Below are 288,358 nucleotides of genomic sequence, written 5' to 3'. Positions count from 1 at the left end.
GTAAATGCTAATTGTATCTCTTGCATAGGGAAGAACATTCCTAAATCATAGCAGATGGAGGGAAATATTGAATTGATGCATAGTGGGCTTCCTGCACAATACAGGTAGTCCTTGACTTATGACCACAATTGAGCCAAAATTTCTGTTGCTATCTGTTAGGTGAGTTTTGCACCATTTTATGACCTTTCTTGCCACAGTTATTAAGTGAATCACTACAGGTGTTAAGTTAGTAACATGGTTGTTAAATGAATCTGGCTTCCCCATTGACTTTGCTTGTCAGAAGGTTGCAAAATGATCCCAGGACAGTGCTACTGTCATAAATGTGAGTCAGTTGCTAAGCATCCAAATTCTGACCATGGAGATGCTGCAACGGTCATAAGCGTGAAAAATAGTCATAAGTCACTTTTTTCAATGCCATTGTAACTTTGAAAGGTCACCAAATAACTGTTGTAATCAAGGACTACATAATTAGGACAATGAATATTTTGATATTGTCATAGAGACATTATTGTTGCTATAAATGTACTATAGTATATCTGTTTTTTTTTCAGTGGTCCATGTATTTAGTCATAACTCTTCCGTAAATTTTCATATAATTATTTTTGCAAAAGACATTGTGTGAAATTTCCCACTTGTTTTCATACACAATTTTACATTATTAATACCTACATTATAATATATTATAGATGAGCTAGAAACTATATTGTAACATCTGGTATAGCATAACTTGTATTTCCAGGTAGTGTAAATCATATCATTTCTGGGAAATGTGACTTAGGTAACTGCAATTTAAAGTTAGAATCAAACTAAGTTTTCCAATGTTTTTAATGTATCCAGAGTTCACATGTATATTAGTACTCTCAAACTGTAGATTGTTTCCTAAACAACTAAAGACTCAAATAAGAAATTACATGCAATCAGTCTGAGGGTGGAGTCTTTAGCTCTAAGCAAACAGAGTAAAGATTGAAAAATTAACCCTACTAATAATTAAGCTCTGCCATTTGTCACAAATAGAGTAGTATATAACAAGGACTGATAAAAAGGGGAAACTGGGGGGCGGGGGAAGAGAACTAATTTTTCTCCTACTACTAAGGAGAAAAATGAACAGAAAGAAAAGGAAAGCAAGAAAGAAAGAAAGGAAGGAAGGAAAAGGAAGGAAGGAAGGAAGGAAGGAAAAGGAAGGAAGGAAGGAAAAGGAAGGAAGGAAGGAAGGAAGGAAGGAAGGAAGGAAGGAAGGAAGGAAGGAAGGAAGGAAGGAAGGAAGGAAGGAAGACTGCTAGACAGTGATAACAAGGCTCATACAATTTTTACACTCAGGCTCTAGCTAGTTCATTGAGATAACTTGCCTCCCTCAAATTTATTCTTTATATGTGGGAAAATAAATTACTGTATCCTAAAGAAGATCTCCTCTGGGAAATTACGATTCACACTCCTATTAGATTTATATGCTTGCTTGCTTGCTTGCATAAACAGTCTGCAATTCTCTTCATGGACTCATGTGGGTAGCAATTTATGTTAGGGTGTCAGGAAGGACACATAGAGATGCTATTTTAATAATATTTCTCTTGACATCATAATACAATCACCTATACAAATTAGAATTACTTTTTTTTTTAACCAGTTGGAACCCTTTCAAAAGATGACTTCATGTTTCCAACTGGCTCAAAATTACAAATCCCCCAAGATTAAATTTAGCTGAAATTGCCATTCCCAATTTGGATTATTTTGTAGAAATCTCATGCTGATTGACTTGAGAACTTATCTTTAAAGCAAAGACTGTAGGTTTGAAGTGGGGAAAATGATGATGATATGAGGATAGTGATGAGTATGATGTGGGGTAGAAAGGAATGAGGCAAAAATATAAACCCCTGAAAATATAATTGTGTTATACTATATAGCATGATGTCAAAACACCATTTAAGTCCCACTGCAACAAACACCTGTAGAAACTCAAATGGTCCCCAAAACTCAGTGATATTGAACTACAGTGACCTTGGCAAACAAAACAATCAGGGAGAATAAAATTCTTGATGGCAAAGTTCAAGTGTTTTTCATAACCTCCAGTTTTAGTAGAAAGATTTCAAAGAAGAATATTTTTGAAAATATTTCATATGAACCAATTAATTTTTAAGTAATCACAAGCAGGAGTGATCAGCTCTAGATCCCTAATGGTCTTCATACCAAAAGCTGGGGACAGATGCCTACTTTCTATGTGAACTGCTCTCCCGTACAAATTGTGAGCTCTGCACTAAAGTTTTATGTCATTTCTCAGTCAAGGTTTATGAGACAATTCTCTTCCATAGCCCTTTCTTGATGCTTTTTTAGTCACCCATTCTGGCAAGAGTAAGACTATTGCCTCCCAAACAAGACTACAAACATTCATTTGCATCCACCGTGATTAGATTATTTTTCATTATTTTACTCTAGCAACATCTTATTCAGATTATATGTGCAATTTCCAAAGAATTCTAATTTACTGTATGCAAATTTTGCCTGACATCGCCCCCTGCTCTCCATATCCCAGTTCCTTTGATTTGTTCCCTAAGCTGCCCAATCAATATCTGAGGCCCCACCCTATGCAAAATTCAAAGTAACCAATGGAGGCCTGATTGTAACTTTGATTTGAGGATAGATATGTCCATGTAGAACCTCATAGACATTTTCTTTCTCCTTAAAGCAGGCATGTCCAACTCATGGCCTGCATGCCGCAGGCAGCCATGGACAGCTAGTAATGCAGCTCCACAAGATACCGTAATAAAAAATTAAAGGAAGTTTGTTATTTTATATACATTAACTAAATTAGTTATTTTATATGCAGCCCAATATAATTCCCGTCACTCATTCAATGTGGCCTGGGCAACTCAAAAAATTGGACGATCCTGCCCTAAAGCATTTCATGAAAATGTGCCATTTTATTTTACTATTTTGTTTTTCATCAGGCTACAATAGTATTGCCACTTGAAGTTCAGCAATGATTCATCAGAACCAAAAATCCCCAGAAGTTTTTTTGAATCAGGACAAGTGACTTAAAGCCATTGGCCAATCTCAGTGAATATAAATCTGCCACCAATTCATCAGATTCTGACTTTAGCCTGAGTCAAGGCTACATTAGATATATTACGTGCAGTTTCAAATTAATGCTACATTTAAAATTAAAGTGACCCTAAAGAATAGGGAATGTGGAATAACTTTTTGAAATACAAAATATATTGTGCTTTGATGAAAATGGAAAAAGGTCATCTGGGGAAGATGGGAAAGAAACAGATACCGTTACCTTAAGAAATGGATCTGCCCTGCTGGCCATCTCAAGTTTTGAGACTGCAATGCTATTTAAAATCAGACTGAAAGAGGACTCTAAAAAAGAACCACTGAGTCATGGTGCAAACAACGGACTCAGACATGTCAAAAGTAAAATGCTGGTAAAGTAAAAGATACAAGGGACCCAAAAATTAATATTGCTATCATAAACAAAGACAAGGAAATATTGGTTAACCATACTTTTGCTGCATTGCAGGGGAAACTCATTGATCGGATCTTCCAGAAATAGAACACTATATCCTGGAGCAAACAAATCATGGGTCTGTATTTCAAGCTGCAGCATGCTGGCCATTGATATCAGCAGGTCTCCATCAGAAAGTTCCAGTGGCAGCTCCTCCCAGACTATAGATTTCCCTGCTTGGCAAGAAAGAGAGACGCCGTAAATGACTAAGAGTGAGTGGAGAGCCTTGCTCCAGGCAAAGTATTTGGACACGTCCACCAAGCCTGAGAAAAGCAGCTAGCATGAGAGGACATGACACAACCTGCTATAAGAATTGTATTGAAACTCCCAAGCATGTCAGAGCAGGAGAGCATCAGAGCAGTGACTGGTGAAAATTAGTTTGGAAGGAGAGAAGGAATGCTATGTCAAAGAAGAAGGGGAGGGGGAGCATAATCAGGGTATGAGCAAAGAAAGGTTGGGTGCAGCCATCAGTTGGATCTGGCCTTTTGCCAAAATACATATATGTTAATTGAGCAATCCTGTTCCACCACTTTCTGAAGGAAGTAACAAAAGGCTGAAGCGTGCATGATTGGATATGTGTGTGTGTGTATATATGTATGTGTATATATATATATATATACACACACATACGTGTGTGTACCAGGGAGTGGGGGGAATTAAGAATGCACCACTGGCAATGTGGAACTACCTCCAGATCCAGTTTTTACGTTCTGAAATGCTAGATTGGCCTGGAATGTTCCAGAACTTGGCTCCAAGCATTCTCAATGATGAAGTGACTCATTTTGCAATGTTTTCTGAATGTATTATGCTTTGAATTACACTGAGAGAAAATGACTTGTATTACCAACCATTTATCTGATATGTGCAACAAGCATTTGAGTCTTCGTAGCACTGAGCATCAAGTCCACAGTAGTCATTTTACATAAAAGGAATGAGGTCTTCAAAGAGATCACTTGTCCAAAACCATCCACCTAGCAGAAACCTTAATCCAAGTTTCAAATCAGTCAAATTCCTTTGGTCCTTTAGACAATGTCACCAAGAGGGACAGAAGTGACTATACAAAAATTTATAAAATTTATGAAAGCATAATTCATAAACTTACTGACAGATTTCATGGAAAAAGCAAGTAAGAAACCACAAACCCCACATGAGTTTGGAGTCAATATATTTGTAATGGTACAAAGTATCATGCTCTCACCTTCTTTCCAATGTAGGGTATATGGAAGGCACACTTTTCCCCATTGTTTCATGAGTTTGACATGACACTTTCTTCTGATCATTTAAAAACATGCTGGTTTATGAGGAGAGGGGTGAGAGAGGCAGGCCTGAATCCTTTCAGATAACTTAGATCCATGCAGCCATCCCATGGTGACTCCACGTGCAAACAAAGTCCTTTAATCAAAACTAGACTTTTAATTCAGCATAATGATGTAACATAAAAGAGTAGGACAAATCAGAAGGTCCTCTTAAAAACGTAAGTAGTCATTTCTAGCTAATTGTTACTCTGGTGTATTTCCTAAATCAGTTTCTCTCTTGCATGGTATATTGCTTCCGTAAATATATCAGGACAACACAAATACCCTCATACATAAAAGTGAGCAGTAATTATCCAGCAGAGAGAGAGAAGAATTTATTCAGAAAGAAAAGAATTTCTTTCTTTTTTTAAAAAAGATTTTTATTAAATAAACATTAAAAACATTGGACACAGTGTGACCATCCTGGTCTTGACATACCCACACATATTTTTAACGTAACAACAAATATAATTACTATTTAACATACATTGCTACTTTGTTCTTATATACATAACCCTTGTCCTCATTTATATATTTGTCTAAATATTTTCCAGTATCAATTCTACAAACCTTAAATCTTTTTTGTTCCAACTCCTTTTCTCCTTTCCAACCATTGGTACACTTTGTTCCAGATTTTATAGTATTCTGTCTCATCCTTGTTTTTGAGTTCTAGTCCATTTCTGCATATGTGAAGATATTCTTTATTATTTCTTCTTCTGGGGGAGGGGGTTCTTCCTTTTTCCAGTATTGCGCACAAACCAACCTTGCTGCTGTTAGAACATGCAGCATTAAGTATATCAATGCTTTGCTATATTTCTCTTTTGTGATTCCTAATAGGAATAATTCTGATTTCAGATCTATGTTTTGGTCTAGTATCTCCTCCAACCATGTCTTAATCTGGCGCCAAAAAACTGTCCCTTTCTATTTGCATTCTGGGAAGTGTTGGGGAAAGTTGGTCATCAGGTCAAATGAGATGTTGGTACAATCTGTCAGTAAGCCAAACCATTCAAGAGATGGGTATGGGTTGTAGGGAGAAATATCCTTCTGAGTTCAGCTCCAAATGGGGAAAAAGACACTGGAAACATGGAGACTGCTTGGAAAGATGGTTTAATGGTGGACAGGATCACATGGTTTGAGTTTCTGAACAGAAAAGGGGTGATATATAGCGAGTCCCCGGGTTTTATGCTCTCTCTGGCTTTGAACTTCCTGGGGCCCAGAAAGAGTATCCTGATTGGTTGTCAGAATCCCAGGGGGTGGAGGTCTTAGCTAACCTTGCTGGCTGATGTAATCTTCCCAAGTGCCATGTGGTGAATTTCTGTTGCTAGATGGGTCCTATTGTGTTGCAGATGATGGTCCATTAACAAAGATTGAGTTTCTGCCTCTGGCCCATTGACAAAAGGTGGGAACAGGAAGATGGGAGCTGCTTCGTCTTTAAAACATGCTTCTCTATTTCTCATCCAGGGAAACATAATATTCTGCCTTTTTAATATTTCCTAAAATGTTTCATTCTTCTAGGAAAGGGGTGGGTGCTAACTTCCTACAGGGTAATGTGGAGACAAGGAAGGAAGAGGGGGAAGAAGAAAGGAGTAGTTGGCAGCTCCCTAAGTGGCTCAGTGGCTAAGATGCTGAGCTTGTCGATCAGAAAGGTCCCTAGTATAGGTTTTCTGTGTGAGCAGGGGTTGGACTAGATGACCTCCAAGGTCCCTTCCAACTTTGTTACTGTTACTTCCTCTGGCACAAAGATGAGAAGGGTTTAGACTGAGCTAAGTCTTGGGTGTGTGCTTAAGCTTTATGCAAATTAAATTCTGGAGTAACAATTCTTCAGAGAAAGAGAACCATCCTAGACAATCCCACTTGAAACATACGGTTACCTTACTCTGAATCAGATCTCTCAATGCATGCAATTTCAGACAGGAGTCTTAGCCAGCCATGTGAGGAGATTGAAACAACAACCTGTGAAATAACTTTTACATACTAAGTAGGCATTTCTAAATATAAGACAAACAGTGATCCTTCCTTAGTGTATTAATCATGTATATACATGAAGTTCTCTGCATAAATGATTTCAATCAATCCTTAACATAAACTAATCCTTAATACAAACACAAGCTGTAAGGCAACCACATGTCACTCCATTGTTCCACATATTGGGTTTGGATTGAGGAAATACATTGAAATGTATGTGTGTCTTTTCAAAAGAATCCTAGAGTGTCTTTTCCACAGTTTAGGACTAAGCATAAAGAATAAAAGTTTGAAATGATATTCTGGAGCCACCCAACACACACACACACACATACATATTGATTCATTGATTTATTTATTGCAATTATGTTATTAGACGTCTTCATTTGATATTGTAATCAAAAGCCGAATAGAATAGAATAGAATAGAATAGAATAGAATAGAATAGAATAGAATAGAATAGAATAGAATAGAATAGAATAGAATAGAATAGAATAGAATAGAATAGAATTTTTATTGGCCAAGTGTGATTGGACACACAAGGAATTTGTCTTTGGTGCATATGCTTTCAGTGTAGATAAAAGAAAAGATACGTTCATCAAGAATCATAAGGTACAACACTTAATGATAGTCATAGGTTACAAATAAGCAATCAGGAAACAATATCAATATAAATCGTAAGGATACCAGCAACAAGGTTACAGTCATAAGTCATAAGTGGAAGGAGATGGGTGGTGGGAACGATGAGAAGATTAATAGTAGTGTAGACTTAGGAAGTAGTTTGACAGTGTTGAGGGAATTATTTGTTTAGCAGAGTGATGGCATTCGGGAAAAAACTGTTCTTGTGTCTCGTTGTTCTGGTGTGCAGTGCTCTATAGTGTCGTTTTGAGGGTAGGAGTTGAAACAGTTTATGTCCAGGATGCGAGGGGTCTGTAAATATTTTCACAGCCCTCTTTTTGACTCGTGCAGTATACAGGTCCTCAATGGAAGGCAGGTGGTAGCAATTGTTTTTTCTGCAGTTCTAATTATTCTCTGAAGTCTGTGTCTGTCTTGTTGGGTTGCAAAGCCAAAGAAAGATATAAGTATTTTAAACTTACATTTTAGTAAATTTCATAGTTTTAAAATCATAGCACAGAATTGGTAATTGAAATAACACCACAGGAACTATTTTCTATACCACTTCATCTCATCCAAAATTGAAACACAAAACAATGAAATAAAAGTCACAGTTTCAACCTGTGCTATCACACAAAAGGAGCACAAGGCAACGGTCCTAAAACAGAGATTTGGAGACACATGGGCTTTTACCAACTATCTCTTACCACTAGATGAGCATGGCAGAAGTTGTGGTTTAGAGAGTTACAAGTGGTTCTAAACTCTATTTAAGAGCCGTGGTGGCGAGATGGTTTGAATGCAGTATTGCAAGCTACTTCTGCTGACTGCCGGCGGCCAGCAGTTTGGCAGTTCGATTCTCACCAGCTCAAGGTTGACTCAGCCTTCCATCCTTCCGAGGTTGGTAAAATGAGGACCCAGATTGTTGTGGGGGGTTTTCAATATCCTGACTCTGTAAACCATTTAGAGAGAATTATAAAGCACCGTGAAGCAGTATATAAGTCTAAGTGCTATTGCTATCACTTAGGATAATAGACCACTCTGAACTACATGGATGACAGGTGAGCTCACCTAATATAAGCCATGTTGCTAAACTGGAATCATTTGAGGGTCTGTAGGAAAGTAGACAGGTTCTAAGGGAGCCTCCTGAAACTTGATGCCATTCAGTTCAGCTGAAAGGCGTTACACTAAAATCCTTGGGATTATACAGGGCTGGATTAGATCCAAAAACACACTGTTGCAACTCGTACAATATAGACAACATATTGGCATGTAAATGGTGGCTTTGCTAAAACATACTTCATAAAGTCTATCCCAACTCCTACAACTGTTCGTGAGCAAAAATATCACTACCCATATAGACCAGAGGTCACCAACCTTTCGGACCTCAGGGACCACTAAATTCATAATTTTAAATCCCTTGGACCACTAATATGATCTGCCTAATGACCGGCTGGGTCATGGGACTGAGTGGGCATGGCCAACTCAACGAGGGGCACCTCACCAGCCTCTGCTCACCCCTCCCAGCCACTCCTCGCCTGCCCGTCCAGCTCTTTAGGGCCCCAACAGGAAGCAGTTGTTGGAGCTAAACAGCCACCATGAGAAAGAATTGGCAAAACAGCTGGCTCAGTTCAAATTGGATCTGAAGGAGGCTCAGCAGAAGCACCTCACTGAGGACTACAAGCATAGGCTTTCCAAGCAGAGGGAAGACCTGCAGGAGTGCAAGGCCAGGTACCAGCACCTGGAGGCTCAGCGGGCTGAGATGGTCAGCCAGTTCAAGGCCATGGTGCAGTCCCAATGGAACAAGGCCCTCCAGCTCTTCGCCACCAGTGGCACTTCCCTCCGGTGCAAGGCTTCACCCAAAGCCCTGCACCAGGAGGCTGAAGCAGACCCCAAGTCAGAATTTCTGCCCCCCTCCAACTCGCACAAAAAGACTCTGAATGGGGAGACTCTGCAGCAACACAAATGTTCATTGCACGTATCCTGCCCAGGGGCCGTAATTTGAGGACCCCTGATTTAGTGCAATATAAAAAATGAAAATAATTTTTCTGCGGACCACCAAAATTTTCTTGCGGACCACCAGTGGTCCATGGACCACCAGTTGGTGACTGCTGATATAGACCAAAGACTGAACTCACAATTGGCATACTGTCTAAGAACTTTGTGGGTTTTTTGGTTTTCTTTTAAGTGAATAAGTGAAGGATATTCTAAATCAGATTTCCCTGGCTCTGATTTTTATGGTTTCTACATAATAAATATGTGAGAGCATATGTGTCAGTTCATCCAAGTAGGTTTTTAGCTGTTGTGCAGAAAGCAATTCAGGACATGCACGAAAGGGAATAATCCTTCCAACTGAAACTGTGAAGTGAAACTAATTGAAATGCCTATTTGTCTACAGCTCTGAATGTATATGAAAAATGCCCATGGCAGAACCTCTAAAGGCACAAGGATGTTGGTTCAGCACAGTAGTGACTCAGAGAAAACAATCATACAGGCATGGGATAATGAGAGGCAGTGAATTTGTTGACTTGGACAAATGGGTAATGATAGTGAGGCAGCTTTTAAGTTCTTCATTTCCTAGCATTAGAGCTCTGTGAAACTCAAAAGCTCTTATTTATCATAAACTAGTGAAAAGGTATCAGCATCTCTCTCATTTTTTTTCTCTGTATTTGTCTTAGTAAGCAAGATTTTGGCTACATGAGCAATATTGTGTGATTATTGTTTGAGATACTTCAATATTTTTCTTGGATGACATTTAATGAGACCATCAAATTAACATGCCCAAATATAGCAAGCTTAAATAAGTATTTAGAGGGACAACTTCAGATCAATCAGAAGACTGAGAATTGTATGAAGTTCTCCTGAACTTTAGATATACGAGTGAAGCAAAACCAATGGATACCCCTAGTTTTTATGGTTATTTTACATCATTTCAATTTAAAAGCTGGTAATATGTTCTGAAAAGGCATCAATTCAACATCTTAAAAGTAAAGTTCAGTAGCTGACAACGATAAAGAGAAATTTAGGATAGCCTGGGAAAGAATCATGTGATATACAGTATAGATCAAGTTTTTTGATGAAAACATGTCCTGTGAATGGAATTTATTATTCTAGAAGCCCTAAATATATATCTATTGAGAAGAATTTGGAGTCCAAGGTGTCAACTACAAAAGGGTCCTCAAGAAAAGGCAAGATGGCACCTTGTGGCAGTCCAATCAAAGTCCCATCCCTTTGTATACGCATGTAATGTTGATGACAGCAATTGTGCTACCATTATTCCCTTGTCTATTGTTACATATATATATACACACTGTGTATATAGGGGTAAAATTTCCAATTTTTTCTCCAAATTTCTTTATTTTCTTGGTATGGGCTCCTGTAAGATTTGTTTGTTTTCTTGTTTAAAAGATTTGTAAGGCTGTCTCAGAGCACAATTTTGAGCAGTTCACAACAATTAAATGTTTCTTAGGGCTACTAAATGACAATATTTAGCAATAGCAATAGCATTTAGATTTATTTATTGCTCCACAGTGCTTTACAGCACTCTCTGGACAATTTACAAAGGTCAGCATATTGCCCCCAACAATCTGGGCCCTCATTTTATCAACCTTGGAAGGATGGAAAGTTGAATCAACCTTGAGCCTGTCAGGGTTGAACACCAGGCTGTGGGCAGAGCTAGCCCTGCAGTACTGCATTCTAACTTCTGTGCCATCATATTTAAGAGAAGGGCCCTGGGTATGCTGACTCTATCTGACCTGGTGAGGTCTGACAGAGGTCATCTCTATACTGATAGAGGTCATCTCTCAGGTCATGGTGAGGTATCATCAGTGTGTAGACATAGCAATTCATATGTTGACATGATGGCTAAAATGGGCCTCCCTTGTTCATATTCTGCAAAATAGCTTATCCCTCCTTTCCTTATGCATTTCACAAGACTTCTCCTGGGAAGCCTTACACTATCTAAATCCAGACATATCTTATTTTACTTGAAAGATGCCATCTCGTTCTAGATGGCATTGAGCCTTAGCTAGTTCCTGAAACAGCAAGCCATCTTTAGCATAGCTCTTGCAAGGCACCGACATTGGAAGCTGGGCAATGGTGGGTTGCCCCCGGTTCGGACCAATTCTATAGAACCGATAGTAAAACTGGCGGGAGGCTCTGCCCACCGACCCCGACGTCATCAGGACACTTCTACGCATGTGCAGAAGAGTGTGCATGCAGCCCCGTTGCGAACCGGTAGTAAAGGTAAGTAGAACCCACCTCTGAAGCAGGGACCTTACCCGTTCCATCACACTGTTTAAGGAATCAGGGTTTGCATACAGCAAGCGCTTCATTAGATGGCAAAATGTTCTCTCTTGATCTGCAAGGCAAATAGTTTTCCTTTAGATAAGTTGGTAAAAACATGGTTCAGGAAAAGAAATGGAGAACTTCAGGGACTAAAAATAACCAGAGAAAAAAAGGTTGGGGGATAAGCCAATTGGAAGTTCTTCTTCCATTACAGAAAAGGAAGGAAAGAAAGTTAGGCAAACTTGAAAGTAGTTTGAAAATGAGGCTTCTGAACAAGCACGTGAAATAAACTAGTACAGTGATGGCTGACCTTTTCCGGACCGAGTGCCCAAAGCACGCACACCTGAACCCCCAAAATGCAATGCACACATGGCCCCTGCGCATGCGCCCTGCCCCCATGCATGCACGCATGGCCCTCTGCATACAGCTTTCCCCCGCACATGCACATATGGGCCCCCACGCATGCACCCCGCCCCCACGCATGCACGGCAGAGACACGACAACCAGGTGGCCAGCAGGAGGCATGCGTGCATGCACGGCGGAGCTGAACTGGGGCGATGGCTTGGGTGCTCACAGAGTGGGTACTGCATGCCACCTGTGGCATGCATGCCATAGGTTCACCATCACGGACCTAGTAGTTTAAAAGGGGTGAATTCCAGGTAAAGCAAAAAAAAAATCAGAAATCTGTTCTGGAAGAGATGTTCCAGAGTACTTAAAGAATTAAGCTAAATGAAAAATGTGAAAGTCATGGGGTTTTTTTTGAAGGAAGTAGTTGCCGAAAGGTAAATTAAAGCATAGAGCTTTAGAAAGATGCCCAAAGTATGTTTTAACCCACAGAACTTTCAGAAGAGTAGGTGTTAGGATTGGACTGAATCAGAGGTGGGTTTCAGCAGGTTCTGACCAGTTCTGGAGAACTGGTAGCGGAAATTTTGAGTAGTTCGGAGAACCGGTAGTAAAAATTCTGACTGGCCCCACCCGCATCTATTCTCTGTCTTTCAAGTCCCAGCTGATTGAGAGGAAATGGGGATTTTGCAGTAACCTTCCCCTGGATTGGGGAGGGAATGGAGATTTTACAGTGTCCTTCTCCTGCCACGCCCACCAAGCCACGCCACGCCCACCAAGCCACGCCCACAGAACCGGTAGTAAAAAAATTTGAAACCCACCACTGGACTGGATCATTTTTTCCCCCTGGAGTTGGCTCAGCTGTCTAATTTTCAGGTATCTTCAATGTGTTAGCAGTTGGACAATGACTTGGGAATTAGGTAAATATGTGTATGTATCTGCAGCTCCATGGGAGCATAACTAAAGGAAGCATATACTGTAAGTAATTGGGCTCCGATCCCACTGCAGTTCTTGGAAATTTATTCCCATTCCTGGAAGCCATCCAAACATCTAATGTGTGCTTTGTTTTGTTTCTGGAACAAAATAAGATTACTGCGGCAAGGAGCCAAAGAAAATTGCAAGGCTTGCTTACAGGTGAAAAGAGCCAGTATGCTGAGAGCTCTTGTCTTTCAAATGGCCATGTCGACATTCTTCTCATTGCTTTGTAAAAGTTGAACTTGCATTTGTTTCCTTCTCTGTCAGGAAATTAACATCCCTATAACTAATTTCCAGACTTATCCTTGTATAAGCAATTACAGGTAGTCCTCAACTTACAACAGTTCGCTTAGCGAACATTCAAATTTACGATGGCACTGAAAAAAGTGACTTATGACCATTTTTCACACTTATGACCATTGGTCATGGGATTTACATTTGGATGCTTGACAACGGGCTCACATTTATGATGATTGCAGTGACCTGAGTTCATGTGATTGCCTTTTGCAACCTTCTGACAGGCAAAGTCAATGGGGAAACCAGATTCAGTTAATAACCAACTGTGTTTCTAATTTAATAACCACAGTGATTCACTTAACAAATGTGGCAAGAAAAGTTGTAAAATGGGGCAAAATTCACATTTCTCACTTAGCAACCTAAATTTTGGGCTCTATTGTGGTTGTAAGTTGGGAATAGAATAGAATAGAATAGAATAGAATAGAATAGAATAGAATAGAATAGAATAGAATAGAATAGAATAGAATAGAATAGAATAGAATAAGGACAGGACAGGACAGGGACAGGGACAGGGACAGGGACAGGGACAGGGATAGAATAGAATAGAATAGAATAGAATAGAATAGAATAGAATAGAATAGAATAGAATAGAATAGAATAGAATAGAATAGAATAGAATAGAATTTTTATTGGCCAAGTGTGATTGGACACACAAGGTATTTGTCTTTGGTGCATATGCTCTCAGTGTACATAAGGAGAATAAAATACATTCATCAAGAATAAAAAGATACAACACTTAGTGATAGTCAAGGTTACTAATAAGCTATCAAATCGTACTAGGAAACAAATAAAAACAATATAAATTGAAAGATTCAAGAAACATGGTTATAGTAATAAGTGGAAAGAGACAGATACTACTAAGGAAGAGAATAATAATAGTAATACAGTCTTAATGAATTAAGAAGAAGCAGAATTAAAGAAGAAGCAGAATTAAAGAAGAAGCGGAATTAAAGAAGAAGCAGAAACTCAGAAATAAAAAACAGCCTGCAGATCGCAACCTTAATGTAATATACCCAGTGGTGGGATTCAAAATCTTTTACTACCGGTTCTGTGGGTGTGGCTTGGTGGGCATGGCATGGTTTGGTGGGCGTGGCTTGGTGGGCATGGCAGGGGAAGGTTACTGCAAAATCCCCATTTCCTCCTGATCAGCTGGGACTCGGGAGGCAGAGAATAGATGGGGGCGGGGCCAGTCAAAATTTTTACTACCGGTTCTCTGAACTACTCAAAATTTCTGCTACCGGTTCTCCAGAACTGGTCAGAACCTGCTGAAACCCACCTCTGGATCAGGCTTATATGATCTAATCTCTTGTGTGCTTAAGTCACCCTAAAGACAATGCTATTACTACTACGCCCAGTAATTCACGTTGAGGCATGCGCGCACAATGTCACAATCTTAGTTTTAAGATGACCTTGTAAGAATACGCTCACTTGGTTGTCAACTCAGGTTGTCAACCTCATGCAAGCATTTGTTTAGGAATCTTTTGGGACACTCATATTTTGCGACTCTTATGAACAACAGCAAGCTCTACCAAGGCAGCAGAGCTTTCAATCAGACATAAGTCCAGACAAATTATGATCACAATGATACAACTTGTTTGAATGAGATTCACAATAGATTAGCAGATTTGTTCCCTGTCATCATTGCCCTCTTTCTCAATCAGTGAAGCCCATCTATTTTCGGAGCACCTCCTACTCTGAGGAACGATCTCTTCTTTTGGCAGATTTTTTTTTTTTTTTTTTGCTTCAGGTATTTACCGAAGTCCTTGGAATGCAAGGTTACTGACCTCCACGTGGGCCCACACCTACATTCCAGCACACAGAGTGTGCCCTCCAGCAAGCTGGATAAAAGAACCTGCTTGCAATTGGGCGTTTCCATTATACTAAGTGTTTGGATACATAGCTGGAGGCTTCGTTTTAAAAAAAGAAGAAGAAGAAGAAAAGAAAGCAATGTAAAAGCACACACACCGATGACACCACTTTAGTTCTTATAAGCCATTGTGAAATATTTAACCCTTCGAGGCATAGTGGCAAGAAGAAGGGCGGCTGCATTAATTTTCTGAGGGATTTGCCTGCAGTGGTTCCCTACTTCTTGATCTTGCCCGATATGGAATCTGCCCATTCAAAGCCACGTCTATACTTTGGTTCCTGGAATTGAATAGAATTGAATAGAATAGAATTTTTTATGGGCCAAGTGTGATTGGACACACAAGGAAATTGGATTGGTGCATATGCCCTCTGTGTACATAAAAAGAAAAGATACATTTGTCAAGAATCATAAGGTACAACACTTAATGATAGTCATAGGGTACAAATAAGCAATCAGGAAACAATATCAATATAAATCGTAAGGATACCAGCAACAAGGTTACAGTCATACAATCATAAGTGGAAGGAGATGGGTGGTGGGAACGATGAGAAGATTAATAGTAGTACAGGCTTAGTAAATAGTTTGACAGTGTTGAGGGAATTATTTGTTTAGCAGAGTGATGGCATTCAGGAAAAAACTGTTCTTGTGTCTAGTTGTTCGGGTGTGCAGTGCTCTATAGCATCGTTTTGAGGGTAGGAGTTGAAACAGTTTATGTCCAGGATGCGAGGGGTCTGTAAATATTTTCACATATTTTTTCATTTTTTGACTCATGCAGTATACAGGTCCTCAATGGAAGGCAGGTTGGTAGCAATTGTTTTTTCTGCAGTTCTAATTATCCTCTGAAGTCTGTGTCTGTCTTGTTGGGTTGCAGAGCCAAACCAGACAGTTATAGAGGTGCAGATAACAGGCTCAATAATTCCTCTGTAGAACTGGATCAGCAGCTCCTTGGACAGTTTGAGCTTTCTGAGTTGGCGCAGAAAGAACATTCTTTGTTGTGCTTTTTAAGATTTAAATTGGGTTTAAAAGCAGAATTCAAATAAAAACCAATCTGCAGATAATGGATGCTCTGAAATTAATTTTCTCAACTTAATGCCATTGTCTGGATCATGCGTCCTCTGATGTTGGCTTATCAAAGAGTAATGGCACAGAAGTGGAAATGGAACATTTCCTGGCATTCAGTTCATGTCCTAGTCCCCAGTTTTTGAAGGCTGGCAATGAATATTTAGATATGGAATGATGGTTCATCTCTCTACTGTTTGGAAAGATTTGATTATTCACTTGGGAATTGAGATATGGAATATCCTTGGACTGAATGGTCAGAGCCCTAAATCTTCACCCTAGAAGCTGCTAATGATGCATTAAAAAATAATTGCCTACCAGATATCAATAAATTAAAGTGTAGCTATAAACTTTACTAATTGTAACAAGCTAGTGCTGGTGCCACTTACTCTTGTTTTCAAGATTGCTGTCCATGGCCCTGAAGCGTATTGGCCTTGAACTTCAATTTACTGTAGGGATCTAAGATCTGTCCAAGGTCCTGACCTCTTACATTCAATGTATGCTTAGGCAATCCTGGCCTTATTTCCCAAAATCTTCTTTGGACTGGTGTAAAACAATGTGTGTTATTCTCTATATTTGCAATCCTAATCTCAGCTATATGGGAATACACTCTATCTTCTTGGATTGTATGGTGTTTAGTCAAACATGGTTTTGAATGACACACATGCAGAGACACACAGACCAGTGAAAATATATGGATGTGCACATTCAGTTTCGACTGAACTCTATTTCTATTCTAACCAATTCCAACAAATCTCTTCCAAAATTGTAAGATACTAAACTGGTCCCAAGGGCAAAATACTGCAAGATCTATCATACAATTCATTCAAATTGATGCTTAGGAACTGATAGTCATGGCATGCTTCTTGAAATTGGCTGTCTAGGCTTTTCTCTCCTATGATGTAGGAATCCCCATTATGTTCAGAGTTTGCCTTGAGCAATTCAAAACAAAGCTGTTTTCACATCTGTTTTGTTATCATTTGCAGGCAATCTATCTGTACTGGTTGCCTGACTATAAAGTTGGTCATCAATTCAGGCATTTTCACAATATCTCAGGCAAACATTTCTAATTTATTAAACACAACCCAGCAGAATATCCTTGCTACATATTATTTTACTGGTAATAAAAAATGTGCATGAGATTGGGATGAAGTACCTTTTGTAGAATCATAACTGAAGTTCACTGTGGGAGCAGTCATAATATGACCTTCTAAATGATGAAAGACCTATTCTGAAAAGTTGAACCATTTTCTTAATGTTTGCAATGATTTTTTTTATTAATTCATTTATTTTATTATTTATTTGTATCCCACTTTTTTATTTCTACAAATAATTCAAGAGACTGTATGCACCTTCCTTCTCCTACTTTCCCCAGAACAGCAGCCCTGCGAGGTGAGGTGGATGGAGAGAGAGAGAGAGTGAATGACCCAAGATTTTCCCCAACATTCATGACAAATTCATAAGTATTTCTTTTTCATTAATAAAGCTGTAAATGACCTAGTCTCTGCATGAGTTAGAAACTTGGTTCTTTGGGATTTCATAAGAATGGCCTTTGGATAATATAATCTATTTTCAAGCAACAGGTGAACATAACATTAAAAAGATAGAGAATTTTATTTATTAAACTGCAGAATTAAGTAAGAACATTAGTGCATGCTTTATTTTTGTTGCATTGTTTTCAAATGCTTTGAAATCCAACACCTTAGAATAGAATGGAAAAGAAAAATATATAAATCATAGAATTGGAAGGCATATTCTAATTATATTAAGGAAACGAAAATGATTGAAGAAAACAGCCCAGTATGTAGCATTTCCTAAGGGATTAATCAAACTATTTTGTAGAGAAATACTATCTGGACAGCTGCAAAAAGTAATGATTGTAATGAATAACTTGGTTTAGGATTAAGGAGAGTGATTATATATGTCTGCAGATGTGTTTTATGAAAGAGGGCACAGCAATCTGTGCTATGGCACAATCGAGGAAAAGCAGAACTGAAATTTCTCCAAATACACGTAGACACATCCTGATCAAAATTGCATATGCTCCAAGAAGAGCAACATCTGACAAGTCAAAGATCCCAGACTCCGTTCCTGGCACCTCCAGCCAGAAGAACCAGGTGATGAACAGGAGCTGGAGAACAGCTCAGTGGAGAACCACTAACATAGCCACTACGGTAATACTAAGCCAGGGGTCAGCAACCTGCTGCTCTGGAGCTGCATGTGGCTCTTTCACCCCTCTGCTACAGCTGCTTCAAAATATGCATCATAACCGGCAATCACAACCTCAAAGTTGACTCAGCCTTCCATCCTTTCGAGGTAGGTAAAATGAGGACCCGGTTTGTGGCGGCAATAAGCTGACTTTGTATAAAAAAGAACACCGCTGGGGGGGGGAGCCAAAGCCCTACTAACCAAGTATATACAAAAGTATGAAAGCTATTGCTTAACACATTGTAAGCTGCCCTGAGTCTCCGGAGAAGGGCGGCATATAAATCGAACCAATAAATAAATAAATAAATAAATAAATAAATGTGCGACACCTGCCATCACGTGATTTATTGAGCTTTTCAACCCCCAGTAGGCCAACCATGGATAAATCCAAGAAAAGAAAAGTTTCAGCAGAAAACAGAACGTTTAATTCAACTACATATGCTAGTTTTGTGGCCGCTCAAGGAATAGTCAGGCACGGGAAGGGTTTTGTGGCTCCTGGTGTTTTCTTTTCTATGGGAAATGGTTCTTTTGAGTGTTTAAGGTTGCAGACCCCTGTACTAAGCTAAGTAGATAAATCCTGCAATCCCACAAATGAAGGGCAAAGAAAAAGAAAGAGTAGCACCCAATCTCCTTTCTTCTGACTCACAGAGCCTGCTCCAACCCCTGCTGAATTTCAGTAGTAATCTGACTACGTACATATATAATACTTGTGAGGTTGGGCTGGAAAGTATAAAGCAGTTTTCATCCTTGGAATGAAGGACAGCTAGAGGTACATCAGAAGGAACTCTGACCCACTAGCAAATAATGGTGGCTTTTTTTCCCTATTTGGTGTAGCAGGCCTTATATCATATATGTCTGCACACAGCTATACTGTATGGGCAGAATTTCAAGTGATTTATCTGCAAGTAACTTATCCAGAACTTTCAGTACCTTTGAGTGTACAGGCACCTATCATTAAGCCATAACTGTCGATTAAGATAAACAATGGCAGCATGTCATAAACCTCTATGTTGCAAACTGCAGGAGGAGCACACACATGTTTTCTTCCCCCAGTTTTCTTTAAAAAAAAAAATAAGAAAGGAAATAAACGTTTGTACATTTTTATAGCCCCGAAGATAAAAAACTGTTTTATTGACAAACGGAATAGAAATCTCGTTCATTCTGAATCATACAGCTTTCAACCAATAAAATTCATTCGCTACTAAGGATCTCTATTTGTATAGTCTGAAATATATGTGTGGGTACATAGACATACACACACCCCAAGAAGAATGACTCTCTTATGAATCAGAGAGAGAACTATATTAAAAAAAACAACCATGCAAGAAGACTAGTCTGGATATGAACTGAGCAAACTTGCAGCCAGCATCTTTAATTGCCTAGCTGAACAACAAACTTTTGAGATTCCAGTCAGCAGCCAGGTAACACGCAAATGCTAACAGCATAAATCAATCAATCAATAAATCAATAAACAAACAAATAAAAGGGAATAAGCAAAAAACTGGTTCTCTCCAGAAGCCAAATTCTAATTATTCTACTGATATTTTGCCAGCTGGATTAGATCAAGTATTACATTCTTTGTGATTTGGAAGGACTTTTTTTTTTTTAGAATACTTTCTCGTCTTACAATCATCTCCCTTTAGAAAACATCATGTTTTATTTGTTAACTTGATACCCGGGGCTGAGTCAAGGGACAATCAAAGAGACAAGAGTTGAGATTTGCACTGAAACATATCCGATCCCAAAGACCTGTCTTAGCTCAAAGGCCATTTGGGGTGAATGGAGCCAGTTCAGGACCAGAAATATTTTTACTATCAGAAGATTGTTTCAATCTAATCATCTAGCAGCTGTTTAAGCAAATATGCTGCCTTTAAACCTTTTAGCTCCAGATACTTATTGCTGTAATACTGATTATAATGATGGGGCGGGAGGGGATGTCTTTCCCATTACAGGTGATCCTGTTTTGAAACTAGAACCTCTATAGATCAAATATGGAATATCTGCATTCAAAACATGGTTCTCTGAATATGTCACAGTATCAGAGTGGGTTTCAGCAGGTTCTGACCAGTTCTGGAGAACTGGTTGCGAAAAGTTTGAGTAGTTCAGAGAACCGGTAGTAAAAATTCTGACTGGCCCCGCCCCCATCTATTCTCTGCGTCCCAAGTCCCAGCTGATTGGGAGGAAATGGGGTTTTGCAGTATCCTTCCCCTGCCATACCCACCAAGCCACGCCCATCAAGCCACACCCACAGAACCGGTAGTAAAAAATTTTGAAACCCACCACTGCACAGTATAGTATAAACCAGTGGTGGGTTGCTACTGGTTCACCCCGGTTCAGGTGAACCGGTAGTAGCGGTGGCGGAAGGCTCCGCCCACCTGCCTGGACGTCATCAAATATGCTCTGCAGATGCGCAGAAGCTTCTGCACATGCGCAGAACCGAGCAAACCAGTAGCAAAGGTAAGTGAAACCCACCACTAGTATAAACTGTGGTTCATTCACCACAATGAACCACAGTTTCATTATATTGTACCAAACAACCACAATATAACCACAATATATTGTACCAAACCAGAATCACTCAACCCACCTTTCTACTAATTGCATTCTGCCATTGGAAATAAATAAATAATAGGCACTCAAAACAAACAAATCACTAATGTGCGGAAGGCTGCAGATGTACAATCCAAGCTTCCCTCTTTATGGGCTAAGCGCCATTGATAAGACTGATACCTTTGACTGCACAGGCTCAACTTGTTAAACACAGGCTGGAACGAAAGATAATTTGCCCCTTGAAATGCAATCTTTACCTTTTAATTAGAAAGACAAACAATTTTGGAAAGTAGTGCTTCCACTTAAACTGCTGGCATGAAGAGGTAACGCCAACAGAGGAGCCAAGCTTGGCACAATAAGATTTTTCATCATGTTCCTCTATGTTTATCCAATACAAATAGTTGTAAGACTCACAGCCTCTTTATTATGCCATGCACTTGCTTGAGCAAGAAGACCCTTTACATTTTCTAGATGCTGTAGCAGATAACTCACTGGTCCTGTTCTGTAAAAATTCCAAAGCTGCATTTCCTTATAGTACACTTTATGCATAAGTGGTGTTTGGAATTAACCTAAGCCTCCTGCAAAGAAAGATGGAAGGGAGGGAGGGAGGGAGGGAGGGAGGGAGAGAAAGAAGGAAGGAAGGAAGGAGGGAGGGAGGGAGGAAGGAAGGAAGGAAGATATTTTGTGTCTTATGGAACAAGTGATTGATTTCAACTGTTTATAATTGCTTTTGCACTTTTATAAAAGCAAAAACAAGTACGCAAAACAAACCATTTGGAAAACAGCAGAGAATCGTACGCAAACTGTACTGCATGATGCACCAAGGAACCTGATTAACAAAAACAAGGTGAAATGACACTTCCTCCCTCCTTTTTCCACTTAAGGTGCTAGTCTTCAAAATGGGGTGCTTTTATCTTCCAAATGAAAATCAGCAGAATGAACATTTGGCTAAATGAAATAATTAGTGTAGGTTTTAAATCAACTGGAACTCCAGTGATTTCTTGTGTTTCATATTGATCTCATTTTATTTATCACTGCTTTTGCTTCTTTCACAAGTGGCCTTTCCCTCCATGGGGAAATCTGCTGTATGCTTTTCAAAATGGGGGCCACCATCAGATCCTGATCAAAGGGGTCTCAGACAAGAAAAAGGATGGGGCCTTTGATAATTAGCATGGAGAAAAATCTCCCCCAGTGAGGAATGGACAGGAGCTCTGATTTTGGAGATCCTGGGGCAGCTGCTGCTTTATGAGGAACACAGAGGGATTTGGAGGGAGAGGTTGATGGAAAAAGCAAAATTCCTTTAAACTGAAGATAGCTGAAAGGGGAAAGGGAAGCACAAAGTGGCCAAACAATAGGAAGGTCAGAGCTAATGAGTTAAAGATATACACGCTCTCTCTGCAGTTTGAATCTGTTTCCTGGAAGAAGTTTTATTTTATTACCGCTGAAAGGCTGAAAACTCTTATGAAGCTCTTGCCAGCTGGAATAGTCTCTTTGCACCTGTCTTTTTGTTTACACAAATCCCTTCTCTAATAGAGCTAATCACTGAGCTTTGATAAATTTGCCAGAACCCCTGATAGGAACTCCATTCTCGTCCTGAGCACTAAACAAACAGACCATTGTCTCCACCCGGCTAGCCAGCCTGTTAATAGTTAAACTGGGGAGAGTGCGAGAGGGGATGGGGGGCACCCCACACAGGATGAAGCCTCAGACGGCTGGACTGCAAAACGAGCAGCTTGTTTATGCAATTTTATGATAATGCACCGAAGCTTGGATATTTGGGACATCTGCTTACATCTTGCCCAGGACAGAATCGGATGCAAAAATTGGTTTCCTGCAAATTGGATTTTTCATTTCTTTGTAACGCAACCAATCAAAAAACAACGACAACAAAAAGGGAGACAAGATTCTTGTCCTTCTGGCTGCCAAGGAAAAATACAGAAATGTTTAGGCAGGATCTGTAGAGGTCTCGAGAGCAAGAGACAAAGCTTCTAGTGTGCTAAAGCTGAGCTTTGCTACTGGGTGCAGCTGCCCCTGGCTTACAGCCCTGTTCCCTGCAGGAAAACTCAGCCTGTGCCTTTTGTCCTTCCTTGTCGTGAAGCAACTTTTTAGTGCTTGGCTAAAGGTACCCAATTAACCAAGAATTCATGCCAACCTAGAAATGAAGTAAGCCAAATAAGACGGGCTCTGCAAATGGCAGAATGGGCTTACATAGTTCCTGTTTAAATTAAAGTAATTAAAGCCACAGAGATACCGTGTAATTTGAGAGAAGGAAAATGTCAGAAAAGTGATGCTAAGGCTGTCAGTCAGCCCTGTTTTCTCCCTGTTTCCCTCCCTAATTGGTAGTCCTGGCAGTTCAATGGGAAACTGGGCTACCTACCCACTAATAATGAAGCAATCAGTCTGCCTTCTTTAGCAACATGCTAAAGTCAGCAACATGCTGAGTCAGCTTTCCTAACCTGGGCACCCTTTTGCAGAAGTCTGGACTTCAACACCCACAATTCCCAACAACAGCCATGCTTGTTGGAGAATTCTAGGCATTGAAGATGCCTAGGTATAGGTATAGGTATAGGTATAGGTATAGGTATAGGTATAAGTATAGGTATAGGTATAGGTATAGGTATAGGTATAGGTATAGATAGATAGATAGATAGATAGATAGATAGATAGATAGATAGATAGATAGATAGATAGATAGATAGATATAGATATAGATATAGATATAGATATAGAAAATATATATTTTATAGAAAATATAAAATATTTAGATATATATCTAAAATATATATCTAGGAGCCTAGATAGCTGTGCAGACTAAGCACTGTAATTTAACACCAGTTGTCTGCAATTAAAGTAAGTTCGAATCTTGCCAGGCTCAAGGTCGACTCAGCCTTCCATCCTTTCTAAGGTAGGTAAATTGAGGACCCAGTTTGTGGGGGCAATAAGATGACTTTGTATAAAAATATACAAAAGAATGAAGGCTATTGAGTCTCCGGAGAAGGGCGGCATATTAATCAAATAGATAGATAGATAGATAGATAGATAGATAGATAGATAGATAGATAGATAGATAGATAGATAGATAGATAGATGATAGATAGATATAGAAAATATCAGGGTCATAACCAAGTCTGCTGGCAGGAAGAGATGAAGTCTGCCACTGGTTAGCACACCACAGATCTTTCCATGATTTACTCTCCAGGCTGTTTCCAAAACTAGCAGGACAGCGGATTGCATGAATTTTGAGGACATATACAGCTATAGTTCTCAATTTACAATGATTCGTTTAGTGACCGTTCGAAGCTACAATGGCACTGAAAAAAGTGACTTGTGGTTGTTTTTCACATTTACGGCTGTTGCTGCAACCTCGTGATCATGCTTGGCTTGGCAACTGGTTCATATTTATGACAGTTGACATATCCCAGGGCAGTGGTGAAATGTAAAATTTGTTACTACTGGTTCTGTGGGCATGGCTTGGTGGAGGTAATGTGACTGGGTGGGTGTGGCCAACTTTTTTTTTTTTTTTTTGCTTTTAAAACCATTTTTTCTACAACCTCTTTGGCTGAGGTTGTAGAAAAAAATGCTTTTAAAAGCCCCTGACAATCCCAGCTGAGTCGCACGAATTACTGCATTTCCTCTGTTTCTTGCATGATTTTTTTTTCTTTCCACAATGTAATTTTGTTCATTCAAATTGATATCAGGCTTTTTATTCAAGAATTCCAAATGTATGCATCACAGTCCTTTGCTTCATTTTTCCCTGTGAAGTGGGCTGCGTGGAGAAATAGCAGTTGGCTCAAAATCATCCATTAAGCTCAGGATAGTAGACTCGAGCCTGGGTCTCCCCATTTCTAGCGCATCTTAACCATAATATCAAAACATGCCTCCTCAAAAGGCAGCAGAGTGAAAGAAATTAGCATTGTAGTGTTGCGCTATACTGGAAATATGCCAATTGCAGACATTCATCTCCTTAGCGTGGAAATTCTGGAGAGTGCATGGAGATGAATGCCATTCCATATCTGTAGGGCACAAAACTGAAAACACTGCAGCAGGAAGATCTGATGAATACAAGTAAGGGGTGGGGAAGAGGAATGTATAAATAGAAAATGGGAAGTTTTATCCATGATTAATAATTATTTAAGCAGTCTGGTATAGCAATGAAGGTGGTGGGCTAGAATGCAGGAGGCTGTGTGTACTATCCTAGACATGGAGCCTGGATGGGGGATGTTGGGTCAGTCACTCACTCTCAGCCCATTCCGACTCACAGGGTTGTTTTGGGGAAAAATGGGAGAAGGATTAGGTACGTTTGCCACCTTGAGTCACATATAAAAACATGGAATATTGTAATAATAATAACAACAGCAACAACAACTTGAAAATGTGCTATATTATCCATGCAGCAAGGAAAAATGGAAAAAATAGAAGGAATAGAACTGAGAAATGGAAACATAGTGAAAGCATTCACAAAGGATAATGATTACAAATATCTAAGCATATTGGAAGCAGATAACATCCTGAATGGAAAAGTCAAAGAGTCAACGCAAAAGGAATACATCAGGAGGGTCCGCAAAATATTAAAATCAAAGCTGAATGCTGGAAACATAATTAAAGCCATTAATACATGGGCAGTTCCAGTGATACGCTACTCAGCTGGAATCATCAACTGGACTTTGGCTGAACTGGAAAACCTGGACCGGAAAACGCGCAAACTTTTGAATATGTACCACACTTTACATCCACGAAGTGACATCGACAGGTTGTACCTGCCAAGAAAAATAGGGGGCAGAGGACTATTGCAAATCCATCAAACTATAGAAGAAGAAAAACAATGTTTGAATGATTATGTGAACCAAAGTACAGAAAAATTGCTGCAGGCTGTGAAAACGGAGAACATTATAAAAACAACAGAAACAAAGGCAGAATATAAGGAAAAACAGCTGGATGACAGATTAAATAGATGGAAAACCAAAGCTTTGCATGGACAGCACTTGAAAAACATTGAAGGAACATGTGATGACAACTTTACATGGGCATGGCTTAAGATGGGAACCATCAAGAAAGAAATGGACGGTTTAATACTCACTGCTCAAGAACAAGTACAAGATACAAAAATCCACCAACAATCCAAACTGCCAACTGTGCAACAACAAAGTCGAAACTGTTTCACATTTAATATGTGAATGCAGCAAAATTGCACAAACTGATTACAAAGCTAGACACGACTGAGTTGCTAAATTAATCCACTGGTCATTATGTAAAAAATACGACTTACCTGTATCCAAAAAGTCACGGGAACATAAAGTGGAAAAAGTTACAGAAAATGGGAAGGTGAAGATCTTGTGGGACTTTCGAATACAAACGAATCATCATTTGGAACACACCACGCCAGATATCACAGTTGTCGATAACTGAAACATACAATTTATTGACATCGCAGTACCAGGAGATGCCAGAGTCGAAGAAAAAGAACTAGAAAAAATCACGAAATATCATTACCTGGCCATTGAAACTACGCGATTATGGATGAAACATATAACAGTGATAACCATTGTCATTGGGGCGCTTGGTACCATGTCCAAGAATTTTATAAGATACATCAACAAATTGCAGCTTCCTGCAATAACACCAGTGGAACTGCAAAAAACCGCACTACTTGGAACATTGTACACAGGGTGGGTTTTACTTTACTACCGGTTCGCAATGGGATTGTGCGTATGCGCAAGCTCTGCTCGCGCACATGCCTTGCTTCTGCGCATGTGCAGTTTGCCGATGATGACATCGGGGGCGGGGGGCGGGTCTTCCCGCTGATTTTACTACCGATTCTTGCAAACCGGTCCGAACTGGGGGCAACCCACCACTGATCATACATCTTAAGAAGGTACTTGGTTGATACCTAGGATGCTGGCAGCAACCCGTATCAACCATTAACACCAGTCAATTGTATTTGTGACACATTTTTAAATGTCCAGTTGACTGAGTTAAATAAAAGAGATAATGAATAAAAAAGATAATAATAATAATACCAAAAAGGCTGTGATGGCAAATAGAAAATCTGTGCATTGGCATAATTTCCATCTGTCAATTACAAAAAATCACATTGCTTGGAATTGCACATACACTATGCCAATACATTACAACATCCTAACTCTTTGAGAAGAACTCTATGTGTAGGAATGTGTACAAATGTATAAAAGTCAAAACTGCTAAAGAATCAATTTAAGCAAAATCAGCTACTTCAACCAGCTCAGAGGTGACTCTACCAAAGTATAAATGGCAATCAAAATTTTGAAAATGGAAATGAAAAAGGAAACAATCCAGTTTGGAAAGATCTAAGGGAAATGCAAAAAGACTATAATAAAAATGCTGGGTGGATAAAAGAATTTGAAGATGAATTTAGCAAAAATCAAATGGAAGAACTAATAACAACAGCAGAAATGTTTAAAAATCAAGTGGAAATGTTACAAACAAGAGATCTGGAAATAATCAGTTGCATGACTTTTGGCTCAAATATCTGACAAGCTTTCACCCAATTATAGCTAAACAGTTGAATGAAATATTGCATAAATGAAACCTACATATCTGGTTAATAATTGATAAAACGTCTTTGATTGAAAAACCGAAGAGACAATATCACGAAACTATAGGTCAATAACATGCTTGCCTACAACATTTAAATTACTCACAGGCATAATAGTGAACAATATCCAAGATCATTTAGAATAACATTCTCCCAGTAGAACAAAAGATAAATAAAAGGAAAAGCTAAGGTACAAAAGATCAACTTCTGATTGATAAAATGATTCTGAAAAATTGTAAAAACTGAAAATACATATAGTCTGGATCAGTGGTGGGTTTCAAAATTTTTACTACCAGTTCTGTGAGTGTGGCTTGGTGGGCGTGGCATGGTGGGCATGGCAGGGGAAGGATACTGTAAAATCTCCATTCCCACCCCACTCCAGGGGAAGGTTACTGCAAAATCCCCATTTCCTCCCAATCAACTGGGACTTGGGAGGCAGAGAATAGATGGGGGTGGGGCCAGTCAGAATTTTTACTACCGGTTCTCCCAACTACTCAAAATTTCTACTACCGGTTCTCCAGAATTGGTCGGAACTTGCTGAAACCCACCTCTGGTCTGGATTGATTATAAAAAGGTGTTTGATCATTATTGCATAGCTGGATCATCAAATGTTTGGGAAATGATGTTAATAAAAACATTTAAATGTTTATAGGAAAAGTAATGAAGCAATGAAAGACAGAATTGGTGATTGGCAATGGAAAATATGGGCTTGTCAACATTAGGAGAGGCATCTTCCAGGTTGATTCATTATCACCCTTATTAGTTGTCTTTGCCATGATCTTGCAGTGAATTTGAAGAAAATCAATCTTGGCTATCAAACAGCAAAAAAATACTAACAAAACTTGCTTTGGCTTTATAAGGATGATCTGAAGCTTTATGGAAAATCAGAAATCAAAATCCAGTCATTGAAAAACAGTGTGAAAAAAATTAGCACAGATGCAGCAATGGAATACTTTCGCCATCTGTATAACTACCAAAACAAAACAAAACAAAAAACTCCAAAAAGCCAAGGAAAGTTGAGGTGCAGTAGTTAGAAAATATTGTGGATAGGAGCAGTTGTGTAGAGAAAATGGCAGAGGGATTAAGCCTATCACTTTGACTTCTGTTAGTGTGTGTTTTGTAACTATCCACACCCTCCATGGAGGACAGTCAGTGAGCGTTCATATTAGATGTCCTTAGATTGTATGTCTATGAAACCATAAATAGGAAGCTTGCAACATAAAGTATCATGCACCATCTTCATCTTTTCTTGTCTTTCTTCTGGATCTCCTAAAATTCCCTAGGCAATCTTACAAAACAAAAGTAATACATGACTGTAGCCCAGAGCTTCGATTTGAAGTGTCTCCTCTGCCCACAAAAAAAGATAAGCTGGAGTGGTAGAGTGCATCCTGGGGGCAACAGGCTGGAGGAGCAACTTCTCCTGTTTGCCTTCTGATAAATGTCTGATTTGCAATTGGCCCTTCTTCCTGTTTTCTGAGCTCTCCTCATGTCCTCCCTTCAATGTGTTCTCAACATTTCCAATAGCCTTGAAAGTTTGTCTATCCTCAACCTGGATCAGTTTTCTGCTCAGTGTGGATCAGGGGTGGGTTCCACTTTACTACCGGTTCACAATGGGAGAGCGCGTGCACGCTTCCTTCACTCGCTCACACGTGCGCTTCTGCACATGCGCAGATTGTCAGTGATGACATTGGGGCAGGTGGGTGGAGCCTCCTGCTGCCATTACTACCAGTTCACAAGAACCGGACTGAACCAGGAGCAACCCACCACTGGTATGGATGTAAAGGTTTCCTACTCAAAATTTTTAGGCATTTACCAGATGAAATCCAATCAAGTGAAGTGCATACCAGCCAATACAGTACATTTTCCTTTGCCCTCTGTTAAAACATCCAGATGGAAGTATTGTTTTTGCAATGCATGATGACCCACATCTTGACCCACACTTTCCTTTTCTCTTTATGAGTTTTGTTTTATTTACAAATTGCTGCTCAGAAATCACTTGTGTTGAAATTCTTTCTTTCCCCACCTCCAATCTTATTAACATTCTTTGAACCGGTTTTAGTACCCCAAGGGCTTTTCATGACATGCCCAACTTGTGCAGGCTGCAAAGTGAGCTGGTGTCTGAACACCAGGCTTCCTCCTCCTCCTCCTCCTCCTCCTCCTCCTCCTCCTCCTCCTCCTCCTCCTCCTCCTCCTTGGATCCTGCGGACTGAGCAACTGCAGGAACAGTGAACTTTATAGTGTTGAATGGGGATTTTCCCAGTAAATATCTGGGAGCTACCCCCACCCATTTGTCTTTTTTCTCTGAAAAAGCTGGCTACCCTATTTTCCATGGGCTGTGTCAGCTGAATGCCCCTGAACCCATCATTTCCATTCGAGAAGCAGCCTGAATGCAACAATCATCCTTAATTCTTCATCTTCATGCTCATGTCATTCTGCAGCCCTCCCTGTATCTTTCTGTTTCAGTCTTCCTTTCTCATTTTACTTCCTTCGTAAATAGACATTACTAGACTATTCCAGAGGGTATAGACCAATCAAGCGTGCCCTGCTTTATACCAAATCTTTATACCAAATTTACCAATACCTATTGTATATGACAGATTTTAAATTACCTCATGTTTGTGAGTCAATTGTTTCTTTCTAGCAACCTTACATGTTCCTTTCTCAGAGACAGTTTTGAGAGTAAACAGTAAAAGGGGGAAATTTAACCAGCTTATCTCTATGGTCTTGGAAAACTAGATATGGAATGTTGATATTCAAACTTCAGAATGCTAAAGTAAATAGCACAGGAGGGGTTTAGCTTGTTAAGGAAGTGCTGATTCATATAATGGAAAATAGTTGTTGCATTAGTTGCATGTGTGTGATCTCTGGTTTTGTGATGGACCTATTTCTGCATGTACATGTTTGTTCAAACCCAAGGCCATATTTCAAGTCATGTTAATAGCGTTGTTGGTCAGAATTTAGGATACATAGCCATCACCCTCCTTTAAAATGTGGTTGATCATGTGCCTTCAAGAATAAAAGAGTACCACTGGCATTTAGAAAGCAGTTAAGAGAAATGGGCCCTTAAAATCTTATTTGCAACATATATAGGGCTATGCTCAGTAGTGGGTTCCACTTGTCTTCAGTACTGGTTCAGAACTGGAGCGTGCGCATGTGTGTGCTCGCTTTGTTCACACGCGGCGCTTCTGTGCATGTGCAGAACCTTTTGCATATGCACAGAGCATCTGTGATGACGTCTGGGTGGATGGGCGGTGTTGTGGCTCAGTTACCTGAGCCTGTGTCATCGGCAGGAGAGGACTCCGAGAGTGAAGGAGAGGAGTTGGCAAGGCCTCCCTCTCCAGGACCCTCCTCTCTGGCAATGCCTTCGGTGTCCGCCGAAGGGCAAGAGATAGGGCCGGGGCCAAGCATGTCCACGTAGCCACAGGTGGACAGTGATGAGGGTAATGAGTCTTGGCTGGATCCTCGGCAGCGTCACAGAGATAAGCACATGCAACAGAAGAAAAGGCGTGCCAGAAATTAGGCTGAGTCACTGGACCGCACCCCACAGGGTATAAAAGGGGGTGAGGTGGCCATTCAGACTCTGTGACGGACAAAACTAACTACTATCGAGTCACATTGCATCTTTGGAAACAACATTATTGGCCTTGGATTTATTTTATGAAATGGACAATTCTTGACTGTGTGTATTTTGTTTATTGAGTAAAAGTTCTTGGCAAGCAGCTACTGGGTTGCTGCCAAGCGTCTTATCGGAAGAATTGGTTGTCTGCCAGTTTATTTAACCCTGGCTGTCTGTTTGTGTGCGTGTGTGAGACGGGGACAGAACAGGCGGAGCCTCCTGTTGCTGCCACTACCGGTTTGCCTGAACCGGGGCGAACTGGTAGAAACCCACCACCAGCTATGCTGTTACCTGAAGACTTGCGGTATATTCTGAAAACCTGGCAATAGAAATTATGGCAACAAATCAAAATGATGAAAGTGTCTTACACTAAGCTGGATCCTTCTGTCTCAAACTCATGACTCGCTAACCTCCAGCACAGTTTGTATGTTCTGCACCTCTCTCCCACACAGCAACAAAGTGACACAAGAAATGGAGCAGCAACTTCTTGTCCTCCTATGTAAACGAAGGTTCAGGCCAAAAGTATCTAAAATGGTTAAATCTTGGCAACTGGACCAAAATTGGTTAAAACTGAGATGTTTCATTAATCATCCAAGTAACTTCTTCAGTCAAGAAGAGTTGTTTTTTTTCCCAACAACTCTCTGCATATCCAAATTTTCATTTTGACTGAAGAGGTTATTTGGATGAGTGACGAAATGTCTCAGTTTAAATAAACTTTGGTCCAGTTGCCATGATTCAACCATTTTAGATATTCTTGTCCTCCCATTAAGCTGACATAAGAACAGGCTACCTAAGTCCTCAAACTTGCAGCTCCAGGCAGAGCAAGCCAAAAGGCAAGCTGAAGAGGAGGCAAGCCCAAGGTCAGCGGCACTTTCCCCATCACAGCTGAGCATCCCCCTGAGAGTGAGAAGCAAGGCTCCATGCCTGGGGTGGCAGCTGAGGAGTGGCTTCCCTCCCAGCTCTGTACTAAGGTGTTGTCGCAGCCAGGGCCAGAGCCTGCAGTGTCAGCTAATTGCCCAAGGGCAAAACTATACTGCTCAGCCTGAAACTGTAGCAAAGAGGAGTTTCAGCAATACTAATGGCCCTGGGCTTGTGGATGGCCTTGTTCCTTCACCGTCCCATAATCTAAGATTTCTCATCTATCTATTAGTATAACCGGCAGTGAGTCTAAGAGATGTTCTTTCCTCAGCTTTGTCAAAACATATTAATATTTAGATGCATTAAAAACTTAATGCATTAACTGCATTAATGACACCTGCTATAATCCAATTACAGATGGGGAGGTGGGGGCAGTGTGTGGGCAGGAGGTGGGATCAGTTGTTCGTCGATCAATCACCTCCACTGTGATACTCCCCCATTAGGGCCCCAAGCTAACTGGCATAGCCAGATTTTTAGGTTCTTACTCAAGGTCAGGAGGGTAGGGGCCAGTGGTGGGTTGTCCCCGGTTCAGACCGGTTCACAAGAACCGGTAGTAAAACCGGCGGGAGGCCCCACCCACCATCTTGGATATCATCATTGGTGATCTGCGCATTCGCAGAAGCTTCTGCACATGCACAGAAGCAAGGCGTGCGCGCTTGTTTTGCTCGTGCGTGCGCGCAATCCCACTGCAAACCAGTAGTAAAGGTAAGTAGAGCCTATCCCTGGTAGGGACCAACCTCACACGGGAGCGGGGGGGGGCAAGATAATATTTTTTGCCATGTGCTCCTTGTTATGGGAGTTTGTACTTTTACAGAGGTGCATAGATGTAACCTGAAAGAGAGAAGAGACAAAGATGCACTTCCCTTATGCTGATCTATTGGAGGGACAGGGAACTGCTTTGCATGACGGAGAGAAAAATCTTGTCCACTTGGGCAGTTTTGCACAGGATCACAAATGACATCACCCAGTTGAGTCTGCACCTTGAAGATGATAAAGTGGTCAAGAGGAGGATTAACAGATTAACAGAGTTGGAAGGGACCTTGCAGGTCATCAAGTCCAGCCCCTGCCTAAGTAGGAGACCCTACATCTGCCTCTAACTAGGATCAAACTCACAGTCTCCTGATTGTAAGGCAAGAACTCCACCTCTAGAAAAACCAGCAAAAAGAAAGGGGAAGAACAAGAGTGAAAATGAAGCCTTGAACTTGCCCTCAGTAGGAGCATAACAGGGCCATTAGTTTTATCTGTTGTTTTGCATGTACACTGGGAGATTATGCACCAAAGATACTGTAAATTCCTTGTGTGTCTTATCACATGTGGCCAAATAAAGTATTCTGTTCTATTCTATTCTATTCTATTCTACTCTACTCTACTCTACTCTACTCTACTCTACTCTACTCTACTCTACTCTACTCTACTCTACTCTACTCTACTCTATTCTATTCTATTCCATTCCATTCCATTCCATTCCATTCCATTCTAATTCTGTTCCGTTCCGTTCCGTTCCGTTCCGTTCCATTCCATTCCATTCCATTCCATTCCATTCCATTCTATTCTATTCTATTCTATTCTATTCTATTCTATTCTATTCTAATTCCATTCCATTCCATTCCACTCCACTCCACTCCACTCCACTCCACTCCACTCCACTCCACTCCATTCCATTCCATTCCATTCCATTCCATTCCATTCTATTCTATTCTATTCTATTCTATTCTATTCTATTCTAATTCTATTCCATTCCATTCCATTCCATTCTAATTCTATTCCATTCCATTCCATTCCAATTGAATGTTGCAAAGGAAGGCACTCAAGGCTTAATAGGATTTAGAGGGCTGAGGGAATGTCTTTGAAGGACAAGAGGAAGAGCTTCTACCAAGGCAGCAATCAGATAAACAGGGCTTGAGACTGGGCCAAGAAAATAACTTGAGAAAACATCTCAAAAAGCCCCTCCCAAATTCACAGTACAATAAAGGAACGGATAGGCGAAGTACACTCAGACTTGCAAGGTTCTGAATTGTAACAACTATTACAATAAAAATAGTTATGACCTACAATATATGGCTATAGTTTCTTATTCTGGTTAACCTTGTTGGGATGACATTGCAATATTTGATCCCCTGGAAGCTACACATCTCAGGAACCTTTCTTTGGGATATTGTTATAAGCAAATTAGCAGTATCTCAAGATATCTGGTACGTATGTGTCATTCCCTGGACATCTATTTATGTATTATGTATTCAGGACATATTCCTCAGAAAAAGTTTTGGGAACTGTAGTAATTGGATTACTCTATTACCATATTCAATATAATAAGAAGGAAGAAGTTGACTTTGTTTACATTTCAAGGTAGGAAAACCCATTTGGAGGCATTATGGGTAGTCCTTAACTTACAATCATTCATTTAGTGACCATTAAAGTTACAACGGCACAGAAAAAAGTGATTTACGATTACTTTTCACACTTACAACCATTGCAGAATCATGTGATCAACATTTGAATGCTTGGCAACTGGTTCTTATTTAAGATGGTTGTAGTCAGGGGTGGGTTCTACTTACCTTTACTACAGGTTCACAACGGGGCCACACACGTGCACTTTTCTGCGCATGCGCAGAAGTGTTCTGATGATGTCAGGGTCGGTGGGCGGAGCCTCCCTCCAATTTTACTACCGGTTCTATAGAACCGGTCCGAACCGGAGGCAACCCACCACTGGTTGTAGTGTCCTGGGGTAATGTGATGACATTTTGCAACCTTCTGACAGGCAAGTCAACGAGGAAGCCAGGTTCACTTAACAACCTTGTTACTAACTTAAGAATTGCACTGATTCACTTATCAACAGTGGCAAGAAAGGTCATAAAATAATGCAAATATTCAACTATCTTGCTTAAAGGTAAAGGTTCCCCTCACACATATGTACTAGTCGTTCCTGACTCTAGGGGCTCATCTCCATTTCAAAGCCAAAGAGCCAGCGCTGTCCGAAGACGTCTCCATGGTCATGTGGCCGGCATGACTAAATGCTGAAGGCACACAGAGCGCTGTTACCTTCCCACCAAAGTGGTCCCTATTTTTCTACTTGCATTTTTTACATGTTTTCAAACTGCTAGGTTGGCAGAAGCTGGGACAAGTAACAGGAACTCACCCCGTTACACGGCACTAGGGATTCGAACCACTGAACTGCCGACCTTTCGATCGACAAGCTCAGTGTCTTAGCCACTGAGCCACCACGTCTTACTTATTTACTTAATTACTTATCACTTGCTTAGCAATGGAAATTTTGGGCTTAATTGTGATTGTGAGTCAAGGGCTACCTGTATATACTTTGCCCATACAGCCAAATATTGTAAGGTGGATAAGTTAATATCTTGAGTCATGTACTGTACTTACAAATGTTAATGACATAACAAAACTCTTGGAACCTTTATTTTCCCAGAATCCATTTTGTACTCTTGCATTTGTTTTCCTTTGCATGTTCCTTATTTGGAAATGGGTGGGACTACATTTGCAGCATTCCAGAGTAGAATTCCAGAGTAGTATTTAAACACTAATAAGAAGTAATTTGAAATAAGTAATAAATTGTATGCTCGGGATGAGGTGGTTGATTGCAATCTTCATTACAGGCCCAAGCCAAAGTTAATTGAAAATAATGATTTACATTCCAGCCCTCTGTTCATGAAGTCCTGATTCATCATTTAGAAATGTTTTGGGTTCTTATGGTGTCACATGTACTACAAATTATTACAGAAATAATAGACACATTAGAAGTAATGTCTTTGCCTAGGTGACTTAGCCTGAAGTAAAGAAATGACTCAGAATGTTTCTGTATGTGAAGCAGATTATTTATTTGTTTGTTTATTTGTTTGTTTGTTTGTTTGTTTATTTATTTATTAACCTCCACTCAGAGATCAGAAAAACCTGCTTTAAATGTCATATATGGTTGGAGGTGTGTGTGTGTGTGTGTGAAAGAGAGAGAGAGAGAGAGAGGGAGAGAGGGAAAGAGAGAGATTATTGTTATTGTTAAGAGTTAAAGGAGAATTTAGAATAACTAGAAACTAAATAATTGAAAAAAGCAAAATGATTGACAACTTTACCCATTACCCAAGTCACTCCTGTCCTAGTCATCTTGAGGTTGGAATATTGCAATACCCTCTACATGGGATGATCCTTGAAGAGTATTTGGAAGCTACAGCTTGCACAGACAGTTCAAGGGGACTCTAAGGAGGGGAGGGGAAATGGCACATAAACCACTGTTATGTAAGCTGATCTGATTACCTGTTTGCTTCTGGGTTCAATTTAAGGTGTTGGTTATTACATTTAAAGCCCTTTATGGCATGGGACCAGGCTATCTGAAGAACCTTCTCATCCCAGTGGAATTAGCCCACCTCACTCCCTTCAGCAGAAGAGGCATGCTGTGGATCCTATCAATAAAGGAATTTTAGGTGGTGAGGTGTAGGAGAAGAGCCTTTTCTGCCATGACTCCCATCTATGGAATATTGGGCTACTGAAAGTGAGATATGTCTCCACCATCTTCTGAAAAGGTCTCAAAAGCTGGCTCTGCTGACTGGCTTGGGGCCCCCATTAGGGTGTTCCATAGTGGAACTGGCCAGTGGATTAAGAAGAACATCTTACCTTGATCCAACAGGGTAAGGGCAAATCAGAACTGACCATTGATTTTACTCAGTCTGTTCCTTACTTTCTGATCGTTTTCCTTTTCAGAACAAAGCCTTGGGATGCAATGCTAAATCTACTTACCACTGAACTTGCTGGGATTTATTTCTGAGCAGACGTGGGCAGGATTATACTGTTAGATAATACCCTCTCTTTTTGCACCATTGTGAGCTGAATATTCAGAGAAATTGTAGATCAACACACATACACACAATTAAAGGCCAAAAACCTGTAAGGAAACAATAGAAGTTTTAGGACAATACTAGCTGAGCTTTTCAAGGGAGGTGGGAGGCAGCTTTCCAAAACACTTTGTAAGTTACGTCGCAATAATCCTTCTATGGGAAAAGCTGCCAGGCTTGTCATAACCTGTTTCAGGTGTATAAGCAATGCCCTGCCTTATGCCTTGAAAGCTTGAAGCCTGAGGGCAAGAGAAAAGAATGAGGTGGGAGAAAAAGAGAGAGAGAGGGAGGGAGGGAGGGAGAGAGGGGGGGAGAGAGAAGGTAACATGTTCAGAAATAAATGGAGCAGAAAAAGAAATTTAGATTCTGCACTGCCTCCACCTGCCCATGCCGAACAGGTTCAACCTGATACAAGGAGAGAACATGCACTAAGAGATTCAGACAGATTGTCTGTTCTTCCCCCACCAACCCATCACCCACATGTCTGAGCTGCGGAGTTATGGTGGCATTCTTGAACAAGCCAGCCAATCAGCCAAGCTTTAGAATTAAGCATGAAAGCCAAGAGGAAATTGGAGGCAAGGAGTAATCTTTTGAGGTTTCTCTCCCCAACAGTTCTTGTGCAACTATGATTACAAGGATCTGGTTTTATCATGCAGTTCTGTCTGTCTTTCTCTACCCCTCTTTCCCAATGGTGTGGCTATAAATCTCCTCGTTCTTTGCGTCCATTTTTGGGAACTGCATAGGAAAGGAAGAAAAGAGTAGCCAATGATGCCTGGCTTCTACTCAGGTTTCCAGCAAAACTCAAACTTCTGAAAGTATATTTACATAATTGCAGGTGATACAAATGATACCAAGGCTAGCCTCAGGATCTCAGTCAATGAGAAGTGCTAACACTGAGCATAGCCTTTGGAGCAAACAATATGTAAGGTGGAGTTTCTTGCGCATTCTTTGTGCACTATAGAAACCTGCTATATAGGGGGCTGGAAAACAAATCTCAGACTCCACCCAGAGAATATTATTAACTCTTGAACCAAATTTGTGAGTCTCAGTCTTTATTCATCTTCCAAATCAACCTGTGTAGGAGATGAAAGGGGATCACATGAAGCTTGAAGAAGCACCTGCTGTGGCTCAGTGCCTGAAGATGTGACTTCCGAAGAACTGTTAAGAGTCCTGCTTATGGCAGGAACCAAGGATCCTCAAATGATTGGAGAGACATGCTGGAAGTTAGTTGACTTAATCGAGAAATAAACATACTTTTGAGTAATTAAACAAAGGGGGGTATCTAAAGGTAAAGTCTGGACATCAACTTCAAATGACCTTTTTCGTTCATCCCGGTATTTTCAGGGCAGTAGTGTGAAATTGGTTTGCTGCCCCTGTCTTCTTCTGGATTTTTCTTTTAATTTTCCATTCCAGCCTGAAGCCCTCAGGTTGCCTGATGGCTTCCTATTCAAACACTAACCAGATCCAATTTTGTTTAGATTTTTGAAATCAGCCAAAGTGAGATAGCTACTGCCATTGAGCTGCCTAAATTATTTCATTAACGTTTCATAAGCGGTTTGGCTCATAGAGTCTCAAAGTTTACTGTGGGTGAGTACAGTCACCTTGGTCCCATTTAGTTCCCCTTGGCCACTCCTAAGTCCCCATCAAACCCTCACCATGTACGAAACACTTGCCACTTTGCAGATTTTTTTTTTCAGCTCTAGAGTGATAGACCTGACTCACTATAACAGCCATAACTTTAGTGCAGGTCTTGCTGAACAGGAATTATGGGATATGCAGTATGGGAATGTGTATAAAGGGGACACAGTTTCAATCAGGCATCTTAACAGTTTAATTTCCTGCTAAGGACACCCATTTCTGAGAAACAGAGATGGGAAAGTAACATTAAACCACTTGGTATGTCACAGAGGAAGACAGCATAGAACCATGATAGCGAACCTATGCATGTGTGCCACAGGTGGCACAGGGAACCATATCGGTGGGCACGCGAGCTCAGCTCCGGTGCACATGTGCGCACCGGCCAGCTGATTTTCAGGCCTTCTGGGCCCATCAGAAGTCGGGAAACAGACTGTTTCCGGCCTCCGGAGGGCCTCCAGGGGGGTGTGGAAGGCCGTTTTCACTCTCCACAGGCTCCTAGAAAGCCTCTGGAGCCTGGGGAGGATGAAAAACAGGCCTACCCAGCCCACCGTGCCATCATGTCCCAAAAACAAGGGGAATGCGGGGGGGAGGGTCGCTCGCACATGCATGGGGAGGAGCATAGAATTATGGGTGTGGGCACGCATGCGTGTGACCCCCCCCCCATGCTCTCCCCGCTTTTGGCACACGATAGCAAAAAGATTAGCCATCACTGGCATAGAACTATGTTAAAAAAAAAGTAAGAAATAGCATTCATGGAGATACAGGCATGGCATGTTGTGATGCCCTCTTGTTATCAGGCATCCTCAAAGTGACTTCAGAAGTCAAGTGACATCAAATGTGTAGCAATACCCAAGCCAAACCCAATGTTTGGCTCCTCCTCCTCCTCCTCCTCCTCCTCCTCCTCCTCCTTCTTCCATGACTAGATCAAACTTTAAATTGCCAGAATGAAGCCACTTTCTTGGCTTTGTCATTGGCCAAAAATAAGTCATTATTGGTACATGTTTCTGGTAGTAGCCAACATACCAGCAGATGGCCCAGGCTCTGTGTCTCTCCACATTCACAAAGCATGTTGTTATCCACTAAGAGCATCCATTTGAGCATATTATTTTACATTTAGACACTTCAATTCTCAACCTATTCAGGGTCTTCCAAGAAGTGTAAAGGAGGTCAGATCCTTCAGCCATATCTTCCATTAATGTTATTCCTTGCTTGATGGTCTTCTTCGTCCATCTTTTAATTTGATTTTGTTCTTGTATATCTCAAGAATGTTTGTTCTTGCCATGAAGCAGTTTCTAAATCTGAGTCAGTTGTCTTGGGGCATATGTCCTTTCAAAGGATGTCGAAAATCTTTTTTTTTTTTAATTGGTTCTCTTGGCATCTGCTGCTACTTCTCTCCTGATCTTAGTGGGCAATGCCAGCAAGAGGATATATTTTCTCAATTGGTGTAGATTTGAGACAACCTGTCACTAAGCATACGGCTTCATTGACGGTGATATCAACTTGTTTCAGGTATGCAGATGCATCTCACAATGGATCAGCTTACCAGACATGCCAGACAAAGAAATGCCTGATCCATCCCAGCCATGGAATCAAGAGAACCTCATACTTTCAAAGGTGTCCTATTGTGGATGTCAATAGTAACCTCTGTCTATGTAGGTTATCTCTTAAGGTGTTAGCTTTCAACATTGTCCCTCTCTTATGAGGTCATATTTGGCATGGCAGAAAGATTCAGAAGGCGAAAAGATGCTGAGCAGCATGTAGAATGATCTAATGCAAGGGCAATTGGTCAGGGTGGAACAAGAGAGAGAAAATAATAGGGCCTCCCTTGCTCTGACACTTTCACATTGTGTTTGTGAAATTCAGTGGCCTTTAATTAATAATAAATTGTATTCATTCAGTCCAGTATGATCTATTTAATCAGAAGCAACTTATACTTAAAGTCAGCTGACCTGTTTTCCTTGTCCCTCTAATTTTCTGTTAAACCTTTAGTCTTTTTTTCTTCTTTAAAATATCCATACCATTTGACCAAAATGGAAAAGAAATACTAGCTGATCAAGATATAACTTTTTTGCCCAACACAACTCAGATTGCATTCTTCCAAGCCACGGCCATGCTGAGATTGTCACTTCGAAATTTTCTTCCTTTATGGATATTAGCAATAGCAGTTAGACTTGTATACTGGTGCTTTATAGTCCTCTCTAAGCAGTTTACAGTCAGCCTATTGCCTCCAACAATCTGGGTCCTCATTTTACCAACCTTGAAAGGATGGAAGACTGAGTCACCCTTGAGCCAGTCAGGTTTGAACTGGTGGCTGTGAGCAGAGTTAGCCTGAAGTACTGCATTCTAACCACTGCACCACCCTGGCATATTGAGAATGAATAAACAATGTAATTCCTCTTGAAGCAGGCATTTATATTTTAGTTTTTTAAAATGCACATTTAAGGAGAATCTCGCAAATGATCAATTAACATTTTTTGCCTCAGAGAAGATCCAGTGATTATTGCTGGGATCTCCAAAGATCTGATTCTTCCAGCTGCCCTTTCCTTGCTACTGTATATCTCTGAATCTTTTCTGAATGTTGTAGGCTCTTTAGCTGCATGTTAGCCACATAGCTCCATTCACTGGTTGTTGATCTCCTTTTCAAAGGAGGAACATAATGTTAGGCAGATGAACAAAGTTCAGTTTTACCTATTTCTTCATAAACTTTCTTTCTGGTTAACAACTCCTTCCTGGCACATTTATTGAATGTATAAAGGCTCAGTCCTTGACTTCATTTAACAGATAGAGAGAAATCAAAAATATATTTTTTTTGTCTAAGCTGTTTGCATGGAAATATGGGTGTTCTTTTTTTGGGGAGGTGCAACCTCTATATTTTAAAGAAATGCACTTATAATCTTCACAAGATTCTTGATGATACTGTATATGTTCGTTGGGTACACAAAGCTCAGATCACTATCTGGTATAGCTGCAATATTTTTTTTTTCCATGCCAAGTCCCATCCACCCTAAAGTAGCAGGCTTATGCTAAGGCAAATGAATAAAACTATTTGATTCATGAAGGGACCTGAGCCACTATGTCATTTGAAGCCAGCCAGGTAACTTTAAAATTTTTTGGATCCTCCCAGCATAATATTCCCCTATGGCGTTACAATGAATTTATTGCTGTCACATTTATTGCTATCTCTCTCCTCAAGGGCGCTTTATGCAATGTTCAACCCCGCATTCTACAAGAAGCAAAGGACCCGAACAGACCATTTCAAAGAGACGTCTTAAAGAAGAAACAGCTGGAATTCTAAAATCAAGATCAAATTTGACTTAGTATCACTCATAAATCCTCCTTGATCAAAACTAGAGATAAAGAAGCTTTGTTTCAGCATAATATTAGTATGTCTAACTGCTGAAAATTGTTCTGGGCCTTCAACTCAGCTCTTTCTCTCTTTTTTTTCTGATTCCCTTTTTTTCCTAACCTTAACATCCTTCACATGTGTTGGATTATAAAACCCATGTTCCCCATTCAATCTGTGTGTGTAAGCTTTGTCTCTCCAAGTGAACTTGTTGGGGCATGGAAACCAAATGTCTTGGTGGCGCAGCAGACTAAAGTGCTGTTACGTAGCACCAGCTGCCTGCAATTACTGCAAGTTCAAATCTCACCAGGCTCAAGGTTGACTCAGCCTTCCATCCTTTCGAGGTAGGTAAAATGAGGACCCAGATTGTGGGGGCAATAAGCTCACTTTGTATAAAAAAGAACACCACTTAGGGGGGCCCGCAAGCCCTACTAAGCAGGTATATATAAAAGTATGAAGGCTATTGCTTAACGCATTGTAAGCCGCCCTGAGTCTTCGGAGAAAGGGCAGCATATAAATCAAACCAATAAATAAATAAATAAATAAATAAATAAATAAATAAATAAATAAATGAATGAATGAATGAATGAATGAATGAATGAATGAATGAATGAATGAATGGACTTAGGCTTCTAGGTTGATAGATGGCCACCAGAGAACTCTAGATCTATAGGCTGGATTGAAAAGTCAGAAGACCTTCCTGGAAGAAAGCAAAGGCAAGGGAGTTGCATGGATATGCTCATAAGTCACATGAATTGAGCTAAATTTGAAGAAGACTTCACTGACTAATTTCTTTAGTCCAAATTAGAGGAAGCACATGATACCAGGCAGACCAGAAGGAATGAGAGGAGATATTTCATAAGCCCTTATTTGTGAATCTGCAATGTTCCCACTGTTTTTGGATTCCATCTACTTGCCAAGCAGAGCCAATGGTTGGAGATGAATAAAGTTGCAATGAAAAACTTCTGGATGATCCATATTTGCACTTGAAAACACCAGTGGGAACTTATGGCATATTAAACATATAAAAATGGCATGATCTGAGAGGTCTAACTACTAGATATCAATATGCCCTTACTGCACTTAGGATCCGCTTCCTTTTTCATTGTTGCTGCCTATAGCAACAGATCTCATTGTAGGAGTTTCAGAAAGTGGCAAACAAAATATTCAAATGGTTGAAACGCTTTCCTATTAGAAATATTGTGCTGGGCATTAGCTTTAGAAGAAAAGGAGTGTATTAGCAAGACTTCCTAGAGTGCATACCATAAGGAAAAAGTAGACTTTTCATCTCTTACATAACACTAGAAGCTGGGGTCAACCAATGATTGGCAGGAGATTTAGGACAAGCAAAGGAATATGCTACTTCATACTGTGTGTGTAATCTGCAGAAGATGCAGTGACAACTATTGCATTTAATTGCTTTAGATGAAAATATGTATTCAATGGCTATTACTTACAATGGTTACAGGAGGTTAACTTCAAATATCTCAGTACCTGAAATATTTCACTTGATCATAAAAATAAAGTAGAATCATAGAATCATTGGATTGGAAGAAACCCTGGGGGATCTCTAGCCAAATCCTTGGCCAGGGTAGGAATTTTACAGACAGATGACTGCCCGATCATTTCTTGAAAACGTTCCACCAGTGATGGAATGCTTGTGACTTCAGGAGCCAGGCTGTTTCACTGTCAGCACTAGAGTAAATGCAGCTTGAAGGTGAGACGACCTCGAAACCTGACATTCACTGCTTAATAGTTTTCTCAGTCAGGAAATTCCTCCTTATTTCAAGTTTGAATCTCTCTTAATTAAGTTTCCACCCATTGTCTTAGCCCTCCGGGGTTTCAGAAAATAAATCTACACCCTCTGTTCTGTGACATCCCTTCACATATTGGAAGACTGCTATTACGCATCCCCTTAGCCTTCTCTTCTTTAGACTAAACATGCCAAGTTCTTATAATCACTCTTAATGGGATTTATCTTCCAAGGCCCTTACCATCCTTGTCATTCTTCTTTGCACTTTTTCCAGTTTTGCAGAGGCACTATCATTTTCCACGACCCTGACTCTGTATCACTGTTGATGCAGCTTAAAATTGCTGTGGCAAATTGCTGGCTCAAGGTCTACTAAGATTGTTCTTACAAGTACTACTGCTAAGCCAGGTACTACCTCTCTTGTACCCGTACACATGGATTTTCCTACCTAAGTGTAGGTTCTTGCATTTCTCACCATTAAGCAATATTTTTTTAGAAATGGAACCAATATTCAAGAATATCAAGATCCTTTTCAATCCTGTATCTTTCTTTTGGGGCATTCCTGATCTATCCCTCCCCAAAGTTTTGTGTCACCTGCAGATTTTATGAGCATCTCTTCTATTCACTCACCTAAGTTATTTATTAAAAGAAAAAGTACTGGGTCCAGGACAGAATCCTAAGTTACCCCACTTCATACTGTCTCCAAGTGGACACAGACCCATTAAAAGCCATGCATGGGCTGTGGTTGCTCCAGACTCAGGAAGATGGACAAGGTAACCTATTCTGCTACCCTGCTACCCTGGGCCAAAGTCAGCAAAGGTGACTATCTATTAAACAAATTTTCACTGACTTACTCCTGATTCAGAGTCATTCAAAAACTGCTCTCTGATTTTTGGCAACTGTTATACTGAATAACAACAGGGATGCAGTGGCTCAGTGGCTAAGACGTTGAGCTTGTCAATCGAAAGGTCGGCAGTTCAGCGGTTTGAATCCCTAGTGTCACGTAATGGGGTGAGCTCCCGTTGCTTGTCCCAGCTTCTGCCAATCTAGCCGTTTGAAAGCACATAAAAAATGCAAGTAGAAAAATAGGGACCATCTTTGATGGGAAGGTAACAGCGTTCCGTGCACCTTTGGCGTTTAGTCATGCCAGCCACATGACCACGGAGATGTCTTTGGGCAGCGCTGGCTCTTCGGCTTTGAAACGGAGATGAGCACCGCCCCCTAGAGTCGGGAACGACTAACACATATGTGCGAGGAGAACCTTTTTATACTGAATAATTTATCAGAATATAGTGGAATGCACTAACTGCAAAGAGAGGTACCAGCTCCATGTTCTAGGGAACCTTCTGAACCCTGGATGAACAACTAGGTGAGACAGTTACTGCCTTTTTTGCCCCATCAGTAGGCTTTCCAGAGATATCAGACTGGTCACTGTGGTAAGCAGAATGGCATCACTTACATTACTTACAAATCTGATTCAGGACAGCTCTTCTTCATGTCTTTCATTCTGTATCAGTTTTGCTCAAGATTTCAAGGGAAACACATGCTTGAATAAGAAAGCACAGACTCTAGCTGATCCTTATCAGAATGGTACCTATCAAAACTCATATCCCATTTCAGGAAACCAGCATCTCATTCATTTCTACCTATAGTCTAATTGTTTATACTCCAATTTAGTGTCTGTTGGACCTTGACAAAATTGTGCACAAACTCAACTAAGAGCGAAAGAATTATAATTTAGGTGCAAAAGCCCCCCCCAAAAAAGATAAATTCTGAATGTATAAAGAACTTTGGGGAATAGATACTGGAGCCTGGATTAATTCAATATCTTACAGTGCTTTATGTAAAGAAATAGAACCGGCAAGTTGCCATACCCATAATTCTGTTTTAGTATTTGCCCAATGAAATCCCCACACCTGTTGCACTGAAAAAGCAAGGATATTAACTTATAAAGGAAGATTTCAAGTCAGATTTTTGTCTCACTTTTCACTGTATCCAACAGAACCCCAACCCCCTTCAGTTAATTTGAAAGTTTCTGTGCAGGTATTTTTGAGTTGTGTGAGTCTTCCTTGCCTCACCAGAGGACTTATAATAAACTGTATGATCATACCAATCTTTTCTCCAAAATGTAACTTCTTAAAGCTGACAAATAGACGCCAATGGGGCAGATTTCAGTAGAGGAATTGTAGTTGGGTGAGGCTGCTGGTGCTTAATCTTTTCTTTAGGGCAAGTCACCCCTCCCAAGCCGTGGTTTTTTTTTCTTTAAGGAAAAAGAAATACAAGTATCAGGGTTGTAGGCCTGACCAGGAATTTAAAAAAAAAAAACATCTTGGAAGAAAGTAATGGCAAACTATTTCCATATCTTGCCTTTTAAAAAGTGCATTGATGCCTCAAAACACAAGCCATATTTGAGGATTTTACTATTTCTCATCAATTCAAAGAAAAGAAACCTGGTTTTGCTAAGAGTCCGCATAATATTGTGTAAGAGCCTAATGATTCTGTTAGTGTCTTCTTTTTCCTTTTTCTAGCAGAACTGTTTGGTTTTTTTCCATTGTGATCCAAGTGCACTTATCTCCCAGTGTCCCAGCTTGAGCATTTAGGAAAGAAAGACCCCTGACTCCATTTGTAGTGAAAAGGTCTACGTTTACTAAAACCAAGAGGTTGCAATGTAAGCAAAACCAGATCTGAATATTCCAGTGTAAACTCAGTGATTTTCCCTTCTCCCAGGCCCTCCCCCCTTGGTCATCTTGTCCATGTCCAATGATATCCAAACTAAGTGTTTTGATAAGAGTTCTAAAGGTTGGTGCCTCTTTGGTGAGTGCTTGCATTCCGTTCCCATGCTGGTGTCCTTGGATCTTTCAACCAGTCTCTGGTTGACACTTCTGGTTCCTGTCATTCAGTGGTGGGATTCAGCCAGTTCGCACCACTTCGGGAGAACCAGTTGTTAACTTTCTGAGCAGTTTGGCAAAGAAATCTTTAGGGCAGAGAACCGGTTGTTAAATTACTTGAATCCCACCACTGCTGACATTCCCCCCTCCCTATATTCCCCCCTTTCCCCTCCCCTCTTTTCATGGCAGAATGCCATCAAAGCGAAGCAAGGCTGAAGTGGTATGATGGCAGATCTGACAGCCATCACTGATCTGTGTACTACTAAAATTCATGTCTGTTTGGTACTGTTACCTTCAGTTGGGCAAAAGGGTGCATCATAAAACAACAGTGTTCGAATCAACGTGTCTAAAATGTTTGCTAAGTGAATTTTGCCCCATTTTACAACCTTTCTCACTACAGTTGTTAAGTGAATCACTGCAGCTGTTAAGTCAGGAACATGGTTCTTAAGTGAATCTAGCTACCTTATTTGACTTTGCTTGTCAAAAGGTCACAAAAGGGGATAACATGACCTTGGGTCAATGCAATCGTCATAAATATGAGCCAATTGCCAGGCATCCTATGTTCACATGATCTTGGGTATGCTGCAATGGTCATAAGTGCAAAAAACATTCAAAAGTCACGTTTTTCGTGCCATTGTAACTTCAAACGGTCACTAAGCTAACTGTTGTAAGTCGAGAACTACCTGTACTCCCTTCATTCCCCATCCTTAACTGATTTTCATCCTATTGAAAGAAAGATGCTTGTATCAAACCAGTTCCATTCTGTGAGAGGAAGAAGAATGAAGATGGAGATTTGGGATGGAGAAGAGGAATGACAGAGACGAGGTAAAGGCTAGGCACTCTCTTCCCTGTGTTCTTCCACGCAAAATGTATGCCTCAGAAAACACTCTTTTTTGGGCTTTAAAATGATGTACTAGATAGCCTGGACTTTGACCTACAACGGCTAACAAAACGCTATGTCACAGTTCATTATGCTGAACCATAATTTATTTGAGTTCAGTTGGTTTTGGTTTCATGAAATGTGTGCTCCTAGCCATTGTGGTTTGGCGTGTGTGAAACTGTCTTATATGCTTTAATCTTTAAACTGACATCAGATTCTTTTCTCTGTGCAAAAGGAAGATAGAGGAGGAAGAAAAGAAGGCTAAGTACTGACAGAAATTTCATGACAGATCCAAAACCTCATATAAGTAGCTTTAAATACCACAAATGAGTTTCCTAATTTTGCTGCACAATCACTTCCAAGAGTTTTATCTTCCTTATGCCAGACAGACCAGAGTGACTTGAGGCAGACTCATTGACCTGACTCCTGAAAGTATTGTGCTCAAAGGGGTGTTGTAGTTGGTGTAAATATATAATTATAGTCCACAGGCTGTTTTAGAAAGAAAAAAAGAGCCACTGAGTTTATTGAGGGCAAAAGATGAAAGCTTTTGAGCTTAACTGAAGCTGGGTGAGCAATGCGAAAACTATCTTGAGTTATGCAAGGTTCCTTCTGACCTCTCCAAACATCAAATCTCTAAGTTGAGATGATGGCAATACCTGAACATATCAAATGCTTTGCCATCAAAAGATGGCAAACGGTAACCTCAGGCAATTGCTGAAAACAAAACTATGTTGTGGAAAGAGGGGGTTTCCACCTCTGTGTAGACTAGTTTACATCTTTCTTTCTTTCTTTCTTTTTCTTCCTCCTCTGCCTCCCTCTCTTTCCATCTTTTTTCTTTCATTCTCTCTCTCTCTCTTTCTCTCTTTTCTCTTCTTCCATTCCTTTCCTAATTTCTCTACCTCCTCCCTTTCCATCTTTTTTCTTTTTTTCTTTTTCTTTCATTTTTTCTTTCTTTCTTTCTATACCTTTCCTTCCTTCCTTCTTCCTTCCTTTCTCTCTCTCTCTCTTCCCTCCCTCCCTCCCTCTCTTTCATTCTTTCTTTTCTTTCTCTCTCTCTCCCTCCCTTTCTTCATCTTTCTTGCTTGCTTGCTTTCCACCATATGGAAGAGAAAAGTAGCTGGTACCATCAGTTCAGTTTCCTTTCTGCCCCCAAATAATTTGACTTTAGTGTAATTTGACTTTATTCTGTCACCATTCATAAAAACAAATATCATATCCTAGATCACAAAAAATGCTGCTCTTCCTACTCCCCCCCCCCTTTCTTGTTGTACTTTCTCACTTTTTTTATCTGCTGGAATGTTTTGCCTTGTAAACAGCGAAGACAAGGGTCATCACCCATATAATACTGGAATAAAAATTAATGGTAATTATACAAATGCACAAGTTGCTACAGTTACTGAATTTGCATTTTGACTTACTAGACTAGGGATGTCAAACTCAATTTCATTGAGGGCCGCATCAGCGTTGTGTTTTTTACCTCGGTGCATGTATGTGTGTGGTCAGAGTGGGCATGGCCTGCTTGATGTCACTCATATCAGGGGCGCCTGTGGTAGTCCGAACACTCTGCCAGAGAAAAAAGACTCCCGAGCTCTGTTTCTGGCTGCGACAGCCTCCTGCAACTCTCTGCCAGTGAAAATGAAGCTCGGGAGGGCCGTGTGCCGAGCTCTATTTTTGCTGGCAGAGGGTTGCAGGAAGCCGTCAAAGCTTGAAACGGAGCTCAGGAGCCCGTTTTCACCGGCGGAGGCACCACAGGCCGGTCCCTCACTGTTTCCAGGGTGGCCCTGCAGGCCAGATCTAAGCACCCCATGGGCTGGATCTGGCCCCCGGGCCTTGAGTTTGACACCCCTGTACTAGACAAATTATCTGGATCCCTCAACAAATGGCCATGTTATTTCTTATTCTACTTATTTCTAAATCCTCAAGGCCTAAGTAGGCAGAACACCCCCATTTTTATCCATGACATTGAGTGCCACTTGCCTTGGGTTAGGTCAGCAGGATGGGTAACAGGTGGGTTGTAAAAACAAATGCAGTTTATCAGTGCAGAGGAAGGCAGGAAAGGGAATGTCCCAAAGAGAGAGGGGGTTAGCTTTGGCTCAACAAAAACTGGCATCAAGCATTTGGCATACAACCCACAAGAAAATGTGAACCTTGACTTCCAAAATATCTCTGTTCCTGAATGTTTTTGGCCAAATATAGCTTACTCTTTTCCAAATGATGGAAAAACTATACAAGCATTATTTTATGTACCCAGGCAATGTTTGTAAACCGGGAGCACATTTTTTGATTTGAAAAGCATATAGTGAAAACACTGATACAATGGCTGCCATTAGAGATTTACGACTCTTGTAGATAAATATGATGCCAGAAGCTAAGTGACTGGTTTTGAGCCTCCCAGTTTCCTGGTTTTTCCAGTGGCTAAATACTATCCCACATGAAATGGTAAAAATCATCTCTGCAACCTCCATAAATACATTATACACAGCATTTGTGGAGAACACTAAAATACCCATAGGAATATGTTTACAGGGTGTACTAATGTTGGAGATTTTCAAAATACAGTATTTATTTATTTATTCCATCAGTATTTTTCATATGATTTTAATGCTTTGAAATAATCACAGGCTTTTGCCACTTCTAACTTGAACCGTTCTATGCATTTTTTCTTAGCATTTGGGGATCTACAACAGTTTTTCCAATGGACTGTCTTTTGAGACAAATGTCAACAATATGTCCTTCTTACAAGTGGAATTCTTTAAATGCAGTTTCTCTAAATGTAGGTTGTCAGAAAGAACATATATTGGATGGATAAAAGCTTTTTTTTTTTTTTGTATCATTAGAAGTCAAGTTCAACTTGAAAGAGGATTTACCTTTTACCTGCTGGAGAATGAGAAATATGACAGGCCTCTCCTTTCATGCTTCTGTAAAGGCTGGTTTGGGTGGATCATATCAATATATTTCCATAATCAGCATTATTATTAAGATTAGAGTGAATTTCTTTTGCATTTCCAATGGGAGGTACCAAGTTTTACATGACTCTTCTTTGTCTCAATTTTTAAATGAAGTAATATATGTTTTTAAACCCTACTTGGTCTTCAAAGCTACAAACATTTACTAGGAAGACCAACTGCCTCCATGAGGATAATTTCAGAAACAGATCCAGCTGATTTAATAGGAAATATTTGCTCAGGACAGAATGGAATATCACTACTCTATGGAGAACGCTGTTTAATCATTCAAACCATATTCACAACTGTGTATTGTGTGCACTACAACAACTTCTTCATGCCAACATAACATTTGGCATAGTATTAGGAATAAGAATATTTAGTGAATAGATAAGATCTGAGAGATCGGATACCACTTTCATCTGTCACATAATTTACTTTTTAGAATATGGAAACTGTTATATACTAGTTATATCACCATTGGTGACCACCTGTATGGCACTAAGTTCTAAATACTAAACTGATAGCAAGTGATGTGTGCCTCTCAACCCAGACCTATCTAAAGAGTACTTAGATACAGTGTGCTTTTAAGACCAACAGTGCACAAAGGACATGCAAATAAGAGACAAATATTTGAGATTGATAAAAGGCTACTACAGAAATGAAACTCGGCAGGTATTGGGATGGAGCACTGAACTTATTTGAATATTAATTGGATTTTGTTTAATCATTTGCATGCTTATCAGTGGAGGTACAAGCTTTAAAGTGTTCAGGCGGTTCACCGGCACGTAACGCAAGTCCATAAACTTTGTTTCATTGTGAGTCAAAATATTTGTTTGATTATAGGCCAACTGAAAGGCTGAGAGGAGGAGCAAGACTGAACACTGAATGTAGTAAAAGTTATAAAAATGCACATCTATGTCCCATTACAGCAAAGTTTGAAAGATGCTTCACTTGTTTTGTTTTAGCACCTAAAGAGATAATGTGAGGAAAGGAGGAGGAGGAGGAGGATGCACAAAATAAAAAGTGATTGGGTTGAACAATCAAAGATATTGCCCCAATGCCTCTGAGGTCTACCATGAAACAGAGTTTAAATGTATGGCATTTCACTGTCATACTTATATCAACCCCCAAGAACAGACCTCCAAGTATCATGAACTTATACTGCAGAGAGCAAATTATTTAAAAACATTAATCAGGGCCATATCTTGAGGCATCTCTTCCCAGACACTTTCACAAGGCAGGGCAGCTTTATATCTTGAACTTAAGCATCTCTGATGCAAAATGCCTCTCTGTATTGAATTGAAGTATGTTGTCAAAGCAATGAAAAATCCTTACCTTCTCATTATGGGAATTGGGATCTTATTCTTCATTTTCCTTCAATTGCTCCTGTATTGTCCTTCTTAATATCATTCTATAATAATAGGATCTTTCTTTTGTCCCATAACTTTTAATTTGATTAAGGCCTAAGTGAGAGAACCAATGATAAATTTGTAGCTGCTAAGAGGTGTCCAGGAAGGAAGGAAGGAAGGAAGGAAGGAAGGAAGGAAGGAAGGAAGGAAGGAAGGAAGGAAGGAAGGAAGGAAGGAAGGAAGGAAGGAAGGTTGGTTTAAGTTCTGATTCCTGAGTCTTCCTGAAAATCTCTCACCAAAATAAATCCCTGTTGTTTACTATACTTGGTCCAGTTGTGCAGGATTATGCCTCGATGTTGAGGCAATGCCCTAGGAAGAAATCAGAAGGGACTATGTTCCCTGTAATAAGTACCATTGCACAGTGGTTTTTTCCCCTCATAACATTCCTTTACATCCTCATTCACTTTATTTATACAAGGCAGCACATACAACATGCTACAGAATGGCATAATCCTTGTTCACATTTTAAAGAGTTGAGCAATGGAACATATGCAAAGCAGCTTTCCCCTTGAACTGTGAGGCTCAGTTTGGTGAACGGAGGCTGAGTGAGCCAATCTAATTAAAGAGAGTTGACTCAGAGATGAAATAAGCATGCAGTAGGCTTTGACATGCAGGCCCACATATCACAAAGATACGGTTTGGGGATCCTAACATTGTTGCACCAGTATTATTGAAGAAAAATTGTTTTCCCCTGAAAGTCACTAGTGAGCTTCAGGAAAAAGTGTCCTGTTCTAGGGCTTGGCAACCTTTAGAAGGTTAACATATTCAGTAAGGGAACAGTTTCCTTTTACTCCAAGTTGCTATGCTGGTTATAGGTTTTTTTCTTCTGAGAGAGGGAGAGATCCTGCAACACACTTCAAAGAAGCTTTTGATACCCCTCTATTTCAATATGAAAAGAAGAAACCTGTTCTCTAAAGACTTGGAATGGGACTTGTTTTATTTCATGTGATAATCTTAGCATGAAGCTTAAAGGGGGAGAAACATGGGTTTTTAAAGGTTAATCGCAAACCAACTGCTGCATTCATTGCAGGAATGGCAGATTGATGATTGCCATTAATCATTGACCACAGAGCAAAGGATAATGTTGAACCACTGGGGTGGGAGCTTGTATAAGGATAAAGAAAGAAGGGCAATGATATCCAGACGCGAGCCAAGACCCAATCAGTGAAGACTTCAAGTGATAGGTGATGGGGAGACACGTGATTTGGACACCTGCTTACTGCTGGTGAAGCTGAGATACTTGGGCAGACTACTTTTCTGGTCTATTGTACTGTGAAGAACTAGATATTCTACAGCAACAACATGAATTTGTGTCAGGAAAGAAAGGAAGGGAGGGAGGGAGGGAGGGAGGGAGGGAGGGAGGGAGGGAGGGAGAAAGAGAAGGGAAAGAGAGAGAGAGAGAGAGAGAGAAGGAGGGAGGGAGGGAGGAAGGGAGGAAGGGAGGAAGGAAGGAACGAAGGAACGAAGGAACGAAGGAACGAAGGAACGAAGGAACGAAGGAACGAAGGAAAGGGAAGTTACAAACATATACAATTAGTATTATAGTTTGCTTAAAATGTTTGAACCTGGCCTCCTATTTAAAGGATCTCAAAGCAGTTGTTCTTTTCATTTGTACATAATAATTCAAGTGAAACACTTTACTCAATATAGTGCTTTGCTATAGGGAAACAAAGAAGCAAGAGACAATGCTTGATGATTTCTCATTACTAAATAAACTTGTTTTGAATTTTATTTATATAAAGACAAAGTAGTAAACACCCAGGTTAGCTTTCTGTGGAACATTCAACGTTTCCAAATGTGCTAATGACAGATATTCTACTTTTTCAGAGAAGCAACTCTAAAATCAAAATTCAAGAAAATGAGAGGAGTAAACTGGATGCATGACCATGAGATACTCTTATTTATACCTGATTTCTGAAGTGGGTAATGAAGTTTGGTACATTTTATGTACAAAACCTTAAGTCTCCTATGATTGCACCAGGAAAATTCAGCAATCAAATATTTATAACAGGAAACATGGTTTTGCCTATGTGTATTCTCTTCCAAATTAGAAGTACAGTTGGTTTGTTTTTAACATGGGGCTGCCCTTGAAGACCATCTGGAAGCTACAGAAATGGAGTGGTGTAAGCAATAACAGGCATTTGTCATTATACCTCTGTGTCATTTACTGGTATACAAGCTTCTGGTATACAAGCAATTCAAGGTGTTGGTCATTTCCTATAAAGCTCTTTATGACATAGGGCCTGGTTATCTGCAGGACTATTTCCAATCATTCTTTTGTCCAGCTGGTATGTTCAAGAAGACTGTGTGCACTCCAGGTCCCCTCAATGAAACATGGTCATCATATGGAACCAAGGAAGTGTGCCTTCTCTGTCCCACCCTCTGGAATAGCATCCCTCCCCCAAAGACACATATGGCATATACTTTCCTCTGAAAGGCGCTGAAAGGTCCTTAACAGCCAATTCTGTTCCCATCACTTAATGACAGAAATTCTGGTCCCAATTACCATTATTAACAGAGGACTATCTGTAACTTTATCTACTTAGATTATCTAGGAACCAGTAAGTAGATAGTAGACATGTACCTTTTTTGAACATAATATATTAAATCAGATGGAGTTTAAAAAAACAATCTTCTGTGTTATAATAATATTGTGATCTTTATCATCCTAATCTTTTTTGGGGAAGAAGATCAATTTTTCCATTTGAGAAAATTTGCAACATATTTCCCACTGTATGGAAATATTCAAATCTTTTCCTGATTTCCAGGATCTTGTTCCTACCTGTCTGAGTGCAACCAATTTGTTAAATTTAAAAGTGCTGCTTTGATTATCAAAGAATTTGGCAAAGCCATTTTAGGATCTACGGTAATAAAATTTCAGTCCAAAAACATTTTACAGGACTACCACATACTGCATATAGACTAATACAAATCTGTTTATCTACATTTTCTCCAACACATGGGACTTAAAATCTAAATATTGCCTTTTACACAACTGAAAATGAGATTACAACATTACATAAGCAGCAACAGTGATAGTAAAATATTAGTTCCTGGGTAAAGCTATGAAGGAATTCAGAATAATATCAGTTCGGCAGAAAACTATCAGACCATATGAATATATCTGGATAAATTTTATTTCTTATATGTACTTATATGAAAGTAAAAGGAAGAAAAAAAATCAGTGTATCAACTGCTCATGGAATTGGAATTATATTTATTATCTGGAATATTACCAGATAATAAAATAAAAATCATTTTTTAAGAAGAGATTAGAAAACCATTTGTCTGAAGTGGTGTAGACTTTCCTGCCTAAGCAGGGGGTTGGACTAGAAGAACTCCAAGGTCCCTTCCAACTTTGTTAAATTATTATTAAATTATTAAATCATGGTATTCAATTATTTTGGGGCAATCTTCTATGCATGAAACTAACCAGGCAGCTGTAAAGAATAGGATGATGTTTGAGATTGACAGAAATATGATCAAGGGATGCCTATTTATCTTGAATGAGTTTAAATCTCCAGATCCATTGGAACTGCAACTTAGGGAACTGAAGGAACCTGCTGATAGTCTAGCTCAGGAGTGTCAAACTCAAGGCCCATGGGTTGGATTCGGCCCACAGGGTGCTTAGATCTGACCCACGGGTTACCCTGGTAACAGTGAAGGACAAGCCTGTAGTGCCTCTGCCAGTGAAAACAGAGCTCCAGAGCTCCATTTTTGCTGGCAGAGGGCAGGAGGCTGTTGCAGCAGAAAAGGGAGCCTGGGAGGGCCATATGTGGCCCTCCCAAGCTCCGTTTTCGCTGGCAGAGGGCTGCAGGAGGATCCCCCCAGCCCTGCCCGGGCCACCACAGGTGCCCCTGACAGAAGTGACATTGAGCTGGCCACGCCCACCCCAGCCATGCCCACCCATCCCCCCAAGGTCAAACACAACCCTGATGCAGCCCTCAATGAAATTGAGTTTGACACCTCTGGTCTAGCTGAATGTGTAGTACTGCTGAGAAAATTTGGAGAAGTAATAAATGGTCAAATGACCAGAGGGCAGCAAATTCTGTCAGAGAATCAGGAGAATTTACAGATTATTCAGGTTGGACTGTTCTAGAACAGATCATAAAGCCATCAATCTCTAAGCAGCTTAAAAATAATGTAATAATTATCAAAAGTTAAATTGGGTTTCTGTCTTATCTTCATTTCATTTAGGTAGCTTATTTGGTACTTTAGGAAAATACATCAGAAGGAAGGGAAAATTGACAATACTTTTTCTATCTAGTACCTGAATGACCAGAAGGGCAAGATCTGGTCTCTATCACTCCAGACTCCATAGAATGTTGGACGGTTGGAAAAGAGAAACTTTCCAATAGTAAAAGCTGGTGGACAATGGAACCCATAACTCAAGAGAGTTGGTGGGTTTCCTTTCATTGGATGTATTCAAGCAGAAACTAGGCAGCTGTCTATCTAGGATGCTTTAATTGGTATTCCTCCACTGAGAAAGGGGCTTGACTAAATGGCTTCAACTGTCATTTCCATCTCAATAGTACTAATAGATGACAACCACTCATGAACATGAATATATTGCTTTTTAAAGTTGGGATATTTCATAAAACTGTTAATTTATACCCAAAGTGCAACAATACAAGGTTGTTCTTTAACTCATTTGCAGATTAATTCTATACCTAAATCATCACAAACTGCTTTTGCCTTTTTGAAATGATTTATAGGCTGTGCTCACTGCCAAATCCCAGTGAATCATACCCAAACAGCTAGGTATATTTAGCCTAGTATGCTGTGTGAACTGAGTCCAGTTTCTGGTCCAGGTGTATGGTTCAGAAAAGTAAACAATAATTCGGTAAACTAGAGATAAGCATAATATCTTGCAAATATAACCATAGGGTTCAGTTATAGAGTAAGAGTATATTTAACTTGTTATATTTGATCAAACTGTTGTTCTTCTTTAAAGATGTCAGTGTGTATGCACAGACATACATTGATCTAGCCAGGCTGTAGGGGCTGGGGAAGGAGTGATTTTCCTCTCGGCTTCATGAAAAACAGACTGTTCAAAAATCTGATTCACAGACTAGAAGATTGTCTAGAATAGCAACAATAGGGCCAGGATATACAAGGAGAAGAGAAATGGGCAAAATACTTGTATAAAATAATATATTGTATAAAATACTGTATATAATAAAGATCCAGCTTGGTCTAGTAGTGAAAGCCCCAAGCTAAAAACTAGGAGACTGTGAATTCTAGCCAGGGGTGAAATTCAAAAATTTTCCCTACCGGTTCTGTGGGTGTGGCTTGGTGGACGTGGCAGGGGAAGGATACTGCAAAATCTCCATTCCCTCCCCACTCTGGGGCCAGCCAAAGGTGGTATTTGCCGGTTCTCCGAACAACTCAAAATTTCCGCTACCAGTTCTCCAGAACCTGTCAGAACCTGCTGAATTTTACCCCTGGTTCTAGCCTTATCTTAGTCATGAAAGCTGGCTGAATGACTTTGGGCCAGTAACCTCTCTCAGCCTAACTCACCTCACAAAATTGTTGCTGGGAAAACAGGAAGAAAGAGTATTGGGAATGTTTGTCATTTTGAGTATTTCTAAAAATAGTAAAGCTGGAATAAAAAAATGTCTAAATACACCTCCACTGGTAAAATAAAAGCCACAGTTCAGGAAGTTCTTTCTCTCTTAAAAGCACAGGTTTGTGGGCTTTTATTTTACACATATAGTACAAGATATTTATTTATGAAATATTATGGATTTAATGTAAAGTTTCATTACTGATGACAGAGCATTAGTAAAATTTACTGAGAAAGCATGTAAAAATTAATGAAACAAAGTCTGTCTGATCTATGTTTCTAGTTATCTTCTTAAGTTTCAGATCAGGAGGACAAGTTCAAAGAGGTCCTTCATTGTTGTTTGTTTTGTTCTTAACAATAATACTTCTGCAAATCTCTACAAAGGAGTTCTAAGGTAGCACTATCTCATATTTTTATTACCATGTAAACATTAATGAAATGATCTGGTATTACTTAGAATTTTTTGTGTATTAGATGCATGCCTTGACTGTTCCATTATTGTACAGAAATTGCTTTGATTGTGTCCTCGAAAGATAACAATCAGCATTGACATGCAAATGAATGGATTTCAAAAGGCAAACTATAAATAAAACCAGTTATTGTATAACTAGAACTGTAAAAGGGGAATTTTGCAGTCCTAAATTCAACAAATTATGAAACTGCTGATTTGTGAATTCTTATTACTGTAGTTGTGTTCACCCATCATGCTCAACCAAGTCAATTAAAGACCCAGCAGCCACATAAGCAAACATACTAAGTTTGTTAGTTTTAACCCTGGTTTGATTCTAGGGCTCTTCATATTACACAAGCCTAGTCTGTTTGGTTAATTTATGGCTCTATGTATTATTCAAACCCAGCAAAGGGATTAACCTGTGTTCCAGGTTAACTGTGTGTCTAATCAGCATCCACATATGACAAAAGTTTGTACATTGTTCCCCAGCTCACTCTTGATAGTGTGATAGCATGATTCAGCACGTCCACTCATATCAAGAAATTATTGAGCACTGTCTGACAGATAGGACTTTCAAGCCATTTTTATTTTAATTATAACAGTGTATTTGCAAGGCAAACAACCCTTTCTAAAGCAATGAAATAAAATCTGAAAAACGCTATCCCATCTAGCTCAGTGCTGCCTCTTCCACTTTGCAGCCTTCCCAAAAGTGTTTCACAATTTCAGCATTCAACCAAGTCTTTAAAAACCCCTAAAACTATGAGCAAAAATTATGGGATTATGCAATCATGAATAAAGATATGGTTCAAATTGTAGAAAACATTAAAGAATACGTTATCAAATAGATTATTGGGGAACAGGAGTTGTTCAGTTTGCATTATCAAATCCTCATACCAATTGCAATCGTCATACTAAAAATCATCTATTATAGGCTGCAAATCTGACCTAATATTTCAGTTAGATGCTTGCATAGGATAACTAGGACTACACCCGCCTAGTGCCAACTTCTTTCTTTTCACATGAAATAGTGGCCCACTCAAATTATCCCTTAGCAAGAAGCTTTGACTAGAGAGATGATTGTGCAATGAAAAATATGAGCCGAACAATGTACATATATACAGGAACATCTTATTTAGCCCATGAAGATTTCTCTTTGCCTCTGAAAGCAAATTTTCTTTCATCCAGTTGAATGAGAACTGGTTGGAAATAAATGCAGAAGAACGTCTTTGCTGAGCGCAAGCTGATTTGCAAATGAGCACCCTATATATTATGTCCTCCAATGACTGTGGCTTATTCTATGCAACTATCGCCCTGTTGCAGTTCAAATTCACCAAGGGACAGGTGAAAGGGGGAGAAAAGATCCCTCCTCCCCATTTCAATAGCCTCTCCTCTCCCTTTCACAGCTCTTTACCCATTCCCATTCTTCACTCTACAGACTTCATTTACAAGGAGTAGGTCAAGATAATGGAGGAGCACAATGGGCATAATGAGGTGCAAACGGCCTTCACAAAAGGCTGCATTGAGCCACTCCAGAGAGGGAGGGGAGGAGTGCAAAAGAACCACTTTGATGGTTTTAGAGAAGGAGAGCCAGAGGGGAGGGGAGGTGGGGCAAACAGGGAGGAGGGACCAACAACAACAACAACAAAAAGAAAAGAAAAAGTCTCCCAGCTGGGACACCAGGCAGAACCTTCCTTTTATTTAGATGGATACAGCCAGGCAGAATAGACATGCTGAAGCATTTCTATTGTTCCAGAAGTTGCTCTGAACAATTTTAGGCCCTTCCTCTGTCCCGAAAGGATATTTTCCTGCCCTTCATTTTGCTTTTGTTCCCTTGTTAGTTTTTTTTTTTCAGGAAGGGAGGGAGGGTGTCCATAGTTGTATAGGACAAGAAAAGAGGAGATGGAAAGTGATGGTACGGTAAGATAAATGGGAAGTGAGACATCTATAGCAAAAGAACTCTCATTTTATTTGGGAGCATATCTGTAAAGAAGGGTTCAGATCATCTGAAATAATTCTCATCACAGAGAATTGTCTGTCTGCCTGTTCTATCCATCCATCCATCCATCCATCCATCCATCCATCTATCTATCTATCTATCTATCTATCTATCTATCTATCTATCTATCTATCTATCTATCTACCTATCATCTATTGTAGAAAGTTAGCACCCACCCCTCTCCTAGGAGAATGAAATATTTTAGGAAATATTAAAAAGGCAGAATACTATATTTCCCCTAAAAGAGAAATAGAAATCTTAAGGGAGACAGAAACTCAGAGCTTCAGCTCCCTGTCCCCAGCAGATATTTGGTGCCGTTTGAGAAGGACGGCCAGCCTATCTACAAAACAAAAGACCTTCAGCCTCAGGTTGATGGGATTAGCCCTCACTCAAGATCCAATCCAGGGCAAAGCCATTAAGAAACAGTGGGAATTGCCCAACGTCCTTTCAGAACACAAGTGTCTTCATTACATCACCCAGCAAGCTTCAACCAAGCTTGAATCAGAGAACCTGTAGGGTCAGCTATAACCCCTGCATGGCCCAATGGGAGTCTGACTACACCAATAGAGTACATTTCTTTCACAGGAACAGGAAGCTCAAGGGCAAGGCCCAGGAGAGGGTATAAATAACCCTCACTCTCCATTCCATGTGGTCAGCTGCCCAGGACCTCAAACCCATGTGGTCCTGTTCATCAATAAACCATCTTTCCAATCATGTTTCCAGTGTCTTTCTCCCCACTTGGAACTAAACCAGATGGATATTTCCCCCAACACTATCTATCTATCTATCTATCTATCTATCTATCTATCTATCTATCTATCTATCTACCTACCTACCTACCTACCTACCTACCTACCATCTATCCTTGCTATTTTTATAACTCAAGGCAGCAAGCATATGTTATCCTCCTATTTATCTCACAGCAACCCTTTCTGGCGGGTTGGGCTGAGATAGTGACTGACCCAAAATCACCTAGCCAACTTTCATACCTAAGATGGGACTAGAATTCACAGTCTCCTGGTTTCTAGCCTGGTGCCTTAAACACTAGAACAAACTGCCTCTATGTGATGCCCCTTGTGCTAGTTTGTTGTTGTTGGTTTTTATTGAGCATTTTTAATAAGCATTTTTTCCATGCCCTATACTGAGTTTTTGTAGAAATTTGGCCCATGTATGGATGTACACATATGATTTATATCTCAGCCAGATGGAGAAAATACCAAGGTGAGAATTACTGTTTGAGAAAGCAGAAGCTTGTTTCATAAGCAAACTGCCTCCAATGGAATACACTCTGTGCCTTTTTTGTATTTCTGGCATATTTCAGCTACATAGTGATTCAAATTGTGAAAAGATAGCCATTCATATATGTGACATTGATTCTTCTGTAAGAGGATAGCCAGTTAATTGCTGGAAATATGGAGATATGAATTCAATATCCAGGAGACGTAAAGTCAATAGAACAATACACCTGCAACCAGATGAGAGAGAGGTGCTCTGATCATAGTCACTAGGACCAACCCAGAAATTGGAATTCTATGGATTTGGATGATGCTCCTTTGAAACCCCAACTTTGTAATTTGGGTTCTGACTCACATTTGACCTTGACCTGGGAAGCCGAACCTGACAACCTCTGGCCTAAATATATTTTTAAAATGTTCCGTCTAAATAACTGTTTCATTTAATCCAACTTGCACTTCTGGAACCTACATCTCAAATATGTTTTCTTTGAATTAAGACCCATTATTGGGTCTTCAGTGACATACCCAGGTTGTTTTCATTCCAATAATATAAAGCTAGTTGACAAGTGTCCTCTTCTGGAAAGCTACATTTTTCACTTCCACAACAGAAATCAAACTATCCTGATCAGCACTTACACTCCTATAATGACCAACCCGGACAAGATGAAAAACAAATTTTATGAAGAACTAGATGCTCTACTAACAAGCTGATCATGCTCATCAATTTTAATGCAAGAGTAGGGTGTGAGTCTGCAGCCAGGCAGGGAATCATTGGGAGACATGGATGGGAGAGTGTAACAGTAACAGCCTACTCTTACTGTGCAGTATACTGCCTCCTCATCACCCACACAACTTACTGTCTGCCTATCTTTAATAAGACTTCCTATATATTTTTTTTTTAAATTTGATTTATATGCTGCCCTTCTCCGGAGACTCAGGGTGGCTTACAAAGTGTTAAGCAATAGCCTTCATACTTTTGTATATTTATACAAAGTCAGCTTATTGCCCCCACAAACTGGGTCCTCATTTAACCTACCTTAGAAAGGATAGAAGGCTGAGTCAACCTTGAGCCTGGTAAGATTTGAACCTGCAGAAATTGCAGGCAGCTGTGTTAATAACAGGGTGCATTAAACCACTGTTCTACCAAGGCTCTTGCACCTCTGCTTTAAGCATCTTATTGACTATGTCACTGGCAGGACAGAAGACATGCAGGATGTCAAAGTGACCAAGACCAAGTGTGTTGTTGACCGTTGAACAGATCACAGGCTCACATTGTCTCCAAAGGGAAACTCTGTGTTACATCCAAGAGGCAACTACAATGAAGCAAGGCCATAGGAAGAATGAGTGTGGCAGACTAGCATAACTTCAGCACTGGCTGAAGACTTTGAAACCAAGCTTGGTGACCTATACCTTGTTGGAAGTGCTGAGGCACACTGGACACACTTCAGGAATGCTGTCCATTCATCTGCACTGCTAAGTCCTTCTACCCATTTATTTATTTTATTTATTTATTTTTTATTTTTATATGCCGCCCTTCTCCGGAGACTCAGGGCGGCTTACAATGCGTTAAGCAATTAGCAGCATGGTAAGTTTGATGACAATGAGGAGATGGTGGCTCTTCTTGTTGAAAAGCACCACTTTCATCATGTCTATCAGAATAACTTTGCACCAGTTGCCAAGAAAAATGCCTTTACCAGTGCCTGCAGGACAGTCTAGATTAGAATAAACCCTGTAAAATGCAAGATGCCTGGCTGAGTGCCAAAGCAGACAAAATACAGGGATACACAGATAGTAATGACTTAAAGCGGTTCTGGGAATCCCCTTAACACTTGGATCTTAGCTTTTCAGAGTTCCCCCCTCCTGAGTACAGAAGTTACAATTCTCATTACAGAGAAGTCTGAGATTCTACAGAAATGGACTAAACACTTAAAAGCATCCTCAACCAACTACCTGCTATTAATGATGGGGTAATAGAGGATTCCCCAGGTCAACATCAGCAGCCTTGGATAGATAGTAGCTTGTAGTAGCTGAAGTTACAGACCACTGGCTTTGTAGATCTCTGCAGGTGTGGCATCTGCTCTGAAGCTCTGCCGCTATTCAGTGGCAAAGTTCCAGGGCAGATGCCATACTTGAGATCTACATAAATAGTGGTCCTGTACTAATAGAGTAAGTGACCAAATTGCTCCAATCTTTCTGGAAGCAAGGATTCATTCCTCAGGAACTTAAAAGATGCATATACTTCTACTAAAGGAAGGGCAATTAACAAGTATGGGACAACTACTGAAGAATCTCCCTGCTCTCCTTTGCACAGCTGCCATTCATTCAGATGGTTTTATGGGTGCTGGATAAGAGAGAATCGTCTAAGTACTTTGCATTCATTAATGGCGTCAAACAGGGTTGGGTGCTTGCACCCGCATTGTTCAGCACAATGTTTACTGCCATATTGAATAATGCCCTTCCTGATAGTGATGCTGGAATCAGCCTCATGTACAGGAATGCATGAGAAACTCTTCAACTTGAGGAGATTTCAAGCTGTCAAAGTGAAGGAGACTGTTCTGAGAGATGGCCTCTTTGCTGAAGACTGTGGCTTGAATGCTTGCTCAGAGCCAGAGAGGCAAAGCAGTATGAATAAATTCTCCACAGCTTGTGACAACTTACTATAACATCCAAAAGATTGAAGTCATGCACCAGCTTGCTCTTCGTGCACTGTACACAGAACCTAAAATCACAAAGAGCATTAACTACAGCCAATGGACCAATTTAATTACCTTGGCAGTGCCCTCTCCTGAGCTTGTAACTATTGTTGCAGACGTTAACTGCAAATAGCAAAGACAATCAGGAGATTACCCTTCACTGTGTGGGAACATCAGGGAATCAGCTCAGGGACAAAACTGAAAGCCAACAAGCTCTTGTACTTTCAGTTCTTCTCTGAATTCTTCCACATGACTTGACTTTGCCATCAGATGGCAAGTGAAAGTACCAGACACTGAAGTTTTAACTAGAATGGATATCCAAGCATCTCTTTTGGAGTGGAACTCTACTGGAAGTCACTCTCATGAAGAGCTGAAGAAACATTTCAAAGACACAAGAAAGGTCTTCCTGAAGTCACTTGATATACTGTAGACATGACCACCTGGGAAATTCTGGCACAAAACTGCCCTACATTGCATGGCTTCATCTACAAGGGCTGTCAAGCTTATGAAGCAAGGCACACTGCTAAAACGCAACGTAAGCTTGAGCTGCATAAGACCAGAGTCACTAGCGTAACAATTGCAGTGCCTACACATGTCTAACATGAGCGGGAACATTTTATGCCCGAATTGTCCTGATCAGTCATCCTTGGATATACCATATCTAGTCTTAACGTGATTTAAAAAAACACATGGTGTCAAGGTCTTCATCGACAACAATGGACGAACAACAACAACAACATGGAATTAAGAAAAGAACTACGCCTCTACTTTTCCCCAGGGACAGGGAGGCTCAAGAAAATGACAATATATAAAAACTTTTCTTCATCCTATAATCCCCTTTCTGTTGGCTAAAGGCATTTTCTCTGCAAATTTTTTTTCTCCTTGTCAGTTATAATAAAAGTCAGTAAAAGTAACAGCAGTATTAATGAGTTGTTGCTGTTTGCTTTCAGCAAAGGCTGTGTTGTAAGACAACTTCCTGAGCAGGGTATTAGTAATTTTACTGGCACCGCTCAAAGCTATCTCCTCCTCCTTTAGGTCTGCACATTGTCCACTCTCTAATGAGTGGGTTCACACTTTCCATTGAATATACTGTAATTTGTTTGGTTGACTGAGCTTTAGTCAGTGTGTTATGACTGATAAGAGTCATGTTTCATGTGAATCCAATTTATTTGACAAAATTTTACACTGAAGTTTAATTTTAAATCAGCTAAACCACGACTTAGCACAAGTAAAACTAGTCCATGAATTGCACCATGTGGTGCAAATAAGAGACACTTGAAGAAGAGGCATACCATTAATCCATACATTCTTAGATAAATTCCATTTGAAGAGGGATGTCACAGGCTTGTCTCTTGTTAATATGGGTAAAAGGTTGGTTCTGATTTCCAAAGCTTCCAACACTATATGTTGAAGAGAGAGAAACCCCATTGCCTCTTTCTCTCTTGGTTTTTTTTTTATTATTATTATTCCTTTTTATTCTATACTTGACCCATGGAATAATGAATTAACAGCTTTTTTCTGTTCCCATCAGCAAAACTGATCAATGTCTGTCTTCTGTAAAGTAAAGTACACATATTTCACAAGTATTTTTTTAAAAACGCTTTTTGGACAAATGAACCAAATAAATGTTTTCATTCAAGACTCAAGACACGTAGGTTGGATTCACACACATTACACACTAAGAAAGCCAAACCTCCCAGCATTACAATTTGAACTATACATGTTCAGCATACAGTGTATTAGTTTTAGACAGTATATTAGTTTAGAGTGCTCTTTAGAAGGCCAGATCCTGAAGATGAAACTCAAATACTTTGGCCACCTAATGAGAAGGAAGGACTTACTGGAGAAAAGCCTAATGCTGGGAAAGACTGAGGGCAAAAGAAGAAGGGGACGACAGAGAATGAGGTGGCTGGATGGAGTCACTGAAGCAATAGGCGTGAGCTTAAATGGACTCTAGAGGATGGTAGAGAACAGGAAGGCCTGGAGGAATGTTGTCCATGGGGTCACGATGGATCGGACATGACTTCGCAACTAACAACAACAAATATTAGGGTTTTTTTTTTAAAAAAAAAAAGCGTTCTGTACTCTTCACATCATAATACACCACTATTATTTTTGTGAACCTGAACCATCTGTGTTTAAATTAAAGTGAAGCCCAGCTACATAGGAAGATTCACTAATACCTTACTGAGTATCCTTAAGCCCATGGGACATATCCAAAACTATTCTAATTTACAAAATTTAAATTAGTAAAAAGTTGGTGGCTAGAAAGGGGAGCACTGATTTTTTTTATTATTTTTTTTGAAAAAGCAAAAATCTATGCTACTTTCTCATTCTGCACACAAGACTCAGATTTTTGTTTCTAAACAGAGGCATTTGCAGAGTCAAAGAATTTCACCAAAACAACTAAGTCAGCATCATACTGTCATGATACAAACTCCACCCCTTTCATAAATTACAATATCACAAAGCATAGACAGCAGCTTTATCACAATGGTGCTGTTAGTTTCCTCCTACCCTGGGGGGGATACCTGCATTTCCAAACAACAAATTATCTGTTGAAATGATTTAGCAAACTCTCTTTTCCCAGCAGGATTTCTTTTCTTTAAGAGAAATTTTATAAACTGAGAAGGAATTTTGAAATACTCAAAAGGAGCGCAAAAGAAGATACTTGCCACACTGGGAATCCAGGCATATCTTTGAAATAGTTCTAACTAACCTAAGGATATACATGGAACAGATATTGGTCAGTCCTTTATGCTTTCCTCTTTATGAATGAAGCAAATTCTGACATCCATCGTTAACCAATTTTAATAGAACTTAACCTGAGCATACCACAACAGCAAAATAGCATGTAAGACAACACGAAGTGACCACACCAGTCTTACTATTGCCATCCAAAACCACAACTATTACTTTGGCTGGTCCCTGTGGTTTAATTCAAAATGAAGAAAGATTATCTCATTTAGTTACAAAATAGATTCTGTTGTACCAAATGTTGATCCCATTTTAAATCCCAAGTTATTTTTGGTTAACCCAATGGCCTTGTTATTTATTTTAATTTTTAATCCCTTTTATTATTTCTATAAATAACTCACGGGGATGAACATACCTAGTACTGTACTTCTTCCGATTTTCCCACAACAAAAACCCTGTCAGGTGAGTTGGGCTGAGTGTGTGTCTGGTCTGAATCAGCCAGCCAGCAACTTTTACATGTGTCTATTCTTGGATTCCTTTTGATAACTCAATGGATATGACTTTAGTCAGGTTTTCAAGGCAATGCATAATGTCCTGGTTCACCTATCTCTGTGATGGCGAACCTATGGCACACGTGCCAGAGGTGGCATACAGCGCCCTCTCTGATGGCACACGAGCTGTTGCCCCAGTACGCCTCCTGCACACAGGCCTCCTGCCAACCAACTGGTCTTCGGGTCTCTGCTGTGCATGCGCAGGAGGCAGGGTACATGCAGGGGGGCCACGTGTGCATGCATGGGGGGCAGGGCATGTGTGGATGGGGCGCATGCATGGGGCCTGCGCACCCATGCACAGGAGCAGGGTGCATGCACAGGGCCATACGCACATGCAAGGGGGCACGGGCGGGGGGTCAAGTGCACATGCATAGATCGGGGCGCATGCACAGGGGCTGCATGCAAATTGCATTTTGGGGGTTCGGGCACGCAACGCGTATTCGCACACACATGCACATGTTTTGGGCACTCAGTCCAGAAAAGGTTAGCCATCACTGACCTATCCTAAGCCATAAATCATGATTCACAAAGTGCAGGAGCCTGATCCACATGTAACCCTTAAACGCAAACTAAACAGATTATGATTTAGTGTAATATCACTACTACTAGTAGTTTAAATAATGTGTTGAGAAATGAAGGAATCCATTCCATTGATAACATGAGGGTAGATACCGAAATCCTAGATTGTGAAAAAGCTATCCGCTATCGTTAAGTTTTATTTTGTCCCTTCTGTATGTGAAGTAATAGTTTGCCTTGTCAGCACTGAAAATGCATAATATAAACCGTCTAGTTACCTATTCCGCAATTATATTAACTGAAATGTAGAAAGTATTTCTCTATGGCCTTGCCTTTTTCACAAACCCTGAAAACAAAAGATGACATTTATGGAAACAGGCTATTATAAATAGATTTTATTTATAAAGTTGATTTACATAAAATATGATACTCTTTAAAAACTGCATATACGCAAGTCAATAAATCTAGCAAGTGCATACAAAAATACCTTCAATACATTAAAAATAAAACTTCAGTTTGTTTTTTAGATAAATGAACCTTCACACCAGACCCAAAATAAACAAGTGAACAACATCCTCAACACATTTAAGATCAACAGCTCTATGCTTCCTTAGTACAAAAGGTTAAGAAATTTGTCTAGGTTGGGTAAGTTGTCAAACTTTCTAGCTGAGAGGGTTAATAAGCAATTTTCTATAAATCTTTCCTCTTGCATTAAGGAGACTTGCACAAAAATAAGTCTTCATATTTGTTCTCATAGGCAGCTCAAGTTACACAAATAAAAGTCTACTTCTGACGTTCAAATAGTCCCCTTCCCATTCAGAAAAAGGAAGCATCAAGTTTTAATTATTTCACCCCTGCCCTTATAAAGTTGACAGACATCTCCAGCTGCCACTAGATTCAGAGAAGAAGCCTTTTCATTGGTTGTTCAAGAGTCAGAGGGTACCACAAACTGCTGTACAACAGCAGATAAAAACTATGGCCCCTAAAACGTATTTACATAATTGCACTTTTTAAAAAAAGAATCAAAACCACCAGTCTTTTGTTTCATAAACAAACACCCAGAGAATGTAGTTAGAAAGATCTGACTGTCCAACATCCTTTGCAATGAGGCTTGAAGAGTGTTAGGTGCATGTTAAAATAGGACATTCCTGGTCCTCTTCTGCTGCATCGGAGCCTGGGACAATGAGGTACTGAGGTTCTACAGTGTTGCTTTCAGTCTTGCTATAAAAGAAAACAGAAAAGCCATTAGGAGCATGTGACTGACAGAAAAGATCCAAAGAGCTTCCCAAGGCTTCCTCCCTGATCCCAAAGCCAGACTAATGGGGGCATTGCGCCCAAATAACAAACTCTGCTAAAGAAATGTATTGTCTTGCATGCCGACACATTCCAAGTACTGTTTTGTCCATATGTTGTTTTAATATCTACCCCATCCATTTCTATAGGGAGAGCAGGTCTATAAATCTACCTTCCTTCTGCTTTCTTTCAGAAGAAAGGGGGCTGGGTGGGAAACAATAGCATTTGGATGAAAATTTCCTTTTGCGTACGTTGCAACCAAATGAACAAAATTCCAAAGAACCGCATGGGCCTTGCCTACTTGATTGCGTAATTCCTTACTCTACGTTCTATGAAAGGGTTGGTTTGTAAATATTAAGTACTGATTCTTATCCATGTTGTTTTTTCCACCAGGAAACATCGGTGGATAAAAAACTTTGCAACTGGAAATTCCGAATGCAAAACTATTTCACACTGCGCAATATCTTACTTGAGATCACCAAGAACTAAAGTCATGCCATCAATTAGGTAACAACGTCAAAGCCACTTACTTAGGCATTGGGGCCTCCCCTTCAACCCTCAGAAACAGAAGGACACTCCAACGTAACCGAAGTCGTTAGCTCTCTCCTGTTCACTCTTAAGCCCGCTGACCCAGTAACCTTTTTGCATTCGAAAGGACTTTCGTTTTGCAAAGTTGGGGACGAGAGGTGCTTGCAGGAGAGCCAAGTAATTGCAGCCTCCAAGAGACATGTTAGCACCCTTGTCTGGGACTAGCCGGATCCTATCCCTAGGATAGGAGAATTGTCACCAGCGTTTGTGGTTTTCAATCGGCCACTCTCCCTTTCAATTGCATCTGCTGGTGGGGGTGGTGAGCCAGTCGCGCGTTCAACGCCATCCGAAAAACCCAGCCCAAAGGAGGTTTAAATCACCTATGTTCTTTTTTTTTCTTCTAATCAACCAAAATGCATTACGTGCGAGTATGGAATCCCCATATTCCATATACTCTGCCACCCCCCCAAAAAAAGTTTTGCAGTGGGATATGTGAAAATGCAATGCTGGAAGATGATTCTGGGAAGGTCAAAAAAGAAAAAAAAGGCGCAATCCTAGCGCGCTTCATCAGAAACCAGCTGGCCGGCGTCTTACCGTTCCAGCTCAGCAGCTCCCGAACCAACTGGTGAAATCGAGCAGCTCCTGTTCCTCCGGGCTGAGCGCCCCCTCGTAGCCGCTCTCGTCCGACGAATAAGCCGAGTGCGGGGAACCCGGCACAGAACTGCCCTCGCCGCCGTCAAAAGAGGGCGAGGCGGAGGAATACGAGCTGCTGCCGCTGCCGGCGCAAGTAGCGGTGGCAGCGTCACGGCCGGCCGGCAGGAGACCGTCCTGGAAGGCGGCGCTGACGGCGTCGTGCTCGTCCAACAACTGCTGCAAGGCTCGGATGTATTCCACGGCGGAGCGGAGGGTCTCCACTTTGCTCATCTTCTTGGCGGCGGCGCCGTTGGGCACGTGCTGGCGCAAGGTCTGGAAGCCCAGGTTCACCAGCTTGACGCGGTTCCTCTCCCGCTCGTTGCGCCGAGCCACAGCCGCCGCGCCGCCGCCTTGCTGCGCTGTCAAACCCGGGAAGGCTAAGCGCCTCTTGCAGCGCAGCAGCTCCGGCGAACTCGAGCGCCGCTTGGAGCCTTTGCAGCGCGTGGCCGAGTTGGACGGCTGAACCTGGCCGGGACAGCCCGTGGCGACACCCCACGGTTGAGGCATCCCGGACGAAGAGCTCTGTCCCGCTTGCATCTTGATCCCCAAAGAGCCGCCGCTGCTATTGTAACCGTGGAGCGAGTAACTTTTGCAAACCGCGTGGGCTGTTGGTTGCATGGTTGTTCCTAGAGCCCCGCTGTTCATCGTGGGGCATTTACCCCGGTGTTGGTTTTCGGGTAGATGCAGTTTGCGAAAAGTCCCGAGTTCGTTGCCCAAAATCAGTGGCCGTACCAAAAAAAAAACAAAAAAAAAACCACGATTGAAAAATGGGCACTCCGCTTCTTAAGATGTCAAAGTTGGGTGCGCAACCTGTGCAAGGGACTCCTAGCTGCGCTTGGGAGGAACGCGGGTTCCTTTCTTTCTTCCTTTCTTGCAGGCTTGCTCCTTTGCGCTCTGTCAAGACGCCTCTACTGCGAGGTCCTCGCTGCTCGGCCCCTTATCAACACGCGCTGCTGCTGCCGCCGCTCGCGGGCCCCCGGGAGCAGCACGCGACGCGCCGTGCGCCACACACACACACAATCCCCGCCGCCCGCTTGGCTCCCCGGCCGCCTCCCACCCAATGGGAAGCTCGCTTGGCAACTTCGTACGCCCGGCGCGTGGCTCTGGCGGAGGTTCCATAAACAATCCCTCTTCCTTGCGAGGAGCACGCGCTCCAGCTCATTTGCATCCCAATGCAACCTGGTCGGGGTCTGGGCGTGCTTCTTGCTTGCATTCTAGCACCTGAAAAGTTGTGTGCTGGGAAGCAAAGCAACCTCTGCTTTTGTCCCGATCGTGGCTTTTTTGCCACAAGAACTTTAAACGTTCTTCCCTGTACTCCTGAAATTAGGCTCTTCGGGTTGCATTTTTTAAAGAGAGAAGCGTAGAATGATCCTGTCTGCTGTTTTGGAGAGCTGCCTTAGTTTGAAAAGGCTGAATAATTTCAAGCCCATTGTCCACCTTGAGTGATTAGAAACCCAGGGCTCCCAATGCATGTGAAGTAGCTGCCATTATTCAAGTGGGCAGGAGCTAAGATTACATATACTGTCCCTGTTCCAAACAGTCATATATTCAGTGCAGTGGCTAGAGAATATATGGGGAGGTGGGGGAGGAACTCTTTTCTTGCACCTGGGAGGCTGGCTCTTCTAGATGCCCAAATTCTTCAGATATAATTTGATATTATTATTATTATTATTTATTGAATTTGTATACCACCCTACTCCCGAAGGACTCAGGGCGGTGAACAGCCAAATAAAATACACATAATACAAGTGTTAAAAAAGCATTAAAATACAATTAAATAATTGGCCCGGGAAACGAAATTTAAAACACCCCAAATTCATAAGACAAATTTAAAATTGAAGAATTTTAAAATTTTTAAAAAGTTTAAAAGAGAGGTTAGGCCAGGCCGGCCTGATGGAAAAGAAATGTTTTGATGGCACGGCGAAAAGCACACAGGTCCGGGATCCTCCGTATCTCCGGGGGGAGCTCATTCTGGGTGGCGGGTGCCCCCACAGAGAAGGCTCTCCCCCTGGGGACCGCCAGTCGACATTGTTTGACTATATCGGGATGTCGGAAACCACAGCCACTCGGTCTTGGATGGGTTGAGCCTGAGTCTGTTCCTCCCCATCCAGATCCGTACAGCCTCCAGGCACCGGGACATCACTTCAAGGGCATCATTGGGGTGGTCCGGGGTGGAGATGTACAGCTAGGTGTCAACAGCGTACTGGTGGTACTCCACCCCGAAACCACGGATGATCTCACCCAGCGGCTTCACATAAATGTTGAACAGAAGGGGCGAGAGGACCGACCCTTGTGGCACCCCACATACAAGGGGCCTCGGGGTCGACCTCTGCCCCCCTGCCAACACTGACTGCTATGATATGTTCAGCTGAATGCACAAAAACTGTAAGGATACCAGAGAGAGCTACAGACTCAAACCCATAGCCTTGGAAAGGGAATTTAGGCAATGGAAGCCAACCTCCTGCTCAGTTTGGGAATATAAATTAAAACATCTTTGATAGGTAAATACAGGTAAATACGTGGTGGTGGAGTGAGGCAGGTGACAATCCTGAGTTTTAGCACCCTAGTCCTTTTCATGTTTGTATGAACTTGACTCAAGATTTCCCCAAATCCACTTTAAATGACTGAACTTGAAAACGTATATTCATAAGAAAAAGTTTCATATTTCTGGGTAGTATATACATTCCAAGAAAGGTAAGGAGGTTATTAGAGAGGATAAAAACTAGTGAACTTTCAAACTCAAGCAAATGAGGGAAGAAGTTATCTGGGGACATAAAAATTATTTTGCACCTGCTACCACATCCATCTCTGCACCACAATATTGACAGGATACATGCATTTTCTGAATCGGACCACTTCATCTGCCATCTGATCTGTCCAGACTGCAGATTTGCAACCTGAGTTCCCTTCTCTCTTTTGTTGTTGTTAGTTGCAAAGTCATGTCCGACCCATTGCGACCCCATGGACAACGTTCCTCCAGGCTTTCCTGTTCTCTATCATCCTCTGGAGGCCATTTAAACTCACACCTACTGCTTCAGTGACTCCATTCAGCCACCTCGTTCTCTGTCGTCCCTTTCTTCTTTTGCCCTCAATCTTTCTCATCATTAGGCTCTTCTCCAGTGAGTTGAGGGTTGATCTCCTCTAGGACTGACTAGTTCGATCGCCTTGCAGTCCAAGGGATTCGCAGGAGTCTTCTCCAGCACCATAGTTCAAAGGCCTCAATTTTTTGGCACTCAGCCTTTCTTATAGTCCAACTTTCACAGCCATACATTGCAACTGGGAACACCATAGCCTTGACTATACACACCTTTGTTGGCAGGGTAATGTCTCTGCTTTTTAGTAAGCTATCTAGATTTGCCATAGTTTTCCTCCCCAGGAACAAGCATCTTTTAATTTCTTGGCTGTAGTCCCCATCTGCGGTGATTTTGGAGCCCAGGAAAATGAAATCTGTCACTACCTCCATTTCTTCCCCATCTATTTGCCAGGAATTGAGAGGAATTGGGAAGGACCATATGCATGCAGGAAGAATGCATATGGATACGCTGAGATATAAGGCCACTGCAGCCTTTAGCACTTTCACCCTACACAACATAAATTAGTTGCAAGTCTCAGCCCCTTCCTCCAGTTTAACCCCAGTAATGATTTGGTGTTCTGTCTGAGGTGTGCTAATCAAAGTCTCCAGTTGGTGAATGCTCTTTTTTCTCTTTCGTATGCCATTTGTGCCCCCCCAAAAAGAAGAACCAGTCACTTTCCTTTCAATGGGCAGGTTGAGGAAATGGGGTTTCCATTGACAGACATTTTCTATTATTTTTATTGATGATTCCCTCTTTTTGTCTAGCATAGACCAGAGGAAAAGGAAAAGAATTATTTGAGCATTCTCCTGTCATTTGGTTAGAGAGAGAAAGAGGTAGGAGTCCTGTCAATTTCACAAGAAGGAAGGGAGGGAGGTCTAGTTTCATGTCTACCAATGAAACTTTCTAAAAAAAATTCTATCCACTTGGTCCGGAAGGGGAAATTGGCAGAAATCTTATCAATTTCACACTTTTAAAAAACAAAAACCATTTTAAAAAATGTAAAAAACCCTTTTAGAACTGTTTTTGATTTTTAAAGTTTTAAACATTTTCTTTTTTTAAAAAAGGCAAGCATTGCATTGATCCACTTATGTAATGAAGGTTAAAACAAGTCCAGGTTCAGCAATTCAGGTCTCTTAAGGGGGCAGGTAGACCGGCAGCTCAGGACAAAATGATCAGAACAAGAGTACAGAAAGTATGAAGTAGAGGTTAAAGGTCAGTGTGACCTTTACAAACTAACACCGTCACTTCCGACCAATAAACCCTATCAAAAAATGGGGGGGGGAGTATTATTTAAACAATATTTACATTACATTTAGAGGGTTTAATTTTTGGATAGATGAGCATAATATAGTGCCCTTCCCTTCTAATGTTTTCATATTGCCTTGTTCATTTATATTACATTGTCAACTCCGATTGGCGTGAGTCTTCTTTTGAACCAGAAGATGGATGTAAATTGAGAATATAATTCAATAAATAATGCAATGGATATGCTTGGACTCTGCCATTGAAACAAACTAGACATGACTTTGCAGATTGACCTTACATTTAATATTATTTTCAAGAAATCATACGTTCATGATTGGATCCATTTACAACTCAAAAATACCTGGTTTTTTGAGAAAGGTTTTGTCAAAGGAAGTTTGGGGGAGAGAGAGAGAGACAGAGGAAGGAAGAGAAGAAAGAATTGTGACACATATTTCCTATATAACATCATTATTATACAGGTAGTCCTCAACTTACAACAGTTCATTTAGTGAATGTTTTAAAAGTTACAACAGCACTGGAAAAAAGTGTCTTATGACCATTTTTCATACTTACGACCATTGCAGCATTCCTCTGGTCATATGATCAAAATTCAGACTCTTGGCAGCTGGCTCACGTTTATGATGGTTGCGGTTTCTGAGAGCCATGTGATCACCTTTTGAGACCTTCTGACCAGCAAAGTCAATAGGCAACCCAGATTCACTTAACAACCATGTCACTAACTTAACAACTGTGGCAAGAAAGTGGGGCAAAAATGCATTTAACAGCCATCTCATAAATTTTAACATAAATTTTGGCATCAATTGTGTTTGTAAGTCAAGGACTACCTGTATAGGAAAAGAAACAAAAGTGGATATAATGTTAAAAATAATGTTGGTTGTATCAGCATCCCTCTCAAGTATATCCCACCCCACCTTCTCTTCTGTTTTAAATGAAAAAGAGGAGTCGCCTGTTCTCTTGGGTTCGTTTTCTCTTTACAAGAGAAAACACAGTAGAACCTTGTCTACTTGTTCTTTGCAAACATTGTAAATTCTCAGTGTTACTTACTGCAATGGTCTAGATTTGTTTATACAATAACAAACCCTCCGTGCAACATTTATTTAATTGCATACTCAGCTCTTTCATCAACTTAGGGCCGAGTTACAGTTTTAAAGGAATAATCAAAAGAATGTTTAAATACCATTTGTTGCCAAAATAGACTGCTTTGTGTTGTAGAGTTTAAATAAATGTTCGAGATCAGGCTAAAGGAAGAAAGGGGAAAAAAATACCTCCAGAGTTTTGTCTGTAGCTTCACTTGTTTAATCTGGATTGGAACTGATACTGTGCCAAACTCAATTTTCCAATCACCTGATTTCCCCCTCATCCACATACCAGTAGAGACATACAGTAAGTTTTTCTATGTCATCCTTAAATGGTTTTACCATGTTGTTTTTTAAGGACTTTTAGTTGATATTTTTGAATTTATTCCTGCAGGTTGAATGAGAGTACTGTAGTTGTTTCCATATTCCAGGCCTTTAAATCCCTTTGCATTCTCTATGGCTGCTCTCCAGAGGTGGGTTTCAGCAGGTTCTGACCAGGTCTGGAGAAACGGTAGTGGAAATTTTGAGTAGTTCGGAGAACCGGTAAATACCACCTCTGACTGGCCCCGCCCCCATCTATTCTCTGCCTCCGGAGTCCCAGCTGATCGGGAGGAAATGGGGATTTTGCAGTAACCTTCCCCTGGAGTGGGGTGGAAATGGAGATTTTACAGTTTCCTTCCCCTGCCACGCCCACCAAGCCACACCCACAGAACCGGTAGTAAAAATTTGTGAAACCCACCATTGCTGCTCTCACTTCTTGAGAGCAAGTCCCACAGAAGGAGCTCCACTATTGTCTTCCTTTGGAGTGTAATTGATGTGGGAGAAGCCAAGGAAGAAGTTGCAGGTTTTGGGGCAGCATTGTGGCCTTTATAGGTAGTCCTCAACCTACGACCACAATTGAGCTCCATTTTTTTGTTGCTAAGGGAAACATTTGTTAAGTGAGTTTTGCCCCATTTTATAACATTTCTTGTCACAGTTGTTAAGTGAATCACTGCAGTTGTTAAGTTAGTAACACGGTTGTTAAGTGAATCTGGCTTCCCCATTGATTTTGCTTGTCAGAAGGTCTCAAAAGGTGATCATGTGACTCCGGGACACTGCAACCGTCATAAATATGAGTCAGTTGCCAAGTATATGAATTTTGATCACAAGACCATGGGGATGCTGCAACAGTCATAAGTGTGAAAAATGGTCCTAGACTTTTTTCAATGTTGTTATAACTTTGAACTGTCACTAAATGAACAATTGTAGGTTGAGGACTATCTGTATAGACATGTATTAATCTAAATAAAAGCTTGCATGCCACCTACTGCAGCCAACTGTAAACTAAGGTGGTTTACAGAAATACAGTTCTTAAAAATTAAAAACAATATCCCATTTTAAACATCAAATTAAAAGTAGTTCTGTGATCATGAGCACCTAAATGCTCTGTGAAATAAACAGGTTAAAGAAAACTCATACAAGTTGTTGTACAGTAAGAAACAGTTGTTCCAGAATATCAGGGCCAGTGGCGGGATTCAACCGATTTGCACCACTTCAGCTGAACCGGTTGTTAAATTGCTGGCTGGCCCCGCCCCTCCCCGAAGTCCCTACGTGCCCCGTTTTTGCTTCCAGGTAAGTGTAAGGAAGCCTACTAGGCCCAAAGTGGGGTGCGGAGGGTGTAGTGCGGCCCCCTGGTGGTCCATTTTTGCTCCCAGGGGGCTACAGGGAGGCCTACTAGACCCAAAATGGGGCACGGAGCTGCAGTGTGGCCCCCTGTGGCCTGTTTTTGCTCCCAAGGGGCTGCAGGGTGGCCTACTAGGCCCAAAACAGGGCATGGGGGTATTGTGCGGGGCCCCCATGACCTGTTTTTGAAAACAAAGTGCGGGGAGGCAGTGTCCCCCCTGCGGCCTGTTTTTGTACCTCTGGGTGCAGGAGGCTGATTCTGCCTGTCACACCCCCTGGCCACTCCCACCATGGCCACCCCCACCCAGCCGGTCATTAGGGCAGAGAACCGGTTGTTAAATTATTTGAATCCCACCACTGATCAGGGCAGCCTCAGATGAATATCCTTGGGTCCTGATCACTTAACTCCCATGGGCAGGAGACCTTCAGAACCCCTCTCATTCAGAACAGTCAAAGCTTGCCAAGAGAAACTATTGTGTCTGGTAAGTACCTGGCAGTTGAGTCGTGTATAGCTACTGTATATTGGTGATAAAAAGCACTTCGATCCAAAAGCAAATTGATGATTAGGGTGACAGAGTACCAGTGCAACATTGCCCATAGCTACTAGACAGCCTGCCACAACTTGGACAGTAAGCAGTTATCAGTCTCAAATTTGAAGTAACCATATAGTATTTTCTGAACAGGTACTCTTTTTCAACATCAGTCAGTATCATCAATGGAAAATACCTAGATAAACTGAAAGCATTATAGAGATGCTCGCTACAGAAAGGAAAAAAGGAAAGGTTTTGTGGTCTTGGAGCTTTGTTTATTTATGATGTGATGCTTTAAAATGCCAATGATGAGCCTATCACTTATTTGTTAATAGAACTATATAACTTTTGCTAAAGAATAATAGAATACCAGAATTAAATAGTTTCTGAATTTTTTCTAACTTCTTCAGCTTCCAGTCAAAGAATTATAAATCTTAGATGCAGCTTTTCCTCTATTTTTTTACAACCCAGTGTTCAACTTCTATACAGCCATTCAACCAGCTTTATAAAGGAAGGGAGGGGCAAAAAAGGAGAGGAAAAAGTAAGAGAAAATAAAAGGATAGAAATGGAGGGTGTATTGAAAGAAAATTTAGGATGTGGACTCTTATTTGTTTCAGCCTCACTTCACCAATGGGGCCCACCCCCAAGTAGACTGCACCTTGGAGAGTACCACCCTCAACAGAACAACAGTTTATTTCACTTGAAACTCATTTATTTTTACTGCTAGGAGATGAGAAATAATAAGAGTTCTAAGAGCCAATAAAAGATATAAATAAATAGTCATTGTTTTGTTTGCATTAACAACAACGTTGTGCTGTCCTTCCTTTACAGATACAGGCTCTGTGCCAGCCATAGTTACACAACAGATTGAAATTCATCAAATTCATCTTTAAGCAATGCTAATTGACAAAAAAACAAACAAACCTGCTGCTAAATTTCTGCCTATTGTACACTTATTGGTCAATTCTGGAAGAAGAAAGGGAAGCGGAGCAGAAGCAGATTAGAATGTCATAGTCCCCACCTGAATTTATAAGCAATTAAATGTGTTTTATTCCTGTACAAATGTCACAGAGGAAAGTGTGACTGGCATTTGGCAAGCAGTGGCAGCCATACATCCCACCCCTCCAGTTTCTTACAGAGGAGTCCTATATCCTAGGATACATTTTAGTTTTTCATTATTATTCTTCGATATGATTCTACATATCAAGTTCAGATCATAATTATATGGGATTATAGGCACTAAATTTTGTAAAGTACAGAATGTAACAGTATGCAAGGAACATTTCTATAGAATAGGCCGGGGTACTAGTTTGAGAGTTCATATATTCAGAACATCATTAGACAATGCAGAGTGAAAGGTTTCCCCCCCACTCCTCCCTCCCCCCCCCTCTCTCATTCATTCATTCATTCATTCATTTCTAAATGCCAGTTTTTCTCCAAGTTGTTCAGGACAGCCCATATTATTTTCTTTCCTTCACTTCCATTTTGGCTTCAAAACATCATGTGAAATAATCTAACAGTGTTAAGATTTGAACCCAAAGCTACTGAACATTGATAATAAATGTTATATAACTAAAAATAAAATAAAAAGTTAAATAAAAAGTGAATTCAACATATATATATATTTAAAAAACAGATTCCATTACATTTCCATTTAAAATGTCTCTACATTTTCTTTGTTTTCTAAGCTCTCTTTTTAATTATTCATGAGCATAAGTAGAAATGAATGCTAATAAATCTGTCTTCGTTTTTTGTAAGTTCCAAATGGAAATTTGGGAGAGGGAAGGAGGTTTTGGCTCCTTCTGCACTCCTTATTTTGCAAGAGAAATGAATTGTTTTAATTAAGAATTTAAATGTATTATTAGCATGCTGTGGAATAAGGAAACTATAAATCCCAATATGGACTGAGTGAGTCATTGGATTTATATGTCAGAGATACATCATGCAGAGGTAAAGAAGCATTCGTTTTTTAAAAATGAATTTAAATTTATTTCTTACATTTCCACTTCAAATCCATTTTTTTTTTTTTACAAAATCCCTTCAGCAATTCTACCTTTGTAATGCCGATGATGTATGTTATTATTTCTTAAGTTTAATTGCTTGAATTTTCTTTAGCGTCTTTTTTTTCCACTACCAGATATATATCTGTGGAATTTTTTTTTTAAATAATAGAAGAAGTGGGGGGGGGAAGAAAACTGAAGACTTTGTGGGCAACATTTTCAAAAGATTTTTCAAGCCATTCTCCTTGGCATCCCATTCAGTCCCTTCAAACTATTTTGAAACTGTCTGGATACATTCTGAAAAGCTTTATACTACCTCACCTCTTTGCCTCCCTCCCTGCTTTGTGAGAGATGTGTCTGTATGTGTGTAGAGGGATACGTCTCTTAGCTTGCTCGCTTTTAAGCAAGCCACAGTCAAACTTTGCTTCCATTCACGGCGGAGTCCCATCATGAATGTTAATCCTGGCAACCTCTAACAGTCTTTCTTCCTCCCTTCCTCCACAACCCCTTCCGCTTCTTCCCTTCTTGCAGAAAGAACTGGGCCTGGGTTTAAAAGTTTATTTTAGCTTTGATTGTGCGAAGCTGCTAATGCATGTTAATCAGCTTTCACAATGCATCCTTGTGAGGCACCAGAGAATGCAGGCTTGAGTTGTAGGGGCTTTTTGTTCTCGGGTAATTGTGATTGTGAAGGGGAGCTTAGGCTAATTAATTTAGTTGGTGTGTGTTCTGCGGAGGAAAAAGGAACTTGATGATTTATAGTGAATCACTTTTATTCTTTTTAGCAGGCAAACTCTAAAGCGCATATAACCATATTATAGCCAGTAGGTGAAAGACTCAATGCCAAGGAGCCAGAGCAACACCCCCTGCAATGTTCTGCTCTGTTCTGAGACTGGTTTCTGCAGGAAAAGAGGAGGTTTTTTTCAACCCTTGACTTCCTTGGCTGTCTACAATGAATGTCTGGCATGAAATTATTTTTCTTTTCGTTCCATCTCAATCCCAGAAGAATTCCCCAAAGATTCAAGCCCTTAGTAATGTTGCCACAAGAAATGCAAGCTGCCCTCAAATAGAAGAGGACATGTTCTCCAGAACAAAATCTTTACTCAGCTATGGTTTTCTTCAAAAATTAAAGGCCAAGACTTTAGTACAAAGATGAGTATCATATCAGGTATAACTTTGATAAAAAGAAATAGAACATTTTCTGGCAGGGAAGAATTAAGAGACATGGAGTGTGCTTTTTTCCCCCAGAAAGGCCTACATCTTTATAGAACGGGTGTCAAACTTGATTTCATTGAAGGCCACATTAGGGTTGTGTTTGATCTCAGAGGGCTGGAGTGGGTGTGGCCAGGGTGGGCATGGCCAGCTCGACGTCACTTGCATCAGGGGCACCTGTGGTGGCCCGAGCGCTCTGCCAGAGAAAATGATCTCCCGAGCTCCGTTTTCAGCTGCAACAACCTCCTGAAGCCCTCTGCCACCCATGGCCCTCCCAAGCTCCATTTTAAGTTGCGATGGTTTCCTGCAACCTCCTGAGCTCCACATTCACTGGCAGAGGCACTGCGGGCCAGTTCTAAGCACCCCGCGCACCGGATCCGGATCCGGATGCCTTGAGTTTAACACCCCTGTTATAGAAAGTGATCTTGATTTCTAGGTACAATGGAAAGCATAAATCCTATTTACTCCTATTCTGATATAGAAAATTTGGTCAATCCCAATACCTCAAAAGGACCTACTTTAAAACTAAGTATTATAAAAGCCTTTTCTGAAAGACTACCTTAGGGACAGATCATCATGAAAAAATCTATCTATCTATAGTCACCAGGAGTCAAAAGTGAGTCGATGGCATATAAGCAGTTAATTTCTAAAAACACTTTAAAATGGAATACACACAATTTGTTTGTCAATAATTAGGTATTTAACCTTGCTACAGTAGCACAAATCTTAGCAGTTCACAGAAATTATAAGCAAAAATAAAAAGTCAATGGTAAAAACAAAAATATATAACATTCTGAAATTCTTAAAATCAAAACATAATATCCATCATCAAACTCGGTATCATACAACTCATCATAGATCTTCTAGACTATCTAAATTTTCAGGAGTTTTCTGAAAGCCAGAATAAGGGGGGGAGGCAAATTAATTTCTAAGGGGAGTTAAGAGGATATTAGCCCCTCTTCCCTTCAGTTTTGACAGAATAATAAAGAAAAGAACTTTGATTGAATATGTTAAAGTTGTTTGGTGTAACTTTCCAGTTTTTTTCTCTCTTTTTTCTTTTAAATTTAATGTTACCTCATGTTGCTTAGACTGTTGTAAGGATATAGGGGTTTTGCTAGTTAGTTTGATGCAATAAAATATCAGCTAGCAAGAATTCCTAAAGAAGCATCTTGGAAACTTTTCAGTCAAATTTCAGCAAGACTTCAGATGTTGATCAGCTCAAGCTAAGCCTAGAAAGAGGGATCATGATTCTACTTTTTTTTTTTTAATTTTATTTATTTATATGCCGCCCTTCTCCGGAGACTCAGGGCGGCCTACAATGCGCTAAGCAATAGCCTTCATCCTTTTTGTATATTTATACAAAGTCAGCTTATTGCCCCCAAACTGGGTCCTCAATTTACCTACCTTAGAAAGGATGGAAGGCTGAGTCAACCTTGAGCCTGGTGAGATTCGAACCTGCAGTAATTGCAGGCAGCTGGTCTTAATAACAGGGTGCTTTAGACCACTGTACTACCAAGGCTCTTGTACTGAACCTGCTCAGATGGTTTTGGCACCATTGACCATGATAGCTCTTTAGATAATTTGCAAGGATTTGGTGTATGGTGGAAGTTGCCATTTTATTGTAGTTACAGACTTTTCTGAGTGGACGATTCTCCCAAGTGAATGGGAAAGGAGGACACTTAGACTACCCCAGTCTAAGGTATCCCCCCCCCACCGTCTCAACCCTCTACCCTATCTTATTTAACAACAAGAAGCTGATGGTTTCTAATTATATAAGTATTTCACCTAGACCAGTCAGGAGATGCACTTGAATCCTTGACCTGGTATCTGGAGGTTGTAAAGATCTAGAAAGGAAGAAATAACATGACATTCAACCTCAGCAAGACAGAATGACTGATAGTTCAAATGTCAACTGACTCTGTGACAATATCAATTTTAGCCTTTGATGGTTTTGTTCTTCCCACATCCTTGTCCAAAAATGAACTGGTATACAATTTGGGAATTCTTGTGCGGTCTAGGCTCTTACTCAAAAAGCAGGTTCTTCCCAGTTATAATTGACATATGTTATGGCCATTGTTGGAAAAAGAGATGCTGGCAATGTTTGTGGAGGAGGAAAAATCCCTATTGAGCTACTTCAGGCAACAGCCTATCTGTTTCTAAGATTTTGGCTCCCCTTCTTTATAGCACAAAAGAAAAGAAGAGGATAAGTGAACACAGCCAGGAGGCAAGGTCTCTTGTAGGTTATGATAATACTTGATCTTCTCACCCCAAGAAACCTCCCATTTCATGCCCCCAAGGTTTGTTCTCAAAGTTCTGCAGCTGTGCCTTCTTTATTGTCTTAAAAAGGTTATTTACTCCAAGGTACTAGCTTCCCACCCAGCTTGATACTGGACATGTCTTTAGGTATAGGATCATAATAGGCTCAGGAGCACAGACCAAGAGAATGCTAGAAATTATCCTTCATTTTTTTCTAATAGAAGTCACAAATAGAGACTCTAATTTAGATATCTTTTCGGGTTACATAATATTTTAGGAGTCTGGGTTGATTGGCATCTCTCAAAGCAAAAGTGGTTTGCTTTGAGTTTGGGTTTAAACCAGAAGTAGGCAACGCATGACCCATTGATAGACAGAATGACCCATTCTTTTGATCTGAAAAACCAACAAGATTATGCTGCTGAAATTTTTTGGCAGAAGTGACATGGGATGATGGGGGAGGTGTGTGTAGAAGAAACAAAATAAACCTGGCATGTTTGAATGTTAAAAATAACTGTTTAAAAAGCAAGCTTCTGCTTCACTCTCTCTAGTGAGGTCACCGGGCTATCATCTCATTTTCTACATCCATCTGTCAGAAGCCTAAAGGAAAAAGAATAATAAAGGAAAATAAAGTGCCCCATTTTTTTAAAAAAATTCTTAAAGCATTAGCTTCTTTCTCTTTTTTTCATTCATCCTCTTTTTCTTTCTCTCCATCTGGATGGGCAACACAGAAGCTATAGCTAAGAGAAAATATTTATATTGGGAGAACATATTTAAAACATAATCAAAATGCACATTTCTTGATAATATTTTTTAAATGTTCAGATAGCATAGGATGGAATAGTAAATAGGGGAGTATTACATGGTCTAGATACAGTATAGGAGGGTTTTCCGTCTCTATCAGAATGTTTTGGAACTTCTAAAACCCCTGCAGCATATTGTCATGGCAATCCTTTTTATGTATACATGTACCACAAACAAGACATGTTTCACAATTTACTATTTTACACAGAGTTGAACTGAGTATCAAAGACCTTCTGCATCCATTCTAAAAAATTATTTGCTTCTTTTAGATCTCTGAGGACCTCTAGTGGAAATATTCTGAAATTTCCTTTGTTTGATTACTGGAAAGAAAAACAGATTAATCGATTTATATTCACTCAGTAACAGTAATTTAGTAACATTTAATATTAATGTTAATACTGGGCTGGTTCACTAAGAAAATCTAAGAGGTTAAGGAGTAAAATTTTGTAATTGGTATTTTGGTGAGAAGGTGGCAAATTCATTTCATACAGAGATTTGATTTTCTAGATTTACATTCAAATATAATTGTCAAAGGTAGGGAATGCAACAGTGTAAATTGTGGAGCCAGTTTTTCATATTGGGGGCTGTGTTAATGATTCAGTCAGTTTTCAGTTTATACCATGCAATGCACCTTCTTTCTTTCCTTCCTCCCTCCTTCCTTCCCTTCCTCCCTCCCTCCTTCCCTTCTTTTCCCTCTCTCCCTCCCTCTCTAATTTCTTCCAAATAACTCTTTACTTCATTGTTATAGCCCTTAATACTGTCAACTTTTATGCCTAAATAGATATTAGTTCATTATTACTTCACCCTCTTTTACATCTATTTGCATTGGATTGGCATTGCCTATTGCTATTAACTTAAAGGAAATCTACCTATCATGCCTGCCTGCCTACCTACCTACCTACCAGTATCTATCTATCTACTTACATCTATCTATCTATCTATCTATCTATCTATCTATCTATCTATCTATCTATCTATCTAATTTTGTCTCTCTTTCTGCAAAGTAGCTTCTTTTACTTTCAACATGTGATTCCTTAAATCTTCCTCATTTCCAGGAATTATCATATTCATTTAATGCTTCTCCCACCAATTTTCATTCTAATTTCTGTCCCATTTCCTTTAATGTTCTTTTGTAGGTTCAGTTGACATAGGAAGGAAACCTAAACCGGCTTATTGTATTCAGGCACAATAAAGTAGCACCAATGATGCATTAGAATATCTGTAAGAAATACCACTTGCTTGCAAACAAGAATTGATGGGACCATAAAACAGACACAGTAATAGAATATGATGCTGAAGTGCTCTGGGACTTTTGAATTCAAACAGATAAGCACCTGCCACTCCAGACTGAACTATTGTTGATAAGAAAGACGAAAAAGTCTGGATAGTGGACATCACAGTGAGGCTATGACCCTGATAAATTGAACAAGCAAATTCAGACTGCAAAAATGAACCCCAGTCACTGTTGGATTCATGTCCTTCCTGGCAGGGGTGAAATCTATTTACTTTCCCTACAGGTTCGGAAGTGCACAACTCTGCACATGCACAGAGGATAAAAAACAAGTTACTTCCTGGTTAAAACCAGGAAGTAACGATGACCAGGCAGGTGGGCGAATCACCCGCCGCCATCACTACCTCTGATCGTCAGAGGCTTTTAAAAGCATTTTTTTCTGCAACCTTTTCGGCCAAAAAGGTTGTAGAAAAAATGCTTTAAAAAATAATTTTAAAAAAAGTTGGCAACGCCCACGCAGTCACATTACCCCTCCCACCAAGCCACGCCCACAGAACCAGTAGTAACAAATTTTGCATTTCACCACTGTATCAGGCATAATGAGGAAGTGGTGCATCCTTCTTTAACAAACCATCACTAGACCCAACAATTATGGACAATTTCTTTCCCAGGGTCCAACTCTCCTTTTTTAGGAAAGGCTATTGAGAAGGTGGTCAGGTTACAGCTCTAAATAATTCTGAGGAATGGATTATCTGGATTTATTTTAGTCAGTTTTCAGATCAGGGCACAGCAGAGACAACAGTGTACTTCTTTATGATCTTTAATAGAGCTGAAATGGGAGTTATGTATCCATCCTGATTCTGCTTTGATTTTCTCAACAAGACACCTTATCATCAGTCATGTTTCTGGACGTTAGAAGGAACGCGGTTGGAAGGAACACAATAGTGCAGTCTGATTCCTTTGCTAACCAATTGTGGCAAGGCACAAGCCACACCACAGATGAAAGCAGTAATCAATTAACTTATTAGGGTTAAGCAGAGAGCTTGTTAGTACAGTAACAGGCAGCAGCATGTGGGGCGCAAGCTGCTTTGGAGGTGAAAGCAGTAACCAATTAACTTATTAAGGTCAGAGCAAGGAACTTGTTAGTTTGTGGTTTGTGCTTGTTAAGCAAGCAGCACACCGTGGAAGGCCACTCAGGAAGAGATAGCTTCTTTAAGCAATCTCTCTCCCAGGATTAAGGAAAAGAATGGGTCAATGACAGGGCAGGGAAGGATTCCTTCTTGTATTGGTGACAGCTATGGCCAAGATTCATCTTGTGCATCAGTCGTGCTCATTCCAACATTTGAGAGGTTCTTCAGACAACCACTCATTCTCTAGTGACCTCACAGTGGATTACTACAAATAGATACATCTCAAGTGAAGGCAATCTTACTAAAGGATGTGCATATGGCAGGGAGGAGTGTATTTGTACTTTATCTACTATGATACTGATACCACAACTCTGATATGTCTGTCCCCATCCAGTCTGTCTGTTCATGTTAGAAACATGCAGGCTCTGAATGGACCTTTTATGCAGATTAGTGACACAGCCATATTTTATATTTAAGCACCACACCATGCACCCACAACAACTATTATTATTGTTGTTGTTTATTATCTCTTTTATTCATTAAACATGAAACTCAGTCAACTGAACATTTAAAAATGCATCACAAATACCATTGACTGGTGCTAATGGTTGATTCGGGCTGCTGCCAGCGTCCTAGGTATCAACCAAGTATCTTCTTAAAATATATGATGTTCCGAGTAGCGCAGTTTTTTGCAGTTCCACTGGTGTTATTGCAGGAAGCTGCAATTTCTCAATGTGTTTTATAAAATTCTTGGACATGGTACCAAGTGCCCCAATGTCAGTGGGTATCACTGTTACATGTTTCATCCATAGCCGTGTAGTTTCGGTGGCCAGGTCGTGATATTTCGTGATATTTCGTGATTTTTTTCCTGTTCTTTTTCTTCGACTCTGACATCTCCTGGTACAGTGATATCAATAAACTGTAGGCTTCGGCCCTCAACAACTGTGATATCTGGCGTATTATGTTCCAAATGATGATCCATCTGTATTTGAATTATTATTATTATTATTATTATTATTATTATTATTATTATTATTGTTGTTGTTGTTGTTGTTGTTGTTGTTGTTTTGTTGTTGTTGTTTATTAATTTTTGTTTATTTTTTACAATTTATAATTTATAATTTTTTTATTTTTTATTAATTTTTTATTAATCAATAAAATAAAATAATTTAAAAAAATAATTAAAATTATTATTATTATTATAACTATTATTATTTCATTCATAATAAGTTCTTCAGCTGTAGATGTATTGGTTGACTTACTGTGAATTTATGTGACATCCCTGTCAGATTTCCCTCTCTGTTAATTTCTTTCCTGCCTTTTAACACTAGATCAGAAGAATTGTGAAAAAAAGGGCATGCTTAAACATTAAAAATAGGCTCTTTTCTTCACTTTTAAATCTCTGGTAAAATACAATTGCTGTTGATTTGTCCTGTCCCTCTCCACACATCCTCACACCCTCAAAAATTGCAGTCTTTACTGGTGCTTTGCCATCTCCAATTAATGTTCCCCTGGAGTCACACACCCCCACACACACACATGAACCAGTGCAAAATGAGTTCAACTTTCCCCAGAGCGCAGCACAAGTCTGTCAGGCTCTCCCCACCAAATTTCAGATCCATCAATAAGTCCACAGTCCAAACAAAAATCACTAAGCCAAAATCCAGGGACAAGGTTCCAAAAAGCCAAATCTAAAGTCCAAAAGAGCAAAGCGCCAATCCAGTTCCAGAATCAAGGCATGCATTCACGAAAGCTGAACAAATACACACACAAAACAGGCAGGTTGTTCGCAGTGTCACTCTGCTCCAGGTACTGTGTTAAATCGTGGCTAGCCAGTGTAGCTCATCAGGAGGAACGAGGCCAGCCCCTCTGCTGAGCCTGCCTCCTTCCTCCTTGCATGCTCATGAATCAAGGGAACAAGGCAATTCCTCCTCATCTGCATTGGCCAGCTGCAGCTGTTCACCTCCCTATACCCCGGTACTTCCAGTGGGGCCTCAGGGGTCTCCAGCTGCAGCTGCCCATCTCATGTTCCTGCTTCAGCTGGCCCTTCATCCGGTTGCCCCTTTGGTCGCCCCTCCAGCGATCTCTCCTCTGTATTCGGCCCCTCTACTCCTGGCTCAGAGTCTTCAGCAGTTTCTCGGTGCTCTTCCTCACCTCCATCCAAAGTCCTTGGAGCTGGCTCTTCCTCTTCTTCCAAGCTGGCGCCTTGGAAGGTATCACATTATTCTCTGTCAACCACCTAGACAAAGAAGTGAACAAGCCCCAAATTTCATGCATTGTGACAACAACAAAAAATGCATCTGTGCTGTATGTTTGATGAAAGCTGCAAATGCCTCGTGCTTTTCTAAATACTTTTCAAATGACAAATATTTATTCACTAATTTATTCTTTTATTGCACTCACAACTCACCACACTAATAAAAACTTACATAATGTGGGATGGAGAAAACTATTTAAAACATCCACAAAATGATTAAAATGACTAATCTGAATAACAGTTATAAACCACAGAAAAACTGCAAACCTCTGGTCAAAAGAAATCCGATGTTGATGAATATCAGTAATCACTATAAACATTCAGCTCCATTAACATCTGAAGGTGGATGTTAATATATTAGAGAACCAGATAGACACTGCTTGATATAGGCACAGTATGAATATATGCTGTTCTTTACATAAAAAACATGTAAAATATGCTTACAGACCACGCCAATTGTCCAAATAATTGTTATTCAGCCAATGCCTATAGAGCATTTATGCATTGATCAGATATCTATGCTACTGAAACTCTCAATGTGTCTGTCTGTTGTACTTTCAAATTAGCCCAAATGGTGCAAAATACTGCAATAATTTTTGAATCAAGGTACCTAAAATGCGCTAACTTAAAGAATGTGTTTAAAAAAGTCCATTACTCCTGTGGAATTAAAGTTTCCACAATGTTCAAACCAGCTTCCCCATGGCTGCGTGATTGTGATTTCTAACTTCTGATACAGGCAAAGCTGGCAGGAAGTCGGAAGTTGCTTCTGCTCCCACTGTTTTTTGTTAGTTTATTTGTTTTGTTTTGTTTTGTTTTGTTTTGCTCAACCAAGGTCATTCTTTTCCTCTGTTTGGGTAAGAAAGTATTGACTTATTATTGAAGTTTATTTGCCAACACAAATATTTTTCTATCTATGATACATACTTTTCTTAAATGATCTTGGGACTGACCAGCTTTGGGGTAATATATATATATTATATATATGGTCAGTCTAAAATTGAATGTTCATTCTGGTCACATCTGACCTTTCAAAAACTATCCAACAGCTCAGGATCGTTTAGCTTGCCTCTGGATATCCCAGTCACTTCTATGGTGAAATGAACGATATGCACACGATAATTGAGGATGGGTGTGCCACTGGGAACTTTTTTTTCTAGGCTATCAAAATAAAACAGTCACATGAAAGTGTACCAAAACGAAACACACACACACACACAAAACCACAAATACAGTTCGTCATTATGACTACATTTCCCAAGATGCAATGATGCAACTTTTTCTGGCAGTCCCTTTAGCAACTTCTCTAATAGTTAGTGATAAGAAATGGAAGGCATGGGAAAGAGATCCTGGGTCCGAGCTACGAAATGCCAGCTGCTGGTGACCAGCCTCTTCATTATGGTAATAAAACGGGAAACGTAGCAAATGTACGCTGTACCACGTTGACTGCTGAAATTTTAATAAGGGGGTAATTTAATTATGAGAGTTCTTAATGGTGCCGAATAGTTTTAGGGAGTCTGAACTTAAACTGAAGGATTCTACAATGCTGAAGGTCTTATCAGGACTGCACAGCACTACATTGTTTTAACCAGTGGCTTGTGGTTTCCCTTTGTCAGTTGCAGTTAGAAATGTAGTCTTGAAAGTTAGAAAGATCTTAACGTTGCAGCCTTTGTGCAGAGGCAGATAAGCACACGCTTCTTTGCCCAGAAAGCATTATATTATTATTATGTGTGAGAAACACGAATTTAAAGGCTTTTTAAAAATGGAAAGTGATGTAGCACCAGATTTTAAAACAATTTTGCTCAGTAATGTAAATCTTGGGAGATGCAGCTTTGGATGACTTTTAAAATAATTTAAACAGGGGAAGCAAATGGTAGCTTCTGAAATTCCTTCCAAGCCCTTTTTCATCAGCGGCCAAAGAAGCTATCTATGCTATGTAAAGAAGTAACCTGTGGCATTTGTGTATGAGTGTGTGCTCTTTCTTCCTAATCTAGAGGTGTGCATGTGAGGTGTGCATGTGTCTTTGGGCCCTCCACTTGTGTTGCAGCTGTTATGTGTGTGTGTGTGTGTGTGTTCCCTCTTGATCATGTGACCAGAACAGAGGGAGCCTTAGAATGGAGCAATTGACAACATTCTAAGCACTTCTTACCCCTCCCATAAGGATTCGTTGAGAGTATTTCTTCAGCAATATTTTTCTCTGCAGCCCTGGTTGGATGAAGCTCACAAGTCCAAGCCAAGCTGCAGCCCTGGTCTGTAATGCATGTGACAGACTTGATGAGATCCCCAGCTTGGAGCCCGCTATACAGTGGTGGGTTGCTACTGGTTCGCACTGGTTCGGGAGGACTGGTAGTGATAAATTGGCGAGGGTCACAGAACCGGTATTAATTGCTGGCTGGCCACGCCCCCGAACCAGTCCCCACCCCACCCAGGCACTTCCTTTTCCTCCTCATCACCTGGGCGGCTTGCCTGCCTAAGCTGCCTTCCCACGTGGCGCCTGCCCTGTGCCCCAACTGAGCTGCCGCCTCCTGCCTAAATATAAGTCGCACTACCCCCCCCCCGAGCATGCTGCGCCACCACTACCGGGCTCATGACCTTACCTTCCCCACCCCTTACAGGAGTTCCCCCCCCCGCGCCCCGTTTTGGCTCCCAGGGGCTGCAGGGAGGCTTGCTAAGGCCAAAATGGGGCATGGGGAGGGTGCCTAGCAAGACTCCCTGCAGCCCCCTGGAAGCAAAAATGGCTGCGGGGGGGGGACTTCAAGGGAGAAAGAAACAAAGAAATCCTCACTGTTTAGGGAGATCCCCAGGTACACTGAGCTTGAGTTGAGAGCTTATTGTAAGCCCTACACTAGCTATCTTTGCTCAGGCTAAGCTACAAAACGTTTTTCCTCACTGTTTGGGGATCTCCATGTGCACTGAGCTTGAGTTGAGAGCTTATTGTTAAGTGGCTGCTAGCTATCCTTGCTCAGGCTAAGCTAATCAATAGTGAAGCTCTAAGAATGCCAGATGATCAATGGGCATGTTCTGAGTTTCAAAACGTCTGGCTTTTCTTCCTCCTACCAAAGGCCTTCTGAGGTTCCTTACAGGAAGGGAGAAAGCGAGGGATAAAGAAAGAGAGGGGGGGAGGGAGGGAGGGAGGGAAGGGTAAACCCTTTTACTCACACTTCATCCTCACTGTTTGGGGATCCCCATATGCACTGAGCTTGAGTTGAGAGCTTATTGTAATTGGCTGCTAGCTATCCTTGCTCAGGCTAAGCTAATCAATAGTGGAGCTCTAAGAATGCCAGATGATCAATGGGCATGTTCTGAGTTTCAAAACGTCTGGCTTTTCTTCCTCCTACCAAAGGCCTTCTGGGGTTCTTCACAGAAAGGGAGAAAGGAGAAAGGGAGGGAGGGAGAAAGAAAGAATGAGAAAGATAGAAGAAAGAAAGAGACAAAGAAAGAGAAAGAAAAAGAAAGAAAAAGAAAAAGGAAGGGAGAGAGAGAATGCAGGTATCTCTTAACAGAGGCTTGAACTTGCCTGAAATTAGATCAAGCCCTACATCACTTAACCCAATGTATCAGATTAAATTGTTTTTGAATTATTTTTGATATATATACTACATTCTCTTGTGTAATTTAGTTACAGTGTAAAACTAGTCCATTATGTCTCACAATAAAAGGGAGTTCAAAAATCCAATTAGTGCCATGTAAATTCTGGAATCCCCAAAGACCTTTCCCATTGTATTTATTAAACAAATTTATATAGCTACCCAACTCATATACAGTGACTTTAGCACTTTTGTGTTCCTTTCATGTAGTTCTCAATGTGTCAATCTCTTTGCTACTCTATTTCCTCCACCAAAATTCTATTATAAATAATATTACCACACATTACAGCTCTAATTTTGTGTAATTGCGCCAAGTAATTTTCAGAAAAAGTTTTATTCCTCTCCTACACAGTTATTTAGAAGTAGCTTCATATATCAGTTTACTTTTACCATTAAAAATGTTTTGTTCCATTATATGACTGCAAAAGCCTTTTAGCAGTTTCATGTAAAAGGAAATATCCAGTAACAATTTTGAAAGTAGTTGTCATAGCCACAAACACCCTCCCCCCAAAAAGACAGAGAAAGAGAGAGAAAGAGAGAAAGAAAGAGGAAGGAAGGAAGGGAGAGAGAGAGAGAAAAAAAACTCTGTGCTATTATTTTTAATTGTTCCATTATTATCATGTGTTAATATTTTACACTGTCCCTACACCTAGAATGATTTTACTGCCTTTCTTTTGCCCAGGGCTACCACATATTTTTCAGGGATTTACATGCATTCAATGTCTATAGTCCAGGGCATAAATATGTGTGTGTTTATTTTGTACATCAGGTTGCATAAGTCCATCTTAATATGCTATTCCTGGTATATGATGTTTTGTATACATACAGAGAAAGAAGCACTCTTGTGATCTTTGACTTTTACGCTTGCTGTCAAACATCAGCCCTAATATTAATTACTGTTTTGAACAATATGCATGAATGGCTATTTTATATATGAAATTATGACTGAAATATTTCTGCACCTATATTGGTTCTCACTGTCAGGGAGTTTCTCCTTAGTTTTAGGAGAAAACTTAACTTCTCTTTTTGTTCAGTTTCCATCCATTGCTTCTTGTTTTGCCTTCTGGTGCTTTGGAAAATACGTTGCCTATACATTCTTTCTGGCAGCCCCTTAAAAACATGTTGCCTATCACACTCTTGGGCAAAGCATGTGAGCCATTTCCTCCTTTCAGTGGTCCATGAAAGTACATCTATAGTATGTAGATAATAAAGTTGAAAAAATGTGAACAACATTTTTACAGAACTATAGATACGCTGAGGCTGTGTGTGACAAGGAATGGCTGGGAGAGGAGGGGCCAGGCGAGGGACCCCTTGACGTGAGTGACATTGAGTTCTCACAGGCATTCTTAGAAAATGAGAATAAAAGGTGGACAAAGCTCAATGCTTTGTTTCCAAGGGTGTCTACATGCCAGAACTGAAAGACTCAGTGAAGGGACTAGCTTTTTGTCCTGGAAATTTGCCCCTTGAAATAGCTAGTCTTAGTAACTTCTTTCTCTAAAGACTTCATCTCCTTGTGATAATCTTGCTTTTCTATATATTCCTTCCCATACTGTGAAGTGCAAAAAAAAAGTTGGAAACTTCTGGATTCAGTCTTGGAAGCAAATTGGAAAGTTCTTTACAGCCCTATTAAAAAACTCCCCCTCAAATATTCCCCGAGGCAAATTTCTCCCAGTCCATAATCCTGAATATCTCATGAAATAAAAGTAAGCATGTCCTGTTTATTCCCTTCTCATCAGAATATTTCAGAAGCAGCAGCAGCACTCCTGCAAGCCAACAGATAGAATTATCTATTTTATTGGAATCAAAAAATAGTAGCAGAATCTAAACACCTGGAACCAAATCACACTTAATCAGTTCAGCTCAGGTACCAATGTGCTTACAGGTAGCCTCAGTTAACAATCATTGATTTAGTAACCATTCAAACTTGGGACGATGCTGAACAAGTGATATGACTGGTCCTTGGAGTTTGGCTATTGCCGTGTCCCCAGGCCATATGTTCATGATCCAAGTACTTGGCGCCCAGCTTGCAATTATGACTTTGCAGCATCCTACAATCATGTGGCTGCCATTTGCAACTTTTTTTTTGCTGGTCAAAAGTCAATAGGGGAGCTGCAGGAGGTCACAAATGATGATAATGTGAGGTCCTGTTTAACAACCTGTCATGATTTGCTTAACCACTGCAATCAGGAGTTCCAGAGTGCTAAGTGTGAGGCCGTGCATTATGATCATGTTGGTTAGCAATGGCAGATCTGAACCCAATTGCCACTGTTAATTGAAGACTACCTGTAGTTTATTGAGCTGGGCAAAGGATTGTGTTATCTTTTCTGAATTGTTTGTTGATTTTCCCCCCCCCATCTTGTTCGACTACTTTGTTAGGGACAGAGATAAATTTTGCTCATCCTTATTATCTTTTAAGCGGAGGGTGGAAATACTTGTGAATCACAGTGAATAACTTTTTCTGCCCAGTTCCATTGTGACAGATTAAGAAAGAGGCAAGTAGCCAAACTCATATTCTGAATTAACTACGTATAAGTAAGGAGGCTGTATTTTGCTTGAGAATTGATGAGCCAATGCCGAACTGGCACTTTTTATGTTTTGTTTTGTTTTGTTTTGTTTTGTTTTGTTTTGTTTTGTTTTGTTTTGTTTTGTTTTGTTTTGTTTTGTTTTGTTTTGTTTTGTTTTGTTTTTGATTGGGATCAATAGGGGAAGAATTGCTAAAATTCTCTAGAATTCTATAGCTCAGGACTACAAACTTGCAAATGACCACTAGATGGCAGCAATGAACTTTCTGTATCTCTTTGCTGCTCTATGGTGGTTATCTGTAATTCTGTACCTTTGATATGCTGATCCCAACTTAGTCTTACTTGCCTCTTCCCACCAGCCTATATAGGTAATAAAACCCAAACAGTTATATCCATGTTTTTCATTATTTAATTAAGTATGTCATGATAAATATTAACTTGAGCTTGGCTTTTTCTAGTCCTCATTCCAACTTTATAAACATGCCTCTTTTCTCTTCTTAGCTACTTGGAGTATCAGTTGGCGTACTGGCCATTATCACCCACAGTGGGAAACACTTCATTGTTATAAATTCTGCCTCTTCAGAGACAAACTCCTATTACAGAAATTTCCATACTATTGGTAAGTATTGGGATATTCAAGATTCAGTCTCTAATACTGGAGTACAAAATTAAAAGTACTTTATTTCACTGATGAGATAGGAGTTTTGTTCTATTTGGCATTTGTTTGTTTTAAAGATTGATCATGATCTAAATTTCTATGATTTACATTCCTTATATGGAATATATATATATAATTTATTTCAATTAGGTTCTGGCTTCAATTGGTTTAATCTTATATTGATCAGCTAATAAATTTCTTGATTGATGAACAAATGATAAATTTAATTGGTGGAGTTAGTTAAGATGTTAACTTTGACTGGGGAGGCCCATATTCCAAATACTCCCTCAACTTCAAAACACACAGAGTTTCTCTCGGTTCACTATACTCTCTCAATCCAAACTTAGCTTATAGAGAAGTTATTATAGATTATAAAATTAAGTTGATTTTCTCATATACTGCCTCAAGAGGAAAAGTAAGATATGAATTCAGTAAATACATATGGTGAGAATTCCTAAAATACATGACAGCTCTAAGAAGAGATAATTTTCAAGATAGAATACTTGTATGTAACTGAATTTTAAAACTGAATTTAAATAATTAAAAGATCAATAGGAATTTGTAATGATTTAGCCAGAGCATAGAACAACGCAAAGAAGTAGTGCAAGATCAGAAGACACAGAGAAACCTGGCCCATAGAATCGCCAAGAGTCAGATAGGGCTGAATGGATCATCATCATCATCATCATCATCATCATCATCATCATCATCAGTCTACAGAATCATATTGAGTCAAGAGGGCCCTTTTCCCCATCCAGTCCAACCTCCTAATTATAGTAACAAGGGCACTAAGCACAGAAAATAAAACAAAATAGAATGTAGACCTGAGAACTCAATCGTCCACCTGCAGAGAGAATGGAGAAAATCCCAATTTCCAAAATGAAGATCAAGTGTTCCATGTATCTTGATGGATGTTTAGTGTTCAGGGTTCTCCTCTGTTAAAGAACGGATTGCATAACACCAATTTCCCACAACACTAGAAAATCAATCTTAAAAAATTTCATCAGTAGCCTTATTTCTCACATGCTGGAACTTTATTATGAGAGCCACTGAGTGGCTAGCTTGGAAAGAAAAGCAAGATGTATCCATATAATACTTCTATTTACTAGTAGAATTCAACTCAGTTATCTTGGGAATTAATGTGTGAAACCAAGATACAAAGGTTGCTAGCTGCAAATTAGCATTGGTTATTACAAAGACATTTAAACAAATATGAATATCTGGCTGAACTTGGTTGATCTCAAAAACACAGTTATGTCAGATTTGCTTAGTTCTAGAATGGGAGACACTGGTATCAGGAAGTTGTAGGTCTGTAGATTAGACTGGAAAGTAAAAGAAAAAAACAGTGGCAAATCTCCTCTATTTCTTCACACTTGAAGTAGGACCCAGATCAGCGATATAGCTGTTACAAAGACATAATATCATCATTCAGTGTCAAGGCTCCCAAATGCCACTTAAAAACCCATGAACTCAGAAAGGAAGAAGGCAATAATTTCATCCCCAAGATTATGAAAGTCATTTACATCCTTTTACTACTGACAGCCAATCACCTCTTGGATATGTCTTAATTCTTGGCTACCATAAAGATTCTAATCTGGCCAATCCATATCTATGAGTCTTTTACCAAGTCCAGCTAAGGAGTCAAGCGGAGATCAGTGACCAAGTCCCAGTCAGAGGATCTTAACAATATTCTTGCCAAGAAAAAAAGAACATGGGCATGTCCATATATTTTTATTTTACTTACTCTGATGCTGCAGGATAGTTATCAGAAGAGACCTTAATATACAGAGTTTTGTATACCTTTTTCTGTATTAACTTCATTTCAGTTTCCTACATTGGGATGTGTCTGAGCATCATTCTGGCTATGGCTGCTTTGATGAGCATTGTTGCCACAATAAAAGAACTGGAAGGTGCTATGGCAGCTGTAAGTAGGCTCTGTTGTTGAATAATATAAACGTCAGTTAGATTTTTCTAAAAACTATTTTTGAAATATACCTGTATTTAAAGTGGGAATAACTTTCAAGGAAGATCCTAAGTGATTCCATCTTGGGATACTTTCTGGAAATTATTATAGATATCAAGATATGTTGGAAAGTGCCTGTGTGTGATATCTTGTACAATCTCTATTGCATAGAAAATAATGTACATGAAAATATATGTTAAAATCAATGTCATGCAACTGAAAGACATAACCAAATTAACATGGGAAGGATTTTTTCCCCTCACTGTTCCAAATCTATATTACCTAAAACAAAATCTTATCTAACTTCGTATGTTATTAGAAATTTACAAACTGGATACTAAAAATGGCTTCCTCTTAGCTTATGCTTTGCTTACAATAATGTTTTACAGTATGTAATGATAAATTATATTTCTATAAGGCAATAAATTATATTTCTGAGACTTGGTTCAATGTAAAGATGGTTCTTCAATAAATAGCAATAGCACTTATTTATTTTATTTTTATTTTATTAGTCATATTTCTATGCCGCCCACTCTCTGAGGACTCTGGGCGGCTTATACCAAAGACAGTATACTAAATAGCATATTGCCCCCTAACAATCTGGGTCCTCATTTTACCCACCTCGGAAGGATGGAAGGCTGAGTCAACCTTGAGCCGGTGAGATTTGATCCGCTGATCTGCTGAACTAGCAGTCAGCTGAAGTAGCTGCAGTACTGCACCCTAACCACTGCGCCACCTCGGCTCAATTAGACTTATTTACCACTTCATAGTGCTTTACAGCCCTCCCTAATTGGTTTACAGAGTCAGTATATTGCCCCCAACAATCTGAGTCCTCATTTTACCGACCTTGGAAGGATGGAGGGGTTGAGCCAGTCAGAATTGAATTCCTGGAGTGAGCAGTGAGTTAGCCTGTAGAACTGCATTCTAACCACTGCGTCACCACGGCTCATTCATTCAAGTTAAATAAATAATCTCCTATTCTGTTTCAGAATTGGTTTTAGAATTTGCCTGGATTTCCTGAAGCAAATTCTTCAGTTTCTCTAATCAAATCCACATACATATTATTATTATTTCCATTACACTCTAAACTAATCATGCCTGTTGTGGCCCCGCCCTCTGAGCCTATCTCATCGGAGGAAGAAGGCTCCGAACATGAGGGAGAGGAGTCAGCCAGGCCTCCCTCTCCAGACCCCTCCCCTCTGGCACTGTCTCAGGTGCCGGCCGAGGGAGAGGAGATTAGCCAGGAGCCAGGTGTCTTGGATGAGAGCGAGGAAGGAGAGCTGTCGTTCCCGGATGCACGCCAACGAAGGCGTGATAAACGGTTGCAGCAGTTAAGGAGGCGTGCTAGGGATTAGAACTGAGTCACTGGACCACACCCCAGAGACTATATAAGAGAGGGTGGTGGCTGGTAAAACTCTGTGACGAACAAAAACTAACTCTGGCTAGTCACTTGAACAACGTCTGAAGCTGCCGAAGGGATATTGTTTTGCTGGACTATTTGCAATGCGTATGTAATTTTATGTTATCTGTTGCAGTAAAGCTCTTGGCAGACGGTGCTTATATTGTTGCCAAGTTTGAGATAACGACCTGTGTGCGTGCCAAGTACTTTCTTAACCCTCGGCTGGCTGTGTTTGTGTGTGTGTGTAGACGGGGAAAGATCAATGCCCTTTATAAATATAGCATTATCACAAGCAATGTGTCTGATAGATGTGTTACCAGTGACGTTAGATAACACGAGAAATGCTTGCTATACATTTTCACACAATGCTAACCTGATAGCAGCTTTATGTTCAAGATCAATTAGGCCATGCTATTGGCACATGGATGCCCTTCTTGCAAAGCACATAAATCGAAGCTCTGCCCTATTATTTCAATACTCTATAAATAATTCACGCAAGCATGTGCAACAGGCCAGAGAAGATTTAGTATACCTCAATAATTTTCAGTATCTCTGTCATCCCAAACATCTCATTCCCTGTTGTTACTAGTCTTATTGTCTAGACTTGCCATGACATTGATATATGGTTCTGGGTCACACCAAATTACAAGGTGAAACAATCCTTTTGAGAGGATTATCTATATTGAGCCTTGGCAGCGCAGCAGAATAAAGCACTGTTAAGTAACATCAGCTGCCTGCAATTACTGCAAGTTCAAATCTCACCAGGCTCAAGGTTGACTCAGCCTTCCATCCTTTCGAGGTAGGTAAAAAGAGGACCTGGTTTGTGGGGGCAATAAGCTGACTTTGTATAAAAAAGAACACCGCTTGGGGGGGGCGAAAGCCCTATTAAGAAGGTATATACAAAAATATGAAGGCTATTGCTTAATGCATTGTAAGCCGCCCTGAGTCTCCGGAAAAGGGCGGCATATAAATCAAACCAATAAATAAATAATGAATAAATTGAGGGAAGATTTCCCCCTCCCCATATACTGCATTAGATTTGCTCACAAATTCAGAGGTATGTAATAATGAAGGAATTCATGCTGCTATTGATTATTTATTTTTGTTTTATTTTTAGTATGTGTGTGTGAGAGAGGATGGGGTTACTTGTCCAAGTCATAACCATGCCACATCCAGTTTGGTTTGGCACATTTTGTCCGGTATGCCATCAGCACAACCAAAACCCAAATGTACCCCAAACTTGACTACTTTATTCTGTGCAAGTTAGGATCTCTGATTTTGCAAGTTGATATATATGCTTGCCTGCATCCTACCAGCCAGAAGGTATATGCAGTGTACAGTACTGACACATTCATTCTTAGGTTGCTAGGAATTAACCATTTCCTAAATCTAGAGGAAACACATTGGCAAACTTCCTCTAGCAATTCATGTTAGAATCCTTAAGGTTTGGTAGAGCACTTCCAGTTCCTCCTAACAGCTTCATTCTAAAAAGCATCTATTATGAATATGTTTAGCATAACCAAAGAAGGCATCATTCCCTTGCTTTGTTACAAAGCCAAAGAATCAGAATTCACTATTATGATCTTGGATTTATGGAAGGCCTGTTGCCAAGAAACAGCTAATTACCCTGTTTTCCCCAAATAAGACACCCCTTGATAATAAGCCCAATTGGGCTTTTGAGCGCATGCGCTAAAATAAGCTTCCCCCTGAAAATAAGCCCTCCCCAAAAATATTTAAGCACAGAGCTGGAAATCAGGTAAGACGGCAAGAGGAGCCCCATCTTGTTCCACGTGCCCCAAAATAATAAGACCTCCCTGAAAATAAGTCTAAGCGCTTATTTCAGGGTTCAAAAAAATATAAGACAGGGTCTTATTTTCGGGGAAACATGATACTACTATTTTTAAGACTATTTTTAATTAAGACTATTAGTACTTCTGAACTATTCCGCACAAGTCTAACTCTGCGGGGACCTTATCAGGAGGTTACAGACGGGGCAAGATTGTCTTGTATTTGAAAGTACATCAAAATAACAGCTGCTCTGTGAAAGCTGTCGTTTGGGAAACGATTGAATCGTATGGATTTGCAATGTATTCTATTTTGTCCTTTAAATAATAATAATTTCTAATTTTTTTAAAAAATAGAAGAGATTTCTCCCATCTTTTGCTTCCAATCCTTCTGTGCCCTCTCTGTTACTGTCTGACTACTCTTAAGAAGTGTAGAGCCTGATTTTCCAATTCAGGAGAAACTGATTGAATTTCTACATTTAAGCAACAGCTAAACAATAATTTTTATGAAATGTTTTAATGTGGATTCCTGCATTGAGCAGATGGTTCAACTTGATGACCGAAATGGCCTTTTCCAATCCTATGATTCTTTACTTATACCAATATTAAATCCTTCCATAGCAACAGCAACAAGTTCTGGTTGGATTGAGGCATTCCTATCATGCATTGATATTTATTTTTCTGCAAGTCATCTTAGATATTGGACTGTATATTATAGTTCTTGTGTATCCGTTTTTGAAAAATGGCTACCTACGTAATTCAAAAGGAAACATTAAAGCTCATGTAATAAAGACTGAGTTGCAAATAAATGTACTTCTTAGTCTCACAAAGTAGGCAATGACAACTTATCTTAATGCCACTTTTTATATGTCAGCTTTATACAGGAATCAGTGGGCTAATTTATTTCAAGGAAGTGAATGGAACAATATTACATATATTCCAGTTATTATAAAAAAGTAAAGAACAACATACTGGCCTAATGAGCTGCAGTATAGGTAGAATCAAACTGTGCTTGGGACTTATTTTTTCCTGTCAAGGGATTAATTAGTGGTGATTTTGTAACAAGTCTGAGGACCAGTAATTATGAAAAGTAAAAGCTTCTTGCAAAAGAAAAGGTAAACATCTTGGTTTAGCTGACTTAGTATGCATGCTGAAAGTGTTTGCTTTATGTTGCAAAGAAAAACTAATCACCTGCAAAAGATCCATATACTGAATGTATTACTTTATATGATTCAGGTGAGATTAATATGCATATACAGTACCTGGAACCAATAGCTTTCCTAGCAACATCAACAGTTTTATGTCAGTAGAGTAGTGATCAGCATGATAATATTTGGTTTGGAAACTCATTTCTGAGTTTTGAAGATGACTCAGTTTGGCTCAGTCCAGTTGAAAGTGGGTGGTACAAAAACTGAGCGGGTGGCTGTATAAATTTGTTTAATAAATATAGCTATCAATGCTTTTGTGCAATAATACAATGAAAGCAGAACATCCTTCCAAACAAAATACAGTTAAAACTGGCAGAGGTTGGGGGCACAGCTCATGAACTCTAATGAGTTAGACATGCGTCAAGATGGTTTGAGGCCATGTCAGGCAGACTGTGTATATATTTAAGATTAATAAATCACGTCCGGGACTGATGAATTGATGTATTTACTTACTAACTTTATGTCAATGTGCTTCCAAAAGACTCATGGCAATCCACAATAAAAATCAAAATATGTCACTACAATTCAAATAAATCAACATAATTAATCAATGAATAAAGGCAAATATACATATCCCAGGATCCAATCTGGGTTGGTCACCAGGACCAGAGATTTAGTCCTCCAAATTTTCAGACTCATGCTTTGTCACATTCAGTTAAAAGAGAAGTTCCCTGAGGATGGGCTCCAGCACAAGTCTGAAAGCTTGGAGGGTCAAACCTCTGGTCCCAATGATCAACCCAGATTGGATCCTGCGTAATTAATCAAGCCCAATAGATTTACACATCAGTAATAAAATTAATAAAAGGGACATGGTGGCTCAGTGGCTAAGACACTGAGATTGTTGATCGAAAGGTTTGCAGTTCAGCGGTTCGAATCCTTGGTGCTGCGTAACGGGGTAAGCTCCCATTACTTGTTCCAGCTTCTGCCAACCTAGCAGTTCGAAAGCACATAAAAAATGCAAGTAGAAAAATAGGGACCACTTTTGGTGGGAAGGTAACAGTATTCTGTGCACCTTTGGCATTTAGTCATGCCAGCCACATGATCACGGAGACGTCTTCGGACAGCGCTGGCTCTTCGGCTTTGAAATGGAGATGAGCACCACCCCCTAGAGTCAGGAACGACTAGTTCATATGTACGAGGGGAACATTTACCTTTAATAAAATTAATATAAATAGGCCAGGGGTGGGTTCTAAATTTTTTTACTACCGGTTCTGTGGGCATGGCTTATTTTGTGGGTGTGGCTTGGAGGTCATGTGACTAGGTGGGCGTGGCTAGCTGGTCAGAGTCATTTCTGGAAGGTCCTCGCACTCACGACCAAGTCCTCGCACTTACGACCCAACTCATTTGTTTGCTTTTAAGACTGATCAGCTGTAGGACGGCCCTTTGAAGCCCCGCGGCAAGAGTTTAAACAGTTTTTTTCCCTCTAGTCATCAGCTGGGACTCAGGAGGCAGCAATAGATTGGGGGTGGGACCAAATAAAAGGTAAGAATAACGTGGGGGGGTGGGGGAGTGCGGGGGTGGGGGGGCGGGGGTGGGAGAACTGGTTCGGTGACGTCATATCATCACTGCTACCGGCTCGGCCGAACAGGACAGAACTGGGAGGAACCCACCACTGAAATAGGCATCCAATGACTAGAAGTCAGCAACTGTTTGTATTTCTGAGTAGCCCTATTATCAAAGTCTTCCTGAAGTTCAGGAGAAAAAGTGTTTTCTGGATTTTTGATAAGAGATTGTCCAAAGGATATCAGGGGAGAAAAAAGGCTCATTTCTCACATAGCCCCAAATCTCTTAAAGGGGAGGTACCTGCAATATGTCCACCCAAGGATGTAATGAGTATTTATTCAGAAAAATTCCAAGTCAGATTTCCAGATCATCATCTGATTTTATAGTTTAAATAAGAGAACTACAAATTGCAAAAAGTTTCCATTTTTGTTTTTGTGATGCTTACATTGCTTTAACAAAGATATTGCTGAAAAAGGGATTTTGAAATGTATTCTGGCAATGTAACGCACGTAAGTTTGTTGAATAGTAGATTGCTTCATCTCTGTGATCTCACAATTCATGACTCCAGCTGGTTATCATGGAAATTTAAATCAGACATTTTTTTAAATAAGCATTTCCTTTTTTGCATGCATGGACATGATCGTATAAACAAAATCTGGTCTGAACAAACTGGCCAAGTTCTGAAAAGGATTTTTAAGAGCTTGGCAGTCTGCAGGATTTTGCTCTGTTGGGTTTCCTACACAGAGATAATAATTTCATATTTATTCAATAAACTGCCCTGCTTTTCTTTCAATCGATTCCACAATTTTGTTCATTTTTATTTTGCCAATCTATTATACTAACCAAGTACATCACAAGAAACTAAAGTGACTGCTTTCTTTTATTCAGAAAATCATGACCTAACCCACTGAAATGGAGTCCTGCACAAAAACACTGAAATAAAAAATGAAGATTGTTCTGAGGAAGAAATATATAGGAAAGCACCTCGGAAGAACATGGCTAGAAATGATTTGTGGGGCCGAAAGCTATAACCGCTGCACTTCATTTAACTAAAAGCATTAGCTGATTAAAACTTGCATTCAGTGTCACTTTTACTGTCATTTTTGTCGTTTTTGTTCAGATACATGAACATCTAAGAAAAAAAATTTAAAAAGTAATATATGTCCTAATCATGTGTTGCTCACATTCCTTTTATGTTATCAGATTTCTGTTTGCTTTAATGTATAAAAAATAGAGAAAAGAAAAAAAACTGAAGACCGGTGCAAAGTTTTGACTTTCTGACACCAAAGAAGATCCAGATTCAAGTTCCTCTCCAGCCATGGAGGTTTTTTGGGTGACTGAGCTAATCACTCTCTTTTGGCCCAAGCCCAACCTAACAAAAGAACAAGGGAAACCTCAAGACAAAACAATACTTGCTCTCAAAATACACCCACTCACTCACAGGCAGGCAGGCAAATCCATTTGCTCTTAGAGGAAAAATTATGTCTCCGTGTCTTTCAATTTAAATCAATTAAATATGCTAGGTTTGAAATTAATTGAAGGAAATAGAAGAAATACTGTCTTTTATCAGTAAGTATTTTTGTTCTGTTATGGCTGTGAAGAACAACCTTTCTATTTCTTAAAATTTGTATATTAAAAGTATATATGCACTAGATAAGGTACTTGAAGTAGCAATGGCAGCGCTTACTAAGGAATTATTTTGATGTCCTTTTTTTATTGTAGTGTTTCTTCTGTTTTACTATGGTTTTCTGTGCTTCGGGAATAGCCACATATTGGACTGTCACCAACAGTACTGTGGTAAGTGAACAAAACGAAAAGATAAATAGTTAAATATTGCACCACACATCAACTGCCAAAATTGTTCCGCACTTTCAGATATACTAATTACAAGAGTTTCATTCATGTAAACTTAGAGCCATAAAACATTTCAAACCTCTCAAGTGTCTTCAAGCCCTTTTTGTTCGTTTCCAAGTCTCTGCAGCAAAGTCTACAAATTCGATAATTCTCAAATAAACATGCTTCTGAGATCTGCTGCATGGTATTATCCCATAGGAATATTTCACTGGAGCTTATAAGGATAATTGTAAGGCTAATTTTCTGAATTGTGCATGGCTTCAGTAGGATTGTTATGTGAAAAGGCAGAATATAAATCATAGGAATGAAGAGAAAGGGCAGTTATACAGCAATTCTCCTCAGGTTTTTTATGCTGTTCCTGGTTTGGCTAGTTGAGGGAGTGCTGGTCACCTCAGGAAAGGTTCTCTGAATTGTGAGGCCAGGAGTGATAAGGATACTTTCATGATAGCTCAAAAATGTTTCTAAGATTTAGGGAGTGAGAAATCATACTTCTGTGAAAGTGTTTCTACATGGAAAGAGTTCTAGAATTGGAAAGATTTGGAGCAAAGCCAGAAAGGACAGAAACTACAAGTAGGCCTTGAGATATGACCACAATTGGGTCCCAAATTTTTGTTGCTAAGCGAGACATTTTTAAAGTAAGTTTTCCCCCCTTTTACAACTTTTCTTGCCACGGTTGTTAACTGAATCACTGCAGTTGTTGAGTAACACGGTTGTTAAGTGAATCTGGGTCCCTCGTTGACTGCTTGTCAGAAGGTTGCAAAAGGGGATCATATGACCCTGGGACATTAGATCCAGTAAGCAAACTGATCTAATGAAGAAGCTATCCCTTAACAACTGAAAAAATTATCAAAGGGATAGCTACATACAAATTCAACGATTCTTGAGAAAAGTCTCGCTATAGCTGTAAAGGAAAGAAAATCTCAGTCTGGATCTTTCACTCCAGCACCCAATCCTTTAGACCAGCGTTTCTCAACCTTGACCGCTTGAAATTGTGTGGTCTTCAACTCCCAGAATTCCCCAGCCAGCCATACCTGGCCAAGGTTGAGATACACAGCTTTCCCTACTATCCAAACTAGAAATTATGGCTGTGAAATGCAAATGTGTATATGGTATAAGAGCCTGCAGTTAGTTTAGATTACTTTGCTTAGGGAAGTGAGCCATGTGGCATGAGATTCTTCAGAGGTTGTTCTTTTCATTCATCAGCATAGTATTGATGACAAAAGAATATTTTGTGAGCTGCCTTGGCATGCAGTATTTTGATGAGAGAGCAGAGCTGATATAAACCCATCCAGTTTACTATATTAAAAGGCCCCCAGAATAGGATTTTAGTTTGCTGTGTCTGACTGACACCAGGTTGGAGAAATCTGACTTGATATATGCTTTTGAGGATTGTCTGCCATTGCTCATTTGTTGTACGACTACTGGAAGACTTGCACTGTGAAACAATTGGATTTGATTCCAATGACAGTCCAGACTGAAAACACATGAGTTGCTGTATTTTAAAAACACATGGCATTGCTCTTTTAAAGCCAAGGAAAGAGGCAATCTGCCATTCTAGCTAATAACCATCTTTCATAGATGTTAATGTGTGGTGTTCTTTTGGAACTCTTAGCTGAGGTTTTAATTATGTGTACTCTTAATATAAAAGCGCCTCTTGTCATTACCTACATAAGAGATACAAAAAAATATTGCATCCCATGCTTCCCCCAACATCCAGCCTTCAAAGTCAGAAAGGCTTTAAAACTGATTTTTTTAAAAAATATTAATTGTCTGGGAGAAAATAGATGTTAGCTCCACCAATTGATAGAATATGGCCCTTTATGCACAGTGCAAGGTTTGCCACCGGTCCTTGAGCATCCAAAGTTGTGGCGCCTTGATTTCAATACATTGTAGAGTGGAATAGATTACATTATGTAGCATCTTTCATTCTCAAACAGAACTTACTGGTGATAACAAAAACATTATTAACAAAAAAAACCAACATCCCAGTTGGCCAAAGAAAAAAACATTACAAACATTATGTTAACTTAAGCAGCCCTGATGAATTAAGCTGTAGACTACAAGTAGTCCTTAACTTATGACCACAACTGAGCAAATTTACTGTTGCTAAGTGAGACATTTGTTAAGTGCCGTCGGCCAAACAATGTCGACTGGCGGCCCCCAGAGGGAGAGCCTTCTCTTTGGGGGCACCTACTATCTGGAATGAGCTCCCCCCGGAGATACGGAGGATCTCGGATCTGCGCACCTTCCACCGCGCTCTTAAGACCTTTTTATTCCATCAGGCTGGCCTGGCCTAATCTTTTCCCTTTTTTTCCTTTTTAAAATGTAAATTTTAATCTGTTTTAAATTATTGGGGTGTTTTAAATCTGTCTTGGGCCAAATTATTTAATTCGGCTTTACATTGCTTTTAAATTTTGTATTTATGTGTTTTATCTTGTGGCTGTTCACCACCCTGAGTTCTTCGGGAGTAGGCGGTATATAAATCAAATAAAATGAGGGGGGGAAATGGAAAAAGTGTGTTTTGCCCCATTTTACAACTTTTCTTGCCACAATTGTTAAGTGAATCACTGCGGTTGTTAAATCACTTCACACTTGTGAAGTGGATCTGGGTTTCCTCATTGACTTTGCTTGTCAGAAGGTTGCAAAAGGTGTTCACATTTATGACACTGCAACTGTCATAAATGTGAGTCAGTTGTCAAGCATCCAAAGGTAAATCACATGATCATGGGGATGCTGCAACAGTCATACCTGTAAAAAATGGTTATAAGTCACTTTTTTCAGTGCTGTTGTCACTTCAAATGGTCATTAAGTGAGCTGTTGTAAGTCGAAGACTGGCTGTATATAGCTGTATGGCCTAGCACAGTGTTTCTTAACCTTAAGAGCAGGGACAGGTTTCAAAACCTGTCGCTATTAGTTTGCTCATGGACGGATGCGCGCTTGTGCGCACGTGTGAAGCTTCTGTGCATGCACAGAAGTGTCCGGGCGGATGGGCAGAGCCTCCCACCACTGCTACCGGTAGCATCCCACCACTGCTTAAGAGCTGTGGTGGCACAGTGGTTAGAATGCAGTACTGGCAGGCTACTTCTGCTGACTGCTGGCTGCAGTTTGGCAGTTCGATTTTCACCAGACTCAAGGTTGACACAGCCTTCCATCCTTCCCATCAGGACCCAGATTGTTGGGGGAAATATGCTGACTCTGTAAACCACTTAGAGAGGGTTGTAAAGCACTGTGAAGCGATATATAAGTCTAAGTGCTATTGTTTAGCAACTTTAAGGTTTGAGGACATCAATACTGGCTGCTGAATTCTGGGAGTTGAAGTCCACATATCTTAAAGTTGAAAAACACTGATCTTGCAATTTCATGCAGAAGAGCCAAGGTGCAGTCTTTGACTTTGTCAACTAGAACCGGATAAACCTCTGCTGAAAGATTGGAGAATGATTGCTAGTCAATGCTGCCAATGCAGCACTAGAGAAATGAATGGTCTGATTCAATGTGAACCAATTCCCTATCTTCTTCATCTGTGTTCCTTTACTAAGGAAGGGATATCATCATGATACCCCATTGAATTCAGAATCCAGTTTTGGTCCATGGAATGAAAATCAGTAGCAAGGGAATAGTTCTGTAAATATAACAATAGATGAAGCTTTTAAAATTACTGTGTATACAGTATACATTTAATAGAACTGCAGAAAAGAATAAGGAAAGGGTACAGTATTCATACAGAATATGTGAGAGGGTAATTTTGTGTACTATTTTTTTTTCTTTTAAAATTCTGACAAATACATTTTCTGAAAACTAATTAATTACTTTAATGGAACCAAAATTTCAGTTTCCAAGCAATCCCATGCGTATTTTCATAAAATCAAGAGGCATTCTACTGAGTGTTGATCCAGGAAATTGCGCCTAAAGGGAAAACTTTATTTTAAATTAATTATGAACACTTAACTTTTAAACCATCTATGAAACTGTCATATAACATCCTTAAGGATAAAAGTATTCTAAAAGAATTTCCAGAATAAATGTGGTATTAATTTGCTGCAACGAAACAAAGAAACGTTTGCCATTTTAGCACATTTATTACTGCACAAACCTTTTTCATCCAGAGTTTTGCTCAATGCACCATTGACTCCCTTCCGCCTTTGGGATGTTACTTCAGGAGAAATCAAAGAAATATAAATAATGCAGACTACATAATAAATAATGTACCAAAATCGCACATGTAATTGAAAGCAATTGAAAGAGAACTTTCTGTCTTTCACTTCTCATCCTTGTAGTCAAGGGACACTGATTTGTGTACTTCTCATTTAGCTACCTTAGAAATTAAGTACTTCCGTTATGCCACACAAAGTATAATTTGGAAGACAGTAGTTTTGAAATTATATTCAGCTAAAACAGAACAGAACAAAACAATTTCAGGATTTACTTTGTTTTTCAAAGAAATCTGAATGTCCTCCAACAAGTGTTTACTATAAATTAACATTCAAGAATACATTTATTTATTCAACTTGTACTTTATACTGCCCATGTCGCCCGGAAGTGATGCTAGGCAGCTTACAATCATTAGAAACCATTAAAAAACATTAAATAATAACATTAAATTAATTTAAAATTGACGAAGATTGTAAGAATGGGAACAAGATGCACATGGGAAGGAGGGAGGGTCTTATCTAATCCATTAATCATGAGAATGATGCGGCCCCATTGAGACCCTAAGCCAATTGGCAGAACCAAGTCTTCAGGTCCTTTTGGAGGGCCAAAATATATGAACTGGTAGACCTGAACTAAAGAACTCCTTAATTCATCCCAATTGTGTCCTTTTCTGGACTGGGAAACCATTTGGATTACTGCAATGCATTGTAATTGGGGTTGCCTTTGAAGCCACTCAAAGTTACACGGGTCCAGAATGTTTCATGTTGGACATTCCTAGGTTCCCCTTTTTTGCACCCTGTTGCATGAGCTGCAACAGGGTGTAAAAGCTTCTTTTGGGGTATGATTCAAGGTTTATCTCCTTTAAAGTACTCAATGGCACAGGACCAAATTATCTCTCTGAGGGTATCTGCCCATTCCACTAAAGAAGATAGGGTAGACATGCTCCAGGTCTCTTCCCTTAAACATTGCTACCACAGGAGTCCTTGGAAATGTTCCTTTCCTGTTGCAGTCCTTGCCTCATGGATCACATTCTCCCTTAATATCTGGTAAGTCCCCCAACCTTTTATGCTTCTGGAGAGCACTTAAAACCCACTGTTCCCGCAAATACTGGGATAGTATGAGGTCACAGCAGGATAAGAATGCTGTGGGTTCATCAAGGAAGGGTGGTTGTGGTGCCAGGTTTTTCTGGTTTGGGTTTTGTTGTCCTTTTTGCATTTATAGCTGTAAATATAGCTGTAAAGAGTCTTGGTGGCACAGCAGACTAAAGCAGTGTAAAGTAACACCAGCTGCTTGCAATTACTGCAAGTTCAAATCTCACCAGGCTCAAGGTTGACTCAGCCTTCCATCCTTTCTAAGGTGGGTAAAATGAGGACCCGGATTGTGGGGGCAATAAGCTGACTTTGTATAAAAAAGAACACCGCTTGGGGGCCTCCGAAAGCCCTACTAAGCAGGTATACACAAAAGTATGAAGGCTATTGCTTAATGCACTGAAGCCACCCTGAGTCTCCGGAAAAGGGTGGCATATAAATCAAACCAATAAATAAATAAATAAATAAATAAATAAATAAATAAATAAAGAAAGAAAGAAAGAAAGAAAGAAAGAAAGAAAGACAGACAGACAGACAGACAGACAGACAGACAGATGATGAATGAATGAATGTTTATATTCAGCACCCAGATCATTCCCACAAAAGTTACACAATTTGCTACTAACATTTGTTGCATATTGAGTTATAATGTTGTTGTGGGTGGAGGGGGAGGTTGTTGTCAGTTTAAATGTAGACGTTAAACTTGATTTCACGATAATCAGTTTACTTCCACAATTTAAAAAACAGCTTGTTTTTTATTTCCTATCTGAGCTTTGGTTAGCCGCTCCAGTAATTATTCAGTTACATTTTAATTGTTTCCACTATACTGTTACATTTTATTGAACCTGAAAATATTTTTAGGTAAACCACTTCGTTACTTTTTTGAATGAAAAGTGGTATATACCACACATAATTAAATATAATTTTAAAATCGGCAGAAAACAACTTACAAACCAAACTATTGAACAAATTTGCACAACATTTAGATATTCATTTTAAAAGGTACTTCGCAAGCCCTTTTATAGGGACACTTTACAATTCCTGCAAATAGAGAGAGAGGATAATGCAGGGATATGAACTGATAAACTAGGCAATAGAATCTTACACAGTGTTTTATCCATATATTTTAGTTGTTCAGTTCTGTGCAAGAAAAAGAATTCGTTTATTGCTATTGGTTTGTATACAGTACATATAGTAAATATATACAGTAAAAAAGTAGCCTCCCCTATATTTTTAAACTCTTTTTGGAGTGATGTCATGCACAGCTCCACAAAATGGATTTGCTTTAAAACAAAAAAAATTAAATCTCACTGAAGTCAATAAAGATACATTTATTTTAATGACCTTTGATTAGTCCTTTATTGGACCTTTCCTCAGTTTTAATGCACTTTTTATTGAATAATGTTCAACCGATCAGCCAACCCTAACTAACATCGAGCTCATAAAATATTCTAAACTTTCCATATCCCAGGCTATTTTAGCAAAGTGTGCATGTGCTTTTTTTTTTATTAATTGCCTTTCTATATTTAAAAGGCAATAATCTTGAAAATAAGCCCTGTGTGGGCGATCATAAATAATACCCCTCCCCCGCAAAATTTCATCAAGCTGTCAGAATTGCTAGTTATATAATTGTCCACTGAATCCCATATTCATTAAGTTTGAGAAAACAAACAAGGTATAGTTGCCTAAAACTGAGAAATAAACTACGTTGGGATGCAAGTATGGCTGTGCAAACATCCGGTGTGCAAACTGTATGTGGCACAGAACCACCACTTTCATATTTATGTAGAATTTGAAATGGATATTTCTCAATGGAAAAAGTTGCAATGTATTTCAGAGTAGGAAGAACAGGAAAAAGACAAAGCCAACAGCAGCAATGCTTGGTGGCTAAGAGGAAGTACAAGAAGACAAACCCTGGAAAGATCAAGGATAGGGTTGGATTTGCTGCTCTTAAATTCAAGGGGAGCAGGGGCAGGTGGCAACCTAATAGCCTCCCACTGACCCGTTCGCTCCCACAGAGAGGGACCCCTCAGGGTACCATTGGCCAAATTATGTCAGCTGGCGACACCCAGGGAAAGAGCCTTCTCTGTGGGAGCCCCTGCCCTTTGGAACGAACTGCCCCCGGAAATATGCACAATCTCTGGCCTCCAAGTTTTTCGCTGTGCCCTCAAGACCCTGCTCTTCTGACAGGCAGGGCTATCTGTGTAATGGAGTTTTAAATTTGGAGTTTTTAAATTTTTGGGTTTTTAATGAATTTCAGCTGCAAATGTAAAAATTTTAATAATTTTTAAATTTAATTATGATGTTTGTATTGTGTTTTTACTTGGCTGTGCCCCGCCCCGAGTCCTTTGGAAGAGGGGCTGTATAGAAATAAAATTATCTTATCTTATCTTATCTTACCTTATCTAAGGGAGATGAAAAAAGGAAGGTGCTACAAATATAAGGAGAGATGGGTGAATTTCCTTGGATTCGAGTATGGTGTATCCAGTCCCCATGCACAAAAACATGCAAATGCATACCAACAACATTTATTTTGCCAAATTATTGACATTCACAAATTGTGATGCTAATGTCATCTGTGTAGGTGGAAAACGCCATGATTGACGTATATGATGTTGTTTATGAAGATGTGAGAAATAACATTTCCAGCACCAGAAGACAGGAGCTATATTCCATTCACAAGATGGTAAGTTGCTGGTGGTTTTGGAATAGGTTAGCTTTGCCCCAGCTTAGTTCACTTTTTACTCTTTCTCTTTCATCCCAGACCTGCCAGTTGGGGTAGCCAATGGACAATTTATCAGTGGCAGTTCAATAAAGAAAACCTCTGGTTGAGACATTTTGAACAAAACCAGTTCCAATGGCCATATCCAATGTTTTATTTCAGCGGAATTTATTTCACATTTTGAATAATACGAAACTAATCATGTTTTGGGAATAATCTGATGCAAGATAAATACATTTCTGCCACTGATTTAAATGGAGAAAGTTGGATTGCTTTCTGTAAGAGACTTGAAGAGTCTTGAAAATATTAATTCCTTGGAGTTATTTCTCTTTATTTCAGAGAATGGGAAAAAGGAAAAGAAAAACCATACAAATAAATATAAAATATAGTGTCATGTTTAAAAAGAAAATAGTCCAGAAGCTTGGGAGAATACAACACCATCCTTGTCACAAAAGAAGAATTCTGGCACAGGCAAATCTCTATTTCAAAGTGATCAGCTTTGGCATAAACATGCCACTTTTTGTAACAGTGGCAAGTCTTTTAGTTCTTCTCAATGGCTTGCTGGGGAAAATAGATTAGCAGCTGGAACAATAATGGGTATAGCAAACATCAATAATTTCATTGAACTGAAGAGATAACTATATTTTGTTTCCTACACAATTAATTCAAATTTATGTTGGCCTTTCTCTGGTGCTTCATTTGGAATTGCTTTCACCTCTTTGAGCCTTGAGAAAAGAATTATTTTGCTTAGTCATTAACACACTAATTCCTACTTTTCCCATACTGTTACATGTGCAGCAGGGGTGAAATCTACTTACCTTCCCACCAGTTCGGAAGTGCATGCGCTGCATGGACCCTCTGCGCATGCACAGAGGGTAAAAAACAGGTTACTTCCTGGTTAAAACCAGGAAGTAACGACGACCAGGTGGGTGGGCGGAGCCTCACACTGCTGTCGCTACCAGTTCTCTGAACCACCTGCCGCCATCGCTACCAGTTCAGCTGAACCGGTCCGAACCGGTAGCATTTCACCCCTGATGTGCAGCATATTTCTAAATGAGGAAAATGTTTGCCCTACTAAGGAATCTACAATAGAAGCTAACTAACAAAACAAAGTGGAAGGAAGATGTAACATGCTGTAACTGAATGACATCTGCAACTCAGCGTAGTAATTCTGAATGAGAGGGTAGCTAATGAATGAGGCATGAAAAATAACAGTATTCTGAATAGATGAAAAATACTGCAAGATAAAGAAAACATTTGTGGGAGGAGAGATATATACAAGTCCTCTACAAAAGATGACTAAATGAAATATTTTCCTGTCAGATTGTTTTTAAAAAATATCTAATAAGGACCATAAGAAATATGTTTCTTATACTTAACAGTTCTTGCCTCCCTTCTGTACAAAATTCACTTTTTTTAGAACTCAAAATTCATAGCTGTATTTTATGTTTATAATCACATGGTTATCGTTGTATTCAGAAATAGCTGCAAATCCCAGATTCTCTCATGAGCTTTGGCAACACATTTCTGAAACAGTGAAAACAGATTTTTTTTATATAGTTAAGGAACTTACAAAATATAAATGGAGTTTGTTTCCAAACTTGCCGGGAACCAGAAAATATAGTTTTATGAAGGCCCTTCTCTGCTGCTTTTAATCTCTGTGAAATCTGGGAACAATCTAAAAGCAATTATCAGATCACTGGGCTAATTAATGAAAGGCAATCATAGAAAACTATCACACGTGTCTACTCAGAGTCCTACTAAAGTCTGTAAGAAATGCAGCCCTGAACTAAAAATAAGATAAATCTCGTTCTCCTCTTCGGTGAAAAGTGAAAAAAGCTTTATTGAATTAAATAAATTAAAAATTAAAAGGTTGCATTAAATAATCATAATGACCTAAATACAGTTAATCTGTTTCTATGCCTAAGAGAGATCAGAAGTCTTACCAGGCCTCTGTGTGTGTGTGTGTCTGGAGATAAAGCATGTTGCCTTTTTGTGGAGAAATGAGGGAGAGCTTTTGTAAACACTTTCTATGTCCTGCTGTCCTGCAACTAACAATATTTGCATAGCATGTTAAGGCCAAATATCAGCCTAAGATGTCTATTTAGATATTTATATTTTCACATAATCAAGGTACTGATTTCACCTTCAAAGCCTTTCATGCCACACGGCCAGGTTATTTGCAGAATTTTTCTTCTTCCACAAGATATTATAAGGTTAAGTGCTGCAGATCTCTTCAATTAAACAATGTCATCTGATGGGACCCAGAAATAAAGTGAATCCATTTGAGAAGTTTACATGTGTGGATATATGAATTGCCTTGGGTTCAGTGTATTTTTATTAATATTGTGTGAATTTGAGGTTTTAATTTGATATTAGCAGTCCAGAATTGTATGACAAGTGGGCAATCATACAAATTAAATAAATAAATAATCTCACGGGTAACCAACTGGAACCAAGGTTTTACCAACCACAAGAAGGAACAAATCAGAATAACCAAAGAGTATCAAGTAAAAGAATAATAAAAAAAAAGAAAAATCAAAAGTGGGCAGATTCCTTCTCAAAAGCTTGTAATAACTCCAATCTACATAGTCTATGTCTAAATAAATAATAATACATTTAAAATTCTATTTTAGTTTCTATGTTGTGGGAAGAAGTCACCCTTTGGAGAAAGAAACAGCATAGAAGATGAAATGTGTACATCAGAAATTCTGGAAATAAAAGAAGAGGTAATAGAACATTGGACTGTAAGGCCATTACTTTCTCTTCAGGCACCCAGGGATCCTTTCCCTACAGTATGAATTCCCCCCACCCCAATCTTTGTCCCATGTTCTGCTATTAAGCAGGCTTCTGAGCAGCTCTCATGAGGTTAGAATACAGTGATAAAGATTGTCACTTTCATCGTGGCATTGAGCTTTCTCTGTAGGGTGAAGCATAGTTCCAAAAAATATAGTAGACCTGTGAAGAGCACTATAGAAAAACTGGCATTCATGCCCTTTTGAAGCACATAATGCTTGGGTGTGCAAATCATCTTGCAGCCCTAGAGTACAGGACTTAAAATTATTGCTTTCATGGTACCATGGTAGGAAAGTTGATTATACATTATCATTGCTAGAGGCTGAATTATCAACTTGTTTTACTGTCTTTTGAGAAAGCTTATGGGAATTTAAGAAACAAACAAACCTTGGTAGCTTTATTAATCCTACTGGAAAGGAACAGCTGAAATGAACGAAATGTAAAGTATGTCAGTTTTGTCTCGATTAAAACAAAAGTAGTCTGTTCCAGTGTTCACACTGACATTTTATTTAAAATGTGAATAAAATTCAATCAAATCCCAGTAATTTGCTGTCTTACTTCCAGACCTTACTATTTAGTCAGAGAATAAGGACATTGTACTCTGTAGAATCTCTTCCTGTTTTGTGAGCTTAGAGAAGCCCTGGGAGAGAAGAAAGAACTTGCTTTGCAAAACACAAAATGACTCTGCAATCCAAAGTAAGTGATCTGCTCTTGCAGCAGTTAATTAAAAAGATGCAGCAGTGAGAAAACACAGGGCCATTACGAATGAATTATGAGGGCATCTGGATTCTCCATAAAACTCAGTGGTTGAGCCAGAGAGAGATTGTACTGAAAAAGCTTTTTGAAGGAACATTTATTTGTTCTTCTCTCCTGAAGAGAAAGAGATTTGTGGGAAGAATATGCTAGAAGTTTCACTCCCTGAAACTAGATGCCTGCCTTTTGTTTTGGTTTCTCCTATTGCTGGATCTGAACATGCTACCATTTCTTGTTATATCTGCTTTCTACTTATGGATAATTGTAGCCCCAAAATGAAACATTTGTTCATGAAAAAGAGATGTACATTGTACACTCTTAGCTCCAGGTTATGATGTGTCTGAGCCTCTCAGAATCACCATGAGATTGGGCAGCAAATTTAATAATAAGACTAATAATATTATCCTGTAAGCCAGAATGAGATACAGTATCATACTTAATGATTAGCCATTGCAAAAGTCATTATATTGCACTCCCTGTTTTACCATCTTCCTGTTAAGGTGTTCAGCAAAGCAAACTATATAACCTGGCTTTATTTGGTTGTTAGCTTCCTTGCATGGAACAGAGACAGAAAACCCAAACTATAATAAGATGGCATCATGATTAATTCTGGATTACCTTACAGGCCTTTCTAGTACAGGAAGGCATTTGAGATAATGCAAAAATACTTATAACTGCACAGCATCTTTCACCTAAATTAAGTGAAACTTCATTTTTATTCTGAAGATCATTTGTATTCTAAATTGTGGAATTTAAAATGCAAGTGTAGCCAACAATACAGATATAATAATATGAACATTACAGACCTCAGTGATAGCCTCTTCCAAATGTTTGTTTTCAAAAAAATAAATAAAAAAGTTTTTGGTTAGAGTCTGCTAATCTGTTATCTCTGCTGCTCCCTAATTCTTTTTTAAATTTATTTTATTTGATAGGTTGTCAAGTAGCCAAATCTCTGGGCCTGGCAATTCTTTTATTAACTTCCTTTCCTAAATCTTTCAATTTAATTTTAAGTGGAGTTCCACTTAAGAAAATAATTTCCAATTTGTAACACAGGCAACACGTCATGCTAAATGTTAAGCTTACAATAAAATCTAAATTCTACCTTAATTTCAGCATAGATCAGAATTGAAATGAGCATCATAGTGCATGAAATGGAGTGAAAAGCCTACCTTCAAACAACCTCACTATCCAGACAAAAATATCTTTCTTTCCACTCCACAGAGTAGCAATAAAGCTTAGTGGGGGGAAATAACTTGAATCCTAATTAACAAGAATGTGACTAAGAATATAAATAGGGAATATAACGTAGAGTTGAAACCTATCAATGAAGGCTGATAGAACTGTAAATTCCAATGTGTTTCAATAAGAGTTTACTCTTATGTGAGTGAATATTAAGTCTATTTTTTTCAAACTGCAGGATTGTCTCCAAGAAATCAAACACTTCCTGAAAAAACATATGGACATTGTCTCTATACTGATGACCATCACAATTTTCTTCATGGTAACTCTTTGTGTTCCAGTATCTCCCTCTCCTGCCCTCCCCCCTCCCTCTCTCTGTCTCTTTCTCTCTCTGTGTGCCTCCAATTGAGGCAGCATTGCAACTAAAGTTCTGCATAAAGTTGCATTTTGCTGAGTCAAATTTAAGTTTTGGTTAAACCAAAAGAACTGGGAGAGCTAAATTATTTGTTTGGAACTCAGATTTGTTCTCTATGGCCATGTAAGATGCCAAGATTACCTCTGGATAAGATGGACAGCACACCAATCAAATAAATAAATCCTCATTGAGGGTCAAATCCAGAGCCCCATAAATGACTCAATATGCTCTGAATTGTTCTTGGATTAGTCCAATCCAACATAATTTCTGGTGCGGGAATGTGGCTGTTCTTGGCACTCTCTGACCTTGCTTGTTTTTCCTGCAGACATTTCATTACCCTAACTAGGTACTTAGTTAGGATAATGAAACATCTGCAAGAAAACAAGCAAGCTCAGAGAATGCCAAGGACCTCTCATTTCAGTCCTGAGTTACAAATATGTGCTTGTTCTTCAACTAGTCTTTGCTCTTCTTATCCAAACCAGAAAGTCATCTTCCTCCTAGCGTTAGAGTCATGCGATGAAGGTTCTACTTATCCAACCAGAAAGTAAGGAGAAATAATTTTGGTTGTCATGGTTATTAGCCATTACAGTTTTTCTTTCTGAAAAGAAGAAATTCCAGCTATATTATTCTGAAGAAATTATACTAGTAAATACAGTCTATCTTAAAACATTTCTAGATTAACCTTCTCTGAACCCTATCAGTGAATCCCTATCCTAGATTTAGCAGAAGTGTTTCCACATTGGTGCTCTCTGATCTTTCAGAGGCTTCATATTAAGATCTACATCATCATTTTAAACCAAAATGTGATTTATTTAATTTTGGCTTAGCACTAAATTTAACCCAGAAGTCTGCCTTGTGAACCAAAGTTTATCGCTTAATGAGAAGTGTGAACCCAGCCAATTAATGATCAATTAGAACTCCATAGTATTAGCTTATAGTAACTAAGTTACTAATAAAAGTATCATTCAGCCATGATTTTAGATGATTTTAATTTTTTTCACAGAGAAATATAACTCTTTGTTTTCTAATGGTCCATTTTTTACTCCACTGCATTTATAAATACAAATCTGCATAATCAGACCTGCATAAATTTGCATAGAGGTAAACATTTTTCTTTTATAAAATAATATTTGTTTATTTTTTATATATACAAGTATGAATCAACATTTTAAAACTTGCATTATTTTCTGCACATGTAAGGGTGTGCAAACACCTTTTCTCTAATTATCAATAGTTTCTTTTAAGTTAATGAACTAAAATCAACATTAGGCTGTCCAGTAACTAAATATGGCATATTAAATGATCAAGAAGTTCTTCTAATGGATTAATTTAATCAATCAGCTGAGAAGCATTGCACTCCATGCACCTGTGTGCAAAATGAAACTTCAGTAAATTCAGTGGGATCTGAATTAGATTTGTATTGGATTAGACTGCAAATCTTATATGACAATATTGTATGCATACACTATATCATATCTCTCCCTAATATATTGGGGTCTAGTTCCTTTCTAATTTTCAGTCTGATATAGATATTTCTTTCCCAGCTTGAATGTCAAGAGAAGATCAGGCCTTGTAATTATATAATTAGAAATGAATTAATGAGCATTTTTTTAAAAAAATCTACTTGAATTTTGGCACCGAGGTCAGGTAAAACTGTTTCCCGCTGCAGTTTCTTAAGATAAACTCCATTGTACTTGGTGCCTTGCTTTTTTTTCCCCTTCCAAATCATGATTAAAGTCTTTGTGTCACATATTCTATTTTGTGGCTAATTTAGGATTAATATAATGACAGAAAGTGCACATACACACATAATTGCATCATCTGCATCTGCTTTGTCCTGTTTTGTTGCTCCCTTCTCTTTTAGACTTTTATTGCATTTTATTATTGGTTTCTTTAATTGCTGGTAGCTGCATTAGGGTATAAAAGAAATGGATTTCTGGGAAATTGCTTTGAGGAGAAAGAAGGGATAGCAGTGTAAGAATTAAGATGAAAGATTACAACATTTCCTAATTATGTTTTAAGAACATAAAGTATTGATCCTCTACTTTGGAAAGAACATTTGCCTCCATCCTTGCATTAATCTTTCCATCTTTCGTGGAATTATTGAGGGCATAATAAGGCTTTGCAAGTCACTCCTTTCTGCTAATGGTATGCAATGTCAACTTATTGATCATCATTTTTTTTCTATTCATAACGACTACCCACTGGAATGGCCTCTCCAGCTGAGATCTAGTCAGCAGGTGTTATTCTCTCGGCCAATTTGAAGCTGGTTTGAATAGCAGTAGTTGGTTCACCAATTGCTTAGATGAGAAGAATTTTTTGGTCATGCATTCCAGGACTACAGAGACTTGTCCTGGAAGAAGTGAAAATTATCTTTTCGTTTATTTTTCTGAAAGACTTTTGTTTTCTCAGTCATTTCAAGCCCAATCCATTTTGTTCGGCCTTACATTGAGCATTTTTATATATTGAGGAAGAAAAGGAAATAAAATGCACTGTGCATGGAGAAGGATGCATGAATAGATGTTGTTTGTGGTATGGATGTGGTGGGTGATACCCGCTTGAGGCTTTGATATGCATCCTCCAACAAATTATCCATGAGAAAATATGAACCTCAGCAGGGGTGAAATTCACTTACTTTCCCTACCGGTTCGCAAATGTGTGTATGCTGCCCGTGCACTTGTTTAGCTCGCGGCATCGTCCGCACATGCACAAAGCCTTCTGCGCATGTGCAGAGGCTTAAAATGTCGCAAAAAAATAGCATCATGACATCCGGGTGGAGCCTCCTGCAGCCACCGCTACCAGTTCGCCCAAGCCAGATAGAACCGGCTAAATTTTACCCCTGGACCTCGCTCTAAAAAAGTACTCTATTCCTAGTTCAAAACCTAGTTGGTTTTGTTGTAATTGCATTTTGTTGCTGCTGTTCTCATAGCTTGGAAGAGCGGTGCAGAAATGTTCTATTTAACCTATATATTTTCAAATGTTTGTTTCCTTTTCATTTATTTATTTTGTCTAGATTTATGGGATGGTATTAACTTCGTTCCTTTGGTACTCTATCCATTGTAAGAACAATTTGGATCGGAAGGGCAAATATGTCCTGGCAAAGCTATCTGAAACTGGCTTCTGACCTGCCCAGAAGGACGACTTTCCATAGATGTGAGTGAACAATGTGTGAAGCTTATTCTCCTTGTCACTTGTTTTCTCCCCACAAATGACCTGTTCCAAATATAGCTGAGCAAATAGGGAAGTAAGAAGCCTGCACTATTTGTTGATAGACTTCTTAAAATGGTGCTCAGCCAGGACCTCAGAAGCACACAGTATTGACTGTAAACACAAAGGCATGACATAAACCCAGCAGCAAGGATTGTTCAACCACAAGCATACTCGGCAACTGAAAGCCATCATTTGGGGCCCCCAAAATAGCAAGTCAAAACAGAACTACTCTGAACTCATTAACTAGCAAACATCTCTCAAAATTCTGCCGAATGAATGAGAGAAAATGCTCTGTTTTTATTTATTTATTTTTTGTCCATTCGATTTTCAGCATAGTCAGTTCTGCTGCAATACCTGAATTTAAACCTTACTAACCAGGGGTGAAATTCAAAATTTTTCTCTACCGGTTCTGGTGGGCGTGGCAGGGGAAGGATATTGCAAAATCTCCATTCCCACCCCACTCTGGGGCCAGCCAGAGATGGTATTTGTTGGTTCTCTGAACTACTCAAAATTTACGCTACTGGTTCTCCAGAACCTGTTAGAACCTGCTGGATTTCACCCCTGCTACTGACACTTTTATATAATTTCTTGATTTAAATAAACCTCTGGAGATAACTTACAATATCTTTCTAATGTAAACATCAGTCTTGCTTCTATGACAGAAATTGAGTTTTGGTTTGTTTCCTCATCACTGGATTTCATTCCAATCAACTAAAGTTCATAGTTATTTAAGATGGACTGTTAAAAGAAATTTATGGAATCGAGTGTGACTTCCCATGCATTCAGCTTTGCTCTGTGTTTAGTGAAGGCAATGAAAAACAATCACAGTCTTTTCTTCCAAGACAAGTATTGAATGAGCAGTTTCAGTACAATAACTTAAATTCTTAACTTTCTATAGGAAGTGAAAACTTGTTAGATAAAAACAAAAAGAGATATTAACAATTTCTTCTTTTCAACAGTTTCGCGTCGGTAATCCATACTTATACATTTTCTCTCTCTTATTTTAGTATATCTTTTATACATATATTTCTAATATATCATATATATACCATTATAATGTATTATATTATTATAATTGTTTTATTTACATTTGACATAAACGTGTACACAATTTCCTTTCCACAATTTTTATTTCTTCCCATTTGTTCCTATATTTCTCCACCTAATTCAACTGTTATTTGGTCTTTCCTTGTCCTTTTTTCCCTTTTCCTCCAACCATTTATACCATCTCTCCCAGACTAGGTAATATTCTGTTTCCTCTTTTTCTTGTATCTCCTTCGTAAGCTTATCCATTTCCGCACACTCCATAATTTTTCTATGAAGTTTTCTTTAATAGGTGTCATGAAAAATATTACACTTGTCATTTGTAACTTGGTCAATTGATACGGTAGTGCTGTGTCTCTTTAGATTCACAGAGAAGAAAGTACTTTGGTGATGCATGGGCACTCACAGAGCATCCATCAGCAACTGCTTCACCAAATGTAGAGCCTTGGTAGTACAGTGGTTTAAAGCACCCTGTTATTAACACAGCTGCCTGCAATTATTGCAGGTTTGAATCTTACCAGGCTCAAGGTTGACTCAGCCTTCCATCCTTTCTAAGGTAGGTTAAATGAGGACCCAGTTTGTGGGGGCAATAAGCTGACTTTGTATAAATATACAAAAGTATGAAGGCTATTGCTTAACGCATTGTAAGCTGCCCTGAGTCTCCGGAGAAGGGCGGCATATAAATCAAATTAAAAAAAAAATGTATCTTTTCCAGAACTATGCTGCAGCCCTAGAAGGTACTCATGCAATCCTAGGAAGATATAGTTGCTTCAAGGGACTGCCAACAGGGGCCATGAAATTCTCCATGTGCTGCAAAAGTATCTTTTCCCCATCCAAAGTAGTGCTCAGCCCTATCAGTTCATGATACAGATGCTGTTCTGTCCCCGTCTTACACACGCACACAAACAGACAGCCGGGGGTTAAATAAACTGGCAGACAACCAATTCTTCTGATAAGAAGCTTGGCAGCAACCCAGTAGCTGCTTGCCAAGAACTTTACTCAAAAACAAAATACACACAGTCAAGAATTGTCCAGTTCGTAAAATAAATCCAAGGCCGATAATGTTGTTTCCAAAGTTGCAATGTGACTTGATAGTAGTTAGTTTTGTCCATCAGAGAGTCTGAATGGCCACCTCACCCCCTTTTATACCCTGTGGGGTGTGATCCAGTGACTCAGCTTAATCTCTGGCACGCCTTTTCTTCTGTTGCGCGCGCTTATCTCTGCGACGCTGCTGAGGATCCAGCCAAGACTCATTTCCCTCATCACTGTCCACCTGTGGCTGCGTGGACGTGCTTGGCCCCGGCCCTATCTCTTGCCCTTCGGTGGACACCGAAGGCATTGCCAGAGAGGAGGGTCCTGGAGAGGGAGGCCTTGCCAACTCCTCTCCTTCACTCTCGGAGTCCTCTCCTGCCGATGACACAGGCTCAGGTAACAGAGCCACAACAGATGCTTAGAAAAAGTCAACATATTAATAAATGCTGAAAAAAAAATCCAAGCAGCCAACTGTTTTCTAATAATGTACCCAAAAGTTTGGAGATTCCTACAATTCTAGTAAAAACCACACATAGTATTATACCAGGAGTCCATCAGTTTTAAAAGGGGAGGGGGAGTCGTAGAATTTTTAAGCTAATCAGACTTGCCCAGGCAAAGTGAGAGCATTATAAAAATGTCCCAATAAAAGAGAATTATTTGTAGCTCAGGGTTGAAATAAGGGGTCCGTGGTGCTCTCTGAGCTTGGTTGTTTTCTTGCAAATGTTTCATTATTCAAACTAGGTAACATCATTAGTGATGATGTTACCTAGTTAGGGTAATGAAATATTTGCAAGAAAACAACCAAGCTCAGAGATCACCTAGGACCACTCATCAACATGTACTCCTGCCTTGCCAATGCAAGCACATATCAGACTTACATACAGTGGTGGAATTCAATTTTTTTTACTATCAGTTGTGGGCGTGGCTTGGTGGGCGTGATGTGGCTTGGTGGGCATGGCAGGGGAAGGATACTGCAAAATCCCCATTCCCACCCCACTCTGGGCCAGCGAGAGGTGGTATTTGCCAGTTCTCTGAACTACTCAAAATTTCCGCTACCGGTTCTCCAGAAACTGTCAGAACCTGCTGAATTTCACCCCTGCTTACATAGCAAAGCCCAGCATGAGTTTTGAGAGATAGTTAAAATATTGGATCTAGCCAATATTGTTAGAGCTATTATTGATAATAGTGATTTCTGATGTAGCATATAACAGTATATCTCCATCCTATAGATTTCAGAGGAAGGTGTTAGTAAAATTAATGACTGATCAACTGGTAATGTTAAGCTAAATCAAGAAAGTACAATGAAAGTTCTGCATCTTAGAGGAAGTAGTGTGATGGTTTCCTGAAATCCTTAACCCAAATGATGTCATTCATTTTATCAACAATTTGTGGGCATGCAAGTTCATTTATCATTTTGGAATATCTTGCTATTACAAAAACTGAGAACTCCTGCATAAAACTATTATGGTATTTAATCTACATATGGCTTTTAAAAATGTTTCCATAATCAGCCAAGAACCCAACTAAGATAAATAAACTCATCTATTTGCTTTAGTTTTTCTTCACTTGTCACTCCCTTTTCTCTGCCAAATTTACCTAGCGGTCTTTGATATCTTAATTTTTAGATTCATATTTCACATTGCATTATATAATTTATTGAATTTTCACTGGAAATTATTTGAGTTCTCAGCTAACAACACAGTATCAACTGCATATTATAGTACACCTATGTTCACATCCCCACAAATACTACTCTGTGGCTACCACAAGCATTCCACATAAATTTATCCATAAATATATTAAATCATCAAGGAGAACACACAGTACTTGACTTATTGTCTGCTCAATATTGGACCATCTCAAATAATTCAATTTATGTTTTGTTATTCAAGCACTACATAATGGAAGCATTTATCAGTTCATCAATTCATCACACTTCAATTTCATGCTCTTGAAAAATACTATATAATTCAAATCTATTCACTTTATTAAATCGCTTCTTTAAACCTATTATATAATAAACTTTTATATATTTCTCACTTAATCTGCTGGAAAGCAAAAATCTGTTTTGAAAACCTTCTGTCTGATACTCCCCAAATGTTGCTCATTGTCCCTTTTCATATTATTTCAGTCAAAATTCTACCAACAATTCTGTCACACTTAACAGCCACAGTTAAAAAACGAAATCTCCTATAGTTTTTGTGTGCATTCTCCCTACCCATATATTAGAAGAGTGCAACAGTAATCCTTGGGTCACCATGGCAATTGAGACAAGGATTTCATCTCTTTCATTTTTAACAACATTCACACTCTTTGATTAATCTGTTTTATATACTTCCGATACTAACCATTTCTTGGTCTCTGACTGTATCAGCCACACTGAGTCTGACTAGACACGGGGAAGAGTCTCTATTGCAGGGATCTCCAACCTTGGCAACTTTAAGACTTGTGGACTTCAATTCCCAGAGATCCTCAGCCAGCAGCTTTGCTGGCTGAGGAACTCTGGGAGTTGAAGTCCACAAGTCTTAAAGTTGCCAAGGTTGGAGACCCCTGCTCTATTGGGATGCTTTGTTTTTTTACTTCCATCCCGCCAACCACGCAGTGGTGAAATTCAAATTTATTTACCTCCGGTTCTGTGGGTGTGACTTGGTGGGCCTGGTGTGGTTTGGTGGGCGTGGCTTGGTGGGCGTGGCAGGGGAAGGATACTGCAAAATCTCCATTCCCACCCCACTCTGGGGCCTGCCAGAGGTGGCATTTGCCGGTTCTCCGAACTACTCAAAATTTCCACTAACTGTTCTCCAGAACCTGTCAGAACCAGCTGGATTTCACCCCTGCAACCACGTCCACTTTTTGGACATGAACCAATCCCTGTAGTTTTCTTGTCAAGGTTTTTCAGAGGAGGTTTGCCATTGTCTTCTTCCTTGAGACAAAGTGACTGGTTTTGTACCTAAAACAGGACTAGAACTCATGGTCTCCCAGTTTCTTGCCTGATGCCTTAGGCTCAGCCTACACATAGAAACTACACCAAACTGGATCTCATATTAGAGATTAATTCATGGCAATAAGGCAGCAAACTGTAAATGTTTCCTTACCCTTACTGCATTCCCTACAGCACTCCTATTTAGGGTGAACCAGTCCCTATTGGGTAAGGAGAGCCCCCACCCTACCCCCCAAAAAATCTGCTGGGCCATTGTGATGATTATTCAGTCTGTCTGGCAGATAAAGTCAGTCAGATTTGTTCCACCTTGGACTCTGACTGGGCAGCGTAGGCTGAGTTGCTTGGGGCATGGTCTGGTGTGATCCGGGATGTGTTTGAGCCAGTGACTCCTGAGGAGTCATGCTGTCAAGTAGCCAAAAAGGTGAGCTGTGATTGAGTCTGTGCTACAACATCAGGTTCATTGATGGTTGGGTGGTGCCCACAGTCTTGAAAGAAGCAGTGGTGCCTCCTAAAGAGGCCATCTCTGGATCCAGTGGCCTTTGATAACTATCAATTATTCCAATCCTTTTCTAGTATAGGTTGCTGAAAAGTTTGGTCTGCAGCTGATGAAAACTCTAGAGGATATGGATTATTTAAACCACTTTCAGTCAAGTTTCATGCTGGAATTTAGTACTGAGACAACTTTGGTCATGCTAAATAAATAAAAATAGTAGAACTTTTCATAATATTCATTAAATATTTTGATTTATTTGCTACTAAAGAATTTAATAGTAAAAGCAAATACACTAAATTCAGGGTGGGGGAATAGAATGAAAAAATAAAGTGCAAGGAAAGAAAAAGAAGTATGATAAAGAAAAAGATAAAAATGAAAGTAATGACTTCCAAAAATGACTTTTACTTCTTAACAAGTTAAAAACAAATTTGAAAACTCTTCACCCCTTATAAACTTACAAGCAAATATCTCTTCTTCCCATAACCCATCTACAGGCAAATCCTTACATGAGTATAAAGAAGATTTTTATAGAGTTAAGTTTCACTTTTCTCACATGTATTTGATCTGTGTTGAAGTTCTAATTAATGAATTTCTAAAGTGGAGTAAGCTAAAGAGCACCTTAAAATTAAACAAGCACTTTTGCTGGCAATGAATAGGGAAACTTTGAAAGGGAAGAACAGTTTCAACAACAGAGATTGGACACTCCAGCCAATAAAGCTGTACACTGTATCCTGTGCAGTAACCTAATCTTCGTTTTTGTCATGTTGCTTGACAGACTGCAAAGCAAAACAAATGATATGCTATTGATGAGGACCTGCTGAAATCAGGAGATAGAGACAAGGTAGACATGACTTGTGGGGATGATCTTGCAAGCAAAGTGAATAGATACTAATGTCAAGTGACACTCTTCATACATATATTCATGATATATCAAAAGATATTACATAACAAATAGCTGAAGTTATGAAAACAAGTGAGCAGTTTGATTTGCAGCTGAATGAAACAAGCGATGGGAGTTACATTATTAATTCAAAACTAAATTAGGCCAAAAAAAAAAAGCTATGTGTATGTCCTTTCTGCTACTCTGTATAAAAGCAATCTCTATCTCTGGAATGAAAATTAACAATTGCATTCAAGCAGAAATCATCTTTTTGTTCACTAAACAGCTTTAGTGAACAAAGTTTCTTTTTAAGCAAGGTCAAAATAAAAACAGTGTTTCGCATATTTTTGCACAGGAAGAAAAAGACCAGGAGTCGTGAAAAGGAACAGTCTAAGAGGTGTTTACTTTATACAACTGGTTCCAGTCTTTCACTACTATTGTTTTCAATGGGTTGTGTCTGCTCCTCTGTTAAAAGCAGACCTTTTCCTCTTTGCTGCAGTAGAGTCCAAGGCAAAAGCTGGTTATTGGTGATTTCTCCCCTCCTCCAGTCCACTATGCTTCAGATACAAGGAATTTCAGGGGAATTTCCCCAAAATCCACCTCCCCCACTCACTGGCTACATCCCAATAGCTGCAGCCACTTATTCTTCTATGCAGAGTTACAACCAGGAAAGAGTTAAACAAACCTTCGAAAAAGGCTCTTGGCTGTCACTGCAGTCACAACAGGCAGGCTGCAGGATGTACAACTTTTGCCTGTTTCAAGGAAAATTAAATTAAAAGGCTTTGCTTCCCCTCCTTTATGGATGCCAACAGCATCCATAAAAGTTGTCAGGTTGTTTAATGGGCACTAGGGAGTAAATCTTCTCACACTGAGAAGACATATGGATAGCTAGGAGTGGTTCTGACAGGGACATAAAAGACAAAAAAAACAAAAACAAAAAAACAACGGTGTTAAACTGACAAGTAACCCAATTTAGTTCAGATGGAAATATTTTCCTAGATCCTGACCTTGGTTTCCCCCTTTCCACCCCATCTCCTACTATATCTATTAAATTATTGAGCATTAGGAAAAAAAAAAACGAATGGGATCCTATATCCCTTCAAATTCTCCTGACTGCACCACTCACACTAATGCTCAGGGTGGGTAATTCACCAATTGTTGGAAAAATCAGGATATACTGTATATATTCTGAACAGTCTCCTCATCCTTGAGAGAAATGGGCAAAAGGAAGCACTACCATAATCCCATTTGACATCAATTTCAGAATAGGATTTTGGCATACAAGTTGATTTCCAGCAGTACAGGATGTGAAGTTGATTGTCCCAACACTGGAAAGAATTGTTTTGCAACTGAGAATTGTTTTGCGCATTTGCATGTTGGAAAATACAGCTGCCACTTTTGGTACTTTGACACAAACTCATCCTCATGAACACTAGGTTGTCTAACTGCCTACCCTTATATTAGCCTATTCTGAACCAGAAATGGATGGTGTTGTTTTTAACTGTCTATTTTTGTTCGAGCTGAATATTCATGTCATTCATATAATTGCTCACTGTATTTTTAAAAGAGAGATAAGAAGTATGTAGAATCCAATGCAAATCAGGATATAGGAAGAGAATCAGGTCAGGAGAAATGGCACTTGTTGGTATCAATAAAGGAGAATATTTGTAGCTCAGGGTTGAAATGGGGATGCCTTGGTGGTCTCTGAGCTTCATTGTTTTCTTGCAGATGTTTCATTATCCAATTCATTGTTTGTTTCATTGGGTAACGAAATGTCTGCAAGAAAACAACCAAGTCCAGAGACCACCATGGATCCCTCACTTGTTGTTATGGAAGGAAGTTTCTCTTCCTATGTCAACAGCAAACCTCAAGAGTTGTTGTTATGGAAGGAAGTTTCTCTTCCTATGTCAACAGCAAACATCAGAACTCTAACCAATATGGGGTGGGGGTTAACCAAATTAATATTCTGATCTCAGTAAGGCCTTCGACATTCGTTATATATTTTCAAAAGGACATTCTATTCTTAATTATGTGAATAGCATCTCACAGTTTGGTTCTGGTGTTTTCATTTTATATAGAGCAGGATAAAGTGAAATAGAAATTCATCCCTTTGAATGCCAAACTGGCTTCCGAGCAACTCTACTCTAATGCAATCCATTTACCTTAGATATTGTGTCCTCATTTTCCAATGCAGGAAGAAGATGCTTTGTGAAACCAAGATGAAGTTTGGAGCCAAACAATGAATTCTTTTAAAATACTTTCCTGACCGAAAAACAAAAATAAATAAGAACAGTGACCAATTCCATATGTTATGGTCAATCAGAGTCCTATTCAGATTCTGAAGTATATTTAGCTCATTGCTGTAACAGGCTGTTTGTTTGTTATTTGGTCTCAGCAACTGGCAGCCTGTGGCTAACTTCGTCTGGGTTTAGGAGCTAGGCAGTATTGAGTCTGTTTAATATGGTATGTGCAGGGGCCTCCCAGGAATACCAGGATTGTAAACTATACTGAGAAGTAAAAAAAAAAAAAAAAAACTAAACAATCTCAGAAGATGGCAATACTAAATCATTTCTGAATTGTGGTCAAGAATTCAAGAATAATATGTATGGATATATTGGTGCAGTCACCAGGAGTTGAACTCAAACTGAGGGTGTCTTCACTTCTCTTGTTTATTTAGAACAAGTTTGGCGGGGAGGAGCACTAGAACCAGTTAACATAAACAGTGTCTGCCTTCATCTTGGAGAAATATAAAACATTTGCTTGGCCTGAGTTCTTCCTAGGTTAATGGAATGCTTTAAAATGAATCCTGAGCTATCCAGCCAGAAATCTCCTATTATACTGAAGCAGAGTTTCAAGAACTACAGCCAAACTCAGGCCTGGAAACAATTTGCAAAGCTAGAAACAAATCTGGAATCTGTCTTTTTTCCTCCTCAGACACAGAAGCAGCCAGCAGTGGAGGCCGTGGGGAACAGGAGAAAGGGGATCAGGTTCCAAATTCTTCTTTCCAAGATGAGAACCCAGAGATGAAATCCAAAATATCCCTGTCAGCACTGCATGCTGACATGCAGCTGGCATGCAATGGAGAGGCCTAAGGATTGTGTCCTAAGTAATCTCAGACTAAATGCTTGGGCCTTCGCCCCCCCCCCCCCCCCCAACCTTCGATCATAACAAATTGAGTTCATTTGTAATCTAGAGCTTGATTGTGTAGTTTGGGGGCCAAAGAATTGATCTTTCAAATGTCAAACTGTTTGATTACACTACAGGCTTAAATCAAGACCAAGGGGGAAAAAAGATTGGTCTAGTTCTGCATCATGAGGAGAAACTCCATCTAGCATTTGCTCCTTCTGTTCTTGAAAATAGACCTGAATTTCTTAGAATTACACAAAAGCTAATAGTTGGAGGAGACCCATGTTATGATAGCAAAACACCAAAAGAAGCCTGGTACCACTGTTTCCAGTTAACACGTGTTTTTAAAAGGTATGCACTTTCATTAATAGCAATTCGCTTCATCATATGCATAGAGGAGCTAGGCTGATTTTTTTTTTTACAGGAGTTATTTAAACTGAGAGGTATAGCAAACATTGGGATGAGAAAAACCATGGTAACTGGGTAACTATGCAAAATATTTGGAGTCTTTATCAAAGCTGAGATGTTGAATTCCCCCCCCCCACACACACACCAAGGTTTGGGCTAGAGAGTGCGTGTAGAGATAAAATTACACTTAAATTTTAATAGCTAAAAGTCTGTAGAGATTCTCAGTCAACCAGGTCATGGTTGTCCCAAAGGTACTTTTTCAGGAGGCAATTGGACTTTGTTTTTTTCTTTGAAGACGTTTTGCTTCTCATCCAAGAAGCTTTTTCAGCTCTGACAGGATGGTGGGGAATGGAAGGATTTATATTCCTTGCAGACATCTGGTAATCTGCATCCTTTTAGAGGGTCCTTGAAGCACTTGGAAGTTTATCAGTGTCCCCAGGGTCACCTGAGTCGTGCTCTTGGTTCCTGTAGTCTGCAATTTTTTCCTCTGGTAATCCCTTCCTACTCCCACACTATTCAAAGGATGTTCATCCCAAATTGTATAGCTAAAAGCCTGTGGAGATTCTCAGTCATCCAGGTCATGGTTAAATAAATAAAATTTAAAAATACATTTAATTTAAAAATAAAATTATTATGGTTGGCCACACAGTCGGTCAGATGTTTACACTGAATTTGGTTCTTTATCCATCTATCAAGTCCTCTGCAAGGCGAGATAGGCGGAAGTTGTTGTTTGATAGTGTTAAAACCATGGTCACAAGATATATGTTGTTCCAAATAAAGCTGCCTTTTGCAGCTAACTGGACATTTTGCAAATGCCAATGGTGTTCAAGTGGTGCTCCAAATACCGTATTTCAGGATTGCACCCAAGACATCTATCTTTTGCTTTCTTTTGCCACAGTCTTTCTACTTCTATTGCAGATCTTTGTATTATCTTCAGTTCTTCCTCTTCTATTCTGCTAACTCCAGCTATTGCAATGTCCACTATCCAGACATTTTTGTTTTGATTATTGGTAGTTATTAAATTTGTATATCATGTGTCAGGTGCTTATCTGTTTGAATTCTAAAGCCCTAAAGCACTTTAGCTTCTTCATTTTCTATTACCTTGTCTATTTTGTGGTCCTGCTGTTCTTGCTTGCAAGCAAATTTCATTTGTTATTATTGTTGGTAGGATTATTATTATTATATTAAGTCAGGCTCCTGAGTGTCCTCTCCCTAAACACTTGCAATGGACAAGCAGAATCAATTTGCGGGAGATAATCCCTAAGATGCCTAACAGCCAAAATTTAAAGGAATTTATAGGTTAAACCAAATTTGAATTGGACTTAAGGCCTATTGGCAAAAGGCTGCAATTGCAAAATTAATAGTACATTGCAACCTGATTTTCACATTTTGTTCCAAATGCAAAATCTAAGACATCTTCAAAAGTAGTCCGACACAGATCACATTGTTCTAGTCTAAAGTACATGAGGATGAGAGCATTAATCACTGTCACCATGGCCTCTCAGTCCAGGAAGAGCTGCATTTGGGACATCCAATAACTCCAATTTTCTGGATTGAATTTAGGCTTGTTTTGTCCAATTTAGTCTCTCCCAGCCTCCAAACATTAGCAAAAGGTGAGAGCTTCTACAGCATTTCTGTCCTGGGTGACAATCTATAACAGTATTATCAGCATACCGATAATTCCTCTCAGATTGACAGGTGGCCTTTCCCAATGGCTTCATATAGACAAAAGAGAGCCAAGTCCTGCCATCCAATACTGAAGCAGATCCCTGATGGTTCTTTCCTCATTACCTTTAATTGGAACAACCCACAAAAGGAGAGAATCACCATAAAAAAGTGCTCCTTAACTCCCAAACCTTATAGGCAGTCCAGCAGGATACATTGGTCAATGTTACTGAATGCTGCCTAGAGATCAAACAACCAAGAGGTATAAGAAGAATTTTTTTTTTTATCTCATTAATTGCTAATAAGATACAGCACAATGTTAAATGTAGGATAAAGTCTTTCAAGGAAGTTCCTTTTCTTAGCCTATATTTTGTTAATCCATGAGAATGGCAAGCACATTACATTAAATTCAAATATTCAGAAAGCCATGTGAAATTTATTTAATTTTTATGTGCTCTTTTTTTTATCCCGTACTTTTTTGCTGTTATTTGTAGGTATTCTCATTTTTTGGGAAAGTTCCCCATGTTGATTGTGACAGTAAGGAACCTTCTAATATAACCATCCTCTTTGTTCTCCATCATTCCTATATAAAACATGTCATACTGGATTCAGATGACCTATAAATTTAATAATGTAAATAAATAAAAAACAAATAAAAAATCTGGCTCATCCTTCTTAACTATAAAGTCTGACAAAACCCATATTGTACACATGGGAAACATTCCTAAATTGGTTTTAAAAAAAGTAAGGCAACAGAAACAGTAAATTCTAGAACAGTGTTTCTCCTATTTGTCACAGAACATATCCCTGCCAAAATTAAGATTTGAGAGAATCCAAAGATTTTGAGAGAAAACTTAAGACTATTCTATTAAAACAATTAAATTTTAAACTGCTTGATTTTGAAAGGATAAGCTCAAAGAATAAACATTGAGTGTATTCATCTAAAAGAATAGATGAGTAAGTATGTAGGAAATTGGCTAAATTCTTCAGAAATTCAGAACTATGTGTGACAAATAAATGTAACTTCTATGTCCGCTTTTTACTTCACAAAAAGGAAATAAATGTTCCCAGTGGACTAGACAACACACATCAGAAATGTTTTGTCAATCAGACATGAATAATTTTTTCCACTCTAAAGAGCTGCCAGCTATAATTAACATATGACACATTCTGTTAACTCTATAATGCTCTTTTCAGTGAATGTCTTAGTTCAGCCTTTTCCCAAATGCCCTGTGTAAGATCTATAATTCGCCCTACTATAATTCTGAGTAGGAACTTTTTCCATAGGTAGTCATCTGTCAAGCCAAATAAGTAAGTCTTGTTTAGTTATTCCCTAGGTTTTTGTTTCACTTCATCATGAATTCCTTACTTGCAACTTCCTGCAACAAGAGACTGACCTTGTATGAGCTCCTTTAGAAAGGTGCAAGGATTTTCCACATATCTAAGCCTTCCTCTCACCCTACAACCCTGATGTTTTATACTGAAAAGCCATGGGTTACTATCACTACAAAATAAATTAAAGGTGAACAGGAATCCATTGACAAAAATATCAAAATGTGGTTTCATTTTTTTTCCAGCAAAAATATTATTTTGTGAAAATAATTTACTTTGGTCTCACACCTTCATTCTTGTATGTAGTTGTGTCATCATAAAACGAAACCTGTTTCATGATTCACACATGTAATTAATTCAGGAAGAAAAAAATGTAGAGGAGCCTAACAGTGATCCACTCAGGTAAGCAAATGTACCCATAATATTGGGAAGGGAAGAGATTTCAAATCTCTAAAATTACTTTTTTTCCTTCTAAAAATCTGGTAAGTAAAGAGCAGTTCATATAATTTGAAATGATTCAAGCCAGAAAATATTGAATCAGTATTCCTTTAGCTATTGTTAAGTTTCAGAAGCTCGAGTCTAGCAGAACCACTTAGAACTGATGTAAGCTGGGGCCCAAAAGCCTCTAGAGAGCTACATGATTCTTACCCTTGTCTTAGCCCAGTTTTCTCCAACCTTTGGATCGGGGTGGGCTGCTGGGGGTTCACAGAGGTTCAGGAGAACCTCTAGTTAAGATTCTGTGCAGTTTGGAGAACCTCCAAATGCCATTCTTGGTTGGCCCCGCCTACCCTGCCCCTCCCAGGAGTCCCCATGCACCCTGTTTTGGATGTAGGTAAGTGCAAGGTGCACGGGGAGGCTTGGGGAGGGCAAAAAACAGGCCTACCGGAAGTTCTGGAGGCCCAAATGGGCCTCCAGAGGTCCTCTGGAGCCTGAGGAGGCCATTTTTGCCCTCCTTGAGGCTTGAGGAAAACCTCCGGAGCCCCGGGAGGGCAAAAACGCCCCCCCCATGTTGTAGGAGGCCGACTAGGCCATGCCCACCATGGCCATACCCATGGTCATATTATAGAGGCACAGAAATTACAAGGTAATCCAGATCTGTTCTGTTCATGGAACAAAGGCTAAAGAAGGGAGGCGAGGCAGGATAAACACTTCACAACATATTTATTGACTAACAATAACAGCTAACAGTGACTTGCTCTGATTAGCTAACTACCTTGGAGAGCGAGCAAGGTTTTGAGGCACAGACAGCTCTTTTATACTTCAGCTGTCAGAGGCTGGGCCAATCAGGAGCTGCCAATTTCCCGCCGGCTGCCTGCTGGCGTTTAGACCAATCGGCTGCTCTCTTGGCCGCTCGTGCTTGCCGTCCGGACGTAACACCCCTTTCTTCCTGGATGGCACAAACGTACTCAGCGAGGTAAGCCGGGCGTCTTCTGGTCTTCCCTGATCTGCGTGGCCCCTCAGAGATGGCTGCGGTAGGAGGACCCATGCCTGGCGCCTCTGGAACTCCTGGAGACTGCAGTTCAGCTTCGGATGGCGCTTCGAACGGCAACGTGGGTGCAGTAACAACGGGTAAGTCTGTGGACCCCTCGTTGTCGGTTTGAGCCTCAGGAGGTGACTTGCTTTCGGGAGATGAGGCTCTGGCAGAACTCGGTATGCCTAACCCGGATAGGGCTTCGTCCGTGATCGTCCCTTGTGGGGGCAACCGGCGGCGGTGCAGCTGGTCCACGTGCCTCTGCCAGGTAAGGCCGTCTCCTAGCTGAACTCTTATGACCGTGGCCCCGTAACCTCAATAATCTGGCCCGGCACCCAACGGGGATCCCCCCCATAATTTTGGGCATACACCCACTCCCCTCTTGGAAGGAACGGGCTCCGCCACTTGAATCCAGGGGCTTTTCAGGAACATAGTCAGGGTGTAAACGGTCCAAGTCAGTTCTCACCGGCGGCCCATTAACAACTCAGCTGGGCTGCGGTTTGTCGTCGGGCATGAGGTCACATGCTGCGCTAACAAATAGGTAGCTAACTTAGTATGCCAATCCCCAGGCCCCAATTTAGCTAGGGCCTCCTTGGCCGATCGCACGGCCCTCTCAGCAAGGCCATTTCCAGCCGGCCAGAACGGAGCTACTGTGACATGCCTAATGCCATGTCTTGCTAAATAAGTTTGGAATGTGGCTGACATTAATTGAGGCCCATTGTCCGTTACAATCAAATCTGGTAGGCCATGGGTAGCAAATACCCTCCTGAGTGCCCTGACTACTGCCTCCGCTGTGGTTGAGGCCATTGCCACCAACTCAACCCACTTAGAATAGGCGTCAACTATGATCATAAAGGTATGGGCTTGGAAGGGGCCCGCAAAATCCAAGTGGACCCGGGACCAGGGAGCCCTTGGTAACTCCCATTCCCTAACTGGAGCCTTCGGAGGGGCTGAGCTAGTATGCTGGCACTGCTGGCAGTCGGCGACCCAGTTCGCAATCGCTTCATCTAACTTGGGCCACCATAGGTAACTGCGGCCTAAAGCCTTCATTCGGGCCACTCCCGGATGGCCATTATGCAAAGTGGCCAGGACTTGCCACCTTAGCTCTACAGGAACAACCACCCTGGTGCCCCACAACAGGCAGCCCCGCAACGTAGAAAGCTCATGTTGCCGAGTTTTGTATGGGAGAAACTCAGAGTTGATTTGCCCTAGGGGCCACCCCCTTCTCACCCAGTCCAGGACTTGGCGTAAGATTTTGTCTTTGGTGGTGTACCAAGCGACATCAGCGGCAGACACCGGACTCTGTTTGTCATCAATCTGTAGAATAGATGAGGCCGGAGCAGGGTCGTCGACAGGAGCAGGAAGGGGGCATCTGCTGAGGGCGTCAGCATTACCCAAGTCCTTACCCGGGTGGTGGGCCAGGCTATAATTGTAGGCCGCCAGGAATACGACCCACCTGGTCATCCGGGGGGACAGGATCTGCGGAGACTGACGATCGCAGGCCAGAATTCCCAACAATGGCTTGTGATCTGTGAAAATGTGAAAAAAACGGCCATATAAATAATCATGGAAACGTTTAACGCCAGCCACGATGGCCAACGCCTCCTTGTCAATGTGCCCGTGATTACGTTCAGCGGCAGAGAGAGTTCTGGACTAATAAGCGATGGGGGCTTCAGTCCCATTAGGTAGCTGATGGCTCAAAATGGCCCCCACCCCGTAAGGTGATGCATCACAAGTCAGAGTCAATGGGAGTTCGCTGTCATACTGCACCAATACAGAATCCGAAGTGAGGAGTCGTTTCACAGCCCGGAAAGCGTTGGCCTCCTTGCGTCCCCAAGTCCATGGTGTTGATTTATCAAGAAGGCAATGAAGAGGCTCTGCGACAGTTGCTTTGTGCTGCAAGAACATATTATAAAAGTTTAAAAGCCCCAGGAAGGCTTGTAATTCGGCTCTGCCGGTAGGCGGTGGGGCACTCTGGATAGCTTGCACCTTTGCAGGCGTAGGATGCAACCCGGCAGCATCAACGAGGTAGCTCAAGAACTCTACCTGAGGCACTCCCATTTTGCATTTATTGGGCTTGAGTTTGAGTCCTGCTTGCCGGAAATGGGATAACACGGCACGGAGACGGCTGGCAAGGTCAGCTTCTGACATGGCAGAGACGAAAACGTCGTCAAAGTAAGGAATTACTCCTGGCAATCCGTGCAGCAGCCTTTCCATGAGGCATTGAAAAATGCCTGGGGCGACACAGACCCCAAATTGCAGTCGTCTACAACGGAAGGCACCCCTGTGAGTGACAATCATCTGGGCCTCTGCGGTAGCTGCGTCCACTTCCAGTTGTTGATAGGCTTGCGCCATATCCAATTTAGCGAAAATTGAGCCACGGCCCAACGAATGGAGGAGGTGATGTACCACCGGAACAGGGTAGGGGTGAGCCTGTAAAGCCTTATTTATTGTCACCTTGTAGTCCGCGCAGATGCGGACAGAACCATCAGATTTTATTCGGGTGACGATAGGCGTCTCCCACCGAGCGTGATTTACCTGCTCTAATATTCCCTGCGCTATAAGTCTATCAATCTCCTTATCGACTTGAGCACGGAGTGCCAAAGGCACTCTCCGTGGCTTAAGGCAGATGGGGGCGATTTTGGGATCCAAATTAAAGGATATGGGGGTACCTGTATATTTGCCAAGACCCTCACTAAATACATCAGAGAACTCCGTGAACAAATCAGAAAATGCAATAGAGGAAGTTGCATGAATACCTGTAATAGCTAACCCTAAAACGTCAAACCACTCTAATCCTAATAAACTTGGAAGCGTGCCATCAACAACAATTAAATTAAGGCGGCCACTGAAACCCTTGTACTTGATTCCAAATCTCCCGGATCCCAAAACCGGAATGTGATTACCTTGGTAGTCACGAAGCCTAAATGTACAAAAGGATAAACGCTTCCTAGACATCGAGGGCACCAGTCGTTTAAGTGTGCTCCACAAAATTATTGAAACAGAAGAGCCAGTGTCCACTTCCATTCTACAAGGTTTACCCTCTAAAAGAACTGTGAGGAAAATTTTTTTCCTCAAGTCTGATTTTGACTGGCCTATAACTGTCTCAGGGTGGCAGGCACCCTTGTAAATATTAAAACATTCTTCTTCCCTCCTACTCTGCCTGTTTCGGGGTTGGTAATTTCGGCTAGGTCTAGGAAGACTGTTGTTATTATTATTATTATTATTATTATTATTATTATTATTATTATTATTATTATTATTATTATTATTATTATTATTATTATTACTGTTATTAGCCAGTTGGCTAGCTTTACAAACCCTAGCAAGGTGGCCTTTTTTACCACATCGTCTGCAGTCAGCGTTTTTGAATCTGCATGAGGAACGGGAATGATTCCCTCCACACCCTGCACATGGGGCTTGAGTCCTCAATCCCTCAGAATTCCCACCTTTCTTTCGGGTCGTTTGTAAGCGACTTACATCTTCCTCGCCCTCTGACAGCTGGTCAGACTCGACCTCAGTTTCCTCATGGTGAACCATGGTAGTTTTCTGGGCAACTTGTGGGCTGAGGTTCTGCCTTATCTCGGTAGCTGATTTAACTAATAATTCGGAGGCTCTAGCCTCATCTATAGCTGTTTGCAACGTAATATCCGTTCTAGCTAATAAGCAATGCTGTAAGTGGATATCCCTGACCCCACATATTAACTGGTCCAAAAGGATATCTTCTAAGTAATCTCTAAAGTCACAATACAAAGCGGCTGCCCTTAAGGCTGCCATGTATTGATTAATAGTTTCCCCTTCTGCCTGAAAACGGTGCCGAAATGCAAAACGTCTAGCAACTCTTGAGGGTAGAGGGGCATAGTGGCCTTTTAAAATGGCTAGCAGTGTCTCCCAGGGCACATTATGGACTGTCTGAGGTGCTAATAGTGCCCTAGCTGTCTCGAACATATCATGCCCACAGACACTGAGGAAAACAGCTAACTTCCTATCCCCTGGCAGACTTTTATAGTCATTTGCGACCAGGAAACAGTTAAAATGGTCGAAGAAGGAATCCCAGGTCTCCACTGCCTGGTTGAAAGGGGCGAATGCAGATAGGGTGGACATCTTCCTGAAGAACAGCGTCAGACCTTAGAATTTGCGATGTCTCGTTGCTGTGGCTTAGCTCAGTGCTTCAGCTCTTGTAGTGGCTTCGCTCGACCTGCCGCCTCAGAGTAATCCCATCCTCGTCGCCAGTTGTTCTGTTCATGGAACAAAGGCTAAAGAAGGGAGGCGAGGCAGGATAAACACTTCACAACATATTGACTAACAATAACAGCTAACAGTGACTTGCTCTGATTAGCTAACTACCTTGGAGAGCGAGCAAGGTTTTGAGGCACAGACAGCTCTTTTATACTTCAGCTGTCAGAGGCTGGGCCAATCAGGAGCTGCCAATTTCCCGCCGGCTGCCTGCTGGCATTTAGACCAATCGGCTGCTCTCTTGGCCGCTCGTGCTTGCCGTCCGGACGTAACAAGATCCAAGATTAAAGGCAAAGGATCTTATTTTCACTTTTATTTAAGATTAGACACTTCCAAACCACTGAATTTTGAATCCCAATGCTCTCACTAGATAGTTTCAAGCCAGCTTGGGATCATTTTCACATGTGCTCATTTCAAACTGCAAAAAACAGGCACGGAACACAATGAGACAATCTGTTTCTCCTTCCGAAGACAAATAAGAGAATAACAAAAACAAAAACAACAGTGCTCTGCAAATAGCCTGATCAATTATACAGCCAGATCCTGGGCTTTGGAAGTAGCCCAATTCATTTCCCATTAACCTAGGTGCTAGTTTGCTTTAAATTATGCAAGTTCAGAGGCATGAATTTGGAAGTAGTGAAGTTTCACCCACATCAAGAACTTTACAAAATAATCACATATTCCAGGGTATCCATTATTTTCTCTTCCTCTGTTCTTTAATAAAGACAATACTTCCCTCTCTATTCCCCATTCCTGGCAAAGGTATTTCAGAATTTTTCAAAAGTGGCAAAGTTGTGATGGTTGGAGGTCACATTTAATGCATATATACACACATTACATTGGACAAAATGGGTGAGTAAATGGTCAGTGCCACCATTTTTCAAGATGGGATCTTTTGAGTATCAGGAGAATTTGGAACTTTTTTGTTTGTTTTGTTTAAACCATGCAAAGTCTATTTTAGAGGGTTTATTTATTCTGTATTTTTCAGCACCTCCCAGCTCAAAATGGCAGCAACTGCAGCAACAGTCAACTCTAGGCTCAGGACAGGCTGTGTTTATGAGTTCTAGGCCTGTGATGGCGAACCTATGGCACGGGTGCCACAGGTGGCACATGGAGCCATATCTGAGGGCACACGAGCGTTGCCCTAGCTCAGCTCCAGCACACATGTGCCCACCGGCCAGCTAATTTTCGGGCCTTCCGGGCCCACCGGAAGTCGGGAAATGGGCTGTTTCCAGCCTCCAGAGGGCCTCCGGGGGATTGAGGAAGACCGTTTTTGCCCTCCCCAGGCTCCTAGAAAGCCTCTGGAGGCTGGGGAGAGTGAAAAATGGGCCCACCTTGCCATCCGTGCCAAAAGTGGGGGGAGCACACGCACGTGCACGGGAGGGCGGGACACGGGTGGGCATTGAATTATGGGTGTGGGCACACATGCGCACGATCCCCCCCACTCTCCCCCCGCTTTTGGCACGCGACAGCAAAAAGGTTAGCCATCACTGTCCTAGGCTGTTCACTTTTAAAAGATTTCAGAAACAGATAAATTTAGGCCAGGACTTCTTTTATAAACCACCTTCGCTACATAGTTAGGGAGTCATAAAAGGTCAATTGCCTGCACAAAAAAGGAAGTTGCTGTTTGCATGCTGTAGAAAGAAGGGGGTAAAACCAAGCCCAGCCCAAAAAGTAGTCTGAATTCAGCATAAGCCATCACAGGTCTTGTGTTTTTGCTGCTTACACGGGAATTTGAAATTAAGCAATTGCTTGCTCAGATCTCTTCTTTGCAATTGAGAAATCTCAGAAATTCTTGGGAAAGAAATTTGACCACAAGATGCCCTACCCTTGGCCTATATTCACTCTGTTCAATCATGGTCCAACCACGGGGTGGATCGGGGGGGGCATTTTGATTTTATGGCAGACTTATCAATGTAATATGCCCCCTTCAACATGTTTTATTTGAGCTCCTTAATTCTCCTCTTTCTTTTTTTGGCACACTTGCTGTAGATTGCTGTATATGCCATCCCTTGCAGTGCTGGGGAAGCGTTCCCAATCTTGCAATGGAGCTTTGCAGACTGGTCTAGGAACATTTGTTTTTCTTCTGGAGGAAGAGTTCTATTTGTATTAGAGCATATTAATTTACAATAGTGACTGTGTGTGTGTGTGTGTATAGATAGATAGATAGATAGATAGATAGATTGATTGATTGAGAGAGAGAGAGAGAGAGAGAGAGAGAGAGAGAGGGAGACTTAGATAGATATACACATATAAAGGAAAATATTTTCTGGCTCAGAAAATATTTGGTGCATTTCTGCCCAAACAAACTTGTTGCTTGAATCCTAAAGGGTTCTGTTTTTCGGGATGGAAAAGGATGCTTTCTGTGTGAAATAACAGACTGGAAGCAATCAGAGATGATTTTATTGCATCAGCGATTAATCCTTTTGATTGGTTCACCCCTCTAGCAACCTTTTCGTCATTGATACTACCATCAGGACGCCGGGCAGCAGATCCCTTATTAATGAAAAACCTTTACAAGGATATTTTTTTAAAAAAAACCACCAATAACCAGATAGCAAGTCTGCTTCCCTCCTTTTGGAGGAAGTGAGGGGAACGCTTTCCTTGGTTATACATTGTGGGTTCCATTTCAATACAAAACGAGCCGTGCGGTTTGACTTCACTCAAAGCCGCATCGGACTGGTTTCTCTCCTCTTACTGAGCCCCCCCCCTCCTCAAACTTCACCCCACCCACCCACCCACTCACCCCAGTTGAGACGGTGGCACCCGGAGCCACGGCCTCTAGGAGGCAGTGCGTTTTTTTCCCGCCCTTCGCCTTTCTACAGCCAGTAGGAGGAGTTAGTTGGCAAGGGACCAGGGACAAGAGAGGGAGGGTGTCTGCAACCCCTAGCAAGGGAGGGGAAATAACGGGAAAAGAGAAGGGGCGGCTTGGTTGTCTGCGTGCCTGAAGGGAAGAAAAAAAGAAATATCTCTCCGATCTCGCAGCTACAAGACGCGCAACTCCTCCTTTCCAAAACAAGAGGCCAAATCCTCGCCGCAGCGATGGGAGTGGAAGGCTGTACCAAGTGCATCAAATACCTGCTGTTTGTCTTCAATTTTGTCTTCTGGGTGAGTGGCGTCTTCCCGGGCCTTCGCTTGCTCCGTCCCGGGTTGGAGGATTGGGGACGACGGGGGGTGGGGGTGGGGGAATCGCTCCGTGATTAATGTCGTCTGAGCTGGTTGCTTTTTATCCTCACCAAAACAAAGAAGCGGGCTCCGAGAGGAGCCCAGGCTGGCGTCTCCTGCTGCCCTGCCCTGGTGCACGAGGAAGCCCGGCCGGGCGAGCCTTTTTCGCCCGGTTTTCCTTACGCCCTCCCCTCCTCTTCCCCCGGGCGCTGGGTTGGAAGGATGGCCGCCACATCCAGGCAGCAAGGCACGTTTCTCCCGCAAAAGCGCTCTGCTGCATCGACCGAAAAGGGACGTCGCGTGGAGGGAGACAGCAGAGCCTCAGGATCCGGGTTTGCCCGAAAGCAATGGGGTGGAAGAGCAGGAAAAGCCGAACGGGCACCGATTCGCAAAAAAAACAACAACCCGCTTTTCTTTCTGACGTCTCCCCTTTAACCTGTTTTTTTTTTTAAAAAAAACAAAAACCCATACGAAGTAGAGAAGCCACATTTGGCTTTGATGCCATGTGATGCTTCGTGCAACCCTGTACTTGTAGCGTCTTGAAACTTCTACTTGGCCAACTTTCATGTTTATTCTTCGTGCTAACTCCCAATCGAATGCAGATTGGTAATAAGAGACTCTTGCGAGAGCTTTGTTGCGTGGAGCAGATTTGGATCTCCCAAGAGACTTCTTGTCCCTTGGAGTTTTTGCCAACTCCGTTCTATAAATTAGTGGAAAGCATGAGTTTCCTGTTTGTTAAACAGCTTTTTTTTTTTTTTTTAGGGAGATTGTATCCCGTAGATTTTTGGGGGGGGTGGTTTTGGAACACTACCTAAGTGGCTATGTTTAAGGGAATTTCGTTTATTTATTTTTTCAAAGTAACATGTCCGAGAAAAAAAAATCTAGCATTGATTTTGCTTCTTTCTATTTAATGAATTATGGAAATTATTGCATATATATCGGCCTGAGAACTGAAGTGATTGGGAATAAGAGCGTTCGTGTCTATAAAAGAACAAACTGAATATTCATGTGAATGTTGGTTTAAAATGGATGACTTACAGCATTTTTTTAGGCTGCCTTTCATGATCTCATCTTTCCTCCTTGGTTGTTGCACCAACCACACCCCGAATCTCAGAAGGTCTTGAGTTTCTCCAAGTTTCCGTGGTTTCAAGTAGAAAAGAAATTCAGGCCTTCACAAATTACTTAAAATTCATATGGGGAGGAAATTAAGTTTTCACCTTCAGATTTTGAGGCTTGCTCTTGGATAAAAATATAAAAAAATGTGGGAATGTAGTGTGAAAATGTCTATAAATCTAATTGCTTTCAAATGCTAGCAATGTTGAGTACTTGTTGAGGAAGGAGAGGGCTAAGATATCTTGTATATGCTAAATGCTCCTCTGAAACATTGTCCCAATTAAGCCATTTCAATGAGAAACCGTATAGAAATGTTTTACATGCCATCATCTCAAGTAGGGATTTAAAAGTAAACAGCAAGATATTTATGTCTGTTTCTTGAATTTTCTCTATAAACACTGTTGAACTTACTTCTGAGTAAAATATATATACAATGCTGAAAGTTATTAATAGAAATTCTTATAGACATATTTGGAAACTCATAAACAGTCTTAAATAAAACAAATTCGTGTGTTTTCTTTTATCCTATTCATGCTAGAGTTACCCTGTTTCCAAGCTGCGTCACTTTGTGATGCTCCTTAAATCTATGCCCTGTACTCTTCATTAAACTCTGGGAAGAGAGAGGAATTAAGAAGAGGTAGTAGATTACAGCTGAGTTCATATATTACATTAGTGCCAGTGTGATTAACACTTTTGAATAAGTAAACCATAAGTTTGTGTTGTGGTTTGTTTTATCCTTGTACACCAACCAGAGTCACTGTTGTGAGATATGTAGCCTTATAGAATAATTTTGTAGTTTATAAACCAACAGTGCCTGGTTTCACAAACAGCCCTGTTTCCCATATCAAGCACCCAGTGTTTTAACTTGGTACAAGATTATAAACACTTGAACACAGTAGATCAGCTTTCCCTAATCAGTTTTTACAACTAATGGGATTCATAGAATTCCCAGGGTTTTGTGAAAAGAGCTGGACATCTGGTTTGGAGTCTCTGGGAATTCTTTATAAGCAACTTCTAAACAGCTGGGTCAATCAAGATTATCTGTCTCAAGATTTTATCTATTGTGTGTTTTTGTGTGTATAAATAAACATACATATACACACATGCACATTCAGCTACAGTGGCAATGGGTGCTCCATTGGAAGAACTGAAAGCCCAAGTAGAGACAGCTCACCATGGAGAATATCTGTGTGGTCTATGAGTCATCAACAACTTGATGACAGAGTACATATATATCATACATTTAATATGCTTGAAAAAACTGAACTTGAAATTTCTTTCTTAAATATTTTTTATGATTAGTTACATAAAGACTGGCTAGAGTTCATTCATGTACTTTTGGTATACTTAATCTGTTTCTAGAATCTTAAATTTGAAGACAAGGAGAGTGTGGAGAAAGGTGCTCAGATTAGTCTTCATGCATGCACCAGCTGCAGTTCATTAATTACCCTTTAGCTTCACTCACAGGCTAACTGTGACAATGTTTTAGAGTTCTGTTTCTCAGACTGTCAAAATTCAATTTAAATTTGGGATTCTGGGAATTATAAGGATCTCAACTTAAAAGGATTCTGATCAGGTACCAGAAAAGAGTTGAAGGACAGAAAAAAGGGATAGCTGCAAATGAAGCTATAGTTATTATTACAATTGACATTGAACAGATGGAGAGAGAATTATGAATAAATATACATAAGAGATTTGCAGTATGTTGAAAACTAGGGAATGAGTCCCTGAACGTATTCCAAAACAATGGAATTGACTAAAGCAAAATGGATAAAATTGCTTTAATCTCGAATCATTCTATTCTTCCTCCCAAAATAGGGGAGAGGAGAAAAAATAACATCTGCATCTCTCCCCACTTTCTCCTTATCTAGAATTCTTTCTTATTTTTAGGTAGTGTTTGATAATATGTTGACATAGTATTTATAATGGTAAAATCTGAAAAGGGTGAAACTTTAAAAGAAGGCTATGTAAGATTTATTGTGCAACTGAGCAGTTCAGACTTTTCTTCTGTTATGTTACCAGACATTTGTTTTCAACTTCTTGTAATGATTTCTTAAATTTTCCTCACTGTTTTTGTCCATTCAGTTCCACAATTCCTTGTGATCGATTGCATAATAAGAGAATTTTCTACAGTATAACTGCCCTTGCTGTTACTGCCATTTCTCTTGGCCTCCATCACTTCCAAACAGTGGTGAAATCTAAAATTTTTTCCTACCAGTTCTGTGGCTGTGGCTTGGTGGGGTCATGTGACTGGGGGGGTCAAAAGACAGAAACTCACTAACAATGTCCTGCTGGAGTAGGGGGTTGGATTAGATGACCTCCTGGTCCCTTCCAGCCCTGGATTGCTGTGTTCTTTCAAGGTATCCTCTGAAGCTGCGTCTAGTGCCGGGTTTGTGGTCTTTCCTTCTTCTCCTTTTCCCCTCCCTCCCTCCCTCCCTTTTTCTTTCTTTCTCTTTCTTTCTCCCTTCCCTCCCTCTTCTTTCTTTCTGTCTTTCTTTCTTTCTTTCTTTCTTTCTTTCTTTCTTTCTTTCTTTCTTTCTTTCTTTCGTAGCACCCCCCCCCCCTTGTTTTTGGCCTAGCAGGCCTCAGGGAAGCCTCCTAGGAGCAAAAAAGGACCCCCCAATCCCCATTTTTGGCCTAGCAGGCCTCAGGGAAGCCTCCTGGGAGGAAAAACAGACCCCCAATAGGTAGTAAAAAAATGCTTTAAAAAGTAAACAAAAAAGTTCCGAGGAAAAGTTCCGAGGATCGCATGGCACAGCTAATTTTCACAGCTGATTATCGTAACCTCCTTTTTTTTTAAAAAAAAAAAACTTTTTAAAGCATTTTTTTACTACCTATTGCCTGAACGGGTAGTAAAAAATGCTTTAAAAAAGTAAAAAAAAATGTTCAGACGATCAGCTGTGCCGTGTAATCGTTGGAACTTTTTTTTTACTTTTTAAAGAATTTTTTTACTACCGGTTCAGGTGAACCAGTAGCATTTTCACTACCGGTTCGGGAGAACCACCCCAAACCGGTACCATTTCACCCCTGCTTCCAAATACTTTAAAAATATGAATATATGAATGTTGCACACAGGTGTCAGGAAACATTGCATTCAGAGGAGATCTAATTAAGATATATTTATGAGGATTTTGTGCATTGGGTACAAAAAGGCATAATGTTTCCTGCCTCATTTACAAAAACGATTTAGTTTCTTCAGATTTCTTAGGAAAAAATGATAATATCATTAAAGACTCCTCAAATTTAGTTTCTTGGCCACAATTCGGAAATGGTTTCCCTTTGCCTTTTTCTGGAATGTATTTTTGTCTTCTCAGACAAGAATGGGGTTTCCTGAAGGTCCCAACAGCAGAATCATATAGAGTCAAATGGAAGTGAGGCGCTTTTGGTGAAACTTAAAACATTTCATGCTAAATGTTTCCTCAGAATAAGAAAAATAAATCTCATGTTCAAGGATAGAAGCAAGGTCATTGGGCTGATCTGATCATTTCTCGTAGCATTTTTATGAGTTGTGCAAATTTAAGGTCATTCCATGAGAAGCAAAGCATACAGAAGCAAAACTACTGTCATAAAGTAGTTGTGGATGGGAAAAAATAATCTCTCTTCTGAAAAGCGAGGGGAAAAAAAGCCTAAAATTAGCTTGAAATGTAAAGAAGCAGCGCATGGGAAAGACAATGCAGTGAGATAATTTTTGCAGTTCTCCAAAGTAAACAATTATGAAAATGATCCTATTAATATTAGCACACGTGTCTCCTTACATTTCCATAAAGTCTGCATAAATAAAGTCCATAAGTGCAGAGCATCTGTGATTCGTATTGGACACAATGAGTTAGCAAATTCTTAAAAACAACCACTTGCCAAAAAGTGCTGACAAATTGAAGAGAAGCAGGGAGAAATAAATTATATTTCCAGCTGCAAATGACTTTGCCAATAACATTTCAATCAAGCCTGTTCCTTGGTGCTTTTATGCCAGTTGGGATTTACATCTAGATAAACATTTACCTCTATTCTTCCTATAGAACTCTCATAGCAAGCAGTAGTCCCTAGGAATTACGGTTGGAGGAATCACAAAATCTGAGAAATTTTATCCTTACCAGTAGCTGAAAAGTGAATATACTGGGGACAAATGAAATTCTGAGAGCAGGGAGGGAAGTTAACCTTTGTTGCAAATCATGTTAATTATGATTAAGAACTTAATCATGATTCTTGTTTGAACATGTCCCCAGATATTCTATGGCAGGGCTGTCAAACTCCAGGCCCATGGGCTGGATGCATCATGTGCTGGCCACGCCCACACCCGGTTTAGTGAAGGGGAAAAAAGTCCCGATATGTTACATGACACCACCGTGACGATGTGAGTTTGACACCCTGCTCTATGGCTTCCAGGCAAACAAAAGTGTAAGGGAATCAGAAGAGTCCCTTAAAAGTGTCCTCAAACCCAATCATCATAAGGCAAATCTCTCATATTCCTTTCTCAGTGTTCATTGACTTATCTGTGTATGGCCACTGAAAGCAACAAGATTTATGAAGCTGAACAATAAATTGGCTACTTTGTGAAGTGAGTGAGAAAGCTTGTTTGGAGGCTATGGGAAAAAAAATAGTATGAATGTTGATTGTACAATCATACAGAAAGCTGTCCTATTTTTCATTTTAATCTTGTATTAAACTCTGGTATAAATAAACAAATTAGATGAAGGATGCAGCATTGTTTAAATGCATGTGGTTCTTGTAGCTATAGAAACCAAGAGTTAAAAGTTGAGCACTTTTTAGGCAAAGTAAGTCAGCTGTCTCATGGCAGCTGCTGGTGATCTGATAACAAAGATAAGATGTTACAGAGCATTTGGACATCCCACCTGTATTCTTGCAACTAATCTATTATTTTCAGGTGAGTTGAAAAATTTTCCCATCAGCAAAGTTGAAATAAACTTCAACTATAGGTATGGCCAACACCTGAGTATGAAATTAAGAGAAGCTGCTTTTATTTATTTTGTTTATCACACTTATCTAGCCACCTATCTCACTCTTTTACTTAGCTTTGGGGAAAAGCAAAACGTTTTGATGTGTTCATACAATGCTGCTCCTGCTTTCCCTCTATTTCTGTATTGTGTTTTACAGTAGTTTGTTGTGAAGTCCAAACTGGATAAACTTTTTAGTTCCAGTCTCAAGACAGCTGAAGAGAGTTTGTAAAACTATGGCTTGTAAATCAATTTGTTTAGCAGCTTATGGGTTTACATAAGGACTCCTGAATGAAGGAGATAATTGATGAAGATAAGGGAGCGAAGCATGTATAGGCTCATCATACATTCCTAATTCCCAAACCATGGTTGAAGCAACATCTGAATTGAGGTTTCATCTCCTACTGTTTTGCCACTTCTGCTTTGTTTTTGAGAACTCTGGAACTGTCTCTTAAGTCTCATGGACATTGGCGGTACTATAGAAGGAAAAGTGTTGGATGTTCCATTGGAGATTTTATCATGTCATTCATAAGGTACTTAATAAAATAGTATTTATAATTTAATAAAGAATTAAAGGCAGGCTATATTCTTTAAAAATATATACTGCTAACATTGCCTCTATTATGCTTGTTTCCAGAGCAGTTAATTGATGCAACTGCATTTGTCCTTTGATCTCAAATGTTACTGAGGGTTACCTCACACTTGTGTTCCTAAAGGCCAGTATACTCGTACTTCAGACAGTGTTTGAAGAAATGTGAGCAGAATGCCTCCAGTTCCCTCCACTTTTTAAAAAAATAACTATGGGTTATGTGTGACTAGGGACGCAGTGGCTCAGTGGCTACAATGCTGAGCTTGTTGATTGAAAGGTCAACAGTTCAGCGATTTGAATCCCTAGTGCCGCGTAATGGGGTGAGCTCCCATTACTTGTCCCAGGTTCTGCCAACCTAGCAATTTGAAAGCACGTGAAAAATGCAAGTAGAAAAATAGGGACCACCTTTGGTGGGAAGGTAATAGTGTTCCGTGCGCCTTTGGCATTTAGTCATGCCGGCCACATGACAACAGAGATGTCTTCGGACAGCACTGGCTTTTTGGCTTAGAAACGGAGATAAGCACCGCCCCCTAGAGTCGGGAACAACTAGCACATATGTGCGAGGGGAACCTTTATCTTTACTTATGTGTGACTATCGGGCTACAAGAAGCATCCCCCATTGTGCAATCCTTTATTAGTAAGCATAATGTTGCATTTCTAAAGTATATCTGGCAAACAGCAGTCAAAGTATTTATTGAAGAATCAGAGAGATATGACCTTTCTTGATGGTTTGCTCTAAGTACTCAGTTGCTGTTTAGTAAATATTTACTCAGCTGTGGCTTCTTATTTAGTATAAATCTGTTTCCCTATTACCATTGTTAACTTGGAGTGAATACCTAATGCTGTTAATAACTTAAAACTTACAGCCATTTTACACCCATTTTCCCTCTAGGCTAAGTACCCCAATTGATCTTAATCTTGTTGGATTGCTTTATATTTTATTAGTCTCCTTTGAATCTTGGAATATTAACTTGGATGTTGCTCCTAATGTGGCTGCATTGTCTTTCTCTATTTCCTCCTCCCTACTTTCAAGATAAAAACCCTCTCGCAACAGCTTGTAAATAATAGAAACAATTGAAAATGAAAAGTACAATTGATAAAATTTTAAAATAAATGTTCAAGGGTTAGTGATCCAGCAGATTTCCCATTCATGGAAAGGGACATATAAATTTTGTTTGCTGAATTCTTGTTACGTTCCAAGCAGAAATAGAAGAAGGAAGGATGACTGATTTTTTTCCCCTTTCCAGTGATAGGAGGTTCTTTAAACACTATTAATAGAATCTATATTCTATAGATTCTATAGATAGAATATAGATATTCTATCTATATTCAATTATTTGTGAACATCAAGCTGTGCACATTCTAACACCCCAATATTTTCTATTATTATTCATACTTATTTTGGAAATGGTTTTCTTAATAAACTATACAAGGTATAGTTTTTACCAATATGTTGAGGAATAGATGCTGTACAAAGTAAGGAATTTAGAATTTTTTTCCCATTTTAGATGTATAATTGTCTAAGCCTAAATTTCACAGATATGATTTAAGGGGATATGAAGACAAATCATGTTCTTATGTCTGAGCTAATTTTACTTTTGTTCACAAAGAATTCTGAACAACAAAGAGCATCCCATATCATTTGTGTACATCATCTGACTCTTTGGGAGGAGCCCTTTGGGTTTTTAAAAGCCTTTTAAAGAGTATCATGTCAGGATCTAGGCCATATAAATATATAGAGGGGGGGGAATTCTATCTAGACAGAAGGTACTGTGACAGAAAAGCCCACTTCTAGGTTCCCATAATGTGACATTATTTGGACTAGCACTGATGATGTTACCTTGTTTGGGTAAAGAAATGTCTCCAAGAAAACAAGCTCACGGAACACCAAGGACCCCTCATTATTTGGACTTGAACTTGGACCACGTCAACTCTCTCCAATCACATAGTCTTCTTTTACATCTTATTTTACCAATTCTGGTATTGAGGGAAATCATATAATAACTACTTAAAAACAGATGATTCCTCAGATAGCGAGGTTCTATGACATGAAGAGCTTTATAGGTGGCAACCAGCATCTTTAAGAGCCGTAGTGGCACAGTATTTAGAATGCAGTATTGCAGGCTAACTCTGCCCACTGCCAGGAGTTTGATCCTGACAGGCTCAAGGTTGACTCAGCCTTCCATCTTTCCAAGGCCAGTAAAATGAGGACCCAGATTGTTCAGGGCAATATGTTGACTCTGTAAACCACTTAGAGGTGGCTGAAAAGCACTCTGAAGCAGTATATAAGTTTAAGTGCTAAGTGCTATTGCTATTTACATTTGCCCAGAAGCCAACTGACACATTTTCTGAAGCAACAGTGTAACTTGGCCATCCCACTGCAATTTCTGAGTGGTCTTCAAGGGCAGCCTCAGTAGACCACATTACAGACATAAAGTAACCAGGGCATGAGTATCTGAAGGACTTCCTAATCCACAAACAGGCACAACTTGTGCACCAGATGGATCTGTGCAAAGGCTGTCTTGGTCTTTTTCAGCAGATGATAAAAAGAATCATCTAGGAAAATTCCTAGATTGCATCCCAGTCCTGAATAGGATGTCATATTCCATCATGGACCAAAAAAAAAAAAAAAAAAGGAAAATCTCTGGTCTTGGGTGATCCAAATATTATTTATTTATTAATGAGATTTATATGCCGCCCTATCTCCAGCCGGACTCAGGGCGGCTCACAACAGTTAAGAAACATCTAATAAAAAGTTAAAAAATTAAATCCAAATCTCACAATTTAACAGTTAAAAGTACAATTAAGACTAACAAGTTAAAATTAAATTAGAATTAAAACCCCATCAGTCCAGGCCGGCCAAACGAAACAGCCACGTTTTGAGGTTGCGGCGGAAAGAGCGGAGGTCAGGGGCCACCCGGAGCTCCAGGGGCAGTTGATTCCAAAGGGTAGGTGCGCCCACAGAGAAAGCCCTCCCCCTGGGGGGGGTCACCAGCCGACACTGTCTGGCTGACGGCACCCTGAGGAAACCCTCTCTGTGGGAACGCACCAGGCGATGGGAAGCTGTTGCTGGCTGCAGATGGTCCCCCAAATATCCCGGGCCTAAGCCATGTAGGGCCTTATAGGTAATCACCAGCACCTTGAATCTCACTCGGAGGGCAACCGGCAACCAATGCAAATCGCGTAGGAGAGGTGTAACATGGGAGTGTCGGGATATTCCCATCACAACCCGCGCAGCCGCATTCTGCACCAGCTGAAGTCTCCGAGTAGTTTTCAAGGGCAGCCCCACGTAGAGGGCATTGCAGTAGTCAATACGGGAGGTGACAAGCGCATGAGTAACGGTGCGTAGGGCATCTAGGTCCAAATAGGGGCGCAACTGGCGAATCTCTTTGTCTTGTAGAAATGAGCTTGACTCTCACTTCCCATCCAGACCTTTATAGCCCTTGGGTATTGGTCAAGACAAACTGCATCATTTGATTGATCTGAGGTCCAGAAGTTTAGCTGGTGACACCTGATCCAAAACCAATGGATGACCTTACCTAGTGGCCTCATGTAAATGCTAAACAAAAGACGCAAGAGAGTCAATCTCTGGGACACCCCACCTCCCTAAATTAGAGCTTCGGGCTCAGTTTCTCTCCCTAATAACATACACTTAGCCTTCTCAACAGGACTTGCCTAATCAGAGTTCAGTTCCAAAGGAATCCAAGCTACTTTATCTGTTAGATAACTAAAATATTCCTCATACATCTCTGTCTATTCAAGCTGTCCAGGTCAAGGGCATGCGTTTAACACTGCAAACGGGGTTATATAATTACAAGTAGTAACTGTTAGTGCATTTCCATTGTATCTTCCACTCCTAAACTTCACACACATATTTCTGTTTCTTGTGGTGGCTGTAAATATGATATAGACCTAAAATAAGAGATTTGAGGCATGTATGTTGCCATTTTTATTTCATTGAGATTATACACATTCTGATTAGCTGTTGGCTATTTCCTAACAGCAAGAGCTGTGATTAGAATCCTCATTCATGATCTTTAAAGTTGTCAATTTTAAAACAGAAGATCTATTACTATGTTATTTTAATTGCTTATCTACAGTGTAGTTAGATGGATTATATGTTACTAAATTTTGCAAGTTCTAATCTACTTTATTACAGCTTTGTTTTGCACACAAGGATATAAGAGTCTTAGGGTGTTTTTTTTTCTTTTTTGTTTCTTTCTGGAATACTGGCTTTGTTTGGCTATTGCAAATCTGTTTTTAAAAAAAGCATCACAGCCAAATACATCTCAAAACTACAGTTTGAAATCTAGTTTGATTATATTTGGATATGCTGACAGTGTACTGGCAGTATATATTATGATAGTGTTTGAGGGATACGTATTAATGTTTGCTAATTTCCAAACATAACATTCTTCTTTGACAATTGTAGATTTTTTAATTTTAAGAATAATACATAGATTTGCTTATCTTAGATGCTTTATCCAAGAATAATAAAGGTCTTCTCTTCAGACAATTTGAGTTAACACAGCTTGTAACAGCTTGTTTTCAAGGTTCATTTCAAGTTCAGTTTATAGTAATTCATAACAACCCGAGTGAGGGATTATGCTCCATAGTATATTTTGTCACTGAATATTTCATATATGGTTGTAAAACATAAAATGACTTTAGTGACTGTACCTCAGCAGTGAATCATGTTGACTTACAGAATATCTGTGAGAGACCTCTGTCCAAGACCTTCTTTTAAGAACTTTTGTCTATCAAAGTCACAATATAGGGCTAAATCAGGGGTCAGCAACCTGTGGCTCCTGAGCCGCGTGTGGCTCTTTCACCCCTCTGCTGTGGCTCCCTGTCACTCAAAATATGCATCACAACCGCCAATATGCGACACCTGCCGGCACACGATTTATTGAGCTTTTCAATAACCATGGATATAATCCAAGAAAAGAAAAGTTTCAGAAGAAAACAGAACATTTAATTCAACTACATATGCTAGTTTTGTGGTCGCTCGGGAAATAGTCAGGCATGGGAAGGGTTTTTTGGCTCCCGGTGTTTTCTTTTCTGTGGGAAACGGGTCCAAATGGCCCTTTGAGTATTTAAGGTTGCAGACCCCGGGCTAGATGAATAAAATAGCCTGATCTTAAGGCAGCTTAATAAAATAAAATATTAATATTTGCTGAATCAAGTTTGACTCATAGGGACAACGTGGACATGTCTCAGACTTGTTTTGGGAGAGATGGGCAGCTATATAAATGATTAATAAATAAATATTTTTCGACAGCAATACAAACATGGCATTTACCAATGTCTACTTCCAGAATACTCTTTCAACTTCCCAATCTAATTTATAGTCCTGAGATGTATGGTGTCTGTCATCAAAGTGATAGCATGTCTGATCTTGTTTAGCTCTTTGAGATTAGCCAGGATTAGTTAGGTGTGGCCACTTGATGGGATAATATACTGTAAGTGTCTTGAAGTTGATCTTGATTCTTGGTGACTTCATAGACAGAAATTAGTTTTTGCGAAGTAAGACAAAAGTGGTTCACTGTACAAACTTCAGTACAAATGCTCTAAAATAGGAATGTGCCAGATTAAAAGTTGTGTTTTCAAGTCACCTGCAGTTTGATTACAAATAAGTAACCATATCATAATTTTAAATGAATAATATTAGTTTAGATTTTATTTACACAAATATGCCTTAATTAATAAGCAAAAGCAACAACATGTCTTTTTGGATTTCTGGTAAATGAATTGCTTTCTTCCAAGGGACAAGCTTGCCTCTGTGTATTTCATACAGTTTTTCCTGTATAAATCTCTCACAGCTGTCCCAGGGAAATGTTGGAAACAGCTAGGTCAATTTACAGTTTTGGCCATGAGCCTAACTGCTTTAATGTGGAAGGTCAAATTATTTCAATAGAATGATTTCCATGTAATGTGTGTTTATCACTATTGTTTCTCCTGGTTTGCTTTGCTGCTGTAATGATGATTTCTGGTTTGCATTAAGGGATTTATTTATTTATTTATTTATTTTAGTCCAGGGAGTCACCCATTTGAAAGGATTAAAATTCACATCTATTTTTGGATTGTATTGCATGCTGTTCTTTGCCGGTATTGGAGGTGGCCAACTGGTCTGCTCGTAGATAAATATTCCATTCTCCTCAGAGACATCAGTAACGGGAACTGTGACTTCTCTCCTACCCTCTATGCACTTTCTTTACTCTGTAAATAACAATATCCACATATTCATAATGTACTCAGCATAGTTTCTTACATTCATATTATAATAACTTATTTCTTTGAAAACCCCCATAATAACCCCTCATTAAGGTTTAATGAGATTTATGTTCATGATGCTACTATTTTCTGCATATTATTATTATTTAAAATAATTATTAAAATATTATTATTTTAAAATTATTTAAAATAATTTATTTATTAAAATAAATTATTATTATTATTATTATTATTATTATTATTATTATTCTACAATTAGACTCACAGTCGTTAAATAATTGATGAAGATGATGATTCCATATAAAATAACTCCTGAAAAGAGTTTTATTTAATGGGAGTAAAGAGTCCAGATCATAGGAGGTAATTACCCTATTGCCTGATCAAGATTTCAATTGGAATACCATGTCCAGTTCTCTATAACAAAATTCAAGAATAATTTTAACAAATTGGAGCAAATTCATTGATAATGAAGAATCTGAAAACCAAGCCCTACGAGGAATAAGAAAAATACCTGACTATGTTAACTTATAGAAGAGATGAATGAAGGGTGATATGAAGGTTTGTCACACAGAAGAAAAAGTGGACTTACTGCCTTGGAGGGCAGTACCAAAACCTGTGGGTTGACACTACCAGAAAGAAGTATCTGGCTAAAAGGAACTTCCTTAGCTGAGCCTGTGGAACAGGTTGCTAAATGAAATGTTTAGTTTTGTCTTGCTACAGTTCTTCAAACAGCTGAGTGGTCATTATCAGAAATGCTGTAAGGATCCAAAGTATCACTCTTTTCTTTTAGTTTCTTCATTTGCTAAGTGGTAACAAACCATATTATCCATGATTGTCTTTTCTCCTCCATTGAATGCTCATATATTGGAAAACTATTCCTTTCTCCTCCCCCAAAGGTAGTTAAATAATGAGCTGCAATGATTTCTCTGGCTAAATTGAAATATGAAGGAGGAATCTGGAGGTACCAAGCAGAGCTTCACAATGCTGTATTTTTTTAGCAGCACTGATATCTCTTCTGGTAGATGAGATCAGCCTTTGTGAGACCCTTGTTCTGTGTCTAGAATGTGGAACGAACAAGTCTTATTTGGTGTTTGAAAAATCTTGCTCTTATTTGCATTACTGAAGGCCAGATTATACTTGTGTACTAAAACACTTTCCTGTGGGAAAACCATTAATTCGAATATGAATTTTGTTAGCATCTTAGTGTAGTAGTTATAAACTGCTAAGCTTAACTTTTCCTTCTACAACCCAGTGTCCTCCAGAATTGCTGATCTAAAAGATACAGAATTCTCAACCCAGCATGTTGAGGAACATCTGGAGGGCAAATACAATAATTATTATGGATCAGTTAACTTGTGTGATCCAGTGTTACTTACCAGTAGACAAATATAAAGCATTGAATGTAATAGCTTACATTCTAGTAACAAGAATATAATAATATTTTATATTATTTTTAATTGTAATTTAATTTTAGTTATTGAATTTGTGTGCTATTATTATCATGTCCAAAGCCAGTCCAATGTAAATTGAAATTATAGGTGTGACATACACTAGATGCAACAGTATCTACTATGGCCAGATTTTGCTTGTTACTAATAACTAATATTTTTCTGTTATTGCAAAGAAAGCTTTTGTTTTTGTTTTATTGCTATGGTTCCACAGACCTTGTGCTGATTTCTTTCTGATGAGTAATGTGGCTATGGTGCTGCTTAGAAAACTGGAAAGTATTTATTTTAGATTATTTATCTCTTGTTCCATTCCTATGATTCTGTGCAGTTTCGGACAATTAAAACAAAAAAAAAGTCACTGAAAAACAGATACTTGCTATTAGCGTAAAAAAATTTTTAAAAGCACCTCCATGTAATAAATATAAGGGGGGCCCTTGCATCATCAGGCAGACATAGTTAAGATTTGTGATAAGGTACTCTAGATCCAGATCAAGCTGTTGAACCTTTTAAAATCAATGACAAAAATTCTATCAATTATTTTTTTACTCTGGACTCCCCTTTTAATTTTTTGGTGCCTTCCAGTCAGTACAGTATTGCAGTTTTCTTGTAAAGATTTTGGAACTGATTTACCATTGCCTCCTTCCTAGGCCTGAAAAAGAATGCTATTCTGTCTGCTAGGTTTGTGCCTAAAATGAAACTGTAATTCAGAGTCTTTTGGTTTTTAGCCTGGTAATCACTATGCCAAACTAGTTCTACTTTAATTAATCTTCAAAATATTTAGTTATGGTTTGATCATATTCCAAACTAGCTTTCTATAGTAAACCGTTGATTTAAAAGACCTTAGTTTAACAGACATTAGATTTAAGAAACAAAACTTGCTGATTCTGAGTTTTATCCAAAATTGAGGAACTGTATGGCTTTGGTCTGAATGGTTTATGCTGCTTCTGTTCAATGTACAATTTACATCAGCAAAGTAGACTTTATCTCGTATGAATGATTTTGGGTTCAAACCCCTCCCCTTTCCTTTTTAATGAATGCTCTTTTTAAAATAAGAAACAGAGGTAAATCTTGGCTGCTGGTTTTTTTTTTAATGTTTTTATTGTTTTATTGTTTTTTTATCGTTTTAACTGTACTATAGTTTTCAAATTGAAAGCCACCGAGATTAACTTGCCTGAAATAAGTTACTATAGAAATCGAATAAAAAATGAAAAGTAAGTGAGATAACTGTTTAATTCAGGGCCCTCTGAAAATATGAGGTAATGACTTTCTCAGTCATCTTCTCTCCTCTTCAAAGGGAGATAGAGTAAAAGTCATTTAAAATTGTTGAGTTCAGGGATAGCTTCTTAAGAAGACTGCTTTACTCTCATTGTTTCTATCCATACAATTAGGTTATGTAGTAGGAGCATGCTCTAGGAGTTGGTGTCAGGATTCCAAGTAATACCCCCAACGAAAGAATACTCTGAGGCTTGAGTTTCCTCAAAGTTCCTTTTTTTGAAGATGTCATATTGGCACATCGGGTAAAACCCAAATCTGAAAGTTTCCAGATTTTCTCCACCCAAGTGAAAGTTCAAGTCCCTGCCCAGCAGTCTCATGTCCATCACATGGTCCAATCATCCACCCTCCAAACCGGAGACACCTCCCAGTCATCTGACTCCAGGTACCAGGACAATGCATCCTTGACTCTCTGAGAAAGGAATGTTATTTTGACTACATATCACACATACTCTATGCAATCCCCCCTCCCATTTTCCCACAGAAGAAGATGGGGCAGTCCTGAAGGCCCAAATGTAAAAGATGGCTTCCAGGTCTGACAGTTGGGTTAATGTCAGGGTTCCACATAAAACCCCCAATAGAATCATAACTCCAAGGCAAGCATATTCCTCAAAGTGTAGATTTATTGGGTAGGCCATATTGGCACATCTGGGGAAACCCGACTCTAAAGCCCCTCGGGTTTTCCCTTAGTTAAAAATCCATTTTCCTACCCCTGTCCACATAGTCCATCACATGGTCCAATCAGGTCACAGTCCAAAGTTCATCTGGCCTCACATCTGGCCTCCTCAGGGAATGTCCTTGTTTTCAGAGGAAAGAATTTTATTTTGGTTACACCCCCCTTGCTATCTCTATCTCCCCCTCCCATTCCCACAGCTCAACCGGCCTCTGCTGTGGCAGCCCTGAAGATGCCAGGAGAAAATGGCTCCAGGGCTGACACTCATCTGTTTGGCATGTTAGCTAGTGGGAAGCAGGAAGCATGCCTTTTATTGTTATATTTTTTTCTAAAATTACACATGCATTTTTGTGTGTATTCTTGTTAGTCATTTAAATTGCATTGGTAAGATGGTCAGCCATATAAATTGATATAAACAAACAAACCAGATACACTTTTAACCTTGTACATAAATCCTGATATTTCTTTCTGAATAATTGAATCAATTTAGCTCTCAATTATGTGGATTGCTAAAGCATCTATTTAGATGGGAAGAAAAAGTAGGGTGTGGTAGCCATACTATATTTCCAAGTGGTTTCCTGAGTTCAAATGAGTCATGGCACTGTTTAAAGACAGACAGTTATCCAAAGATTGTTGCGAATAGAGTTTGTCTGTTTCTTTCCACTCCACTCTCCTTCAACTACAATTTCTAAATACAGAGGCGAGTGGCTATCAAATAAGGATCCCAAATAAGAGACTCTAGCAGTACTGACAGAAGTAAACATTTTTGTGATACTGAATGATTTGGAAATAATAATAATAATAACAACAACAACAACAACAACAACAACAACAAAAATAACAACAACAACAAAAATAACAACAACAACAACTATCGCAGAGACAAGGATGTCACTATTCAAAACCAAGAGTTAGTTTCCAGCTTTGTTTTCAATAGCCTCCTAAACCTCCTTTTTATAGGAGGTTGGTTCTTCAGATGGGAAGTGACTTTTGTCACAATTTAGTCCAAGTATATTTTAGCTGGGCTACTTTGTGTAATACTTCCCAGTCAAATTTCTTTTGAGCTCCTGTCCAATTACTCCATAAGAATGTGAGGCAGAGGGGTAGGTAGAAGCAAAGTTGAGAATTTCAGTATTTCTTCCTCAAAACAGTATCTCTGTGGCTGTAGGAAAAGGAAGAAAGAAAAGGATTCCAGAGGCTGTGTCTGTGATCTTGTGTATACAGGAATTTGTATGCATTCCGGAATGCTTTCGTTCCAAGGTCAAAGCCTTTTTTACGGCCCCCCTGAGGCTCTGCCATCTGAACACTGCGAATTTGGTTTCCTTCCTTCGTTTTCCTGTCTGACTTCTCTGCAGGATTTCATCACAGAATTGGCCAAACCTTTAGGTCATTTCTTGATTCTGTTTCGCAAGGCTATTTTCAAAGGATTATTATCTTTGATAAATGCCTAGTGAGTTTTCAAAAAGGAAATCCCATAGCCTCCCTAGAGTAGGGATACAGAGATGATAAATTATGGTCTATAAATATATATCTAAGTATTGATCTGTAATAAAATTGACCAGGATGTCTAGCTTTCATTGGTTTAGCCACAGCAGCGGTAAAATGGCACTTCCCCAGATTAATTCAGTATTGCTTCTTACTCCATTTTAGTGATATACAGTGTTTGTGAGTCACCAAGGGAACATCAGTTATAAAGCTGCTGTGTTATAGGAATGCAACAACAAATAAATCAGTTGAAACAGAAAGCTTGAGGTTAGCAGGAGGATTATTGTGTGAAATGACTGTGTAGTTTAAATTATACACTTTACACCTGACTCCATTTGGCAAATGAGTTCTAGTTCAAAAAGATCCCACAGACTTGTAGTTTCCTCTTGTAGATCCTCTCTGAGGATCTGATTGTAGTACATATAAGATGTTTGATTATATACAGTACTTTAGTATTTTGAAAGAAACTTTTGACATCACTGGTAAAATAAAACATCTTTTGAAATATTTTGAAGAGAGACCACATTATCTAAGCCTTTTTAAAACCATTTGCTCTTGTAAAATCTTTTTCTTTTTGGTGGGGCCTTAAATTCTTGAAATTGATTGAAATAATACAGTTTCACCTCTGAAGCGTTAATTGGGCCAGCCAGTGGTTACATCTTACAGTATATCTTATAAAAAAATTATAGGGATTTCTTGATAGAAGATGACCTAGGAAAGGGTTCTCCACAACGAAGAGATCAAAGGGAAGAATTATCTGCATGGTGATACTATCAGTCAGAAGTAAGAGATGTAGAAAGTACTAGATAACCAATGGCTCAGAGATATTTTCTTACCTAAACAGATGAACAGAATGACCACAGGCAAGCAAAAATGCAGTGGGAGTGAGAGCAATTTCCAACTTCCTCCTGGTTTCCCTATTAACTTTGCTTGTGGGAGGCTGGCAGGGACCACTGGAAATTGTGACCACATGACTGTGGCTGGTACAACTGATGTAAAGATCCTTAAAATATCAATTGCATGGGAGTAATGGGGTTTTGTACACATTCTTTAAGTTAACAAATTTGAGGTGCCTTGATTAAAAAAAAAATTGTTCTGTGACACACCATTTGTGCTAATTGAAGGTCACAGACAGGTGGCTTTGAGTAATACATAGATTTTGCAGTGCTGGAACTCAACTAGCTTCCAGATCCTTGCACATGAAACAAATTCTGAAGTTTTGGAAAAGAAACAGAGACCATACTGAGCAAGAAAAAAGAGCCTTGAAGAGAAAAGATACAATTGTTTATGCAAGAGGACAAAGATAATAACTGTAGTAGTTGGCAATTCTTCTATAAAGAACCCCAAAAAATACATACACAAATCCACTGTCTTGTGAAATGTACTATCTCCTAGAAGTACAATTTTAGAATGGGATGGAACAGATGCAAAGACTCATCAAATCCTCTGAGAATTAACCCTCTCTGCTCATCCAAACAGGAACAAATGATAACAGAATAATAGAGTTGGAAGGATTCTTGGAGTTTTCTATCCAACCCCCCCCCCCAAGCAGGAAACCCTCTTAACATTTCAAACAAAGGGCTGTCCAATATCTTCCTAAAAACCTCTAGTGATGAAGCACCCACAGCTTCTGTAGGCAAGTTCCATTGATTAATTGTTCTAACCCTTCAGGAAATTTCTCCTTAGTTCTAGTTTGCTTGTCTCCTTGATTAGTTTCCATCCATTGCTTCTTGCTTTGGAGAATAGGTTGACACCCCCCCCCCCATTCTTTGTGGCAGCCCCTAAAATATTAAACACTGCTATCATGTCACCCTAGTCCTTATTTTCATGAAACTAGACATACCCAATTAACATAACAGATTTTGATGCCTCTGAATGAAAGCTTACAAACTTAGAATTTCTGGCAGTCTTCTCATCCGCCTTTCCTGCCTTTGGAAGAGAAAAGAAAAGTCTACTGCATGTGAATGGTTTCCTCAACCAAGATAAAGGACTACAAACATGAAATAGGCTGCTTTTCACAAGGACAAGGAAGAATGTTTTACTAAAGTTTGAGTAGGAGGCAAATTGGAGGTGAAACTTCAAACGTAAGAATTCAGATAGATTATTATGCCATGTAGGAGGAATTCAAAGACTAGTTATCATGAGGTAAATAAAACTATTGAATGAAAATTCATAAAATGCAGAACGTCAAAATGAACAACCACCAAACTACCAGAATTCAGAATAGGACCAATTTCCCCAGTGTATTGCTGAGGGACAATAAAAATTAAAAGTTAGGAAGGGAGCATTCTGCAAAGGAAAGGTCCAGCATTATTTTTATTTCTAACAAGACTTCCAGATTCCAAATGGATGCCATGAACAGATTGCTGCAATATAGGTTGCTTTGCTTGAAGATGTGTATATCTTCTTAACAATAGAAGATGTACTTTCCTACAAAACAAGAAAGAAAAACAGGTGAGATAGAGATCCCCAAGCAAATCTAGGGGTGGGTTAAATTCAGCTTGTCTTCTGGTAAATCAGTGATTTGTAACTGCAGTTTATTGCAGTTGTGTGGTGAATTGGCAAGTACAACAGCAACAATGTTTTCTCAAAATTCAGATTTGTCCACTAGCCCATTAAAAATGTTTCCTCTTACAGGAAACAAAATTATGTCAAACTCTTAATATGGAGGTGGGGAACTGTGCATTAATAAGCATAAGTAGAATTATTAGCATACATTGATTGCTATAATGTGTTCATATACAAATAAATGAAGATTTATAACAGATGATATAAAAATCCATGGGAATGAATTTGGTGGAGCTATTGCAAGCATCTGGAACAAAATAAGGCGATTAAAAGGAAACAATACTATTGTCTGTGTTCACTTCCAGCCAAGCACATTATTATTTCTTGCCCTATTGAAAGATTTGCAAAGATGGCAGATTAATTATCCTGACATCCTGACAAATTCTACCAAGCACGTCTTCTCCAGGAAATTTCTGACTTGCCTGGCTGGCATTTCTCCTAAAGAATCCTAGATGAAGATTCAAGGGGATCAGCTGTTTTTGGTTTTATCCTAAACAAAAGATTTAGGAGAAAGATTAGAAACTATTCTAATGGAGAGGAAATGCAATAGGACACAGTAGAAGAAACAAATTTAAGTTTTTAAAAAAACTAATCAAAAACAAAAAGGATACATATTGGAAATGGAGAAGCAGGCCAAATAGTGAAGTTAAATAGACAGCTGGCCTGGAATTGTCATGTAATTCAACTTATTATTGTAATAGCCTTCAATTTTAACAAATAGATTCTAATAAACAGACAATAGCAAGTTGAATTCCATGGCAGGAGAAACTAAAAGAAATATAAAAGATGGAGAGAGATTAGAAATTATTCAAATAAGGAGGAAATAAAATAGAACAAGTAGAGGAAATAAAGGCAACTGCAAAAAAACACCACCTTAAAATTGATGCACATTGGAAATGGAGTAGGGAGACACCTTTCCAATACTAGGCAGAGGCCTTTCTGAGATTTTTACTCGAATTACTTTCTTGGCCTGAGTTTATCCCCCTCATAACGAACCTTTGTCTTGGTAGTGGTTTTTCCTTCTGTCCTTTGAGGCCATTCCCTCTGCGCTCTACAAGAGTGTAGATGTTCCATGAGCAATTGACAAGAGTAGATTGAAGGACTATAATTACAGCTAGAACTTGATAGAAACATAAGCAGGATTACCTACATATATTGAAGAATATTAAACCTCCAGTGATAGAATAAATGTAGTAGTATTTAGTACTAAATACTAAATTAGTATTTAGCATCCCGGGATACTAAAGCGATCTGATAATTTGGCTGCATCATTATGTATTGAGAAATTCTGGAGAATGAATATGCTTGGAGGACAGCAAATGTTCCTATCTTTAAAGTATGAGAAAGAAAATTTGAGGAAAAGAAAAAATATTCAGTTGATGACTGAATGTTGGAAATAAATTGTCTTTTACTGTAAATCGGGGTATCAAACTCAATTTCATTGAGGGCCACATCATGGTTGTGAGCTGGAGTGGGCATGGCCAGGGTAGGTGTGGCCAGCTTGATGTCATTTGTGTCGGAGGCGCCTGTGGTGGCCCGAGCGCTCTGCCAGCAAAACCGGGCTCCCAAGCTCCGTTTTTGGCCACAACATCATCCTTCATCCCTCTGCCAGTGAAAATGAAGCTCAGGGAGGCCGTTGTGTCTGAAAACGGACTCCCAAGCTCCATTTTTGCTGGCAGAGGCACCATGGGCCAGTCCTTCACTGTTTCCAGGACGGCTTCATGAGCCAGATCTAAGCATCCCATGGCCGGATCCGGCCCGTGGGCCTTAAGTTTGACACCCCTGCTGTAAATAGCAGAGAGTCAGTTTTATGCAATGGTTAAGGCCCCAGGTTAGAAACGATGAGTGTGACTCCTAGTCCTACCTTAGACACAAAGCCAAATTTGGGATCTTGGGCCAGTCACTGTCATCGCTATGGCAAATGACAAATCAGTTCTGAAAATAATTCTTACAGAACTGCAGGGATTCAAGCAACCACCACGAATTAATACCGACTTGTAGGCACCTACACGCCCCCCCTCCAAAAAAAACCATATGTAGAATACTATTGGGCATATACATTTGTGGTTGTATCTAAATCCTGAGAATAGTATGTGTATCTATTTTTGAAGGAAAGGTTTGATGTAACATATCTAACAAATAAATAAATAGTGTGGACAATTGTTTCCTGCTGAAGTTTTTTTGTGCTTTATCAGTCCAGACAAAATTAAAGGATTTCCCTTTTGTGATTCAATATTAATCTAAGTGAATTTCAAAGGGATAGAAAGGCCTTTATATATAGTAAGGAAAACAATTTACCAGTCTGATTCCAAATCAAAGGACAGCTGGAGGAAATACATGTTGTCTTTACGACCTCATAGATACTTCCTTCTCTCAGCATGACTTAACAGTGATATGGTACACTTAATAAAAGTTATATTTAAAAAGTAAAAGATCAAGAAGGCTCTTCATACTCGTAGGCAGGAGTGGAATTTCAGTCTTAATTATAACAAGCAGATTGATATGAATTATATTCCCAGCAGTTGTTTGAATTTACTGTTTATATACTCTATTACAAATAACATGACCATTTTTGGATTAAGAAGATAGAAGTGGAAAAAAGAAATTGATCCAGTCTCCCTAACATTTCACTTAGAGGCCTAATGGAGTGCTGGCTTCATCTGGGAATCTGATGTAAGAATCTAATTAGCTTTCCCAATAGAAATTTGGCATGCTATAGCACTTAAAGATTAAAAACACATCTTGGAGCCTAGATGCAATGCAATTTGCTGGAGATTGAATCCTTTTGACATTTATATCCAACAAAACATTCTTTTTCTCAAAACCAAGCTTTTGATTTAGCGCACATCACACACCCCTGTTGCCCTCACCACCGCTACTTTTGGTCTTGGCTTCTTGGCGCGGTGTCTGCCTCCCTTCACACTCTTTGCGCACACTGAGAGCGCTGAACCGGAGCAGGAAAGCGCGCACAGGAGCGAGAGCACCCAAAGTTGGCCACTGTGGGGTGAGAGCCTTGGCTTCCCCTCTTGCTCCTCACAGTCGTGCTGAGCTGAGCCAGTGCGGTTCTTTACTTGGGCAGCCCCGACGACCACAGCAGCAACAAGCAGCGCCACAATAACGAGGTACAGTAAGATTTGACAGCGCAAAAATTGTTCAGTAAAAAATAGTGCATCTCCGAGGGACTTCTGGCAAAAATAAAAAAAACCACCCCAAAACAAAACCCAGGCTTGCAGCAACAGTTTGGAGTATGTTAAACGTTCCTCTGCCCCAGCCATGCATTTTCCAGTCTGGGCTGCTTGGCAGGCAGGCTTTTATTTTGTCAGCCGAAAATGGGGGGGAGGTATGTAGGAAATCGCCTTGTCGCTGCAGCATCAGTCATGTGACTGAGTGGGCATTGTCTACTCGTCACTCACACCAAGGTGCCGCCCCACCTTGCTGTGAGTGACATAGAGCTGGCCATGCCCACTCAGTCACATGATCACCAAGCCATGCCCACCAAACAAGCCACGCCCATAGAACCAGCAGTAAAAAAAATTGAAACCCACCACTGGCTTGTAATCTTCTGAAGGGCATTTAAAACAGTTTGCTTGGTAAGATGGACATTGATGAGTTTTCCATTTGTTAAAATTTTTGATTTTGAATGGAAAAACAATTTTGGAATTTGTGAGTGTGTTTCAATTTCTTATTCCTGTTTATGAACAGCAATGCAATTTCTTTATCTGGTGGTACAATACAAACCAGGGATTACTGTGCCAATACAAAACAGTTTCTTTAGTTCCAAGAAGGAGCCAAATAAAATCCCAAGTAGACTTTAACATGTTGGCTGATTGTTTGATCTACTTGCCAGCTGAACATATGCAGCCTGCAAATGAAGTTTGCTGATTTGATCAATTCTCCTTTTGAGTCCATGGGTTTTTGCTTTATTTTTCATATTATACTATGATTTGACATTAAAATTCTAACATTATAGGTCTTCCAGTTTTACTAATGTGTTAGTGCCTTTAAATCCTGTAACCCTTAATATTTGTTCAGTCTACTGCATAGAAGACTTCAGTTGTGTAGTGTAATGATGTGATGAATATTCCTTTTTTTGGGGTGGGGGGAGCTTAGAAGTTCATTTTGGTATACTTTGTTTTTAGCCAAACTTCCCAAAGCACAAGTGGGTGAAAATAATAGTGTGTATGTGCATATGTGTGTATAAAAATATGTTATAGATTGCCTAGCTCAGTATAAGTAACATTTGCTAATGGAGTGGTTAACAATGTTTGATGCTTGGATATTTTTTCTTGCATATTTACAACATACTTTTATTTTTTTGTTCTAGTGCTTAGACTCTTTAATTTGCATGTCCTTTATACTGGCAATTTGCCAGGTAGAGTTGGAATTATTACAAGCAGCCTTTAAAAAATACCAATTCATTTTTTTTCTTTAATTTATATGCCACCCTTCTCCGGAGATTCAGGGCGGCTTACAATGTGTTAAGCAATAGCCTTCATACTTTTGTATATTTATACAAAGTCAGCTTATTGCCCCCACAATCTGGGTCCTATTTCTTATTATAACGTACTAATTCTGCAGATTATGAAAAGTTGTATAGTATCTTGATGCCTAGTGAATTTTCTGTAAAGAAGTAAAAGTTCTTGAGGAAAAAGTTTTTGGGAAATCTTAGATTTTCTATCCTTGTTGGTCCTTGCTCTTACAATATGCATTACTTATTATTGGGTAGTTTTTAATCTTCTGTTTTTTCTATGTATGCCTATCTGAGTGTCACAGAAATATTAGTAATAAAAAGTAATAAAGTGCCATTGCTGCTTAATCACCTTTCATACTTTTCTATTTAAATCTGTCACTGAAACAGTTCGTATTTTAATTTGCATTCTTCTCTATGCTTTCTCTGCATTTCAGTTCTTTCCATTGTCTTAATCAGGTCCTGTAACTGGGGCTAATTATTGCAACTGCCAAGCTAGCAAGATGAATTCACACATACATATTCATTACTTGGCAATCTCTGTACAAAAGACCCTTCATAGGTCAAAAATACCCAGATGGCACTTTTTTGTCTTTTTTTGAAGCACTTTTCACCCTATTCTGCTCATGTTGTTAGTAAACTGACTGGGTATTTCAAGATATGTTTTTTTTAACTGTATCTAAAGTATTTAAACCTGTATTTAAAATACCGATATAAAAAAAAGTCTATGTCACCAACTCAAAAAAGGGTAAATAATGATTATATTGTTGGGAAAAAAGCCAGAAACTAAATATAGTGATTAAAATAAACTTAACAAAATTACCTGTAATTAACAGGGAAAATAGCCATATAATAACTATAAATAGCCGTATAAATTAATTCAGTTGTGAAGCTTAACATTGCATCAAGACCATATACAACATGTTGCATCATTTTCTCACTTTTAGAATACAGAGACTTTTCCAAAGTAGATTAACAAATTAATATCATGGATCCATTTCTTAACATTTGGAGGACAACCTTTTTCCAGTTACCTAAAATCCAATTACCTCTTTTGCCATATTCCAAGATTGATAGAGCCAAACTTCTTCATGAGATGACTGCCGTGTTTAGAAATATAATTCAACATCACATTGGGTTTGTTGATTTCCAATTTTTCATTTCACGTTTAAATATATAACAAATGTGACCTTCATTTCATGTTTTATAAAAGTGAATTGTTGGTTTCTATTCAAACACACTGGACCATTCGAAGTAAGTCAAATTGAAAACCTAATTTCTTAAAATCTTTGAAATAGCCATTCAAAACCAGCTGATTTAAAGTATTAAACCTTTATTAAGTTCAGCTATTCCAATAAAACAGCTTTCCTGTTATTTTTATGTTTTAAGTTGCACCACAGCATCAGTTTCTCATGTAATTTTGATTAAAATGTAAACAGTTATTAATAAATATATCTAGCAGCTTTCAAAGCAGAAGATGAAAATCTTGTTTTAGTGTACTTGTCAAAATTTCAAATATGTACATTTGCCTCCCAAATGGCCCAAAAGAGGAGAAGTCTTAATCCCAAAGCAAATGAATATTAAAATAAGAATCCACTGATATAGCTGAGCATTTGATTAACATCACCACTATCAAGCAGAATGGGCAATTTAATCAACAATAATCCAGAGGCTTTAATCTGCCATAAAACTGTTTCCATTGAATGGGTGTTTCAGATTGACCCTTAAGCATTTTATCTACATATTTTGTGTGTGTGTGTACACCAGGGGTCCCCAAAGTAGTTGGCAGCTTTAAGACTTGTGGACTTCAACTTCCAGCATAACTGGCTGGAAAATTCTGGGAGTTGAAGTCCACAAGTCTTAAAGCTGCCAAGTTTGAAGACCTCTGGTGTACACACACACACACATACACAGATCACAAGCTATATATCTACAATATATATTTGATAGTTAAAAAGCTATGTAAAAATAGTATTCTATACAAACAATTTTTGGGCACAGAAATCAATTCTTTATCTGTTCTCTACGTTTCTTCAAAAATAATGCTTTGGCTTTAATACTGAAAAAAAATTGAGCTTGAAAATCTGCATTGTGCCTGGTGGAATTTCAGCAGACATTCAATCTCTGCATTAACACCTATTTAGTCGATTTCTTTAGGGACTAGAGTATTTCCAGAAATAAAGGAACATCAGCAGTCCCTGTTCAAGACCTGGAATTTGAAATTGGGCACTGAATGCAAAACAGAAATTAGCAATCGCTCTTCAAATCTAGTACCCTACAGTAGTCATAGTTAAATATTAGCTAAATAGTTAAACTATTTACTGATTGTTAAATATGTTAGCAGAGCTTTGTGTAACTTGTAGGCATAGGCATTGACCTCAGTTCAAAAACCGCCAGGCCTCTTCCTATAAAAAGGTGAAATTAGGTGGTTTGTAATTCACAGATAATTGATTAAAAAGGATTTTTAAAATTTATTTATTTTACAGTTTCCTGTGCAAAATCTTCTGAAAGAAAGGTATACAATAAAATCAATAGATTAAAAACAATATAAACATGTATATAGGAACAGGGAAGAAAAATAAATGTGGAACATAGTCTTATCCATCCAGCATCCATATATAATACTTACTTGATTGTAAGACAGGGCAAATGCTAGTCAGAAATGAGAGGTGGGGAAATAAACCCTATTTGCACTGCAAGTTTTTTTCTGTTGGGCAGTTTATTGCTGATGGAATTGGCTTTACAGAAATCTGGACGGCATGGCAATTCCTGCCAAATAAATGCTTTAAAAAATTATGCCAAAAGGCCTGTAGAGCCTCTTTTATCAAATGTCTATACCACTTTAATCTCTGTATTAATTGCTTAAAGCAAGCATAAATATAATGTATTTATGTCAAGCTTGATTCCTCTGCCTGCATAAAAATCATTCACGTATTGTTGTGAAGAATATGGAAGTGGTTTGCCATTGCCCTCTTTCAGGATGACTTTTCAACTTCTTATAATTGCTTGGTAGTCTCCTATTCAAGGAGTGATCAGGTCCAAGCTTGCTTAGCCTTTCTGAAGTCATGGGTGTGGTTGTTCTCTGTCATCCATAAGTAAATTAAAATTGGTGAAGGGTACTTAAATGTCTCTTGACAATTGGATTAATGTTCACTAATACAAAAGCAAGAAGTCACCAAGATAGGCTTCTATCAAAGTATTTCTTCATAATTATATTCGAACCAGTTTGGTCCAGTGGTTAAGATCCCAGGCTAGAAAGCAGGAAGCTGTGAGTTCTACAGTACAGGTAATCCTCAATTTAACCACCACAATTGAACTTACATTTTATATTGCTAAACAAGACAGTTAAATGAATTTTGCCTCATTTTACAATCTTTTCTGCCACAATTAAATGAATCACTGCAGTTGTTAAATTAGTAACACAATTGTTAAGTGAATATGGTTTCCCCATTGACTCTGTTTGCCTAATGAAGCCAGAAAGTATAAGTAAGTATAAAATGATGTGTAAGTATGGGATTTCTTTTAATCTTAATTTTATAAGTTAGTTGTTTTTATGGATATGATGATTGGTTATTTTTTTCAGAATGTAGATTTCTATATACACAATTTGTCATATTTTAATGAAGTGTTTAAAGTATGAACACCTTTCCATTTATTTGATGGGATACCTGAAGTACTTACCTGCTTTCTTCCTCCCCCCCACCCCTCATTTCTTTTCAGCTGGCAGGAGGGATCATTCTTGGTGTGGGATTATGGATTCGTCATGATTCACAAACCTCGCTCATTTTGCAGTCATCACTAGAAGACCAGCCTGCTCCTAACACATTCTACATTGGTAAGATAAAAAATGCCATGTAACTAGAGTTTCTAACATAATGGGAGGGAAACAAACACAAAATTGTTTGGGGGTTATTTTTTTTTCCTTTGCATCTATGGAGCCTCTGCAACTGACTGTCACTGGGTTTTGGGAGAAAAAAAAGTCTTACTTCCTTGCTTAACATCTATGTATTTTTTTATGATATTTTTATATTTATGATATTTCACACAAGTTATTCTGGGCAGCTTACTAAATTAAAACACAAACCATCATCTAATACAACACATATGCATAGATACATATCCATGCTCAAAGATAAACAATTGACCCCACTCACTGGCCCAAATGACTAGGAAAAGAGATAGAACTCCAATGCTTTGTCAAAGGGTAACAAGAATTGGAGCCCACTTAATCTCGAGTTATCTCCATTGTGGGTTAACACATTTCATACTGGCACAAGAAGAATAAAAGAATAGGATGTATCTTTCTGATGGCCCACCCCACCCCACCCACCTCCAAAGTCAGCCACAGCAAAATAAAATATAAGAGCAAACCAACAATTCATAACTGGATAGATTTTCAGAGGTCATCCATTTAAATCCATGACATCATTATTGCAAATCTGATAGGTGTTCATCCTACTTTTTTTTTCTTTGTACAACCCTGTAACCCCTTAATTCTGGTTAGGGTCAGAGCAACTAAATGGAAGCTGGCTGGATGCCCTTCCTGACACTTACATGGATATTTTCTCTTAGCGTCCTGAGAGAGAAACATCTGTCTCTACCTAGGATAGAACTCTTAACCTTCCGAGAGGGAGGTGAGCATCTTCACTGTTAGGCCATCACACCTGTCTGCAATTCATCCCATTGCAGCCCAAAAATACTTATGAAAAGAGATTCCAAATTTCAAGACAGCCTTATTCCACAGTTGAGTTGCTTATACTATCAAGTGGCTCATTCTTAATGTTTAACTTTTCATTGTTCTTATTGCTGTTCACTACCCATTGGTCCAAGTTGTCTTTTCCCTAAACAAAGAGGATAACAATAGAAAAATGACCTCTTGAGTCTCAGTGTTTCACTGATTAGTGTCAGAACTAGTTATGTGCAAGATAGAATGTTTTGTTGCCAGAATGTTCTGTTTTCTTCTAGAATGTAAGGTTTTATCCCAAAAACTGGCATAACTGAAAATCTCAGGGAAATTTATGTATTTTGAGGCTAAATTGCAACTGGGACCAAATGAACCACTTCCTGATCTAATAGGAGTTTGCCAGTGAGTTCAAAAAGAGAAAAAGACAATAGAAGTGAGAGATCAAGAAAGAGCTGTATACCAGGAATTGTGTGCTGACCTGCATGATACAAGGAGTTTGTCCCAAGAGAGATTGATTTCCCATGTGAAAAGCTGAGGGCTCATTCACACAGACACCTTTCCTCAGCTGTAAAAGCCCCTCTTATCCCAGGTTGAAGACCTTTTCTCACAGGAGAACCTCGGTTTCATTGTCAGCCTGCTGCTGAACTAGGCTGAAAACAAGATGATCTAACACAAAAGTAGTATTTTCCGTGGCAGACAAAAGATTGTCTTTGGAAACAATCTTTGTCACATGGATGAGGGAGGTTAGCAACGCCAATTGCCACACTGCAGGACAGCCCCCTCTCATCTAGCAGAAAGGTTCTGTACCTCCATGGCCATTTTTTTGCGAGCTTGTATAGCAAATCAGGTTTTAATAAAATAATAAGCATGATTTTTGGCAAGAGAAATTAGTGCAAAAGGAACCCAGGGTGAGTGGGAGTTCCTAAAAATAAGCTATCAAAAGTGATGTATTGTGGGGTCCTTAGTGCTCTCTGAGCTTGGTTGTTTTCTTGCAGATGTTTCATTACCCAAACTAGCCAGGACTAGCACTGATGATGTTACCTGTAATGAAACATCTGTAAGAAAGCAACCAAGCTCAGAGACCACCAAGGATCTCTCATTCCAACCCCGAGCTACAAAATATTTCCCTTCATTAGTGATGTACTATTGCAAGAGTTGGTGCTAACATTTAAGATAGCCAGCCTGCACTTCTCTGAACCTGAGGATGAAGAGCAGGAGGAAGAAGATTTGAATCTGAGATCATGGCATGTGATGGTAGTGGTAAATGAGACACATTCATGAGCAAGTCACTCACCATAACCAAAATAGGACACAGAGGGTGTGGTAGGTGAGCATAGCAGAGCTATTTCTGAAAACTCAGGCCTTACTGTGTGGGCGTTCCATGCGTCTCAGTATATAGTCATGTTGGCCACATAACCATGGAAATGTCTTTTAAAACACTGGCTCCCTTGGCTAAGAAACAGAGATGAGTGCCACCCCCTAGAGTCAGACACAACTGGAAAGGGGAAACTTTTACTTTTTATCTTTAGTTTGAGAAAAGGGAAGTCTTGTAAGAAAAATCAAACTGTTGTGAAGCTGAATGTAAGTTATGCTGTGACCTTCTTAGTAGGTTACTTAGATATTTCTGCCAATTTTGCTGGGGAGAAGCAAGCACTCAGTTAAACACCCAACATTCTGTTTTCTGATTCAAAGTAAGAGTAAGTAAAACTAATACAGAATTTACAATTATTTGTTTAATAACTGCTCAAAGTTACAATAGCACTGAAAAAAGTGACTTATGACTGGTTTTCACGACCATTGCAGTATCCTCATTATCATATGATCAGAATTCAGGTGCTTAGCACCTGGCATGTATTTATGATAGCTTCACTGTCCTGGGGTCATGTGATCACCATTTGTAACCTTCCCAGCCAATTTCTGACAGACAAAGTTAATGATAGAAAGCAGATTTGCTTAATGATGATAATAATAATAATTTTATTTCTATACCGCCCTTCTCCTGGAGGACTCAGGGCGGTGTACAGCCTATTAAAAGCACAAATGATCACATTCATTTAACTGCGGTGATTCACTAACAACCATGGCAAAAAAGGTCATAAAATTAAAATTAAGACACCAGACTAGAAACTGGAAGGCCATGAGTTCTACTCTACATGAGTTCTACTCCTGCCTTAGGCACACAGCCTGCTGGATGACCTTGGGCCAGTCACTTCCTCCTGGCCATAGGAAAAAGGCAAGGGCAAGCCACTTCTGAAAACCACTTGCCAAGAAGATTGCAGGAACTAGTCCAGGCAGTTGCTAGGAGTCAACAGTGACTTGAAGGCACCTTATTAAATGGTAAAGCTAGGCATCTGGAAAATCTATCCATCCTTTTTTTTCCTTTTGAAGCAGTCTATATTTGGCTGTTTAAGCAATATTTTTAGACAGTTCTGCTTAGATTCCTTAAGATATTTGTCATTTCCTTTTAATAACCATGCCTTTTCTACACCTGCTCCAAAGCCATTTTCCCAGATCTTTCATGATATACAACTGGGATTTTTGCTACACCTGGCTTGCTCCAAATTCTTCTTCTCATTGTAATTTTCCTGCTTCCTGGAGGAAAAAAAGGGCTACTCCTTGAGCACATTGCTGCATTAGTCACTTCTGCCCCATATTCTTTACATCATATCTCTCAGATGTTTTTCAGTCACATTGGAAAGTAAAGCTGCCTTATCTAAGAAACATCCTAGTGATTGGAACTCATTTTAAAAAAATACATAGATTTATTATTATTTTTTTACACTGGTGTGCTTTATGCCAAATTTTTAACAGTTTCTATATATAATTTGTAAGGGGAAAGTTTCCAATATATAACATATGGTGTTTGATTTCTCTGGGAGATGAGGAATGAGGAAATAGGTGTCCAAAGTATAAATGAAATGGCAGAAACAGTAGCCATTTAAAATGTGGGTGATAATTATGCTTAAGTTCTTTTCCTCATACCACAGTCTTTATCGCACATCTCTAGAGACTTCCTTTGCTTATTTTGTAGAAACTGCCAACTAACATGATCCTCCATCCCGTCACCACCCCCAAAAAACATCTTAAAATAAAAGTTGAGATTTCCAGGATTGTAGTCACTCTGCTGAATTCATCCAAAAGTTCTAACAGAGTCTTTTAATTAGATAACTCTTAGAATTTGCACCCAGAAAGTGCTCAGAGCCAGAAAAAAAACCAGGCAGTTTCCTTAGAAGCCACTTGGTTATTTCATCAAAGACTAGAAGGTGATTTATTATTTTATTGTACTTTTGATGCCTATGTATCGGGTGACAAAGTAACTGAATGGACTTGGGTCTTTCTATTCCAGAACAGCTGGCCAGTCTTTAAAAAGCTTGATGATAGAATGTGTAGAAACGTCTCCCAAGGTTTTTGGAGGAGCAGAACATGGCAAGGAGCCAATCATCGAGAAAGAATTGCCTGTTGCAGTCACATTTACCAAAGTTTAGACTACAGGCAGCACTTGGGGGTTGACTGCCTGAGGAGTGGGATGCAACAGGTAGTCACAAAGGACCTCAAAAAATAGGCCTCTTGGGTGTAAACTCTTGGCTGGGTTTGGGCCTGGATTATTTAATCTCCCTTCTCTGAACTGGAGTTCCTTGCTTCCTAGAAGAGATGTAAAAAGATTTCTCCCTCTCCATCCTCTTTATCTCTGTTTGTTCTCCAGCAGCTTTCATTCCGCCTTGGGAAGATAAGTGAAGCAGCTATATATTTCTTTCCATGTTAGGAAAGGGAGGGGGAGGGTTCGCGCTCTGTTCCTTCTCTGGCTGGGCCTCCAGGCTGTAGAGCCTGGTTACTGTCAGTGAAAAGAAAATAAGAGCTCCTGGAGCTGAAGCAGAGACAAACATTCAGCAATAGGAAATGGAGGAATGGGAGGGGGGGAGAGAAGCATCTCCCTTGTAACAGTGCTAGGATCCAAATATCAAACAATCTGCAACCTGAAATTATGAGATATCTAGAGCAGGACAACTCAAGAGGCAACTGGACTTTCTGGTTTTTCTTTGAAGACGTTTTGCTTCTCATCCAAGTGAATGAGAAGCGAAACATCTTCAAAGAAAAATCAGAAAATCCAGTTGCCTCTTGAAAAAGCACCTTTGGGACAACCATGACCTGGATGACTGAGAATCTCCATAGATATAGAGCAGGACAAATTTCTTTGCTTATTTTAGGAAGAAAATTCCAATATTATGCTTATTTATACATTGGTATATTACTTTTCAAAACTGAGTTATTCCAAGGCAACAACATATTAAAAATTACAATATTAAAAAAGTTGAGAATAAGTAATAATTACAACCTTGATATGTAAACATCAAATTTATTATTTATAAATAATAAATAAATAAACAATAAAACCAGAACAGTAGACAAGTGAATTGAAGCTAATTCAGTGTATGAACTGGCACTATTTCACATTCAGAGTGAGCTGCTTTGTGCCTGAAATGGTCTGTTTCAACCATCCTTCAAGCATTTTGAAATATTCTGCCCTACTGTGAAATTTCTGTTCAGTTGAAAACAAGTGCTGAAACAACTGATAAACCTCAATTCTAAGAAACGTTGAGTTTCGGTAGTACAGTACAAACCATTCCATCTTAATGTTTCAATTTTTTTTCCTGCTAGCCTTGTCATCTTCTTTTGTTAATTAATGACCTTGTGAGACAGGAGGAAGAACTGCAGCCTACATAATGATCTGATAAACAAAGTCTGAGTCTAAAGAGGTTGGGTGGGTAGAAAGAGTGTTTCAGAAATAACCCTTCCTAGATTTGGGGAGAGTAAAAATGACGGAGGGGGGAGCTACTTTCAGACATGCAAGACTGCCTCTGCAACCTTACAATGAGTAATTTTAGTATTCATGGTTGTGCTTCTTATCTGGACTACTTCAAAGGTCTAGCACAGCCCTAGACTAATGTATCAAATGCAAAATAAGGTTTTCTATTTAATAACTTTAAACAAATTACTGTAATTGAATTTGCTGCCTTGCTATAAATAAAGTAAATATACATGTTTTCCATTTAATTTGAAAGCAAACAAACACCCCAGTGATAGGTATCTTGTCCAGTAAATTTTCTCGTTTTTGATCAAATATATGTGGCATTTGGTTCTCAGAACAGAATACAAATTCTGTTAATTTTTCTCAATGTATGTTTCCTTCATGCCTTGATATAGTTGTGGGGTATTAAAACCTCAACCTTTACCAAACCATGTTAGTGGCACCTCCATCTTTACCATCTTTACCAAACCATGTTAGTGACAGCTCAATATATTATGATCTTCTCATTAGGTCTGACTTTGAGGTTTAACTTTTCATCTTAGGCAGGTTATATATTTGCTTTGCAAATTTGTGTGTGTATGTATGTAAATGAAGTTAGTTATGAATTGATCTGAGAAAGAATAGAATTTTAGACTATAATTTAACCTCTAATTCAGATCCACAACCAATATTTAACCTTTCTTTTGAAACTTCTGTATCCTCACACCCAGTTTTCCTTTCCTTTTGTTTTATACTGCTTTTTACCTTTGTTATTTTTGCCTTTTTAAAAAATGTTGTTTTACCCCTCGATTGTGAAGGATTTAATAGAAATATGTCCCATAAACATTTTTTCCTATGGGATATAACCTTAGAACCAATAAAAAGAGGGATGTTTGTGTAAGCTTATGAGAAAAGCAGCAGAATCAACCCATTGCAAAATTAAATAAAAGCAAAGAAAAATAGAGGTCCTTAAAGAAGACTGTATTTTGATATTACGTATTTTTCATTTTGCATCTGCTGTCCTGGGAATTTATCAGTATGAAACCAAGCAGTTCTTCAGGACAGACAGCAAATGACCACAAATTCCAGAGATGTTTCCAACCCCATGGAAAGTTCTTGCTCCCTTCCAGATGGATAGGAATGGCCTTTAGTTATAGCCACATCTGTGGCTAACTCTGCTCCAGCTATAGATTTGTGCTTAGTGCATCTGCTAATTGCCATGCTTAGCAGTGTGGCGCACACTTGCTACTGGTGAAGGTGATCAAGAATTTCAAGAAATCAGAGGAGCAGTCCTCTCCAGAAGGTAGACTGGAGCTCTTAGCAGAGCTAAGTAGCAAAGCAGGAGAATGAAAACTTCCATGCTCTACTCACAGGTTTATGAGAATTGTTATCTCTCTGTAATGCTTTTTTATTGGCAAGTATGAGTCTTGTACATGAAATGTGCAAAGAAATTCTATGAAAGAACTCATACTTTATAGAAAAACTACCCTTAGGTCTCCTGTTCTTATTTATTTATTTTATTAAATTTATATGTTGTGCATCTACCCGATAAAGGTGACTCTTGCATGTGATGCTTTGTATCTTGGAAAAGTCTGAACGTTTGCAAAGAAGGGACAGTTACAGAACTTTCAAGGTGCTTTCCTTCTGAACAATTTAGAAACAGCTGACAGATGCGAGAGTGAAAAGTCTGTGGCTTACCCTCTAGAACAAAATTTCCCAATTTGTACCTCAAAAGTACCTCAATGTATCTCTCTTGTGGACCTTTTTTGAATCCTTAAGTCTGAGAATCTTTACAGATTTAGCTATACAATTTGGGATGAACACCCTTTGAATGGTATGGGAGTAGGAATGGATTTCCAGAGAGAGAAAAAAATTGCAGACTACAGGAACCAGGAGCACTACTCAGGTGAGCCTGAGGACACAGATAAACCTCCAAGTGCTTCAACAACTCTATAAAAAGATGCAAATTACCAGCTGTCTGCAAGGAATAAAAATCCTTCCATTCCTCACTATCCTGTCGGAGCTGAAGAAGCTTCTTGGATGAGAAGCGAAACATCTTCAAAGAAAAAACAAAGTCCAATTGCCTCTTGAAAAAGCACCTCTGGGACACTAAAGGCAAATGTGATGGCAAAAAGAAAACCAATTTGGTCTAGTAACTAAGGCATGAGGCCAGAAAGCAGGAGACCGTGAGTTCTAGTCCTGCCTTTGCCATGAATGCCATTTAGGTGATCTTGGGCCAGTCTCTTTCTCAGCCCAACCCACCACACAGGATTGTTGTAGTGTGGAAAATAGGAGGCGGAAGTGTTGGATATGTTCACTACATTGAGTTCTTTGTAAAAAAAATAATAATAATAAAGGTAAGATACAAATACATAAATAAAATAAAGTTTGGGACTCCCTGACCTAGAAGGAGTAGGAGAGCCTAAAGGCAGGATGAGGCAAAAGTTCCTGGCAATGGGATGATTTTTTTCACCACAGTGCTTCAGTGTTAAAAAAAGATTAGCTAATGATATGATTCCTGGCACATTGTAACTACAGTATTTTTTGGAGTATAAGACGCAACTACCTTTTTTGGTGAGGAAAAGAAGAAAAAGAAATCTGCCTCTGAGCAATTTTGCCTCATTGCAGCAAACAGCCTGCTTTACTTTCATTTTCGTTTTCAGCATAGTTTGATTAGCACAAGGAAAAAAAATCTGCTCCAGCAATTTACCTCTTTGCAGCAAGCAGCAGAACCCTGTGCAAAACAGCTGAGAGCAATCAGTCGGGAGGCCGATCCAATCAACTTGTGCTAATTAGGCTGTGCTGAAGCTGAAAGGAGCTGTTTTTTCTTGCTGTTTGCTTCCAAGGAGGTAACTGCTGAGAGGCAGAGGCCAAAGGATGGGGGCCAGTGGGTGGGCGGGCGGGCCTACATTATAAGACGCACCTAAATTTTCACCCCCTTTTGGGGGGGGGGAAAGGTGCTTCTTATATTCCGAAAAATACGGTAGCTGGGGAGCAGGGAGATGTGGAGCCAACCCATGGGCAACAGTTTCTGCCGTACAGAGATACCCTTTGCCTTAGTTATCTCTGTAAACTTGGTGCATTCTCCAAACTCTGTTACTATGACTCAATTTAAGGAAGTGAAGCTGTTTACTTGGTATATAAAATATTTTTAGATATCCTGTATGTGGAGCTGAAGTGGTACAGTTAACATTTGTCCTGCAGGTACAATGTGTGTTTAAAACATCTGTGACCCATAACAAAATACTTTGAACTGACGTGAACTGAATAAGATCATTTACCATTCACACACTAGATTCTATAGTTACAGTGTTAGCTGCCGATGTTGTTCCATCTCATTTCATACTCTTTCCAAATGAAGAAGAAGAGCCAAGGATGGGGCTTCCATTCCTGGCATTCAAAGCATTTTTTCCCCCTGAGCTGTGCTGCATATTTATTTAGGCAACCTTCAGAAGCAAAATTTAGTTTGGAAACTCTAGCCAGGGGTGGGGAGTTTATGCTTGGCTGTTCTTGCTCAAGAGGCCTTTTCTCTGTTCCCTTGCTCAACATTTTGTAAGCGCTTAACTTAAACCACAGAAAACAGCAATACCACAAGAGAATTCTGGCATTTCTCTAGGCATTTCCTACTTTGATTGGGAATTGCCTGAGAGTTTTCCATGGCTACTCCTACATTATGGAACACCCTCCTACCATAATTCATCTGGCAAACACCTCCCCCCCCCCCTTTAGCCTTTCAGAAGGCCATCAAGACATAGCTTTATACCCAAACACTGGAATTGTTATCCAGAAAAGAAGTACAACCAGGAACAAAAGTATTATTTCTACTGTAAGGATACATTAAGCAGAATCTTGTATTTCTCCCTTCCTCTCTTTTTTAGTTTCTGGAAAACTAGGGAAGGTCTCTTGTGAAAATGCTTCTTTTCCCCCATCTGCAGACTGACCTGCCTTTTATCACAGCATTGCCTAGACTGTGGGTCTTCTTCCTTTTTTTTTTGAGGTCATTCCCACATACCATTAAGGGTTAGAGTGGGGGAAGTTTGGGGTTGGTTGTTGGGGCATTTAGCTGTTGAAGTGCTGGGGTTTTGGTTGGGGTTTTGCTGTTTTATGGTTTTTATAGTTCAGGACTTTTATTGTTGCTGTGAGTTGTGTTTTAAAATAGGCAGGCATACATATATTTTAAATAAACAAATGCTGCCACTCATCCTGCTAAATTACTAAATAAGTTAGTAGCTGCCGATTATACCCGTGATCACAGTGTGAACATCGTTAGATGTCTGTTTTCAGTTTGATACGACATCCAAAAGCATAAGGGTACCTGGCTCAGCTGTTGATAACAGCTCTATATTGCCTACAGAAAAGGCTTTTGTCTGATCAGAGCATATCTTAGTCATTCACTGCTAGTAACCCTAAAACCACAAGAGATCTTTCTTATAGGTGGATTGGTTAGTGTTGCAGCAGATGTACAGTATATCATAGAAGTGAGTACACTCCCTCACATTTTGTAAATATATCTTTTCATGTGACAACACTGAAGAAATGGCACTTGGCTGCAATGTAAAGTAGTGAGTATACAGCTTGTATAACAGTGTAAATGTGCTGTCCCCTCAAAATAACACAATACACAACCATTAATGTCTAAACTGCTGGCAACAAAAGTGAGTACACTCCTAAGTGATAATGTCCAAATGGGGCCCAAGTAGCCGTTTTCCTTCCCTGGTGTCATGTGACGCATTAGTGGTACAAGGTCTCAGGTGTGAAGGGGGAGCAGGTGTGTTAAATTTGGTGTTATCGCTCTCACTCTCTCATACTGGTCACTGGAAGTTCAACATGGCACCTCATGGCACCTCTCTGGGGATCTGAAAAAATGAATTGTTGCTCTACATAAAGATGGCCCAGGCTGTAAGAAGATTGCCAAGACCCTGAAACTAAGGTGCAGCATGGTGGCCAAGACCATACAGTGGTTTAACAGGACAGGTTCCACTCAGAACAGCCCTCATCATGGTCAACCAAAGAAGTTGAGTACCCGTGGTCAGCATCATATCCAGAGGTTGGCTTTGGGAAATAGACGTATGAGTGCTGCCAGCATTGCTGCAGAGGTTGAAGGGGTGGGGGGAATCAGCCGGTCAGTGCTCAGACCATATGCTGCACGCTGCATCAAATTGGTCTGCAAGGCTGTCGTCCCAGAAGGAATCCTCTTCTAAAGATGATGCTCAAGAAAGCCCCCTCTGTGGGGGGCGAGTCACTGACCCCCACAGAGGGGGCTCGCAACTTGGGTGTCCTCCTGGACACACGGCTGTCTTTAGAAGAGCATATGACGGCCGTGGCCAGGGGGGCTTTTTATCAGGTCCGCCTGATATGACAGTTGCGCCCCTTTCTGGATCGGGACTCCTTGTGCACGGTCACTCATGCCCTCGTCACGTCACGCCTGGACTACTGCAACGCTCTCTACATGAGGCTCCCCTTGAGGAGCACCCGGAGGCTCCAGCTGGTGCAGAATGCGGCCGTGCAGGTGATTATGGGAGCGACGTGGCGCTCCCATGTAACACCTCTCCTGCACAAGGTGCATTGGCTCCTGGTGGTCTTCCGGGTGCGCTTTAAGGTATTGGTTCTCATCTTTAAAGTGCTCCATGGCTTAGGGCCAGGATATTTGCGAGACCGCCTGCTGCTACCGATAACCTCCCACTGGCCAATACGCTCTCACAGAGAGGGCCTCCTCAGGGTGCCGTCGGTCAGGCAATGTCAGCTGGCGGCCCCCAGGGGGAGAGCCTTCTCTGTGGGGGCACCCGCCCTGTGGAACGAGCTGCCTCCTGGAATATGATTGATCCCGGACCTCCGGACCTTCCGTAAGGCCCTGAAGACTTATTTATTCCACCAAGCCAGCCTAGCCTAAATGGTTCTTAATTGGGATTTTAAATTTTATAGACTTGGGGGTTTTAAATTGGGAAGCCAATGATTTAATTCTTTTTAATTATCTTAACTTTTGTATTGTATGTATTTTTAATTTTGGCTGTTCACCGCCCTGAGTCCCTTCTGGGAGAAGGGCGATATACAAATTAAATTTAAAAAAAAAAAAAGCCCACAAATGGTTTGCTGTAAACAAGCAGACTAAGGACATGGATTTCTGGAACCATGGCCTGTGGTCTGATGAGACCAAGATAAACTTATTTGGTTCAGATGGTTACAAAATGTGAGGGGGTGTACTCACTTCTGTGATATATTATATCATGAGTTCATTGATGACTAAGAAATACATTCTTGGGAAAGAGAAAGCATTAGGGGCTTTCCACCACTCTTTTTTGCCAGCCACTAATTCAAATGATAAGAGTTGACATAATAGCAATGTGAGCAAAACCAGCAGTTAAAAGAGACATGTCCCTTTTGACTTTAGCTACAGGTAGTTCTCAATTAGCAGTGCTAATTGGGGCCAGAATTTCCACTGCCAAGCGAAGCAGTCATATAGTGTGCGATCATAAAAGATTGACACCATATGGCACCATATAGCATTGACTAGGGATGGCAATCCCCATTGCCACATGAACTGATTTCTTGATAGATATATTCTTTTAGATACCAGAAAAATTCTCTTTCACACTTTTGAGTCCTTTTTAGGACAAGGCTTACATCTATGTATTTATATTTGATGATTTAAATGTGTTTTTGTTAATGTAAGCTGCCCTCAAAAAGTTGCTTTGAAATGAGATGGGCGGCAAATAAATCTATCTATCTATCTATCTATCTATCTATCTATCTATCTATCTATCTATCTATCATCTATCTATCTATCTTACAAAGGTTTAATGGCAGCTACCTTATACGGTTTCTAAATACCAATAAACCATTTAGTGATGGTTGGAGATCAGAACCGTTTGCTGAATTTGCCACATAGGTTCCACAATCTTAACAAGAAATCAGAAGCAAATTACACTTCCTCTCTCACAACTTTACCTTTTCTTATCTTTCTAAAACAAAAGTCGTAAGAATGTTGCATGAGAATAAGAACAACATTCTCCCAAACTTCCCCTTAATGGTAGCTCTTTCTTTTTTGACAAGATTAAGGAGATGAAAAGGCAGTCAGAGAAAGGCAATGCCTCTCACACATTTCTAATCAGGCATCTGTTGCCTACTTTACCAGCTTCTGTTTTGTTTTGTTTTCCATTTTATTGTTTTGGCTATAGTTCTGAATTATTTCAGCATTCTCCAGCTTAATGATTTTGTAATAACTCTCTGTCTAGAATCATTTGATTCATAACTATGTGGCGTTTTAGTCCAATATATCTGAAGAATACCAGGTTTTGGGAAGCGGATTTGAGCTAATTCAGATGCTTCTTACTCACTAATAAGATGATAGTGTTAAATAATTACACAATACAGGTTTCAGGGAATTGGTGCCTCAGAAAGGACTGTCTGGTTTCTTCTAAAGAGATGACTGTGAAGTTGCTGCCACGGGAGGGGTCATTGTGGATTTTTATTATATGATGGGTTTTTTAAATTTTGTAAGCCATCCTGAGTCAGCTATCTGTGAGTTGGATGGATATATAAATTTGCTTAATGATAGATAGGCTGCCAAGCCTATCTCTTGGATTGAATGCCAAGAGAAGCTTGAACATATATTTGAAAGCTAAGAAAATATAACACTATTAAAAATCTATAACACTCTCTTTTGATTTGCTCAAATAATGTCTGATGTAGAAGGTCACTATATGCTTGGGTGTTATGCTATTGTTTGTGTTTTAAATTAAACTGCACAAAATGGTCTCATTTTATTAGTCTCCAGTTGTCTGCTTGGCTCTGCTGTTAGGGACAAACTCAATAAAGGCTATTTGTCTGTATTTCAGAAAAAATTCTGGCTCTACTCCCAATAGCTTCTCAATTATTTTATTACTTCCTGACCGCCATTAAATGATCAGATCTCTCTTTCTCTCTTTCCATTATGTTGCATCCTATCCACTTCTCCCCCTTTTTGCTTTTTGCAAGCTATGCTGAAAATTTGGCAGAATTGTTGTGCTGATGCCTTCCAGTGAGAAAACTTTAATTCATCCTGGAGCTCCTCAGATTTCTGGGAACGTAAATCCTATCACATCCACCCAAAATAAGAAAAGGTGTTAGATGAAGATGAAATAAAATGTAATGCATGAGATTTTAAAAACAAATGAAATGTTGCAGCCTTTGCAATTCATTGATTTTTCTTTACTCATGAGTAAAGGTAAAGGAGTCTCTGTGGATTTTACTCCGCTAGTCGTTGGCAACTATAGGGGGCGCTGCTCATCTGTTTCAAGAGCCGTTGAGTGGTACCTATTAATCTACTTGCATTTGCATTCCTTCGAACTGCTAGATGAGCAGGAGCAGGGGCAAGTAACAGGAGCTCACTCAGTTGCATGGAGTTTGGATCTCGAACCGGGGTTATCTTTAACCACTGAGCCATTGTGTCCCTTTTAGAGAAAGCAAAGGATGCTTTTTTTAAAAAAAAAAAAATGCACCTTCAAGTAAGTGTTGACTCTTGACAACTGCTTGGCAAGTCCCTGCAGTTTCTTTGACAAAATTTCATAAGTTGTTTCCTTCTTCCTAGGGCTGAAGTCATTTCCTTCTTCCTAGGGCTGAGAGGGAGTGACTGGCCTAAGGTCACCCAGCTGCCTTTGTGCCTAAGGTGGGATCAGAACTCACTTAATAACTACAGCAAACTGGCTCTTTTTAAAAGGATACTAATAGAACCAAAGAAATGAATGGGCAAGTCATATGTCATAAACCAAAGAGAATAGGGCTGTACATCAAGCTGTATCTTTGTCCACTTCTATTCCTTGAAAGTATTGTTAGCTTTCAAACAAGTGGATCTAAATGAGCTTGAAATGTAAAAATACAGGTAGTCCTTGACTTACAGCAGTTCATTTAGTGACCATTCGAAGTTACAACAGCAATTTTTCACACTTGTGACCGTTTCAGCATCTTCATAGTCACATAACGAAAATTCATATGCCTGGCAACTGACTCATATTTATGCTGGTTGCAGGGTCCCGGGATCATGTGATCACCTTTTGTGGCCTTCTGATAAGCATGGGGAAGCTGGATTCACTTAACAACTGTGGCAAAATTCACTTAACAACAGTCTCACTTAGCAGCAGACACTTTGGACTCAATTGTGGTCATAAGTCGAGGACTATCTGTAGTTAGCGTCCTCCTTGGTTTCACCATAGAGCTTGACGCAGGACAGGATCTATCTGTTACCAGAGGCTGGCTCAAAAATGAGTCTGTTCCTTCAATTCAAAGAACTTGAAAGAAGCTCCTCTTCTTTGGAATCCCTTCATCTCTCCCAGCCCAGTGCACTAAAATGAAGTCTTTGCAAATGATTTCTTGCTGCTCTTCTGGCCTCCAGCCAGTCTACTGAACACATCGTCTTCATGGCAGCAACTCCCAGTCTTTTTACTTTATGTGCATCACCATATAGTCAACGAAAGCTTTTGTGGGCCATAAGGCGCCATGATCCACCTAATTCTCCACAGGGTGCCCGTGGGATTCGAACCTAAATTAAAAATGTTGTTTTTAGCGGCTAAAAATCTTGATAGACTTTTGAGCAGGAGTGCCAGTATTTCATTATCTCTGTTCTTTGTCCATATCAAGCATTCAGTTCTCCTGTGTAGTTACTATCTATTTTGAGAAATGTTATTTTAATAACTTTCCAATGGAGGACATCTGCGTAAGATTTAGGCTGTATTTCGCTACAAAGCAATCTCGCTGCATTTGCATCACTGAATATCAAATCTGCTTCTACACTTTTACCAGTTTTGAGAAATATTTTGTAGTGTTCCTGTTTTAAAAAAAAACAGTTCTATATATCCCTTCTTGGTGTTTTGTGGAAATAAGATAAATCTGACTGCAGTGCTGTCAGCGTTTTTCAAGTTATTTTTTTTTCCTCCTTCATATTCCAACAGTACTGTATGTTCAGTACTGTCAAAATATAAACACCATCACTCCGCCCACAGTCACGCATTTTGATTTAATTATTGGTTGGTAGTCTTTTGACACAGCCCCAAAAGAAACATTGGCATAACATTGCCATTTGTTTAGGGACCATTTAAAGTTACAACAGCAGTGGGAAAAAGTGAATTATAACCGGTCCTCGCACAATCATTGCAGTATCCCCATGGTCATGTGATCAGAATGTGGGTGCTTGGCAACCAGCATGTATTTATAATGATTGCAGTGCCATGTGGTCATGTGATCACCATTGTGAGGACCCGGATTAAGCTGACTTTGTATAAAAAAGAACACTGCTTGTGGGGAGGCGGGGCGAAAGCCCTACTAAGCAGGTATATACAAAAGATATGAAGACTTGCTTAACACATTGTAAGCCGCTCTGAGTCTCCGGAGAAGGATGGCGTATAAATTGAACCAATAAATAAATAAATTTGCAATTTTCCTAGCCAGTTTCCAACAAGCAGAGTCAATGGGGGAAGTCAGATTTTCTTAACAACCATAGATTCATTTAACAATGGTAGTGATTCACTTACCAAGCATGGTATATTGTGTGTGTGTGTACACACACACACAGACACACACATATACATATACATATCAGCGGTGAAATCCAGCCGGATCTATCCATCTCACACAAGCTGGTAGGGCGGCAGTGGGAGGCTCCGCCCACCCACCGGGACATCATTATGTGCTTTTTTTGGCATGTGCACGCACTCACATTTCCGAACCGGTAGTGAAAGTAAGTGCATTTCATTGCTGATACATATACACCAGGGGTGAAATCTACTTACCTTCCTTACCGGTTTGGAAGTGCACGTGCCATGCAGAGGGTAGAAAACACATTACTTCCTGGTTAATACCAGGAAGTAATGACACCTGGGCAGGTGGGCGGAGCTTTGCTCCACCATCGCTACCGGTTCTCTGAACCACCCGCCACAATCGCTACTGGATCGCTTGATCCGGTCCGAACCGGGAACATTTCACCCCTGATACACACACACACACACACACACACACACACACACACACATAAAGCTATGGGAACTGGGCAGTAGGGTTCTTTCTTCCCAACAGAATGCTTAACTGACGTATAGCTTTCATTGCTATTAGTTTTATGCCTTTAAAAAGGGGGTTGACCAACTGCGGCATTGGAAGTGATAATTAGAAGCTTCCATCTACAGAAGCTCCCTTGATTTGAATAAGAAGTGCTGGAAGGCTCCTTTCATGCATGTCTTTCTGAGGTACTCCGAAGCATCTGATTCACTAATTTTAGAAACAGAAAGTCATTCCAAGTACAGCTTTTGTTTCACCCAATCTGATTCATATTTATGAGGTGGATTGTTGTCCTCCTGCCGCTGTCTACTTCTGTAATCCAACTTTCACAGAATATCCATGCCTGTTAATCACATAGCAAGATATGTTCCTCCTGAGTTTAATTAACGTACTTTTCTTTCATCTTCCCCTGCAGGAATCTACATTTTGATTGCTGTTGGAGCAGTGATGATGTTCGTGGGTTTCCTAGGATGTTATGGAGCTATCCAGGAATCACAGTGCCTTCTGGGAACAGTAAGAGACCTTTTACACTCTTGTTTACATTTTCCAGCATTTCCTGAGAGACTTTCATTGAGTTTAATGATTACTATTATGATGGCGAACAGTAAGAAGAGTTTATGATCATGAGGCACTTTTAATGTTCCATATAACTTTCTGTATCAGTAATTAGAATTTACTTTATTATTTTACTACATCCAATAAGGCAAAATTAAATCTGACAATATGGAGGTGCTACCAGTATTGTAAGTAGAAGATTGAATTTGGGGCCTGAGGTTCAGATTATTTTGGAAAAGATTATACTGTACTTCTGAAAGAAAGGGTTTGGAGTGTTCTTTGATGCTTAGCTATCACTTGATCCACAATTGTGACAGTTGTGGTGAGGAGTGCCATCTCTCAATTACATCAGTGTGCCAGTTTTGTCTCGTCCTAAACTGGTCACATTTCAGCAGTCATTACTCATAATTTGCTTACAGTCTTTCTTGACTTTATTAGGAGCTGCTCTTGAAACCTGACCAGAAACTGCAGTTAATGTAAAATGCTGTTGTTAGGCCGATTAATTCAAAGCACAGGGATCATCATCCAGAGAATGCATATTAAATATAATTTGGGGAAGGACTGAGATCAGATAATTAGAAAAAATTATCTGAGAAAAAATAATTAGGACTGTCCTTCTTTGTTTTTAAAAAAGGTAGTATAACTGATGTTTGGAATAGCTTACATACTATTTTCATTAATTATAATGACATTTGCATTGAAAAGGATCTTTGCCTGTATCACACCTGATTATTTTAAATTTAAAATATGCCAGTGCAAATATGTGAAAATAAGTGCAAATATCTGCTAAAAAAAGAATAATCTGAAGAAGGAAAACAAACATGGCTGAGCTCCAGAGAATTAGCAAGTAACAGATTTCAAGAAAATGGTGACAGTGATTTTCCTCCTTTGATCATTTAAAATAGAGCTGTCTGAAGTAAGTTGCATATAGTCCTCAGAAACATATTCCTCACTGACAAAGTGAAAGTTAGTTCCCGATATAGCATAGCTTGTTCCATTTTATTCACATTGTTTTGTTAATGGTTCCCCTGTCTCTCCTTTCCATTGTGTCTTCTATGTAGTCTGTCACTATGCACCAGGGCCTGGAAATAATTATTTTCGTATTTAATGACTTATTACAGTAAAGGGGCTTCTAGATCATAACATACCTAATATCTATCTTCATTCTACCTGCTGTTCTGTTCCTTTCTACAATCCATGTCTCCAATCCATTTTCTTTGATTTCCCCTTTGCAATTTGTTTTCATTAACCTGGAATATAATGTTGTTAAAAATTTAACCCTCTCATCAAAATGATAATTTAATTGTATTTAACACAATTAAAATGTTGATGTCTTCCACCTAGGAACTTTGTTAATGGGTTGTCTGTAATCAATGGAGGCGGGGGGGGGGCGGGGAGAGAGAGAGAGAGAGAGACAGAGAGAGAGAGGTTCTTTTTATTCCAGTCCTCCTATATACAGTGTGAATATGAAACAAACTAGTAGCAGTCTTGAATGGAAGGCTAAACAAAATGTATGCCTTTTATTAATGGCTGTAAGAACACAAGTAAAAACAGTGTTTCATCATTTGGTGTTCTGTTTATCAACAATTGAGTCTATCACTGCAAAATATACGGATGAACCAAAGAACTTTTCTTTGGTGGAAATGCCTCTGGATTTCCTTAATCTGATATTTATCTTTTTTATTTCAGTTTTTTACATGCCTTGTCATCTTATTTGCTTGTGAAGTGGCTGCTGGCATCTGGGGATTCGTTAATAAGGATCAGGTAAACATTTTATGATGACGATTTATTTTATGCATTTACGCATAGCTTTTATGTTTATGATGCATCTGAGAGCCTTACAACTACTTGAGGGTTAGATGTTTAATGTTTATTGTGGCATAGGTTTTCCAGGTGTTCAAAGCCACTTTATTTTCATCTTCCCACTCTTCCAGTCTCCCAGTAGGTTGGTTTGATTGGCTGCCAGATTAAACATTTATAAAAGATAAGGTTGTCCTGCTGCTTCTTTACTTTTCTTACTTTACTTTACTTTTCTATTCTGTTTCATGAGACATCATCCTTCTCAATGCCTCTCTGCTCTGTGCTAGCCAGCCTGCTGCAGCAGAAAGCGTATTGCCATAATTTGCAATTAATGGAGTACAAGAAAATAATGGCATTTGATATATTACAATGAAAGGCGAGAAAAATGGGATAAGCAAGGGCTCTAAATCCTAACTTCTCAAAGAAAGCTGGTGGTAATAAAAGCTTTCCAGTGAGCTTCCTGATTAATAGGAATTGAGTCTTGGATTTATTCCCGCTGAAACCAATCTTGGGGTCATGTCACTTCAGTAGCTACAGTATGAATGGTGTCAGTTTTAATATGTAGAGGATGATCAGTCCCTGGGGAGCAGCACGATGCCCCACCTGGTAGTGCCATAAGAAACTATTTGTCTGCTCTCCTCGTTTCTTTTCCACTTGTTGTGGTAAGCAGGCTCCAATTCTAGAAGCTTAATAAAAATAAATACACTGCAACTATCTACCTGTCACCGGACCTACTATGACGCATACATAGATGGTGCTTTTACAAGTGTTATGACAAGCAGAAGACAAATACTTGTCCCCAAGAGTTTAACAATCCTGATTTCAGGATAGAGTGAGAAAAAAGACTTTTGAAGAGGTGGGTCTTAGAATGTAAGGTTGCCATGTAGTGCAGAGATCCCCAACCTTTTCGGTTTTGCAGACCGGTGGTGGTGGTGGAGAGGGGTGGTTCCACAGGTGTGGTGGGCAAGTGCGCACACACACAGCTCCATTTGCGCGAGTATGCCTGCCGCTCGCACAAATGGAGCGTGCTCGTCCACTGGTCACGCGACTGGGGATGCACTCACACTCACTCACCACTTCCGTGGCCCGGTTATGAAAGGCTCAAGGCCCAGTGGTGGGCCGTGGCCAGGAGGTTGGGGATCCCTGGTATAGAGGACTGCTATTCCCTATATTAACTTGTCAATCATTCTTCTATCTCTGGCTTCCTTCCTGAACTTTTTATAACAGTCACTTACCAATTATTCTTCAGTCCCTCCGGACCTCCTAAGGATGTGCAAATTTTAGGGTCCCTCAGATCTGCTATTTGTTCTCCCTTGAGTGTAAATTATGCTGTTTTTCCTGCGTAAGAATTGGTCTTTAGAGAACTGAATTTGCAGGTTTTTCCATGCCATTCTAGTTTCTAAGGCACATGGATTTTGCATGTTTTTGTAATTCATCAAAACATATCTGAAGCAAGGCACTACTGAAATACAAAAAAACTTGTGCACTTTCTTGAATAACAACAACATTGTCATATTTCTTTTTATTCTCTCTCAAAACCTATGTACTGTAAAGTGAATGCCAGTATAACAAGACGAGATCTTAGGGAAGGATTCATGTAATGCTGGATTGATTTGTTCAATGATCCACTTGTTTCTTTTCTTGGCTATCCATGTTATTCTCAACTCCAACACCTAAGTTCAGGAGTATCAGTGTTTTTTTTCTATCCAGCTTTTTCAGAGAGAAACTTTCACTTCCATAAAGTGTCATAGGGAATATCATTGCCTGCACTCTTCTGATCTTTTTAGGTACAGACATATACTGTAGTATATGCATGGCCTTTATAGCTACTCTACTATATGACGTACTTCTTGACTTTTGTTACTATTGATAGTTATTCTAAAGGGCAAGAGCTGTTCACAGCTTCGATATCTTTGATGTCAATTCTAAGGCTCATTGTTATAGCTGTTGTCATTAATTCCTCTTTATGTTTAATCTGTTTTTTCCACTTGGCTTCTGTTACTATAGTATGCAGATCTTTTGCATTCAGAGCTATCACAAGTAGTGTCATCACTACTGATTAATAGCTGCTTAGTGCAGGCTATTAATGCTTCTTCCTCCAATTTTAAAACCATCCTTATTCTCTTCCAGTGCAGCTTCCTTTATATTCAGCATATAAATTGAATAATTTAGGTTACAATGTTCAGCTTTGTCACAATCCTTTGCAAGTCTATTTTGCCATGTTCTGTGACTTCCTCACCTCTTTATAAGTTTCACACGAGATGTTTTGGGATTCCCACTTTTCTAAGCATATTTCCCAATTTGACACGATCAACCCAATCATATTCTCCCAGCAGTGTATATTATTACTTACTTGCAGAAATTGGTAGCAATAACATTCATTCAGTGAATCACTGAATTAATGAATCCTTTTTTGGAGTGTATGTTCGATTATAATAAACCTTACTAACCTTGTTAATAGTACTATTATTTCCTTTTCTAAAGGCAAATAAAAGTTTTGTTTTTGCCTTTCTTGTTGCTCTGTGGCTGAATCTCTCTTCTCTTGTCTGGTTTCTTTTTACCCAACCTCACACATTGCTCCAAAATGATTACACCAGTGAAGAGACAATAATATGATTCTGATATATTACTCCATGTTCCATTTATCCTGCTTCCAGAGGTGTAGTTTCAGTTTTGATTATGCACAAAGGAATGAAACAATTACAGTGCACAAGAATAATTTAAATGACCCACATCCATTTTTCAGTATAAAATGGCCACTTTGTTTTAATTACTGCTGTCCTATGAAACCCTAAGTGTACAAATGGGTGAAAATTATATTGTACTTTTTTCCAATAGTCCATTCCAGGTAGCACACGGGCATTATGTTACACTTAAAACTTCTCCCCAGGGCAAATTATTCCATAAAGGAAGTTCTCATTTTCTGTTTTTAAATTAAATCAGACATCCAGCTTCTCAGCTGCTCACATTTCAAGGGAGAATTTAGAATGAGAAAAACAGCTTTACTGTAGGCATGTTAGTGAACAGCTGGCTCAGACTTCTAGTAGTCCAGTATAATTTTTTGTTGTTGACATTTTGGCCAAAGCAAGAGAATGGCATGAATTTCTTTAAAACTAGAATTAGCATTTTAGGCTTATATACTATCCCATAGTGCACTCTCTGGGAAGTTTATAGTGTAAGCATTTTTGCATATTGCCCCCAACAATCTGGATCCTCATTTTTACCAACCTCATAAGGATGGAAGGCTGAGTCAACCTTGAGCTGGTCAGGTTTGAATTCCAGGCTGGGGGCAGAGTTAGCCTGTAGTACTACACTTTAACCACTATGCCACCACTTCAGTACACTATCTTATTCATTCTGCAGTATTATCATCTTTATCTTTATTTATCTTTATTTGATTTATATACTGCCCTACTCCCAAAGGACTCAGGGTGGTGAACAGCCAAACGATAAAACACATAAATACAAAATTTAAAAACAGAATAAAACCGAATTAAACAATTTGGCCCAGACAGATTTAAAACACCCCAATCATTTAAAAACAGATTAAAATTTTCATATTAAAAAGAAAAAGGGAAAAGATTAGGCCAGGCCCACCTGGTGGAATAAAAAGGTATTGAGAGCGCGATTATATAAAATGATTGCTTTGGAATTGTGGATTGCAACATTCGGGATGATTGATTTACCACTCATTTCCTTAAACTCACAAGGGGGAATTCAATCTTTTGCTTGCATATTTCAGCCTGGATATATAAAATTAAGAGATGAAAGCAATCTCACAGATCCAAAGGGAGAGCAGGATTTCTCTGTTTGTATCTTCTTCCAGATAGTGCCTTTTTATTTTTCGTTGATGTTTTGTTTAATTACCCTCTTTTCTTATACAATTTTGCTCTACCGTTAAACAACTTTACAAAACTTAGTGTACTCTTTCTTTATTGATGCTGTCTGGATGTATTGGACTATAATACTCTTTCCAGATATTAAGGTGCCAAGTTGTGGAAGCCTGGAAACAAATATTTATAGTGTCTATATAGTTTGCTTTTTTGTTTCAAACTGAATTCATAGCAGAGTTAAGAGAAAATGTTTAAAATAGTTCTTCTGGAATAATTTGTATTCTATAACCATATCCTGAAAAGCTTTCAAGATCTGTGCAAAAGGATGAACAAAGTCTACCTGTTGTGTTGGAGGTGAAAACATGTTTCATAGTTGCAGAAAAATCTCTTAAAAAACACTCTTAGCGCTGGTCACTCTTCTCTTTTAATGAAAGAATCATTCCTTGCAAAGGCGCTTCATACTGATCTCTAGTCAAAGCATTTTCATAGTTTAAAGATGAAAAATGACACTCCAGAGTTTGTCTAGAAATGGTAATAGGCAGAGAAAGCAGTACTAGTATACATGGCTGTTTTTTAATACAAGTAATGCTATAGAATACTGTAGCAATTAAAACTCTTCAGGGATTTCCAGACTCATCATGGTCAGGTCAGGGTCTTCAGCATACACACAACAGGAACAATACTGTACCCTTTTCTCCCCCTGTTGCCTTTCCCAAACTTTTTCTGAAGCCGGAATATACAACTACAACAGCCATTGTAGTTCAAATACTTCAAAAACACTACATCTTTTATTTTAAAGGAAATATGACCCAATTTACCCTCTGTCCAGGCTAGTCACCAGGCCACCTTCCTTAAGCATATTTTGTCCAAACTGAGCTTCATTTGATTTTTTTTATCTTGCTCACTGGTTCTCAAAACAGTAGCTATCCATGACACTGTATTGGTTTAAAAAAAAACAAACACACTCTTGGTGACATTACCCAAACCCCAGGAAGCAGCACATAAGATATATGCACTGGGTAATGTTTCCTATGTTAAGGTTTACATATTACTTCTACAGTACAACTGAATGTTGGCCTAAGTTATTTTATTGTGCATAGAGTCCTGCTCATCAGTATAGTTGATACCATAATTCATGAAATTTTCTTATCACTACTAAATACTTCCTGTTAGAGTTTCCACAATCCTTGAATGCTTCGTAGGCTGTTTTACACCACAGTTAGGACGTTTAACAGTAAGTATTTCTTTCCCACTCTCACTGGAAGCAGAGTATTAAAAAAAAGTTCTGATATTGCCCAGTGACAGAGTTATACCCCCATCTCTAATTTTAGAATAACCAGCCAGAATAGAAAAAAGACCTTTGCAATAAGTCTGGTTTACCATTTCGTGGATACACAGTTCCATATTGTCAACTAGCTTCAACTAAATGGTGATTGTGGATCTGCAAATTTAATTCAGGTGTCTGAACTTCGTTGTTTGGTTATCTGGTTGTTAAGATTATTGCATTCAGCAAGATCAAGCAGCTGAACAGACCAATGAGGAAAGAGTACCTGTAAAAGCCTACATCTATTGCATTGAGAATATATTGTCCCCTGTTCTCTTTTGCAGATTGCCAAAGATCTCAAACAGTTTTATGACCAAGCATTGATTCAATCGAAAGACAAGGATGAGAACAAAGCAAAAAAGGCGAATGCTGTTGTGAAAACCTTCCAAGAAACAGTAAGTTATACAGTACACTTTGGTTGGGAATCAAATTTAATCTTCGCAGTTTTTTGCTTGAGCAGTTAGTTGGTTAAATACCTGCTTGAAGTAACTGTAAATTAGAGGTAGTCCTTGAGACCAGCAACTGGATCATTAAGCAAAATGGCCGCTAAGTGTAACTGTACTTATAATCTAAACTTCAGCTTTTCTTTACTTTTCTTTCCAGACGTGTGAAAGTCCTAAATAGGAGGATTGATCACAAAGTTATTTTTTTCATCACCATCACAACTGCGAATGGTTGCTAATCAAGGGTTACCTGCATATCTGTTGAAGCCCAACTCTGTATTCTGTAAAAAACAGTTTTACTACAAAGGATCTATCCCCCATTATTTATGTTTTAAGTATTTGTAGTTTTCTGAGGAGAAATCTCTAAGGAGTAGTTTTTTTAAAAAAAATTATTCATTGATTTTGCAAGTGTAATCGAACAAAAATGTAAAGAATAAAAAAAAACAAAGATTATAAAATGAGCTTTAAAAAGTGCAAAAAGACAATTATATCAATTTGAAACCATATATTTGCATTAAAGGTCAATATTAGACTATTATGCAATAGTTAACAACTAAAACCAGTATAACTCAAATTGTAAATGAAGATAAAGAAATTACATTAATTACAATACTGCTTTATCTATAAAGTTTAACAGATTTATCAAATCATAATCTTAAGGAAAACCTAAACTTTGGGTGTGAGATGAACCTGTTTATAAGATAATAATTCAAAAATGATTTTCACATTATAAATAAATTCAGATTTATTTTTCAGTTGTGAATTTAATTTTGATTTTGAAGCATCTTCCATAAATTAGTTTGTCATTCTTCTACAGAAGGAATTGGTTATAATTTCCAGGGAGAAACATAAAGAATTCTTACATCTATTACCATATGCAAAGCCAGTTCAACATACTTTAGGAATATTTAATTTAATATTTTTATTTATTCATTCAATTTGTATAGACACCTATCTCAGTCAATAACTCTGGGCGGCTTACAATTCAAAAATATATTAAAATATATTAAAAAAATTTGATTTATATGCCGCCCTTCTCCGGAGACTCAGGGCGGCTTACAATGCGTTAAGCAATAGCCTTCATACTTTTGTATATTTATACAAAGTCAGCTTATTGCCCCCACAATCTGGGTCCTCATTTTACCTACCTTAGAAAGGATGGAAGGCTGAGTCAACCTTGAGCCTGGCGAGATTCGAACTTAAAGTAATTGCAGACAGCTGATGTTAATAACAGTGCTTTAGTCTGCTGCGCCACCAGGACTCCTAAAACATTTTAAAGCAAAAACATCCAAAATAGACATATTCGTGTATTATACAAATACATGTATATATTATATATTTAAATGTACATTTAGAAAAATAAGGGATGTGGTGGATCAGTGGCTAAAACGCTGAGTTTGTCGATCGAAAGGTTGGCAGTTCAGCAGTTCGAATCCCTAGTGCTGCATAATGGGGTGAGCTCCCATTACTTGTCCCAGCTTCTGCCAACCTAGCAGTTCGAAAGCATGTAAAAAAATGCAAGTAGAAAAATAGGGACCAGCTTTGGTGGGAAGGTAACAGTGTTCTGTGCGCCTTTGGCGTTTAGTCATGCCGGCTACATGACCATGGAGACATCTTCAGACAGTGCTGGCTCTTCGCTTTGAAACGGAGATGAGCACCGCTCCCTAGAGTCGGGAACGACTAGCACATAAGTGCGAGGGGAACCTTTACCTTTACTTTTAACTCAAAAATGGTAGGCAGCCATTAAAATAGCACAATAGTATGTAAAAGTATGTATGTAAAGTGTAAAGTATGTATGTAAAGTGACATACAACTGTGATATAATATCCTGTCCTTTCTTTAAAAAATAGAAAAAATACTTTAGTGCTTATTAAAATAGCTATTTAAAAAAAATAGAATTACAAATACAACCTGAATTACAGTTACTGTAATTTACAGTAAATATGTGCTGAACTTAAGATGGCCTCACACACAACTGTTTTTCATGCCAGTAGTTGTAATCAAAAAATTGTAGGACTCATACATAGAAAGTGCCTTCCTCACTAATGACAGGGTGGTGAAGCAATTTAACTTGATTTATAGCTTACATGAACAACGCTTGCAGTCACATGTCCAGAAGGAACCAAAATGCAACAAAGACAGTTTAATTTGTAAGTGGTGCAAAGAATCCAAAGGAGAAAATACCCTACTATGTGGCTTTGGGGAATCTTTTCTAGGTCATTGCCATGGAAAGTTCATTTTTAAAACAACTGAACAGGAATAGTTATTACTGGATTTTGTTCATATATACATACAGTATATCACAGAAGTGAGTACATCCCCTCACATTTTGTAAATATTTAAGTATATCTTTTCATGTGACAACACTGAAGAAATGGCACTTGGCTACAATGTAAAGTAGTGAGTATACAGCTTGTATAATAGTGTAAATGTGCAGTCCCCTTAAAATAACGCAACACACAGCCATTAATGTCTAAATAGGTGGCAACAAAAGTGAGTACACCCCTAAGGGTATGCATTATTTTACATACACTCATGCAGAGCCAGGTTACAGGCACTCCTCGACTTACAACCATTCATTAAGTGACTGTTCCAAGTTGCAACAGCAGTGAAAAACAAATCACTTATTACAGTTTTCAAACTTATGACCGTTGCAGCATCCCCATGATCACGTCATCAAAATTTGGATGCTTGGCAACTGGCTCCTGATAATGGCGGTGGCTGTGTCTTGAAGTCACATGATCACCTTTTGTGATCGTCTGACAAGCAAAATCAAAGGGGAAATCAGATTCACTTAACAATGTGTTAGTAACTTAACAACTGCAGTGATTCACTTAACAACTGTGGCTAGAAAGATCGTAAAATGGGGCAAAGCTGACTTAACAAATCTCTCACTTAGGAACAGAAGTTTTGGGCTCAATTGTGGTAATAAGTCGAGGACTACCTGTAACCACAAACCTTCCATTTTATTAGGCTGCCTCTAATGGCATGGTGAACTGTTTATAAAAAAGGAAGAGAAGGGAAATAATTCTGCTCTTCTTTTTGGAGTATAATTCTTCACTGAGATCTTAGCTTCTACATAACTTCACTTAAAAATTATTTTCCAGGAAAGGATTGCCTGTTTTTGAGATTCTGGCCTTTTGAGAGTTTTGAAAATCAAGTGATTTGGTTTCCTTTCTGGTTGAAAGTTCTTTTATAATGATTCTGATACACAACCTCCCCTTTATCCCTGCATGATATGATACAAATTCACTGCAGATGATGAGTAAGTTAAGAGGAGGAAAGTTCAGGTATCAAGCACCACAGGATGAAAACTGGGATTTTTGGGAAAAATGTAATTTAAAATATTTGTAGAAAATACCAACAATTAATTTCTTTTTCTTTTTCTCTCTCTTCCCCCATCCTTGCCCGCCTAGCTAAATTGCTGTGGCAGAGATTCTGCAATTACATCTTTGTTCACCAATGAATGCACTCTAGGAGAAGCAACACAAGTAAGAAAATCATAAATATATTTTATGTATATATTAAAGATAACTTCCTACACAAAAGATAAAGGTATATCCATTTTCTTCAATACAGCAAGTTGATTGGGACTGGGACTGGGACAAGTGTGCCACTAGACCAGGGATGTCAAACTCGCATTATCACAGCGTCCTCACGTGATGTATTGGGACTTTTTTCCCCCTTCGCTAAACCAGGCGGAGCCAGCACGTGACGCATCTGGCCCGCGGGCCCCAAGTTTGACACCCCTGCATTAGACCGTTTTATTTTTTCCAACTGAACAAAATGCTGGAAAGATATCATGGACAGGGGCTTAGCTTCTTGTCTGATTGGCTGCCCGTCAGGAAGATAGCTCTCTGCCATTTGAGCTGAATGAGACCAGATTCATATAGTGGGAGAAGCTGACAGTAATGAGATTGAGTTTGAAAATGGTCTGATCCAATCACCTAGCACATCCCATAGGGCAAGCATTTAGGGAGCTGCTTGGAATTTGATGACTCTTCCTTTCTAAATCCTCCCCCTCCCAAATTATGTGAGCCAGAGCACCTGCATTCGGATGCAGAAAGCCACATATATTGTAAAGACATGCCACATTTTGCGGTGTTATGCAGAAGAAATTACAGATGCCTTCTGTAGCCATTGCTACAGATGCTTTCTGTAGCCTAATAAAGGGACTAAGAATAATTCCCAAAGCCGTCTTCTATGTGATTTCTCTGCTTATCTTGTTCGTTTTGCAGCACTAGCAGCTGTTGTGGGAAGACTCCTGCCTTGACGTCTTCCATTCCCAGTTAGAATTTTCAGTGAGTCTAAAGTGGCAGAGTTTCGTGAAGTTCTGGGTTAAAGTTGTAGTGATGCAAATTAGGGATGTGCAGAATAGTTCAGATTTAAATTTAAAGGCGGTTCCAATTCAGAGCAAGACACACAGTTTTCCCCCCCATGAATTTGGTTCAGATATAGAGCAAAACACATTCATTTCATGTGGAATCATTTTGAGTGTTCCATGCTATTTTAGGTGGTGCGATTTATCATGCTGCAAAAGTGGATCAGGGTGGGGAAGAACAGTAAGCTTCATAAACTCTTAAATACTAAGATGGAAACAAACAGGCTGTGTACATCAGTGGTGGAATTCCAATTTTTAATTACCGGTTCTGCGACATGGCTTGGTGGGTATGGTGTGGCTTGGTGGGCATGGCAGGGGAGGATACTGCAAAATCCCCATTCCCTCCCCACTCCTGGGGGAAGGATATTGCAAAATCTCCATTCCCACCTCACTCTGGGGCCCACTAGAGGTGGTATTTGCCGGTTCTCCGAACTACTCAAAATTTCCGCTACCAGTTCTCCAGAACCTGCTGAATAGCACCCCTGGCGTACATGGTTGTCTATAAAATTAAGTTTATGCATACACGGGCAATTGATTTGAATTGTTCTGCAGGGAGGGAGGGAGCCATGCTTCATATTCCTTTCAATAATTTTGTCCATGGCAATAGAAGAAGGATATACTTAGTTCTGAATTCAAAGAAGGCAGACTAGGAGGAGGATGAAACAAAAGCTTCCATAATATAGGTTTTCAAAACAGTTTACGGTTTCTCTTTTTCTTTCTTGGCTGTTCTTGGCCTGTTCTTTCTTGGAACAGGTATGGTGACCAAAGAATGCATAAAAACATTAAGTGAGGTCATCTGACAATTCAAGGCTCAATTTCAATAAGCTGATGATACCCATTTTTATCTCTTGGCTCCAGGTTAGTCAAGTGATGCTGTTAAAATTCTTGTCCCAGCATCTGGAGACTAAACCAGCTCCAACTTAATCCTACCAAGACTGAGTAGCTGTGGATATTATGGTTACCCAAGAGCTGTGTGGATTCTTCAGCTTCAGTATTGGGATTAAGTATCCCTGCTCAAAATTAGTGGCCAATCTGGAGATCACCATTGACTCATATCTCCTGCTTGAAGAATAGGTGGCAGCTGTGCCCAAGAATTTGCATAGCTTGAGAGTCACATGCTCCTTCCTGATCAAGAGAATCAGACAATCACTCATGCCCTGGTCACTTTGCAGTTTGATTGCTGCAATGTACACTACATGGCGCTGACCTTGAAGTCTCCCGTCATGCTCCAACTGATCCAGAATGCAGTCATGGACATACCTCATTGTGCCCATGTGCTATCATTGCCTTGTGAGCTATACCAGGGTGCTTCCAGGTTCAATTCAAGATGCATGTGAAAAGTTCTGGATGACATCAGGGCCAGGATATCTGAGGAACTCTGCATCTCTCATAGTTTCTGCCCAGCAGACAAAAATTAGCAGAGTTGGCACACTCCAATTCCTTTTGATTAAACAGTGTCCTCTATCAAGAGCCATGTTGTGTGTCTTCCCTACTGTAAAGCCTGCTCTCTGGAAATCACCCTAGAGATTCATGTAGGTCTTAAAATATTCATGATGTCTTTGAAAACCTGGTTGCTCTCCAAGATCTTGGGGACAAGATGGGTATTGTCCCCTTTGTAGATGTGTTTCTGTCTATATAGTTTATTTTTCAGAAAGATGTTGATTTTGTTTACTTGCATTGTATTTTCTTATTGTTGCATGTTTTATATTGTGAATTGCCCAGAGTAATACTGAGAATTTACTAAATAAATCTATAATCTTTTTACTTCAGGTAAGCACTTGTCACTCTAAAATTGATGAGCTGTTCTCCGGAAAGCTGTACTTGATTGGCATTGCTGCCATAGTAGTGGCTGTAATCATGGTAAGTGCTGGCTCTGTTGTTTACAGTGGAATGTTCCCAAAGAGCAAAATATATTGCCACACTTTCAGGAATTGTGTGTAGCTGGACATTGGGAGGTTTTTTTAAAAAGGGGTGTGGGGAGCTTGACCTTCCAAACATGTATTATCCTGTTCATCAAGTTTGTGGTTTTGGATGGGGGAAGGAAGTTTATTAGCAAGATGAAAGAAGGCAAAGAAACGGATGAACTTGTTGCCAAGAATAAGCTTGGAAAGCAAAGACACTCAAAAGAGCTCTTTCCATCTCATTGAATAATATTCAGTCTTGCTAAGAAGAAATAGCAGACATGCCGCTCCCCTCCTCTATTGTGATGGCTGTAAACATAATTTCTTACATCTATAAAGGGATCTTTGTTCCTGGGGAAGCTGATGTGCATTATCCCAAAGAGAAAAGAAGCCCCGCCACTTTTGCCAATATTCCTTAATTTGCTCCTTCTCTAGCAGAGAAAGCTGCAGGTTGACAATGCAAAAGCTTTCTTCTTGGGCCTCCAGGCAGCAAGACTGAAAAAGGGAACTTTTTAGCTCAGCCTTTCCCAGGTTGGATGCACTTCAGTGTGTGGAGATCAACTTCAGATTTTCCTAAACAGGAGAATTCATGCTGAAAATGCATCTGGAAGGGACAAAAGTTGAGGAAATGCTCTTCCAGGCAAGCAACTCACATAAACAACTGGGACTCACCCTCCTTGAATCAGGGCTCATTTAATATCCCTTTCTGCCTTTTCAATTGAGATGGTGGATTTTGTTATCATGTCGGTTTCCTTCTAGAGGTTTTCTTTACGGTAGTCTTGAGTTTGTGACAGCAAGTGAGACTGAGATTGCTGGTGCTAAGTGACATAAAGGCAACGTCACACAACCACATTGTTTAGCAACAACAATCCCAGAAGTCCCACTTGTTGTCATAGTCCCAAGGTGCACAAGTCAAAGCAGGAAGTCCCAGGCAAGGAATACAAGAATGCAGCTGGGTATGGGTGTGTGTGGCAGGGAAGCCAGCACAACCTATGCACAACTTGGAGGAAACCAGGGCAGAGGGGCGCTGTGGCACCACATGAGTGCAGGAAGGCCAGAGTGACATAATGGAGCAATTTGTGATCTTCCCTGCTGGCTTCTCCAATGACTTTGCCAGTGAGAAGCTGGCAGGAAAGGTTGCACATGGTGATCGCATGACTGCAGAAATGATGCTTTCTGATCAGAGCTTCAAGGATTGGTCATATGTCCATTTTTTCAGTGCTGCCATAACTTCAGTCGCTGAACGAATGGACTTAAGTTGAAGATTGTCAGTTTTTTATTTGATCCAATTAAAATTAGGTGTGACAGCGTTTAGCTTCCATCACTATTAATTATGCTGCATTTGCAATGCAAGGCAATTTAGAAATTCTGTAACATTTCCAACAAATAACAAAATCCCATCTATAAAGTTCATGTTTGGTCTTTATTGTTTATTTATTTATTTATTTATTTTTGCTTTAATTTATATGCCGCCCTTCTCCGGCGACTCAGGACAGCTTACAATGCGTTAAGCAATAGTTAAGCAATAATAAGTTTAGTATTTAAAATAATTAGAGAAAGATATGATTAGAATTAATTTTTTTGTTTATATGATTTTAAATATTTTTGTTAAGTCACCAGTAAATTCCATTTGCGTTAAAGCCCATTTCAGACATGCTACCCAGAACTTACTTATACATTAGGCTGCTCGAAAGAGAATAAAATAATGGATTGCCTGCAGTTGTACAGGTGATCCTTGACTTGCAACCACAATTAAGCCCAAAATTACTCTTGTTAAAGGAGACATTAACAAATGAGTTATGCCCCATTTTACAACTTTTCTGCCACAGTTGTTAAGCGATTCACTGCATTTGATAAGGTAGTAACCTGGTTGGTTAGATGAACCTGGCTTCCCAGTTGATTTTGCTTGTCGGAAGGTGGCAAAAGGGAATCACATGACCGCAGGACACGGACACACACACAGGCATCTGGATTTTAATCACATGATCATGGGGATGCTGCAAAGATCGTAACTGTGAAAAACGGTCATAAGTCACATTTTTCAGTGCCGTTGTCACTTTGAATGGTCACTAAACAAACTGTCGCAAGTCAAGGACTATCTGTAACGTGGCTGGAGTCTCACTGTCCTCGTCTTTTTTTCTTGGCCTGCAGATCTTTGAGATGATCCTGAGCATGGTGCTGTGCTGTGGCATTAGGAATAGTTCTGTCTATTGAGAAGAGGAAGAAGAGTGCTAAAGTGGTGGTGCCAGTGTGACCCGAAGTGCCACTGCCTGATCAGGAGACACTTGTAACAAAGAAAGAAAGAAAGAAAGAAAATTATGTATATAACTTTTCAGATATTATCCTACGGAGCGTATCATTCTTACTTGGAAGTCTTCTTGTTCATTTTAAAGGATGGGGGAAAGGAGAGTTTTCTGTATATTTGTGGCAAAATTAGTTACACACCGGTTTATGGGTTTAAAAAATGCTATCCTGCTGGTGGTTCCGGGCTTTTATCAAAAATAGGCTTTCTCTCCCTCTTCTCAGCCATTGCTCCCATTTTATCAAGAAATGGGAATTTATGAATTTATTCTTCAAGGGGTTTAATCCTTATGAGGAATGTGGAAAGTGTTTTGCTTTTTTTGTCCTCTGGTGGAGATAAGAGTAAAATCTTCCTGTTCCAACTTTTTTGTCTTGATTATAAAGAACTCTTGGATTCTTGGACTAAATGTGTGAACATAAGTGTACAAGAGTCCCTGAGCAGAATTAAACTGTTTTGCTATTCTGTTACTAAACATGCACATTTGTCAGTATTTTTTATAATAATAACCCCACCTTCATTAAAAAGATTTTTAACCAATTTGCATAAATCTATTACCTTGATGTCCATTACATTTCCTGGAGACAAAGCAAGGATCCAAGTCACAAATCTTCACAAAATGCTAATTTACAGAAAGGAAGAGTTAGCCCCCAACCTGGTTTCTTAATTTTGATATAATTCTCTCTCTTTTTTTTAGATGTAGGTCTAATAATGGATTATACACTCTTTCAATATTTTAACACCCACATTGCTTACACATTATTACTTCCGCTGCAAATATTGCCTAACGTTTGCTTGATAAATGTGTAGTATTTTAATGCCAAAAATAATTATTGTGGGAAACCAATTAAATAATTTCTGGAAGCCTATTCATTAAATGTAATTTGTTGGTTTTAAGGAAGCAACTATTCTGTGTCATTGAAAAGACTTGAATAAAGCTAGATAATATCCGTCAAGATACATAAATAGGGGTATGACCCCACAAATAAAACCTTGAACCTATATTCCAGTAGGCAACCTGTACAAATCGTGATGACAAAGAAATATTTTTTTAATTGCATCGTCACAGAGCAAACCTAAGCCTTTCATACTTGTGTCCTGGCATCAGACACAAGTACCCAAATCACCAGGTTTTTGTATCATGACATGCATTTCGTTGTTTGTCCCATCCCCTACAGATTCCTGTGTTTCCTCATCTCCGTACACCAGAAATAGAACAAGAAAACTATAAACTGGGCAGTTATCCAGAACTCTTAACCTCATCCATTATGTTTCCAGACAGATACCTCTTTCATATCTCCTCTTTGATTTGCTTATGATTTCTGACCATTCTTTCCCACTTATCCATCCTTAGTGCAAAACTGGAAATTGTCTTGTTCTTTCCCCAGTTCTGCTAACTGTATTTTCTGTTAGCCTCCAGATGTTTGAAAATCACCTGGGACAATTGGTATTATTGTCCAATACATCTGGAAGTTTCCAAATCAGGGAATATTCATTGTGCCATAGAATGGCCATAAGCATAGAGTTTTGTTTTTGAAATACAGAATTCACTAATACAGATATAAACTTATCCTGTTTACCACCTCTTAGTTCCTCAAATTTATCTTCCACAGTTTTCATGCGGTTCTTGAAGAAATCATTTTAATCTTGGTTTCTTCTACTGTACCACATCAGCTGCAGTAGATTCAGTGTCCTTTAAAATAGTAGTTGGAACAAGTGAGCTGGATGTTAGCTGAATCAATCTATATTTATCTAAAAGGAAGACAATTCTAAAATTAAAAATACTAGTCTCTTCCCATTGAAAGAGGGGGGGAGGACTTAACTGCCTCCTTGATTGTATTCTTGTCTCTTTTTAAAGTAAATTATTTGGAGTAAAAACTACTCCCTTCAGGCAGACAAAGCAAATATAACAATCTGTGTAAATTAGAATCTCAGGGTACACAAGACAGGTCAGAAAATAATCTGTTGATTAGACATTTATTTCTCTCTCGGTCCCACCACACTGCCTCTTGTTCTCACTTTCTGGTGTAGGCAGCAACCAGATTCAATTCCTCCATGGGGGTTCTTTAAATATCTGTCCCAAATAAAAATCATTTTGTTTCTGGCATCCTTAGGAAACTATGTCTCGAGTCTTGCTGATTATGCTTGCAGGAAATAAGGAAGACATCTTTTAGCCTTAGAAATAGCCTTAAAGCAACACTGCCCTGAATGTCAAGTTTGCATGCACTAAAAACAAAAGTGATTCTAACAGTTTTCAAAGGCTTTGGGGTTACATGGTCCAATATACTACACTACAGTATATGTACAAATCCTAGGTATCAGTTGTGCATGTACATTTTATCTACATACATATATTGTGTGTGTGTGTGTGCATGCGCATTGGGATCACCAGAGTACAGAATGGATATGTGTAACTCTCAGCCTTTTATTGGATGTCCATGAGAAATGTGTATAAATGTGCAACTAAATAGTCTCTGTCTTGTTTTTCCTATATCGTATTTGAATATTGTTCAGTGTTCAGTTGGTGATATGTAAGCAGCCAGAGTTCTCTTTTGAAGATTAATTACTCTGTCCTTTAGCAATTGAAATGGATCAAGTGCATTATTTGGACAAAAAGTTAGCTTTGAGCAAAGAACACTTTTTAAATAGAAAGTGTGGTGTAGGCCAGCGTTTCCAAACTTAGCAACTTTTAAGATGTGTGGACTTCAACTCCCTGAATTCCTCAGCCAGCATGCTTGAGGTCTAAAAGTTGTTGAGGTTGGTAAATACTGGTGTAGATGATGATTGGATGCCCTGGCTCAATATAAATTGTAATAGACCAAAAGAAAATTAAGGAAGATTTTCTCCAGGTTACCAAAACCTGCCTATTTGGATCAAAAACAGATAGAGTTTGAAATGGCAAAGAAGGGGGTGCTTAAAAAGATATCTGCCCTTTTAGAAGTTTTTATTAGGAGCAAAATGCATTTTGAGCAATAGATTGAATATGTACCTCTCTAAATCAAGTAATGTGAATGGAGACTGCTAGATTTTTTTTATTTGTACTTTTTATTTTTAAAAAGTGGCAAGTATGTTGCTTTTGCTCCTGGGACTAGAAAAGCAAAAGTGTTCACAAGTTTGAAGTCTTGATTCATAGAATCAAATTCCAAAAAAAAAGAAAATTGAGTAGCAGTTGAGCCAATTTGGTTGACTTGAGCAGTGTAACTGTATACAACATTTCAAAACAAGCAGTTTGTAATCTTTAGTCAACAACAAAGATAGGTAAGAAGCGTCTTCCAGCTGTTTTTGAATTTCTACTCCCAAGATTCTTTGCTTTTGTGCTGGGTCTGATGGGAGTCGCAGTCCAAAACATCTGGAAGACATTAGATTGATTATATCTAGTCTAGAGAAATTGAAGATCCCATTGGAAAACAAGTTATCCACTCTATTACTTCAAGCTGCAGCTGACAAATGATTTACAGAAATGAAATTCATGTATTGAATACCAGGTGATGGAGAGCTTCTTCTTGATATATTGGGATTTTTTTCCCCCCTGTATGTAGATTTCCCTCCTCTGTCTAGCAGAGCACGCACATGCATGCTGTCTGAAATGATGCAGTCTCTGATCAGTCATATTGTGTGAACTGCTGTTTGTGTAAATGTGCCTAAGTCCTTTTTCAGTACCAGTAATGACAGGATCTGTTTCTTTAATCTGTCTACAAAGAGCTGAGGGATTAGCAAAAGAGACACAGATGCCTTCCGGATTCAAAAACTGGCTGATAAATTGGCTAATGAAGTATCCCATGTGCGGTACCATCTGCCATAAAATCAAGCCATAAAAGTGCCTATGTTGAGATTGAAGGAATAGAAAAAAATCTCTTTCAGTATAGCTCTTAATGTTTGGAGGAAAGCGGAGAATTGAAAATGTTCATTTCTAAAATGAGATGAAAGGCTTAGGTAGAATGAAGGCTTCATACCAATTGGAGCCAAGTTGAACAAACTGTGAAGTTTTATCTTCACAATAATTTGTGTTAGATCTAAGAAAATTCATAATGGTTATGTGTCCCAGATGATGTAAATTGGCAGAATTGGAATATGGATATGCCTCAGTCTTAATTTTTTAAGATGCTTGGGGAATGGTGGGAGGGAGAGAGAAATTATGATAGAGAAAAAAAATCTCTTATAAAAAGCCGGTGCAAAGTCAACGTGCCCTTTTAAGACTGCTTATTTAAGGAGGGTAGACTTTCTCAATCCCTTCTTCTCTGTAACATTTGGGAAATTCTAAGAATTGAAATCCATTATTCTGGAAGGGACCAGATTGTAGAAGGTCAGTGTACTATACTGGGAGGCCAAACTGAGCTGCTGGCAACATGAAACTGAATGCTTTGTTTTGTTTTATATAAGAGAACCTGTCACAAGCTATGTTAACTTTTCTTCTTTGGCTTTTTTTTTTACTTTTAAATATTTCAATAAACATTTTCTCTAGCGTGTGTTGTGCTAGGAAGCTCTGTTTTTTTACAACACCTGAGTACTTCAACTATCACATCTCTATAGCAATAGCAAAGTCAGCCCTGGGAACAAAGGACAAAGGGACAAAGGCCAAAACACACAGGAAGGGCACCACAGCTGTTAGCCATTTCCATTTGAATCTTGCTTATTTCTTAGAAAAGCCTAAAACTCCATTTATGCTCAAATTTGATATGTTTAATTAGAGGGTAAATGCAGCATCTCCTTTTCCAAAGTGGTCAACCTTCTTTTGCTTGCGTGGTAAATTGTAGATATTTGAAGGATTTTGTTATAGTGTACAAGCACTGTAACAACAAACCTGCTTTCAAATCTAAGGGCAATAACATGGGAGTCAGGATCCTGCAAATGGAGTTTTTTCTCTTGCCAGAACAATTCTGTCTAAAAAAGCAACTTCCCTTCCCACCTCACTGTTCTCATTGTTTGGCTAGTCTTGTGCCTTCAAATCACATCTATTTACTGTTGTCCTGTTTGTTTATTGAATGTTAAAATATCTCTCAAAATAACTTAAAAAAAAAGATACATGAAAATAATTTTAGCAGCCAAAAAGGTATATTGTAAAATTTACTCTTGGCCTAGTATGGGTGTGCTAACCCACATTCTGGATGAAATCCAATTTCACTTTGCTCTTTTTATACTTTTTTCCTGTTTAAAAACAGTCTACTTCCTATTCCTCAAAGTATATATGAAAATTGAAATTACATTGAAACTGAAGTATGCTTCATCCTGGTATTGTATAAGATGACTCCAGTATGTCCTGTGTCAGAAAGCCCAGTTGTGTTAAATATCTCCAGAAGGATAACAAGAACAAAGTAGATAGACACTGCAGAAAGATATGAAGGCGATATGAAGAAAGAGTATTAAAACTAGTTTTCTGTTCAGCTTCAGAAATCTGAATAACCTGAACTATAAGAACAAGAAATTTAAATTGGACTTTTACACTTGTTTGTTCATACAAGTACGCACATACTATCTGGCATACAAGTACCACTACACATTTTATAATTCTCAAATCTTGGTTCTGTTTAAGAAAGTGGCCCACTTAAAGTCAGAAAACTCCAGCTTTATTTATACACCACCTGATTACCAAGTACAATAAACTGGTTTTATGCTCCACTTGGGAGTGTCCATTAAATCCGAATTTACATCATGCACATCAGTTTGTTGTTTCCAAGTCATTCATGGAATTACCTAGCAATAATGACATTTGAAATAATAGTGCAAATTATGATTTAATACGCAAGCCTTTCGTGAGGGTGAAGTCTGAGCAAAGATAATGTAGTGAATCCAAAGTTTACTGAACCAGTGTGTATTAAAAAGGGGGGGGAATAGTTTTGGAAAATTATAGCTAATTGTTCCAGGTGTAACCCTTTTATGTACATACCCAGTAGAATAGAGATGGAGAGTAAGGCATCAGTGGTCCCTTTGTTCTGTACTATAAAGGGAACAATTTGGTGAGGGGGGATGATGTACCCAACAGAAACCACGCTTCCCATCCACAAGTTCTTTGACTTATTGAGATTCTAATGCTTACTCTCAGGATTTTTATAGTTCTACTCAAGATCTATCAGCTTAACTGACTCTTGACTGACTTAAGATGACTCTTGCTTAACATTTGGATCATGAATCAACTGAAGAAGCTTCTTGGGTAAGAAGTGAAACATTTTCAAAGGAAAAAAACCAAGAAAGTCCAGTTGCCTTTGGGAAAAAGCACCAATGGAATAACCATGACCTGAGAATTTCTATGGACAACTGGTAGTTATGGCAGAAGGGACTTTGGGCTCTGCTTTTGCTTTCCTTATTGAAATGCCATTTGGAGGACATGGCTTCCCATTACTTTCTGAACCATTCCTTGGGTGGTTATTAAACAAACTCCCGAATATTACTATTATATTCTGTATTATTGTGTCTGTTCAAAGTTAAATGTCCTTATTACTTTTGATCCCTTAATCTTCTCTTCCTTGATATAGATCACTAAAAGGAAGAGTGTCAGATGTAAATGCCTTATTCCCTATTGTGTAAATAATGTATATATGGGATATCAGGGGTTAACTTATTCTTTGTTTCTTAATGTATTCATAATTCACCACTCCCACTCTTGGCTCCACCCTTTGTATATATAAGGAGCCACCTTCACCATTTTCTTTGCTTCTATCTGTGAATATTCAGTGAATATAGAATGCCTACTATAATGAAAGAGAAATATATTTAAACCTCTAACTCTCATTATTATTATTGAGTCTGATCCTAAAAATATTGCAACAAACTGGTAGCAGAGGATGGTTTATTGACTCAATAAATACCTAAAAATGTCTAAGAAAGATAGGCCCAACACCAGGGCCTATAGCAAAGAAATAGAAACTGAACAAGAAATAATCAACGAATCCACAAACGCGATTTCGAGAGAATCCGAAGAATACACCACTGAAGAAGAAGAATTAATAAATGAAAATGATGGCCAGGAGGAAATCGAAATAGAAAATAACGAACTCAGGTCAGAGATACTGAAGCTATTAAAAAGCCAGAAGAATGATGAAAGTCTCATCGCGAACCTCCAAGAAATGCTGAAGAACAGCGGAGCAGCGAGAGAGAAAAACATCGCTAAAGAGAAACCCAAAGACCAAAAAACTGTGAGTGATATGACTACAGAGAAAGTAGTTATGAAAAAGAAAAGATGTGGTCCCGCGCGAAATTTTGAATGGCAGCCATCTTGGTTTCAACAAGCCTCCAAAGTGAGCGAAGCAGAGCCAATCAAAATGCTCAGTTCAAAATTTCTGGCGCGAAAAACGTTATCAGACAACGAAAGTGAAAAGGAGGATTCAAACTCTTCGGAAGAGCCAGAATCAGAAAATGAAAACGACTTAACGAAATCCCAAGTAAAGTCAGCAATGAAGACGCTTTTTGCTGCATTTGGGCCAAAATTAAAAATTTCCAAAGCGCCAACGAAGAAGCAAGCGAACAAGCCGATACTTCAAGACCTGCACGCTCCCATCCTGACTTCGAGAACGACGACGCCCGAGCCCAGAGAGCCATGTCGATTCCGCCCTACACCGCAGACCGAAGCAAGTGCCAACGCACCCAAAAGAAAGAGAAGAACAGTCGCCGCCATCAGAACTCCTAAGACCGAGCCAGAGACCGACTCGTCTGAAGAGGAGCGGAGCGAGCGAGCTACAATGGAGAGAACCTTCCACGACGACGTCAAAGAAGAAATGAACAACGCGCATGTGCGAAACTACGTAGACGGTCCGGAAAGACTTGAACTGGCCAGAGAACCGCGCAGACTCGTTGCGAGCATTCCCATGCCGTTTTGCAATTTCCTACACTTGCGAGACCACGGACTACCTCAGGTTGTAAGTAATGGACAAAATAATGTGGGTAACTTACCCAGTGACTTCCCAAAACTTAGGGTTGATGGCATTAATTTACAAGAATGGTATCAACAGCTCCAGGTTGTCTTTATGAAAGAAAATTTACTATTTTTTATCACTAGTCCCCCAAGAAGACCTTGGACTTTAAAAATAGATTGTTTACACCATAAGGCATTTTTCTTAATAATATCTAGCGTGTCTCCTGCGATGTATCATAGCATCAAACCAAATCTAACTGTTTCAGAAATAATTCAATGCATGTTTAATTTGTTTCACAGCGATAGTGTAGCTACCACCACAAGAATGTCTAAGGACTTCTTTTCTTCCAGAGTAAAACCAGGGGTTTCCATAAGTGAGCATTTAATATCTTTAAACAAAATAAGAGCTGAGCTGCATTTGAGGGGGGAAGTGATTTCAGATCAAACAATGAAAAGTGTTATTATCAACTCACTTGATTCATCATGGGATAGTTTTATGTCACACTTAGACACCATCAATCTAGGATATTTGTCAATAGAAAGTCTGTCTAACAAATTGATAGCAGAAGACAATTCAAGAAAAAATCGTTATAGCAATCACACAGAACACAAATCTTTTAGGAAGGTAGCTTTCCAAGAAAAATATAATGAAACTTTTAAATGCCACAATTGTGGGTCCAGAGAACACAATAGAAGAGATTGTCCCAAAATTTCAAAGGAAAGACATAGGTCAGAATATAGGAATAAATACAATTATAGACAGTCTTCCACAGATAGACATAAATATAGAAGCCCACCAAATTACAGAGAAAGTAGAGGGGGCAGAGAAAATTCAAAAGAGAGAAAATCTGGTTCACTGAATGGACTAAATAAACAAGACAGCGCTAAAACGCAACCAAATGAGAACAATAATTGGCTTATTGATTCTGGAGCAACTAATCACACCACTAATAACAAAAATATATTGTCTTCATTTACAGAAGATAAGTTTGTAATAAAAGTAGCTAATCAAAAAAAAGTTCAAGTATTAGGCAGAGGGAATGTGACCTTGCCTGGTCTAGGAAAAATAGAGGGGGTATTGTTAATACCAGAAATACCTCATAACATACTAAGTGCCATAAAACTAAGCAGAGATTCTGACATCAATATAGTTTTCTCAAAGGGAAAAGCAACTTTAGAGAAGAATAAAACAAATGTAGGCACTGTGATGATTAAAGGAGGCCTACCCTATCTGATAACAAAAGAAAGATGGTTACATAACATTGATTCAAATATGGAAGATTGTATTGAGGCAGATGATGAAAATATTAGTAACAGTGACAATGATGAATGTAAAATATCTCATGATCACACAGATACACACAATGAGAAGAAACCAAAAATAGGTAAACCAATTCATGACGAGTGTGCTCATATCTTACATAGGAAGTTAGGACATGCAAGTTTTCCTGTAGTACAAAAATGATTGAACACGCAGAAGGTGTCAAAATAAAAAATTGTGAAAATTATTTGGAATGCTCAGTATGTAAATCTACTAAATTAAAAACTAGTCCCAGGCCAAAAAAATCCACCAGATCAACTAACAAAATTTTTGACTTAGTACACATGGACTTAGTTGGTCCATTAACTCCATCAATCACTTATAGAAAACGTTACTTCCTAACAATAGTAGACGATTACAGTCGCTATGGTTTTGTTTACACATTAAAACACAAGGATGAAACCTTTCAAAAATTTAAGGAATTTTACAAACGCATAGAAACACAACATAATATCAGAATAAAACAAATTATGACAGATAGGGGATGTGAATTCATGTCTAAAGAATTCTCCCAATGGTTAAAGGATAGAGGAATGCTACATTACACGTCTAGTCCATTTTCTGCGTTCCAGAACGGGATTGCAGAGAGAAAGAATTCCACATTACAAACCATGATTAGATGCACATTAGAGGATGCTGGTTTAGGCAAACAATTTTGGTCAGAAGCCCTACATTATTCAAATTACACTCAAAATAGAACCTGGTCCAGTATTGTGAATAAGACACCATATGAGGTGATGTATAATAGGAAACCAAAATTAGCACACATGCACATATTTGGGGTCACTGCAGACGTACACATACCCAAACAGTTGAGAAGAAAGGGAGAAAACGTATCCAGAAGACTAAGATTTATGGGATATGAAACTGGCACCAAAGGGTACAGATTCATTGATAATAATAATAAATTTATAGTTTCCAGAACAGCTGTGTTCCATGAACAGGCCAACTGGTCTAAATTACATCTTAATGAAATATTTCCGAATAAATGCAAAGATACCAAATCTCGTGAGGAAGGGACGATAGAAAATCAAAATGTTAACAAAAATAAAAACAAAAACAAAACATGGACAAATAGTCAACACAAAATAAAGACAGACACATTAACAAAAAAGGAAGCAAGATATTTGCATGACTACCATAGCAAACCAGAAAGAGCTATTAGGAACAACAGAAATCAAATACCAAATAAATACAGAGATTACATAATGCATATGGATGGTGAACAAATAACACCTAATACATATGAGGAAGTATTAAAACTACCTCGTGAAGAAAAGGAAAAATGGGAACTAGCTATGAAAAAAGAGATGGAAAGTTTGCAAGGATTAAATGTATTCACACCTGCGATTGCACCCAAAGATAAAACAATTATTGGTACCAGGTGGATTTATAAAATTAAGAACCTAGAAGGAGGCAATACCTTATACAAAGCTAGATTGGTTGCACAAGGTTATGCACAAAAATATCCGGAGGACTATACTGACACATACTCCCCCACAGTAAGAACAGAGAGTGTTAAAACAGCTCTAGTAGTAGCATCCGCACTCAATCTTGATGTATTTCAATATGACATACAGACTGCGTACCTACACGCAAAACTAGATAAGGAAATATATGTAAGAGCACCTCACAGTCAATACACTAATAAAAATGAAATTTGGCTATTGAACAAGAGTTTATACGGATTAAAGCAATCTGGCAAAAGATGGTACGATTGCTTGGTAAAAGTACTTAAGACCATGGATTTCAACGCTACCACTGCTGATAACTGTTTCTTTGTCAAAAAGAGTGATGATCACATTGAATTTGTATTGATTTATGTAGATGATATTTTATATATAGGAAAACACAAAGAGAGAAGAGAAATCTTTGTAAACAAGTTAAATGAACATTTCTCGTTGAAATCTCTAGGTAAAGTAAACAAATACCTTGGTGTACAAATTAACAAAACTAGAAGGGGATTCAAACTTACTCAGAAAGATAAGATTATTGAACTTCTAAACAAATGCAATTTAAACAATGCCAAACCCTGTGACACTCCTATGCAAACTGATTTCCTTAGAAATACTGATGAATCTTCCCCTGAATTCAGGGATAATACATTTTATAGATCAGTCATAGGTTCACTTCTTTATATATCTAATTGGACCAGGCCAGATATTGCATTACCACTCAATTTATTATCAAGGCACGTTAGCAAACCAACAATGTATCACTGGGAAGCTGTCAAAAGAATTTTAAGATATCTGAAAAGTACATTAGACTTTTGCCTAGTATTAGAACCTAGTGATAATAAAGAACCAAGACTTACATGTTACGCAGATGCGGATTGGGCTGGAGATATATCATGCAGAAAAAGCACTTCTGGTTATATTTTTCTGTTAAATGACTGTCCAGTTTACTGGTACACTGGTAAACAAGAACTGGTAGCCACTTCAACCACAGAAGCGGAATATGTTTGTTTATCCAAAGCCGCAAATAACCTTGTATGGTTTAATGATTTAATTTCAGATGTTTGGAAAAAACCTGCTTTGCCTTTTGTTATGCATGAAGACAATAAAGCGGCCATTGAAATATCTAGATCCGATGCCATTGGACAAAGATCCAGGCATATAGATATAAAATTTAAGCATGTGAGACAATTGTCTCAAGATGGATTTATCAAAGCAGTGCATTGTGATACCTCTGAACAATTAGCTGACATATTGACGAAGCCTTTACCTTCTAAACAGCACAAATACTTAACTTCCAAATTGTATGTCTTATATTGTCCTGAATCTGAATGTAATTGATGTTGTATAGCGAACCGGCATTTAGAGGGGGATTTGTCAGATGTAAATGCCTTATTCCCTATTGTGTAAATAATGTATATATGGGATATCAGGGGTTAACTTATTCTTTGTTTCTTAATGTATTCATAATTCACCACTCCCACTCTTGGCTCCACCCTTTGTATATATAAGGAGCCACCTTCACCATTTTCTTTGCTTCTATCTGTGAATATTCAGTGAATATAGAATGCCTACTATAATTAAAGAGAAATATATTTAAACCTCTAACTCTCATTATTATTATTGAGTCTGATCCTAAAAATATTGCAACAAAGAGAATTGCAAAAGTAACAAAATGAAGATTACAAAGTGTAGTGTGATTAATTTTCACATCCTACCAAACTGCTAAATTAGAGAAAGGAATAAGGTTGACACCTTGGTCTCAACTGTTACGACACCCAAACAACTCCCCCATTGGTACCCCAAGCCATTTGGCAAAACCACGTTTTAAGATTCTTATGAAAAGTCAGGAGAATGGAAGCCAATCTCACCTCAGGAGATAAGATATTTCAAAGGGCAAGAGCTTCTTTTTTCTATAATCAATAGGAATATCAAGAAGTGTAGTGCAAAAAACAGTAGAAGACACCAAGTGACTGACTTCGGCTCTATTATGTAGCTCCATTTCAATGGCAATGAATTTATTAATTTGTTTGTTTGTTTTGTGAATGGCCACATGTACTGAGCACTGGATCCTCTGGGAAAAAACTTTCAAGATTTCCACTTAATTTTTTCTTTCAAGAAAACCAGATGATTATTTTCCACTGTTGCTACTGAATGAATGTGAAAAATAGCTCATCTTACAAACAACAATCCTTCAAACAACATATAGATTGAAATAGAGATGCAAGTTAAAGAAAATCTATTGATATAAGAGATAGCCCATTAAGAAAAAAATCCAATTTTTAAGCCAAACCGATCAATTGCTTGCATTCTCAATTGTACAATTTAATCTTCAAGACATGTAATCTGAGGAAGGACTTCAAGGGAAAATGGCAGACTGGAAGGCAGCTCTGGAGAAAAGCAGTCGACACTAGCAGTATTAACAGTCCTCTCTGGATCAATCAAAGACGTGAAATCACCCAAACTATTTCTTACAGTTGTTCCTCTTCCTCATAAATGGACCATAAAACAGTGATTCCTGGTGTGTGGAGGGTAATTGGGACACAGGAGGGATTCACAATATTTACTCCAGCTGCAAACAGAGCTTTTTAAAGGTCACTAAGTTTGTGCACTTCTCTTGAAATTGCCTATTAATGGCTTCAGTGAAGTTAGACACCGCAAAGTGACAAGGTTGGAAATACCAGATGAGTGCCTTCAATCCTCAGTAAAAGTTATTTGAAAATTTATTTTTATAATCTTAAAACTCAAAATGAACAGCAAAAAGCAAGACAAGGTTTTGGCCTCAAAGTTTTATAGGGTCCGAAAACATTGAGCTTTGGACTTTGAATATTAAAACTTCGAAACTATTTTTTAAAGATAAATGTATCCTTGCTAGTGAGAAAGAAAAATTGTTTGTGAGATTGGAGATGTAATAAGACAAATAATCTATAATGACATTTTGAGACATCTTTGAGAAACTGCACAGGGACCTACCTCATAAATTTAATTTGATTATGTCAGATATTGTGTGTTCTTGAGAACAGTATGTTACAGAAAAATATATGCAGCAAAATTTACCCAACAAAAATATGAACGAGATTCTGAAAAAGAATTTGTCACCAGATATAAAGAGAAAACTGACTAAGATTTTAAAAAATTAAGAAGGAATTAAAAATTATAATCCCAGAGAACAATTTCAATAACTTCCTTTTGCTGGATTTGCTTAAAGTGCTAAAGAAAGCTGTAACAAGGATCAACCTCATGAATGGATTACAGAAGACAGTTCTGTATGGAAGAAAAAATTGGAGCTTATTTTTTGTTAAGGAGAAATGGTATTTGTAATTAATATTAAAATCCTAGTATTCTGTTTGAACCTTTTGCTGATAACAGGATTAAGATGTGATTTACTTGATTTGCGGGTTATGGGATGAAGTATTTATTAGTAAAGAGGAGGTGAAGAGAACATGGACATATTTACACTTGCCACGATGAGGGTTGCTTTTTTGAGAGAGGTTGTTTCTATATATTTTTTCCTTGCAACTTTTTATTTTTTTTTCACTTCTAGTTTGTATTAATGTCTTTACCAGGACAATCCAAAGGTCGCGAAACCATTAAGTTTTTCAATCTTAAAAACTTTTCACTATTTAGTTGCCAAACAATTAAAAAAAAATCTTCTAGGATGTTTTTCACCTTCGCAGTCTAATCTGCAGCTCTGAAATCTGATCCAACTATTGAGGAGGTCCTTTTTGACTTGGCTCTTCCAAATCAGAAAGGTGTTACCATCTGCTGTGTCCAAGAATGACTTGTGCAAAGCTACCCTTAAGTTTCCACAGATGGATTTAAATTTGAGTCTCCGGGGCCAGTTTTGATCCCGACACCAGAGTGGCTCTGTATTTTTCAGGTCTCAGTCCTTGGCTGATGAAATGCATTGCTCAATTTCTGGACAAATGGAAACAGTCATCAAAAAACATTTTTGCAAACCTAAATCTAAATTAACTCTCCGAACTCTGGCATAAAAGGAAAGAAAATAAACTTAGCAAACTGCATTTGTTGTACCCTTATATCGATAGCGAGGCTGTACAAAGCATCCAAAAGCTGTAACAGTTTTCCCTGCACCGTTAACAGTAGTCAGATACTCTGGCTCCGGGCGATCGTAAAAAAATAATAATAATAATAAAAAAACTACAACTCCCAGAAGACATTGGGGGGAAAAAAACCTGAAGGAAGAGCTTTTGTCGGGTTTTGGTTTAGCTGCGAAATGACTTCTGGGACATGTCGTTCAAATGGTTCGATGGCGGCGTAAATTCCAACAGGCCTTTTCGGAGCGAGAAAACTTATCATCCCATCAAGCATCGGGAAAGCGAAGCCGGGAACCGCGCGCCGAATCCGGAATCGAGCGGCGAGGGCTGCGCGCGCAGGTGGGAGAAACGGGCCCTTGCAGGTGAGGAGTTCCACGCAGTATCTTGAAAGGGCAGCTGCGTAAGCGGCCGTTGGTCCCGGAGGTCTGGGAGAGAAGCGGGGCGTGTGTGGGGAGAAGGGTATGCGAGAGGGTAGTTCTGTGGGGACGGATCAGGCTGAGAACGTTCCCCAATAAGCCGCCCGCGATATCTCCTGGTTTTTAATAGCCCCGCCCTCTTAAATCGTAGGTCTAATTATTTTTAAGCCCCTGGCTGACCCTTATACGAAATTGATATTAAGATTATTTTTGTCCTGCCTCTTGGGACAGTGAATTTTTCGAAGCAGGTGGATTCAGATTTTTTTTTCCTTTTTCTTTTGGAGTCAATTTTTTTTTTTTTTAAGACTCGAGAGTGAAAGCTCTTGCAGGTTACCTGCTTGGGATTATATCATTAGGTTCACAAAGGCGAGAGTCAATAATTTATAGGAGAAGAAGCAGCCCTTCTCTGTAGGAAATCATTATAACCGCGCTTTGCACGTTGAGATCTCCAAATTGTGTAACAGAGGTATGGTAATGTGGCAGTGCTCACATAAATAATAACTATTGCATAACAGCAATAGTTGCATAGTTTGCTTTTATTTATTTTATATTTTGCCCTTTGTCCCCCCCCCCTTTTTAAATAGGGAAAATGCTATTTTTCAATTTTAAATGGCTTTTTAAAATATATTTCTTAGTGTGATTGATGTATTGATTATCAAATGCAAAGACATATATATTTGGCAAGCCAGCCTGCTTTCTTCTTTTAGATATGTATATTAATATCTCTGTAATAGAGGATAACTAATTTATGAATCGCATGGCCTCCAAAAAAAAAAACAATGCATTAAGCATTCCTTGGTAAGAAAGGAAAGCTTTCCCTCAGTTAAGGTTTTCTCACTTCCTCTTAGTTTTCCAAAATCACAAGAAAGCTGTGGACATGTTGCAATCATGGATTCAGGCCCATCAGATAAATATATCTGTTAAGTCTGTCTTAAACAAAGGATTAAAAAAAAAAAAGGAGCAGAGCCAGTTTGGTCTAATGGTTAAGGTATCAGGCTAGAAAGTGGGAGACTGTTGGGTTCTAATTCTGCCTTAGCTATGAAAGCTAGCTGGGTAACTTTGGGCCAGCCGCCTTCTCTCAGCCCAATCTACCCCCACAGAGTTGTTGTGGGGAAAATAGAAGGAGGAAAGGGTGTTTGATATGTTTACTGCCTTGAGTTATTTGTAAAAATAATACAAGCAGGATACAAATAAGATAAAAAAATAAACTTAATTTATTTCAATAGCATGAGCTTGAAAGGGAAGGAGAAGATAATATGCTCTTTGGCTTTCCCACAGTTGAGATAGCAAGGATCAAGACTACTATGGAAGATTTTGATGGGGACTTCAGTCACAGAAAAACCATTATGTCTGAATTATGTTGCAATCAGATTGCTGCAAACATCCTGTGAGTCTTTTCTCTCTGGAACAATTTTATTGTTTACTGCCCAACCAGGGGGGAGGAGGTGAATGGATCAGAGAGAGAAACAAAAAAAATCTATAATATGCACAACCTGTAGTGGATTTCTTTAATCTACATTTCTTAGTCCTTGGAAAACAGATAACTTGAGTTTGATTCTTTTTCTGATCTCATCCAATTATAGTCTTATGCTTGATGATTTAATTGTATTGTATTAACATTTGGTTGTTAGCGATGGTTTAAACAGTCCTACAGATCCATTGGTGTGTAAATCCCAACAATGAGGTACAGTACTTGCTGTCTTTGCCTAGTGTGCAATAATATGTTGCCCCAAAATTTTACTAGACATAAATTAGATTAATAAATAAATATCTTTGCTTTCCAATTTTAAAATAATTATTTGTAGATGATAACATTGCAAAGCTAGAGGGTACACTTATCAAAGTGACAAGTACTATTGATATACTAGAAAATTGCAACTCCACATTTTTTGATTGCGCTGATGATATGTCCAACCTCTTACTGCCAGGGTACAGGATCTCAGAACCTTGGTGGCTTTTACTGACCCAGAGGATGGAATACTGGTTCATACTCCAGATGGTGAGTGGCTAGTAGGTTCTTCCATGCCTGTTTACCATCACCATAAAGTACTTTGTTGGACAACTCTTGTCAAATACAGTTCTCCTGTGATGGGGAATCTATCACTAAAGAATGAGAATACTAATACTGTTGGGCTACTAAACATGCTTAAGTACCTAAAAAGGCTTTCAGACTTCAGAAATAGTGTGAACTTGTGCCAGCAAACCTCATGTTTGTCTATACACAAAAGTATTACAGAATTGTAATTAATTCAGAGCACTAAACATTCTGGATGCCATTGTAGAGAATTGTCAAAACAAAACAAAGTTGCTTTATGTGCCAGATTTGTACACAATCCTTCCAAGTGGTAATAGTTGCACATCAGCGCAAAGATATCATTATATTAGAAATGCACAAGAGGGAACACATAATTTATCAAAGAAGCCACTAGTTTATGCTAAATATTATCTCTGTCCTTAAATAAAAAGCAAAATGTGATGGTTATAGATTGTTTAATACCACCAAGTTTTTAATTCTCACAATTTTGGGTAATATTCTGCAGTAGATCATAGATTTCCTCAACTTGCATTTTACATTTCATTTCTTATAAGCAAGAACTTTGCTTTCATTTAAGGTGGCTGATCTTTAATATAAGTTCTTGGTAGGTTGTTACTGATAGATTACCCACTATTCTTAATGAAATCTTAATAGACTCAGCCTTCCATCCTTTCTAAGGTAGGTAAAATGAGGACCCAGATTATGGGGGCAATAAACTGACTTTGTATAAATATACAAAAGTATGAAAGCTATTGCTTAACGCATTGTAAGCCGTCCTGAGTCTCCGGAGAAGGGCGGCATATAAATCAAATTAAATAAAATAATTAAAATAATTAAAATGAAGTTCTGTTCCCTGGGCTAAAATCTAAAGCACTAAAAATTGACCAGTTGAGAGTTTCTCTGCAAATTTGATTATTAGATGTTTGCACTTATAAAAAGAGATGCACCAATGGCATTCAATCTGGAAAGCACAGCAGAAATAAGTTAGAATGTATACTCTTGTAAAATCATAATAGCATGGCAAGTTACAGGATTATAGATTTATTTAAAAATAAATAGGAAAAAAATCACATATCACAAGAAATCTTGTAGTAGAATCTACTTAGAATCTATTTATACAATGTCAATATCGTTTATAAAAACAAAAGTGATCCGAGCTGGGATAATAGATTAAGGTTTCTCTTTTAATTTTTCTCTTTCTCATTTTGTTTTAAAGTTTTGGTACTTTTGAACTTGTAATCCCCTTATGTAAATGAAGAAGCAGGTATCAATAATGTGTCCTTACATATTTGCATGTAACTCTTCCTTTTTGTTCTAGGAGGTGTTAAACATCCTCTGAGAAACAGCTGAAAAACGTATTTGGTTGCAGAAATACCCAAATCAAGTGATCATCAAGAATGGGAGACGAAGGTGCAGGTGAACCCTTTGTGGGTATTGTGACTGATGGGGACACAGATTACGAAGGCATCCTTCCCTCAGATACAATTTCCCTGAGTGATTCAGATTCAGAAGATTTTGAGTTTGCAGGCAGTGCTGAAGTTGATGTTGTGTCCCCTGAGGAGCCGCTTCCTTCAGATGACGTGGATTGTGAATCAAATAAGAGTGGGGACTCTTTGCACAACAGCAAAAAATCAGTTGTTCAGCCCTTTCATTTGAAAGGCATGAGCTCAAGCTTTTCACAGCGCAGCCAGAACATTTTTGATTGTCTGGAAGGAGCAGCCAAGCAGGCAGTGCCCTTGACGGGTGAAGACAATGTCATTGATAAAAGGTTTAAAATCCCTCTGCCACCACTCAGCCTTTCAAACAAGATGACTGCGGAAAGCTTTGGAAAACAACGTGAGCCAATTCAGTCTTATAAAAGTTCCCCGCCAGTACCTGATTATGTGGCCCATCCAGAACGCTGGACCAAGTACAGTTTGGAGAATGTTGCAGAATGTAGTGATGATACCAACAGATCAATTGCTATGGAGTTCTTGAGTGGCTTGAACAAGGGTAGAAAGGAACAAAGCTCAACACGTCCTGAAAATTATATACCATCTTTCAACCAGGATGCTTCTAGCTCTGGTGCAGGAAGAATTATCTTTAATAAACCAGTAAAGGCAGGCTTAGACAGATCAGACAAAAAAAGGGGAGCTTCAACAGAGGAAAAGTTGGAGGCCAACATTATTAATGCAAACCAAGAGGCCAGTGGAAGGCCTCTGGGTAACTTGGATGCCCAGAACAAAGGTGATGTAGTTGTACTAGGTCCCTCAGAAAGCAAGGAGAAAAAAAAGGAAGATTGGGAGCCACTGAAATTGGAAGAACGAGGTGCTCGAAGAGCCAACACAGGTTCTCCAGAGGTGCCTGAAGAGAATGTGACAACAACCATTGGGTTTCACGGTAGCAAGAAAAGAAGTAGGAAACATTTCCGACCCAAAGCTAACCATGATGAAGAAGAAGAATCCTAAAAGCCAGAAACATATTTGTCTTTTTCCAGTGATAGCTTACTCAGAATATTATCTTCATCATTTGCATGAATTTGGGCAATTGTTTCCTTAACATGCTTGTTGCTGTGACTAAGAATACTTGTAACTTTGCCCTTTCGAACAAAATCCCGCTGTGTTTTGCAATAAATATAGAACATTTTGCCTTGACATAGTCCAACAATATATGTGGAGTTTCTGTTTATGAAGGGAGGCTCAGCTATTCATACCAAAACTTTTTGACAGTATACTGTATTAATATCTCAACCAATTCATAACTGACAAAACATATCTTGTGGATGAGGTACAAGATTTATCAGTTTATTGTAGCTGAGGCAAAGGTTTAACCAATATTATTCCACAGTATGAATAAAAATAAAAGCATGAAATATGACAACTCGTACGTTGTTCGGCTAGAGACAAGAAAATGTAAACATACAGTATGTTAAGATCATAGAAAAAGTGTTAAGGAATTTGAAGAGATGCTTTCTAAAATTAAAATACAGCCAACCAAGCCATACTTAGACTTGATTGGTTCAGACTGTTGAATTGCTACAACTTCCTTGAAAACTGAAATATTTTTTTCCCCTCCATACTTGGAAGCTTCTTCTAAAGTACATGGATTTGTGTCGACCAAACTGTTTATGAAAGAATAAAGGAGCTTAAAATAATATTTCTAGCAGAATATCCATTTGATATTTTTGGTGTTAATAAAACTTGGGAACAACTGCTTAATTAGGTTGAAAATTCTGTACCTGCATGTTAGCAGCTAGCCATTCGTGTCAAAAACTAGTTTTCTCTCTACTCTTATGGTACCCATCTTTACCCATTATCCCTTTTCTACTTATCACACTTTCTGCCTTCACATTTAAGGAAGCAAGATGCCGTCTCGTTCAGCTAAAGTTCTCTTGTACAGCTACCCCAGCATTACTCTCACCTTGGCATGTTTGGTCATGAATAAATGCATTGGTTGGAAAAAAAATGTTTTATTCCTATTTATAGGCAATGCTCATTTAGCTATCACAATTGGAAATGGTAACTCGGTCATTAACAAAGCAATCACTAAGTGAAACTGCAGCAATGCTTATTATCTTACTTTTGCTTTATAGGAGTTTTGCTTTAAAGTCCTGAAAGATCATAAATCTGACTATTGGTCACAAAGTTACTTTTTCATCACAGTCTTAACTGCGGTCACTGTCTGGGGCAATTGTTAAATTGGGACTACCTATATATGAGAATGCCTAATGCAGTCTAATTATTTTATACAAAAAAGACATTAAATGTTTGGATTCAAACTTTTGTACTACAATGACGCTAAAAAAATAAGGGTTATGTAGTTGTACTATTAACTCATGATTAGTGGAAAATAGCAAGATTGGAAACTTACTACACTAGTAATATATAACTAAGTTCAAGATGAAAGGCACAAAATGGGGGAAGCAGATAAATGAATACTATATACAGTTATATCAAGGAAGGATAATTGAAAAGCTCAGAAGATACATAAATGTTCCTTGGTTATAAGAAAATATTGAAAGGTTTGGTCTAAATTAGGCATGTTAAACACAAGGCCCGTGGGTTGGATTCGGCCTGCAGTGTTGGTCCGATCCACCCCGTGGGGACATCCTGGAAAATGTAAGGGGCCAGGACACATTGCTTCAGTCCGGTCTACCCGCATTATTTATTTATTTATTTATTTATTTATTTATTACATGTATTTATATGCCGCCATTCTCCCGAAGGACTCAGGGCGGCGAACACAAGTTAAGAAACAAGTACAATAAAATCATAATTTAATCCAAATAATTAAATAGTAGTAAATAATAGTAGTACTTCAGCCTGGTCTACCCAATGTTCTGTCCCCGTACCACACACGCACCCCCACAGACGGCCTGGAGTTAATAAGCCACACAACAAAACTCTTTGAAGATAAAGCTAGCAGCAACCCAGTGGCTAGCTGCCAATTCAGACTTTACTCACACAAAACAAAGATTAGACTGCAAGCATTCCGATAAAACAGGCAGAGTTTCAACAATACAAGGATTAGTCCAAATGCAGTCCGATAAAGCAGGCAAAGTCCAGTAACGCAGAGATCATGGATTATTTTCAGTTTTTGCTCATCACAAACTGAACCGGCCACCACACCCACATTTTTACCCTGTGGGGTGTGGTCCAGTGACTCAGCTAATCTCTGGCACGCCTTCCCCTCTGCTGCGCACGCTTCTCCCTGCGCCTCTGCCGAGGGTCCAGCCAGCACTTATCTTCTTCGTCGCTGACCACCTGTGGCTGCGGGGACATGCTTGGCTCTGAGCCTATCTTTTGGCCTTCGGTGTCCTCCAGAGGCATTGCCAGAGAGGAGGGTCCTGGAGAGGGAGGCCTTGCCAACTTCTCTCCCTCACTCTCAGAGTCTGCATCTGTCGATAGCCCAGGCTCAGGCAACGGAGCCACAACACCCAGTGCGAAAACATGGAAGCATGCCAGCAATTTGGGGAGTGGCATCAAGCTGGCCACGCCACACAGTTGGCCATGCCCGACCGGCCCCCTGAGGTCAACCACAGCCCTGATGCGGCCCTCAATGAAATTGAGTTTGACAAATTGGTCTAAATGAATTTACAGAGTCATAGCATAACATTTATTTTAAAGATGAAGATCGGAATAAAAAAACATTTTTGAGATTTCAGTAGATAATTTACTGGAAACACATTGGATATAATGTAAAAGAAAGGCAATATGTAGTTATGACACAGTGGTGCTCTGACATTAAAAGAAAATATCCATTAGACAAAATTATATGGAGAAATCAGTTATCAATATACATCACATCGTCAAACTGACTGGTATCTACCCCATCTTCATTTTCTGGTGCAACCATTTGATCAGTGCCTGCATTTATGAAACATGAAAATTTAAATGAAAATATTGGTTATATAAAGAATGAGCAGCTATAGTGAGATTTGAACAAATTACTTCTTATAATTCCACTTATCAAGGCTAGCTTGTCTTTTTAAAAAACCTTACATATTTTCTGTGTATTTCAGTAGAGATGTTAAAGAATGGGAAAATAATAGATCTGCAATCTTTAAAGATTAATCTGGCAAATTGTGGACCAAATTCCACTATCTCGTGCCTAGAGAGGTAGAGAAAACAGTTCCATTTTTATACTGACTTTGTACATGGTTATTATTTTTTTCTTAAATGAAAGTCCATTTGTGCTTACTTTTAACATATATTATGTTTATTTTTACCATGAGAAAGAGGTATGAGATCTTCCATATTCAAAAGAAGCCCTAATCCCTAAAATCTGGGAACTCTTGGGCAATGCTATCTTAATGCTCATAATTAGATAAGTGAGATTTTTGTTCTCGTTAGCAGGTGTTAAAATTAACCAGCTATGTGGATAATTTATGCTGTTGTGTGTGGGATATTTTCTCCCCACCTATATGCAAATCTTAAATATCCCAAGTTTGATATTCAAATGCCTCTCCTGTACCTGCCAAGGGAGTATTGTGCTATCTGAAGGTTAATAATTATATAGCATATTCATTTTAGTGCAGAGAAACATAACTGTAAGAAATAGGTATGTTTGAAGACGCCACAAGGCTGTTCCAAAGGGAGAGAGCCTGCTTATTTTGTTTTGGTATTTTCAGGTCAATTTTGACTCCTGGTAACTGGACAAGTCCCTGTGAGTTTTCTTGGCAAGATTTTCAGGAGTGATTTGTCTTTGCCTTCTCCTTAGGGCTGAGAGTGTGACTGGCCCAAGGTCACCCAGCTGGCCACATGCTCAAAGAGAGGCTAAAACCCACAGTCTCTCTAGTCTGGTGTCTAACCACTACACTTCCAAAGTTACTTCTGTGGTAATGAGCACACAGAGGAGCAGATCTGCTGAAGCTAAGTAGGTCCTAAATTAGGCTGTACATTCCTAGACTATCGGAACAGGCAGAAAGAATAACCAGAGGATGAGCTGCAACCAAGACAACTGTCAACTAAAACCTGAGTCCGGGGCAAAACTGTAACCTGAGAAAGTATCTCAGACAAGCTACTCACTAGTTCACACAAAGGGAGGGAGGGAAGAAGCACATTCAGACTTGCAAGATTCTGTTACTGCTGTTAACACCTTATGAAAGTAATGAAAGTCTGCCTTGAAGGGCTGACAGCTACCTTCAGATAGATCAAAGATGTTGAAATTGTTTCAGTCTGAAAATATGTTTTTGAAGGGCACTCGATATTATCTAGTATGTAGCAAAACTAGCTTGGCTAAAGTGCCTGGCATCGAGAGGTGACTTTGTCTCCTATGTACCAAGCCAACATTTTCCTCATATTTTCACATAGGAGGTTAAGCTGGAATGCAGAGGGATTGCTATGGACTACCTAGGTCCATGATGGCGAACCTATGGCACACGTGCCATAGGTGGCATGTGGAGCCACCTCTGCGGGCACACGAGCCGTCGCCCTAGGTCAGCTCCATCGTGCATGTGCGCGTGCCTCCTGCCAGCCAGCTGATTTTTGGGTCTGCGGAGGCACACGTACATGCACGGAGGGATGGGGGAGCATGGGGGGGATTGCGCGTGCATGCACAGGGGGGCGTGGCATGCAGGGGGCATTGCATTATGGGTGTGGGCACACATGCGCTGTCACACACATGCACACTTTCAGCACCCAAGGAAAAAAAGGTTAGCTATCACTGACCTAAGTCCTAGCCAGTCAAAAGCAGTGGCAACATTTTAAATTCCTAACCATTACATCATTGTGTTTTTCTTTATAATATAATGATTAAGAAAATAAGGTTTACACATTCCTAAAGGCTATGGCTTGTTTCTCATAGTTAATTAAATAAAGCATTTTTTTATCGGCACAATTTGTTAAGCATCATTAATTAAAATGGCTGGGCTCACAAAATCCAGCTCAACCCCCCAAAAAACCTTCATTATAACTGAATGCAATGTATGAATTCATAGCCATTGTACTTAGCACAGTTATGGAAGCTTCCACAGCAATTCTGGTGTGTATTGTGTATTAGGCTGGTTTTTAATGGATTTTAGGGTTTTTTTTTACCCTGTTTTGCATTCCTCCCCCACTCCACCCAATCTTTATTAGCACATTACTCACATGTGTAGTTTGAAGTTGGCCTGCTGAAAAATAAACTGTTTTTCACTAAAGTATCTGCCATTGAAGAAAGTATAACTGTGCAATAGCTAATCTGCATAATAAAAACAAATTATTTGGATACCATTACTATTAAAGACATACTACAATTATAATACTAATTATAGCAAAGTTCTCTGAAATCAAAGCTGATGGCATAGTGGTTTGGTTTTGTGATACAGTCATAGAATCAGAATGTAGATCATAGGCTGAACTTTAAAACCCTCTACCCATTAACTTCTGGGTAGGCTTACTTCTAGGTACTGTAATTGCATATACTGTAGTTTCTTCTTAGCTCTTTTGTCCAATTGAGACCTTTGAATCTATGAACTGTTTATTAGGTTTAGAATCCAAACTGTCCTTTGAATGTAACATATTTCGAAGGTATATTTATTATTGAAGTATCCTTCTGGAGAAGGCCATAAACTATTGTTTATCCACCTCACCTAAGCATGCCCCAAACAAAAAAAAAAATTGATTGATGCATGAAATCCTATCATGATTTCTGAATGTTGATCTTGGAAATATATATATGAACAAATAAAAAATGGTGCAACTGAAGCATAAAAAGAAAATCTTACTTGTGATTCCAAAGATCTAAGCTGTTTCTCTTGCTCTTTTAGACCATTAAAATTCTTTAAAAGGCTGTCCACCCTGTTTTAAAATAAACCAAGAATAATAGAGTCAGAAGAAGAACGTTGTCATAGAGGAGATCCTGAAGAACTCAGTAGAGCTATCTATCCAAGACATATTTAGAATAGTTTCTACTGCAAATAATTTCTGTGAATTAATAATTATCCATCTAGGAAATGAACAGTGAGATTGATTGAATCCATCCACCTACTATAGCAACTCATATCTTTTAGTTTGGATTTTGAGTGATTGCTACCTGCTACTCAAATTCCATGTTTATAGATTCTACATGGAGGTATCTGTTGACACTTCTGTGCAATCCTGTTCTAGTTAGAATTCAGTTGATGAACCCATAAGAACCATTGGATGTCTGAACTGGACTCTAAACATCAGAATCTGCTGTTCATCTGTACATTTAGAATAGCTTATCACAAAAAATGACTTCTATTAATGCCATTCCTGACATTTTCATTGCAAGGGCCATATTCCAAATAACGTGTGTGCATTTTTGAATGCTGAGGTTTCCCATCTCACCTACAGAAAGATTTGTTTGTACAGTGCTTTTTAGTTACATCAAATTGCATTTTACTTGCTGACCCTTACTTGTCTGACATTTTCTTCAGTTTTTCCTCGTTGCTTTCTTTTTTCTTTGTTTCCAAATTTACCAGGTAATTTTCTTTCTGGAGCATCTCCCAGGTTATAAATTTTTGATCCAGTTCTTCTGGAATGTCTCTTTCTGAAGGAAAGGGAGAGTTAGATTTGGGGTGTGGAAAAGAAAACAGTTGCCAAAGGAGGGGGTAGAAACCAACACAAAATATAGCAAAATCATCACTTGCTAGTTTTTTTATAGAGTTTAAATATTACACTACAATCAAATGAATATTGAAGGCACCTCAATAATATCGTACGCCCAGTTTTCATTGAGTTCCTTTGAACTTGAATATACCCTTTAAGAATGTGAGTATGAAAGGAACCACTTAGTCTACGTCCAATGGATGACTCATTGCTGTATCTTGAAAGAAGTTCACAAATGCACAGGACACCACTCCTGCACCCCCAGCATAGGAAATGTTTCCCCATACAAATTTTCATCTCTACCTGGATGATTTGTGGGCAACCTTAATTTCCATTCTGAATGCTTCCTCACAGCCCCGATGTAGACAAATGTCCTATGATTTAAAATGTAGTAGCCTACTTGTAATAGAATTGGAAAATCTCTTGGAGGGGGATGCCCCATAGTCGTCTGCCTTTGTAACTTTGGATCTTACAGATATTCATTTATTCTCTCTGCTACAGCAATAATAGTGTCAAGCTTCGTTGTTATCTCCAAATAAATGAATTTCCAAACGTCCGAACTTTGAGGAAATGTTTCTCTTTATTGAGCATAACGAACTGACCCTGACTCAATGCGCAGTTAGCACTGAACTTTGCCCCCCCAAAACCTCTCTTTCTGGTTCCCAATTCTCTGCGTCTCATTGGCCATCTTCCAAGCCACTCTTGTCATCCCATCTCTGTCAGTTCACAGGAATGTCCCCCCCCCCATCCCATCTCCGTGGAGAGAGTTCTTCAGGGGAATTAAGTAGGTGAAAGTTCAAGCCTCTCCTCTCCTTATGGCAGCTTGGAAGCTGACATCTAGTTTCTACTGATACATTTTTAAGAAAGTGTGAGTTTTTATTTTTAATTAAAAATTAATGTTTAATTCAATTTTGCTTCTAACATTAATTTGTTTTAATGTAATTACAGATGATACCATTTTAATGCAGATTTCTGCAATGTAAAATGACCCAGATAGTTTGGATTACAAACCATTTGGATCGCACCATAGTGAGGAAGGTTATTCATCCCCTACATAATTTCAATTAAAAATAATAATAATCTACAGCTAATTATATAGAAATGAACTTTACTATTGCATAAACTGATAATACAGTTTATGATTATACATTAATATATGTACTGTATGTACAGTATGTGTGTGTGTGTGTGTTTATGTATGTATGTAATCCTCAACTTGTTTTTACCATTCTCCCCATAGCTTACCCAGATGTTCTTTTTTGTGTTCGGTCTTCTTAAGGGCCCATCTAAGAAATAGTTTAATGTGGTCAATAATGATAAAAGGAGGAGCAAATGCAGGACGACCGTGGTATTCAACAATCAAGTTGTATCGCTGAAATTTCCAGAAGATGTCTGCGTTTCCTTGAACAACCTGAAAAGTGTAACTTAAAAGGAAGAAGGGTTGTATCAACAGATCTTATTTGCTAAAGAGAAGATTGTTTTCAAGTGTGTAAAGTTCTTGGTGTTTTTTTCTAATTGAGGAAGCAGTCTGCCAGCTTTTTTTGGTGTGATTAACACTGACAGTAAACAAGTTTGGATTCTGCTGAGGTAAAACGAATTTCACAATTCATTTTGTATGAAACATGATACTGTAATTGTTTCAAGTGATTTGGAGAGGTAGTTCTAAGCTTTGAGTTTGATCTGAATTATGGTAATATATTCCTGGAATCTTCAAACATCGGTTTACTTGATGCGTAGGACAAATGAGACTACACCTAAGACAATGCACCATTTTGTTAAAATTTCTTCCAATACTCTCAACAAGCTGTGTGTTTCATCAGCTTGCTTTATATTTCAACTGCCATTTAGGAGATATCCAAGCATGTAATATCTACATCTGATATATTTATTTGCTACCTGAGAATGTAGCTGTTTCCACTGACTATAGAATATTTTAGGCTGCATTTGTTTTAGTGTTGTTATGTCCCTTGGTTTAAAATAGACAAAGTTTATATTTCCGTTCTTATTTTTGTTCTGTGTCCCAAAGGTACATCATCCAAAACTGGAAGGAACACAAGCTATTTAGGACTTCCAGATCAGGAAGAGAGAATATGATCACATGAATAAGCCAGAAAAATCACATCAGTAGTCCTGCCTATTTGAATAAGGCTATCCAACTATATTGCCATATATCTCTAGGCTAGTTGAGATCATAGTAAATATTTTCAGTGGCTTTTAAAAGGTCCCAAGATGGCAGGTATATTTCATAAAAAGACTTATGAAGACAAATGTCTAGAATTCAATATAAGCTATAAAAAGTTCTCCCTTATTAATCTCGGGAGAAAATAAAGTTAAATAGATTATTTTCAGAGATAGCACTATTTATTTAACTATCTGCATAAATCAGCTATTGCGCAACATGTGCAACTTTATTAAGAATTTAAACTTTGCAAAAGTAACATATTTAAACTTATTAATAATATGCTGAATAATATTACTGTAAGTCTTCATTTTAAATGGATTGAGAACCTTCCTGATTCTATCAGCAATTCTTTTTGTGACAAACCCTGGACAACCAAATTCCATTGAAATGAGTGTTAAGGAAGCAGACCAGTCCTTGACTTTCAATCATTCAGTTAATGACCACTCAAAGTTACAATAGCACTGAAAAAAGTGATACACTTATCACCATTGCAGCATCCCCACAATCACATGATTAAAATTTGGGCACTTAGCAACCAGCATATATTTACAATGATTGCAATGTCCCAGTGTCATGTGATGACCATTTATCACAAGATTGGGAATGACTCACTTAAGAACTGCCTTGCTTAGCAAACCAATCTTGGTTCCAACCATGATTGTAAGTCAAGAACTAGTATGTAATATGTCAGTCCAGCGAACACTTCTCAAGAAGTAAATCATAATACACTTACTCAACAGAATATTATTTCAGAATTATTTCAGAATTATTTCAGAATACATAGCTATACTCTCAGTTTGTTCATTTTGTTACTGCTTTTCTTTGCAAAACCTTTTGTGAATTCCATCTATTACACACACAAAAGATACGTCCCAGAGACATATATTATTCTATCTGTGGCTATTAGATAGAAGGCTTCTTATATTTTCTTATAGACCCACATTTTATACTTGCCTGAACATGGCAATTAAGAGATTCATAAGCAGCACATTTGTAACCAGTAGGAAAATGACTAAGAGTATTATGACCAGCCAATTAGCGTAGGCACTGGGGCACGAGAAGTCACTCGCCGTCTGGTTCCCCTGCTGACCCAAGGTGCAGTTTTCAAAATCCATTCGAGATGCTGTGGTAGTGAAGTTTTAAAAAAGAGAAATGGAAGGAAGGAAGGAAGGAAGGAAAGAGAAAGAGAGAAAAGAAAAAGAAGAAAGGAGGTAGGAAATGGAGGGAGGGAGGGAGGGAGGGAGGAAGGAGAAAGAGAGAGAGAAAGAAAAAGAAAAGAAAAAGAAGAAAGGAAGGAGGAAAGTGAGTGAAGGAGGGAGGAAGGGAGGAGAAAGAAAGAAAAAGAAAAAGAAAGAAAAGAAAGGCGGGAGGGAGGGAAGGGAGGGAGGGAAGAAGGAAAGAAGGGAGGAGAGAAGGAGGAAGGAAGGAAAAGGAAGAAAGGAAAGATTGTTGAAACTGTTAAAGCTTCAGAATGATTTGCTAAAACAAGGTTCTACTACATTGAGTTTACAAAGGAATCAGGGAACTGATGCAGCTGAAACTCAGCAGCAGCATCTATAAGGGACAGGCCTAGGAACCAGAACCTCCAAGTAGAACAGAATTTAACAGGAAACCAAAAGATATAGCAAAAGAGGACAACTGGACCTTGCCATTTCTATCACAACTTCTGAAGAAACACTTCAGCCAAAGGATTTGGAAGAATCTGTCATAAACCTCATTGATATCACTGAATCTAACTAAAACCTAAATCCAAACTTTTTAGACTGATCTTCAAGGTGAAGGACTAGAACAGGCTTTTGCCATAGGTAACCAAAATGCTTTCATGTTTGCCTTACGCTGCTACCTTTGTCAATTCTATCTTATGCAAATGATGGCTTTACCCACGTGCAACTAAATGTTTCTAGCTGGTATGATTCAGTGATAGACTTATAATGCTGTGCAAATCGGCACACTCTGTTAAGTTTTGAATTGCTATCTGGTTATCCTGGTGAATTATGCCGTTCATCAGGGTGAATACAATAAAAATATTGCAGTACAGATGACTTCAGATACAGTGCAATGAGAATGCTGTGGACTGATTTATCATCTGCCAAAGCCCCTTTAATCAAAAAGTAGGATTGCTGAAGTACTGGAAATTAAACTCACAATCTATTTTATCCAGTGGAATTTGTCCAAATATTTGAAGGTAGGGACGATAAAGGACCCTCCTGAAAATCCACTCAGCACGACTGTCATCAGGATGAAGCAAAGCTTGTGTGGCTACACCGTACGCAATAAGCCACACACTCAGGAAAAAGAGAAAGAAAAAAACATCCTTCATCTGTAAAAATAAATAAATAAATGCACAACTAAAACCTGAAACTATCTTCCCCAACGTTTTGTCCCTTCCAGATGTGTTATAGTCCCAAGACATCTGGAAAAGTCAAGTTGGGGGCTACTGGATTAGAAACATTCAGAGAGAATCACAATGGATTTCTTTTCCTTGTCACCATGTATTCTCAAAAATCTTTTTTCATGCTGAACTAGGACCTAGACTTATTGGAAGGACTATTTTGTTTAATGCATGCTGCACAGATATGTTAGAATGCAAAGTTATTAGTCATATATCTAGTCAAATTGAGCACACACACGCGCACACACATTGGAAAGAAAAGTTTCCTTCCTGTAGCTTTTGCAGGAGAAATCACTTCTGCTATAGTCAGTTTCTTTTAACTTCTAGTACTTCCAACTTAGGAGAAGTCCCTTCAAATATATTGCATTTAGAAGATAAACATAAGCATCTCCTAAGAGTGGAATTTATTTTTATTTCTTCAACATTATGTTATACTGACTTTCTCCTCAAAACAGTGTCCAAGATAGCTAACTAAGATTAAAATAGTTTTAAAAGTTGAGGTAAAAAGTAAAAAGAAGCAAGAAAGAAAATAAAATAAAAAAAGGGTTGGCAGGTTTCTAAACACAGAGGGGAATACACAGGGGTGAAATTCAGCAGGTTCTGACAGGTTTGGAGAACCGGCAAATATCAACTCTGGCTGGCCCCAGAGTGGGGTGGGAATGGAGATTTTGCAGTATCCTTCCCCTGGAGTGGGAAGGGAATGGAAATTTTGCAGTATCCTTCCCCTGGAGTGGGGTGGGAATGGAGATTTTGCAATATCCTTCCCCCAGGAGTGGGGTGGGAATGGAGATTTTGCAATATCCTTCCCCCAGGAGTGGGGTGGGAATGGAGATTTTGCAGTATCCTTCCCCCAGGAGTGGGGTGGGAATGGAGATTTTGCAATATACTTCCCCCAGGAGTGGGGTGGGAATGGAGATTTTGCAGTATCCTTCCCTTGCCATGCCCACCAAGCCACACCCACCAAGCCACACCACATCCACCAAGCCACGCCCACAGAACCAGTAGTAAAAAAAATTGAATACCACCACTGGGAATACATGACGGGGAAGAGCATTTTGTGTGTGCCCAGCACAGACAGCAAGAAAATCTTCAACAGAGTGCCTGGTAGATGTCTTAGTAAGTTGATACATTAATAAAGGCATATACAGGGGTGGATGTAACGATACTTAGACATTTGAAATTAATAGCATAATTTCCCCTGAGCCTGCTAGATTGAAAACCCAGTCCAGCCCCATTTATTTTCATTTCTTTCTGCAATGTTGCACTTACCATTCTTTCCACAATGATAATCTTTGGGCCCAGTTGTTTATGAATGGCAAAAATATGAATCAGTCTCAGAGTGAACACCATAAAATCAATTGCGAATACTGTTCGACCATCATGAAAGGTTGAATTAAACATTCTGGAGGGTGAAGAAATATTCTTGTATTGATATTTAATTTATGCCTTCCCTTTCTACCCTGATAAGAGGATGAAGGCAGTTATCGTGGAAAATAAAGTAAAATGCAAAATAAAGTAAAATGCAAAAATAAAGTAAAATAAAATAGGAACACAATAGGAAGATATAATGAAAACACAAACACATAACTATCAATATCAGACTAAAACAGCTCAAACTACATTCTTTTCTAAATACAGGTGAAAATTTATGTTTCCAAAAGTATGGGCCATAGCTTGCAAATAATGCTCTCTCCATATTCCCAAGGAATACTCTCTGAAATTGGGGGAATCCTTACAGACGTCTCATCAGCTAATCTGATCCAAGATCATGACAAATCACTAGGTGTCCAGAAAGCAATTAGCAACCAGTACTGGTTTTTCAGGCATGATAAGGTTTTCATTTTGCACTATTTAGATATTTGTTTATGTGTTTATTTATCCCATTTATATGGTAGCCCATCTTGAATAACAGTGACTCTGGCTGGATTAAAAACTCAAATAAATACAGCTAATTAATAACAAATAGCCTTGTTGCCCCTGGAAAAGAGCTATGGCAACTATACCAATAAGAATAGCAGTCATCTACCCTATATTTCTCTTGAATTATAGCTCTTCTGGTTTGTACGGACTGAATTTTTCTAGGCATCCTCTGATTCTTACAAGAACTGAATAAGTTATTCCTTGTTTTTTCCCCCCCAAGACATTTCTGATTCTGAACTAGTGATCTTTTCATAATCTCCATTTATGGTAAATGTCTATGGAAATTCTCAGTCATCCAGGCCATGGTTGTCTCAAAGGTGCTTTTTCAAGAGGCAACTGGACTTTCTGGGTTTTCTTCAAAGACATTTTTTCTTCAAAGCTGAAAAAACTTCTTGGATGAGAAGTGAAGCATCTTCCAAGAAAAACCGTAAAGTCCAGTTGCCTCTTGAAAAAGCACCTTTGGGTCCACTTATGATAGTTATCTACCATGCTTGGCCACGTATTTTCTCAGCACTGTATCATCTCTTCTGTCGCTACCTGTAATATCATACTTTTAAAAAAAAGGGGGGGGGGAAGAGAAGCATATGAAGTCACATACCTGCAAGTGATTCCAATGATGAACAAGAAAATAGCCAACATATCACATTTGTTCCAATTATCTTCTACATAGAGCTTGAATTTTTTGATTAGATTCATGCCTCCATCAGTAAAGAAACTCTGCAAGTTAACAGCTATTATGTTAACACTTTCATTTCTTCATCAATAGTTTCAAAATTGAGTATGAAATATATGGCAATTGAAAATAAGGATCACTTTTTTCCTAGCCTTCCTATATGCATCTGAATAACTAAAAGGTCTTTCATTCCTGAGCATCCTACTATTTGTATGGGCTTGGATCAGAGGTGGTATTCAGCTGGTTCAGACCGGTTCATCTGAACCGGTAGCGGAAATCACAGGTGGGCTCACCCACCCACCCCTGCTCTATGCCATCCTATTTAGGTTTTTAGGCCGGGCGCATGCACAGAAAGTATACGTGCCAGCAAAGCACATGTGCTGAAGGCCAGGCTCATACGTGGATGCTCGCGTGCTCATATTTGCAAACCGGTAGGGAAAGTAAGTGAATACCACCCCTGGCTTGGATGGCCCTCCTGACATAGCCATGTTGTTTATGCCAGCCTATACTTAGCACCCTTAGATGGGATCTACAGAATCGGAAAATTAATTCATTGATTCTGAACTATACATTGTACAACTATACATTTTCTCAGGCTTCATGATTATAGGATACTGTGGCTTTTGTGGGAAAGAGGGAACCTACCACTTTAATGCTCTTGCATTCTGACAAAGTCTTCATACTCTAATTTGGGACATCATGGAAATACTTGTGAGTCTATATTTGTAGCCCAAGAGCAATTTATCACTGAAGCTATCAGATTCCCAGAGTTGTTGAATATAAAAATTGAAATTAAAAATCAGCATGGACTAAGCTAGACATTTGCATGGCATCATACTTGCTGATGTGTTTGCAGCAATGTTCTAAATCCCATTCAGTTTTTCCTGTGCCAAAATTTAATGAATGCAATCAATATTGACCGTAGCTCAAGGCTTTTTGCATAGCTGCAGCTGAAAAAATGCAGATACATACAGTTTCTCTTCAAAGGGGAGGAAGTGGAAAGGATATGAAATAGTTGAAGTAATGCAATAATTTATTCTTATCAACCACTTGCAGATTTCTACTTCCTGAAGCCATTAATAATCTAGAAGGACCCATTCTTTCCTCTTGACTGTATAAATCTTTCAGCACAGAAGCTCCAGTCTGGATCAGGATGCTAGTGTCTATAGTAAAATACTAGCATTTTTTTCCTTGCTTTTCCTGCCATGTTCTGTTTTAGAGAGGTCCAGTGACCTGATAAATTTAGCAACCTGGCAGAGAGCACAGAGTAAATCACCAACCTGTCTGATTTCTTCCAAAACTAGTGTAAAGACCCAGAAGTAGAGTATGTTCTCCTTGATAGCAGGACCTTTAGGTGGAGGTTTAAAATCCACTAACAAGACGTAGGCAAATAGAAAGAGAAAAGCAAAATACATAACAACATTCCCCATAAAGACTGTAACAGGAGCAGTCCAGAATTTTTTCCAGCGGGTAAACATAAATGTTGCATAGGTAATATTCCCAGAGGCAGGTTCTGCTTCTAGTCTGGCATCAGCCCTGCAAAAGTGAAAGAACAGACCCATAGCAATGCATTTCTTGACATGGTTCTGCCAAAGGCTCAGACTAGCTTTAGAGAGAGGTTGATCATTCTATTTTCCCCAAATTCCTCCATAAAAATTAAGCAACTGCATCCAGATAAGTTTTCTCCCCAATTCAATAGTAATTGCTATATTTAAATAGCTCTATTCCCCACCTTATCAAAGTATGGGGATATTTAATGAATCTTTTTACAATGACCGCCAATGAAATCTTCACTTCATTGATACAACTTTGATTGCTCTCATTGATTCCAGTGGTAAGTTGATGAATAGATACCCACTTTTCCCCCCTGAGGTTCAGATCATATTGACATAAGTTCAGAATGTTTCAGGAATGAGTTCCTAAGGTCCATCTATTAGGAATAGCAAACAGCATCCAAAGAACTGATGAATACAAATCTCACTGCAAGTCAAATTTACATATCTATGAATACCATCGTGGTGGCATCACATTCTCTCTAAAGTGACCCTTAATGAATTGAAAAGAGGTTTGCGTCTAAACAGCATTTCTAATCTGCATTTATGATCATTTATGAGTAAGCATAACCAGATTTATGATAACAAACATCTAAATATGTGACTAGAATAGATGTAATGATATTTGAAATGATATTTCATGGAAGGTGGACAAAGGTGTAGAAAGATGCTCCCTAGATCAGATAAGGGAGAGGAGAGCTGCATAATGGGCAGAGAAAGAAGTTCAGAATGGATCCTTCCTACCCTATCAGACTACAGGAGATCTGTATTTTCAGACTTGCAAAATTCTGTTAACATAGATTTACAATAAATTAGAATTAGCTCAACTGGTTGTGTTTTCTGTCCATCTACCTACCATAGGAAGGCTGATAATAGCACATTTAATGAAAACTTGGAGAGGGGGAGCGCAATAGCATTTTAACCCTGGAAATCAATTTAAAATACTCCAGAATAATTCTCCCTGAATGCAGCATAATTTACTTCTGTGTTGACAGGCACAGGGCAGAGATTTTGAAAGAGAGTCCCATCTCTTTGTCTTTATGGACATTTGTGGACATCTGATGTCAGAGCATCCAGGGTTGAAGAAGGGGCTTATAGAAGCTTCTATAGCAGGGGTGTCAAACTTGATTTCATTGAGGACTGCATCAGGGCTGTGTTTGACCTTGGAGGCCGGGGTGGTGGTGGTCATGGTGGTCATAGCACAGGACTCGTGTCGGGGGCACCTGTGGTGGCCAAGTGCTAAGGCAGGACTTCCCTGAGACCCTCCCTGATTCTCATTATAATCTCCTTCCTTCCTTCCTTCCTTCCTTCCTTCCTTCCTTCCTTCCTTCCTTCCTTCCTTCCTTCCTTCCTTTTCCTCTTTTTCCTTCCCTCTTCATTCTCCTTTCTTCTTCCTTACCCTCTTATTTTTTATTCCTTGCTCTCTTCCCATCTTTTCTTCTTTTTCTTTGTCTTTCCTCTTTCCTTTTCTCCTTTCCTGTCCCTTCTTGCATGCTCAAATGCAAAAAGGGAAACATTTCTACTTTTGTTTTGTTTTTAGCTTTTTTTTATAGCCCTCTGCCAGTGAAAACAGAGTGCACGCCATGCCACGCCATGCCACGCCATGCCACGCCATGCCACGCCATGCCATGCCATGCCACCCCCCGACCTCTGTTTTTGCTGGCAGAGGCACCGCAGGCTGGTCCTTTGCTGTTTCCAGCCCATCCCCACAGGCCAGATCTAAGCACCCCACTGGCCAGATCCAGCCCGCGGGTCTTGAGTTTAATACCCCTGCTCTATAGGTTGAATGAAGATTAAAATAATTTTTTTTTTTTAATTTTGATTTATATGCCGCCCTTCTCCGAAGACTCAGGGCGGCTTACAATGTGCTCAGCAATAGCCTTCATACTTTTGTATATTTATACAAAGTCAGCTTATTGCCCCCACAACTGGGTCCTCAATTTACCTACCTTAGAAAGGATGGAAGGCTGAGTCAACCTTGAGCCTTGGCGAGATTCGAACCCTGCAGTAATTGCAGGCAGCTGGTCTTAATAACCAGCTTAATAACAGGGTGCCTTAAACCCCTGTACTACCAAGGCTCTAATACCAACAATGGAAAGTCAATGGACTTTGAAACTAATAGAGCTAGCTGACATATAGCAGAATTGACTGCCTTGCTTAGAGACAATACTTTGACTAAATTTCTTGTGACTTAGAGACCACTGTTTTCTCCTTATCTTACAAGATAAGGGGAAAAAATTTGGAATTTGAGGTCTAGTGAAATAGTGTAGTTTTTCAAACATACAGTTATTCATATTTGACTATTTATTGTGTGTTAAATTAAAATTAAGAGAGGACACTATTATGAATATTGTTTTTTTCAGAATGTTGATTAGTGCTTTATGGTATTTTAATTGTTGTTATTACTTAGAAAGAAACAACCTAGAAAGAGGTTGTTGTATTGTTTTATTACCTCTATACTAGAAAAAGTTGAAGGCCATTTTGATTATATATTTATTTGATGCATTTTTTTTTCTGTCACTTTTTAACTTGTTCCTTTATTTCACTCTGGCTTTCCTTTTTATGTTAGTCTAAATTTTAATGTTTGTTTTTGAAATTGATTTTTTTTTTAGCATACTTTCCTTAAGACACCTTGTAACAAGGCTACTGGTGGATTTCATCTGATATAGCGTCTCTTTTGGTTATTTTATATTTATATTGCTGTTCTGTAATTCACAGTGTGACTGATGGTGAATGATAATGAACACTAGGAGCAGATTCTAAGGAGAAGGACATGTATAGAAAGAAAGCTTTCGAATGAAGCTCAATGGAACTGACTCCTACTACAGTTTTTAAATTTCCCCTGGCACTTTTATTAAACATTAAATGTAGCCATTATAAAAAGAGCAATTCCTTTGAGCTCTGGGTGAGCAAGTCTGCAGTGAGGTTATACATACATTTGATATGAGTGCTCATCCCAGCCATTCCCATAGCAACAAACTAATATTTTAAAAAATGCAGTAATAATTTCACTGCAGGAATATTAGAAGCAAAGGTGGTCAGAGTGTATATTGTATTAAAATTCATCCATACAGCGGAGGAAGCAGAATTCAAGCTGCCTAGTAACTATTAAAGCTTGGGGTTTTTTCAGCATATTTTTTTAAAAAACCACAAACCATCTCTTTGTACTTAATGGAGCCACAGTGGATTTAGATCTTGCCATTTACATTTAAGTAACACACCAAGAATTTATATATTTTAACCAAAATGACAAGTATTTGGCATCCTAACTAGGGGCTGAGCTCAACCATCTCCTAAATGACATATTTGCTTGACTGTATACCCCAGGGGTCGGCAACCTTAAACACTCAAAGAGCCACAAAGGTCCTAACTGGAAGCCCCCTGTTCAATTCTGGACCTGACAGGAAGTCCAGTTCCCCCACCATAGAGTCTCCTCCTAGTGCGGCATCCTTTTTCCTCCACCTATCCTAACCAAAAGCCTTATCAATTGTGGAGCTGACTAGCGACAGGGAGCCGCAGCAGAGGGATGAAAGAGCCACTTGCAGCTCCAGAGCCGCAGGTTGCTGACTCATGGTATACCCCATTCATTTCAGTGGAGCTTAGGGGCAACAAATATGTTTCATAAAGCAATGGGAGTTTCTTGGATTTGCATGTCCACTGAGAATTGGAGGTATAAAGAGAATTATTCCCAATGATCAAATATCTATAACCATAATTTTGCTATTGTTCTTTTTGGAGGAAAGCATTAATAGGACTGCATCATTTAAAAAAAAAAAACACTTCTAGATCTCCCCAAACAGATTTCTGCCAAATGGCATTCAGTCAGAACTGAAGAAGATTCTTGGATGAGAAGTGAAACGTCTTCAAGCAAAACAAAGGAACTCCAATTGCCTTTTGAAAAAGCATAGTTTTGGGACAACTATGACCTGGATGACTGAGAATCTCCATAGATAAAAAGGCATACAGTTCTAACTTCTATAGACATAATGATAGAAAGCCCTACTTAGCCCCATGAAACATTTCAATATATGCAAAAGGAGAAGCCACACAGTTGCGACTTGTGGAAGGGCACTGACATGCTGTATTTTTCTCCGCATTCTGCAGCATTTGCGTAGATGGATTTTCATACTCATAAAAATAACTGTTAAACATAACAGTTAAAAATAACAAATTGAGGGATTCAAATGTTTAGTAAAGTACAGCTTCGACATTGTAAAGAAAAGTACACCCTTCATCAATTTTAAATCACACTCTATATTTAACATGGTTGGATGGTCATAGCAACTACTATTAATAAATGCATCTTTAAAAAATATTTCTAGGGCCATGTATGTAACCTTACTCTGTTTTTGTGTAGGACAGCAAAGTCCTTTCTGTATCAAGGCGGTCAAGATCTTTGAATGATTCTGAGTCCTCCACTGACTGTGTCTCCTCACTGCAAAGAAATAGATTTAATGCTTAATGATATTGAAAACAAATTTGTTTTTTCACAGTTGAAATGACAATAAAATTTTCATTTTTGAGATTGATACAAAAAAGCTGCTGTAGCATGTGCGCTGGAGCTCAGCTAGGGCAATGCTCGCGTGCCTACCGATATGGCTCCACATGCCACATGTGGCACGCGTGCCATAGGTTCGCCACAGTCCTATTTCATCTAAATAGCCTGGTGGAAAATATACATGTGGAGCTGGCAGTTATTTATTTATTTATTTATTGGTTCGATTTATATGCCGCCCTTCTCCGGAGACTCGGGGCGGCTTACAATGTGTTAAGCAATAGCCTTCATACTTTTGTATATACCTGCTTAGTAGGGCTTTCGCTACCCCCCCCCAAAGCGGTGTTCTTTTTTATACAAAGTCATATTACCCCCACAAACCGGGTATGGTACACTTTTGCCCAAGGAACTTTAGGAGTGGGGAAGAGAACAGTTGTGAGACTCTGGAAGTACAATTTAGGTTGTTAGGTATGGAAGCTCACAGCAAGTATCTAAAGACAGGTTTTTTTTTCCCTTAAAGCAGTGGCATTAGCAAGGGCCAAAATGGATAAAATGCCAGACAGCAGGACAACGAAACAAGGCTGGGATGGTAACACCACTTCTGCCATCTGCTATTTGGATGCCACTATCAGCACCCCTATGGATGCTTCCCTCTTGAAGTATACCTTTTCTATGCACAAGGTTAGTTAGCCCAAGAGAAGCTGAAAGTTCTCAAGATGTGAACAAAATGATACCCTGAGAAAATGAATTTGAGCTTCACAAGATGCAGGGAGATGTTTTGGGACACATAGGTTTTTATACAAGGGACATACATTCTTTCTGAGACAAGTTCAAATCTGGCTGCTGATACATCGCTTCAAATAGTATATATAAAAAGCTTTCTCTCAGTGGTGCCTTTAGAAACAAAAGGGAAATGAATAGACATGTCCTCTAGTGCCTGTGGCATCTCTGAACTCTGAAGTCTGGCTACAAATTTGTCAGTACAGATTTATAGTAATGTTTGAAATTAAAAAAAAATGAAGTAGTAAGTGGCCACCCTGGAGCTCAAAACTAAAGAAAGGAGGCATTACAGCAAAAAGCAACACAGGAAGCAGCTCTCCATTTAAAGAAAAAGAAACAAAGGAAGACAGAAATAGCTTTGAGGTCCTAACAGAGGTGAAAGCTCTAGTTATTTAGAGAAAGAAGAAACAAGACAACTGAGCAAGAAAGCCAAAGGTAAAACCCTGAAAGGCAGAGGGGATGCGGTTGTGGGAATATAGACCCCTCCCATACACACATACACAAAGAAATGTGTTTGTTTTCCTCTGTCCGAGTCTGCAGCAAAATGGCAAAAATGCATCTCTATCATCAAGCTTTTTGCTATTGTTTTAACTGTATTTTATTCGAATTGATGTCAATTTTTCATTGCATTGATTTTATGGATGGTAGACTACTTTGATTGCTCCTACAAATCAGGAAGACAGGGCATACATTCAACAATTCAAATATTCTCATATTCTAGAGGCCAACTCTTAAGAAGTAAGCCTACTTCAACTACTTCTGTCCATGTTACATTTAGTCTTTCTAGTTGCTTTAAAATTTACAGAAAGAAACCCAAGGGTTCTAATAATTCACTTGCAAGTCTTCGTTTGTTGCAAATTGTTGCAGAATCAAACATTAAGAATATTTTAGACTCTATGCTCCTCTCCTGAAACAATTCCCGCAATGCACTCTTAACATCTTTTTCAATATTATAGCTGTAATGTTAATAAATAGGGAATCATATTCAGGTCTAGATGTCACAAGGTTTTTTTTCCATTTGCAAACTTTCATTCTTCTTGCTATTTCCTAGTTTCTGTTTTTCTTAGCTCTTCCAGTACATTTGCTACCCTTTTTCGTTCTAGGAACCTTCTACATCAAGTTAATAGCTCTACTTGATGGATGATAGGTAGCACTTCTGACTGCTTTCCTATCAGAGGTGGTATTCAGCAGGTTCTGGCCAGTTCTGGAGAACCAGTAGCGGAAATTTTCAGTAGTTCGGAGAACTGGTAAATACCACCTCTGACTGGCCCCGCCCCCATCTATTCTCTGCTAGCTAATTCTCTGCAAGTCCCAGCTAATCGGGAGGAACTGGGGATTTTGCAGTAACTTCCCCTGGAGTGGGGAGGGAATGGAAAATTTTCAGTATCCTTCCCCTGCCACGCCCACCAAGCCACACCCACCAAGCCATGCCAGGCCCACCAAGCCACACCCACAGAACCGGTAGTAAAAAAAATTGAATCCCACCACTGTTTCCTACAAATAAGCTCTCTACACCAATAAGCCTTCTTTTAGATTTTTTAAATTTTATTTTAATTCTCTATCTAATCTTTAAATCTCTTTCTGCTCTGGGTCAAATAACTTTTGCTGAATAGCTGAAAGTTTTATACAGCGAAATGGATGTTCAGTGAGAGAAGTTACGAATACAGTTCTTATTAGAGAGCATTCTTGAGGCTGGTTCTTTCTTTGCTTTCATGAAAGCAAACTGGGTTTGTTTTAAGAAATAACATTATGATAGGAAAGCCTAACTTGCACAAATCTATCAGAACCAATAGCATGTTCTCCATTATAGAGATGAAGTAAATCAAGTGAGATCCTAAACAGCATCCATCAGAAGAGAAAGAGACAACTAATCTGAGAGAGGATGGAAGTGATAGAAATTTAAAGCTTGTTACATAGATAAATGCAAAATTGTAAGTCTTCTGGACAAGAAAAGCAGATAAAAGGATGAAGTCACTCTGCTAATTATCTCGACATTTATTGCTCCTAGTGGCTGTTAGCAGAGGTTGGTTCTACTTACCTTTACTACCAGTTCACAATGGGAGTGCGCGTGCACGCTTGCTTTGCTCACGTGCGCGCTTCTGCACATGCACAGATCACCCATGATGACGTCGTGGTGGGTGGGTGGAGCCTCCCATTGGTTTTACTCCCGGTTCTATAGAACCGGACTGAACCGGGAGCAATCCACCACTGGCTATGAGGCTTACATACTCAGAAAAGTGATGCATGCAAACTTGATCCCTTCCAATTGCTTGATTTTATCACTTCCGTAGCATAATTATTTTAAAATTGACACATGGAAAAAGCAGAATTCAGACAGAGGCCAACTTAGGATCACTTGGAACTGAAAGGAAAGTGTACTTCTATGTCTATATTTATGCACCATCTAAATGCAGAGGAGGGGAAATTGGCTGAAAAGACAGCTTAAAATATAATAGCTAATTAAATTTATTAAAAGGTCATCGGGGAGCATGTATACCCCAGAGACATTTGCAAAGAAATGTCATGTATAAACGTTTCTACGCTAATACACTGCCTAAAATCACAATGAGTTGAGCAGCCTATGTGTTTGATTTATAAATTAATAAGTACCATAGAAAGCCAAGTATGACAGTTGGAAGGTTTAGTTTCAAAGGAGAATACAATACTGGCATAATGAAAACCTGCTGTAAATGGAGAGACCTTGTGAAATGCAACCACCTCTGAATATGGCTATTATAATACGGCTAAAGTGCCATGTCCTGGGAATAATATTGTTCTAAACCTTGAGAGGACATAACGTTTTGTTGACTAGAATCCTGAAAATGTGAACATTTGTTCATAGCATTATAAAAGGTAGCAATATAAAGAATCTCAAATAATTTAATAAAAGTACATAATATTTTTCCCCTGATAAAAGCAGTGCGAAGGGAACCTGAAGAGGAACATCACTTCAATTACCCTTGGGCCAGGAACATAATTGCATGCTCCAGTCACAGAGAAATAAGAAACTTGTCATTTGAATGGTCATCTTTGACCATTTGTTTCCTCCCTAGCAAAAAGTAAAACAACAGCATAATACGCAGAAATTAAAACAAGAGCTTTCTGTCTGGTTCCCTCTAGAATGCTAGGAAGAAATTCACTACCCATTTCCATCTATCATAAAGATCAAATAACCCCCGATTCCTGCCAGTAAGGACATGACTCAGAGATAAAAGAGTTACTGTATTTCCAAATGGGTAAAAAATAATTTTGTTTATTTCCAAGTAATCTGAATCTGGTATCTTTCACTGGGTATCTCCCACCCAGATCTTGATTCCCCAAGCTGTTCCCCTTCCAATGCCAATCAGATACCACAGGGCTGGACTCTTACATTAGTCATTCACCTGCACAAAATGTTCTCATGATCTTTTGGAACTATTACTGTCCTCAAAGTTCTAACTTTCTTCACTGATGCCTTGGCCTTAATAAGTCATCTTTAAAGGGAAAGCAGAAGTCAGGAACATAGGGCTAAAGATTGTGAGTGATAAGAGAGTTTGCTTTCTCCAGTAACATAGTGGGTTTAAAAAAAAAAAAGGTTGAGTATACTTTTTGAAATATATTCTGATTGCAGATATAAAGAGCAAAGTTGTCTCTATAAACATGTTTTAAATGGAGAAAGTAAAATATTTTATTTCCAGAATATAGAAGGAGCATATTCTGTTGCCATTTCATTATTTGCAGGTCACTGTTAAACTAGTGAAATAGCCCTGATAAGAAACACAACCAGGCGTACCAGCTGTATCTTTATTGTATGGTTATGTTAACAATCTTGCAAGTCTCAAGGTACCTCTCTTGTCTCACACTTTTACTCTTCTGAAAACTAAGGAGTCCCTTCTGAGACCCTTTTACCACCCTTCCTTCTTCAGACTCAAATTTCATTTACCAGACTGTTGTCTAGGCTTTGACACTTCCTCCTGTCTCCCAAGGCCATTCCCACATACTATTACAATCACTATGCTTGCATTCACTTTTTTCGCCCTCTTGATGCAAAAGAATCTATGGTTCATACCTGAATGAAATCAAGTTAGTGTAAATCAGGAAAGGGCACCCAAATCCACAGATCAGATTTAAAATTGGGGTGGATGTTGACATGTCTCCCCACCAAATTTTTGTCAGAAATGCCTGAAATTTAGAGAAGATAAGATGTGAAAAACCAATGATATTATACAAGTAAAAGGCTAAGAAGGGTAAAAAAGACAAGAACACAGCCAATACTAGCAGCCAATACCAAAATTAGCAGGGATGACACCAGAGAAACAAACAAGCAGAAAATAATACCCTGGTCAAGTAATTGCCAAGGAGGAAACTACACCATATCAACAATGGCAGGGCATACTACTGTTTGTTTGTTTTTTACAAAACTCACACTCACTAGCTTGGATGATACTGCTTAGCTGGGTAATGAAATGTTTGCAAGCAAGCAACCAATCTCAGAAAGTACCAAGGACATACAAATACATGTTACTTTGCTCAATAAAAATTATAATAAAAAACCTTTAATGTACATCATAACGCTTGGCTCTTTTTTAAAACTCAAACGGCTAAAGTTATTCGATGTAAATGTGTTTTTCAACTTTTCACCTGTCTCTTAGGTTCTTCACCACAAAAACTTCAGGAAATTCTGGAATGAGTACAAATGGTTTTGAAGGAAAACAAGGCATATATTTCATAGCCAGCTGTTTCCCCTAAAAGCTAACTCATGAATTTAGCCAGTCCTGCATTATCTCTATGAAGCTTTTTATTTATAAGAATCAGACTTCTTTTGTTTATCGTTGAGGACTATCCTTTCTTTTTTTCCAGCTTCTGGGGGACTTATTTTAATTTTATTTATTTTCTATTATTTAAGAAAATTTATATGGCTGTCTATTCACTCTCATTGACTCTGAGTGGCTTACAAAAATATTTCTTATTTTTAGATATTCTTGTACCTATTTTATCAGTTATTCCTTTTAAAAGGCAAAAAGTCAAACCACAGTAACTTGCAACTTAATGCTAATTTTGGATGGCACAATTTTGGAGGGCAAAAAGTAGCATCGGGCATGACATGCATACTAGGGCTGCCCATTTTTACTGTAGAGAAACACCCATTTGGCTGATTTGCTGAGTCCCTTTAGGTAGAATTTTTTCTCACTGTGGTGAGATGGGTGGCTATATAAATTACTACTTTTAAAAATGAAATATCTAAACTAAAACAATAAAATAAAACAGTCCTGCTGCTGTTAGATTTTTGAAATGGCTTCTCTGTTGCTTTGTATCTATAGCTTTGTGATTTGTAAAATCTTCAATATGTTGCATTTAAACATTTACTATATGTGTTTGTCAGCCCCACCAGACCAAATTAGAAAATCAACTTCCCAGGAAGACTAAAACTCTACTGAGATAGGCCATCATAGAGTCTTGCGATTCCAGTTGTGATTTTCTTCCCTTCCTTCTTTTACCACAGCAAATTGGTGGAGGGGATGTTTGCCTGAGTCACTTCTGAATATTATCTTGCTTCCCAGGACCTCAAGGATGTTCCAGCCCTCTTTATCCAAGTAATGGTTCTTACAAATGTCCTCAAGAACATCTCCCTTAGTGTCTATGGTGTTTTAATTTCTTGCAGGCTTCCCGTAGGATTTTTGATGAGCTGACAATTCAGAATAACACTCTCTTGTTTATTTATGGACCTTATTAACAAAGGACAATCTTCACTGTTAATATAACTTCATTGTTAATATAACCGAGGAAGCAATCAGTCATTTAATGAAGCTCTAGATGTAAAAATAGCTCAGGTACAGTAGTTACAGTTTTTTCACAGTGCTGAATTACATTATCTCTTACATTCCAATGAGATTATTTTCTCCTGGTGAGATTATCAATTATAGTTTTTATTCTTAGTGTGCAAAGATTTTGTTCTTGCTTTAAGAAAACAGTGTGTCACAATGGTATTGCTGTCATTTATGGGTTCGCTTCCCACTGAGCATAATATATGACTTTAATTCCAAAATTCCTAAAAAATGATTCGCAGGCCCTCTAATATCTGAATCCACTGTTCAGAGAAGATATGTAAGAACATGAGAGTAGGCTGAAGTGGCCATAACCTAAAAATAGAGGAGGCATGTGTAGATAGAGGATGAAAGGAAAAGGTCCTTTCAGGTGGTAAATATGAAAGAATCAAGTTGTTAAGGATCAAAAGAAGAATGTCATCAGAAAATGGACAAAGGAAGTTGGGTGCTGAACCACCTGACTTCCATTGATAGCTATCAGACTTATGAATCATGAAAGCAAGGGCTTGGGGAAATAAAAGGGGTCCTGAATCCCATCCACTCTTTGAGTTGTTCTGGGTCTGGACTTGGTGGCTTCTATCCACAAAATGTACATTGTAACTAGTAAAAATATTTGAGTTCATCAGGTCTTTGTATATTCCATCAGATTTTACGTGCCTCAATGCTCGATTGAAAGTTATTTGCATATGTTTCTAATTATTTTCCTGGCTGTTGACCAGGTTTATATTTCATACCCTCTAGCTCCACCTATTTGAAAAACCCAGGTAGAGGCAAGGGGGGTTGTGAGATTCCTGTGCCTCTACAGGATCCATATGCACAAGTGAGTGAACATAAGTTGAATCTGGGTACAAGCATAACAATGTTCTCTCCTCTTTCTTCTGAACTGTGGATTATCCAAAACCTTCAAGTGAGGGACATCTTGAAGGGTACTCACTTGAACCCCATCATGTGCAAAAAAGGACTTGGCATCTGCTTCTGTGGCCAAGTGGAGACAAGTCGTTTTGCTCCAATATCGATTCTTCCTCACCAGCAAAGCAAAAGCTCGCTCTTCACTGTCATGGTAGCATTCGCTGAACAATTCTGCCAAAGGAAAAGTAAAGATGAAGATCAAGTAAACAGAATGAGGTATGAGGACTATGATTTTGAATCCATCTACATATGTTTTAAGCAGAGATGTTGATCTAGACAAAATTACAGAGTCCATTTATGGCCCTTTCATAGACTCTTCTGGCACAGAAATCTTTCATTTCTACTATAAGTGGTTCTAAAATACCAAGATGCATTACAAGCCTCCTGTTCCTAATTATTTTAAGGCTTTCTCCCCAGATCACCCGTGCTCAGATTACAGAATTATAGGTAAAAACGAAGCCCATGAAAAGTCAATCAGGATAATCAAAGCACATTAGTTTTATTTCCTCCTATTATCCCAATTAATGTAAAGGAAAAAAAGTAAAACATAAATATACAGTAAATGTATAAATGATATGTTTATAAAATATGTTTATAAATATAATGTATATATTTACTGTATATGTTTTACTTTTCTTTTTTTTTCTTTTTTGCTTTACATTTATTGGGATAATGGGGCTGGATAGAATAAATAACTGCATTTCCCTTTGGAATAAAACTGCTAAACTGAAATACTGTTGTAAATACTCTACATAATTAAAGGAGATCTTAATAGTCATCTAATCCAGCCTCTAATTCCACTTCATTTAGACCAGCGGTCCCCAACCTTTCTGGCACCAGGGATTGCTTTTCTGTAAGACAATTTTTCCACCAGGGGGTGGGGGGATGGTTTCAGATGCAAGCTAGATCCCACACATGCCAGATAAAGTTTTACTTGCTTGCCTACTGTTTGTGTGGCCCGATTCCTAACAGGCTGCAGATGGGTATCGCTCCAAGGCCCAAAAATTGGGGACCCTTGATACAGACTACGCAGAAAGAGATGCTGTAGTTAAAAAAACGAAGGAAAACCATTCATTTATTTTGGCCAGTTTTCTCTATCCTTTTGAAAACACCAATGACCCAGCTCCGTTGCACTGCAACATCTAGATTGAAATGAAACCAATTTTAGTCAACCTTGGTGGCTGTTGGAAACTGGCCGAAACCCCACAATTCCCCTTCTAGAATTCTTTCACGATCTGGAAGGTGTCATATGAATATTCCTCTACAGAAAAGTCTTAGACCCTCTGCTCATATAAAGAAATAAAACAAAGGCATTGGAGATTTTTTCATTTTATACTGGATCCCACAAGCTTGTAAACATAGAAGCTACTTGTAAAAAAAAGAGGGAAGTCAATGATTTTTAAAATCCAAACTTCAGGTGCATCCTCCCTGGTAATTGAGAGATTTGTCTGTTTTTAAATATTACTTTCACACAATTCTTCTTACTTTATAAAGAAGGAAGTTCTCAAAATATTTGCATTCCAAACCTAGACTGAACAATAGAAGGAAACGGTGCTTATCTTAAAGAAGGGGGTTTCTTTACTTTCATTGAGGGGCAGAAAGATTGCAGAGGAAAGGACAACAGCTAGTCCAGAGGGAAGAGAAAGAGGCATTTTGTCTCTTATTTAGGTAAGTGGAAAGATCTCATTCAAGCCAGGATCCATAAAATACAAATGAACACACTGGAGGGTTTCACAAGAGGCAAGTAATGAAATGAGTGTTGTGATGAATAGAATAGAATAGAATAGAATAGAATAGAATAGAATAGAATAGAATAGAATAGAATAGAATAGAATAGAATAGAATAGAATAGAATAGAATAGAATAGAATTCTTTATTGGCCAAGTGTGATTGGTCACACAAGGAATTTGTCTTTGGTGCATACGCTCTCAGTGTAAATAAAGAAAAAATAAAATATATTCATCAAAAATCATAAGATACAACACTTACTGATAGTCATAGGATACTGATAAGCAATCAAATCATACTAGGAAACAATAAAAACAATATAAGTTGTAAAGATACAAGCAACATGGATATAGCCATAAGTGGGAAGAGATAGGGAAGAGATATGGATGAGAAGAAGAATAGTAATAGAGTTTTAGTAGTTAATTTGACAGTGTTGTGGGTATTAGTTGTTTAGCAGAGGGATGGTATTCAAGAAAAAACTGTCCTTGTGTCTAGTTGTTCTGGAGTGCATTGCTCTATAGCGTCGTTTTGAGGGTAGAAGTGGAAACAATTTATGTCCAGGATGTGAGGGGTCTGTAGATATTTTCACAGCCGTCTTTTTGACTCGTGCAGTATACAGGTCCTCAATGGATGTGATGACATAAACTCTCTAATTCCACACAACTTCACAATAAAGTGTTTTGACCTAGGCTTCCTGAGTCAGTAAAACATACAAATAGTCCCAAAAACCTATTTTATTTTAACAGCTGTGAATTCTGTTCATTCATAGATGAGTCCCAAATAGTTGTAAAGAGTCCTTTGGGATAAGGCTTTATCTCCCTTGACACGCTGCCAAAGACCTAATTGGCAAAGCCACACGGAGTCCAGAATCGAACAGAGCTTCAGACTTTAAACTGCACAGAATTAACAATGTTGCTTCCTGCAAAGGCCCACGTGCCTTTGCTCCTCTTATGGGAGGGGCCAATCATCTCCAAGCCCTACTGCAGAGTCGTCCCCTTTGTTTTAACTGTTCTTGCCTTCTGGCAGCTCTGCGCATGCGCATACTGGGAACAGGCTCCCCCTGTTCCTCTGCCTCGCTGAGGTCTTACTCTGGAGGCTCTGGAGGCAGCATGTACCTCCCAGATGGCCCTTTTTCTGCCTCTGACACAGAACCCTCGTCTGAGCCTTCCCCAGACTCTAGGCCTGGCCCATGTTCCTCCCCAGCCTCCTCACTGTCCGACTCTGCTGCCAGCTCTACAGGCTGTTGGTGGACCACAACATAAAGGTTGTGGCAGGGTGGAATGTCATCAGTTTGATGTCTTTGTTGTTTAGGAAGGGATTCTTATGGTTGGAACTATTTTGGCTTTGCGATATAATACTTATTTTGCGTGAGGCTTCTGGTGTCATTCCCTGGATCTCTAACCACAGATAGAAACTAAGGGGAGCTTCAGCTAGAGGTATACAATATACTCTCTTCCAAATTCTATGTCCCACCAGCTCATTTTTTTAAAAAAAAATATTTTCTGGTTAAATAAATGGGACTTCGTAAATACAGGTAGTCCCCAATTTACAACAGTTCATTTAGTGACTGTTCAACATTACAACGAACTTGGGGAAAAAAGTGACAATTTTTTGCACTTATAATTGTTGCAGCATCCCCATGGTCATGTGACAAAAATTCAACCGCTGGGTAACTGACTTATATTTACTATAGTTATAGTGTCCCAAGGTCATGTGATTACCTTTTGTGACTTTCTGACAAACAAAGTCAATGGGGAACTCAGATTCACTTAACAACCGTGTTGCTAGCGTAAACCATTGCAGTGATTTACTTAACAACTGTGGCAAGAAAGGTGAAATTCTGGGCTTAGTTGCCTCTTACTAACCAATAAATATTATAAAGGTAAATGAAAATATAGAATCATGGCAGGCTAGAGTGGAAGACAGGGAATAACCTCCCCAGATTGTCTTCTGGAAATTGTTTTTGGACTTGCCATCTCCATCATATTAAAGTCATTTATTGAAAATACACACACACATACACTATGACCTGTACAGGCATGAATCTCTGGGCAGGCTGCATCTACCTACCCACTGCAAGCTGCTCATATTTTGCTTCTTTCATTCTGCGCACCACTTCTGCATCGGTTTCCAGGTGGGACATCTCTCGTACTATTTGACAAGCAGCCAGAGCTGCAGCAACTCCTTCTGGACCCTGAAGAAGATAACATATAGAACTACTCAAATGCTATATTTCCCAAATTCAGTCAAATGTATAACTGTGGAGTTTCAATGGCCTGCCTTTTATGAAACAGAAAACATTATACATGCATTCACAGTGTAGCAAAATTAACTAGATCTCACATACGTTCGAGCTGGTGTTGATGCTTAATGTTTGGACAAATTCCTGCAGCTTTCTTGGCAAGATTTCAGAAATTGTTTGCCATTATCTTTTTCCTACGGCTGAGAGAAAGTGTCTGGCCCAAGGTCACCAAGCTGACTTTGTGGCTAAGTCAGGACTAGAACTTATGGTCTCCCAGATGTAGCCTGATGCTTTAACCACTGCACCAAACTGTCTCTCTGCTAGATCTTGTTTGGCCTTTTAAAGACTCATATATAGCATACGCTTACATTCAGCAGAGTGAACCTGGTTGAGAGTTGAAAAGGAAAGGTGGGCCCCATAATGCAAATTCCATAAATGCTTTCAGCTTGAAATGATCATAATCAAAGACATGTCAATTTGGCAAAGCTGAATTTTCATTTTCCAAAGACTGCATCCAAATCACCCCTTTCTTGTATGAGAACAAGCAGGTAAAAAGCGTAAGCATTTTGGCCCAGTCATCTATGCCATATTAAATCCTCATGCTATACAAGGCTCATGCCAAGGAGAAAAGTTCACAGAAGGCAGTGGTTAAAATCAGCCAAATAAAGAACAATGAGAAAAACATAAGCACTGCTAGATCAGGCCAAGATCTACTATTCTACTTTAATCCAACATTTTACTTCTCATTGTGACCTGTTGTGACACAATTTAGTCTTAAACAACCCTATTTTATTATAGCAGCTGGGAATTACTTCATTCTCATCTTAGTCCAAATTAATTCCCAAATAAGTCCTTCAGAAAAAGTCCTTTGGCTTATCACAAACCTTTATCTTCTTTGGCACCCTGCCAAAGCCTTTCTTGGCAAAGCCCCACAAAGTTCAGAAACAAGAGACGCTTACTGGAAAACAGATTTAGCAACATTGCTTTCCTACAAAGAGCCCAAGAACCTTTGCTGCTCTTTTAAGCCTTATGAGAGGGGCCAATCATCTCCTGGCCTTCCTCCCAAGTCGTCCTTTTTGCTTTAGCTGCTCTTGCCTTCTGGCAACTGTGCGTATGTGTGCACTAGGAACAGGCTTCTCCTGTTCCTCTGCCTCTCTGCTGTCCGACTCTGGAGGCTCCAGAGTCCACACATCACTCCCAGATGGCCCTGGCCCCATCTCTGCCTCTGACACAGAGCCCTTGTCTGGGCCTTCCCCAGACTCCAGGACTGGCGCATGATCTTCCCCAGACTCCTCACTGTCCGACTCTGCTGCTAGCTCCGCGGGCTGCTGGCGGACCACAACATGACCAACCGAACGCCACTGGGATTCTTATGGACAATTAATCAGGTTAAATGTTATTTAAACTGCTTATAGGTGACTTAAGCCTCACGCACATCCTCCTAAAATATTAAGGCAGAAGGAAAGAGGCCCTAAAATCATCTACTGGCATTTGTAGCTTTTAAATGCTTCACTATATGAAATAAATCCTGACAGTTAAAGTACATCTTCTCTCCCATCCAGCACTATATAGGTAGAGCACTGGCAAGTGTTTAGGATGCCTCAGATATAGTTTTGCTGGCATAGGGTTTTTAAAACCACCAGAAAGAACTGTTCTCAAATTGTTCTCAAAGGATTCTTTTTACTCCCTGTACCATTATGATCTGAAAGTGCTATTTAGAAGGGCATTTTGTTTAATTCTTTTCAACCACAATTTCAAAGACGAAATTACAAGAACCTTCAATTTTTATGTTCCTTTTCAAAGACTCTCTCAGAGATTTCTGCTTCTGCTGTAAACTGTAAATCTAAACTTGCTGAGACATGACAGAAGCCCCCAAGCTTTGCAAAAAAGAAAAAAAAATCTGAAAAATACTGGCAGGACAGGGCTTCTGTTTTTGGTTTTGTGTACAGCTGTGTCTGGTATTTTTTCTTTTGTTTTTGACAAAAGGAAACAATGTGTTTAAACCTTTACCCTTAACTGTGCAGAAACAGAAATACTCCAAGATTTCCTGCTTGGCTGTGAAATCACCAAGAGGCATTCTTGGGTTATTTTTACAAAGAAGTGAAGTTTTTAATCTAGTTAGTTAAGTAACCAGGCTGCTACGCTATGGCCCTTGAGAAAAGGCAATATCTCAAGAATTGTGTGTGTGTGTGAGGGGGGGGAGGGGAAGGGAGGAGGAGGAAGAAGAGGAAGAGAGGGAGGAAGATTTTGTGTCTTTCCTTAGTCTGAATAGGGTCATTCCAGCATTTATTCATATCTTTTATTGATTTCAAGTGGGTTTTTTATTTTTTTATTTTTATTTGTATACCACTTTTATCATTTTTATTATTTAATAAATAAATAAATAAATTTTTATTTTATTATTTATTTATTTTACTTTATTATTATTACTTATTACCCTGTTTCCCCTAAAATAAGACATCCCCTGATAATAAGCCCAATCGGGCTTTTGAGCGCATGCACTAAATTAAGTTCCCCCCCCAAAATAAACCCTCCCCGAAAATATTTAAACACATGCACAGCCGGTCCCTGCCATTTCCTCTGGTTAGGATTAGGGAGACAGAGCTGGAAATCAGATAAGACGGCAAGAGGAGTCCCATCTTGTTCCATGTGCCCCAAAATAATAAGACATCCCTTAAAATAAGGCCAAGCACTTATTTCGGGGTTCAAAAAAATATAAGACAGGATCTTATTTTTGGGGAAACACAGTATTATTTAAGTCAAAATGTCAAACGTATCCAACTTCCTACTATTTTTTTCCACAATAATGTCCATGTGAGTTGGGTTGGGCTGAGAGAGAATGACTGGCCCAAAATCACACAACTGGCTTGCGTGGCTACAGTGGGACTTGATCTCATGGTCTCCTGCTTTCTGTCCTGGTGCCTTAACCACCAGACGAAATGGCTCTCTTTGATGTCATTTTAGTCTATACAAATCTAAGTGGCTTGCAGCAAAAACATCACCAACAATATACAAATAGGATAGAAAAATATCAATAAGTGATTAACGGGCCTGGTGGCTCAGCAGACTAATAGCATTGTGATTAACACCAGCTAACTGCAATTACTGTAAGTTCGAATCTCACCAGGCTCAAGGTTGACTCAGCCTTCCATCCTTTCTAAGGTAGGTAAAATGAAGACCCAGTTTGTGGGGGCAATAAGCTGACTTTGTATAAATATACAAAAGTATGAAGGCTATTGCTTAACGCATTGTAAGCCGCCCTGAGTCTCCGGAGAAGGGCCGCATATAAATCAAATTTTTTTTAAAAAAAGTCTTTTAGAGATACTCTGGCAGTCCCTGATCAAATCTGTGGTTAATCTATATTTGGGGTGGTGTTGACTTCTTCTTTCCCATTGGTTCAAGTAAAGCACAGTGATTGAAGTACATTTGTGGGTTTATCAAAAATACACTCACTGTATTTAAAACAAATATTTGCATGCCATTGTTCACATACTGTTTATAAATTGTTTTTATGCAGGGCGACACAGGGGAGTATTGGTTCAGTCAGCCAAAGAACTTGAAAAAACTGTCTTTTGATTTTAAACATATTAAGGTTTTCAACCATGACATTTTATATATTGCAGTTTTACAACATTCGTGTTTTTCATTTGCATCGTTTGTAAAAGTTATGGACTGTCTTATAAAAAGTTATTCCAAAAAGCAACCTGCAAATCAATGTTTAGATCAAATGTTTATGGCCTTCAAAAGAAGATGTAGAGTGGAATATGTTCGAAGTCCATAGGTAAGACACAGAGCTGCATAATATTCTTTTGTGCTCATTTGGTTGTTCCCTCTAAAATTATTATAAACTATAAACGTTGAAATATTTTCACGGACAGACACAATTGCCTTTTAAGTCAAATGCACACACAGAAACATACATACACACAGAGAAGAATGAATTCTTGAAGCTTACCAAGGCCCAGAAAAGGTGCGCCATCTCGTGTCGGTTTTGAAGCACTGCCCATAAAAATAAATCTCGCCAAGGATTTTCACTTTTCTGATTCATATCAAAGAGGCTTGGGAACTTTCTTGCATTTGTCTTGTCCTAAATAAATCAACAATTTACCACTTCAAAAACGATATTTTTAGTCTAAGATGCCACAGCTGGCTTATTGTAAGCATGTAAATCTAATAGGTAAATCCACTGGGGCTTTTACACAACAGTTTTTCTAAACAGAAATGGTCTGTTCTTGAGCAATCCTTGATTAGAACCCAGGTATATAATAAACTTATGCTATCTTTTTACCTGAATTTTTTGGCCATTCTCATTAAATAATTTCCCCCCAAAGGGATGGGGAGGGGACATTTTGGCAAAATCAGCATAGATATCTTGACATATAAGATGAATCTCCAGATACTATAGTTATACAGACAAATCAAATGCACCTGTATGTTTGATGATTCTTTATATTGCAATGGCTCTCTAATATAATTGGGTATCGGTTGCAAATCTCACAGTGCATTTCTATCTGCACCAAAATTAACACACACACATATTATACACACGTCTCCCGGCTCTCTTAAAGTTGTTGTTTAGCAGGATTATGAGACAATTCATTCCGTTAAATTAAGACAGTTGCTGTATCCTTAATGAATAGGAATTGGTATCAGAACATTCTGTATGGGATATCATATAAAGAAGTGGAAATTAACTGCAAAACCTAGCTTTTTGGAACATTGGATTCTATTTTGGGCTGGCAAAAACAAAAGCAGTTTCCACCAGGCACTAATGTATTAAAATTCAAGCAAGCTTCCACAAGCATAAGATATCTCTTATTTCAGGCATACACCCCCCCCCCCAAATATTTCAGCACTGAAATTCAGAGGGATGATTCAGAGGTTATTGCTGTCCACTGACGATATGGTAGGCCCCAGTGGTGGTATTCAAATTTTTTTACTACCGGTTCTATGGGCGTGGCTTGGTGGGCATGGCATGGCTTGGTGGGCGTGGCTTAATGGGCATGGCAGGGGAATGATACTATAAAATCTCCATTCCCACCCCACTCCAGGGGAAGGTTACTGCAAAATCCCCATTTCCTCCCAATCAGCTGGGACTCAGGAGGCAGAGAATAGATGGGGCGGGGCCAGTCAGAGGTGGTATTTAACGGTTCTCCAAACTACTCAAAATTTCCGTTACCAGTTCCGTTAACCTGCTGAATACCACCTCTGGTAGGCCCTCAATAAAAGTGTTGTATATATAATGTGTGTGTGTGTGTGTGTGTGTGTGTGTGTGTGTGTGTGTGTGTGTGTGTAACTGAGAAGAAGTCTTCCTGATGCGTTCTCTTCTCTGTGTAGTATTTTCAGCTTCATCTCAGAACTCAATAGCTTGAAAAAAAATGTCTTCCTGATGCGTTCTCTTCTCTGTGTAGTATTTTCAGCTTCATCTCAGAACTCAATAGCTTGAAAAAAAATGTCAAGAGACTATGAGCAGATAGGCAGGAAGGCAAAACAGTCCTGCTAAGCAGAAAGGCACAGGGGGTGTTTTAATCTGTACTTACAATGGAAGTGTCACAGAATTTTTTGAAGCCTATTTAGGTTAAGATGTATTTTGTTAGTTCAGTTTTCCAATACCTGCCTACTTACGGTATTCGCCCAAAGACATTGAGTGGGGTGGGGTGCAATGTAGACCAGCCTCCTCATGGTGCACCTGGGCATGTAAATAGTCTACATATTCTGGCTGCTGGACCTCACAAGGATTTCCCAGCAAGAAGAAGCAGCATGAATACAACTGCTCTTTTCAAAATCAATGCTGTATTGTGTTATGGCCATACAGAATAAATTGAGTTGGGTAGCGTACAAGTTCACTAAATTATTACTATTACTTCTCAAGGAACTTGACACTAGAAGCTGGCCTTGAAGACAGGATTTCAAGGTCTGACTGGGACTGTTTCTACTGGGGTTCCTTTGAGTATACCACTTTGCCATTACATGCTTTTTGGTTCTGAAAATATTTAAGTTATGCCTTGGAGTTCTAAGACCTCAAAAGGTATTGTGTTCGAAAAAACCGGAAGCGTCATAGTGAGACTGGCTGGAAAATTGCAGGCTCGGACGAGCCTTGCGAAAATCCAGCCAGACAAACTGCTGTCGGGGGGGGGGTCTTTGGACCCGATCCGTCTCTCAGACCATCCCTCTATTCAGAAAAAATGTATTGTTTGTTTGTTTGTATGTTTCTTTGTTTAAAAAAAATAAATAAATAAAGGTATTGTGTTCATCATTAAACACAACTTGTAGTAAAACACTCACCACTTTCTTCTTTCCTCCAGGTTTTTGGTCATGGTAAAAACCTCTGCAGGCATCATGTAGAAAATCTTTCAGTACCCTGGAAACTTCATGAAGAGTGAAGAGAGGACACACATCCACCACTTCCTTGTGATGTTGTCCACTCATTCCAGCCAAAGTAAGTCTGTTTTCTTCATGTTTTTTAAGTAGAAGCATATAGAGGAGAGACTTTGGGGAAATGTTACAGTACAGGCTTTGAAGACGGCTGTATGTTAGGAAGTCATATATGTTGGCCCCATTATCAATGAACAATTTCACAAACTCTGGCTTATCATTCACCAGGGCATCCATCAACACTTCCTCTAAATCACCCGACTACAATAATAAGAAATGCAAAACAACTGTGATTATAATACTGCTAAATATTACCATTGGGAACTGTATCATCCTTTCCAACATATTATGCTTCATGGAAACCAAAAGACTATAAGAAATTGTTGTATGCTGCAAATTATGCTCTCTGAACTGAGCTAAAATTGGACAGGTACAAGAATGCAAGAAAAAGTAACCTCTGTCCAACTTTTCAATCTACCATGTAAGAAAAAAAAAGGTTCAGTTAAAAAGCTTATGAACTAGACAGTACTACCATACAAAAATTATCTACCAATGATGCAACGTGCAGAGAGCATTCCACATTACAGGTGACTACACAGTCCTTAAGGCAACATCATACCCTGCATCTTGAGAAACCTCACTACATGATTTTATTTATTTATTTATTTATTTATTTATTTATTTATTTATTTATTTGTCAACAAGTACAAGGAAACAAGTAACAGTATAGACATAGACATGGACACATATAAAAGGAAATAAATAAGCACAATATAGCCATAAACACATAAAATGAGTACATATAAATAGGGACAGTAGGACAGGGATGGTAGGCACGCTGGTGCACTTATGCACGCCCCCTTACGGACCTCTTAAGAAACATGAAAAGGTAGACAGTTTAAGGTAAAAGGTATGGGGATTAGAGAGACTAACAACAGGATCAGGTAGAGAGTTCCAGACATTTACTATTCTATTGCAGAAGTCATATTTCCTACAATCAAGATTAGAGCAAATTACATTGAGTTTGAAATTATTGATAGCCCTTGTGTTATTGCGGTTGAAATTAAAGTACTCATTTATAGGTAGGACATTTTGGTAAATAATCTTATGAACTAAGCTTAGGTTGGAACGTAGACGGCATAGTTCGAGACTATGCCTAAAATTTCAAGCCTGGTGGTATAGGGAATTTTATTTCGAGCAGAGGATTTGAGTACTCTTCTAGTAAAATAAATTTATTAAAAATAAATTAAAATGTATTAAAATAAATTAAAATTTATAAATAAACACATTCCCCCACAAATGATTAAGTAGAGGATTACATCAACTATATGGAGTAACCTGTACCTCCTGGATGAAATACCACAATATGTATCAATTAGTACAGTGGCCCCCAACCTTTTAGGCACCAGGGACTCGTACCGTGGAGAGAGGATGGACTGAAGGGGGTATGGTTTCATGTGCTGACTGCATCCCATGGATGGGGCTTCGCTTGTTTGTGCAACCTGGTTTCTGGCATGCCGCAATCCAGTGTTGATCCACGGACCGGGGATTGGGGACCCCTGAATTAGTATATCTAGCAAAATGCATTAGAGCCATCACAGAGAATTTCTCAACGGATATCAAAGACATTAAAGTGTAGGTGGACCAGTTCATAGATTCCCAGTTCAAAATTTGGAAGCACATAATAGCTCTATCTTGCTGAAACTTTATAAATAATTGAAAGATATGTTTTAAAAAGAAGGATCTACCTTCCACTCCACATCTCCATTGAATATTTCACTTTTAGCGATGTCCACTCTATTCCAGGCCACAGCCAGCTTGAGTTCATCCAGATATTCTTGGGCTTCCTGACTATGACTCTTACAAGCTGTCACAAACATCAAATAAGAATAAATTCACAGTGGAGGTTTACTCAGAGGTCATAAATTACTGCCAAGTAAGCATACACAACTTTGTAACCACAATCTTTTCAAGGAAATAATGTGCTTCAAATCTACATTGTGTTACACATTTTTATCTGATTTGTTTTGGTTTGTGTACTGTTTCAGGTGTCCTTCATGGGGCAGAATTAGGTAGGTGTTTAATTCTCTCAGAAAAAGTGGTGATATAATTAAACTAGAGAAGCAATCTGTTAATATGTAAAGATGTTCAGCTAGAATTGTGCATTTTTGAATTTCAACCTTCTTGTTCTATGTGGATGATTTATATATTACAGATGTGATTATACAGAAAAAAGGTTATCCTTTAAAAAAAAACCAGAACCAGATGTGAGCATGTGCCTTTTTCCAGTTCCAAGTATGAATATGTAGCACATGTTGTCCAACAATATTTTTATGATGGTGCAACAAAAAGACATGATATAATAGACAGTCAGATAATTAACCACTACATGGAAGCATGCAGAGACTTGATGGCACATAATCAATTAATCAATCATGGCTCATGAATATAAAAATGGTTATGTCACTTTCCGATCTCAGCCAGCCTTTGATTTGCAATTGATTATTTTTAAAATAGTAGCTTAATATTTTTGAAGCTTAAATTGGAATTGGTTTGTGAAATCGATGGATTTTTATCTTGTGTGATTCGCTATTCGGATTATGTTTAAGGTTAAAAAAAAGTCTGTACATCAAGCAAGTGAGATTTTGGTTTGTGTTTTAACAAACAAAGAGCATTGATTAAAAGTAGGTTACCTTTAACCAGGGCTTTCAAAATAACTGTATCCAATTCTTCGGAACCTTCTTGCTCAAAGTAATGCATTGTTAGAAGCTGCTCCTGGGTGATAATACTTTGGATCTAAAGGGTTAAGTAGACAACAGTTAAAATTACGGATTATTCATGCTTTGATGATATTCCATGCCAAGGGTTATGAGAGGCAAGCCATGGTCCCTGGGCCTACTTAAAAGAAGAATAAATACTAGCCTTGTCTGGAAATACTCAGGGTATGTAAATGAACCAAACTCTTTGAAGTTTACTATAATTACTTCCAAAATTAGACTCTTTTAATATGTTCTGCTTAGAGCTGCCTTTAAATCTAGTTCAGAAAGCTGTTGCTCAGATGCTTGTGGGAGATAAGCAGTTAGTCTGCAGTCAGTTAGATGGGCAAATTGATAATGGGGTTAAGTTGCCTGATGGACTGCCTACATGAGTGATGGTGAACTTATGAAATGTCTGTCAAAGGTGACACACCAGAACATTTGGGTTGACATGCCAATGTTCACAAATACCTGACAACAACTACTCTCTAAAGTATGCCTCATTCTCATGTGATTTTTGGAGGCTGTGGAGGCAGCACAACAAAGGGATGGGCTGTGACATGGCCCCCGGACCCTCCCCTATGGCACAGTGGAAGGTCATAGAGGGACCCCAATTTTTCTTTTTCATTTATTTTCAGGGTATTGATAGTCAGCAGCATTTTACCTTATGTTCTTTTAAGGCTATTAAATTTTACCTTTATAGGATAGTTTTATTGATATCTTTTATAATCTGTATATTTCCTAAAATATAATGTCTTGGGCATGTTTGTTTTTTATCTTGAAAAGTCATATGTTTGTCTTGAAAAGTCATATGTTTAGGGGAGAGGGTATAGATTTGAGATAGACAGAAGACATAGAAGAAATGGAGGTATTCCCAAAATATTTTTACAGTCCTTTAATGCATTAAGAAATTAACTTACCATTTCAGTCCAATGAACAGTTTCATTCCAAGTGAAATGCTCTGTGGGGAACTTCTGTTTTAATTGTTTTTCTACTACCTGTGGCACAATTAAGTGTGGCTCACTCATCAGTGCAGCTAAGATATCAGCTACACCACCAGATCCAGCCAAAATAAGGCAAGGGATAGAATTTTTCAATCCCCTGAAAATTCGCTATTGAAATAAAAACAAATAGGGTCACAAAATTGTATACAGTTCTATTCATTGAATTCAGTGGAATTTATATCAAACCCAGTCAGATTGCAGCAGGGGCTGATCTGGCCAGGAATTTGGAAGGGAGACTAGGGAATTGCAGAGCTGCAGGCTAGACTGGAAGTTTTTCAAAATTCCACTGAAGTCAATGGCAAACAATCAATGAAGATCAGATCAAACATTAAATGAAGTTTAAATAAACTTTAAAACTTTTTAAATTTAAACTTTTTAAATTAAATAAACTTTAAAAGAAAAAGAAGGGATTCCAATGATAATCCCTGAAAAAAACTTGGTACCCGTAGACACCCTGTGCTAATGCTTAATATTATTAAGTCTATATAACATTTCCCATACTTCATATTTAGACAGCTTCTAGACAGTCATCTTGATCAACATAACCAACCTTATTTCTTCCTCTTCCCATTATTTCACTTAACTAAATAAGGAACTGAAAAATGTTCTGGTCTCTTGTTTTGTGAAGTTCTGTCTGGACTTTATCCAGGAATTATGCAACTACTGTATATTATATGTTTTATTTTTAAGTAGTTCATCCACATAGGCCCCTATGCTTAAGAATCCTCTGTTTCTTGCCCAGCACCAGAATCTTTGCATAGTTAGAATTCTTATGACAACAAAATTTTCATGTCTTACCTCAAGAATGTGAGGTCTTCCATTCACAAGTAAACAGAGAACTGGAATTTCAATGCTACCTGTTCCTGAGTTAATATATTATAAAATATGTAATAAATCTCTCACAAAATTCAAAATATATATTTACTAATTCATCTGATTATTTGTTTCTAATCAGTTTATGCCCAATATCATCTCTACTTGACTATGCAACAAAATAGCAGAAGGAACTAAACAATATTTGTAGGGATCACACATCACTTTAAGCTGTAATGGATTTTGTTGACTTTGGTTTAGTAAGAGAGATAGATGTGTGTGTGTGAGAGAGAGAAGAGGGGGTAAGAGAGGGAGTGAGGGAGAGAGAGGGGGGGATCCAAGCATGACCAGTGATGAGCTCATCTAAGATTCAATGCCCAAGGATAACATGTGCTGATGCTTAGACCAAATTCATTAAGAAACTAATACTAGTTGAAAACCATCTTTCGAGAGGAAATGGCATTTTATGAAATGTCTAATACAAACATTTGCTTCTTCTGCTGCTACCACATACGGTATATGTCCATGATGGCGAACCTATGGCATGTGTGCTAGAGGTGGCACGTAGCACCCTCTCTGTAGGCACGCGAGCCGTTGCCCTAGTTCATCTCCGGCACACATTCGCGTGTGCTTCCCAATGGCCAGCTGGTCTTCGGGTCTCTGCCGCGTATGCACAGGGAGAGGGGCACACGTGGGGCATAGGGCATGTGTGGGGGACCGCATCTGCAAATGGGAGCACATGCGTGGGCCGCATGCACATGCATGGGCCGCATGCATGGGGGCCACGTGCGCATTGCATTTTGGGGGTTCACGGGGCACACATATGCACTTTGGGCACTCGGTCCGAAAAAGGTTAGCCATCACTGGTATATATCATCCCTTCTTGTTTCCCTTCTTATCTCTCTAACTTCTTCATACATATAAAACAGTTACATTTTGCATGTGGATCACTGCATTCTCTGTTATGAGCAAACAATCACATAGATTTATATGCTTATGGAGCATATGAGCACACACTCACAGAGTTACTGCATATTTTTCTAAACCAAAGAACTTACACAGGTACAGTATTAGCTGCCAAATTTGCATTATCTATGAATTTGTCTTACTGATTTCAATGATTATGTTCTAATTAAAGTAAATCTGACTCTGTCCCATCATTAAGCAACAATAACCCCCTGAAAATGTCAGACATCCAAATGGTGCCCAAATGGCAAATAAGGACCTTTCTTGACTATTGTTTTTTTCTTTGAGAATGGGCCTCTTACCTCCATAGCTAGTATGCTGCTCTGAAATATATTTCTCCAAGCTAAGTTGCAGTTTTGTTGTCCCATCTGGCTCACTCTCTTCCACCAAAATGAAATGGGAATGGTGATTGTCAAGGGAATACAAAGGCCCTTGGATGTTATAATCAGTTTTGTGGCTTATAAGAATGTCATTCTATGAAAAAGAAGACATCACTTTTCACAAAAAAGCAAATTATTATTCTGGACCATGCCTGGTTAATACGATTCAATCATATGTTGCATGTAATCATTTTCATCAAATGCAAGACTTCTTAGCAAGTTCCCAGAACATTACATGTTCTTAAGTATCCTCTATATGTATGTTTTCCATATTTTTGCCAATGAAAAGAGGGTACCTTGACATTTTCCAGAAGATCTCTCTGCTGTATTTTCTCCAGGGAAGTTATTCCTATTGCAATTACTTTTACTGTAGACGAAGTACTTGTCAACATATGATCTTGGACTGCTTGCCCGATGTGTTTTGTTATTCCAACATGCAGAGCACTTGTAAAAATCCAGGCACCTGAAATGATTTATTTTTCGGCCTTGATATTATATAAACTTAAGAATTAAAGACATGTAGCATTGCCTAATCCAGGTTCAGGGATTAAATCTAGAGCTTGGGGCAGAGCGTCATCTAATATGGATCATTCTAGGGATAGCCTAGTTTAATTCAAACCAAAGCAAGATTCAGAGAAACAATTCTATTCCCCCATAGATTAACACTGGAAAATTGAAAATGGTTATGTAAGGAGAGACAATGCTCCCAGATGTCAATCGATCAAAATTAAACCTTACAACTTGGCTAAGATGTTGAGATCATAAAGCCCGGGAACCTAAAAATGAGCTACTTGTTTCTAGGTATCCTGCCTTGTTCTTTGCTCTCTCTCTCTCTTTCTTTCTTTCTCTCTCTCTGTCTTTCTTGCTCTTTTTCTGTCTTTTTTCTCTCTCTCTCTGTCTCTCTCTCTCTCTGTCTCTCTCTCTCTGTCTGTCTCTGTCTCTCTCTCTGTCTCTGTCTGTCTGTCTGACTCTCTCTCTCTCTCTCTCTCTCTCTCTCCTCCTTGACTTTACTATATATAACAAGCAATTTGAATCTTCTGGGAAGAATTTAGTCCATTACATATCTGTTAGCTACAGAAGGGCAAGAAATTCCATCTTACTCCTCCAGAATAAAGATGCAAAGAGCAGGTTTTTTTCTATAAATAATGATTGTAGCAGCAGCAACAAGTCAGACCTACACAGCAAAGATGGTGAGAGGTTGCCATAACAGATAGTGGTTTAGGGATCCCCGTTTGATAGAGCCATAGGGACTGACCCACCATATCCCCATGTGTTTGCATGTACAAATACCCATTTCATTATAGGCTACACACCATTTTTCTCTGCAGAGAATGAATTCTCATGTGGGGATGAAGAGTACCAAATTTCATTGAAATTGATGCACAGATCTTAGAACTAAGCTCTTTTTTTAAAGTACCTGTAAACATGTAAATGCTCTGAGACAGAATGTGATGAAATGTATTGCAGTAGTATTTGCTTTGCTGGGAAACAACTTTTGTCAAGTTTCAGACCTATATGATCAAAGAGGCAGCATAAAAAGATGTGCAAGAGAAATGAAGACTTCCTTCCTGAATGTAGCAAAGCTGACTGTTGAGGATTGCAGCACAGATATAAGGGACATATTTGTCAGTTTAGACTAGGGAAGCTAAGAGAGAGACAACTAAGAAGTCATTATATGGATTCTCTGATCAGAGGACTGAATGAAGGAAGCCGAGTGAAACCATGGACAAAATGATAAAATAAGGTTGTTTACTTGTGCCCAAGGATTTCATTACTATCCAAGATATGATGATTAGGAAATGGTGACCTGATTATAAAGGTAACTCTGCTTGGATCTTTTCATGCTCTTTTTAGAAGAAATTAAAAGACTTCTAAGTGAAATAAACCAATTTCTAATAGGATTGAGTCTTCTCAGAAAATTTAGCCAATTGAATCAACAAAAGCTGAAACGTTTTAAGATTCTCGGTATATTTTAATATATAAAATGTTAAGGATATTGTTGTTGTGTTACCAACCAGCAGAGTGTAGCGCACAGAGAAACGTTGCTGAGAGCAATGAATAAGAGATGTGCAAACTGGTTTATCAAAAGTTTACTTTATAGTGAAAAAACAATCTCATAGTCTTTAAATCAATCCAAGTCTTTGCCAGTTAAATCAGTCCAGTGATACAAAAATCTCTTCTTACCACACAAACAGTAGTTGGTTAGAATAACAAACTCACTCTGGTTCACAAACCACGATGGTAGCAGATCCATCCAACGATGATAGCACAATGGTAGCAACTCCACACACTGTGGTAGTTTATCATCAACTGAATACTTTACAGTACCTTTCTTAAATACCTTTACAACTAGTGATTATCTAATTACAGCATGACTCAGCATTACAATGAATCAGCAGTAAAACTTTAAAGTCACACAATACATATTCATATTAAAGTCACAGAACACATATATTGCCTGGACAACTTGTTAGGCTCAAACCATATCCTAACATAAAGTCTTTTGGAAATTTGGTCCTTTAGAGTCTTATTGAACAAGGTGATTAAAGATAATGCTGTTTTTTTTCAGGAACAAAACAAAACAAAACACACCTGTGCTTTGGGCAGCCTTAACCAATCCTTTCCTCAATGTATCACGTAACCCAGGTTTCACCTGAAAGTGTTCTTCTTCTCCAACAAAAGAGACAACCAGATTGGGAGCAGGAAGGTTCCACTTGTTACTCATGAGGTCAAATATAACTCCAGGATGGATGGCACACGGAACCTTAAGAAACTATAATCAAGAAAAGGACATTCAGACAAAACACATGAAAAAACAATAGGGTTGTAGAAACCAGAAGCCGGTCTGTCTCACATGTAAATGTTACTAGTGGGTAATGGGCATTTTTTATGGGGTTAGCTTCTAATATTTTGTTATCATGACTGTGAGAGTAGGAAAGAACACAAAGGACTATTTTAAATAAGAACAACTTGGGAACAACAGTGCTGTGTATTTACGTCAAAGGGGTGTATCTACCCCTTTGAAAAATGGAAGACTCTGTAGAAACCATTCTGATGGCTTCCAGGTATGTTGCCTTTTCAGTTCCCAGAATTCCCCAACTGCAAGGCCAAAGACTGAGATCACAGTGACTGGGAATTCCAGGAGCTAATCCAGCACAAGCTGAATCAAACACCAGATTAAAGAAGGCATTCAAGTATCTGTATCTGTAAACAGCATATTACAGTATATTACAAGTAGCATATTATTTTTTTCATCAGTGTCCCCCTAGATCCTTCATCAAAGATAATAATTTCCTCAAAATGATTTGCAGTCATCCAGGTCATGGTTGTCCCAAAGTAGTTTTTTAAAGAGGCAACTGGATTTCCTGTTTTTTCTTTGATGTTTTGCTTCTCACCCAAAAAGCTTCTTTAGCTCTTCAGAGAAGAACCAGGAAGTCCAGTTACCTCTTGAAAAAGCACCTTTGGGATTCCCTTTGTTTTCTGATATTGCTACTGAATCTCAGTCTCTTCCATGAAAAAGAGCACCCTGAATGAGCATTGACACAAAATATTGCTTAAGGATCTCTTTTAGAAAGATTCAGTGACAATACAGTATAGAATAACAATAATATTCTACTGAATATTGATCATGCTGAGAGGTTTTGTAGTACCTTTCCCTGTTTCTTTCCGGTAGCCAAGAAGTCAATTTCTCCAATACAATATGGTAATTCCATTCTACTTGCTTTTTCTTCATTACTGTACACTTCATTCTGTGTATTCTCCTTCCGGAGTGCTGCAGAAACATTGTCCTGACCCAATTCTCTGAAAAAAGAATGAGTTGAACTACTCAACTTTATACCAAATTGTAACTGGACTTTTTCAATTCAGTAGTATTTTTCTAGTGAATGTAATTGTAGGAACAATAGCAATGGCTTGCAAAGTTTCTAGATTATTGATCTAAGCATGCATAGAATAGCATAAGGATGCTTAGGGTAAATTTGAGCTTGGCTGAAATTTGGCAAAACTAAATGATATTGATTTTATCACAAGTAGATAATGCCACAATTGACACAAGTTGTAGGCTAGTAACCTAGTGTACTTTCTTCTCCTCTTGCCAAGCATTATGAGAAATTCTCAGTTAATCAAACCCATGATGAGCAGCAACCCATGATGAATAGCTTGGTAGCTATTGATCCATCAGATGACAATTATTCTGTATAGAATATTGAAACTTGAAAAATAAGAAGAGTAAATGAAGTTAAAATGTATGTGAGAGAAATTTGTTTCCAGCTATTTTGTTATGTGAGAGCTGATTATTGCCAGAGAAAAACAACAATAAATTTAAGATAATAGGGATGGGGTACCTTAAAAAGGTGCAAGGTAATACAAGAAGATATAGAGTCAAGAATGAATGGGTGTTCTTTATTATAGTTCTTGTATTATCCAAAATAAGAACAAAATAACACCAAAGAGACATCAACAAGCTCTGGGCTCATTGAGGTCATCAGTAAACTAGTAAGACCATTTGCAGATTCTATAAGCCACAGTGATAGTGGGTGGGAGACGGATGTGACACAACGAAAGAAAAGTACAAGGTAGTTAGTGAACTATACTAATTTAAATTTCATTTACTGTAGCTTTCCTTCCCCAACCCCTCTTCTACTCTACATTTAATTTCTTTCTTCCAGTACCTTACAGCCCTTTTCTGTATTTTGTATACTGTAGTGTTTCTGAAAGGGAATTGCAAGAGAGATTATGTATACATGTATGTATTGATGTGTGCAGAACTATAACAGTGTTGCTTTATTATTATTTTCTCTCAAATCATTTAAAAACACTTACTCTTTATTCCTCAAGACCAACTGTTCATTTGAGATGCTTTCTCTTCCTTTAAGGGTTTGGAAAACAAACATCTAGGGAAAAGAGAAAAATCAAGTTGTAGCAGCTTAAAATGTTTTGGCAATTATTATTCCACCATATAAAAAATATCTGGCTATCAGGGAAATGGACACCTGCAACAGAATAAGTTCTTTCTCCATGCAGCAAATTCCCTCTCCATGTAGGTTCTCATACCTTCCCCCCACACCCAAAAAAGTTTGGAGATCTAATGTATATAGCTAATCTTCAGTAAAGATTCATGACACCAAAATAGAAAGAGAGAGAATTTTTCCAATTATTTAATTATAGCAATTTGAATCCACTTTTTGTTAAATATATTCCCAGAGTGAAAATTACTATGTGCAGTCTCATGCATATGTAATTGGCAATTCCTAAATCTGTCTGTCAACTCCTAAATCTCTCTCTCTCCCTATCATTTATCTATACATGCATGCATGCATACATACATACATAATCATGTACTTCAAGTGTTTATGGAGATTCTCAGTCATCCAGGTCATGGTTGTCCCAAAAGTGCTTTTTCAAGAGGCAACTGGACTTTCTGGTTTTTCTTTGAAGACATTTTGCTTCTCATGGATGAGAAACAGAAAGAAAGTCCAGTTGCCTCTTGAAAAAAGCACCTTTGGGATGAACATCAAACATGGCACTCCAAAGGTCACTGAACTGTATCGCCAATATTCACACTGGCACTCAATGGTTGATGGCTCTGTAACTTCTGGAAGGTCATTGGCTTCCTAATTCATTATTAATTGTTACTAATTTAGGCCTATGAAAATTAAAATGTTGAATCTTAACTCCCATTCTGTTCTTATTTGTGTGCATGAGAACCCAAATACATTAATAAATTGCGTCCTGGCTCAGTCATACTAAACCTAATGTAAATACCCTGAAATCAATGGGAAGTACTTTTAACACTGCTGTATTTTCTTTTAAGTCCCATTGATTTCATGGCTCTGTCTTATAAAAGACTGTTTGGATCCAACCTCTTGAGAAGGAGGAATCTGGCTGCTTTTTTTTAACCTACACAATGTCAGTAGCTTGATCAAAGGTTCAGCTGACTTAATCTATGTGCATGAATATTGCTCCATAAGTGTCAACTTAATATCTGATTTAACTCTCAGCCTTTCATCTCTTCATCTCCCACTCCCCAACACCTCTTTATTTGGGCAACATATGCTTATAAAATGGTTAAGAATTATAATGTTATTTTGTAAAACTGAAGATCTGAACAGAAGAAAGAAAAGGAAGCCAAAATTATGAGGATAACTCCCAGCCACATGGTTGTTTTAAGTAAATTGCAGATAAATGAACCAAGAAGGCTAGAAGAAGCCAAAGAAGATGACTAATTCTTATGATGATGATTTATTATATAAACACTTATAAATAGTGTGGCCATCTATTGAGGCTCTGAAATTTCAACACTGAAGCAACGGATTTCACTGTCTTCTGGGGAGTTTTTAAATTATGCCTTTAAATTATTTATGTGTCCCATAAACTAAACACCTTACGATTCCAATGATTGCCTTCCAAATGAGTAAGCACCCTGGAACTCTTTTATTGCTCTGAAAAGTAGGAAGGGTAGGGTAAGGTATTGTACTGAGTTTTAATTAAAGGTAAAATTGGAATAACCTGGCATTCCGCACAAATGACAGATGGCACCAAATGATGGTGGATTTCAATCACAAACTTTATTTAAACACATACTGATGGTTCCTTATTTTTTTTTTGTAGATTGCATAAACATTTTTCCTCTCAAGGGAGAAATAAATCAGCAGGGTTTTTGATGTAGGGAACTAGAGATTACACAAATAACTAGTTAAACATTTCTGAAAGACGTAAGTAAAGTGACACTAGCATTCTTGGCAGGCAGGTTTATAAGTTGGCCTTTGAAGGAGATTTTTGTTGTTCTTGTCCTTGTGTTGGTTTTCTTTTAAACTGATAGCTGTTGAGAGCATGCCATAATCCTTGCCTATATTTAACCCATGATCTGACTAGGCTTCAGTGATAAATAATCATATGATTCAAAGCAAAGCAAATCACAAATGAACATTGTGAGATACAAGCCAAAATCAGGGCCAAAAAAATGAAGCAGGATTTTCCACTAAGTCAATATTAAGGAGGCGGTGGTGAGGCCCCTCCTCAAGAAGCCTTCCCTGGACCCGGCAATATTGGCTAATTATCGTCCAGTCTCCAACCTTCGTTTTGTGGCGAAGGTTGTTGAGAGTGTGGTTGCGGGACAGCTTCCCCAGTACCTGGATGAAGCGTCGTATCTGGATCCGTTCCAGTCGGGTTTCAGGCCTGGTTACAGCACGGAAACGGCATTGGTCGCGTTGGTTGATGATCTCTGGAGGGCTCGGGACAGGGGTTGTTCCTCTGTCCTGGTCCTGTTAGATCTCTCAGCGGCTTTTGATACCATCGACCATGGTATCATGCTGCACCGGTTGGAAGAGTTGGGGGTGGGAGGCACCGTACTAAGGTGGTTCTCCTCCTTTCTCTCCGACCGGTCGCAGTCTGTGTTGACAGGGGGGCAGAGGTCGACCCCGAGGCCCCTCATATGTGGGGTGCCGCAGGGATCGGTCCTCTCGCCCCTTTTGTTCAACATTTATGTAAAGCCGCTGGGCGAGATCATCCGTGGTTTTGGGGTGGAGTACCATCAGTACGCTGACGACACCCAGCTGTACATCTCCACCCCGGATCACCCCAACGATGCCCTTGAAGTGATGTCCCAGTGCCTGGAGGCCGTACGGATCTGGATGGGGAGGAACAGGCTCAGGCTCAACCCATCCAAGACCGAGTGGCTGTGGTTTCCGACGTCCCGATATAGTCAGCTAATGCCATCGCTGACTATTGGGGGCGAATCATTGGCCCCCACGGATAGGGCTCGCAACTTGGGCGTCCTCCTGGATTCACGGCTGTCGTTAGAAGAGCATGTGACGGCCGTGTCCGGGAGGATTTTTCATCAGGTTCGCCTGATCCGCCAGTTGCGTCCCTATCTAGATCGGGACTCCCTACACACAGTCACTCATGCCCTCGTTACTTCTCGTCTGGATTACTGCAATGCTCTCTACATGGGGCTCCCCTTGAGGTGCACTCGGAGGCTCCAACTGGCGCAGAGTGCGGCCGCGCGGGTGGTGATGGGAGCGACTTGGAGTTCCCATGTGACACCTCTCCTGCGCGAGCTGCACTGGCTCCCGGTGGTCTTCCGAGTGCGCTTCAAGGTTCTGGTTATCACCTTTAAAGCGCTCCATGGCTTAGGACCTGGTTATTTACGGGACCGCCTGCTACCACCAATAGCCTCCCACCGGCCAGTACGCTCCCATAGAGAGGGGCTCCTCCGGGTGCCGTCGGCCAAACAATGTCGGCTGTCGGCCCCTAGGGGGAGAGCCTTCTCTGTGGGGGCACCTACGATTTGGAACGAGCTCCCCCCGGAGATACGTAGGATCCCGGATCTGCGCACCTTCCGCCGCGCACTTAAGACTTTTCTATTTTATCAAGCTGGCCTGGCCTAAATCTTCCCCCTTTTTAAATGTGGAAATTTTAAATTTTTAAATTTTAAATTTGTCTTTTTATAGGGGTATGGGTAAGGCATTTTAAATTGGGGAGCCATCTTAGATTTAATTCTGTTTTAAACGTATTTTAATTGTTTATATTGTATGTTTTTAACTTTGGCTGTGCACCGCCCCGAGTCCTTCGGGAGAGGGGGCGGTATAAAAATCTAAAAAAATAAATAAAATAAAAATAATAAATATGTTACCTTTTTCCAAGCAATGTTCATGTTAGCATGTTGATTTAAGAGAAAGGAAAAACCACTCTCCTCGGGACCTGAATCTAAATGTTGATTTACCATCTTATATCCAAAGCAAAGTCTTTAGCCCTATAAATTATATGTATGGTACAGTTCATAATATAGAACTTATGTTCCACAAATACCTATTTTCCACTCAAAAAAACACAGCTTTGTGAGAAGATGCAGCTCACAGGAGCAATCTCAATATTAACACTGTTGTTTTCACTTTTCATGTGGTGTACTGCAATATTCAAGAACAGATAATAGGTGGCAGCATAGAACAGCACCTGGTCAGGTGCTGATAATAAGTCGATAAATGGAAAGTAAATTACTTTCTGTTTAACTTATTAAAAAATGCTTTTTCTGGTGGCTGCATTTATATTTATTTCCCCTTTTCTTAAGTCAGCAAGAAAACTATGGCAATGTAAATTGTACTGCCTTGATTTCTAAATCCTATTTTGCCTCAGTTAACAGGATCAGGGAAATGTTGTTGTTCCTAACAGTTTTAATGCAGAAGAAGTTAAAGAAAGTGATTGCTGAGTTCCCATGGCTTTGTATGCCCTTCCACTACATCTCAGCAACAAGTGGAAAAATATCAACTCTCTTTAAGGTAGGATGCAGCAAGACTGATAGAATTTTGATGGATGGCTAGGCAGGTGAGTTTAGCGATTTCTCAAAACTTGCTCTTTTTTGCATATACTTTGTTCAAATGTATTCAGCATAGTTTTAGCATTACCGGACAAGGTCTGGTGCTAATCTGGAATACTGCTAAACTCAGGACATAGTATCTATTACAACTGCATCCCCTCCCCATCTCCCTATGGATCGAACATTGGGCTTGCAATTGATTCATAATTGATTCAAGAGTTCAGCATACCTGATTGCCAGTCCAAAGAGCAATTCACAAGCGCTAGTACAACAGGGTTGTAAAGGGGGAGAGATCCAGTGGTGGGTTTCAAATTTTTTTACTACCAGTTCTGTGGGTGTGGCTTGGTGGGAGTGGCATGGCTTGGTGGGCATGGCAGGGGAAGGATACTATAAAATCTCCATTCCCACCCCACTCCAGGAGAAGGATACTGTAAAATCTCCATTCCCTCCCCACTCCAGGGGAAGGATACTGCAAAATCCTCATTTCCTCCTGATCATCTGGGACTCGGAAGGCAGAGAATAGATGGGGGCAGGGACAGTCAGAAGTGGTATTTACTGGTTCTCTGAACTACTCAAAATTTCTGCTACCGGTTCCCCAGAACTGGTCAGAACCTGCTGGAGAGATCCCACTTCATTACATGCCCCCACACAGCCCTCGTTAGGTAATATTCAGATAAGCATTAAATGTGGCTTTAAAAATAGTTTTAAATCAACTGCTTGTAGAGGGTGAATCTGTGAAGTGCAGTGAGAGAGCTCCTCGTTTCACTTTGTTACTCTGCTATGAGTTGCTTTTAGAACTACTTTCATACTAATATTAATTTTCATAAAAAGAACCCTAAACCCATATTCATATTTAGTGTCTCCCAATACACCATGGGGGCTGTGAGGTCACCTCTGCTTCTTATATTCACCCAAATAGAACTTGTGAGCCACTTCTAAGACTAGTAGGCACTAACCAAAGGGAACTGGCTTTCTTGTTAGGTCCCCTATCTCATGGTTTTTAGAATAGAATATAATTTTTTATTGGCCAAGTGTGATTGGACACAAAAGGAATTTGTCTTTGGTGCATATGCTCTCAGTGTACATAAGGAGAATAAAATACATTCATCAAGAATAAAAAGATACAACACTTAGTGATAGTCAAGGTTACTAATAAGCTATCAAATCATACTAGGAAACAAATAAAAACAATATAAATTGGAAGATGCAAGCAACATGGTAATGTTGTAATAAGTGGGAAGAGATAGATACTAGTAAGGAAGAGAAGAATAATAGTTATACAGTCTTAGTAAATTATTTGACAGTGTTGTGGGAATTAATTGTTAAGCAGAGTGATGGCATTCAGGAAAAAACTGTCCTTGTGTCTAGTTGTTCTGATGTGCGGTGCTCTATAGCATCGTTTTGAGGGTAGAAGTTGAAACAATTTATATCCAGGATGTGAGGGAGACAGAATGGCCACATTTTTTCTCTTTCCTTTCACCTTGTTTCACTAACTTCTAACCATCATACCTCAAGAAGTATACTTGAAAATTGTAAAGCTTTCAAATATTTTCAAAAATGTCTGCTGCCTAAGTCTATGAATTTTAGTTCCTAGGAAAGTATTGTATTTTAGTTGCAGATAAGACCTGAAAAGTTTTTTGGGTGCCAGGTTGTTGGAAATTATTGTGGGATCTTTCTTATTCTCACAATTGGAAGAACTTCAGATGAGCAACCTTTGATGAGGGTGGGTGAGTAGAATTAATGATTGACTGAATATGTGCACAATTCAAACTTTAATATTGTTAACCTTTCCTAAGTTATTGAAGGAAATGTGTGACTATTTTAAGAAATAATATGTCCAAAGAGCTTTCATTTTCATTGGATATGTGGAACCTTGTCATGGCTGGGCTGTTAAAGAAGCAAACTGCTAACTAAGTCAAGTGTGAAGAAAGTTAGAGATTCACAGAGTTGGAAACTCATAGAATGATAATCTTCCTGAGGACTTTTAAGTCTGAGCTTTCACAGCCAGTTCTAGTGAGGTTCCATCACTATTTTGGCCATTTTGACTCTCCAACCACATATGTGGGCATCACTGAGTCAATTGCTGAGCACATTGTAAGCCGCCCTGAGTCTCCGGAGAAGGGCGGCATATAAATCAAATTAAAAAAAAAAAAGAATGGGCATTCTCCATGTTAGATCGGCGCCAGAAAGAAACGCGACTCAGCTCTGGTCCGTTCAACACTTTATTAGAATAGTAAAAACAGACTGCTGGCAGTGGCTCCCGAGCCTCCTTATATTCTGCTCGGGCCAGCCAGCTGGCCAATGACAAACTTCCCGCCGGTGGAAGTAACCAATCCCTTGGCAGATGTCCTTATAAGGACGTAACACTCCTGTTGGAGACTTCAAGCAGGGAGCTGGGGAACCAATAGCTGAAAAATTCTTGCAAGAGATAGATGAAGTTGGCTGATAGGACTTCTAACATTCAGCAACTCTTTGAGCCCATAGGGATGCATTAGGATTTTTTTTTCAAGATTTCTTTCCTCCGCAGACCTATCTCACTTTTGAACCTGTTACTTGTTATTATTGGTTTCTCTTATCACAACAAATGAGGTTCTTTCCTGTTTTCAGAAACTTATCTTTCTGATGAATGAACAAAATTCTGAGCTCTTTTTCATAATTACATTCCAACAGATAGATAGAAAAGAATAAAAGGCTATATACAATTGAATAAAAACATCTAAAACTTCAGTCATCCTACATGCCACAAAAATAAATAAATAGATCATGATTTGCAGTGTTTTCTATATTCTCCTGGATGGGGCCCTTAGCCTGTGAAAGATATCAACTGTGTCCCTCTGTTCATGCCAATCAACCAAGCTGGGACAATGAACTTCAGTTAGTGCAATGTCTATATATATACATACACACATACATACATACATACATACATACATACATACATACATATATATATATATATAAATATATATATATATAATATCTTTATCTACAGTATAATCAGCTTTTACTGTAAGCGCTGGTATGCAAAAGGACTCAGATTTCAATGATTTCCCCCCATTTTAAAAACAAAGCAGAGGAAGCTGCCCAAACAAGGTTAATCATTTCAATGTACACAGTCTTTCTTCTTTATGCAAAAGAGTATTTCATTTGTATATACTTCCTCTTCAGGCTTGCTTATGAAATATATCTCTATAGCTCTCCAGGTTCATTGTATTTATCTTTCTCTTCCCGGTCCTCACATCCATTTTTCAAACATCCCAAGTGAAAGTATTTTATAGAAGTTAATGACCTACAGGCAAAATTCATGCTATCATTATTATTCATTAGTTAGGCCCTATAGCACAGGCGGTGGTTGTTTTTATTCAAAGGAGTCGGTGTGTGCTTTAAGAAGAGCCGTCCTTGCAGATCTTACATGCACAGTTAAAATATTATAAGGAAAGGCATTCTTTCACATATTTGGGTCCCAGGTTCTTATTGGTTTTAAAACAAAAAACCAGCCTACTGAACTGGATCGAGAGGCAAATGTTTAAGTACAGGTAGTAGTTACAGCCATTCATTTAATGACCATTCAAAGTTACAACACTGAAAAAGTGATTTATGAACATTTTTCATACTTATGATTCTCAGGTCACGTGATCAAAATTTGGGTGCTTGGCAACTGGTTCCTATTCATGACTTTGCAGGATCATGTGATCACCTTTTGAAACCTTCTACAAGCAAAATCAATGGGGAAGCCAGATTCACTTAACGGCCATGTTACTACCTTAGCAACTGCACCAATTCACTTAACAAGACAGTTTGTAAAATGGGGCAAAACTCAGTTAACAACTGTCTTGCTTGTCAACAGAAATTTGGGGCTCAACCGTGGTTGTAAGTCAAGGACTACCTGTAGTATAACACTTTTTTATTGCAATGTTATTTAGAAGCAGTCATTGTTGTGAAATCAGCCAAAACTGTAAAGAGTTCTGCAAACCACAATACCTCCCTGGATCCAAAATGACAAAGCAGTTCTTCCAGGGAAAATTCAGCTTGGTGCTTGTTACCAGTAAGGCTTTCAGACAGGGGTGAAATGCTTCCGGTTTGGACCAGATCACTCGATCCAGTAGCGATGGAGGCGGGTGGTTCGGAGAACCGATAGCAAAAATCCCTGCCCCCCCCCCGCATGCCCAGCTGAGCTGCACAATCATCAGAGGCTTTTTTTTAACTTTTAAAAGCATTTTTTCTACAACCTCTTCGGCCGAAAAAATGCTTTTAAAAGTAAAAAAAAAAAGCCTCTGATGATCGCACGGCTCAGCTTGGATCGTCAGAGGCATTTAAAAGAAAAAAAAAGAGTTTTTTTCTTTTAAATGCCTCTGACGATCCAAGCTGAGTTGCCTGATCGCCAGAGGTTTTTTTTTCTTTTAAATGCCTCTGACGATGCAAGCTGAGTTGCCTGATCAGCAGAGGCTTTTAAAAGGAAAAAAACCCTTTTTTTCTTTTAAATGCCTCTGATGATCCAAGCTGAGTTTCCTAATCACCAGCGGCTTTTTTTCTTTTAAAAGCCTCTGATGATCCAAGCTGAGTTGCCTGATCGTTAGAGGTATTTAAAAGAAAAAAAGGCTCTGCCGATCAGGCAACACAGCTGGGATCGTCAGAGCCTTTTGAAAGCATTTTTTTACAACCTCTTCGCCGAAGAGGTTGTAGAAAAAATGGTTTTAAAAGTAAAAAAAAAAATGGCCATGCCCACCCAGGCACATTACCCCCCCCAAGCCACGCCCACAGAACCGGTAGTAACAAATTTTAGATTTCACCACTGCTTTCAGCCTAAAGTTGAATTTCCATTGAACTGAGTCTGACTTGATAGCAATAGCACTTAGACTTATATACTGCTTCACAGTGCTTTACAGCCCTCTCTAAGCAGTTTATAGAGTCAGCATATTGCCCCCAACAATCTGGGTCCTCATTTTACCCACCTTGGAAGGATGGAAGGCTGAGTCAACCTTGAGCCTGGTGAGATTCGATCTGCCAAACTGCTGGCAGCCAGTGATCAGCAGAAGTAGCTTGCAGTATTGCAGTCTAACCATTGCGCCACCGCGGCTCATTCCATGTCTCATTCCATGTTCTCTGGGTGACAATCTGTGATGAGCTTTTCTAAGGCATTATCACAAACTCTTCAGTAACTGAATTACAGAGGAAAGGATTGCGGCAGCATGGGGCTGCTCACAAAAATACAACACCTGTATATAAAGCAAATGTTAAATCATCAAAAAGAAAAGCCTGAGCCAAGATCCAATAAGAGAAAAATGGGATGCTGCTAAGAAAAAGGAAGAAGATGAGGGAAGGAACTTGAATAAAACCAAATGTGAAAGAATTTAAAAATTCAGAGGCTGTGGCTGATAACTGAAAAACAGGAATAAACAGGGCTGAGAAGGAAAAATATGTGCAAATGAAATATTGAAGGGAAGTGTAATAGAAAAAAAATACTAGCTCTTGGGAGGAAAAAAGAGGGAAAAAGAAAGTTAAATTCGCCAAACCCAACATGTTTGCACAAGGCCACAGACATTAATTTTCACTGGTTATATAAATATCTCTAGTTTTGTATTGTTCAATTGTCCAACTTCTACATCTTCTCCATTTTCAGTTTCCTCACTCTTTTAACATTTAGTCAGGTGACCCACACTTCCATATTCTTCTTTTGTGCTGTAGAGTTCAGGATCTAAGCACATTGTTGTGCTAAAACAACAATAGTCAAATAGCAACCTTTTGTATACGGTGTTGAGTTGCTGCTCTTAGAAATGACAAGGCCAAGTGGGTTTACAGTATTTGCATTGGGATATTTTTACTCCACACCTAGGTATGCAAACATAAAATATTTTTTTTTAAAAAAATCATGCCCACATTTTTCCCTAGTGAAACAGATAGCCAGGACTATCTGTGAGGGCTTGGCTGGCCCTGGTCCTTGTTCTTCTCAGGAGTATCAGAAAATATTCTGCTTCTCCATCACTGCTGAGAGGGCCCAGCCAAGCTGCTGATGGCCCACTGACTGCCTTGCAGAATTCTAAGTGAGAATGAATAGTCTTCGCTCAAGATCCAGAGTACAGAGTTTCCAAACAAGGGCAAAGGAATGTGGTAAACATTAGTTTGGAAAATAGCTGCTCTTCACATGGAGCTTTTGAAATGTGATGGGAGAATGGAGTTCAGGCTTGGTACTTGCACTGAAATGCCAGAGGAATTCTTGTTTCAATTAGGGTTTAGAAGCTAACCGGCATTGAACTTCCATTCTGCTAGCTACAACAAAACAATTTGGGCCAAATTAATTTCATGGACAACTAACAAAACATGGGATTGTTTAGGTGGAGTTATGAAAAGGGCAACATTTAAGGCTGGTTTCATTTTTCACCTATCTTGGATATTTGTTAGAAAGTTTGAAAAAGTATTGGAAAAAAAAAACAAGGTTGGCTGTATTTAAAGTCCCATAATTTTTCAATTGGAAATTAGCTTTATATCTTGTGCCCAGAACAAATTGAAAGACTAATTCTGTAATACTTCTTTGTTACTCTAATAAACAGAGCTAGCTAGTTTCAGCCCATATGAACTTGTGGTACTGATTTTGAACAGCTAGTCCATTCAAAATGGAAGCCTTTATCCTCTCTCTGAATCAGCTTAATTATATACACAATACACAAGGGCTTGTGGATTGGTTGCTATTATTGAGCTAAATACATGCAGGGCACAACAAGCCTCTATAGTATTTAGAACATAGAATAAATGTGAAGGAACTAAATAAAACACTGCAGTACAAGAGCACACTCTTGTACTGCAATGAGTCTTGTACTGCCGTGACTCTACGCACGGCAGAAAAGAAAGTTGAACACCTTTCATATGCTTTGTCTCTGACGAATTCTTGGCATCACCTGGCAGAACAAAGTTCCAAATAGCGCAGTCTTGGAATGTGCTGGAATTTCTAGCATGTATACACTATTGAAACAGTGACTTCCACGCTGGCTGGGGGATGTCGTGAGAATGGCTGATGGTCAGATTCTGAAAGATCTCCTGTATGGAGAATTAGTGCAGGGAAAGCGCCTCAGAGGGAGACCACAGCTGCGATATAAGGATATCTGCAAGGGGGACCTAAAGGCCCTGGGAATGGACATTAACAACTGGGAAACCTTGACCTCCGATCGTTCAGCTTGGAGGCTAAAGACACAGCATGGCCTTCTCCAATTCGAAGAGACACTTGTTCAGCAGGCTGAGGCAAAGAGGCAGTCCCGGAACCAGCGAAATCTGGGGGCTGGGCAAGGGACAGAATGTATCTGCCCTCAGTGTGGAAGGGATTGCCACTCTCAAATTGTCCTTTTTTAGTCACACTAGATGCTGTTTTAGGACCTCTTTTCAGAGCACGATACCATAGTCTCTTGAGACTGAAGGATGCCAATGAATGAGTGAAATAAAACAAGGAAGCCTTGAGATATGTTAGAGTAGTATTATTACTTAAAGCAGGATGCAAAGTTAGGTCTCTCCTGAACTCCAGCTGGAAATTAAATAAAAATACCATGTTTCCCTGAAAATAAGACTGGGTTTTATATTAATTTTTGCTCCAAAAGATGCATTAGGGTTTATTTTCTGGTCAGGTCTTATTTTGGGGGAAATAGAGTACTAAATGCATCCACCTGGCTGACAATCTTAACTGGGGCTTATTTTGGGGATAGGGCTTATATTATGAGCATCCTGAAAAATCATGCTAGGACTTATTTTCTGGTTGGGACTTATTTTCGGGAAAACAAGGTAACAAGGTATCACACATAAAGAGAGATAATAAATTTGGCTTTATTAACATTTTTATTTACTATTTACCTGATCGGTACTGCCAAATGACCTATTTCAAAATGATAATGAACAAATCACATGAAGACTGATTGAGGTCATGGTTGGGTCTGCTTAGGTTGAGTCATGTTCTCACATGTAGGCGGTGTGAGTTGTTCTGTTTTCCAGTTGATGCCAGCTTGTTAGACTAGTTTGCAACAGTTAGTAGGTTATTGCACTTTAATTCCATGGCGCAATTACATTGCCCCATATTTATTGAGGTTATTTGTGTTTGCTTTCTATTCATTTGCATTGCTTTCCTATTAAATGAACTTTAACTATCCAGGACAATATAAACTACTATGAGCCACTTTTTAAAGTAACTCAACTCCAGATGTTCTTTCAAAGAAGTAAATTATCTAAAGTGTGCACAAATTCTTTTATTAAGAATGACAAATAGGAGAATAAAAAACAAGAGATTTTTAACAGAAATTGTTTGTTATAATGCTTGTTGTTATGTCTCGTATGTAATCAGATTATATTTCCTTAATATTAAAAATTGGAAACTCTTAAATTTGACTACTTTCTTGAAGCATTTCAAACAATCTGAAGGCCTTAGTTTAAACTGTATCTCATACTTTACTACCCATATCTCTTACTTCATTTTCCAGTCAGTTCCAACATCAGTTTTTAATGTAGCTTATTAAAACATTAATATCTTATCTATATGGCATAAATGCATTACTCTGAATGTTGCATGACATTTGAACATTACAATTTCATCAAAATTACAATGTAAACCCATTAAGGATTCTGGATAGAGGTTACCAAACAAGCAAAAAAAAAAAAAAAACAACCTGTAAATTATCTAGTATTTTTCATGATAAAATAGTTTCAGCACCATTGGTCTAAACCTTCTGTGTTTTTAGAATTTTTCCTTCTTACCAGGAAATATCAAAAGAGGAACAAACTGAGAGAATATGACTGTATTCACATAATATGCTAAGCCACATGACTATAAACATGCTGCCATTTTATCCCTGCTTGTCCTACATATTTTTTAAATCACAATACGTGTTTTTTCTGATGTCCATACCTGAGAGGCTACTATTAGTTAGCATGGACCTATTTAGCAGGTTTGGAAATTGCAATCTCAAAGCCTTCTACTTCAAAAGTAGGATAGAAATACTTACAGAAGTACGCTGAATAGATTTCGTAGCTGCCACTGACATAAATATTCACTAATTTTAATATAGTTGATTGTTGTAGTAAACTCTAGTTGATTAATGTCCATAAAATGTTAATAGATTATATTGCTAAATGAAGTACAGTTAACATTCAAAATGAATATCCAAAATTTAGATATGAGTAACCATCAATCATGAGGCCATGGGGTAGGTATTACTATTGTGTCTGGCGCACAATCAGCCTGTTGTTCAGACTGGCTTTGACATTTTTATCCACCTATTGAGTCCTTTGCAAAGACCTGGGATAGGCAGATGTTATTGTTCGATGGTATTAAAGGTATCATCTCAGGATGTCAGCTGTTCCAGGTAAAGCAAAGGATCTTTGTTTGGAATACAATTCAAACCACAGCAGAACCATATGAGGCAGTATTCTGAAATCCAGATGTATCAACTAAAACAATGGGGAGGATGTTCCCCCCCAAAAACAATGGGGGGGGACCCCAAATCAGAAATTAACAAATTTATTTCAGAAAAGCATTTGGAGACAAACATGAATGGGTATTAAGGTCTCTGTTTTTAGAGATTGGTCAGGTATCCACTGAGACTTTAGCATTATTATATAATGCCATTGGGTGAGAATTAGGCATAAAAAATTAATAAATAAATAAGTAAATAAAATTAGTCCCTCACCATCACAGATAATATTGAAATATAGGTCATGTATCATTTACAGTGTAATGTCTATGAAGACTGCTGCTTTCACAGTGCTATCACAAAAAGTTAACTGTATTCCATGTCTAGTGTCTTTTATTACTTATGACTTACACAATGGTATTAAATATTTCTACATTTGTGTAGCAAGATGCAACAATTTAAGGATTGATTATGTGCAATCAAGTCATTTTAGGCTCTTAGCAAACATATAGCTAGAATAGAAATAGAGATGTTATGAACAGTTGTAAAAGGGATAAATATGAAGTTAGGTTGGTAAATTCATTAAAATTGTTAACATGATGAGATGTTTGTCATATTTCTTAAATATAAGTATAAAAACTTAAGTACATCTGTGAGGTTTTGTTACTTTTATTGTAATGATAAAAGCCTCACACTACATGCTATGTCCCTTCAGGGCTTCACACTACATGCTATGTGCCTTCAGGGTGTGCATGCAATGTTGTGATGCATATAGAAAAAAATACAACTTTTATTGTGATAAAATGCTGCTTTAGTCAGTTCTTGCCCATTCCCCAAAAAGCTATTGCTAAAAAAAAATCTAATTAAATTCTGTATATTTAAACTAGAGAGCCAGTAGTGGTTAAAGCATCAAGCTAGAAGCCAGGAGACCACAGGTTCTAGTCCTGCCTTAGGAACAAAGTCAGCTAGGTAACTTTGAGCCAGTCACTTCCTCTCAGCCCTAGGAAGGAGGCAAAGGCTTCTGTAAAACCTTACTAAGAAAATTGCAGGTATTTGAATGGGCACTTGCCTGGAGTCAACACTAACTTGAAGACAGAAAAAAAATATTTAATTATCTTACCTGTTGACAATCTTCTTCAGTAGCCATGATTTGCAATGCTGCAGCTGCACAGGATAATTAAAGCATAATTGTTTTCTTCTTTTTCTCTCATGAAGGAGGCAGTTCTTGCTTCATTCAAATTTGCTTTGCTTCTGGATCTTGTGGCAGGGATGGTGATAGAAATAGCCAGCCTCTGTCCCTATGGTAAAGGAATCTAATCAAATAACTGGTTTCACGGTGTACAGAGAACAGACAAATAAATGAACATGCAAAAAATAGGCAAATCTTTCTTTCTGATAACCAAAACCACTTTTGGTTACTATCAGTAGCTGTTTCACTGCCATTATCAAAAGCAGTTGAATTGCTAGTGCTTTGAAGAGAAATAACTTGAGTTCTCACGGCCATGGGCAGCCCTTCAAGCTTTGAGTTTATTTTTTTATTTTTTTTTTAATTTGATAATATATGCTGCCCTTCTCCGGAGACTCAGGGCGGCTTACAATGCGCTAAGCAATAGCCTTCATACTTTTGTATATTTATACAAAGTCAGCTTATTGCC

General features: G+C 39.1%; 5 protein-coding genes across 15 annotated transcripts; 3 read left to right on the top strand and 2 right to left on the bottom strand.

Annotated features, from left to right (window-relative positions):
- Positions 1–67,833: 67,833 nt before the first annotated feature.
- ASCL2 (achaete-scute family bHLH transcription factor 2) lies at positions 67,834–71,088 on the bottom strand. The gene is made up of 2 exons (XM_034416883.3): positions 69,876–71,088; positions 67,834–68,681 (listed from the first exon to the last, which is right to left on the bottom strand). The coding sequence occupies exon 1, from the start codon at positions 70,617–70,619 to the stop codon at positions 69,885–69,887; it is 735 nt and encodes a 244-aa protein (XP_034272774.2). The 5' UTR covers positions 70,620–71,088; the 3' UTR covers positions 67,834–68,681; positions 69,876–69,884.
- An 18,686-nt stretch (positions 71,089–89,774) lies between these two features.
- Positions 89,775–133,499, top strand: TSPAN32 (tetraspanin 32). 3 transcript variants are annotated; one of them, XM_034416884.3, is made up of 9 exons: positions 89,775–89,864; positions 95,074–95,191; positions 97,057–97,154; positions 104,810–104,884; positions 112,763–112,864; positions 115,537–115,629; positions 117,867–117,950; positions 121,057–121,196; positions 130,575–133,274. In XM_034416884.3, the coding sequence occupies exons 1-8, from the start codon at positions 89,790–89,792 to the stop codon at positions 121,165–121,167; spliced, it is 756 nt and encodes a 251-aa protein (XP_034272775.2). In that variant the 5' UTR covers positions 89,775–89,789; the 3' UTR covers positions 121,168–121,196; positions 130,575–133,274. The 3 variants fall into 3 exon arrangements, with proteins under 3 accessions (XP_034272775.2, XP_034272776.2, XP_060543713.1); XM_034416885.3 differs by lacking the exon at positions 130,575–133,274 and adding an exon at positions 129,835–129,943; XM_060687730.2 differs by lacking the exon at positions 104,810–104,884 and having other exon boundaries at positions 130,575–133,499.
- A 9,414-nt stretch (positions 133,500–142,913) lies between these two features.
- Positions 142,914–209,339, top strand: CD81 (CD81 molecule). Its single transcript, XM_034416895.3, has 8 exons — positions 142,914–142,986; positions 171,566–171,680; positions 188,753–188,850; positions 190,582–190,656; positions 196,134–196,244; positions 199,709–199,783; positions 202,444–202,533; positions 204,726–209,339. The coding sequence occupies exons 1-8, from the start codon at positions 142,921–142,923 to the stop codon at positions 204,786–204,788; spliced, it is 693 nt and encodes a 230-aa protein (XP_034272786.1). The 5' UTR covers positions 142,914–142,920; the 3' UTR covers positions 204,789–209,339.
- Positions 209,340–219,886: 10,547 nt separating this feature from the next.
- Positions 219,887–225,447, top strand: TSSC4 (tumor suppressing subtransferable candidate 4). Of its 9 annotated transcripts, none has more exons than XM_034416888.3 (4): positions 219,887–219,914; positions 221,247–221,355; positions 221,897–221,967; positions 223,322–225,447. In XM_034416888.3, exon 4 carries the CDS (start codon positions 223,401–223,403, stop codon positions 224,448–224,450), a length of 1,050 nt encoding a protein of 349 aa, XP_034272779.1. In that variant the 5' UTR covers positions 219,887–219,914; positions 221,247–221,355; positions 221,897–221,967; positions 223,322–223,400; the 3' UTR covers positions 224,451–225,447. The 9 variants fall into 9 exon arrangements, with proteins under 9 accessions (XP_034272779.1, XP_034272781.1, XP_034272780.1 ...); XM_034416890.3 differs by having other exon boundaries at positions 219,887–220,011; XM_034416889.3 differs by having other exon boundaries at positions 219,887–220,434.
- A 1,684-nt stretch (positions 225,448–227,131) lies between these two features.
- Positions 227,132–287,850, bottom strand: TRPM5 (transient receptor potential cation channel subfamily M member 5). The gene is made up of 26 exons (XM_034416887.3): positions 287,824–287,850; positions 272,829–272,899; positions 271,658–271,808; positions 270,600–270,780; positions 268,304–268,470; positions 267,930–268,101; positions 266,647–266,711; positions 265,765–265,956; positions 264,782–264,884; positions 263,837–263,955; positions 261,999–262,349; positions 259,669–259,800; positions 255,542–255,665; positions 251,769–251,914; positions 249,079–249,191; positions 244,098–244,190; positions 239,483–239,738; positions 238,128–238,246; positions 236,879–237,011; positions 235,363–235,537; positions 234,172–234,340; positions 232,281–232,459; positions 230,844–230,976; positions 230,189–230,261; positions 229,572–229,662; positions 227,132–227,348 (listed from the first exon to the last, which is right to left on the bottom strand). The coding sequence occupies exons 1-26, from the start codon at positions 287,848–287,850 to the stop codon at positions 227,266–227,268; spliced, it is 3,618 nt and encodes a 1,205-aa protein (XP_034272778.2). The 3' UTR covers positions 227,132–227,265.
- Positions 287,851–288,358: the final 508 nt, after the last annotated feature.

The sequence above is a fragment of the Pantherophis guttatus genome, chromosome 1, assembly GCF_059756535.1.
Source record: "Pantherophis guttatus breed Tessera chromosome 1, ASM5975653v1, whole genome shotgun sequence".
Taxonomy (NCBI): domain Eukaryota; kingdom Metazoa; phylum Chordata; class Lepidosauria; order Squamata; family Colubridae; genus Pantherophis; species Pantherophis guttatus.
This window is presented reverse-complemented; position numbering and strand designations above follow the sequence as displayed.

Bases quoted from the DNA above. Each gene is read 5' to 3' on its own strand.
- TSSC4 (XM_034416894.3), top strand. From the start codon at position 223,401: ATGGGAGACGAAGGTGCAGGTGAACCCTTTGTGGGTATTGTGACTGAT.
- ASCL2 (XM_034416883.3), bottom strand. From the start codon at position 70,619: ATGAACAGCGGGGCTCTAGGAACAACCATGCAACCAACAGCCCACGCG.
- TRPM5 (XM_034416887.3), bottom strand. From the start codon at position 287,850: ATGGCTACTGAAGAAGATTGTCAACAG. The intron at 263,956-264,781 runs GTAACCTACTTT...TGTTTGTGACAG, and splicing joins TTTGAAAGCCCTGGTTAAAG to CTTGTAAGAGTCATAGTCAG. The intron at 259,801-261,998 runs GTGAGTGTTTTA...TGATTTATTTAG, and splicing joins CTGGAGGAAAGAAGAAAGTG to GACAAGACAAATGCAAGAAA.
- TSPAN32 (XM_034416884.3), top strand. From the start codon at position 89,790: ATGGAAGGCATGGGAAAGAGATCCTGGGTCCGAGCTACGAAATGCCAG. The intron at 89,865-95,073 runs GTAATAAAACGG...TTCTCTTCTTAG, and splicing joins TGACCAGCCTCTTCATTATG to CTACTTGGAGTATCAGTTGG. The intron at 115,630-117,866 runs GTAATAGAACAT...TTCAAACTGCAG, and splicing joins TTCTGGAAATAAAAGAAGAG to GATTGTCTCCAAGAAATCAA.
- CD81 (XM_034416895.3), top strand. From the start codon at position 142,921: ATGGGAGTGGAAGGCTGTACCAAGTGCATCAAATACCTGCTGTTTGTC. The intron at 171,681-188,752 runs GTAAGATAAAAA...CTTCCCCTGCAG, and splicing joins TCCTAACACATTCTACATTG to GAATCTACATTTTGATTGCT. The intron at 199,784-202,443 runs GTAAGAAAATCA...TTTTTACTTCAG, and splicing joins CTCTAGGAGAAGCAACACAA to GTAAGCACTTGTCACTCTAA.